The sequence below is a fragment of the Halichoeres trimaculatus genome, unplaced genomic scaffold, assembly GCF_033239565.1.
Source record: "Halichoeres trimaculatus isolate MK-OKI-2021-1 unplaced genomic scaffold, fHalTri1.1 fHalTri1_scaffold_7, whole genome shotgun sequence".
Taxonomy (NCBI): Eukaryota; Metazoa; Chordata; class Actinopteri; order Labriformes; family Labridae; genus Halichoeres; species Halichoeres trimaculatus.
In genome coordinates this window covers 10,623,498-10,890,698 of record NW_027437185.1, presented here as the reverse complement: position 1 = coordinate 10,890,698, position 267,201 = coordinate 10,623,498, and the positions used below count along the sequence as shown (strand labels likewise).

The following is a 267,201-nucleotide window of genomic DNA, read 5'->3' as shown; positions in this document are numbered from 1 at the left end:
TACAGAGAACAAATCTGATGAAGATGTTTCATCAATAGCCTTTGTAATATATTTTTTAAATTGTAAAGAGACTCTGTGGACGCTGAACTGAAAAAGACAGCAGGAAACACACAGACTCTAAACACACACACTGGGTAACGAGTAACAGGAAACAGGTGTGACAAAGAGACACGGGTGAAGCTAATGAGGTGCAATCAAAGAGGAGAGAAACACACAAGGGCAAGAGGCCAAACCAAACCAGACACACAGGGAGCAAGAAGTAGAAAATAAAACAGGAAACAATAAAGACTCAACATGGAAACACACACACAAGGAATACTAATACACAGGACATGAGACAGAAGGAAAAAAGATGAAAAAATAACAACTGAGGAACCAAAAACGCAACAATACAAACTACTGCTTGGGTCCTGACGATTCAGTGAAACAGCGTCTAGAAGAAGAAAAACAGATATGAGACTTTAAACTGTGGGATAGAAAACTGACTCAGACTGTGTTGTTGTTTTTTTTTTATCTATTGGAAAGGGAAATAATTAAGTATTTCTGGGTCACCGCTCCTCTTTCACTAAAACAAAGTAATGGATGAGGCAGGTAATCTCAATCCAGGTGAGCTTGGTGTCTCACAGTGAGTCAAACAAAGAGAGCAGAGAGGAAATGTAAAATATTATCATTTACTCTATTAAACTGTGCGTGCATGTCCATGCACCTTACTGTTTCTTGGTGATACTTGCACTGCATTGCATGTGCACATTCTTTATTTCAAGATGTTTCATCATACTTCCCTGCCACCACTCCTGAGGGTGTCCCAGTGCTGTACAACGAGTGACGATGCATATTGATCAGATCTGTGCAGTGAGGCAACTGATTCCAGGTTATTAGCTTCAAATTCTACATCCTGGACTGTTTTTTTATGAGATGAGGCACAAAACATCAGAACAGGATGTGTGAAAGTGACCAACCTTACATTCCTGGAAAGAAAACAAGGCAGATATTCAAGTCCACATTAGATACGATTATTCACACTTTACAAAGTGAGAAACACAAAACTGTGATGCTGCTGTTGCATAAAGTTAAGAGGGCTGTGGATGTTGTATTAAATTCTTTAAAACACTTGCTATTGAATAAATGAAATGCAATCAAATACTCTCAAAAAATCCTACAGTACCATTTGTGATGTTAACATAACTCAGGCATGCACAGACATGCATGAAAACAAAAACCTTTGGTCAGATACAGATGGGACCACAGTGTGCTCTGCTGGAAAAACACTGTCACTGCCTCTACATATGAATCATCAAGGGATGTAAATGAGAATGTGTACGGACACAGGGGAACATAGTGCCAGGGTTGAGCTTGCGCTTTCAGAATAGAATAGAATAGAATAGAATAGAATAGAATTGAATTGAATAGAATCGAGTACACTGTTGTAATTCATAATTTGCTCTCAGGATGCCCTCTCTCCTCCTCACCTCCCACTTTTCATTTGCATGCACCACCAGAGTTAACAAGACGGCATGTTCCTCATACTAATGCCACTTGATGTCTCGCTCCACCGTCCTTCTACCACGTGGCAGTTTGAGCTATAACCTTGACCTGCTCACACAGTCTTACACTCTGGTTGTTCAGCAGCAGTCTGTGGCTGTAAGGACTGTGGGGAAACAGTATCATGAAGCCATTCAGATGTGTAAATGGATAGAAATATGAAGAACTTCTACTCTGGAGTCTTGGCTCTTCCAACCACAGAACAGAAGCGCCTTTCAGAACCACAAAACATTATCACAAGTTATTTTACCTTGAAATTAAGGAAACTGGTGACACAGATAAAGTCAATACCACACTAACACATGGGTTAGTGTGTTGAAATGAATCCTCTTTGTTCACTATACACCTGAAGTCATTGAAATCATATCTCTGAGTCTTAAAGTCATATCAAACATAAATAATGATGAATTCAAAAACCAGTTCTGAGCCAGATTACTCCAGCATGTTGCCTGTAATAAACTACATGATGTGCTTTAGTGTAAGGTATCTGACAAAGGCATTTTGTTTGTCTTTTTTTCAGTTCTCTAATGAATATATAATCACAAATAACAAGGTTGTTGCAAAAAAAATGTTGACTAAAATAAATAAGGTCACTTTGTCTGTAACAAAAATCCTGACAAAGCTTCAAGTTCTTTCAAAGTTACATTCAGTTGAGCCACCAGAGGGAGTCCTGTGCCATGATTTACTTCAAAATAAGAGTCAGTGACAGATGATCCACTCCATCCTCTGTCTCTGAAAGCTTTAAAAATGTTTCTCAAACAGCTTAAATCACAATCATAAAATCTGACGCTGATTCACAAGAACATTGAGGAGGTTTGACATCTCTCATTCTCAAAGTAGATGCAAAGGGTTCAGTGATCCACACGCAGTGCTGCAGAGCAAACAACTCTGAACAGCTGTAATTTACATATATGACTTATTTATGTCATGCAAAACAGCATCTATGCCTCAGCAAATAAAATTCTTCAAAATTCAAACTCCAGGTGAGCAAAAAATATATTATCAGCACACAAAGTCTGTTATCACTTTGAGGGCTGTGTCATTACATATGAGGGATTTTTTAAAACTTAATCTGAACCAGGGATGAAACATTACAGTTCATACTTTTTAAAACATACCTTGGTTTTTTAAGTCACAGTTTTAGCTCTGTATAAGTTTTTTTTTTTTTTAGTATTCTCTTCTTTGGAATTTTGGGCAAAGTTTACAGGAGAGACGGAGGGCCTGCGGGAATTTTCATTACTTGTAAGTAAACACAATGTATAGTTCTCTCTAAAAACAAGAGTCGCGAGATGTTAAATTAAAAAAAGGGGTGTTTTGTTTTCTGGCCAAACCTGGGAGAACTAAGCAGAGAAAAGAGAAATTATATACAATATATCAGATGAAATAACTCTCGTTAAAAATGTAGCTTCTGAGCAAAATACAATGCAGACTCAAATGGCAAGATCATTATAAACAACACAAAGTACAACAGGTCTCAAATCACACTAGGATCACATAATCTATGCATATATAAAGACATAGAATATGCACATTAAATTGTATTAACATTCTCCTTGCATAGTAATCTTGGCACGTATAGCATAGCAGTTCATTCATTCATTCATTCATTCAGGCAGTCATTTATTTATTCAAGCCAAGGAACTAAATCACGATATAAAGTTTAAAACATAAAGTCAGAATATACCTTGTAGGCTACTTGTAATTAAAGGGGGCTTCATTTTAGATAATCTTCTTTTTCTCCTTGTTTCTTGAAACTTACGTGTATTAAATGAATTAGTAGCTCTATCCATCTACTGTAGTGATATCCTCAGAGGTGCTCTACTTTGAGATGCCACCAAGAACTCATTTGCAAAGATTAGTTCTTCCTCAATGCATTACATAAAAACACATAGATGGACAACCAAGAACTCATGCTCATAAAAATAATAATTATGACGATTATGATGGGAGGCAGTTACACAACATTCAAACTGGGCTCCTGCTCTTTGGCTCAGTGCCAGCGGCAGCACACACCCACTGTATCCCACTTGTAGCATTGTGTTTCTATGTGGGAGAGACTCCAGAGCTGTGCATATGACTTGGTATGTTAGCACAAGCTAATAAAAGCTAATCACATACCTGGTTAGCAGAACTCGTGTCGCTGTTCGTTCCTGTGCCGCTCTCCGAGTGCCCAAAAGCGAGTGAAGGTCGAGTCAAGCTTTACCCTTTTTTAGTAAAAAGCTTCATCTGTTTGACGATTTCTCTAAAAGAGATCTATAAAAAAAACACACACACACACACACACACACACACACTTTTTTACCTGCTTACAACCTCAGGGGTCATTGCCATTAACAAAAGGGTCATTATTTAATCATATTGTCTTCATTTACATTTAGTCTTTATCTGTGAACTTTGTGTCTCTCATTATCACTAATAGCTTTCTTTTCCTCTCCACCAGGAGACAGTGTCTCTGGGGATATGAGTATCAAAGTGAGCAGGAGTGAATTCATTTAAACTGAAGTATTTATGCTCGTGCAGTGAGGTTTCTGTCAGAGACGGTAAATCACAGTGACAGTTCATTAACTAATTCAGCTTTGGAAGATAGAGATCTAACGTTCAATAAAACCTATTTGATTCTAACAGCAGCGCAGAGAAACGTGCCAACAAGTCATGTTGCTAACAGACTGAACTCTCAGACTTTTATTGTCTTATTTAAAAAATCAAAAGGGGAAAAAAGATCATGGAAAGAAAACACTTCAGTAAACCTGTATGTTACACAATATCAGTTAGTGTTTATGTTACTGGTAGTAATTTAGAAAAGCCAGGTATACAACTTGGCAGGGGTACTGTGGAGTGCTGTTTTATGAGAGCTGTTTTATCAATGGTTCTCCCCTGTAATAAACCGATGTTAAAGTTTCAGTTTGAGTCACAGCAGCGTCCAATCTGTGGATGATATAACACTGATATGATATTAACCAGAGTGTGTCTGACTGTCAGTGGAAACACTGCAGAGAAGGCTGCGGTCATGTTTCCTTGCGTGTCCCTTTGGGTAATACACTTAGTGTGAACAAGTTGCTCTTCAAGAACTCCAAACTATCCTTTGGTAGATTATCTCACTTCTGATTCTGCAAATAGCTTAACCACATACTTGAGAGGAAAATTTGAAAATCAAATACATTCATTTTTTGCTATTCCTGATGCGGAAAACAGGTATTTCATACTTAACCATGCAAGTGGAGAGCTGAAAGTTTCATTGCAAAGTATATCCATATAAAAACTCCTGTGTCTAATCTTTATCCAACTGTTGTCAGTGATGGGGTTGTCTTTTAGTAAATGACTTTGCTGTTTACAACATGGTGTAACAAGGTGACTTCTTAGCCACACAGTAACAACCAATGTCTTCTTTGCCTCTGCCTGTTAAATATGAAAGTATCAGGACACAGCAGGAAGGTGACTGATGTCATGTCTGATCTTTAATGGAAACCATCTTATATAAAAATCCAATAGGTAGCAGTATCTTTCATTACATCTAAGTGTCACCACAAGGAAACCACATCATACTAATAAAAACAGACTAGAGGGCAACTTTCAGGGTGCTGCAACGTCCTGTTAGGACTGGACCGGGTTCTTCATGACCATCCGTGCAAACCAAGTACAAACCAAACAGTCTAAGTTACTGTATGTGTATTAATCATCTAGCTCAATAGAGATGTCGACATAGGGCCTCGTACCGAAAGGACTGAGCTCATGAAGGTGAGCAAAAGGAACAAAACTAGTTCTTGTCAACAGACCATTCATTCCTATGGGAATCTCCAAAATATCTATTGTCAACAAAACCCTCCATAACATCTCAGTCCAGAATCTTCCACAGGTACGTTCAAAGACTGAACTTTTTGTGGAAGTTTTCAGAAGGTACATTTTGACCACTGGGACTTTTCCCCAGGAACAAGAGATTATCAGAGGAACTTTTTTTTCATCCCATTTTATTTTTTTTATGTGTTACTTATTTAGCTCTCATGGTGTGTTTACTCTGGTCACAGATGTTTAAGAGAACAACTTTTAGTAAAACCTTGTAAATCATCAGTCTGATCGTTGAAATGCTTTTCCACCAGAGGAACTTGCCCCTGGATCTATCTGCTGTCTGACAGCAGGAACTAGGGTCTAAATTCAGTTCTGGGGTAACTGATCTATCTTGTTAAACAGCACTACCTATGGCTAGTACTCTCCATGGCCTGCAAGCTGAATGTTTCTGATTGGTGGAGCACCCACAGTGGTTTTATGTCCCCCAGCTGTGATTCAGGTATTTTTAATAACTTCTAATCAATCATTCTCTTTGAGCCTGATAAAGGGGTGTATCCATGTCAGCTCTCGGTGTTATGGTTTGAGGAGTGACCCTTTAGAAAGAGATCATATGACTTTATAGCAAACATACAAGTTATAGTTTTTTTCCTCTAAATCAGGGGTCTATGTTGATTTGAAGTGAGTTTGTTTGATTAAAAGTACGTGTTTATCTGGTTTTGACCTCTTTTGATCATAGGCAATGTTATTCCACTAAAATATTTTTATACATCATACACATTTTTGTTTTCGTCATCTGTTGTCTATGAAATACAGACAGATTTATCAGTTAGCAGAACAAATCAGCCTATTATCCACCACTACATTTATTCTTTTTTCCAGTTTTTATTTATCTGATAAAAAAGTGCAAGTTCTTGGGTATGACTTTCAAGGTATCATCTGTATATTTACATACCGACATGGGTTACATATGTAAGTGGACATGAGGGGTTAAAGCAACACAAAGATGAAAACTTCTACTGTCTGCTGATAGTTGGTGATAACTGCCGTACCATGTTTTTTTAGGGAATGTCTCGCTCATATTAAAAACTATCCTATAATCATGAAAACAAATAACCTCAGGAAGACCAAAGAATTGTGACTGTGTGTAATCTTTGCATTTCATGATGACTTGCATGTTTTGTGCTTCAGTATCATTAAGGCAACGGGCTTTGTGAAGTGAACCTTGAGACAGAGCAGAGGGGGGAAATGATGCTTTTCAGATTCTATTGCTTCTACTCTTAATAAAACTGCTCCCAGAGTATCTTACATTAGAAAGGGGCTTTGCAAGCAGGTATACTGTACAAAAAGGGGCGGTCGTAGCTCAAATAAGTTTGGACTTTTATTATGATCCAAATCTTATGTTCATACAAAAAAAGTCCCATGGAGCCAATAATAGAGTCTCACTTTTCTCTCAGATAACCTAATTTTGCATCACCTGACCTCCTGGGATCGAAGCAGCAAAACTCAATATTCAGGTTGGAGTACAGTTAAATCATTAAATATAAATGTTTATCCTAATAGGTTCATATATTTACATAGCACTGGTGCAGCTCGTTTCAGGACAGTGAACATGTTGTCAGGTGCAGGGTACAAAAAGGAGATGATAAAATCCTAGGCTTCATCATAACCTTGGCCAAGAGGGATCAGGAGGCAGATAGATCTAATGAAAACCTTTAAATTTGTTTCAAGCTTGGTTAATCTGTTCCAATACAGGCGGCTTGAAGATCTTAAGAAAATATAGAGATATTCTTCACGTGTTGTCCAGAATATGGAATGCAACTTCTTCACCTGTTTTATAAGAAAGTCTGCAACACCCATTTTCTCTCCATCTGTCCATGGCCTTAAACAAGTCTTTACTCCTGGTGCCAGAGGAATCTAGCCATCATTAGCAACCACTGTTTCCTTTGACAGGTAAACTACCCAGTAGACCATGTTAAAAGCCCCAAAGGACACTGGAAACAGGATCCGAGCATACTTGTCAATTTTGCTGGTTCCACCTGTACCAGCTGTGGTGGGCTGGGAGCAAGGCGTCTGCTTAGGCTCTGGTTTGTTCCCCATCATCTGGACGCGCTCCAGTTTAGGCCCAAGCAGATGCTGCAAAGAGGAGGAACAGGTGTTCTGCTTGCACGGAGTCCCCACCATCATATCCGTTGTGGAAGCTGCACTTTGAGGCGGATTCTTCACCAGCGTGCTCGATAAAGAGGCCAGACTGAGCAGGCTCTCTGATTTGGGGCTGGAGCAGAAGAGGGTGTAGGATCTGCCATTGTCTCCGCTGACTAAAGGTCGCTGGGATCTTGTTCTGTCCACTCCAGAAATGTTGCTGGTGGACTGAGCCCTCTGGTGACTGCTGACTTCTTGGCCACTGTTATTCATCCGCTTTCTCAGATTACCGTTGGTGTCAGGATTCTGATGTGAAAAAGAAGAAAACATTAAGATATCTGCCGGTGGAAGGCACACTTACCATGTCATATCAAAAAAAAGAGACAAACGCTTGATAACAGAACTCTGAAAAACAACAGGAAAAAGATAAACCACTCATTCACATTCTGAGTGTAAATCACCTGTGATGACGCTGTGTCAGATGTAAGATGTTATCATGTAGGTCAACTGTGCAGCAACACTAAAAAACACGGCCAGTTTTTAGTTTGGCATGCTCCCAGCTGCACTTAATGGCGGATTTGCCAGGTTACATGTGGATGAAATTATTTTGAAGTAGGATATTCATTTTTGAAAACACATGGCTATGAGTGTACAAGGCCTCAAAGTCACCCACACTGACTGTGTGATGAAACCAGGACATGCAAACTGAAACTAGGATCCTCCTTGTGGGGCAACAGCCCTAACCACTACACCACCATCCATGCAGCCCATTAAATAACTAGTGAAGCACTCAAACAGCACAGACCTCAACCAAGCATATTGTGATTGTCAGCAACACTTTAGTCCTACTTTAATGTTATACTCCCTCTCAGCAGACTGTCTGCTACAATTTGGTGTTAGTTGCAGGTTTGTACAATTTGTTTCCTGACAGTGTTGAAAATGATGATGAGCCAGTACATATTTCATATTCCTGATCTTAGTATCCAGAATATCATCAGGATCTGGATCGTACTTTTACATCTGTCAGAAATTATGGTGACCTTGTCTTGTATTGTTTTTCAAAGCAATCCGACAATTTATCGTGGAGTTATATACACATAGGGTGAAAAACGGCCCTATCTCACAATGATAAAGAATCCTTTAAAAAAGTCCTGGATCCAGACGGTAATCCAGATCACTTTCGAAATTTAATCACTTCTTTTTTATCCTATTTCAAACATTTCCTTAGAATTTCATGAAATTTTGTTTGTTACTTGTTGAGTTCCTTTGTTCAAAGACAAACAAAAAAACAAACTCTCCAAAAAACACAACCTTCATGGCCGAGCCACCTGGCATATTTAAGAGGCTTCAGTTGTTTTTATTGAATTTTCCATTTAAAAAACAGATAAAACAAATGAAATATCTACAAAGTCATCATATACCCTGTAAACCACATAATAGAGCCATCACAAGGAGATTTAGTTTATTTTCCTGATAAAAATGGAACTTTGGAAATTATGGACTGGCCTTTTTAAGTCTAAATCTTGACCCCATCCAGCAAATTTGTGTAAGTTGTAAAATAAAATGGACAGATTGTTTGAACATACAAAGGAAAGCCTTTGGCTTGAGCTGCAGCTCTCAGGAAATATACTGACACTATGTCAGAGACGTTTTGTTGTAACTGCTGCAAAAGGTGGATAAACCAAATATTAAAGTTAAAAGTGGATAAGAGCAGAAGGACTCACTTTATCTGACTTTTTTTGCTCAGAACAAGTATTTTCATGTTTCATAATGACGCAGTGGAGGTGAAAAAGGGTCATTATTTTCTGATCTGGTAGCTGTTGTACTAATTTTGGCCACCACAGTATAACAGGAGTGTTATTCTCAAAAAAACACAATCAGCAAGGCTGCATACTATGCTATGATATTTTAACATGTCATCAACATGTGCCCAAAACATTTGACAAACTGAGCAAACCACATACTAAAAGCATGCTGATCATCCTGTTACTGTGGAAGGAAGCAACACGGTGATCCATGAGGGAAGGACCTAAATGTGACGTTGTGTTTGCTGGCGAGGTGAAAGTCCCTCTCTTCCTCTTTCTAAATCTAGGCTCAGCTGCATAAACGGTGTCATACTGATCTATTAAAGTCACTCTGATACATTTGGCCCCCATCTGGAGGCAGACTCTGTGTGCAGTCCAGATGTCACCAATCAAGGATTTTACTCACTTCACATAAGCTTAAGACAGGAAGTAGGTAGCATAATGCTGTGTAGCATCAGAGGAGCTTATCCTTTGAGAGTTGATGTTTTCGGGCAGGGAGAGTGTGATGTTGGCACTGAGGCATCTGCAGGAATAATCCTCAAGCTGAAACTGAAAGGATGCTGTGTTTTTGTGTCCCATGTGCTGCAGAGAAAGAAGTGTGTGTGGACAGCTGAGCTCACTCTTTGTCCTTTAAGAGGTCTGGAGTACTCAGGCCAACCTGACACACCTCAACAAGCTTAAAGGGAGAGCTAATAGCGCAGCTTTTGGGGGAAATGAATATTAATTTGTCCCTCAGTACCAGAGCCTTTTTGATGCCTCTTCAAAATGTTGGCTGGTTGCTGTGGAAACTTACTAATCCACTGAAGTGCTGTTGTCACCAGACTGCATTCAGACATGATTACACCACACTGGGATTTGGACAGGGAGGGGGTAACTTAAAGTAGTGAGTGTGAAACTGACACATGCATTGCTCAGATGAGTCGTCTCCAGCGATAAGACGATTTGAAGAACATTTAGTCTAATAGAGTCTTTTCTCCTTTGAGTCACTGTTTACAGATCACCAGAGACACTGCTACAGATACAAAAACACAGTTTGTCATTCATCCATCCTGTGTGACTAAATATTGGCGCTTCAACACTCTCATTTAATCCTCCACAGCCAACAAGTCAGCAAAGTATTTCTTAGTAGTGATGCAGTAAACAGGTGATGATGTGATTCATTTAGAGCTTCAGGTAAACACGGTGCTTCACTGAGATTCTACCTCATGTTTGAACAAGCTTTTTCAGACCCTACCACTAATTTCTCGCTATTTTTGTTACTCTTCCCTTAACAAGACTCAGACTAAAGCACAACATTTGTCTAAATGAAACATAATGTCCAACCTCCAGCCTTAAAAAAATGAGGCAGAAGTTTTAAAAACTGCAGTTCCTCAAGTGTCCACTTGAGGCTGGCTCCAGGAGAACCAAGAAACACATAGACACCCATTCAAAAAGGATTAATATGTTTACAGCATGGTACCAGGAATGAATTGGGCCTAAAAAGCTTTTCTATGAACACAGACTGTACGGTGGGTTGACTTTTGTTATTTAGTTTTATTTTTTGAAGATATTTAGGTAATGAATTTGTTATAATTAGAGGCAAAGCTGACTTAAGTAGGAGACAGCCTCGCTATAGATTTAGCCAAAGAAGCTAGAGACATGCCTCAAGACCACGTCTTCCCCTCCTGCTTGGTTCACCTCATATTAGGTTAAATTCAGTGATTTCACCATGGCACCTGCTGACAGTGGTTTTCAAAGCTCTGTGTGACTTCATAGAGACTATGTTAGACACATGTATCATAAGCCCCACTTCCACAAAGCTGTTTAGTTTTGTTTGCCACATTTTGTGTCATTTCTTTAACTGGTACATGTCCCTAACTTACCAACCCATACCGTCCCACTTTTTGGTACCTTCTTTGGGGTACCAGACATACCAATCCAACCCCAGAAGGTAGAGCCAGAAACACTGCAGTCTGCTGATTGGTCAAAATAATCATCACTTCCCAAGCGGCACCACTTGGTGGAAATTGCACTATACAGTCTATAGTCCAGTCAGATGAGGGACACTGATATTAGATATTTTGAGTGCATTAGCTGCAAACATTTTCCATACTCTACTGCTGGAGGAACATGTCAAACTACTCTGCTTCACACCTCGACCTTGGATGCAAACTGGGGGGCCGTTTACACGACAAAGGTTTTAGGGTCAAATGCCAAAGTGTTGTTGCGTTTCGGACTCAACTCAGCGTTTCAGCCGACCTCAAGCTCAAACTTTTGAAAACGGCCCCAGAGTGGAATTTTTCAAAAATGCTGCCAACACTGTTGCAGTGTAAACAGTAAGCCGGCGTTTTCAGTGGAAACACTGACATCACACTCCGCTTAGCGCAAGCGCACACAACAGTACAGCAGTACAGTTGTTATGATCGTCCCATGTTGTGCTTGTGCTGCTCAATCTGCCGTATCCGCTGATTGTCTTTATACAAAATGTGCATCTGTTGCTCCACTTTTTAAATTAGCATTCACCAATACACCAGATGATTGGCTCAACTCTACTTTGGTGGAGATCTACCAAAAGCGACTTCTGGACAAGATAGTTATAGGATTAACTACAGGCCTGCCATGCTTACCACAGTGTTTTCAGTCCCTCAGCGTTTCCGTGTAAACGCAGATTTTTTTTCACTGCGTTTAGCATTTTCAGATAAAACATTGTTGTGTAAACAGGGCCTGGATCTCTGACCCAAAATTGCTCGCTGGCTCCATCTGTTGGTTTCTAAAGCCTCTTGATTCCACATCAGTTAGACATGCGTTATGTCTACATGAGCCCTGAACAATTCTTTCTGTTCTCCACCTGGGTTCCCTGTTCTTTGTTAGACAGACCAACAGGGGACAGTTATTCCACTCACCGCTGTATCTTGTGCGACAGAGTTGGCTGACCACTGTTTGCGGTGTTTATGTTAAATGTTCAGTTAAATGTGTTCAGCACCAGCTGCTTTGTATCAATAGGGCTGGAAATTTCACTGCCCAAGAAAAATGATTACTAGTCACAGTAAAACTCAACTTAAACATGATGGATAATCAAGTCATTAATTATTATGAATTTAACTGTTTTAAACTAGTGCTCCTCTGACTCTGCTTGCTTTTAATTTCTTGTCTGTTAATAGTGGATACTTCCTCTCTGGTTAGCTTTTCTCCCATGCAAGCCTATGCGTTTGTAGTTATTCTAACTCTCATTGTTAACATGGGCATCCCTTCTGTGACCCTTCCAAAGTAAATAAAAGCTAAAATGAAAAAGTTTTAAAGGATATTTTGAACATAATTAACTACATTCACAAGATAGTTTTTGACATGTAATTGTGGTTTACAGGGTGGGTGCTCTGGGTTTGATTCCAACCTGGGCTCTTTTCCTGCATGTCACTCTCTACTCTCACCCTGTTTTCTGCTCCATCCACCATCCTGTTCTCCCCAAACAAAGGCAGAAAGAAAAAAGCCAAAAAATAGCTTTCAGACAAGACTAACTTAGAATGATTGAAGGGAAAATATTCAATCATCAGAATTTTTTGTCATCAAGTATTGGTTTTTGTGACGTAACAACAAAGAATTTCAGATGATGATTTATGTTTAGATTTTTGATGCTATGACTCATAAAGCTTCTTTACCACTTCAGCTCACTAACCCTGCAGTGCATACAGGCTCCTGGTTGCATGTAGAAGGTCTAACCCATATCTGAGGCTCACTTTCAGCTGTTTCCTCTGCTTTTTGGATCCTCTCATCTCTTACGAGCGTGAGCACCGCTGAACATCCACTTCAGGCCAATCAGCTCCTCGGCTGAGGGCCAGATACGTAAGCACATAATAAGGGACATGCTGTATAAGTGCTCCTTTAAGCTAAGTGCTCTCAGAGTATTTGCACAGCCACTTTGAGGGAAACAAAAATCACCTGCAGCACGTCCTCCATGTCCTTGGCCTTGACAGGCGTGGAGTGGGGCACTGGGGGACATTTGGCTCGCTTCGTTTTTGTCCACTCAATCTGCGCATTGGTGAAGTAGTTCACAGCTGCAAACTCAATGAGGGCAGAGAAGACGAAGGCAAAGCAGACGGCGATGAACCAGTCCATAGCAGTGGCGTACGAGACCTTAGGAAGGGAGTGGCGAGCGCTGATGCTGAGCGTCGTCATGGTGAGGACAGTTGTGATGCCTGAAGTGGATCAAAAACAGAGAAGGATCAAACTCATCAGCCTGTGTCAATGAAGGAGCAGACACATGACTTCATAAACACATGAAGGAGATTTCTACCTTTGATTTATTAAAAAAATCAGAAAATAAAACCAACAAAACATGTAAAATAACTTAATGAGATTATATTCATGTCATTGTCAAACAGGTATAACATACTGATTAAATTCATTGCTCTATAATGACCACAAGAGGCCACAGGAGTTTAAGTTACTGACATACAAAGAAACAGACACTGCAAAAAAATAAAATTTAGACTTTTTTTTACATCCCTTTTTAGTCAAAATAAGATGAATCACATTTACTTGAAAAGTTCAGAAACCTGCCTTAAAAAGAATTTGAAATTATTAATATATCAAATGAAACAATTACATTTTTCTCAACCCAAAATTCAGGCAACATGTTTTTCTTTTGACAATAAAAGACATTTTTCTGGACTTTTCAGGAGAACATGGGTCATATTAAATCTAATAAGACATTTTTTAAAATAAAAATAAGCCTTTAAACTTGATTTGATTTCCTTTTTAAGAGTGTTGATGTGTTTTTAACTCATGAAGTTCATAAAATGTGTATATAAAACTAAGCCTCTTCACAGGAAGGAAACAAGCAACATGCTAGACTTTCATGTTCCACCAAAAAGACGAATTTAGCTTCCTGGTTAGCAAATAATCTAAATCTAATCTAATCATCAATTAGAGAAAATGTGAGGTGAAAGATAAATATGATTAAGTTGTCTTTAATTTAAGTGAAAAAGTTATGTGTGAAAACTTGGTGAGCCAATCTTACTTTTGAAAAGTTTCTTATTGCAGTGTTCAAGTGTTTGCTGTGATTACTTTGCCTGAGTCAGATCTTCTCTTTGATCCTGGACTACGAGTGAAAAATCTCAATTGGGGGAGTCTGACTCAGATATTTTTTGTGCTCTTTTTAAAATGCAGGTATTGTCAGATGTAAGGTGTGATGTGTATCTGGAAATCAGGACAAGATCTGGGATTTATGGCTGCTTGAAGGAAATTTCTAAATGTTTCCAACTTAAAACTGAATTATAAAACAGGATGCAACAGAAAGCTGAGGGTCATATAGGACTGCCACCCGTACACAGCATCTACTTTGGACTTTGTGACACTGTCTTTCATCACTTCTCTCTCTGAACTATAATAAGATAATACATCGATGACACTGACGTGTTCTGGCCAGCATTCAAGGTCACGCGTGGTATCCAGAACAACAGAAAGTTACACATGCCTGTAGCTCGCCACCCGTCCTTGATATTATTTACCAATGGCGGTAATGTGATTGGAGGAAATCCCCTTAGCAGTGAAGACCTGGAACACCGTGCTCTAAAGTCCTTGGCTGTATACAGGAGATACATTCCCAGCACCATGATGTGACCATCTCTAAACATTTTGCTTGAGATAAAGCAGCCGCTGAATCAGCGACATGAAGCAGTTCTGCTCTCATCACTCTGAGACTTTCTGAGACTCTAATGCTGGCTACACGCTGAGGTCTCATTTGTACTTGAGTCGAGTACAGCGGGGTCAAACTTCTCCATTAAAACAATTCTACCTGCATGAAGGTGTGTTTCACATAATGGCGCTCTCGTCTTCAGCCCAAGGTGATTAAAAGAAAGAGAGTAGAGTTACAATAATTAGGTCAGCGTAAAGAGCGACCTAAATAACTCTCAATGGTGTCACGAAGAAATCTGCTAAACATAGCTCAGTTGTAACTATGTTGTTTGATGATGAACATATATCACTTCCTATATGCTCTTTACTACTAAAACCCCATGTATAATGTGGATTTATTACACAGCAGCCATAACAGGGAATATAACATTGCTAGTTTTGTGTATATATTTTGTATATAAAGTTACAAATTGAGAAAAAAATGTCAGAAAAAATAAACTAAAAATGTACCAGCCAAAAATACTCAAATGTTTCCATTTGTTTTTCTCTTGGTGTTTTTTAGTGAGAGGATATGTGAATTTCTACTGTTTGCTGTTCTAAAAAATTGCACACCAAACCTGTTCAAAGTAATGTCATTTTCAAATGTTACCATCAAGGCTTTGATATCTAAAAATAAAATAAAATAAAATGAAATAAAATAAAATAAAAAAAAATAAAATGAAATAAAATAAAAAAAAATAAAATAAAATAAAATAAAATAAAATAAAACAAAATAAAATAAAATAAAATAAAATAAAATGAAAAATAGAATAAAATAAAATAAAATAAAATAAATAAAATAAAATAATTTTGCATTGGTATTATGGCCATTGCTATCAGTTATCCATTAACATATTAAATGTATGAATGGAACTAAATGGAAAAGTAAAAAAAAAATCTCCTAGCTACTTTGATTTCTGAGTGAATTCAAGCAAAGAAATAAAAAAAACTTAATTTAATTATGTTACACTTGGTAATCAATGCACAACAGAAAAACATGCTTTAAACCAGACAGTCTGTGTTTGCTCTCGTGGCATTCAATCATGAAATGAAATAAAAGGAGATGTTAGAGGCTGTGCAGGATGAGGTAGTGTGAGGATCTACATACCAAAGACGGTGCGTGCCGGGACTGACTCTTTATTTATCCAGAAGGACACTTGGGAAAGGATAACTGTCATTATGCAGGGGATATATGTCTGAATCATGAAGTAGCCCATTTTACGTTTCAAGTGGAAGAAGACCGTCATCACCACATATTCACCTAAAGGATCAACAGAAATGGATTACTTTAGCTCAAAGAGAAGACAGGTGATTCAGAATACTTCACCCCAACACAAACGCTGGTTAAAAAAAGTGTCAAGGCAGATTGTTTCTGTACTAATTTTAGTGACCACGTCTGTATCCACCCAAATACACATAATGTGCATAAAGACTCAATTTATCTGGCACATGTTGCTCTTGAAACACCTCAATTCATGTCGTGGTATTAAGAGGCTGCACTGGTTTTAAGCTATATGTCTTTTAAATATCCCCCTCTGTAAATATTTGTGCTGAACTTGTCTTGTGTTTGTTACAGAAAAAAAACAGTAGAGACCTAAACAAACACCTTTAAAAACAACAACAGTGAAAAACTATCACACTGAAGGCTCAGTATAAATGTTTGATCTGGGGGCTGATCTGAGAGCAGCTGAAGGTGTTGATATTGGTACCAGTTAGACCAAAACACTTTCACTTGAATGTGATGCTCTTCTGGTGTTTATATTCCTGAGATGGAGTATTGTGGAGCAGTATAGGAGCCTTGTGCTGTTCCTAATTGAAAGAAGAACAAAAACAAACCCAGGTACCTCCCATGTCACAATGCCAGCCTGGCCTCGCCTTGATGGCAAAAGCTATGTTTTCCTGACTGGAGGTCAGTGACAAATGAACGACTCTAGTCAACAAAGAGTAATCTAAGTTTGTAACCATGATTACGTCCTATTGTGAGTGGAGCACACTGATAGGCAAGGCCAAAATGGCCACCGATTTTATGCTTAAAAGAAATGGGAAGACGGCAGCAGTGGGTCACAGTGTAAAAACCAAAGCAGTTATTATCACTATACCAACAAAGGTGATGCCATGGAAACCAAAGACACACCACCATCTTAATGTGCAGTTAGCCTGTTAGCATGGAGGATATTCACCTTGTGCTGGTTTTGATTGTGTTCAATCAACACTTGAAAGTAGACAAGTGCGAGTGACACAGCTGTAACACCCCAGTTTGTAACAATGACCTAAAATTTAATTAAAAAATGTAATAAAACCTGAAATGTAAAAACCAACCCTAAATTTAACAAGCTTTCATATTTGGGGCAAAAGTTATTGCGTTTTAGGCTCAGCATCTTATTACATTTCAGGTTGTCATTACATAACTGACTCCAACAAAAGCTGTTTGAAAAATCTTGTTTCAAGTGATGAATTATCTTGATCTCTGCAGTGAAGACAACAAAGAGTGATCCTTTTGTATGATGACTTTCAGCCAGACATACCCCTAACAAATGGTTTAATCATTAAATAGTTGTTGTAAACTGGGTACCCACTGACACGTTCAGCTAAAGGTCTCCAGTTTACAGGGTCACTCTTTAAACTGGAACACCAGGAGCTAACAGAGACACCTTCACACTATCAGGCTTAAAGGAGACTATTGTTAAGGAGTTATTAAACTAAGTCGTTCACAGCTGGCTGGTGAAGGAGGAATAAAAACACTGGGGGTGCACCACCAATCAGAAACGTTCAGCTTGCAGATCCTGCCCTTTAATAGTTCCTGGACCTTTGAAAAGTACTAAACCCCAGGCAGGCTGTTTCAAGGAGTAGAATAATCACCCCAGAACTAAATTTAGACCATAGCTCTTGTGGTAAAAAAGCACCTTATCAGTAAAGGATGACCCAACGTTTAATGGGGATATAAAGATCTAATTACAGCCACCATTCCTTTAGTATTTGCATCAAACATTTCACAACATCATAAAGCTGTGAATGCTCTTCAGCACAGTTTACAATTCTGCACAGAACAGAGACAGTTAACCTGAATGGTAAGGTCTGATGTGATTCTTAAAAGACCCACCATCCTTGGGGAGTCCAGACACCTGCAGCTGTTTGGCTTGTGATCATTCAGTACAATGCAACTGATAAGTCAAATCAATGAACTGATCGAGTCTTACCTGTAATGGATTTAATGGTTTCACTGGAGACAGTCTGACCTATGAGGTCGTACTGAACAAGGCTGGAGGACTCTGGAGGGATCTCCACTGAATGTTTAGGCCCTTTGGTCCATGTATAGATCATCTCTGTCATGGGATAGGCATCTGTGGGCAGAAAGCAAAGCCAGCCCTGAGTGAGTCACTTCATTTAAGTTCAAAGAAAGCATTAGTGTGCATCGTAAGTCTGCTTCCTTCATGTCAACAGATGGGTCAAACTCCAAAATTAAAACACTTGACTAACAGGTCTGGTGTTTGTTGTGTGAGGCAGCCAAGTCCTGAGCTCTGCAGACGTCTTTCATATTCAGGTCGTTTGGGACGATGATTCAACTTTTACTGTGGCTAAAGGTCTGAGGGCTACCTGAACTAGCATTATAGCTCATATAATTAACGGCAAAAAACAAACCACGAAATGAGGCTGACAAACCTTCACCAAGCTCAGAGGAGAAGATTCTGATAGCTACTGAAATGTTGGACACAAAGATGAACACACAAGCAGCTAATTACAGTACCATAGATTTTTTTTGTGTGTGCGTGTGTGTGTGTGTGTGTGTGTGTGTGTGTGTGTGTGTGTGTGTGTGTGTGTGTGTGTGTGTGTGTGTGTCAGGGCAGGACACCGAGCAGATGAGAAGTCTGAGTCTCCTTTGGCTACATCTTTAATCCGGCTCATTTATTCACTAATGTAACTTAATCAGAGAGTCTTGCTCTGAGTATTCTCGTGAGGTTGACTCGTCTTTGGAAGCACAACAAAATGCCCGTTCCTACTAATTTCTATAGATCTCCACATGAGCCGGATACCAACTGTGCAAGCAAAACGAAATGACTCCGGTGTCATGGAGTGGAACAAAATGCCCGTGCACACACGTCCAGATGGAGAAACAGACAAGGAGAAAGAGAGAGGGGTGGAGAAATAGAGATTAAAAAAGAAGGCAGGACAGATACACACACACACACACACACACACACACACACACACACACACACACACACACACACACACACACACACACACACACATACACGAGCCATGAAAATCTGCATAGGTCTGTGCCATCCTGAGGGAGAGGAAGGGATCCTGACCTGTCCTTTAGTTCAGGCATCGGATCCATGTTTGTTTTTCCTGACTGGAGGCAAGCAGGAGCTGAGCAGGGTTGTTTAAGGAAGAGGAAGCGTTAGGGGAAGAAGACAATAACCTGAATTTATCTTCCCCAGTGTCACCATTGTTGACTGTTTAAAGGCAGTTTGGGTGTGTGTAAAGGTAAATTCATCGTTTTTTTATTTCTCACACGGACGCAAGTTTCACACTGTTAGAAAAAGCTACATTGGAGACCCTTCTTCATTCCCGGTAACGTATCCCTCAGGTAAAAATAAACACTGATACTGAGGCTTCATTGTTCAGTAAGATATGTTTAATTATTTATTAGAATGATTTAGTCATCCAGCATCAAACAAAGCGCTCAGCTCTTTAGTAACAAAACAAACCAGCACCAGGCAGGGTCAAGTTTTCTCACAAAGCTTTGGGATATAAATCCTGACTTTTCAGTAAATGTACTAAAATGTCTCAGAGACAGCTGTTATTCATCTTTTTTTTAACTATAAGCGACCAAAATTAAATGACTGTATGTTATAGCAACACCCACTGATGCCTTACTTCTCAGATACGATCATGGCTGGTCAGTCATAGGTAGCTATGTCATCTAAACGTGACAAAGAAGATTCAATCTGAATCTTTTACATGTGGGAACAGCTCCTGCAGGCCATTAAAAAGGTTTTTCCTTCAAAACCAGACTGAGCACAATACATACAACGCTGTTCATTGCTTTTATTAGTTATTTTGTAAAAATATAAGTTTTATATCTGATAAAGTGATTTCATGAAAGTGTCACAAATAGAAAATATCTTATATTAAGCATTTTCCTCTTTGACTCCACACAGGAAAAAGGCATCCTCTTCCCCCTCCACAGTTGGTTTTATCCAAAAGTCATCAGAGACATTATTTATAGTTTTCACATGATGTCAGTGCTCCCAGCACCAACTTTAGAACCAACTTGAGACTGAACATCAACACGTTTTATCCACTAAGCCATATACAATTAAGTATCAGGAGGGGAAAAAGGATTTTTAGATTGGAAACGTGAAATTAAGATTTTCATATTGTTCAGTTTTGATTGAATAAGTCACATTTTTGATAATTTCGCTCAACTTTTAGTCTGTATGTTGTTTCAGAGTGGAAGATCAGAAGAGCATTAATATGTTCATAACTGATGTAAACACAGAGGAGTACAGAACTGAGTTGAATAGACTCATATCTTCATCACAGTTATCCAATCTCACTGTTTAGGTCTGAATCAGACACATAACACATACCAGGTTTGGACTGGTGCCTCCCTACTACTTCATGAACTTTCATAACACACCTACTAAAAATATTTTTTCCATGATTACCTTTAGTCTAGGTTATACTCCATATACATATACAACACTTTTAGGTATTCATTTAATGCTTTTAATCAAATTTACTGGTGACGTCTAGAGAAAAATAATTGAAGGGACCATTGTTTTACACACAAACGTTGCAGATGTAGACAGGCAGTAAAAAGAAAAAATGTTGTGGTTTTTGGTTGAATGGTGTGAAGGATTTGAACGGTAACAACTGTCAGAGGGTTTTCCTTTAGTTTATCACTGGCTCAACTATTGGTGCCCAGTTTTCCTCCATCTCTTTCCCTCTCTGCTCCACCCTCTCTCTGCTTCTGACCTCCACCACTGTCCATCTTCCACACAACACTCAACGTATGAACTATTGCCAAACCAAACATGCTGTGGTACTCCATCAACAGCATCAACAACATGAACCACATCGAGCTACTTCTAGATGAGAGCTCTCCACTGAAGAATTACACTAAGTGTTTACAACAGGAAACCCCCCACCCCACCCCCCACCCCTGCATTGAGCCAGTTGATCACTCCACCTGTCAGACATCACAGCAGCCTGTTTTTGTGTGTGTGTACAGAGGGAATATCAGAATGATTATCAATAATAAGTAATTGAAACTCTGTTGCAGGTTTCAACAATTTATTATTGTTTATGTGTGTTGCATGTGTTTCATATTCCGGTCCAGCAGGTGGCGACATGTGCCTTTAAGGTTGCTGTCGGCTACGTCAGAAGGAGAAGAGAAGTAGTTAAGAAACCTTGTTAAAAATAGCTAAATATTCAAACAGGAAACTGGGTTTGATAGATTGTCAGCTGTTACTGTCTGTCTAGTTGTAGTTACATAATTGGTGTCAAAAATGTCCACAGGTGTAGTAAGCTAATGGCTACTGTTAGCGCTCTGCTTTCTCAACCTGTCTGCTCAGAAACTCACTGCTGCACACACTCATTTCACAGCAGCAGACAGAGCCGGGAGGACAGAGAGCTGGACTTAGGTAAGAAAGAGACCAGGTGTTAAAGACATAGGAAAATATGTTTGTACTGTTTAACTGTGGTGACTCTCCTCGTACAGTGTGATCCACAATGGTTACACATAACTAGGCTCTGTATTTCCATACTGTTATTAAACAGCTCTCCTGCCCCCTCCAGCTCCCTCTTCAATTTATTCTCATCCTAGCTCTTTCTATTATCAGAAAGTGTCATTTTCAAGGTGAATACATTATGTTTATGTGTGATTATCAGTGCAGAGAGGGAGGAGGACAGAGACAGAGGACACAGAGAGGGGACAGGATGAACCAAGGAAGAAGTGAGATCAAGTTTTTCTTCTGGTGGCAGATCAAAGGTGTTCAGCCAATAAACATGACACTTTCCATTCTTTCTATATTTCCTTTTCACACACATACACATGCACACAACTTACAGCTTCCAAACTTCAGCGGGCACGCATGTCCATCCATTGGGAAGTCCACAAGCTTCATCGGACACTCAGCACTTATAGTCAACCTGTTGTAGTATAAGGAAAAGATGATCAGAAAGGGATCGATTCAAACACCCATCCACACACGCATTCACGTAAAGCAAACTTTAGGTCTCCGCACACTTTACTGTGTGTTTCTGTACTGTATAAACTAGGAAGTTGAGTTTCATTTCATAGCATTTCAAATAAAAACTAGAGAAGTTGCATTTCCTTGCAGCAAATGCGTTGAAATGCTGAAGCTGGAAAAGTTAAAATTGAAGTGGAAAAAGCTGAAAATGTAAAATAAAGGAAAGAAATTTGGTAAGGAATTTGAGGTTGATACAATGAGTGGATAAAGAAAGTGGATACAGTGGAAATGTAAATCAGCCTACAAAAGTTAAAATAATTAAATAAAAAGAGAGAAACCAAACAGTGAAATCTCAAAAATGTAGAAGAAAGCAGAAATCTATGACTTGTGTGTAAATGGGATGAAGAGAATAGGAGCAGTTTAATGTGTGAACAGTTTCAAGTCAAAGTCTGCAAAAGGTAGAAGCAGTTGAAGTTGAAGGAGTTGCAGGGGATCAGAAGATTATTTCAGTCTCTGTTTTTGATGGTAAAATGTTTTAAATAAAGTTTAATCATTTAAAAGTTAAAAAAAGGGGTTATGATGTGAACCAGAGCTGAAAATGTGGAATGGAGAGAAGAAGTAGAAGAAATAGGGGAAAAACAGTACAGAGATTAATGCAGCACTAGTAAGAAGAAAGGAAGGAAGAAGAAGAAAAAGTAGCAGTTTGTCAATTATAAGGTGTGGGAAAAAGCTGTATAAATAGTGGAGCATGTAGATTAAGTCAAAGGGGGAGGTATGGTATTATAAGTAACTGAAGTACATGTGTGTCTTTGTTCCTGGATGTTTTGATTACTCAGTATAAACAGCTGTGTGTGATGAAAGGTTGTCATGTTTGAATCTTCTGCTGCCTTTTCACTGTTTTGGATGTTAAAATGTTTGTGTGTGTGTGTGTGTGTGTGTGTGTGTGTGTGTGTGTGTGTGTGTGTGTGTGTGTGTGTGTGTGTGTGTGTGTGTGTGTGTGTGTGTGTGTGTGTTGGTCTGTGTGTGTTTGGGTTGGCTGTATGTGTTCGTGTAAGACAGTTTGGGTTGGCTGTTTAGGCATTATAAAGAAACATATGTGTTTCTCTGTCCTTCAAAGACCTAATCAGTGATTATCCACAGCTGTGTGGTTACCATGGTGATCATCATGATGTCATAATGAGTGTGAAATGGCAGTTGAACTTTGGAACTCCTTTGTATCCACTGATCTTAAGCTGGATTTTTGGGCTAGACATAGGTCCGAACAAACTGCATTTATGCTGAAACCCTAAGGGCTAGAAGAAAAACAAAAACATTGTGAGAATCTGGAGACTCTGATGAACAAGATGATATGCTTTACAAGATGATAGGATTAAAACTGACCGCAGGAGGGTGATGTATAAAAGTAGTTAGGAATGAAGTTGATGAGAAATATTGGTCAGATTTTAACATTACTTCAGATTACAGGGATGTGACGGTTTCTCTCACACTGAGGCGTTTTTTGGCAAAACTGTACATTTTTTTGCTAAAATACTCCCTTTGTAAGAAGCAGGAGCCTTCAGTGAACCATTTAATGTACTTTTTATTTTTCTGCTGTGAAGATTTTGGAAGTTATGACAATTGGATCGAGATTCGCACAACCTTACTGCAGCAGCCTCTCTCACTCTATTTGAAAACATTCCGCAGTCTAGCAGCTTCAAATTTAGGGCAAAGTGGGAAAAGTTTATGTTGCTTGAAGAGTGAAATCTCAAAAACAGTAAAAGCTGTTGAAGAGCAGATAAAAACCTGAAGAGTGGAAAGATAGCTGAACATTTTAAAGTTTAATTGAAGTCTGTAAGTGGAAGTAAGCTGAAGTTAGAGCTTGTTAAAGTTGAAGGAGATTTAAAGGAAGGAGCTGACATTTCCCATCTAGTTAACATAGAGAAATTTTTTTGGAAAAAGCTGAATAAATCAAAAAGTTTAATAGTTAGAAAAGTGAAAAGATATAGCACACATGTCCTAAACAAGCTGAATAGTTTAAAAGTTGAACGGTGAAAATCGGACAAAATTTGAAGGCTGTGAAAAGAGCCAAAAAACGTACGGAAGAATAAGAAGAAGAAGAAGAACCTGGAATAATAAAGTAGGATAACAATATGTTGAAATGCTGAATCAGCATTTCAACATAAAAAGCACAGGACAGCATTAAACATCTACTTGCTGGCTGTTGCTGATGTCAGCAACATTATTAGATGATCTAAGAGAAAAGTTGTTTTAAAAAATGCCCAATTTTACTGAATTGATTAGATAATTTTCCCAAAACTAAGCAAAAAGTTTTTTTGAATGTGAATATTCTGCTCTGCTTGGAATTATCAAGAAACCACTACAGCGCAATCCCAACAGCACATTACAGCCACAAACAAACATAACTCAGTTGTCCAGTTTATTCCAGCTTTATTCGTCATTGGGAGAAACTAGTGTTAGTTTTTACCAGAGACTGTTTAATTTATAGACCTAGTATCTGTGATGCCACCAATTTGATTCTGGGACAAAGTTTCGAAGCCTCTCCTTGACAGAGGCCATATTGGAAATCCTGAATGTAACCAAGCCTTTAGCCTGTTTACAAACAGTGACAGGCTGCACACCTGTCAGTTAAATCCACCATACCCTTACATTTACAAATCTTGTAAGTAAAATAAGTTCTTGGATATCTCGTTATAAAAAACTTCACCCCCTGTAAGGTGTGGGCTGATCAAGCGGCAACCTCCAGTCTAAAAATATAAGAAAATGCAGAAGCTCTAAAAATTGCACACCAAGCCAAAGAAAGGCATTTCCACAACAGATATAAAAATGTTCACAGCCTACTACGAAAAAAAAGTCTCTTGCCTAAATGGCACACAATGTACAGGGGTGAATTTTTTTACTAACAGTTTGGAAGATATTAAGATCCTGAGTTCACCCAATCAGAGGCACAGCTCAGCTGATTGACAGGCCAGCACCCTATAGATGTTAGTGAGGAGGCTCAAAGCCCGCCCCACTTTCAATATGGCCCCTGCCCATGATTTGCTCCAAAACTCCAAGTGACCAGTGTCGTCATGGAGACGTTGTCCATGTATCTAACAGTCTATGGTGCTGACAGAGAAATTAAGTATCCAGACCAGAAGCATTTCAGCCTTTCTTTATGATCAGCTAGGCAGATATGGCTTCATGAATACAAGATGATCTGAAGTGCATTCCAGCTGGCTATGTGGTGACCCAAAAGACAAGAAACAATTGCTGAAAAAAATAAAATAAAATAAATAAAATTTTAACTCGAAAAAGCTTTTTCCATAATTCCAGAATAATTATCAAATTGATTCAGAAAAATGACTTCCTCCCTCCAACATAAAAAAAAACAATTATGAAAGATATTTCATGTAAAAAGTCCAATTTATAATCCAAAATGAGCACATTAAAACATCAGTAGACAGATATCTGGACATAGAGTTCATTCTTTGCTGTAGTTTTATTTAGCTGGTAGATTATCAGGTCTTGATAAAGTAGATCATCAGTGGTGATGTAGTTACCTCATGGTGTACAGGATGGTGCCATTCTTCATGATGCGAAACAGCTTGTTTGGGGCCGTCATGTTGTGAGCGACTGACCTCTTGCCGTTCCTGAAGAAGGTGTCTGGGGTCCACACTTTAGTCACCATCAGGTTGTTCAGTCTCAGGATCTCTATAGGCCCCTCGTACATCAACCGCCGGTCCACCCACGTCTGCCGGAAGAACACGTCCATCGTGTATTCCTAGGTCATAAAAATTGATGCACAAAAGAAACTCAATCGTACACTGGAAGTGGGTCGGGGGAAATATTCGGTGTTCCACCAAATAGAGTCTGAGTTTCCTCACAGCAAGAACAGAATTAATCCATGCCTTGAGTCATTACCAGATAACACATACATGTAAGTGTGTTAGGTGTAGTGTATCTACCATTTCAACATCTGAGACCGGCCCAAAACTAGTCACGTAAATGTCAGTCTTCACCTCCGTCACAGGACCTGTTGAATCAATAAAACAAACAGCAAATTTGAAATCTAACTAACTTCCAAGTCAGACATCAGTCGATCTGATCCATATTACAGATTTGCAGCCTACCAGGGCTAAAATAATCAAACAGCTTATTTATGTCAATGCATTATTAAAGCACAAAAGATGTAAAAGACACAATATTAAGTGCTGCCCTGGTTTTAGGCTCTCTAAAAAGCCTTTGTTTATGTAACAGTGAGCAAAGCTACAGTTTGACTTCCTGTACAGCTTCTTCAGACATGTCATTTTATAAACCCCTCATACTTTCAACACTGTACATTTGATACACTTGCTCTGGGACATGTCCAGTCCTGAAAAAAAGCTCGAGACAAGAATTCTTATTTGGCACTAGTGGATCATAGTAGCATTATAGTAGAAAAAGAAGAAACAGGAGCAGGGGACAAGAAATAGAGAGTAGTTAATTCTTGGAAAACTGTGTTTATAATCAAACAGGCTGTTCATCAGCTGATCCAAGGACCACAGCCCAAAAAAAGAAACAAACGTTCCCGAAAAGCACCCAGTATTCTGGAGCTCCACTGTTCTTGTTGATCACTTCAAAAATGTGTTTCTTCATGCTTGATGCAAGTGTTTCCAGGAGCCTAGTATGAACGTTGATCCAAGTGGTGAAGATGAAACAAAACTGGAACTGACGTCCATTTTTATAAACTTCCCTCTCCATCCATCCCCAAATGTTCTCCGAGTGATTTAGGTCAGGAGAACACGCAGGATGGTCCAAAGAGTGAGCTGATTCCTCTGAAAGAAGTCCTTTGTCAGGCACCCATTGTGACCCGCAGCGTTGTCCTGTTGATAAACCCAGTCATTACCACACAGACCAGGGCCCTCAGTCATGAAGGAGGCCCCCTGTAACATCTCTACATATCCAGCCGCTGTTTGACGCCCCTGACCAACCTGGAGCTCCATTGGTCCACTGAAGAAAAAAGCCCCAAGATCATGATGACGCCTCCTCTCCTGTAAACATCATGTTGGAGGACATCAGGACTGCTTTCTTGCAAAGTCCGAATGGATTAGTTTGTGGACTCTGAAGATGATTTTGTTCTAAAAACTCTCCTCTTACAGATGCCGTCTGATGGTTATTGTGCTGCAGCCAGCACCAGTAACATCCTTAATTTGCATCGAGGATTGGCATCTGTCTCTTAGAACAGCTCATTGGATCCTCCAGCTCAGCTCAGGTCAGGTGAATATTTTTTGATTTACCACTTCACATTTTTGTCCAACAACCCTAAGGATCTGTTAAGAAGTTTAAAATGGCTGTATTACTCAGTCCAACCTTAGCAGTGTCGACATGTTGTAAGACGCCTTGCTTTTCTTTCTCTTCACCATCAGGAGGTCACGACAGTGTGAATGTCTAAATGAAAATACCATGAAAACTTCTGTGCAGATTTAGACTTTTTATCGCTGTGATCTCAAACGTTTGATCAGCTGATGAACAATCTCCTCTACCAGAGCCAAATGGGAATTCTTGTCAATTTCCCCCTGGTCTTCACCTTTTTTTTCAGGAGTGCATAACTGCTTTAGCCCAGCAAATGTGCAAGTTGAGACCCATGGACAAAGTTACTTCTCAGCCTGGAGGATCGTGTGTGAAAACACCATCATTGCATGAATGGTCGACCATGAATGAACATTAATGCCTGCAGTCTGCAAACATGAAAAGGTGAGATGAAAACATTAGTTGTTGCTGTTAGTGCCAAATTACCACATCTATTTCTGGAGGGGTTGTTTCTCTTTTTATGGTGTGTTTTATTTGAATCATTATGTTTTATTTAAAATAACGAAGCTGCAGAAAAAATAATAGATCTAGTGCACAAAAGCTTTTATGAAGTGTTTCGATGGCTTAGCCCTTTATATGGACTATTTTTTGTACATTTTTCAAAGTGTTTTTTTTCTTAGGATTGTATAGCAGTTACCACTTATAGCACCTTGCCTAATAAAGGGTATTTTATTTTATTTTATTTTATTTTATTTATTTATTTATTTATCTTTTCAGATTTATCTGGGGAAGTGCTTCAATCGTGACATAAAACGACTACACACAGGTGAATCTTGGTTTTAGGCTACAGTTGGTGTTTGACAAATAATTTCACAGCTTCATAAAAAAAAAAAAAAGAATAAAAGGAAAGTTACTTTACTTTCTTTGCTCAATGGAAGATAAAATGTGTCCTTTGGCCTAGTTGTGACTGCTGTTTGTAGGTTTAAAAGAGAAAAGCTCGACAGGCAGCTACATCCTTTCCTCTATAGCCTACATACCGCCGAAACCAGGTCGCAGCCTGTTGTCATAACCATCAAGAAGTCGGTCCAAAATGAAAGTGAAATTCTCAGGATGAATCCTCTCATCCATCCGTGTCTGTCCAGAGATTTTCCTTGCACTAAAAAACAAAACAAATCAAAAACAAAGCAACAATTGGAGAGCTATAATTAAAGTTTTAAAGTAATAAAGAGGAGTAAGAGGATTCAGTTTCAAGGAGAGAAACACTCACCAAGACGCGAAACAGAAAAAGTAGACAAGGGTCCGAATAAACGCGGGTCTCATCGCTGTCACCGTCTCCTTCTGCTTGCAAGAAATCATGTTTCCATGCCATACTTCAGGCCTCTTCACATGTCACAGCGCCAGATGCCCGTGTCCCAGGTGGAGAGAGTACAGGGAGACAGAGGGCAAAGTGGCGCAGAGGCAGCATGTTGAGACTCTCTCCTGCTTCTGCAGTCTCTCCGCCGGACGCACGGCGTACACGGACGCGCGTGCGCTCAGGCTCGCACGCGCTCACACACACACACCTTCACCCTCAGCCCCGGTCACCTCTCGTCCGGATTCAAGCTGCAGCTGCTGCTCCTGTGGCAGCCTGTCGGTGGTCAGGGCTCCAGAGAGAGACGCAATCCTCCCGCTCCAGTTTGGCGTGTCACTCTGCCTGCTTCTTTCTCTCTGCCTCTAGTTCCCTCTACTTCCACTCTCTTCCTTTTCTGCTGTCACACACACACACACACACACACACACACACACACACACACACACACACACACAGAGAGAGAGAGAGAGAGAGAGAGAGAGAGAGAGAGAGAGAGAGAGAGAGAGAGAGAGAGAGACCTGCTCTTAGTCAGGACACATATTTGCTGTGCAGCTGCTTTTATGAGACTCAAAAAAAGTTACATCCCATAGACAGGGTCTTTAAAACGAGCTGACCCTTTCCTCTTTATAAGAAACACCCAGCGTCCCCTGAAGACATGACTTTCACATGTCATTCAGACTCAGTCTTCACTGTTTTTACCAGGCCTGCTCGTTTTTCTCGCTCCTCTCTCCTCACAGCCTACAAACTTCATCATATGCCCATCATTCCTGAACACATAAATCCTCTGTTTTGAACTAGTTCTAGGAACAAAGAGGGGCCTATTAACATTAAAATGGGTCAGTCTTGTCGCAATATGCAATCACACACATACACACAAAGGCACACAGGTACTGTAGAGGAACTGGGACAAGCCACATGCTGCTTCACAGATTTCTCTGCACCTGGGAAAGGCACAAGACCTTCACTCAGTGTGTGTGTGTGTGTGTGTGTGTGTGTGTGTGTGGGGGGGGGGGGGGGGGGGGGGCGCTATGAAGTTGAAGTGCAGGTGAATTTCACATATTAAACAAGCTCTATAAAATTAAAATTCTGACCGTGAGCTTGAAGGACCAAATGTGAGGCCTTTTCTCTGCTGTCAGACCAGAGTAGGTTACGCCTCTCAATTCAACAAACTCCTCAAGATTAGCTAAAGCTTTACAGAATTTTAAGTCTACCCACTCTATGGCTCTCACACAGAAGACCAGACACACCCTTTCCTTCCTGAATCTCTTTAAGTTTCCATTTCATTGTTTGTTTCACTGTACAACAGAGAAGTAGGGCCACATCAGAAACAAAATTAAAAAAAGAGGTTTCACCTTGACTCCACAGAAGCATTTTCAGGTTGTAATTCAAATGAAAACACAAATGTGAAAATGAAAATGCAAAACAAGAAATCAGGCAAATTATTTGGGTCATATTGAAATTTAAATGTCAAATATCCATTTATCATTTTCACCTTCAAGACTGTGCATTATGTGACATAATTCAAATGAAAGTACAATTCAGTGAGTGACAGTCAGTGAGTGATTCTGTTGAAGCTCTCGAGCAGGGCGTTCAGTGAACGTCAGAAATAATGAAAAAGTGGCAAACCTGGACTGACACATCAAAAACAAATGGTTAAAAACATGACTGACCCAAAAGCCATGAAAAGTATTGCTGACCCTGATAGACCAGAAGAGGTCTTTCAGTGTTACTGTCAATGTCACTGTTGCAAAAATCATTGTTCAGTGTTCTTTCAAAGTGTTTCCTGCTGTGGTTCGTCACCTTTGCCGCTGCATAAATGTAAAGTGTTGAAGAAGGTGTGAGGCAGTGACTAATAAAGCAGCATTTTCTAGAAACCACCGTGCAAAATAAATAGGGATATTTTAAAGGCTGAGGGTAACCTGTTGATTTAGATTAACCCAAACCAAAATGTTACCAAGCTGTTTATGTGCAGACTTAAACACCAATAGTTAGCTCTTCCTGACAAAAACACATGGCAACCTTCTGTTTTAGATGAGCTCAAGTTAAAACGTTTCCTGGCTGTAACCTGGACGTTTATGTTGACGTAATTATGAGACCTGTTAGGAATCAATCAATCAATCAATCAATCAATCAATCAATCAATCAATCAATCAATCAATCAATCAATCAATCAATCAGACTTGATGGCTCACAGGGGTTTAGTGTTGGATAATTCGCCCTGTTCTTCTTTTTTCTCTCTCATGAGTACCAATCCAGGTCGACTCATGTTTGTAAATCTTTTTTTTTTTTTTTTTTTTTTTTTTTTACAATTCCCAGGACCTGTGGTAAGGACCCACTGCGCAGTAGATCCTGACCACGTAGTGAGATTAGATTTATTTTGCTTGTACCCAGAATGCTGTGTGCCTTATAAAGATCAATAAAAGTTGTTGACCTAATGGTTAAACTGAGGTAAACTCAAAGTAAATCTCAATTAAATTTAGACTGCTTTGTATCTTCACTTTGTATCCTGTTGCTGTTCTCAGTAAATGTGTATTGTGGTGTGATAAAAGTCAGGAAACGGCCGACCACAGCCTGCAGCCCTCAACTGAGCTGCTACTGTGGGTTTTGTTGGTTGGTTTACAAGCACAGAAAAGCTAAGAAAATGTGAATGTACAGGGGCAACTTCTAGCAAGTGGCTGTTTTTGAGACTGTACTTAGACTTCCAGATCAAAGTGGATTCCTCACAATTTATAAATTCACTAATTGAAGAAGATGGAAAATGTCAGTTCAGTCATCAGAAACAGATATGGCCATCGTCTGAATTTTCAAAACAAATGTATTAGTGAGCATTGTATCAACTATCTCCGAAATCCTCCTTTGTACACATGTTTTGAAACATGTCTTGAGGACATGTCAGCTCTGAAGTGGTCTGACCATCATTGGGTGTGTACAAAGTTAACATCAAATGTCACAATGTGGGCTGTGCGATGTGCTTCTAAACATATCACTGTCTTTCCTGTCAAGCTTCCTGTTTCTTTCAATCGCCCCAAAAGAAAACTAGCTATAATTTGGTTCTTCTCAAGTGGTTTAATTTATTCAAAGACATTTTGTTTGGAAAATATTCTATGTAGCATTCAATTTGTTTTAAAGATCCTGAGTAGGCAAGTCATGAAAAACTGAAAAGAGTGAAGTTGTTAATTTAGTAGTTATTATTATTATGACCAGGTGAAAGACAGATTTTGACAAGTTTAAGTGAAGGCGATGACCCGTGAGACCAAGAGCCTTCTTTTTTAACTGTTGCTGAAACAGAGTTTTTGTGTCACTTCTTGGTAGGAAGCCGGTAATCAGCTCTGTTAAAGCTTTGTAAAAGTAGATGACATGGTGGGTCTGTCGTATTGGTTTGCATTAAATAGCACTGGTGGTCATTATGTAATGGCTGGTTGACGTGTATCTATCATGTTGTCATGTTGCCTGAGTGTCTCAGAAGCTTTCCATCGTTTTGTGCTGGGCCAGTCAGGAGGAAAACACATCTGAGATTGAGGAGTTGGTGGGACTCTGCTTTTATTTTGAAAGAGCACACACTTAAGCACTTAAAATTCATCCTTAGTTTAACATTTGTTCAGGTAGAATTTTAGCAATCCTTATCCATTCATTCACATTAGCTAGGTTTAATATATCTTGATCTTTACTACATGTGTTTGTATGCGTGTGTAAATAACCAACTTGCTCACAAATTTGCAGGAAGGAAGTGCTTCTCTATGTTTCAGCCAATCACTTTGATTTGCTCTTTGGACACTTTGATCACAGGGTGACTTCACCCTCTGCCTGAGTGTGAGACTTCACTTGTCTAAGTGACGGTTGCTGTGACATGATGATCCAAAGGCTGGCTGCTTTGACTCTACTCTGTGTAGTGTGTAAGTACACATTTTTGACCCTTTACACTTGAAACAAATGAGGTATTAGATATTGTCAATGAACTTAGTCAACAGTATGTGTAACGCAAACAGGCTCTTTGTCTGGGATTTTAACTCTTTCCTCTGAAATGTCTCCCAACCCTGATCTGTTTGGTCCCTTGACTTAAGGTCAAACTCAGCAGATCTCTGTGACTATGGTCCAGCCTGGTGAGGATTTTAACATGGTGTGTTCATTCCCTGAGAATCAAGTTGGGCTGTTTCACTGGTACAGGCTGAAGACTGGATACACGGTTCAAAAAGTTGCTGGAGGAAGTTTTCGAACCGTGAAACTTGAAAAACAGTTTAAAAACTTGGGATTTACGGTTGAAAGTAAGGATACTCAATCTATTCTCAACATCAGAAATGTCAGCAAAGAACACGAGGCGACGTACTTCTGTCAAGCTGGATCGGTACATGAAATGAAGGTTATCAATGGCACTCTCTTGGTTGTGAATGGTAAGTATTCTCATTTCATCCTTTGAATTGTTCTAATTTAGTACCCTCAAAACCACTAGTTATGCTAACCTTAGTGAGACACAGATCACAAAAGCCACCAGAAATCAGTCTACATGAAACAAAGACCAAAGACACAGTTAGTCCAGGAGGGCAGCTCTTTCCGGATATAGTTGAGAACAGAAAGAAAGAAAGAAAGAAAGAAAGAAAGAAAGAAAGAAAGAAAGAAAGAAAGAAAGAAAGATATTCTCCAGTGCTGAATATTCATAGTGTTTTGTTCCCTTTCTCCACTCTTTTTTTATGTGTGTATGTGTGTATTTGTATGACTATGTGTGTGCGTGCACCCCTTTTCTGCAACGCCATTTGTTTCTTTAAGACCTTCCCCTTAAAAGAAAAAAAAAATTCTTCTTAAAAAGTTTGCAGTTCTGGTGGATGAAGGAGTAAGATGTAAGGAAAATGCAATGACTAAAGTTCAGCTCTGCAATCATCAAGACATTCATGACACATTTTTCAGGATTTTGCTCTGAAAATCTCATGAGCACGAAAAAGTTTCTTTTTTTAAAGTCTAAATTGTACATTACACTTGCACTGATGGCCCATCTAACATAAGAGAGAACAACACTTGACACAACTGTGTGAGACATGTATGACTGTGTATGTAAACTATTAACCACACATGACCCATTATTATTTATGTCCAATATTTAAATTTGTTTCACTGGCATTATTCATTGATTTTACCTGTATCCTGATTCTGAGTTTTGTGTTCAACTTCTCGCAGCTGTTGATTGGACGCTTTTTGAGGCCATAAGAATAGATAAGAATATTGAAGACAGGAAGGAAGGAAGATAAAGAGGAGGCTTGAGGTTGAGATCTTCTGCATTTCTGCTTTAGGGCATCACTGAAAGAGAAAAAAACTCTTTAGTGGAAATGAGGATTATGAGAGGATTAATTGTGTATTTTTGGTCTTAAAGAACAAATTTGATTAAAAAATTTAATCTTTCTTGGATCAGTATAACACAGGGTAGATATCAGAAAACTTGAAAAATTAGACATTATCAACATGACAGAAATAAACATGGAAACCACTTTCTGCATGAAACACACAAAGGAACATACTTTTAGTTTTGATGCTTTGACAGGTTATTTAATATTGATCATGAAAAACTAAATGTTGTTTCCAGGAGATGTGTGTCCTACAGTACTATGTACGGACAAAGAACTGCACATTGTGCTCGTGACACTGCTGCCCTACTGCGTGTTTGTGACTGCTGCCCTGATTACATCCGGATGCCGAAGGCCAGTATGCAAACAGTGCAAAGGTAATACACTATCACTCATATGAATATATTTATAATGCACTCTGAAGTCTTGACCAAACACCTTTTAAAAAGTATTTCATTTATATTGTCACCATTATTTGTTGCATTAATTAACAGGAGAAATACCTGCCTCCAGTCAAGCTGATCGTCACAAAGAAACTGAGGATCGTCTGGACTGTGAGGTAAATATGACAGCATAATGACCTTGAGATTGCTTTAAATTAAAACTACTTGGCAAAGGGGTAGATCAAGTTTACCCAAAGTGAAATTTAATTCGTGCAAACAGCTCGAACTTTTTTTTTTTTTTTTTTTAAATTCTGCCAATAAATCTAACTTTTAAAAGGGGTGAAACAATTTTGAATGCAGCAATATTTCCTGCTCTAACAGCCCTGTTGACAGGACTACAACATCTTTTAAAACAAGATTGGGTTAGAGGAAGTGGTTTTGTCAGCTCTGTGGACCATTATTATCAGGGTTACTCCAATGAACAGGAGATGAATGCTATTTGACAACTTTATCAAACATAAAATGAAGGTGTTGATGGTGTTGGTAAGAGGAAAAAAAGTTCATTTTTGTAGTTAATGTTGAAAACTTCTTGTCTCACTCACATTTTTAGGTTTATTCGGCCGTCGTCTTCACCATGATGAAGAAAGGTGTAAAGGAGAAAGACAGGATCTGTGCCGCTGTGAAGGCTTTTGGTCTTGATCGATAAGGGGAACCAGTTTGCCGGTACAAATGAAATTTTGACATAAAGAACTTTTACACTCAAATCATCATTTACAAAAATGTATTAAAAGATATAGGAAATTAAAAAGTAGATTCAAGCAGAATATTAAGTTCGAATCCTTCTAGTGCCACTTGGCAAAATTTCATTTGTTGATTTAACTTCAGAAATTAGACAAAGGATTTGTGCCAAAAAGCAGGAATTTTGAGAATAAAGTGCTATGAAAATGAAGTTTTAATGCTATGATAATATAGAAGTAAAAGCTACAGGAATTAAGTCATAATTTTACAAGAACAACATTTTTAACATTTAGCAGGGATTGGACCTGCATTACTATTTAGAAATGCACCTGTGACAAATCCAAAGAGCCAAACTGTTCAATACAATAATAATAATAATTCTGTGTAATCCATATAATCTTAGTAGTTTTCAGTTGTTTGGTATTGCTGGAGCTTTGCTGTTTATATGAATCAGATGAATCTAATTTTTCATTATTCATTGAAAACTGATTGTAGGAGTTGATGGACTCATTCAGCTTAAGTGTTTTTTCCTTAAATGTTTTTTAAAGATGCTATGAGGAGGATCTGTTTTGGTTGCTCTCCCTCGCCACCTTCTGGCCCAGAGTCTCCGCACACTGTTATAAATTACTTTTAGTGAGGAGCGTGTTTGTTTTGGAATTAAATAGAGATTGGATCAAAACAAATTTTCTTTGTTAAAGAAAACTTTTTTACAGGATATAACGCGCTGAGGTAAGGTATTCATCAGTACAGTTATGTAGCAATATGGTTTGAAACGTAACATTAAGCAAACGTTGTAGTAGCCGGCTATATTTTAGCCCGGTACTCTGATGTATCTGTAGGCTAATGTAACAACAAGTAAACACTGTTAGTTTGTAAGTAGTTTAGTAGCTGTTTATATTTAGCGCAGCTGATGGTCCGGTGCTCTGAGACATGTCTGTAATGTGTAACGTTAGTAAATCCTGGTTATGTTCTGCCAGTCATCTACCAATCAGAGCTAACGTAACCTCACTCTTCATTTTATTGATAGACTCTCAAGTTTGACCAGACCACTGCAGAATAACTGCTGATTGTGGGTTGGAATCAACATTATTACAAACATTTAAGCCCCTGCGTTATAGAATGATACAACAATAATTAGGCTTTTGTGTAATTAGCGTTTATCTTTCCTCTGCTTTTCATTCCTTTTTCTGTCTGACAGTTAGGCTCCTGTTTCCACCAGAACTACAAAATTAATCACAGAAATCATTTTTAGCAGAGAAAATCACAGATCTCTGTGTTTCATCTCTTCTCACTACTAAACTTCATCAGCCGGTGTGGTGTTGTCGTAGAGACCTAGATGCTGTAGATCAATCCAGTCCTGGTCAACACAGATCTGGAAGCTAAGAAGTAGCAATTTGAAATAACCTGTAACCAGCATTATTGGCCCTGATAATCTCATTTTAAAGTGGGGATTACCATCAGGCATATATCTAGAAGGGAGACTTTTTCTAGATCACTTTCACAGCCCTTTAAAGATACTTGACAATTTAACCTTACAAGGTGATTTACTTATGCCCCAGGAATCAATATGAACTCTCTAGCGAGACAATATGAACTCTTGTTTTCCTTAAAATGGTTTAAACTTGGATTACAGCAACATACTGTACTCTCAGATTACAGTTATTGGAAGTAGCTGTAAGCTAATGCACCGATGTCCACTCCAGAGTCAGGCCCCTCTTTGATATAGAGCCACCTGAGGACTCAAAGATCCCAGACATCCAGAACTGGTTCACCTCTTTTACTTTGTCACCAGGATACCTCTTTCCTCCTACCCAGTCATGTTATTTATCTTTTTCAGGTAGTTCAGATGTCCTGCGTTGATTTTTTCTGTGACCATATGCTCTGTGCAGACTATTGCAATACATTTTGCTTCAAAAGGAAAATAAAGGATCTTTGTATCCACATATCTTTCTAAGATTCATTTTCTATTACCTTCATATTTCAATTTTTTTTCCTCTCCTGGTGACACCCTCATCCTCAATCCTCACTGTTCAGTTTCTGCTGCCAACCCCACCCATCTAAACTTCTCCTTTTTTAACCTTCCCCACTGAGTCTCTTGGCTTTTGTAAAATCATTTTTTCAAGTTTGAAAAATCCTCGTGTAAAACGCTCTTGAGAATTGTGTTCACTGCAACGATTTTATAAAAGAGTGTGTGAAAAATATCCCATTAGCAAATACGAGGGGAACAGAATACATATTTGTCCATGGAGATCCTCCAGAGATGTGGGCTGAGGTTCATTCATCGCTGTGGGGAAAGTCAGTGTGGGGGTCGAGGCGTGTCCTTGATTTCCTGTTGAATCCATCAGAGACTGAAGCTCCACAATAGCAGCCTCTAGAGCCGTCACAGATCTGGTAATGACTTGTGTAACATTGAGAGTGTACGGCTGACAGAAACTCCTGATTTTCAGCCTTCCCACAATACCACAATCAGAAAGACTGATATATACGACATGTAGCCCTGAGATGTTTTCATAAAAAAAAACTAAAACCCCAACAAAACTTGTACTGAGGGCAGAAATGCTTTAGGCATCCTAGTCTGGCATAGTGAAAAGGAGAAACAAGCGTGATATGTCCCCTTTAATGACAAAACCTGTACTTAGTAGTGCTTGTAGATGTAAAATCCTGACCTGAAACCAACTGTTTGAATTTGGGTGATTTGCCGACTTTAGCGATTCCCTTTTTTCACCAATCAGGAGCAAGTCTGACCTGATTGGTACACCGGAGCAGATACCCCGAACCCCCTCCCGTCCACTCCCCTCCCCCCTGCTGCTCCAGCAGCCACCACTGCCATCACTGCTTTGTTTTTGGCTGTAAACAGCCACATAGTTCCATGCTCAAGCTCCCCATCTCAGAAGAAGACAAGACTAACTGGCTAGAGTTCATTTATCAAGGAAATGTGCCAGCTACACTCAGTAAAATTGTGCATGTGTGTGCTAGTCACTTCACGGCCGACTGCTTTTCCAACTTTGGACAGTCCAACAGAGGGCTAGCGAATAGACTAGTCCTGAATTCAGGCACATTACCAACCATCCACCAACAAACCTCAGACCCTGGAAATGTGAGTATTTTAAATGCTGTGTGCTGTGGAGCAGATGTAAGAGCTTTTCCTCAGTGTCCCCCCTGTCTCTGTGTTAGCTTCAGGATGCTAACTTTAGCTGTGGTTAGCCTGTTGTTTTAGCCTGTAATGTTACGATAAACAAGCTTCGCTGTTTTCTAAACATTGTGCACTTAGAGCTCGTGGCGCTGCTCTCAGTGACATAGAAGAGCGGGGCGGTATCAGCGGTGGCTCATTTACATATGAAGGCCACGCCCACTAAATCAGACCGTTCTGAACAGAGGGGCTATGAGAGCCTGGAAACAATGCTGCTGTGCTTGATTTATTGGCTTTTTGGACCAAAAAATGTTACTACCATTTCATGAAGACATCAATGATCCATATTTAACTGCAGAAAAGGAGCAGAATATGGGACCTTTAACAATCAAAATGTGACTGCTAAACAAAATCACCCTTACTTCTATAAAGCCAAATTAATTTCTGTGCATGTGATTTAGAATATAAATGAAGCTTAAATTCAAAGTCAAATGCATTTTGTGTTTGAAGTATCATAACTTCAACAGTTACATGACGTTCAGAAAAGTTTTAAAGAAATGATCTTGTGTGGCTGAAGATATAAAATCGTCCCTGTTTGGAGACATGGTGCACTGGCTGTCTGTGCAGTGAGATAGCCTCCAAACATCCAGCAGCTCATGAGCCTCATTAATTTGTTTCAACAGGCGTTAAGAAGCTGGATGAGGTTCAAAGTGATTTCAGTCGACAGAGTCATCTTCAGTGCAGTTAAAATCCTCCCCTAAAAACACAACAGCATCTGGAGTGACACTGCGAGAGGAGTGTTCAATTCATTTAGGATAAACCGTCTCCTCGTGTAGCCAGGCTGTAAATATTAATCAGGAGGAGCTCTCATTGCTCAAATTGAGCACAAACCACCAGCAGCCTCCACCCAAACACCTCAGTCACAGCTGTCACAGCTCATAGACTGTGGGGGGGAAAGGAGACAAATTATGAGTAAACTTAACTTTAGATGTTGTCAGTCATGCTGAGGTCATGTGTGAGTGAGCACACAAAACTACTACTACTACTACTACTACCCCACAACGTTGTGATGTGTGACGACAGATCAATACTGACATACAAATAATAATGTCTGCCAATTATGTAACATGGGAAAAAAAGACTTGAGTAAAGATTTGAACATGCCCCCATAACTTAGGCATTTTAACACCTTCAATTCTGTCAACAATAAAGCACAACAAACACGCTAACTTGTGCTGTTTGGTTTCCTGTTTCTCCCTCCAAACACTCTGTTTGGTTTGGTTATGTTGTCTTTAGGTGTTGTTTTTTTGTAACTTTCAAACCACCCCATCACTTAGGGTTAACACATAGTACTGATTATACTGACACCCACATTCCATGCTTTACTTAATCTGTTCCATTTTCAGGAATTAATTTGTCATTAATTTGGCTAATTAATATATATTACTATTGTTAACTGTTTGCCATAGTGTGGTCTACTTTTGACTCCCTATGACTTTTGGGAAAGGTCATGGCATTCACAAATAGGGGATAAGCCTTGAATCACGTCTATTTTCCTCACCCCAGAAGCAGCCACCAACTTGTAAGGCTTGGACAAATGGCTTTCTCACACTGCCTTTTGACTTCAGCAAAATAAGACGACCTAAGTCACACTCTTGATAAAGGCCAATCATATGAAAGGTGTAGAATCACATGATCAGATAAACTGAGGATGTTGGCGATTTCAGTCTCAGTGATTACAATTTTCATATCTCGGTTAAAAAACCAAGTGGGCATATGTGAGGCAGCACTGGATTGGTTTAAATCCTATCTGACTGACTGACAGGTTCTCCTGTGTGAACACTTCAGGCTCAGGGTCATCCTTTGCTCCTCTGTCATGTGGGGTCCCACAGGGCTCAGTCTTGGGGCCGTTGCTTTTACCTTGTATATTCTGCCTCTGGGGTCTATACTAAGAAAGCATGAATTAGCTTTCCATTGCTATGCTAAAAACTATCAGACATATGTGCCTTTAAAAACAAAAGATAGCTTTTCAATAAAACACCTCCTTAATTGTCTTGAAGACATTAAATGTTGGTTGGTCCTGAACTTTTTAAACTGTAATGAACAGAAAACTGAGGATATGTTGTTTGGCCCCTGTTAGTTCACCTCTGCTGATCTTGGACAGACAAAACAACTGTTGCCAATCTGGGTTTTAAGTTGGACAGCCAAATTAAAACAGTTGTCAAATCTTGTTTTTATCACTTAAGACAATTGGCAAAAGTCAATTTTTATCTATCCAGGCAGCACTTTGAAACAGTGCTGCCTGCATGACTGCATCATGATTTATGCTTGAGTGAGTCAGTCCCTGCTCTTGTGTCTGCAGCTGGTTCAAAACGCTGCTGCACGGCTTTTAGCTGGTAAAACTCATAAAAGAAAGCACATCAGTCCCGTACTGGCTTCACTTCACTGGCTGCCTGTGACTTTTAGAGTTGATTTTAAAATTCATATGTTCGTTTTTAAATGTTTAAACAGTCTTGTCCAACCTTACCTCTCTGAGCCTCCCCCTCACTGTCCACTTTTTAAAAAACACATTAACCCTTGGCTTTGAGACCTCAGTGAGACTTAGTTTCTTTGTCTGATCTTATTTGTTTTTATTTATTTTTGATAGGTTTTCTTTTATATGTGTCTGTCTTTATTTTTTTTTCTGTTATTTTACTTACTTTAACTTGTACTTTGTTTACTGCTGTAAGTGTTTTAAAGTGCTTTGTAGATAAAGTTGGTAGAGGTGGGCACCATTATAAGGGGTTGATTTAGGAAAAACAAAATCTTTTTTTTTTTTTTTCAAATAAAAAAACCTATTGATTCCTGGCCTGGCTCCACTCATTATGTTAGTTTGTTGTTGTAGTCAAGTTAAATACAACCCGGTCTTGAAACTGTTCATGTTATTTTGAAAGTCGCTGGATGTCTTTATGTGGCTTCAGTGCACCACTTCCTGTCGCACTTAAATCAATCAATACTTTGTTGCGCTGACATCCAGCAAAAATAGAAGGCTTGTATATCTGATCCTGAGGGCTCAGACCTGTGTAAACAGAAAAAAAGATGACAACTTTAGTGCTGTGGGTTGTGGTAAATGAGGTAGACTAGCGAATTGCATACTGTCTATGTAGTGAAGTGTGATCAACCAGATGTTACAGCTCACAGCCACGGCAGAGAACATAAACAGAACTGTACTCAGGGAGAAGTGCAAAACAAGAAAAGAAGAGCAGCTTGTGGCGGTATTTAGCCAGATTCCTCTCTTCATTTTTGTTGCTGCATGGTAAAACGCATGGCAGGACATCTGGCTTTTCTGACGTAAATCGTCCACTGTGTTTATTTATTATCTGAAGTCAGGCTTGGTCTCATGAGCTTCTGTGAGATCTTGTGTCTAATGAATCGTTGCCCCCGAAGTTACATATGTGTGATTCAAGGATTGTCCTGTTAAAAATCAGCCTGAATTCTCATATGGGTTCAGATCTAAAGTTTGTCTGGTGAGGGACTGGTTGTAGTCTGTTGTAGTCTGACGTGTCCTAAGGCACAGGAACCTTTTGTAGACTCAGGCTATGGCCAAAGAGATGATGAAGTACTCCACAGAGGGCCTGAAGCTTTGCCTGTGTGGAGTCTTGTCAGCTGTTTTTTAACACGACCAGCTAAGAAGGACAACTTTTACACCTCTGCTGCCAAATATCGTGAAACCTGTGATGGTGGTCTTCAGGCTTGAGGTGAGTCACAGGAGGAAGTAATAAACTGCAGGTGATTGTTTGGGTTTACAAGGCGTGGTCCTTTTCCTGAACATGTGTCACACTAACTTGGAAACACGTTTCTTCAGACTGGAAGTTTCTCTGTCAGTGAATCATCCTATTCTTTTATTTCCAATCAGATCGTTGGGTGACTCAAAGAAAACTTTTAAATGGGGGGAGTTGTTTTCTATTTTTACAACCCACATGATTTGTTTTTTTATGGGTACATTTTGATATTTTCATCACTGAGCTTTCTTTCATTTCTCTGTCTTTGTTAGCGTCTACAGTCAGATGTCTCACTGTCTGTAAGATGAGAATAGTCTTCTTCATCTTCGCTGACCTCTGATCCCACATCTGAGCCATTTTGTCTGCTCACTGTTTTTACTTTGTTGTCTTTGTTGTTCTTGTGAAACATTTCCACAAATGTTGATTTTTCTTTTAAGAATCAGAGAACTGAAAAAAAAAAAACCCCTCATCCTCCTCCATCTCTTCCTCTGCGGTCTCGGCACGGCCCCTCACTTTGCCTCCTGCTCAGTATCACACTGGCTTTATTTCCTACTGTACACTTTCTGAATCCCATACTCACCACTCTTTGCCTGTTTACCTGTCTGACTCTCACCTGTACTGAGGCCCTTAGTGTCACCTCTGCATGGACTGGCTCCAATCATGTGCCCCTCACTTTTACTGTAAAGATATTTCATGTGTTTTGAGGTTACATAACCACAAAGAGAACATAGTCATATTCATCTTCCCTCAGACTAAACATGTAATGCTCCATTCCTTCAATTTAGGATGATATAAACCTTTCTCTCTGAGCAGAGGGACTTTACAACCTGGAGATAGTCGTTTGATTGAATGGGGAGAAATGAAAGGGGCTGTTTTTGTTCCCCAAAGGGTTCAAATCACTTCAGGAGCTTCGGTAAAGTGATGCAAAAGAAAGGCTACAAAGAATCCCAACCCACTTCAACTTCTTTATTTTTGGTTAGTTACACAGTTAGTAACACTTCTGCTGAACTCCTCCACTTCTCCAAGCCTTCTGCACCGAATGTCCTCACAGGTCACTCGTGTCAGTGATCCCCTCAGTCTCACTCAGTGGGCTCTAATTTCGTGGCGCAGCGCAGGGGGCGCAAGCCTGGTGCACCCTGCGCAGTGCTAATTTCGTGCGGCGCACCACCGTGTGCTGCCAATTTGCCAATTTGGTAGACCGTCTGCACAGAGATGGGTGTGACGGCGCGCCAGGGGGAGGTGTCAGCAGATTCATGTTGGTGCAGTGACAATTTTGTGCCAAAAAAGTGCGCTGAAAGCTCGCCAGCTCCAACCTGGTCTATCCTCGGCGCAAAGCGGAGCGCACCCCACGCAGCTGTAATTTGGTGACAGGCGCACATGTGCGCACATGTCATCAAAGCCTCAGAGGCAGGTTTCCAGAGTGTCAGGCACATTTTAATGCAGTAAACAATCACAGCAATCACTATTTAATGTAACTGTCTAAGCCAGCATATACATTTGTATCTATATTAATTTTCCAGTCACATCTGATGTCAGATTAAAGCTGTTTGTCATAATGGAAAGTTAACCTGACGGCAGCTGGAGGTTTGATGCACATCTTACGATTAAACAATAAACAGCCTTAACATCTGATACTGAGTATATATCTGGTTCTCTCATTTCAATTCATTTAATTCAAAGAAAAGAGGGAGAGAAAAGACAAAGTAAAAAGAGACAAAATAAATGTATGTCACTCAGGATTTACCTGTGATTTCCCATATTTCTCTGTTTTAGTCTTTGTTTTTAACATGATCTAAAAAGATGGAGTACATTTTTGTAAGGAGGATGAGGCGGAGCCACCGGGAGAGTATACAATATATCACCAAAGGTTCTGCTATTTGGCGATGACATTTGCGCGGAGGGACGTGTGGACGCGCAGCTCTGCGCTCCTTTGCGCCTCGACTGCGCCTCTCTTGGCACTGCAGGAAACTTGCAAAGTGCGCTGGTCACGCCCTGTTCGCGCTGCGAAGGACGGCGCAGGGCAGGTGTACCTGTGCTTGTGCCTGGTCTACGAAATTAGAGCCCAGTGTGTTTACATGTACTCAGTGGTCTGACTAAGGTCATAGCTCGATCGTAAAGTCACAGTATAACAGTCTTGTCTGCGTATATACATACATGCAGATAAAAGAATCAGACTTCTGGCTGAGAACATCTCACTATGTTTTGACAGGCAGCTCTGTGTCCTTTTTTGATTAGTAAAGCTGCATTCTTATCAAACTAGCTGTGGTTCACATAAAGAGGAAACTACGCTCGGATGATGATGGCGAAGACAGATGAGGCTGATGAGGCTGTAGGTCATAATGTTTTGTATTTTTGTATTTTATGTGTGTTGATTACATGGTGTTTGTTTGCTGTGTTGGAGCGCAGCAGGCCCATTTATCAGGGACATCCATCTACCTCCTCTTCTGAGTGACATCTGCTCATGCTGAACGCTGAGGCGTATCGAAACATGCCGAGTCTTGCCAAATTCACTCATAGTCTGATTGCAATAGTAGTATCTAAGGGGGCCAATGAAGCTATGCTTAGTCTGTTCTCGGTCTGACTGACCTGGAAAACAGCGTTTTAGCCAATCTAAAATGGAAATTTTGAAAATGACCTTCAGAGTGGAATTTTTCTGAAACGTCGCAGCCAGAGTTTTCAGTGGAAACACTGACATCACACACGTGCATTCACAATTGTTGTGGGGGTGCCATTTTGTGTTTGTGCTGCTCAATCTGCAGAATCTGCTGACTGTCTTTCAACAAAATGTGAATTTGTTGCTGCACTTCTGCAGTAAGCAGTCATCAATACACCAACCCAACTCTACTTCAGTGGAGGTCTATCTAAAGTGGCTCTGGACAAACCTTACGGCGGTAACTCGGAGACGACTGGGTAGTGGTGCACCATGTACTGTCCAAATTGTGGAAGGGAGGCGGTTGAGCCATCACCAAACTTTTGCAGTGGCTGTGGAAAGAGGCTTCAAGAAGTGTCTTTCGGGGTCGTGGACTTTCAACAACCTTCATTAATTTGCTGTTGTGTTTAGTCGATTTGCTGTTGTGTTTAGTTTATTTGCCGTTGTGTTTAGTTAATTTGCCGTTGTGTTTAGTTTATTTGCTGTGTGTTTAGTTGATTTGCTGTTGTGTTTAATTTATTTGCTGTTGTGTTTAGTTAATTTGCTGTTGTGTTTAGTTGATTTGCTGTTGTGTGAAGTTCATTAGCCAATGTGTTTAGTTCATTTGCTGTTGTGTTAAGTTAATTTGCCGTCGTGTTTTGCACTTCAGGGCCACCATACTAAACTCATAGTCTGATTTCTTAAGCTGAATGTTAACATTCTGACCCGTCACTGAGCCTCACCTACTCCCTCACACCGACCTGAGCTCTCCTCTATTTTGACTCAGTGCTAGAGAACAGAAATTAATGTGTTGTTCTGGGACGACCAGATTCACTGTCTCAACCCTGTTTACAAACAGCCTGGCTTCAGATTTTGCACATCAAGACACGACCACCCTTAACTCCATCCTCGTTTCCTCCACATCTGCAAACACACTGCACAACGCCGACCAGCACCACTCACATCCCAAATAAACTGTGAGACTAACCTTTGCATACAACACCAAAAAAAAAAATATATCAGAAAAAAACTTCAGAGCTCCACAGACTCTCACACACCAACTCTTACCACACCCTCTCAAAAAGAGGGACGGACAGAGACAGAGATATTTTTACAGCACCTCCCGGCCTCCAGTGAAGTGGTGCTAAAGCAGGACTCTCAACAGCTCATCATGAGCAGGATGAGCACCTTCACACAGGGGCTGGTTATTCTGGTTGTCACCAAAGAAGATTTGAGAGAATCCATCCTCCTCTAAAATGTTTGTGAGAGATCCTCTGAGAAGACAGAGGATGTGATGCAGGTTATAAAGGGTAGCATGCATTTACTGTACTTTATCTTCAGGTTGAAGAAAAATGTGTACGATGCATTGAGCAGCTTCATGCTGTAAGACCAGGGTGTGCTGCTTGGTTTGGAGTGTAGACACACACACACTCTGGGATAGAGTTACTTGGTGGAAAGATGATGAGAAAACATCTTCAGCTTCGTACGTCATGTGTGCTGAAATTATGCTGTGTTTTGTGAGAGCACAGTTCTTTATCTCGTGCAAAACATCCTACACAAGTCCTCCCACAACTCACCAGAGCAGGACGGCTCTGTGGAGGGTGAGTAACATGCTTCTCCTGGAGGCTCGCTGTCTTTGAAGTTTTCATTTTTTTTGCTTCTTTTTTATTTGGTTGCAAACTGTCCTTATAATGAACACACTTTGGACATTCTGTGCAAAAAACGGTTGTAATAATAGAGCAGTGAAATGCCTCAAAATGTCACAGGAACAGTCACACTGTCCTTATTATGCCACACTGACCTTCTCTGAGAGTCTGTCCTGATTTAAGTTTATATAACATGACGTAATAATGTAAAAACATTTGTAACATTTGGATGCACTCTGTTTATAAAACACTAAAGATTTGAACTTGGTTTATCCTCATGTTTAAATAATGTTATTTCGTTCTTTTGTAGTGATTATGGGTGTGTGACTGTCTGTCATACAGTTTGTCCCAGGATACCTTGAAACTGGTTCTTCTGCTTTGTAAGCTGTGTGCCCTGCAGCAGTAAAAAATGCAATAATAACCCAGTTTTCAGTGTGGATGCAGAAGAGTGTGCAGTGTAAAGAGAAGAGTAGAAGAAAGGCCAAGGTGAAAAAAATGACAAGCATTTACATTTACTAAGTGGGTTTTTTAAACAGTTAAGTAAAAAGGATTTGTTTGTTTGGTGTGGTTAACAGGAATGTGTCTGTTTGGCTGATGGTCATAGGAAATCCTCCTTCTCTGCAAGGCAAAATCTTTTCATGTTTAAAGGTCCCATATTATGCAAGAATCATTTTATTAAGTCTTTTAGTGAAATTTGTGGGTCTTTGGCTTTCCTCCCAGCCCACAAAATGTGATATTTAATGACAAAACCTGCACTTAGTAGTGCTTGTGAATGTAAAATCCTGACCTGCAATGAGCTGTTTGGATTTTAATTTGCCGACGTCAGCGAATCCCTTTTTTGACCAATCAGGAGCAAGTCTTACCTGATTGGTCCACTGGAGCAGATATCCCCGAACCCCCTCCCTGCCCACTCCCCTCCCCCCTGCTGTTCCAGCAGCCATCACTGCTTTGTTTTTGGCTGTAAACAGCCACATAGTTCCATGCACAAGTTTCCCATCTCGGAAGAAGACAAGACTAAGTGTCTAGAGCTCATTTATGAGGGAAATGTACCAGCTACACTCAGTAAATTGAGAATAGACTGGTCCTGAATCCAGGCACATTACCAACCATCCGCCAACAAACCTCGGACCCTGGAAATGTGAGTATTTTAAATGCTGTGTGCTGTGGAGCAGATGTAAGAGCTTTTCCTCAGTGTCCCCCCTGTCGCTGTGTTAGCTTCGGGATGCTAACTTTAGCTGCTGGTTGTTTTAGCCTGTAATGTTACAGTAAACGAGCTTTGCTGTTTTCTAAACATTGTTCACTCGGAGCTCGTGGCGTCGCTCTCAGTGACACAGAAGAGCGGGGCGGTATCAGCAGTGGCTCATTTACATATGAAGGCCACGCCCACTAAATCAGACCGTTCTGAACAGAGGGGCTATGAGAGCCTGGAAACAATGCTGCTGTGCTTGATTTATTGGCTTTTTGGACCAAATCATGTTACTACCATTTCATGAAGACATCAATGATCCATATTAAACTGCAGAAAATGAGCAGAATATGGGACCTTTAAATCAACATTTAAAGTGGGAAGCACAAAACCCCCCTCCTTAAAAACACCTCTATTGGATAGGATAGCCCTCACAGTTTGTTGTTCCAAAGATTTACACAACAATACACAGCACCATAAAAAATTAACTTTTTGAGATTCTTTTTATTTTGTTTGTTTTAATTGTTTTTTAATTGTTTTTGTTTTTTGTTTTGTTTTGCTTTGGCCCTTGGTTTGGGCTTTAGGAGAGTTCAGGGGGAGAGAGGAGGGAGGACAGATGTTACTTTTTCTTCCACCGCTGAGGTTTCCTTAAGCCCAGAAAGTGTCGAGTTTGTTTCCAGACTGAAGGCGATGGTGTTGGTGTCTCTAGCGGGCCGGCAGCTCCTGCAGTCTCAGCTGGTTCCTCAGGTCCAGGAGTCGCCTCAAGCACTGAAGATCTTGCAGTGGCCTCCATTTCAGTGGTGCTGGTCTCCATGACTTGCTCCTCCTCTGTCTTCTCCTCCCTCCCTGCTTGCAGCTGGTTGGAGAGCTTGGTGTTTTGGGAGAGCAGTGAAGCATACTGACTCCTCAGCTCCTCCAGCTCTCTGAAGTGGGCTCTCTCCTTCTCCATGCTGGTCTGAGTCAGAGCGTTGATCTCCTCTGCCATCTTTTCTTTGACTTGACTGACCTCCGTCTTCAGACCCCAGATTTCTATCAGGTGGTCAGTGATCTTGTCGTTCAGAGACTTGATCTCAGTCTGGAGCTCCTGCTGCTGACTCTCAGCTTGATGTTTCACAGTCTGAAGATGGTTGTCATGTCTCTGGTGGAGCTCCTGGTTGATGACTTTCAGCTGTTCCACTTCTTCTTGTAGAAGTCTGCTCCTGATCTTTTCCTCCTGAAGCTCAGCCATAAACTTCTCTTGGACGGTTTTGTTGTCCTGGCTGTGCTCTTTGCTGGCTTCTTGAGCACTAAGCTGATTTTTCAGCTCCTCCAGCTCCTTATGGTACAGCATCTCTTTCTCAAAAGCTCTCAGCTGTAGGGCAGAGACCTCCTGGCTCATCTTTTGGCGAAGGAGATCCTGTTCAGCTCTCAGGGCCAGGATGACCTGCTGGTCCTGTGAGGCTCTTTCAGCTTGAGCCTGACTCTGCTGCTGGAGCTCTCGTTGGAGGGTCTCCACCTGCAGTTTTGCACCTTGGATGTCGGTGTCATACCTGAGGTTGAGTTGCTGGTATAACGCTGTCATCCTCTGAAGCTCTTCCTGGAGGGCAGTGATTTTGTTGGCCCCCTCTTTAAGCTCTGTGGTGAACTTTTCAGTGTCCACCAAATGAGCCACCTGCAGCTCCTCATAATCGGCATGAAGCTGTTTCTTTTTCTTCTGCCGGGTGGTGTCTCTGACTTTCAGGGCGATCCTGTGTCTGGAGAGCGTCTCCTGAGAGCTGTACTTTTGGAGCATCTCCAGCTCTCTCTTGGTCTCCTTCCCCCTGTTGATAAACATCTCCTTCAGGGCTTTTTGTATGACCAGTTTTTCCCTGGTCTCCTGCAGCTCCTGACTGAGTAGGAGTTGTTGGTTTTCCACCTGACAGCGGTGGGACCTCTCTGACTCTAGCTTTTCAGTGAGCTCACCCACTTGTCTGCAGAGTCTCTCCACCTCCATGGCCTGTTGATAGGCGTTCCTATTGATCCTCACTCTGTTAGTCGATCGCTGCATCTTTCCTTTGACTTTGTGATAGTCGCAGAGTAAAGTCCGAGAGTGGCGCTCGTCTCAGATAAAAGGTTCAGAATGATGAGACTGCCTGCACAGCTGCTCATATATAGAAAACCATGAAGACCTTATGATGTCATAACTGTGAGAACCCTGTGATGTCATAATGGACTGAGGAATCTTTCTCTTGCTTGTTTACATTCAAATTCGATCTATGATCAAAATGAAATACAAAAGCCTTTTGCACAACAAAAAGGTATTTTTCATGCAAATATTTCATGTTATTTATTAATTTTTAAAACCTACTGTTTTTTAATGCAAGCTTTCACTCCAGAAACGTTATTTGGACATTGCAGCTTTTATTTTTTCAGACCGAGGTCCATTTTTCCAAAGTTTAGCCTGCGACAAGTACATGTCTGACCAATCAAAACACTTGTTGTTGACACGTGACATCCCAAACATTCAACATTGATTGTGTTCAAGTCCCAGCACCTGGTTGTTTACGAAAAGGGAAAAGGGTTAAAGCGGGTAAGATATACATACATACATATGAGCATATAAGCAGGATTTCTATTTTTGAATTTTAAAACAGATGTCTTAACAGGGTTGTAGGAGCTAAATTAAAGGTCCCATATTATGCAAGAATCACTTTATTAAGTCTTTTGGTGAAATTTGTGGGTCTTTGGCTTTCCTCCCAGCCCACAAAATGTGATATTTAATGACAAAACCTGAACTTCGTAGTGCTTGTGAATGTAAAATCCTGACCTAAAATGAGCCGTTTGGATTTTGGGTATTTGCCGACATCAGCGATTCCCTTTTTTGGACCAACCAGGAGCAGGTCTGACCTGACTGGTCCACTGGAGCAGATATCCCTCCCCGCCCACTTCTCTCCCCGCTGCTGGAGAGAAATCTCTCCAGCAGCGGGTAGAATACTGCCAAAGTTGAAGAGCCATCACTGCTTTGTTTTTGGCTGTAAACAGCCACATAGTTCCATGCACAAGCTTCCCATCTCAGAAGAAGACAAGACTAAGTGGCTAGAGTTCATTTATCAAGGAAATGTTCCAGCTACACTCAGTGAAACTGTGCATGTGTGTGGGCAAGTCACTTCACGGCTGACTGCTTTTCTAACTTTGAACAGTACAACAGAGAGCTAGCGAATAGACTAGTCCTGAATTCAGGCGCGTTACCAACCACCAACAAACCTCAGACCCTGGAAATGTGAGTATTTTAAATGCTGTGTGCTGTGGAGCAGATGTAAGAGCTTTTCCTCAGTGTCCCCCCTGTCTCTGTGTTAGCTTCTGGATGCTAACCTTAGCTGCTGGTTGTTTTGGCCTGTAATGTTACAGTAAATGAGCTTCGCTGTTTTCTAAACATTGTACACTCTGAGCTCGTGGCGCCGCTCTCAGTGACCCAGAAGAGCGGGGCGGTATCAGTGGTGGCTCATTTACATATGAAGGCCACGCCCACTAAATCAGAGCGTTCTGAACAGAGGAGCTATGAGAGCTTGGAAACAATGCTGCTGTGCTTGATTTATTGGCTTTTTGGACCAAGACATGTTACTACCATTTCATGAAGACATCAATGATCCATATTAAACTGCAGAATATGAGCATAATATGGGACCTTTAACAGATTTTAGTTTTCATTTTAAAGAATGTTTTCAGGATCCTTGATGCTTTTGGATACCTTCAGCTAAGGTTTTTAAAAATCCCTCCTCTGGTAGTTTTTTTTGTCAGTGTCACTGGTTGTGTCTGACTTAAGCTTGCTATCAGCTGTGGAAGTGTCATGCAGACGACAGTCAAAGGGTCTCTTGAAGAGCTACAACCTGCAGACAGAGGTCAGTCTGTGCAGGAGCCGTGCTGGTCCTGTGTCACCTCCACATTCGCTCATATCAAAGGTCTCACCTCTCGATCCAGGCGTTGCAGAGCTTGAGGAATATCCACATTTTGATCCAGGATGCTGAGACAACCCCTGCCTGAGTGCCTGCTCCCTGACCTGCTGATGAAGCCTCCTGAGCGGCCTCCTCCCAAGAGCCAGCTGTCTCTGTTAAGATCCCCTGCTGCAGTCCCTCCTCTGCCAGTGAATACCTTCAGTGACACCTGGTCATAGCTTGGGGTCCAGCTGACAGCCTTTGCTAGCTCTGCTCCAGCTCAACAGGAACTGTGGACCCTGGTCTGTACTTGTGGTAGGAGAAAATGGCACCCCCCAAGGGACCCGTCTCACTTATGCACAAAAAGCTTCAACTGAGAGACAAGGGAACCAAAAATCTGACAAATAGACATGAAGCTTGTTGTGATGAACATGCGAGAAGGGGATACACAGACAGTAGGAAATGAGTGACGGTGCAGTGCAACCTCTGGCTGTCTAGGAGTCTCACAGACTAACTGTAGGCTGGTCCGCGGTCAGCCATAGCCCGGTTTTTAGGGTTTCATGAAGGAAAAAAAGGAGAAAGAGGAAAAATCTGATGATTTCATTTAATCAGTTTCAGAGTATCATCTTTTAGATTGAAACTATTTTCTGGTTCCCTATCTGACAAATATGTAAGTCATAAAGTTGATATTATCTGTAAAATGAAACTGTGTTCTGATTATTATTAGTGCATTTTTTCTCTGAACGGCTTCGTAAATAATTTCCATGGTTCCTGAAACATAAAGTCTTTGTATTTGTGTTAAAATGGTAACAGGACACAAAGAAAACTAAATGTTACTTTGTGTCTTTTGTCAGAGTGAATGCTGAACACACGTTTGCAGACAAAAATAGCAGTATAGCAGAAAAGCTGAGTGACAGCTGGTCCAGTGGTGATCACCTGATGCCGTCATCGCTAACACACATCAATTTATGTGACACTCCAGAGGAAAGAACATTTCATGTCTCTAAAAAGCTTTTTTTCCCTGTTTTATTTCTCAGTCTGTTAATTTCTTTTTCACTCCTCTTGCATCTCGGGTGTAATACAGCAGTATGGCTCAGTAGTGTAGGAGCCTGTGTGCTTTGTTTCATGTACATTTACCATGATTCTTGTTGTTTACTTTCACATATTAAAACCTTGAAAAAAGAAAATCAGAAGCCCAAAGTGTGACTCCTCATCTCTGGAGAAATAAATGGTGACCCTCAGTCGATATCTACAGTGATAAATATTGCTTGTTGGGCGTCTGACAATGACAAATTTACTGACATGAGAGCAGAGTAATAACACAAGCTGTCATTATTCATCCTTTTAAATGCAAACACTGACACTGACTGTTGTTTTGAACAAGAGAGAAACAAATGAGACTTTTTGTGTCTATAGAGATACTATGTCATACTCTTTGAATGGGGAAGGTCCTTTTTTCCGAAGCTGCAGACCCATTGACTCAAATGTAAAGTCAATACGGAAAAACTCAATTCTGTAGTTCCTTAAGTAACCACTAGAGGCAGTCCCCAAAAAGGATTCAAGCTATGTCAAGTCCAGTGTAAAAATTTCAACTCGTAAACAGTCTGGTATTAATTTGTGTCAATGTCTTGTGTGAAAGTCTTTGAAGTGTCTCGTTACCAAAGTGTATTGTGTCACTTTTCCTTATCCTATAAAGAGCCAAGGTAAACCAAACCAAAAAACTTCCTTTATGAAAAAAAAGAGAAAACTTTCAGTATCTTTGAGAAAGTTCCTTTAAACTGGAGCTTCTGTGGTGATTTAAAACTTGAAGCAGACTGTTGCAGCAGCCTCCAGGCATTATAGCAACAGCCTGCAGCAGACATATCATCCAGTTAGAAACCTCCAGAGAGGAGAAAAAAAGAAGAAATGCCCCCCACCCAGAAGATTAGGTTAATGAATTCAGCTGCTGTGAAAGCATCCTCCCTCTAATGTGCAAGCTTTACTCTGAAACTGAAACTGCCCCTGTTTCTGCTGTGTTCTCCTCATGAAGTGGATGTAAATTATTTTGTCTTTTACTGTTACAATCAACATGTAATGAACCAGTGTTATCTAAAATCCTGTTAATGTTTAGCTACATGGCAAAACCTATATGAAACTTAAACATTAGTTTAAAAAGGAAAAAGTTTTAACATTTAATGAACATTTGATCACATTTGTTCACATTTTAAGTCACACCTATCTGAAGTTACATATGTTTACAGTCAGAGGAGGATTGCGGTAGTCATGGGCCCCTAGGCTATTTTTTTTTTTTGTGGGCCCCCCACTTATAGTTCATACTATTCCCCAGGCACACGCTCCAGGCAATTAACATTCAATATATAAAAAAAATATATATATATTTTTTTTCTTTAATTGAAAAATGATTAATAAAATAGAAAACTCAAAGTAATTAAATTGAATAAATAATGATAAATGTTTCTTGTTGTTTTGAAGAGCTGAGAGAGAATCAGGTGGGGATTATATTGGATACAAATCAAGCCCCTGTAGCCTAGGGCCCCTGCACATGTGGGGCCCCTATGCTGTAGCCAAGGTGAGCCTGTGCATTAATCCGCCCCTGTTTACAGTAGAGAAAAATGACAATGTGTGAAGATGACGCATTTTTTACTCCATGCACGGAAAATCAAGTGCCATAAAATCAGGACTGCCAGAAACGGGGAACTTTTTAAGTGAAAAGGTGGAGTTGGTAGTTATGTGGACCTGATACCGTCCTTTTTGAGATATTGATATAAACAATGTTTTTGAAGAAGGAAAAGAGTTGTCGTCTGGCTGAGCAGTGGTAAATCTGTTGAAGAGATTCAATAGTCAGTAAATTAAAGTTATTTACAAACAAATATCTACCAGATGATCAAATACTTTTGTTTTCTTTGCCTGAGAACAAACTCCTCAGAACAAATGTTTGTGGTGAAAACTTGATGGCTTCATTGTGTTTTAAATGCTGGTGAAGAGTATGTGTAAGTAAATGCAAGCATCCCTCATGCTTTAAATCTCCCCATAAAATCTTTTCACTAAAGATGCTCTGATAAACCACATTACTGTAATATTAGTTGTAATAAATAACACTTCTCTCCTGACTTTTATGTCTTGACTGATCATAAAGCAGTCATTTTTGATTTCAGCAAAAAACAAATAAACCCCAGCATTCACACTTTTATTGTCTTATCATCCACTGTACCTGTTTCAGTCCCTGCTCCAGTTCATGAACTGCAGTATGTGGCGTCATCATCATCATCATCATCGCAGAGGCAGGCTCCGGCTGTAGCTCCCTCCAGTGTCACACACAGGACTTGAGGTCTCAAATAAGAAACAGGGTTTTACTTTCCTTAAGAACTGGGGTCGAGAGCAGAGCTGGACTGGTAAATCTGGCAAACTAGACCTTTTACCTCTGGGAGACTGGACTTAATCAGATAATCTTTTTCCCCTTAAGAATTAAAAAAATGTTGCTTAAAAGAAATTGTTGTTGTCCATGGGACATGATAGACACAGCAGATGGTTTGTGTGTTTATGCTATCTGTCCTCATTACATCTCGACTTACCTTATCAAATGCTCCCTGTATCAAAATGTGCTATTAAACAGCCCTGGAGCTTACAGGAGAGACAAAGCTGACAGCAGCAGCTCGTGTTTCCAACACACTGTCAGCGTGTGGCCTGATTTAGAGAGGTAGGGGTTAGACACAAACAGCTGAAGTGTTTGGGTTGAAGCGTGAAGAAAACAAAGTAACCTGATGTACCCTCACGCAAACTGATGTTCTTTGATTAGTCAAATGATGCAACAACAAAAAATGAAATGTTCTTTTATTTTTCTTTCTTAAATCTCAAGGGTTGCTCCTGGGTCTCTGTCAGGTTCATGTGTTCTCATCTGAAATCTTCTTCACACTATAAATGAGTGTTTGAATTACACATGTGCACAATCCTGCTAGAGGCAGGAGATGGAAATTGCATGATGGGAAAATTCTATAACCTTATATTATATAACAGTTAACAAATAGCCTACCTGCTGCCAACATGATTAACGACAACTTTCTTTCAACAAAATTTCAGTGAAGACTCAAAAAACAGCCATAAAAGTGACTTTATTATTTAATGTCGGAAGAACTAAAGCCTTGTGAGGAAAAAAACAAAAGAAGTTTAAAAAAAAAGATTAAAAAGCATATTTGGTTGTTTACAAACAGTGTTATCATATTTAATTTTTATTTTTACTTTTATTTCATTTACAATATGATGGCAGCTGTAGAGTCAGTGTTGACACTAGCATCATTTTTAAACCTCTTATGGTTTTGAATACTTAGAAATACAATCATAAAATAAAGTTATAGGAAAGTTAACAATAAAAATAGATAAATGGTGAGTAAAATAGTTTTGATAACTAAAGATTTCTGACACAGATGTTATTCTAGAGGTATGATAGAGAATTCTTGAAAGAAGAAGAGTGTTGACGTTACTGAAATACTCTACAAAAAGTTATCAGTAAAAAATGTCCCAGAGCAGCAGACAAACTCTGCCACTTATTATGTGAAATACTCTGGTGAGTTTTAGATGTTTATCAGGTGTTCTTGAGCTGATGCAGATGAGAAATTTACTGTTGAGTTTTGTAAAGAAGCCAGGTGGTTCTCTGAAGAGACAATGCCCTCTTGAGGAGCACGGACACACAACTATACAAGGACAGACAGGATGGAAGAGACACAGACGAAAACACAACACAGCCTGAGCCATGACGTGTATTAATCTTTTAACCAGCTGGGTTTGTTTATGTTTATGTTCAAGAGATTTATTCTTTTCATTTTCTTTCAGCAGCAGAGTCTTGTTGCTGGGTCCCTGTGGTGAGGGCCCTCCATAATGTGCCCAATGTTAATAAATGATACCTTGCACCTCTCCTTCATTGGCCCCAGCTAATTTTTTACAGTTTTATTTTACTTGTTTTATTTTTTTTTAGTTTATTTTCAATATTAGGACTTTTTATATTGCTTTAATGAACTATTTTTATTCCACATATTATTTTTATGTAATTATGTTTTCTCACCATTTTTTTGTTCTTTCTCCACTGCACTGATCCACCTCTTGAGGTGCGTAATCTTTTTTAGAATATAACATTTTTATTGAACTGTAAATTATCAAATGTTATTTTTAAAACTAGTTGAATTCATTCATGCCTTATAATGAAAACTGGATGTTGATCCATTGGAGAGCTTAGTTTTCTTGTCCTGATTACTGGGAAGGTTTTACTTCATTTGTCTTTCAATTAAGGCAGGCAATGTATAAATAGATGGACTAGAAATAGACATGCACTCTCAGAGGAGGCTCTCAGGAGAGGGCCTGGACCAAAAGCCAGATTTCTTCATGAAATATAGGCCAGAATACTATACACAGCAGTGCAATGGGGAAGTATTGTGGAATCCCTTCGTGTTTTTGGAGAAAATGTTGCAAAACGATGAGTTATGATTTTCTGAATTGGCAAAAATAGAAATGAAATTATTTCTTACAGGATTCTTTGATGCATTATTTTTCCATACAGCTGTTTTATTGCTATACTTCCTTTGTGCTATTTTATTCACTGTATCAATTCTCAAAGTGTGGTTGTCCTGATTTGTTCTGCCCTATTCTAAATGATAAGTAAAACACTGAACATAACACTCAATGGTGTACAAAAACAGCAGCACAGAAAGAACAGGATTTGACGCACAACAAAAGTGTGACTCACTTTTCTTTTAGTGTGTCATTGTGTTGTGAGTATGTTTTTTTCCCCTCATATTGATATTTGTCTCATTCTCTTGTAGAGGGGGTTTAATCACCTCCGTTTCTGAAGTGTCATCTCTTCATTCAGTCTGTAGGCATGAGGGTTGAGGCTGGACTGGCTGGGGTGAGGCATGGCTGCCAAGTCTACGGGTGACTCTCTGGCTGTGTAGTGGGACACCCTAGTGGAGAAGGGTGGGCATAGACAGGCAGTTCATTATCTCTCACTATCTCACATGAAATTAACAGAAAACAACATCCATCTGTCTGTCATTCTGTCCATCAATAAATGAAGCAATAAAGTGCTACCTCCCAGCGGTCAGACTGCACTTGCAATGAATGTTGGTATACAATGATTCCACCGCTCTTGTACATAAATTCAAAAGTGCTCTCTTTGTAACACCTTTGACAACACCACTGTTGACATTCGACCTCCTCACTATCACAGCTACATAGTTGTCCATATAAGGTCAGTTGTTGCCTACTATGTCATCAAGTTTACCATAGATCCAACAATCTAAAACAGGAGAGGAAATACTGTGAGAGAAAGAGAAACTGTGCAATCAGGTAGTTGTTGAAGTGGAAGGAGCTGGCAGAGGAGGTAGAAGCAGCAGGACAGGCAGGTGGATGGAAAAGCATCAGACAAAGAAACAGAATCAGTTTGCTGGAATTTCTTGCGGAACAAACACTAATGATCCTGAATTCACAGTTTAAGAGGCCAACTCTGAATACCATTCGTGGTGAGCAGACAAATTTGCCGGGTAACTGTTCTCCCTTCAGGTTGTCTTATAGGCAGAGATGGGAAGTAACGAAGTACAACGACTTCGTTACACTACTTAAGTAGAATTTCCCGGTACTTTGTAGTTTTAAAAGTACTAATTTTTGGACAACTTTCACTTTTACTTCGCTACATTTTTAACAGAATATCAGTACTTTCTACTTCTTACATTTCTTCAAAATGCTCGCTATTTTTTGTCTAATGTACATATATATTTTTTGCACCGTTAGACGAAATGCAGTCAACTGACGTATTTAACACCCCGCCCCCCTCCGCGCGGCGCGTTGTCACTCCTGCTTCTGCCAGGCACGCAGCAGTGTTGTTCAGACTAGCGGTGTTACAGAGACACAGGTAACGTTAGCACGTCAACCATAACAACAACCATAACTGACGCACAATATGGACTATGGAGAAGACCCCGAGGAGGACCCGGTCCCTGGATCGTCCGAGTCTCAACAAGACGTCAACTTTCACCCATGGCCATACCTAAAAGAATTGTTCCTGTATGCTGGTTCGAAAAACAATTCATATCGTATGCAATGCGTGCTGTGCAAACCCAAGAATCACGAGGTGTTGGCATTCAAGAATAGCCCATCTAACCTGAGGAAGCACATCGAGGTGAGTAGCTAGCTAATTTAGCTAAGCTAACCCAATGAACCCTAGAATACTGATACGCTGGATGTGTTAGCTCGTACCCTAACGTTTGCTAGAACCGTCATGCGCTTTATTTTTGTTCAGCTCTTGTGCAAGCTAGCTAGCTAACGTTAGCACTGCTTTTACTTGACTTTTTTTTAAAGTATTGTTTGCCCCCACTCCTTGTCCCTCCAGAGAAAACACCCAAGGCAGCGGGAGAGATACACTAAACTTACTCTAGCGCTGAAAAGGGGGCATGAAAATGAAACACAGGAGAACCAAGCTGCACCCAAGCAGCGAAAACTGTGGGAGACGAAGCCTGTGTCCCAAAAAAGTGTGGACAGCCATGTTGTGGACTTTGTAGTTCAAGGTCTGCACCCTTTAAGTGTAGTTGAGCAGCCTTCCTTCCAAGGCCTTGTGAAACACCTGCAACCAAGTACAAATGTGATGTCTCGTGGGGCACTAAAAGCTAGGATAGATAAAGCTACTCGAGAGATGAAGACTAAGCTGAAAGAGGCCATGCGGGAGGTTGAGTTCATAGGAACAACGACTGACTGTTGGTCGGCACGCAGGAAGGGCTATATTGGAGTCACAGCCCATTGGATGGACCCCACTAGCTTGAGCAGGTGCTCGGCTGCGCTAGCCTGCAAGCAACTCAAGGGATCACATACCTTCACAGTACTGGCAGATGCTCTGACTACAATACATACAGGTATGGCTGTTTGTATGTTTGTATCCTAATGAAGTCCAATTGAAATAATGTTGGAATCACGTGAATGTGTCAAACTGCATTCTCCCTGCCTGGACTAAATAACATACCTGTCTACCTGCCTCTTTCTTATCCACTTGTCTGTCTGTCCAGAGTTCAACATCAGAGACAAGGTTGTCAACAGACAACAACAGACAATGGGTCCAACTTCCTGAAAGCCTTCAAAGTGTATGGTGCCACTCCAGACAAGAACAACAACACAGAACCAATGAAAGAGCAGTCTGATCAATCAGGTGAGTGCTACACTTCACCACAGGTTTGTAAACTAAGCAATAGAACATGAGGGGGATTGAAATATCATGCCATATCAGCACTGTTGTGACACTATCATTTTGTCAAAGGATAAGCGACTATGTCTGGGTCAAACAAAAAAGTAATCCATTTTTATTACTACCGGCAGCTGAGGGCTGTGTAGGCTGCATCATGCATGTAAACCCAGTGGTATGAAAAGTAAGAAGGCCTCTCAGTGACTATATGGTGGAATTTCCCACAGAAACTTTTCCATCACTAGAATGGAGAGCCAAATCTACTTGTTGCATAAGAGGATATTGTCAAATGTTTGGGTCAATTGGGTGTCTTGAAAGTGTTCTATAAATGCAAATGGAATATGTCATTATTTTATCAAGCAGGAGGCGAGGACGAGAGAGAGGACATAGGGGTTGAGCCTTTGGAAGTTGGTCCCTTGTTGGACGAGGATGATGGTTCTTCCTATCTACTGCCAAAGCACCATCGCTGTGCCTGTCATCTTATGAACCTGGTGGGTGATTGATGGAGATCCATATATCTTAACTTTTTTTCTTTGTGTCTTTGGCTATATGTTTACCAAATTTGATGCTTGTCACAAAATGCACAATCAAGATGAACTGCCCCACAAAAGCTAATGGTGGTCCTTTAATATTAACAGGTGGCAACTGTTGACCTCAAATCAGCAAACGATAACCCAGGTTACAAGAAGCTCTCTTGCTCTTCATTTGCAAAGTGCCAGTCTCTTTGGAATAAGTCCAGCAGATCCCCTGCAGTTTCGGAGATCATTGAAGAGCACTGCAAACTCCAGCTCCTCAGGCCATGTGAAACAAGGTACATTTGTTATTTAAGCATTAAATCACAATAAGCAGTGGATTGGCCTGTTTCAACCCTTGATTTCAAAGGTGATTGAAACAGGCCAATTCACTGCTTTGAGACAATGAACCCTTTCATGCATGAATTATTATTATTATTATAATATTATTATAATTATTATTTTTTCAGTCTTATATTTTTAGAGTTGTGCATCAACAGTATAAAGAGTAATTTCATGAAATGTATTAAAGATCTGGAAACACACAGCATTGACAAACATTCATGGAAAGAAAAATAAAAAGCAAAATCTGAATTGTACAAATTATTGCTGTTTAATCAAACTATTAACTTGTGAATTTCACCAAAATTGAAAACAAAAATACAAAATTGTGTCAAATACGAATACAGGCATTTGCCCTCCGGCGGCTTTTTTGGATTTATGATGCAACGTTTCATTATGGTGAAAAAAAAATGCAAATTGAATATTTTTAAGAAATTGAAGACAAAAAGTTTGGAGTTTACCACGTTGTTGTTTGAAATGGTAATGCAACCTGCAAGTGGTATAAATGCAAATGGTATAAATTTTTTTACAAAAATGTATCCACTGTAGTGGACACCATGCATGAAAGGGTTAATGCTTTTCTACCAAACCTATTTCTATAAATTAACATACATTAATTAAAGCGGAAGTAAGAAGCAGTGTGTTGGCCTGTTTTTACCAGACTGTTCAGCCAATCAGAATCAAGAGGCACTAATGTCATGGTAGAATTTGAGGTGTTCAGCACTTTGAACCTGTTTCAAAAAATGTGCTCTTTTTTATTGTTACTAGATGGAATTCCCTCTTCTATGCAGTTGAGAGGATTGTACGCATCATAAAGGAACGAGGAGAAGCAGCCATTGCTGCAGTCTGCAGCGCACTAAAGATTGCTTTGTAAGTTAACCTACATCAGTCAACCCTAGTTAGGCATTGATGCAAACATGCAACATGAGCGGCTAGCTTCTTTATAATTCACCATCTTTTTCAGAATGTACCACTGTTTTTCAACCAGCACTGCAGTATGGATGATAACCTGTAGTATTAATTTTAAGTGCCATCTTGTGGCCAAACGGGGAATTGAACTGGGCCTAATTATCTGCTACAAGTGCAACATACATAGCATGAGTTCTCAACCAGCTTTATGTATACGCCTAGTACTACTTAGTGGAGTTGCAGGGGATACTTGGAAAATATTTCATTTATCAATCATGATTCATTACTCAATATAGGCAAGTTTGGGCTTGTTATTTTTTTTAAAATCTTTTTACAGACTACTACTCCAGTCCAACCACATTGGGCAAGGCCAAATGTACTTCCATTGGAAATGTGTACAAATTTTCATGAGAAATTGATAAAATGTACCATTGGGGTACTCTGCAAGATTGTTCAAAGTATGCTAGGGGCATACAGCTAAAAAAAATGTTGGGAACCACTGGCTCTGACATTGATGGCTTTGTGTGTGTGTCTGTGTGTCTGTGTGTCTCAGGTTCACTCCTGTCGAGATCGAGTTCCTCTGCGAATATGTAAAGACCATGAGCCCAGTTGCAAAAGCAGTGGATGTTCTTCAGGGAGAGTCTAAAGTCCAAATGGGCTGGCTTGTACCCACCATCACCCTGCTCAAGTCAAAGCTCAAGAGCCTTCATGCAACCTCCAAGCACTGTGGGCCCTTGGTGGTTGCCCTTCAAGCAGCACTGGAACGTCGCTTCAGAGAGATGCTAGTTGACCCAGAGCTGATTGCTGCGGCCATTCTTGTCCCGAAGTTCAGGACACACTGGACCACTGATGAAAGCATCCTTAAAAGGAGTATGTGCAGCACTATTTTTTATTTGTTACCTTTAAAATGGCTCCAGTAGTGTTATTGAAATTTCAAAATACCAAGTCAGGTGGTGTTGATTCACTCATTTTAACCCTATTGGAATGTGAAAAAAACATTGAGCCCTGCACCTGACTTTTTTGTTTCAATATAGGTCCATTGACATTGCATTGAAACAAGCTTAGTGTGGGAAGAACTTAGTCATTTTGGCTGGTCCATAACTCCCTATAGGAGCAATTTCAAAAATGAAAAAAACATGGTGCCGGAACAATAATAATTATAATAATAAAATGTCACTAAACATTTAGATGTCAGGAAATGAGAAAACAGGGCCCAGGTTGTAAAATACAGGAAATATCCTTTCAAAGTAAGAAACTGATCTTAACTGACATTAGTGCCTCCCCAGTCCGCACCCCTTCTCTGCCTTCTCTTCTATCCCATACTCCCTCGTTCCCATGCCATCCTTTGCTCCTCCCCTCTCCCTTCTCCCTTTTATGCTCATTCTGTTTGTTCATTTGATTTTGTATCCCCCATAGGCCTTGACTATATCAAGACCCACCTAGAGGAGCAGACTGGTGCAACACAGTCAGATGGCCATGTGTCTTCGGAGGAGGAGGGTGACTTCTTTTCGTCAATAAAGCGAAATGATCAGCGGGACAGTAACACCAAACAGCTAGAATCCTACCTGCTCAGTCAAACTGATACCATGGACATTCTCAAAACTGTTCCATCTGTGTGCCGCCTGTCTGTTAAGCTTAACACACCGCTACCTGCCTCAGCTGCATGTGAAAGGCTGTTTAGCACAGCAGGAAACATTTTTACACCCAGGAGGGCCAGGCTGGGTTCTAAGTTATTCGAAAACCTCATTCTGATGAGGCTGAACAGAAAGTTCTGTTAGATGTTGGTGTAATGCTAAGTGCACACTACATGATTTTTTTTTCAGTCTTACAGAGATTTTTCTTTGAATTGTTCCTGGTTTGGTACCACAATGGTTATAATACTATTTAGTTACTAGTGTGGCCATTGGAAAGGCTACTGAAATTAATGGTTTGGTTATTTATTTTCATTTGTGGTCCCTGGTTGTGCCACTTGCAGTAACACACGACCTGGACAGTGATGGACAGTAGTCCATCATGTTTAGTTAATGATGGACAAAAGAAAAAAATATCAGCAATAAAAAGTTGAGTAAAAAAAATGTTGGGCCTACGAGAATGATTTCCAGTTTGGAAGCCATCATAGACTAAAATTCAATGTAGAGAAGTATGATGTGTAAAGCTGAAGAGTGCAATACAAATGCAGACAAACTAGACTGTGAAGTAAAATAAGATACATCTTGTGTGTGCCCAGCAGCTTCTGAATAAGCATAACTAGTGTTCTTAGGCTTTGCACTGAATCGTGCGATAAAAATACTTTTTACTTTAGAAAAGTACTTCAAAGTACATTACAGAGCATGTAATTTTTACTTTTACATGAGTCAATATTTGGATAAGTACCTTTTACTTTTACTTAAGTCGTTATTTACACTGGTACTTTTACTTCTACTTAAGTAAAGAATCTGGGTACTTTTCCCATCTCTGCTTATAGACCTGACAAGTTGTTAAACTTCAATCTCTCTACCCCTGTCTCATTACAGTACAGAGTGTAATGAGAAAGAGACCTTAAGTAACTCCAAACAGATGGGGTTTTGTAGAGGTTTTTGAATGATAAAATAACAAAAAAAAAAACCTGATGCAGGCTATTTTTCCTCTTTAATGTCTTTAGTTGCATCCATAAGCCCTCACTTCTCTTTCACTGATATTTTAGTCCCTTACTCCAGAAACGCAATTGTAACTGATTACAGCTGGATCAGCTGTTAGTCAGCTTTTTACTGGTGGATTATTGCAAACGTGCATTTTCGCAGTATGTAGTATTTAATTTTCTGTGTCCTGTAATTGGGCTATTATTATTATAATGCTATTATGATGATGATGATGATGATTATTATTATTATTATGTTATTATTATCATCATCATTATTATTATTATTAACAGTAGTACCAGTAGTAGTTTCAATGAAATAGTGCAGCTAAACTGAGAAAATACAACGCTCAAAGGAGACCATGAACGCAACAGTTGTCTTGACAACAGAACGCTAACGGCAGCGCAGACGGGGAGTAAACTGGAGTCTGACTTTCTTCGGCTAGAAAAGTCTGTTATTGTCCGGTGTAGACCTGTGGCCAGCACTTTCATGCAGGTAAAGTTCATATCAACATAAGGTACAATTCATAAACACAAACTTGTAACCGTTGGTTGAGAAAGAAGAAGTTAGTTCGGCACAAAGCCAACCTGCGGAAATTAAGTCACGTAAGCAGTTATACCGAACTGGCAGAAAGCTTCGATATGTCATACGTGAGCCGCTTAATTTTTGAAGAAAAAGTAGCCTAATTGTAAAAAAAAAAAAAAAACAGACTGTCCATCTTTAAAGCCATTCATGTGTCTGCTCACCGTGAACCGTGATACCTTGAAAAAGCCACACACTGCTGTGCTCACAGCTGCTTTATCAACTTCTCAACTCACCTCAGCTAACAAATGAATAGATACTGACTTAATTGAATAAAATGAAAATGAATAGATTTAGATAATAAAAGACTTAATCTCGCTTTATATAGAAAACATTAACAAGTAGTAAAAAAAAACCCATATTAAATGCATTTTAGAATTACATTGTCACATTCACAAGGAATACATTGTGACCACTTGTGTGAATGGAGCGCTTATCAAAATAACTAATGGAGAGATAATGCGTCTACTAATTTATAAACCTTTGATCTGTTTTCCAGACTTTACACTTGGTGTCTTATCTTTTTATTTATTTATTTTTGCTGATTTTATTCAGTGTTTCTGCTGCACTGATCCTTTTTCACACTAAAAAAAAGAAAGAAAAAAGAAGAAAAAAAAATATTTTAACTCTGCCTTAAGTTGTCCTACTTTGATCAGCATGTCTCTCCATCTTTCCTCCTCCCGGCCCTGTAGAGTTCAGTCATGTCTCACTTAGCTGGGATACCTCAGTTTACAGATGAGTGGCACCATCTGCTGAACAAAAAAAAAATCTGTTTTTTTAAACACTTAACCCTCAAAATGATCAGCTCAGTTTCAACACTTGCTAATTTTTACTGTTAAATATTGCACTTATGTTAAAAAGTCATATGTATTCATGTAAGAAGAGCTTAAAGTTGATATATTGGCTGTAAATCCAGAACAGCGTGTTGAGCCATAACAAGTCAAGCAGGGAGAGTCAAGCAGGTCTAATGGCCATCCTCATTAACTTTCCACATAACCTGAGAACAAATAACTTTCAGGGTGATGTAGAGTAATGTGCATTCATTGATTATATCTTTCAGTTGAAGCTGAGTAATAAGCAGTATCAAGGAAGGTGAGTGAGTGGTTATATATACTAGAATCATAACAGGATAAATGGATGGGTCTTGTTGGTTCCTGTCAGGATTCATTTCCCACCACCACCTTGTTTACCTCCTTAGTTTCTCACACATTAGACAGAGATAGGCATCATTTCTATCTGAGCCACAGGAACTGTCCCAGGCCTGTTTATATGCCAGGTATAGGATTAAAAGTGGATATTATCAGTCTTGGTTTAATGACATATTTTTATTTTTGCTCTGTATGCAGACATGAATAAAAAGACAAGGAAGGAGACTGAGCAGAGCCCTTACAAAGTGCCAGACACTGAGAGCTTTTTTAGATTGAGTCTTAAAAAAAGAGATGACCAAACAGAGGTTAGTGTTTGTACTTGAGTTCAAATGTCACATATGCTTTAATGTTTACTGTTTAATACTGTCTCACACAGAGGGGAGTTATGTCTGTTCCCGTCCTCTGTGCACAGGATGAGAGTGAGTTTCCGGCTTTGCAAACTGATGGGATGCCGACTAGATTAAGGAACAACAGGGTGGTTAGACAGGTGAAGAAGGAAGAGGAAGACAAGGAAAAACCTGGGAAAATTAGACAAATGAAGACGAGGACAGTTCCTAATAGACAAACACCTGGAAGACAGGAGCTGAAGAGAGACACAATGAAACAAGGTGAGTGGAGTTAGAGTCAGATGATCATTTTGTGATGGTGTTTGTGTCTTATTTTCAAAAATCTAAGAAAATACACATAAAAAACAACAGCCAAGGCCTTTTGCCACATGTCATCATTTCTCTCTCTTATATTTCCTGTCATCTTTTCCTTTTAAGTAACTATAAAAAGCTGAAATCTGCTCATGTTGTTTTTTTTCTCCCTCCTTTCCAGAAGGCATTAGGAAAGACAGCAAACATGATTTTGTCGCCATGGAACGACAGAAGGCGATTTTAGAGGTAAATTAAACCACGGGCACAGTAAAGTACAATTATAAAGTGTTTAACTTCTTAAATTCATCAGCTGTTAAAAACTAGAGCTTGGATTGTGAGGCCTGTGAAGGAATGTCTTGTTGAAGTTTAATCAACTTTGTGAAATTATTCAAGTTTCTTTCATTGCACACATGATGTTTTTCCAAGTCCAGCAATGTCGTTAAAGTGAGATGCTAAATATGTGGGATTTTCCTCTGAGCAGTAAAAAAAATCAGCAAAATCAGCAAATGAAATGTACTCTTGTTGAAGATTAACTTTTTTTAAAAAAATCAGTGTCCTGTATATGCTTCTCCCTTCTTCAGTTTTCCATGATGACCAAAAACTCTGTCATTTCGAGGATGGACAGAGCCATTGCCAAAGAGGAGAAGCAGCTGAAAGAGCTCGAGGCAATTCTTGAAAAAGACAACCTGAAATATGAAGAAGTCCTCAGGGAGAATGAGAAGAAGTCCGTGGAGGCTAGAAAACAGTAAGTGGTTACTGCTGTGACAAGTTTAATTTTTTTGAAATGATGCCCTTTTGATGGGTAATTGTGTCTCTTTTGTTTAGTTTTGAGATGGAGGCCAAATCCAAACAGGAGAGGAATGTTAAAATCAAGAGGCTGTCTGCGGAAATTGGGTCCATAACGAGGTACTGCTCTGACAGTGTCTCTGTGGGATCTTCAGTAGATTCTCTTACTGTTCTTGTATCATTTTCCTCTTATGTTGAACATGTCTGAAGGTTGAAAAATGAAACCTGTATTTGTGTGTAAAAGTGAAATCATCAAGTTTGAAGAGATCCTGATGGATTACAAGAGATACAGAGAACTTCTTTTCAAGTTGTCTCCTCCTGAGTGGCAGCAGGCCCAGCAGGCCAAGGCTGCTAAAGTCCAGACTCACAAAGACCCACAAGACGAGGAGACCAGAGAGCCTGAGGAGACAGTTACTCTGAAAGGTCAGTCTGAATGTTTTAGGTTTTGACTCTGCATTGTTTACAGAGAGAGCTTTGTGCTTACTTTAAGGCTTGATACTGAAGCTCATAGTAGATTGGTAGGAGAGGCCAGAGGCAGAGCTAAACACTGACCTTGGTGTTTGAGGCCCGCCCCTCCAGTGTGTCATAAACCAGTTCTGAGATCCTTAAGTGGTGATCTTTATCTCATCATGGCAGCAATTCTTGTTGTCGTTTTCTGACTGGACTGTTCAAGCAGTTCACAGACAGATTCAGGGATTTCTGTAACAGCAGTCAAACACTTGGCATGAACATCCAGTCGAGTTATTTTATATCTATGTTTGTAAATATGGGAAGGCATAGTGCCCCCTCTTTGAGTTGGTATAAATTGTGCTAAAAGAGTGATTTGAATTATAGATAAAACCGACACAGGTTTGAAGAACAAGGATTCCTGTCCTGGCTCCGAGCTGCAGTCCATCAGGGAGACCCAGCCGTCTTCAGCTCACAGCAGCACCCTGTAAGAGACGCCTTAGTTTGAAGAAGAGTAAATGAAAGTTGAGGTTTTTATTTTAAAACATCTTTAAGGTAATTTTTTAGTTGTGTTGGTGTTATTAATAATATGATGGTTATCAAATGATAATTCATCACATTTAATGTTTTCTCACAAGCACTGACTTTGTTGTTTTCTCTTTCAGTGTGAACCATTCTACATTGGAGAGGGACGGCTCAGAAGAAGACGTATGTTTTTACCCAACAGAGTGGTATCTACTTCTCTGGCATAATTTCTTATGATTTTGTTGTATGTTTGACACTGTGATGTCTTTCCTTATCTCTCTTATTACTGTCCTTCACCCACCCTGCAGGATGAGCCGGTGCTGTACTTCACTGATCCCCAGCAGCTGCTGGATCTGGTTAAAGAGCTGACAGAGCAAAACTTGTCCCTCATTCAGAACTCTTCACGGCTGGTGGAGACTCTGGAGGACTTCCGTCAATCAATGGAGACAAGCAGGAAGAAGATGTAAGCACCATGGGTGATTTTAACCTGACACGCCAGACGGACAGTTTCATATATCTGCCACGGAAATATTTCACTAGTCCATCTGGGTAGCAGCTCTTCGGGTTTGTTTTCAGAGGTGGGACCTTTCAAAAAAATCAGCAGCTGGTGATTGGACGACCGTTCTGATTAACACACTCACCACAGACCAATCCACATCAAGCCACGGTATGACGTAGCTTATGTGAGCCGATGCTTTTAAGAAACAATGGATTAACAACTACTGAATCATGAGAAACAGCTGTGAAAAAGGCGTTAGACGACAGCTTCCGTTTTTATAAATTTAACTAAAGAATCAAAGGAACGCTGACAAGTATGAAAGTCTGCTGACGTCACGTCTGCTCCCACAGCTCCTGCCTCTCTTCCCTGATTGGGCCGGTCAGAATTTAGCCGAGTGAAATTGTTGGTCATTGGAGCCTGGCAAGATGGACCTGCAGGAGTTCAGAAAATGAATCAGTCAGGTCCGTCTGCTCTGCAAGGTTAGGGTGATTTAGGAATCTGGAAAATAAGGATATTCTTCTTTGACACTTCCAGATATTGTTGCAAAGTAAATAGAAACTCCTTCCTGACAGACTTTATTTTTGTTACTGTTTCATTCTGATACACTTGCATTGTGCCAGGTATGACACATCTCAGCAGTTAGTCTGGAACAGAGCTTATGTAGGCCATAAGAAAAAAAAAAAGTCTTTCCACTAGCTATTCATTTTATTTTCTCAGTTTTATGAGGATAATGAGTTTATTTCAGTTTCTTAAGATCTCAACACAATTTTTCCTGGTACCTCAAGAACAAAAAAAAGCTTTCCTCCCTACATAATAGGATAATTTCCCTCATTATCTGAAGAAAAAAGGGTTGTTTTTCTGAGCTAAGAAAAACAGTTTTCATACTTGTCATAAAAGAGCAGAAACAAATATAGTCTTCAATTACCTTAATGATGTGGATGGCACCATCGTCTGGCTTATTGTAGCGCTTCATCTGCTGATTTGATGTAAGATCATCTGAAACTGATCTTGTTACCCCCAGAATATGTTCCCCTTTTTTTCATTTTCTCATGTTGTAGAAAAACTTGTCTAAGTTGAGATCTTAAGGAAACAACTGAGCTCGACTTGTTATCTATTATAATTTAAAATTTCGGCTCATGTATGTTGGATGTTTGTAAACCTGTCTTTTTTCCTGTTTTATTCTATTCCTAACCTCATTCCATGTTTATCTTTCATATTTTATCCTTTTTAACTGAAGTGATACGGAAGAAGAGCAGCTAAGTGTGCAGATAAACAACATGATCCAGAAGATTGATAAAGAGAAAGCACGAGGCGCTAAGCTAAAACAGAAAGTTCAGCTCCACGTCTCATTGAACACAGAGGATCAGGTTTGGAACAGGATCTGAAAATCATATCAAAGATCAGTGAAATTCTTGTCTGCTGATTAATTTTCCTCATCTTGCTGACAGGATAGTATGTGGGACACTCTGGATGAGAAGGTAACAGAGATCCATAACTGCTGTGTGGATGACAGGATGACTAACCTCAGCACCTTGGAGAAGCTGACAAATATTGAAAACCATATATCTTTCCTGCTGCAAAGCCTGGAGAGCATCCCGGAGGAAAGCTTAGTGATGATGAGAAAGATCAAAGACAGTGAGCGGAGAAGCAGGTTTGTCTAAACAGTCCACCCTCCTTCTTCTAACGCTACTTAATCACACGTTCCTCCAAGCTGTTGAGGGGTCACTCGTCACAGTGAAACGTTTATAAACCCAAGACGACAGGTGGAGCTGTCAGATGGTGTGCTGACAGTTTTCTGCTTTGACGTCATCATTACGAATAATTAGATGTTTCACAGGATGAACAAATGAGTGGAAGGAAACTTGCTCGTATGTCGAGTTCATGGCGTGTATACTAGGATGATCTAAAAGTCATCAATCCGTTCACTTTCTCACAGTGAATCTTCCTGATTCCAACTTGTGTGTTTTCATGAGAATATGGTAAAAAAAAACAAAAGCTTCACTCTAAGTGCACAAATATCAACTAGAAAATCACTCAGAGAGCACAGACCTCCACCAAGCATATTGTGATTGTCAGCAACACTTTAGTCCGACTTTAATGTTATACTCCCTTTCAGCAGACTGTCTGCTACAATTTGGTGTTAGTTACAGGTTTGTACAATAATTTATTACCTGACAGTGTTGGAAATTATGATGACCCAGAACATATGTCATATTCCAGATCTTAGTATCCAGAATATTTCCAGGATCTGGATCGTACTTTACATCTGTCAGAAATTATGGTGACCTTGTCTTGTATTGTTTTGCAAAGCGATCCAAACATTTATGGTGGAGTTTTATACACATATGGTGAAAACAGCCCTATCTCACAATGATAAAGAATCCTTTAAAAAAATCCAGACAAAAGAACAAAATCTCCCCAAAACATAACCTTCTTGGCAGTAACACATTCAAGCCTCTACTGAAGGGCCAGTCATTTTCAAATCCTGGGGGAAGTCATCAAATAAACACTGGGAATGACAGTTCAATGATCTTAAAGGTTCAGGAGTCTGAGACACATGAAAACAGTGAATAGATGAAAAGCCAAATAAAGCAAAACACACACATGATAAGGTGGGATACATTCTAAGTGGCAGATAATTCCTTTTGTTTCAAGCCTTGGTGAGGTATATTTGAATAAAACATAAATTGTCCTTTCTTATATCATCCCATTGCAGGCAGCGTGAGCAAAAGCTGAAGGAGCAGAGAGAAAAACAGAAGGAGAGGATGAGGAGGTACTTGGAAAAATCTTTGGCTGACTCCAAGAAAATGGTAAGTCGCTCACTTAAAAAGAGCTACATAAAGTTTCAAGGAGTACTTCATTCTTTGCTTTGATAACATAACATTCCCACTACTATTGGATTATATTTAATTACTGAATATAAGAGAGCGGCTGAGGTAAATATCTTCCACTTTATCTCCAGATATTTCATTGCTTATATCTCATCCTAACACGAAACTCGGTCAACTATTTAAAAAAAGTTCTGATAGTTTTTTGCAGCAGGAGGATGGGTGTGTGTTTGCAAGCTCACTGACTATTATGCCCACATATACTAATTCAGACTGACCAGTAGATAACATGCCAATACATCCCCTCCAAAAGAAGAAATAAAAAAATATATTCATATATGTAATATTTTGTAGAAAAATGAAGTAAAATAAAGCTTAAGAATAGTTAACGCTGTGATGATCCATCATAGGTTGATGTTCATGCTTCTACTGACAATTAAAGAGACATTTATTTGTTTTACTTTAAGAGTCTTAATAAGGATAGAGAACCTTGAAGCAAAGCTAACTTCTTCTCTTTTTCTTTCAGAATTTGAGAAAGCCCATGCCCAGATGCATGCCTGTCACCCAAAAAGTGAGAGTGAGCCATCGGGACAACACCTCTGCTGAAGACGAGATCCATGCATTTCTCTTTACACCTGATGATGACTCATATTAAAGAGAAAGAGTTCAATGACACGATGCAGTCCCAAAACAGTGAAGACCAGAAATCTGAGCTGTACAGCCTTAAAAGATGCTTTGATTTCCTTCTCTGAGAGCCATAACCTATTCTGTCTCACATTAAAATAAGTGTATGGTGCTGATGGTGTTTATGCAACTTGTATGTCAGCTGACAACCGTCCACTGCTGACTGCATAGATTTATGGTCAAAGACTGAAAATATAGAAACTTTTGATCTTTAGATTCACTAGAATACTGTGTGACAGCTAAGACTTAATTGAGGCTTTTGATCTTTTTTTTTTAACTACTAGCACACAACAAACACCCATTCAGTATTTGGCCTTCAATTACTTTAGGATTACAATTGGGACAAACTCAGAGGTGGGCTGGCACGGTTCAACTTCAGGCCACACTTTCTGCGGGTTTCATCTGAAATTCATTTTCCTTTGGCTTTATTGTTGTGATCAAACTGGCAGAAAAAGAACAGAGATGAGAATTCAGGGCGACAAGAGAAAAGGGAAGAGGTTGTACTTGGCCTCCCCCTGCTGACGCTCAGTGATCACTGTTAATGTTCTAATTAATAAATACAAAGTGAATTAATTTGGTCAAATTAATACAACAAGCCTCACATCCAACCAATATTTCCTTTGTGTATTTTTCCCCAAAGACTTTCAGGTACATTAAAATGAAGCAAACAAGATTTCTGAGAATTTTCCTGACCACCACCATGGTCACACCAACAACTGTGGGAATAAAAAGATGTTTCAGATGACTGTTTTCTTTTATTATAATTTCTGTTTTAAATTTTTGGACTAAATGTTTGGACTAAATGTTTCGTATGTGGTGAGAAATCATACAACCTGGTGCCTGGCGAAGTCAGGCTGGATCTCTGGATCTAAGAGGGTTAGATTCCCTCATCTTCAGATGGAGAAATGATTAAACCCATCCCGTGTTAAAAACAAAACAACTGTAAAGAAACTTGAATGGAGTGCACTTTTGAATGCTCAGTATTGAGGTTTCATCGACTCAAAATGTCACCTGAGTTGACTGAAAGATCAAAACCTAATGAGGATGTGTTAAAAGACAACGTCAACAAGCCACACTGAGGGTCAGTATTCACACCAGCAGACCTGCTGAACTTGTCTGTCGGACTCTTGCATCCTTTGAACCACAGCAACAGCACAATAGATATCCTGTCGAGAACAACAGCCGTTTGTTCATTAGTTAGAGAATCAGGAGTGGAGGTCGGAGCCTTAATGTGTTATCTCCACCTCCACAGCAAACATAAACTCGCTGACAGGTGTAAAATGTAAAGAGAGCAGGAGATCTACCTGTCTGCACAGGGAATCCTGAAGGTCAAGGTGATTCCATACACAAACATCACATCAGGATCTGTTACCCTCTTGCAGATTGTTCTCTAGATTAAAGGAAAGCACCACTGAATACAACATTCAGACTAAAGAGCTCTGTGTGTGGACAAAGGGAAACTGAAAAAGAAACATACCCAATGAAAACCTTGCCATGAAAAGGAAAGCTCACCTCTGAATCAACAATTCTCTGAACTCTAGTATCGCCAAGACATTTTTTCTCAGAGAACTGCTGCTCACTGGAGATTTTCCCTCGGACCATTCAGGTGCATGTTTTAAAGAGCAGGCTAAAGACCTTTTTAGCTTAGCTTTGGTTGAATATTTATGTATTCACATTTATTTTAGTAGCCTAGGCTTCTTATTTCATGTTTATTTATATCTGCCCTCATTATTTTATTGTGTGTCTTATACATACGGTACGTAAGTTTTATCCATGTATGAATTTTAGGACCCCAGCGTTTCCTCTGGGGAGCCCTCTGCTCTGTGTGGTTGCAGGGGCCTGTCACATTTAGGTTCCTGGTGGAGGTTGGTGTTTGCTACACCTCTCCTCTGGGCTTGTGTCAGTGTCCTGTGGCTGTAGCCAGCTCTCTGCTCCCGGTGCAGACAGCTCCTCTGAAAGTGCTTTCCTAACTGGTTTATCTGTACTCAACCTGATTCTCTGTAAACCCTAGAAGGGGTTGTGTGTGAAAAATCCCATCGGCAGTTTGTGAAATAACCATGTCACATTAAATCCTCTCTCTTTTTAATTCTGATGGATGCTCATTTTGGACTTCAGTAAATATTTTTAATGAGTGGTTGAACAGGTGTTCAGATAAGGTGCATGTGTTGCTGTTTTCTTTGCTGCTATAAATGAACATGCTGCAAGCGTCATTGTCACCTCAATAAAAACCACAGCAATAAGGAAACTTTTTTAATTTGCATGATTATATTTGACATTTAGTTTTCTTTTTTTTACAAAAATGAATAAAATGCTATTTTAAATCATATGAAAATTATAGTTTGTTTTTTGAAAGGAATCTTTCAGCCCAAACTTAGGGAACCACTGATCTTGTGATCCAGAGGTGACTTTTAGCGTGGGTCTTGTGTTGAAAATCAGTTTGAATTGTCCTTATAAATTCTCCCCTATAGTTTTAAAATGGGTTAAGATCTTAAAGTTGTCAAGCGTGTGCCTGGCCAGTGTTTGCATCTTATGAAGATCTACTAAAAAAAACCCATAAACAATAATTACAGGATACAAGAGTTTACAGAATAACCTTTTTATTTCATTTAGCTAATAATGTCAATTTTCTATGAACATGTTACCTTGACCACACCAAAATCAAAAATGTCTGTAAAAACCATGAGTGCACATTTCTGTTAATACAATAGACATGGAAAATAGTCACTCTTATGTGAGTGAAGACGAATGAAAACTAATCATGTCCTTCCTCTGATTACGTCAAACTGACTACTTCTACCTCAACAGAGTTTAAGTGTTGTCACTTTATGGTCAGTTTACAGAGCTCCTGTGTTGAAATCATCATCCAGCGTAGTCATCATTTCTTCAAAGGCAGGAGGCTCAGTGTTGATTTTAGTAGCAGAGAAAGAGGAGAAAGCTTTTTGTCTTTTTTGTTATATTTGATCCTACCTGTTATAACAACTGTGTCTGTTGAGCTTGTTAATGTTGAGACCAAGATGAAATTACTTTCAGTAACAATCCAATCTGTCTGTGGGACGCAAGGTGAGTAATGACATTTCTGCTTCAGAATTAATTACACATACTAAGAAATAAAAACATTAAGAAAACAACAATGCAAAAAAAATATTTTCTGACTTGTATTTAAGCTCAACAAAAGATGGCCTCAACTCTCCTTTAAGCATGTCAAGCAGTTCTGTGTTTGTTATCACCTGGTGTTCCTTTTTTCGGTTTCTGTTGTGATGTTATTCTGATAAATGACACCGTCTACTCTGGTTGTTGTTACATTTCCAGCCACAGTTCAACATCCTTTCCCAAAGGTAAGAGTAAACCGTTCAGCCTTTAAGAACAAATTAAATTATAAATCACAGAGGGGAAGAGCAGGAAGGTTAAAAACATGTAGATAGGATTTCCCAAGCTCCCACGGGACTATCATTAGGACACAGAGGAGATTGGGTTAAGAGGTGAGCCCATTTGAGTTAGCACCTTGTCCAGCCACTGAAGAGGCCCATGCAGGTGCACCTCTATCCAGCAGGGGGTGCTGGTGACATCTTGTCTGTGATACTCTGCACCCCAGCCCTGTGAGGAGACAGATGACGCTGAATTATTATTACATCTGCTTGTTGAGAAGAGAAATAATGCGGCTTGTACTGCTGTGTCCGCTGTGTGCTCCTCTCCCAGCGAAGCCTTACCTTGACAAAGCTCATCCTAATGGTGCACATCTTAGTGAGCTCATAGACGGCCTCAAAGCCGTGGTTGACTGACTGCGCCAGAAGCTGAGCAAACTCCTGGTTGTTGAAAATCTTAAGGCTACATCCACTGGGGATCTTGCAGACAGTGGTGGGATGGAAGCCGTGATGGTAATTACAGTTTCGGCTCTGCACAAAGATGCTGGTGTCACTGAGGCACTCTGCATACACCTCCCCGCCCACGTAGTACAGGTGCACTCCTGATGAACAGACACACACACACACAATAGCCCGGTTATTAGACCAGCCTTCATTAAACCTCACTAACATACCCCATCAGCTGTATGTGGCTGTGGACAAACCTTTGCCAATGTGTCTCCGGGTATTCTCGATTGTAGAGTTGCGGTTGACATTGGAAAGCAGCCCCAGGCAGAAGCGGTTCTTGTTGTTTGAAGGGTCGGTGAAGCCGTCCACCAGTACACTGGTTGACGAAGCATGGTAAGCCTCACCTACACGATTGTTCAGTTCATAGTAGACGATAGAGCACCAGTGGCTTGGCTCCTCATACTCCACTGGTTGAACATCTGTGAAAAAGAGACAACAGGCATGTTTGAGGACGCAGGTTTACTGAGAACTCACAGTGCGTTAGCCCTGAAATGAGGAAAACTGAGGGAGGTGAGTCAAACCTGGTCCAGAAAGAGAGGTTACAGGAGTTCTAAGTCAGTTGCTGTAATCAAACCCTAAATTTCCCTCTCTGAAAGTTTCTCTCCGTCATTCAGTCTGTATCGTGTGTGTAGACACAGATGTAAAGTTTGTTAAATCTGTTCTTTAAGGAGCCAATAGATGAAGGAGCCATGTTAATCTGCAGAGTTACTTTAATCATGACAACTGGAGTGTTTCTTCTTTTTTGAATTCAATCGAGTATCTGCCTCAGATCACTAACGTCACCTGTAATGAGCGTGCTCTTACACCAGAGCATGCAGGTGGTCTTTCGGTGTGATTCATTGAAAAACAGGATATAGGTGAGAGGACTATTGTGTGTGTGAAACCGTTTTATGCCTGAATACAGCAAACAGTAATGTAACAAGGATAATAAGAAAAGGATATTTTTGGGCTAAGTTTTTTAAAATTTTTTTTTTACCTTTCTGTAGTCTGTTTAGTTAGACACCTTTAATAGTTTTAGGTTGGAGGGTGCTTCTTTTTGCCTTTTCTGTCGAAACTACTTACATGTATTTCTTTTTCATGCGATTACAAGTTCACCTCTCTCCAACCCGATACGATCCATTTAAAAACAAGTCTGACAGCACACAAGTTTTCAGTCGTGCTACCAATGTAATTTAATGTTAGATGATTAAAATTAGGGCTGTCATTTTAACTGGTCAATTAGATTAATTCATTACACTGCAAATTAACACGTTATAAAAATTAACGCAGATTAATCTGGATCCCAAATCCGTGGTGGGTTCAAAAATGCACTTATTTTCAAGTGTCTGGCATTAACAAACCCTATTCAAAAGCTGTAAAAAAGTGGTGTTTTTGTCAGATTCTCAGATTTCAAACGGTCCCTGAATATATCACACGTGACGTCAGCAACCTGCTTTAAACCGGCGGGGAAGCGAGAGTGATTTTTGGGGGACTGCTGTCCACATCTCGTTTATTCACACGTCCTTTTTTGAAAATCTATAGAAAATCAACCGTTTGCTCTAGCTCAATTCTGTAAAAAACAGATAATTCTACACTCTTTGCTGCATTAAAGAAGCCCTGAATGATCGATATTTGTCCTGTAAATAAATCTAAAGAATTCTTTGAAAATTTGCTTCCATCTTCCTAGTGTCATGTTTCAGCTTGAGGATGCTCTGCACCAATAAGAAACAGTTTGTGTGTTCAGAGCATGTTAAACTGAAAATACTTCACTTTTCTTTGATCCAAGACTTGAATAAAGTGTTTTGTACATAGTTCCTCACAGTTTTTAGCCTTTAGCCCTGGTTCTCCTGACCTCATAGAAGTATAGAAGTTCATATTGCAGTGAAAAATTAGTCCACATCGAGTAAAAATGTGACAGAAGCAAAAAACGTCCTAAAAATCAAATCAGCTTATCTTAGGTGCAGGACTGTGTAGATTTTGTAAAGATAGAACCATAAAACTTTTTTCATGTGTTCCTTATGCCTCAGGGTACCTAAAAATGTGTTGTATTTATTCCCACCGTATTTTTTTTTTATGTCTGTTAATGTAATTTTAATGTCCCGGAATTCAATTCTTTATTTTGGGACCTTAAGCAGATATGAGATTAAAATGTGATTAATTAGATTAATTAATTACAAATCCTGTAATTAATTCGATTATTTTTTTTAATCGCCTGACAGCACTAACTAAAATACATTCAAACTAAATCATTACCTCAAACAGCTGTTTTCTCTCAGGATATAGAGTCTTACTCAACGAAGTCTGACTGCGTAAGACACCATTGTGTTGAGTTGTTGTATAAGAGCTCTTTGAGATCATCTTTTTACAGCACCACAGGTGCTGAACAGTGGGTCAATCTCAGAGTCGATCGATTGGGCTCAAATCCGCTGTTTTATAACCATTAACTCGTACTCTCTGATCTGAGAGTAAATCAAGTTCAAAGTTTCGACTCCGTTTGTTGAACCTGCTTTTTGGGCATTGAGTGAATAACAACAGGTGGGTCAAAAACTGAAGGGGCGATTTTTTTCCTGTTCACATAAAAGATCTAAATGAAATAAAACGCCTCAAGATGCATCTTATAGAGGCAACTACTGCTGCAGTTATTTTGATTTGAAAGGAGATCAATCTGAATCTTCTCATCAGCACCAAACATTTTCTGTGTTTCTCAGCACAGATCTGATGTCAGTGTAAGTGTGTGCACTGCTCACCCCCTCTGTTGATGGTGGCTGGAGCCATGGTGCTACATGTTTCCATGGACTGGCTCTCCTGACCCAGCTGTTCATCAGGGGGCATGTAGGCCGGGGGCGGGGTGTCAGCTGGTAGATAAAGTGCAGAGAAAGAGGATGAGACCAGTAAAGTAAAAAACTGAATCTTTAACGTATAGCACTCAAAATGTCTCTGTGTACACTGTGTTTGTGTACATGTTAATGTCTGTGGTCAAATTGTTTGATAACACTGTCCTACTCGATCTCTTTAGACCCCACAGTGAAGGAATCAGAGGTCACAGGGGGAGGACAGTTTGTATTAACACCCATGAAGGAGTACGTAGAGTTTACCTGGGAGCTGGAATGGACTGGATGGCCCCGAGCTGGCAGGAGAGTTTGGATAAGTACCACTGCTGGCTGGTGAAGAAGGGTACGGCGACAAGGGGGAGATGGGAAAGGAACTGCCCCCACCTCCTCCACTGGTGCTGCTGCCCCCGCTGTGTGGCTGCTGGAAGGACTCGGGAAAGGTGGCGTTGAGTGGCATGTGTGGCTCATTGTGGGTGAGATTGCGGAATTGTACGAGCAGGCTGTGCTGGGGGTTGAACTCGCTGTGCCGTGGTACGAGGACAGGAGGGAGCACTGGGTGGAGGACAGAGGATCAGTAAATAAGTCGACTTTGATATTTATACACAACATTGGCATGGTATTTTCTTCTTTTCAAATGAGCTGATCATTTTATTTCAGGAGGTGACATCTAACTAACACACACACCTTCCCCTAAAACCCTGGCTTAAGTTTGGCTTATGTGCTGGAATAGTCAATCCTTGTAAATAATGTGTTCTTCCTGTTATTGACAAAGACGGGCAGTGTTCTTGGCACACTCTTGGAAAATTAGCCTTGGTGCCAAATCACACTTTGTGTCACAAGGACTGATGCTGGCATTTCTTTTCTTGGTGAGGGTATGTCTACAAGTTTCTTACACAAACTGACAAACCATAAAACAGGCAAGCATCATCATTGACATGCCTTTATGTATCTGTATCAGTCTTTTACTCTCACTTCACTTCTAGAATAAAAAATATGTAAACAAGAAGCTGGAGATGAAGACACACGCAGAATAGAAGCACTCATCCACATTATAAACAGTCTGTATCTTCACCACAGTGAGTTTTTGTGGACTAAAGTGCAGAATCATGCTGTGATCATGTAAATCAAAGTATGTAGAGATGTAAACTATGTATTGAATCATATAATGGACAAGACAGGAACAACAGGAGAGACTGAGCCACTTACTGAGTACAACACAAAGCATGACAACTGGTATTTCTCCTGAGCCTGTGATGCTCCTGCTCTCCTTCATTTCCAACAGGCTCACAGTTTAAACCTCGAGGTGTGTTAAAAAGCAGTATCATTTCAAACTGAGTTAAAGGATAATTTCGGTTTATACAGCTCTTACATTGTTTATAGAATGAAGTAGAACAAAATACTCACCCAGAAGGTTTTCCTGATCCAAGCAGTGCTTCGGGAGATATTTAGATCCAAAATCGTGCAGCGGACTTCCGTATAATGAGATCCATCGGGGCATAGACAGCGCCGCTCCTAAAACTACATTAATCGTCCAAAAACTCATGTTTTTCACCAATATTCCATCATGGTCTGCTCCGGGTTAGTCCTCTGCTGCAGTCTGTGTCACTCCAGACAGTGCTGTGTGACTGTAATGACCTCTGAACTGACGTAGACTTTGTTTACATTTGTCCCTCAAAGAAAGGAGGAAGTGGAGTCAGTTCTCATGAGAGCTGACTCTCCAGTACTCTCTAGGGGGGAAGCAGGAAGTACTGGAGAGTACTCCAGTACTTGCTGGAGAGCCGACTCCTTTCTTTGAGGGACAAACGTAACAAAGTCTTTGTCAGTTCAGAGGTCATTACAGCCAAACAGCGCTGTCTGGATTGACACAGACTGCAGCAGAGGACTAACCCGGAGCGGACCATGATGGAATATTGGTGAAAAACATGAGTTTTTGGACGATTAATGCAGTTTTAGGAGCGGAGCTGTCTATGCCCCGATGGATCTCATTATACGGAAGTCCGATGCACAATTTTGGATCTAAATATCCCCCGAAGCACTGCTTGGATCAGGAAAACCTTCTGGTTGAGTATTTTGTTTTACTTAATTCTATAAACAATGTAAAAGCTGTATAAACCAAACTTATCCTTTAAAGACAAATTTAAAATCACACCTGTGTTCTCAGTTAGACATGAGCCAACAGTTTAAAAAGAGTCATGAAGGTCGTGTTGTTTTGTCACCGTCACTTCTTCAGCCTACTGCAGCGAGAACTAGAGAGTAAATACTCTGCACTGATGCAGCGTCTCTGGTCAATCAGTTTCATTCACGGCCATAGAAACACCTCAAGTGTGACACCCATATTGCAGAATTTTCTGCCTTCTAAGTGACAGACTTACAAGGACGGAATAGTTTTTTTTTTGCACACCAAGACTCAGATAGTCGGGCTGGATTTCACTTCCCATGCACACAGATGAGCCTTGGTCAATGCCACCCACTACCCTGTAGCCAGCTCACTTGCCCTCACTAGTATCATTTTTTGGTAGGGACTATACGCTGCAGATAGTGACACATCACAAGAAACTCTGACCCAGCGGTCTGACCATCACAGTTTGACAAAGACAAATTGTTCAGCTGCTGCTTAAGGTATCCCATCCACTGATGAGTGCATTAAAAAGAGACGAGTAAATATTTCACTTCATTATTGAAAATAAAACAGAGGTACCCACCAGGACTCTCAACTCGTTTGTAGTGATACGGGTTTATGCAGACCTCCTTCTGTTTGGAACCAAACGGGTACTCGCACACCTCCAGAGGCTTGAGCTCATGGTGGGACTGAAGGTCCGGCCAGCGCCACACTCTGCAGTAGATGACGTGAGGCAGACCTTTCCGATGGGAAACCTGTAGCCGGCCATCCAATGATCTTGGAATGGTTACACACTTGCTGGGCTGCCCCGGGCAGCTGAGGGCTTTCTCCAGATCCTCCATCGCTCCTTTTTTCTTCTTCAGCTTCTTCACCAGAGCGTCCACGGCTTTCTCTGCCCATTTCTCCTCCTCGTCTCCCTGCTTCCATCCAAGCAGGCGCTTGACTGCTGGGCTCGTGAAGGAGAAGAGGCTGGACATTGAGGTCATGTTGTAGGCTGGATTATAGGTAGAAAAGGAGGACTCACTCCTGGGGGGACCAAGGGGGTCCAAAGTTCTTAACCACCAAGTTTACAGTGAACAGTGAAACCTAAAACATACGAAAGGGAAGTAAAGTAAGATCAGCGATGAGGGGGCAGGGGAGTGGGAGGGGTGGGGGTTGGAGTATTAGAGACCAAAAGAGATAAGGGGTGTGGTGGAGGAGGCTGTAGCCTTGTCTGACCAACAAGGACAGGAAGCAGGGGAGGAATGGGAGTCAGCAAGCAGGACACAGCTGCTGCTGCTCAGGAAGGGCCCTGTAGCACGCTGTCCACAGTTTGGTCACCACCCTCACAGACGGGAGGAGGAGGAGGAGGAGCAGGCTGCAGCTGTGATCAGGACTTCAGTCAAACCGTCCAGAGCAGGTAAACAGGCAAGAAACAGTCCATCAATTACTGGTTGGTTTCCAACTCCAGTCTGCAGAACAGAAAAGAAAAAAGGAGACACATTCAATGTGATTACATAAACATCAAAATGATTGACAAGATGTAAACCAGTGACTATTAATGTGAAGGCCAGTGAAACCTGTGAATTGGGGAAGACTAGAAGATGAAAAGTGACGGTCAGCAAAACACCCGTTTCCCCCTGATAAGACCAGGGAGTAACGTCTGAAGTCCCGCAGGATCCTCTCACCATCTGAAAGCTCAGCCCAGCAATAACCAGCAACTGGAGTAACACTGCCAAAGTGGTGCAACTGGGGGCACTAATTATGCATCATTAATACGCCCGAGCTCATAAACGCCACGCTACATGAATCCGTACATTTTTAGTCATTTCTATTCAGTGTTTTAATTCTTTGTCTCAAATCTTTCCGTCACTGAAACCAGCCCTCACACCTAATTTAATACTCAGACTATAGCTGAAACGATTCCTCGAATGATTCGAGGTACTCGATTACAAAAAATACACGAGTAATTTTCTCCGCCTCAAGGAATTGTTTATTTTATAAAAAAAGATCAAAGAGTGGTTTTTCAAATAGAGCTGAGGCCATATTAAGAGAGTTTTCAGATCCCTCAAGCTACCTCTTATACAAAATAGCAACTAGCAACAAATCTAGCTTCTTTTCTGGAGTTCGGAGACTAATGGGTCATTCTACGAAGCGGGTGCCATTGGGGTCCGCAGTATTTGATGAGATGTACAAGGCACAAAAAAATGTGTCAAAGCGTGTTTACAAATTTTGGAGCTACCAAAGCAAGTGCTCTTATTGACATGCTGTATCAGAAAATTCTATTTCTTAAAGAGAAAAAATTTCATTCGAAAAATAACTGATCTTTAACTAAACAAAAATGTATTTTATCAGATTACTCGATTAATCTGATGGGATTTTCAGTAGAGTACTCGAATACTAAATTATTTGATAGCTGCAGCCCTAAATTAGACTGCTTTAAATAATTCAATCTGAATCCATAACTCAAAAAAGGAATAAAGCGAAGTCAAAGGCTTCTTATTCTACTGTTTTTAATCCTTCTCCGAGAACATTTCCGTAACATCACCACCACATGATGACAGGAGTTCCCCCTGGCCATGGAAGCAGTAAGGAAGCAGGTGTACAGCACAAATCTGCTTCATCCCACGAAGCTACATCTGACCTCAACACCGCTACAGCACAGAGGTATATCCAGGGTTTCTGCAACATGGAAATGATCGTGGTGCACGCCCACACCAAAATAAAAGCCACAATGCCTTCAGAATTTTGAATTTTTTCCCTGATAATTTAAATGTGAATCAGACTGTAAAGGGCTCTTTTACATGCAACCAAACTTGCCCTGCCCCCACATATCTATTTAAGGCCCAAACAGAGGAATTTCTCAATACAAACCAGAATTCAGAAACTAGTGTTTTCTTGAAAGTTTGACATACAAGACTCTGCTGGGCCATGTTTAAAATGAAGGGTAAACTGTGTTAGTTTATTCGCGTTGAGAATTTGCTTTTTTAAAGACTTTGCTCTTTATGACAAAGATCTTGGATAGTGTGTCTTCACTGTTTAGCTCCTGAATGTTTAACACATTATAACTTTAAAAACACACTTTAGGAGCTTTCCTTACAGCAGCGGGAAAGAAAAGCAGGCTGTGCCGAGGAATAGCCATTATTCTCTGTCAAAGTCACAGAGACATTACGCTCCACTCTGGGCTGGTATGAAGCCCTCAGTGACTACGATCCGTGGAGCAACAGGAAGCAGATCTCATCCTGGACAGGACCCAAGAGTTGGTCTAATTTAATGACATCAGAGCTGAGCTGTTACACATCCTCAGTCTTCCTCTGTCTTTTTGATTTATCATAACTTTCATCATTCCTGTCATTTTGTTGGAAACTAAAAACATTTAGTAAAAAAATGTTTGTGAAACATATGGTACGTAACATTTCTCACAGAATGATCAATACTTGAGACAGTCGCATTGTCGGATAATCTTACAGTTTGGCTCCAATCTAAAATATGTGGTAATGCATAGGCCTGTCACGATAACAAATTTTGCTAGACGATAATTTTCCAAAATATTATTGCTGATAAACGATATTATTGTCAATATTATTTTGATTTTTTTTCCATTTTTTCATTGATGTAATTATGATAAAGGATAATAAAGTGAGTACACCATATCAAAAGCAAGAAACTTAACTGTAATTAAAAGGTCAGGATCTTTTAAATAAAATAAATTAAACAAAAAATAGAATAAATTTAACAAGAGAGAAAAAATACAATGAAAATGAAATGGACTCTCTTTTAGAAAAAAATACATGTCAATGAAAATAATTAATACTAATCAAAAACAATAAAATATAGACCCTGTCTCTAAAGACCTGTAGCTGTCTTTGAGCGCCCACCATTTGACGCTTTTATTTCTATTTACTTTGCCGACCAAAAGCCTCAGTAAGAGCAGACTGTCAAAGAACAAGGCTCCGCTGCACCTCTCCTTCTTCTTCTTCATCGCCACTATTTTCAAACAAATGCGACATATCAGCTCGTTGGTGCTCATGAGCTCACACTTTGTTCATTCTGATAAAAAAACAAAATATTCCCACACTGGGACTGTGGCAGGCGGCTTAAGAACCGTATCTTTCGTGCCATCACTCATATTAGTGTGCGTTTCCTCCTTACTCCTCAGGACGCTCACTTCAGCTCTCTCTCTGTGTACACGCGAGCAGCCCCGTCGCAAAAGATGCTTAAGATCGCATTTTTGACAGATGCTCACTCCGCTATAAATCCGCTATAGAACCTATGCACCCCGATGTTAAGAAAGATAGACGTAGTGAGCCATCTTCTCATTCAGCCTCTTTGGTCGAAAGAGAGGAGGAAAACAAACATGCATGCACGTGTCAGTTTATCGAGGCTGGCAAACTTACCGAGGACATTTTTCTTTATCGTTCTGTTAATTGATTTATTGATTATCGTGATGCAGCATTTTTTCTTATTTAATATACAGGTGCAAGTATTTTCTTCAGAGAAAGTCAAAAACCACTTCAACAAAGCAGACACCAATAATGTCAGTCCTTTTTACCTGAGACCCAGCTCATCAGCATTTCCACATGACACTATGAGAGGCAGAGCGGCCTCTGCTGCACTCCCTCATTAACGATTTATGAGTTAATTGCTGAGAAGGGCAAAGAAAAGTGGAATATTTAAAGCTAATGGTCGCAGCAGAATGGATATTTGTTGGCGGTGTGACAGCATGAAGCATGTGATCTCCTAATGATAATAATTCATACACATAAATAATAGATGGGACCTGGGCTGGAGTCTAAACTCAAAGTGTAAAAGCTTATTGATGCACGTTGACATTCAAGCCCTCAGTCCACACACAGAGGTGGTCTGAAGGCATCTGTTCACATTGGCCTGACCGTGTGTGCTCTCATGTGTGCTGACCAACAAACATGTTGAGGAACACACACCTCCTCCTGCTTCTCAAATACAACTTATCTAATGTTTCTCTGCTACATCTTGTGGAAATCTTTCATTCTTCTGAACTCTTTCCAACATGTGGCGACACACTTCTGGTGTTGGATAATGTGTGAAAATAGTGACTAACTACGTAAAGTCTCTACTTGATCAATGAGGAAGACTGTGTATGATTTATTAACGTGTTTGAGAAGGAAAAAGTCAAAGATGTGATCAGGGATTGGCTTCTTCAAATATTTAATGTAAAAACCTCTGAACACTGTGTTTCTCATGCTTTTTGTCTTGTTGCATCAACGTTAGGATCTGTCCTGTGTTTCCGTGTAAAACCCTTAAATAATGCACGATCAATGCCTCCACATGCTGTGAATGACACACAGAGGGCTGAACACAAGCAAAGATCATCAGAGCAGCTCAGATATGAGTCATAACCTGGATCTATAGTAATCATGTTGATCTATTTCTCTGTTATTCACTGTGATCAGATGATCCACACTCAGGTCATTATAATCCAAAGATAAACCACAGAGCTTACACAGCAGGAACCCCATGCTTCAAATTATCAAATCAGATTTTTACATCATCACATTTCAGTCCATGCCAAACAAATTATGATGTGGGGTTTGTAAACCCATATGAAAAACTGAAAGAACATATCTCAAATAAAAGATATCTTTTTTTTAAAAGGTTAGTAACATGGCTGGGCACAAAAGGAGCATTATAGAAATATTTTGTGCTTAAACCCATTTTAGATAGACTGGGGTGTAGGACAGGTACCTTTCACATTTGAAACGATACGGTACTGATGCTCAGTGCCTGGCAATTGGTAGCGTTACTCATCGGTACCAATTGTCTGTTCTTTTTATGTGTTTATTTGGTAGTAAATATTAATTTGCTTAATAATAAAATCACATTTTTTTTTCATTTGAACATATCTATTTCTCAATAAACTTGCAATGCAGTGTTCATGTCTATGTCCATGGAAAATCGCCTACTCTTCCACTCCCTCACAGTCACAAGGATGCGTTTAGGTACCTGAACTTGGTACCTTTTGATTTTACAGGAATGGGTACTCGGTACTACAGACGGAATTAGGCCTGTCACGATAATCAATAAATCAATTAACCGAACGATAAATAAAAACATCCTCGGTAAGTTTGCTGGCCTCGATAAACTGACAAGTGCATGCATGTTTGTTTTCCTCCTCTCTTTCAACCAAAGATGCTGAATGAGGAGATGGCTCTCTACGTCTATCTTTCCTAACAACGGGGTGCATAGGTTCTATAGCGGATTTATAGCGGAGTGAGCATCTGTCAAATATGCGATCTTTAGCATCTTTTGGGGCTGCTCGCGCGTACACAGGGAAAGCTAAAGCGAGTGTCCTGAGGGGTAAGGAGGAAACACACACTGATATGAGTGATGGCACGAAAGATACGGTTCTTAAGCCGCCTGCCACAGTCCCAGTGTGGGAATATTTTGTTTTTTTATCAGAATGAACAAAGTGTGAGCTCATGAACACCAATGAGCTGATATGTCACGTTTGTTTGAAAATAGTGGCGACGAAGAAGAAGAAGAGGGAGGTCCCGTGAGACAGTAGTAATAAAGAACAACATATAAAACTGCCATGTTTTAATCTCCAGCTGACTTTGTGAAGACATCTTTCTTTTTGTTTGGAAAATGGCGTCACAAAAAAGTGTTGAAACAAAACCGTGTCATATTTATCTTCTTCATTTTGATTTATCTGCGGGGTACACTGTGTCACGTTGCTATGCTGTCACACTATTTGGTAGCATATGCAGCTTTCAGTATACAGCCTACACCCCGACTACTAAGAAGGGCACAGGTGGCTGCAGAAACGCAATCAAGATGAGGCTTTAGCGATCAGATCCATACCAAACTGTACTGATCCATACCAGATCACTTAATGGAAACAGGTCTTTATAAAGCCAGCACCTGTGACAGTGGGGATGCACAATAGCTCACTGTAGACTAATATAAATAAGGGGGCAACATTAATGCTAAAGATAAACACAGGCTCTGTAGCAACATATGCTGCCATCCAGCCACTGCCTTTTTCAGGAAACACCTTGCAGCAAGCGTATGCTGATCGACAATTTTCACAGCCTCATGAAAAAGAAGAGTCTGAGTGCAGTTAAGGTTTGGCACTTAAAAACATTTGGTGCATTATGACCTGTATAACACATACTGCTGAGCAGATGCAATGACACTAAGACCATATTTCACTTTCAAAACTCCAGAAACTAGTTTCCTCTGTTATCAAATGTTTACAGAGTGTTGAGTAAAAAAAGAGGTGGGCTAACAGAATGGTGGACATGCCTCGTGAAACATGTTGTTGGCATCAAATTTAAACAAGAATATATTTTTTATTCACAAGAAAGAATTTTTTTAAAGCTACAGAATTGTATATGTTGCCCTTAGGGCTGCAGCTATCGAATATTTTAGTATTCGAGTATTCTACTGAAAATCCCATCAGATTAATCGAGTAATCGGATAAAATACATTTTTGTTTAGTTAAAGAGCAGTTATTTTTCAAATGAAAAATTTTCTCTCAAAGAAATAGAATTTTCTGATACAGCATGTCAATAAGAGCACTTGCTTTGGTAGCTCCAAAATTTGTAAACACACTTTGACACATTTTTTGTGCCTTGTACATCTCATCAAATGTTGTGGACCCCAATGGCACCTGTTTCGTAGAATGACCCATTAGTCTCCAAACTCCAGAAAAGAAGCTAGATTTGCTGCTAGTTGCTATTTTGTATAAGAGGTAGCTTGAGGGATGAAATACCACTCTTTGATCTTTTTTAAAATTAAAATTAAACGATTCCTCGAGGCTGAGAAAATTACTAGAGTATTTTTTGTAATCGATTACCTCGAATCATTCAAGGAATCATATCAGCTCTAGTTGCCCTTGTGCTTTCAACTAAATGTATGTTTTAAATGAATGACAACCTATCAACCTAACACATTATTTGGCGTCATATTTTCAAGAAATTCCATGGGATTAATTATCACCTTAAAAACTTTCAAAGGGTTGCACAATACAGAATAAAACTGATGTCGCAATACTTTTTCTTTCTATATCTATTGCCATGTAAAAAAAAAAAAAGTCAGATTTCCTGAGCATTTGGGATGTGATACCCAAAAATACAACCGTTAGTGAAATATGATCAACTAGAGCTCTAAACTGACTTATTTTACCATTATTGTCTTAAAAATTGCACATTTTTTGTTTACACTGGAAGCTTGTATGCAAGAATTTTCGTACACTGATCTCAAAAACGCAAAGGTTTTTCACACACAGCAGCAAACTCATAGCTTAAGGAGTTTATTTGGATGATCACGAGGTTATGATTTATGCAGAGACGCGTTACTCCTCTGCCGCACATCCCTCCACAAAGACAGCAGATTAACAAAAAAGGGAATTTGTGAACATAAATATAAACCTTAATATGTGTCATTATGCGTAACGAGGTCTCGGCACTAACACTGACAGTAAAATTCGTGCACGACGCATGGGTGTATTGTTTGGTAAGTATGAAGTACATGAGGAAGACAATACGGGAAACCGAGTGTGTGGGAATGAGCAACACCCCCACCCCACCACCACCAGCAGCACCATTACCACCCCACAGAGGGAAAGAGACGCATCCCACGTTAAACAAACCTAAAAACAGTTCAAATACAGATAATATGAGCTACTTATAAACTTCATTTGATAAACAGAAAACACAATCTTACAGAACAGCTATTCCAGTAGCTTTGGCTACTTACAGTGTGTCGCTAGTGTAAGCAACCTCAAGAATTTGCTAACTAGCTTAGCTCATATCATAAGAACACAACTTGGTCAGTTTAAAATTACAGTTAAATAACTGTCACTGTTTCGATTAAAACCTCAAATATAAACTCTTTTCTTTTCGATTACTTAAAAACTGTACATTGGGTGTGTGTTAACTGATGAGGTAGGTTTATTTACCCTCCCTTTCTCTTCCTCCATTCCAGAAACTTTTGGAGCTCCTCACAACCGAAGCTAAGCTAAGCTAGCTGTTAGCCAGGGAAGTTATCGAGCCACTGCCCTGTGTGCCCTGCTGATGTAGCCCACTGGAGCACACTTAAACTTCACGAACGTTACGAGGAATAATCGTTTTCTCATACCTCCTAGCACTGTCCAAACTCCATGGACGCCGATTAGTGTTGTTTGGTCGTTGAAGGACAGTTTTCCCTTTCTTTAAGATCTTCTCTCGTTTTCAAACACTGCTTGCCTTTGTCTCTTCCATTCCTTATCCTCCAGATCCTGTACATACGTAGACCGGAGGGACGGAGCTCGTATCATTCCGCTTTCCTGACAAACTAGTGCTCACTTGGGTGCTGGAGCGGAGCAGAATTTGGATACAGGCCGCTAAAAATGCTATTCTCACAGGAGTCACAACGAATTTTACCAGCTTAGTTCTGAAGAAGAAACATGGGAAGAAAAACAAACATTTATTTAGTTTATTTACTTTACAAACAGTTACAAGGTTTCGCATGCGCATAGATTCGAATGTTCCAAATGAAGAGACTTCCCCACCTTGGGCATATTTTCAAGATAGCTTACTGCTTTTATACACCACCTGTAACACCTGAGCCTTTTACAAGTTGAACTGAACTGAGGGTCTTTTTGTATCCAGTTTAATGCATCATGACATAAAAAAGTGGTCGTGATAGGCTTCCCTCAACCTGCGGCAATGCTGCATGTTTTGTTGTCTTTTGTAGTTAGTTCTTTATAGTTTTGGCAGCCTATGCGTTGATGAGATAATAATAATAATAATAATAATAATAATAATAATAATAATAATAATAATAATAATAATAATAATAATATTATTATTATTATTATTTTTATTATTATTATTAATAATAATAATCATAATAATAATAATAATAACAATAATAATAGTTATAAGTGCCTTCCTTTACTTTTAAAACTGTAAATGTTACTTTTATGATTATCGCTCCCTTGTTATGAACTTTTTTTCTGGAGAAAATATTGTTTAAAATTGCCTACTTATTTATTTCTGTGATATTGATTTGATTTTACTGACTGCCGAAATGTACTTAAAAAGATTTAGAATACATAGAATATAGAGAGGCCAAAAAAGTCATGATTTAATTAATAGATTAATTTGTTTTTGCAAGATAAAGCATTAATTTCAGTTGTTTATTAAATCCCAACTTTATTTTCTTACCTCAGTCTAAATCATCTGATATCTGAATGTAAAAAGTTTATTTGCTATGACTAGGCAGTGGCAATTAGGCAGTCCTGTTCTGGCTAATGATAGTGATCAGCCTATTGATGTGTTTTTAATTAACAACCAAAAATGATTGTGTTGTCTTGGAAAAACAGAGAAAATACTGTGTAGGCAATCACAGCATTTTAGGGCTTCCATAAAAATCACAAGAATTTTTTATTTTATTTAACTAACTCTATATTTGTCGTAATCTCTCTGTCTGTTTGGGAAAAAAAAATAGTAATTGTAATGGAGGAAGAATGGATCAGTCCTGTTAAAATATATTCAAAGGTTTGATGGGAGGTAAGACAAAGTGTGGGTCTGAGTTACCCCATAAAGTGTGACTTACAGAACGGACACATATTCTTGTTAAGAATTCTGGAGAAAGCATTACACGTGAAGCTATTTGGATTCATCCTAGTTCCTTGATTAACAGTTCAAAGCACACAGCTTGGTTTGCAACAGTCATAAGATTTGCATGATGGATGGTTTTTGTAATGCCTGACAGCTAAAATACAAAACCAACATTACCAACAAACACCAACATTATTTTATCATCTTTTTGCTCTTTCTGGTTGTTTGTGGGATGGACTTTTGGTGAAATGCTTCACATAACTAAATCATTCTATTATTCAAATACTTTTATCAGCTACCTTGTTTCAACTTAAAGTGAGTGTATATCAGGTTTAAACAATAATATAAATAAGAATATAAGAAGAAGAAAATATGAATATAACTGCTTACAAGCGTTACAGTCCATCACTTCTTTATATTTATCTTCTGACTTTGTCCTTGGCCATAGTTTTTCATCATGTGTCATTGAAGATAGAGCAAGGGAAGATCTGGAATACCAGAGCAACAGTGCAAAGCATGTGAAATTCTTAAAGCTATCTTATAATTTAAATATTCTTCAACTATGATATTAACATTAGCACAGACAGTATTAGATAAGATCCTCACCTTAATGACTTGTTCTCTGTATCCCCAGTCATTTTTTATTTTATGCTGAATGATATGTTTATCTTAAATGTATTTTTTTATATGTTAAGTATTACATTTTTATTTTATTAGTGTTGATGGTTCTCTGCTTTTAAACCAATACTGATGAAGCAATCATCAGACCTAAACAAGGGGAAATAAAATGAAGAAAAAAAGAAACTTAAATAGACCAAAGAGTGATTGAAAGTTAGGTTAGGATCATAGAATAATTGCTGCTCACTGCTGATAACCTACATGAGCAAACATTTACAAGCTGCAGGGATACAGTGAAGAGGAGGCACTTCTTGAAACACATGTTCAAGTCTCCTGCAGCTTCATCTAATATCAGTAAAACCCTTCAGCCCTGGGATACAAAACTCTTCTTCCCTGGTGTGTCACGATAAAAAATGCTACGACACTGTGAATACGAAATCATCATTTATATAATTTACAGAGAAGTCAAAACTGAAAATCCTTATTAAATCATTTGGTAATGATCGTTGGAAACCTGTTTTCAATCACTGCCAATTTACTAACAGTCCTGTGGATATAAAATGAACAAATCATGAGTGACAGGTTTGTAAAATAGTAGAAAAGAATAAACAGTTTTCTAAAACGGTAGCTCACCAGTTACAGAGCAGCAGCTGGAAGCAATAAAATAAATAAATTCAAAAATCAAGAAGATGAGAGACTGCTGTGGAGGACTTAACTGTCTGCAGTCGTGTAAAAAAATATGGTGGAACAAAACTCTGTACAGATTTACCCATAACAGTAAGAGAGTAATTGTGGTAGGATTTTAGATACAACCATGCAACTAAAAAAGTGACTTTGATAGACTAAGGACACTAGTTGCTGCAAGTTACTTAATGGCAGCACAGGACAAACACAGTGATGTTTTTATGGTTGAATTTATTTTCAGAAGACCAATAAAGTTAACTGTTAGGCTTTTAAGCCAGTATCAAACTCATACACACCACCAGTACGTGCCTGATTCTGAAATAATGATAAGGTTTAAAGAGGGGGTATCATGCTTTCCAGTGTTTTAAACATGTATACAAAACAATGCTGGATTTTTAAACTTATACATATTCATATGTTGTAGAAATCCCTGAATCTGTCTGTAAACTGATCGCAACGCTCCATTCTTAACATAGCACAAGGTCTGAAGCTCTGGCCCTGGCAGGCCCCAGAGGGCTGGCCAATCAAAGTGAAGGGGGTTTGTAGAGCAGGTAGTCTTTAAGAGACGGCAGTCAAAATGAAGCATTTCAGACAGAGGCTGGAATAAATGTTTTCTAAAACACAAGTGTGAGAGAAACAAGGATTTTGTTGGGCTGTAAATTATGTAAAGCTACTGCAGTGCTAGGGGGACAGTACCCTCTCTTTAAACATAAAGACTGCTTGGGTTTTGCTTCCAGACATTTTAAAAATCACAGTAATATATGTTGGTTTTTAGGTTGGCAAGCTAGTTCTTACACGTTTGGACAGTCATGTGGGCGTGTCCCCAGTTTGGGATGTCAGTTTAAATTGCAGATTCAAAAATATGGGAATTCCTGATTTGAGAGAGTGTATTTGATAGTCAATTTAATGCTTTGTCTTAGTTTTTTTTCCATTTAAGCTTAATTTTAGGAATAGAAGAAATTAAAGGTAAAGGTAAAAAAAAATCTTTTGAAAGAATATGAAATCATGAGATGGGAGGATGTGTTATCATCGTTACAAAAGTGCTGAATGGAGCACTGGTTCGACCTGTTAGTTAAGGTGCACATCTTAAGTAGAGGCTATAGTCCTTGTCAAAGCAGTCCCTGGTTCAACACCTGACTGGAATCAATCCTCACAGTCCAACCTCCTAATTGGCCATCATTTTTAGCTGGAAACAATACAGACAAAAATGCTAAAAAAAAAACAAAACAAAAAAACCCCCAGCAAAAACAAAAAAGAAAAACAGCTTAAAAAGAGTTCAGAATGACACTACATTGATTTATACATTCAAATATTAAGAGGTGCAGTTTAGCCTTTAATCATACAGTATACATGCTTCTATAAAGTGCTTTTTATTGGATTTTGTAAATGTGTGATCAGAGTATTGGGGATTTAGACAGTAAAATGACATATGAAGTACTTTGCCACGCTTGTTTCCCAGTGTCACCCTCAGATCCAGGGCCTGTTCGACAGTCATGGAAGAACTCCTCTCAGTCTTCTTACAATTACCTGTTAAATCTCCAACTTTATGATGTCGTTCATTTTAAGTTCTGTCATAAAGTAAGACTTAAGGGCAGAGGAGAGTACTGAGAACTGAGTGAGTAATATTTATTGTAGTTTTTTTTTTCTTGTCACACATGAAAAGACATTCAGAAAGACTCCAGAACAGGGACCTGTCCTTGCTGCTTCAAGTGCAGCTGATAGTCACAAACCGCATAGTGACTCTTTATTGGTGCTCTGGGTCCAGATAGGTCAGGTGAAGGGGAAATCTTTCAATCAGGTTCAAAAAAGGACAATGTAACTTAACAGGTGCTGAGCGTGAATAAAATGTGCTACTCCTAGAAGAGCTACCTTCACAGTAGATCGGCAACTTCTGTATCATCACTTGCTAAAAAAATGTGTCAAAGTTTGTGGTTGACAAACAAGTTCAAGTTCTAATGCATAAAATGGTCCCCTAATATGGAAAACAAAGGCACTGATCATTTGTATTATTTGTATTTGATGAAAAAACCGTCACCACACTGCGCCGTAGAGAAGAGATTCACAACATCTGAGTCTCGTGTTACAGAAAATTAAGAGCGAGAATGTTCAATTCCACTTGATGGCTAAAAAGCTGGTGATCTCTAACATGAAGATAACAACGGAAATCTCCTCTGGAGCTGGACACTATCTGTCCCCGCCGTCCGCCTTGAGACCACTCTGCAAGACGTCCTCAGACTGAGTGTCTGGTACAGGATTAACAAACCCCTCAAATTCAGTGTCTGTAATGTCCTCTGGAAGGGTCCTCACAAAATCATTCTCCCACTCCAGCGCATTTGAATCCTCAGAGGCTGATGTCGGACCACTGTTAATCTGCTTGCCGCTGGGCCTCAAGGCTGCACGCAAGATGTCCTCCTCAGTACGAGACCTCTCCCAGGGTGGGAGTGCACGAGTGATTCCTACAGGACACAGAGACAGAGGCTTTCAGGCTGACAGCGTGAGACATGAAGTTTATATCTGACAAACTGCTAACAGTTTTTTATCTTTCTGTCAAAAGGCCTAATTCATCAGTATCAAAAAAAAAAAAGTGGAGAGGAACAGAAGAAGCTGCCCTGCAAACTGGACACTTCACAGTGAACTCTTTACACAGCAGGCCGTGACTTGGTGTAGGGAGCATCTACAGAGTGCAAAATAAAAACAAAGAGGAAAATCCCTAAACATGTGTTGTTGTCACATTGATGCTCTACTGTTGGTAAGACTTCAACTATTCACACAGGAGGGGATGTTCTGACATTATAATGGGCGCATGTCTAAACAACATCTAAGACAGAACTTTTTACTTTTACTTCAGAAGACTTTCAGACTGCTACTTTTACTTCAACAAGTTTTAACAAAGTAACTATATAAGCTTAGTATCATTCTTGGTGTTGTGTTTTTTTCTGAAACATCTTGTGACTGTGGAGGATTGAAAAAAACGTCAAACTCTTTTGCAGCCTGTGGAAACATGAACTCCTGAGTATGTTGTGTGACCTGTGTATAACGGGACAGGTGGAGCATTTCAGCTGTTGTTTGGTCAAAGTTTGAAATCCAGTTGTGACGTTACAGTAAAGTTTGACTTATCAGAGATTTTATGACAGACCAAACAACACTTCATCTTTGCAGCATAAGATGTCAAACACAGACTAAGGAGTGAAATCAACAGGACAACAAGAGGAAAGCACCACACTGACCTTCCTCATCTTCCCACTCCAGTTCCAGTGAAGTCCCGTCATCGTTGGTGGAACGGGTCTTGGTGGTGAAGTCCCAGCTGCACTCTGTGTTTGGAGTCACTAGGTACGTGTCAGAGGGCAGTCCTGTAAAACAAAGAGAGTGAGGCTTGCGGATGCAGTTCATTTCAAACTGATATCAACATTCTTGAACACCTGTAAGTGGAGCTTATATAATGAAGAGAAGATAATTCACTTACTGTTGCTCCTGAAAGCTTCAGACTGGGCTTTTACAGTCTGGAGGTAGACATCAAAGTCCTCCCCAGAGGTTTGTCTAAAACAGTAACAATCAAATTAACAGAACTGCTGTAACAGCCTCCACTCAAAGCTTTGACTCAAAACACCATGGCTCACGATACTTGGTAATACCAAAACCCTTATAGCTCGTTAACATATGTTCAGTAACCTACAGTCTTTCAAAAACTGTGTTTTTATAATAGAAATAACTTTTAAAAAGCCCCCAGCTTTATCTAAACAAAGTCTGTCTTCTTTCAAATGCCCAAAGTGAAACTGCTCAGCTTCTATGATGCTGTATGTCTGTGCATCTGTCTGCTTTACTAAAACCTCAGAAAACCTACAGCCTCCTCAGCTACACAACTCCCTGGACTAGACTGACTTACTGTTTCTGTTGAGGTTCATTACTAGAGCCATCTGCTTTCCCCCAATTCTTCTTGGCTGACAACTGCAAACAAAGATAAAATTATTGTTATCATCTTGATACACACGTTAACAGCAGCATCTACAAGCAGACTTATATACCCTCAATTCTTTAGCAGTCAGAATGCTACATAAAAAAATGATAGGCAGCATTTGATACTTTTAAAACCAACATGAGCCCGTATTCAATCAAAGGTAGTGCAAAGACAACTTATCAAATGTTGAAACTGAAAACATGTTTACCACAGTGCTACGCTAACAACATTGTGTAAATATTACTTAGATACAGGATTCTAGCAGCTCAACAGTTTTAGGTCTTCTTTCTCATATTTCTAGTTTCAATGTTTTCAGTGGGTGACCATCTTTGCACCTTAACTCTTCTACTACAGGTTCATGCTGTTCCAACATGTGCAAAATGCAGTCTGGTACCTCTTGCTGTTTTATGAATAGTCTTCCCTCTTACAAGTGGATAAAGCAGTGTCCATGAATTCCAGAAAGAATGTCAGATTTGTCAGATCGAAATTGTTCTCCCTATTTTCCCAGAGAAGAAGATGCTAACAATTCAGGCACAGGCCTCTAAATCATTTACTCTTCCATGGTACAGTAAGATGACTACAGTCATCCACATTATGATAATCAGCTCTACCTTTTGCACAGATGATATTTCAGTAATGTGAATGAAAAAATCTTTAAACTCTTTGCAATTTTATGCTTACAAATATTACTTATTACATACTGCCTCCTCGTGCGGTATCTTACAGAGTGAAGAACCTCTTCCAATCATTTTTCCTGAGAGACTTAGCCTCTGTGGAGCAACCTTTCTATACCCAGTCATATCACCAAATTGTTGCAAGTTAGGTGAGTTAGATGGGATAAGTTTAAATGTTCCTCTGGGTGTTTTTTTTTTTTTTTTTAGACCTTCAAAACAGTGTCAGTGTTTTTTGTCTTTGTACTATTCTTGATTAAATATAAGCTTTAAATTATTAAAAAAAACATCATTTTTTGTTTTTACACAGCATACCAACTCTTAAAGAAGATAAATTGTATTTCTTAAATCCACCTAAAGGCCAGACAAGCAGTTTTAGGATATCATGTAATCACTTTTTAAATTCAGCATCCAAAATATATCTGCAAGAAGCAACAAAGCAACAGCCAAAGGGCCAAACACAGAGAACTTGATAAAAATTGAAACAAACCATGAACAAACAAGCAAGAAAAAAACACAAACAAAGCAGTGCAGTATTATGAATGGAAAAAAAAAACAGCATTTTCATGTTTACGGGAGGTTTGAGAACAGTAAATTAAAATTGTTAATACAAAATTAAGACTGGAAACCTCTGCTATCTTAATTTATTTGTTCAGGCTTTCTTTTTAAAGATAAGTACCTGCAGTATGTTGTGCATCGTTCACTTGCAAGTACTTTCTTATAACTGACCAGTCACATTATTTCCCTGACTGGATATACAGTTACAATTCAATGAGAACAAAAAGAAGAATGGACAAAGAAAAAGTTGTATTGCCTCTCAAGGATGAAAAAGGTTCAAGAGCTGAAAAGTTTGAGAGTCTCTACACACTGCCAGCATGTGAAGAAGTGTTTCATTTAAGAAGTCAAACAGGAAGAAGGGAGCGCTCAGTGCAGCCTCACCTCCTGTAATCTGCGTTCACGTGCCAACCTGGCAGCCTCACGCTGAGCGGCATTTCTAGCCTCCTCTTCTAGCCTTAACTTCTCCTCTTGTGCCTCTAACTGAAGCAGAGAAATCAAAATGAAACAAACACACATACACACACACACACATACAAAAATGAAACAAAAACACAAAATCAAAAAACAGTCCAAACAATGCAGCAAATCAAAAGACAAAAAAAGGTTTTCAAATCAAACGATGCAATCTCAAGTGCATTAATCTAAGAGAGACATAACACATTAAAGATGATCTTTTTGAACTGTGTCTTACTTCCAGTTGCAGCTTTTGATCTATCAGGATCTGCTTGTCTGAGATTGCAGCGTAGCAGTGCTCATTAAGGTGCTTGATCTCATCTTCATTGATTGGCCTGATGAATACAAAACACAAGCAAACATGAATACAAAAACTTCTTTTACATATATTTGGAAGCATTTCAGTTCATATGATGATTATCTACCTTTGGCATGATTGTGGGCTTTCAGCCTGCAATTGAACAAACAACAAACAAACAAACAAAAAGACAGAAGTTAAATACATCAACTCAACTGCACAGATGTCCTTAATAAAAAAGGACAATTTACAGTGATTGTCAGACTGAAGACAGTGATGATTGTGAAGCAGGTGACTCATTCTTTCTATGCATTATTAGCTGATGGTTAACACTGACATTTCTGAGTGTAGTCTTAGAGCAAATACCAAAGGGGGATGGAACTAAAAACTTAGATATTTCTCATTGAATACGCTGTGTACTCAGGAAAATTACTTTAAAGCTACAAAACAACACTTGGAACAGACATCACATTGTTATTACACACTTAGTATGATGATCACACCTACCTCATCGCTCTCTACAAGATTTTCAAACTGCAAAAGAAGAAGTCACAGTTAGACACAAAATCTTAATCTAAATATCTTTTGTGAAATTTTAAATAATTGTACTAAGGAGTACCTCTATTGTATAATGCTCCCCTGTGTTACTGCTTCCAAAGTATTTTGACCTGCGTAGATGATAAAAAAGAAAGTTAACACTTGAGCAATGACCAGATACCCTACATGGGCGTGTATGTTTAATAGTCAGCTGCAAAGAGATTACAAAATAAAGAAATAAATAAAACAAAAAAATGAATAAACACATAAAAGACAGAACTCAATACATGAATAAATATAAAAATAATTAAAATCTATGTTAATATAAAGTTAAAGATAAAAGAGTAAGACATAACTAAAAGTAAATAAATAAATAAATAAAGAGATATATACAAAACAAGCTAATACAAAGGGGTGGAAGAAAAAAAGTTGATTCACATAAGTATCAGGATCTTTTGTTTTATGATTTTTAAATCATATCTATTAAATCATTACCTATTTTTTTTTCTTTTAATCAAATCTGAAACCTTCATTTCTGTCTTTGAAATTTGAGTTGGAAAAAAAGTAACTGCTATTCTCCAGCAGAGGGCAAAATGTTTTTTTTTGACTATCAAGTTAAAGTGATGTCAACATCAACAAACTCTTTCAGTTGGTTGATGGCAAAAAAAAAAAAAAAAAAAAAAAAAAAAGAAATATCAAAGAATCGAAATTTCAATCAAATCCGCACCCCAAAAATGTCAAAGAATTGAATCAGGAGAAAAGCATATTGTCCCAGCCCTAACAACCGAGATACATATTAAGATTGAGCTTTCACTGATAAGGAAATATACAAATGAGAAAAATCACGCAGCATTCCTGACTCTTTTGGGTTTTTTTTTTTTTTTTAAGAGAATTTTCCTTCACTTCACCATTCTAAACAGAGTTAGGAGTTTCAAACTGATTTTATGTTTAAACTCAAAAATTTGAGCCAGAAAACCTGAATTCTCCATTTATCAGGAAATTAACCAAAAATTACCAACAACCATTAAAAACACACTTTTCTGTTCAGAAACACAAGTTATAAAAGGTTGATAATAAATGTCAGTTAGTCAGTAATTGTCCTTTACTTTCTGCAGCAAAACAGTACATTTGAGAATTAATGGATAAGAGCATTAATCATATTTTTAGCATTAAAAATATATCAATCTGAATAAAAAGCTTGCACCATTACAAAAAAATAAAAAGTGTTTCGATAGTCAACTATGCACTGTTAATTTAGGGCAGTGGTGGCAAACACCTTGTACTGGGTCTAATAAATTTGTTATGTATAGGGATGCACGATATTGGATTTTTGCCGATATCCGATATGCCGATATATCGAAACCCTTTTTGGCCGATACGGATACCGATACTGATAATCACAAGTTTGTTTGTTTTTTTCACTGTAAAGAAAGCTAAGTCTATCCTGTACTGGAATTTATATGTTACTCTTATTGTGACGGTCTTATTTGTTTAAGAAACACACATAAAACAAGACAAAAAAACATTTGATTTTACCATAAATAAGAAATATTTAGTATTATTTTTTCAAACTCAAGACATTCAGTATTGAAATACAGAAAAATAATTCCTTTAGATCACATGAACTTTAAATGTACAATGCATTTTTAAACATAACCAAGTTGCATTTGATTATTTTAGAGCTACTGTAACAACCTGGTGACAGACACAGAGCTCTGCAGTGCAAATAAATGAAGTGCTACATTTTATTTAAGGAGCTTATTTTTCAGATGGAGAATAATAATAATAATCCTAACTGAATAGCACCTTATCGGTATCGGCAGAAATTTTCATATCTGCCGATACCGATAAACGTGTTCATAAGCTTTTATCATCTGATACCGATATTGTGCCGATAATATCGTGCATCCCTAGTTATGTATGTATGTACTACTAGCTTTCATTGGGGCCTCTTACCTCGAGATCTGTAGGACAATGTTTGGTACAAGGTCAGATTTTTAAAGTTATTATTTAGATAGAGCAAACCAACATGTTGCTTGGCTGTGACAGTTTTTAACTCAACTTGTCACAATAAATAAAATGTAAAAATGTGTCATTTATACATTTCTATCAAACACTTTATTTCCAAGCCCCTTTAGAAGAAAAATTAAAATGGCCCTTTAATACTGACGGCATCTGGTCCAGGGATGATGACTACAGTTTTCCTTTTGTTGAATCACATCATCTAAATGCTCAGTCAGGTGTAAATAGTTATGATGTAATAATTATTGCTTAATTGCCATTATTTCTATGTCATATTATTTAGTGATATAGTTATGTAATGCTGTAAATATATAAACCTTGTGCTGACGTTGTCAACAAATAGACATGGTTAAACGTTGTCCTGTGTTGACACTTAGGGTGGGGTCTTCATGGGACAGTATCCTCATCCCTGACACGGTACAGTGTCTGGAAGCAGAGCAGGCTTCAAAGACCAGAGGCTCACTGACCCGAGTTACACATAACTGAGCAGACAACAATTAAACAGACCAAACAGCGTCTTAACACGCACACACACAGCACAGACATCATCTTGTGGATTTAAAGTTGACTATGCAGTGACAGGAGACGTAGGTTCAGCTGATGTTGATGCTAGTCCGGCTAGCTCACTTAGCTTGCTTCACTTACCCTCCTCCTCTCTGGATCCTGCTGGTTTCTCTCCTAAAGAGCCGAATACACTGACCCCAGCAATTACCCATGGCACTGTCAAATATTCCCATCATCAAACAGTACAATTAGTAATCTCGTTTCAGCTGCAGGCGCATTGATGCAGACAGCTACATCTTTCACTCAGATCCTGTCACAGTCACTTCCTGTCCTCCTCTTCTTCTTCTTTTGATTTACTGTAGATCGTAAACAACGTTGAGGTGCATAGCGCCACCCATTGTACATAAGTATGTAGCATCACATCATTGATGCTCAATATTCTGGCTGCCTTTTTTTGGCAAGCCCCACCATGTCCTGTTACCTCCTGTAGCTGCACTCTCTATTAATCACAGTGTTGTAGCCCAGTCTATGCTCCACATATTCTTTTACTCCACACCTCTCACAACATTCTTCATTTATTTCATATAGTATTACTTTTTTGTCCTTGCTATAAAATATTACAATATATTACTTTATATATCACTATAAAAATATCATTATTATGTGTATTGCCAAATCCCCTTCTTTTCTACTCTTTTTTTTTTTTTTTTTTTTTTTTTTTTTTTTTACCATTTTTATCACTTGCTTATTAATTACTGCTTTTCTTTCTCCTATATCTGGATATGGACTATGATGTTATTTTCAGGGGCTAGTTTTGTCAATTTACCAGCAGCGTTCTTTATCGTTCACTGTGCTGAATTTCCATGATCAAATTTTCCCTATTTGTGTTTGAATACTGAATACTTTATCAGAAAGCAGTTTAGTCTGTGCACACACTGCCACCCTGTCTGGTCTGACCTCCTCCAACTAATAATGGTGGATACTGACTGCCACCATTTCTGCTGGTATATGCACACCAAACCTTAGTGTTCTTTGACCCATTTGTATAAACTTTTAGGTAGCTGTGAAAATTACTTCTTAAGTTAACACTTGCTATCACCCCAACTCTATTCATTCTCCAGTCTGTCTTTATCTCTGATTGTTGAGGTTTTACTCCTACATCTAAACTTGTACCACTGTGTACCACAGACCTGTAGTTTTGAAGGCATTGTAGCAGTATTAGGGATCTATGACGTGAATAAATAGTGAATAAAGAAAGAAAAGAGTCAAGCTATTATTAATGTAACAGATCATTTTTGATCGGATGAAAGATAAACATCAACCCATTTCACAACACCTGATGTTTTAAGTCCTTACCCACTTATTAAGATGATAGAAAAACCCTCCCACTGGACACAATAAAAGGGTTCTCTGTGGTACTCAAATATTGAGTTGTATTTGGTTCAGTAAAAAAAAAGTCTTGGATGGAGTTTTAGGTTATGAAGCAGCATACGAACAGATTTTGCTGCTGGTGAATTATTTAAATTGTCCCTAATATGAAATGTAATCATTTTTTAAATCTTTCACTGATTCCTTATTGGCCCTATGTGTTTGTAACTTTTTTTTTGTTCCCATTTTTTTAAAATGCTACTCATGAATTCTTAATTAAATCACATATATTCGTATTCTTTTTTTAAACTTCTATGCTTGTGTTTTAGTGCATGATTTTTAGAGTACGGAGTGGTTTCAAATAAATGTTTTTCTTCTTTTTTCTTTGAGTGTGTGTGTGTGTGTGTGTGTGTGTGTGTGTGTGTGTGTATGTGTGGACCCTAGTGTGTGGACATTTTGCAACCACTTTGTGTAAGCTAATGGGGATCCGGGTGATGTGTAAACAATAGAAAATACAGAAAAGAAACGCTATATTGTTTTTTTGTGTGTGTACTAATGCTTTGATTAACTTCTTCTCATTTCAAAAAGTGAAAGTATCACACTCTTTTCCCGTGAAGGTTAGAACCAGTTTGACAGCTGTTTATTGGTCCACGTTTGTATTTACCGTAAACCTCATAAAAGTCATTAAACTCTTTCATCTACAAGTACGAATTTGTTTTTTTACGAATACAATCCCAATATTTTCAAGTAAACATGTTTCGAACACGACGTTTTATTCATGTTTCAGTTTTCTGACTATATTTACATCAAGCTGCGAGAAACGTATGACATTTCAGCAATGACTGAAATTTCTGTTGCGTCATTGTACAGTGTGTGTTGGCCGGATGTGAGGTGGCCCTCAGTGAGCAAGCCTACGATAAACACGTATTCAGACGGCCGAGGATAATGTAAATAAGAGACTAATGTGAAAATGGACTAGCTCATGAAGAGGTTACTTGCATATTTGTGCAGGAGACACCTGTCGAATTAAAAAGGGGGCACGTCTTGCGTACACATCGAGCTGGTGAGTCCCGCAGAGCATTGACAACTGTAATGTTACTATACGGCTAACGTCAGCTAGCGCTACCTAAGCTAATTACCTGTCTTTAACAGTTGGCTAATCTCTGGAGAAAAGTTAGCCTACTAACCCGATACAATGAGAAGTTATGTATTCAACGTCTTCAAAATGTGTAACGAGCATATGAGTTTATTCACTCTTTGCCCAAAGCTCTCGAAAAGACTCGTTTTTTTTGTCCGAATTGGTCACAGTGTTGGTAAGCTAAGACGGCTCGTTGGTCTTTCTCTTCTCTTCCAGGTAAACAGGAATGTATGGAAACATTAGAAAAACATTGGAAAATTTAGCTCATTGCTACTTTGTAGTAAATATGTAATCGCCGAAAGCTCTTGCTAAAAACTCTAACAACGTAGTACCAGATGTCAAAGTCTTGAGCTGAAAGAGTAGTGCTTTCACATTGTCCAATGATCCTGACATGAATGACAACTTCTTCACTTTTTGTCAGTGCATGAAAGTAAAACCAAAATCTGCTCCTTACTGCAGTATTCGTAGCTGGCGACAAGATGGTGCGAGCAGTCTTGGTGACAGCCACCAGTCTGGCGTTGACTGGGGCTGTGGTGGCCCATGCTTATCTCCTGAAACACCAGTTCTACCCTACCGTGGTGTATTTAACAAAGAGCAGCCCTAGCATGGCGGTGAGTGCAGTTACACCAGAAGCTCAACATTGAACTGTTTTTTTTTTCTGAATTGATGGGTTCATTTCATATTACATCAGTAAAAGACATTGTGCAATATCACATTTTGATTTTATTGTGTTTGGGGTCCCAGGTGTTGTACATTCAGGCCTTCGTCTTGGTTTTTCTATTGGGAAAGTTCATGAGAAAAGTCTTTTTTGGACAACTAAGGGCTGCAGAAATGGAGGTAAAGTTCTGTTTATATTTTTGACTGCCTTTAGTCATGTTACACATTTTCAACATCAATGTATAATGTAAATATTGGAAATGACAACAGTGAATCATATGAAGTAGTTTTTCATTTATACTTGCTATGTCTCCCTCCCTTCAACCAGCATCTCATTGAACGCTCCTGGTATGCAGTGACCGAGACGTGCCTAGCATTCACTGTATTCAGGGATGACTTTTCCCCTCGCTTTGTGGCCCTCTTCACCCTTCTCCTCTTTCTGAAATGCTTTCACTGGTTGGCTGAGGATCGAGTGGACTTTGTGAGTGATGACAACGAAATGATTTTCTCACCTTGGACATAAAACAATGAACTTTACCCCCTTAATAGCTATATGAAAAGAAACTTACAGCAGGTCATTTATTAAAAATACCTTGGTCTTTGTTTAAAGTTTTAAATTAAAAAAATAATTGAGTAGGGTAACAAGTTTTCCAGTGATGAAGAAATGTTGGTGAAGGTAGCTTTTACTTAGCTGCTGTAATGGATTTATCAACCCTTTGTACAATCATGAGTCAGAGTCACAGCTTATTAAATGATTTGAGAGATGTCCTTTAACAACCATGAAAATAACCTATGGTTTATGTGTTCCTAATCCTCTTACTGCCAGATGGAACGGAGTCCAAACATTTCCTGGGTTTTTCACATGCGTGTTTTATGTAAGTACAACTTATCAGACACACTAGAGGTTATGTGCCTTTCTCTGTTGGTTTACTTTGATCTCTGTCACTCTCACTTCTTCTTTACCAGTGTAAAAAAAAAAAAGCATCTACACCACAATGAAACTGTCCTCAAATCATTTTGTTTGCATATAAGACCAGAAGCACCACAGTTCAGTGGCCTCATGACAGACTAACGTTAAAGGTACAATGTGTAGAAAATGGATGAGCATACTTAGTATTTCCCACCCCGACTATCAGTGAAAAAATGTTGGTCAAGTATCTCCTGCGTTGCATGAGTCTGATACTCTTATTTTTTAAGTATTTACCATCAAACTCTCTGTTAATGCAAAATCATTCATGCTAAACAGCCACTACTGCTCCCTACTTCCTCTTCTTACAGCTTCTTCTTTCATCTCTAACATTTTTGGGCTGACACAAAAAATGTGAATGGTGTTTAGTGCAGGAGCCAACATAACTCAAGGCCCAGAGCCAGTGACGCCCAATGACAAATGTTTATTTTTCTTTTTATTGCCAATTAGAGTTTGAGAGATAGACCCATTTAAAAAAAATGTCTACATTGTGTAGACTGACATGGTTGATGTACTGCAGCATGATTCATCAAAAGTATGTGTAAGCATTGACAGGTAAAATGTTGTAAGCGTAGTCTCATACTGGCCCGCTGACATTTAATTAAAAATGTGGTGAAGAGGAAGATACTTTCCATTTACTCGAAGCTTTCCACACTTTTTTCATGCCAGCTTCGTTAATGACTGTGGAAGGAAGCACCTGTTTTTTTATTTTTAACTTGTACACGAACACCACACACCACATCAAAGTACCAGCACATAGAGAAAAAGATGTCAGGTAGTCAAGTTTGTTCAGAGAAAAGCGACAGGACAACATGTTTCTGTCGTGAAGGATGAGAGGCAACAACGCTGCTCCTGTCAGAAAAGGAAAGTAAAATAAGTGAGTTCTGTTCTGGCAGAAGGAGGAGTAAACATCTACCAAAGAGTAAATGTGTGTGTGAATCCATTGCTCATAGGCACATTATAGTTTGGTATAAGTCTCATACAACTCAATCAGATGAAGTCTTGAGATATTTATACAAATAACATGGCTGGTTGGTTCCATAGCCCAACATTTTACAGACTGCACCTTTAACAAACAGTAAGAGCATATTCTGAACACCACAGAGAAATTCTGTCACCTGTAACCAGTAGCTATCCAACTCATCCATTAATAAACAGCCATCAGTATTCTAACACAGCAGATAGTACTGTGCTGCAAAGTGGTCTTATTAGTTTTATTTTCAAAATAAGAAAACATCTTTAGAGACTATCTGTACTTGCTCATTTTTTCTCAGTTGTTAAGAAGCCTCCTTAATTAGGAAGCAAGATCCCCAGATAAGAATGATTCAGTTTTGTTTTTATGTGTTTCCTGCAGCTTTAATGGGTTTGCTGGGGGTCCTGGATTTTCTGTTTGTCAACCATGCCTGTCAGAGCATCATCACCCGAGGAGCCTCAGTCCAGCTTGTTTTTGGATTTGAGGTTTGCCCTTCTTCATTTATTATTTAACTCTAAAAAGCCCATTTAACCAGCCTCTAAAATCTCAAAAGCTTTATGACAAAGCATTTGAGCCATCACAAATGGTCCAGACTCATTAGTATGTTCGATAAATTACACAAATATCAAATAATTTTTTATTTATTAGAGTATTATTCTAGCAGCCCAGTGCCAAAGTGGGCATAAGTGAGATCAAATGTTAATTTCGCATCCTTCAAGTTTTTTTTAGCTCACAGCTCTGACCACTAATGGTACATGCTGATGATGTAGAACAACACAAAGAGATGTCAGATATAAATGCAGTTTCACATATATTTTGGTATGTCCAGGATTCTAAAAACTGTTTCCTTTGTGAAGACAAGACAGATTATGAATAACCAGTAATAGACCAGTAATAGAGTCCTCAGCTCAAGAAGCCGGTCAAAGGACTAGACCTGTATGTTGACCTACTAGTAGACAGACTGTAGAAAATGAAGCTATTTTTGGCCTCCAATTAAAAAAGCTATCTAAACAAACAGGATGGACTGAGATGAGCTGTTTGGCTCTCCATTTAACAAACAACAACTAAGAAATGTGTTTTTCAAAGTATATTCTGTCTTCATCTCCAGTATGCCATCCTGCTGACCATGGTGTTGACCACCTTCATAAAGTATGTGCTGCACACTGTTGACCTGCAGAGTGAGAACCCATGGGACAACAAGGCCGTCTACATGCTCTACACCGAGCTCTTTACAGGTGCTCTGTCGGCCTCATCTCTGACTGAATTTATATTTCTCCTCACTGCTTTGTCACAAACATGATAACATACTCAGATTCTGTTCTTCTTCAGGCTTCATCAAAGTGCTCCTCTACATTGCCTTCATGACCATCATGATTAAGGTCCACACCTTCCCTCTGTTTGCAATCCGCCCAATGTACCTAGCTATGAGGTGAGCAGCAATGTGCCTCTGTTTGTGGTTATTACATTTCTGATTTTGTTGTTGCATAGATCCAAACCCTTAAAGAGAGGCATTATGTTTTTTAAGTTTTGTTTTTTCTACTTTTCTCTCAGGCAGTTTAAGAAAGCTGTGACAGATGCTATCATGTCTCGAAGAGCCATTCGCAACATGAATACATTGTAAGTAATCTCAGCGCATTAGCAATTGCACCCTAGTTCCTTTATAAAAGTCTTTCCTTCATTTTGAATAGACATTGTTCAATATGAATTGTAAGTTAAGTTCAGTGACATCAACTCTAGCTGTATGCAAATGATTGTGTGTTGTTTGTTAGGTGCTGATGTGACGGACAGATAAATAGAAGACAAGCTACTTTGTTTCACAATACCTTCATCTCTCTCTTGGTTGTAGCTGAAAAATATCTGTCTGCTTAACTTCTGTTCTGTATCATGTCATGAGCCATATGTAACAGACTTTTTAAATCTTGCCCATGCTCAGATACCCTGATGCTACCCCTGAAGACCTGCAGGCCTCTGACAACGTCTGTATCATCTGCAGAGAGGAAATGGTCACCGGTGCAAAGAAACTACCTTGTAACCACATTTTCCACTCGAGGTAAGTTCTGCAAAGATCGACACCTGTGTTGTTGAATAGTGGTGATGACAATTATTGACTTATATCACACTTTTTATAAATTCAGCACTAAGAATTTCAGTAGTTAGGGAGCTAATGAGAACCTTGACTGTTTGTTTTGTGATCAAGCTGTCTTGCCCTCTCTTCCCACAGCTGTTTGCGCTCCTGGTTCCAAAGACAGCAGACCTGTCCTACGTGTCGTATGGACGTCCTCCGTGCTTCAAATAATCAGACTCCAACCCCAGCCCAGGCCCCGCCCCCTGCTCCTGCCGCCCCGGCCAATGTTCCTGCAGCACCACCTGCTAATGGTGAGCGTAAAAACCATCACACATGACTCCACCCTGTTTTACTGCTTTAACATCGGGTCTACCAGTGCCTACATTTTTTGCAGTTACAAATGTGACATCAGCTGCTTCTACTCCGTAAACATCCTCTGTGAGAGAGCATGAACCATGCCTTTCAAACAGCTTTTTCAGTACCACATTTAACAACACAGCAGTAGAAGCACGGAGTACAGTCGCCGGCTTTGCAGATGTTAATGTTTCCTGCTGCTATCAGTTCTGATGTGTTTCTTTTCCAGTGGCTCAAGGCATGTTACCAGGTTTTCCACCTGGTATGTTCCCTTTCTGGGGTCCATTCCCAGTGCCTCCTCCTGCTCCAGAAGCTGCACCTCCCGGGCCCAGTGACGCCCCACAAGTCAGTGCTGAGGCTGCTCAAGCAGCTGGTAAGGACACCACATACAACTTAATAGGCAACTCAGTTTTCCATACAAAATATGTCTAGCCCCTGCTTTAAAGTTTGAGGCAGTATCGCTGTCACCAAGTGTATCACTTTGTTGTTTCACTGTTACATATATTTGTGCTTGTTTCTGACTGTATTTTCAGTTTTTTGATCCAAGTTGTAACTTTAAGCTAATTGTAGTTTGATTTTCCATTTATACAAATTAGAAATAAGCCAGAGCATCTCTAACCTTGACATAACACAGTTTTATTTGTTGGTTTCAAGGCACCAGCCAGCCGACCTCATCAGCTGCAGACGCCTCCGCAGCAGCAGTTGCTCCTCCAGGGTCGGCGGTGCCAGGCTTTCCCTTCTCCTTCCCTCCTCCTCCTTTTCCCACTTCACCGTGGTTGCCAATGCCACCACCCCCACCTTTTGGTGAGTGCTGATTCTTTTTTTTGTTTCAAACTGAAAAAGATGAAGGAAGTAAATCTTATGGAGTATAGATGTGCTGTGTTGACAGCTGAAATCCCCCTACCTGGCCTTTTGTCCTGTTAGCTTCCTTGTGAAGTTTCTGTCTGAAGTTAAAGTGAGCCTATGAGAGGAGATGGAAGAAACTACTCAAGAAAACTTTCTGATGTGATGTTCTGCACCCTGATACCGTCTGGAAAAACATGACTGTTTCATAGCAGAAAGTGGAGGGCTGACTTGACCTGCCTTTGTGTAAGTGTGTCTTTCCTCCCTTTCCTCCAGTGTCTTCAATGCCTCCACCTCCCCCGTCTCTGTCCCGGCTTTCTGAGGAGGAGTTAAGGGAGCTGGAGGCAGAAGGCCGACGTGGCCTTGAGGCCAGGCTCCAGTGTCTCCAGAACATCCACACCCTGCTGGACGCCGCCATGCTCAACATTCACCACTACCTGAGCACTGTTGCTACACTCAGGTAACCGAGCCAACCTGAGTTCAGTCTCATGTCATTTTATATCTGAAAGAGTAGCACTCATTATTTTTCTTCTGCTGCTGTGTTCCCTGCAGTCCTCCTCGGGCAGAAGGTAACAACACCGGAGAATCCAGCGGGTCAAATCATGCTGCTTCCTCGCCTGGAACTGAGCAACGTACAGACGGCCCCCAACAGGAGAAAGGCTCCGCCAACTGTAAGTGTACTCACAGGTCACGTGCACTGTTCTACACAGCTTTCCAAGATGATCAAACCAGAGACCTGACTCCTCATGTCTGTATTTCTTTATTTTTTCAGCTGATGAGGAGGGCAGAGACACAGCTTCCTCGGAGCCAACAGATTCCGCTGCAGTAGCATCGGACACAGAAGGAAGAGAAAGAAATCAGGAAGGAGAATTTGAGACATCGGAGGATGGAGAGCCCAACGCTGCTGAGCTGAGGCGCCGCCGCCTTCGTAAGCTGGAAACATCGTCAGCATCATCTTCACCCCCAACTGAAGACTGATTCATGATCTCTGCCTTAAACATTTTGCCCTGGACCAACAGGAACTCCAATATGACTCTATTGTGGCGTCGGTTTCTCATTATCTCTGTCTGGAAGCTCTTAACCTTCCTCAGGTTTTCTAACCGTGTTGAGTTGGACTCAGGCTGCTGAGAGATGTTTTGGTCTGTGCTGCTTCTCTTGACTTTGTCTTTGTTTTAGAAAGCAATAGGCCATCTTCTGTTATTTTCACCACCCTCCTCCTTCCTCTGAATGACTACTACACCTGCTGCAGGTGTTTGTACATTTTGATCAAGTGGAAGGCAAACTCGAATGAAAACCCTCGGTAAATGTGAGACAGACAGTATTTGGATTTGTGTCTGGTAGTTATGCTGTCGATAAACTGTCGATGAGGTCTTTGCTTGCACTTTGATTTTTTGTTTATTTTAGCTTTGTTTAGAATAAAACGCTCCTGGTGACGTCACTGGGACGTCACACACGTTGGTATGTTACAGAACATCCGGTTCAGTGCAAATGCAAATCATATCCAAGAAAGTTGAACAAAAACCGCTTTCTACTTTTTTAAGCACTCATCTCTTGTTGTTGCCACTACTGATGTAACATAATGGATCCATTCTGATGAGCATATTCTGTATAATGAGATTCAACAGATGATCTCCACATGAGGCAGAATAAACTGTCAGCTGGCAGTAGCAGAGCAGATATGATGGTGTGTATGCTCACAGCCAGGAGGCGCTGGTCCTCCTTCAGATTTTAATGAGGAATACCTGATAGGTACAAGATGCTAAATTCAAATGAATAAAAGTGGTTACATCTGGGTTACAGTTACTCTAGTGTCAACACTCCACAGTTTTCCCCTTAAAAACAACATCACTACAATTTGATTTCACAGTTTTCATTTATATCTTTTAATCATCTTTACGCTAATTGGCCCTTGATGTCATGAGGTGTAGAAGAATTCCTGCTTTTTTTCTAATACTGGTATTTTTGTGTGGAATTTGGGTTCTAGTTTCTACTTGTTTGGGATATTGATGGTTTCAAGATCCTTCTACACAAACATATTTTATTCATTGCATTTGTCCCATATCTGCTCAAATTGTAGTAAAAAATGCTTTAATTAAACTGGCAATGATGAGTAAACAGTTCTATTTTAAATTGCCAGTCAAAAGTAAGGGAAAGACAAAACTTAGTGGATAAAACTGATATGACACGGCAGAGGCTAAGTTAGAATGTTCTCTCATCAGGCCTGATGCACGTTTCACTGACCTGCTAGGATACTGTCTACAGATTACATTGCTTCCTCTCACAATGTTTACCTGTGATGCTGTGAGATTCATCAGTGATCCTCGTCTTTCTGTGAATTTCTTCTGCAGCATCAGCTTTTCATTAGGCTCTGTCAGAGCTGGAGGAACAGCGGCTGGTAGCTTCACCGCTGTCACTCCTGTTAGCTCTCACACGTGCACATTCAGACACTGACTGTAGAGTAGCTTTTCTCTCAAGCTATTTAATATGTAAAAGCACCAGTTCTTGGCAAAAGGACCAGCAAAGTTGACAGAGGAAAAAAAGAAAATCACCAGATGAGTAGAGGAATAGAGAGCTGAAGGGAGAGAAAGTCCCAGACAAACTGGGACATGGAGCTACAACTTTTAGTGGCCAAGTAAGTTGAGGAAAGATACAGCAGTTCTACTTGTGTCATGTGTATGACTCGATACTCTTGTGATGTGAACATAAATCAGGAGATCTGCCAACAACCCACAGTATACCTGATATGAATGCTGTGTATGGTAACTGTTTAAGGGATAATTGAGGTTTAGTGTATGGATATGTGAAACAGAATCCTGACAGGGTGAGACAAGACTGAAAGAGGGATGACAATACCTCTCACACCCCATCCTCATGATAAATATGCCAATTAATAGCAGTCTGTCTTCATAACTCTCGCTGCTGCTACTACATACACAGCGCTTAGTGTGGGACTTGAGGTTGAGTGATCAAGGAAAGTTTTCTGTTTACCAGAACAATGTGGCAATATTTTTGCATGTATCCTGTCATAAACAGAACTTAAGTAATCCTTACTTTGAGAACTAACAACTGACAGCAATCCATACAATACTTGAGACTTTCTGTCCAGTGTTTAACTCTAATGAGCTCAATGTATCACAAGGATGATGTGAAATTTAATTTATTAGAAACTCAATCATAATGAACTTTTTAATTTCTTTTATTTCTCAACAATACACAAGAGTTAAAATAGAAATTCAGACAAAAAAAATGCTCAAACAGGTGTCAGAGTTTTTACTATCACATAAATTTACTGCAGAGCTCACAGAAAATAAAAAAAAATTAAGACTAGATCCTATTTAAGGATCGTGTTCTATGTGCAAGTATTACTTAATTTCTTCATCTTATTTACACCGAAAGTACATCAGTGACGTCAGAAACATTTACAGGTATTTACAAATTTATAAATCCTCCATCTGAGAAACAGACAACAGCCTCACAGCCGACCCCAAAGATCCTACAATCTCAAATGTGCTTTGCAGCTCCTTTGGTCCCATCAGGATTGGTCCAGCTGTGCCTACCTCCTGTACAAGACACAGATTAAAAACACAAAGTAAATACAAGTTGCCACAACACTGTACGATGCAGTTTAACACATTTTGAATGATTTCTGATCTAGTATCTTACCTTACTCATGAACAGAGGGCTCGAGGTTGAGTGAGGATCATCAGCTCTGAGAGGAAGGGATGATGTCCTTACTCTCATTCCATAGAGAGCTGTACACTCTCTGTCTGCCCTTGTTGCTGCTGCTCAAACTTCCTAGCTAGGACACAAAACAGACAGCAGAATGACAAAAAAATTACACCTCATACAATCAATTTTAAAATTATCAGTCTAAGTTGTTAATATGGGTACAATGCCTGATGTTCAGTTCTGCCTATTCAATCTACGTAAAGTATTTCAGTATTTCTGTGTAAGTTATCTTTTTACAACTACACCGACAGTGAGTGGGAAATATTAGACAGTAAATGCACATTTTGGCCCAAGCTGCTGTGTAACAAACAAGAAAATTAGGAGACTTAAGAGATGTAGGTGACTTTGGGTTTCATTGTGATGGCCAGAGGATGCGGTAAAGACCTCCAAGCCTGCAGCTCAATGATCAGGTTTACTAGCTACAGGCTCAGAGTGCGGATGCCAACCCTTATCCACCACCTGAGCACTAACTATGGGCATTTTGGGACCATGCAGTAACAGCAAAAAGTAGCATTGAACACACTGGGAGATCAAGGAGTTGACTTGGCCTGGAAATCCCTCAGATCTCAGTCTAACTTGGTATTTCTAGGGTGTTCTATCACACAAGTCGAATTCATGAAGGCCCCCCTCTTAATTCACAACGCAGAGAGAGAACTTGCTGATTTGTTGGGGAAGGCGGCTCAGGCAGGTGGTTCTACGTTTATGGCTGGCTGGTGCACATGTGTAACTTACACTCAGGATGGCTTGCCATTGATGAAGTGCCTGAATAATATCTAAGACTTCAAATTAAGAGAAATTGTCTCCACAAGGCGACTTGACATTCCTATCTCCTGATGTATTTGGTAAGGGTTGTATGCCTGTTAGGAATCTGATTCTGATGAAAGATGTGGCCATTCATCTTCAGCTTGCACTGCTCTGTTCACAACACATGAGCCCATTCTGGCCAAAATGTCAGTCCTCCTCTTATTCCTTGTAATATGGGAGTTACACTGATTCTCACCCAAAGAGTACATTTCCAGCTGCTGCCTCAGGCGGACCTTCTGAAGGCTGTCATAGAAGTTTGGCTCCGGGCTGCTGCCGACAGTGGGTGGCAGAGAAAAGATGCGCATGATCTTCCTCTTGTTTCTGTAACACAGAAGGATCCCTATTGATTTGACTTAAGATTGGCTAACTACTGACTCCACTTCATTAAATTCATGAATCCAGGGGTACACATACTTTTTCAACATGCATTATGAATTTCTACTTGGTGTTTTTAATAAGAAACATGAAAACATAATTGTTTATGTGATGTTGGTTTTAAAAGGTCTGTCTATGAGACTCTTCTTGCAACTGTTCAATGATACCACAATAAAGCGAATGTGTGGGGATATTCTATAGCCCGGAGGAGGGTATGGAGAGAAGACTCCGAAACAAATGACCCTGTTTTTTCAATTTAATTTCATCTAAGATAGAAGAAAAACTTGGCTTACTTCCTGGCATACATGAGAAGGCCGAAGCTGACCAGTATAACCAGCAGGTAGACGTTGGTAGCCTCATTCCAGGCTTCGTGGACCGAGTAGTCGATGGACTCGGGCTCCCCGTGAGCACCCATTAGGACTATGGACTACGACCAAACTGGTACAAACGAGAATGCAAAGAGAAATTCACAGCGTATCCGCGTAGAAAAATCAGCATATAACGAGATTTAAGGATTTAATCGAACAATAACATCACAGCGATGACCTGCACAGGGTTAACGCCACTTCCGGTTTCCTCGGCGGATTCTCTTCTTCGCTTGTTGGTGGCAGCTTGCAAAAGGTGCATTACCGCCACCGTCTGGTATGTAGGGGGGTGTACACTGGCGGCCAGTTTTTCTTTTTCTGCTGAGGAACCTGAAAGTATTACATTAAAACAAAAGACTTCGTGACGGGCAAAGGGGCAAAAGAAAAAAGGGGTCATTAAGCCATTAATTGATTCTTGTCTCCCCAGAGGACACTTTTGCTCGCGTTATGGATCCAGAGCGGGCATAGTGCACTATGGTTTTTTGTTTTGTTTTTGTAACAAAGGAATATTCAATGAAATATGGAACCCGTTAACTGTCCGTATTAAATAAAAGTGTTATAACAACGTAATGTCCGAATTTAAATTGATCATTGCTTGAAATTGATATTGAAAAAAAAAAGATAAATACCCCTGGACTTTATATGTGGCCTACCTCTAATTATAGAATCACTCACTTGCTTTCCTTTCACACTCTCAATTTCACTTCAGCTGGAAGGACCTAGGGGGGAGGCGTGATTTGAACTTTCAGATTTCAAAAACAGATTTAACACCTGAACTTTAAGGCGATTCTCAATTACACATAATTGCCTTGCTTGAATGTGGAAACAAAAGCGCGATCTGTGTCTGCTGTGGCCGAAAAAACATGCCGAATGCGCTGCCAGTGGAGCAGGAGAGAGGTAAGTACGGTTCAAGTTGCCGCAGTCTTTCAGTCTCTCTGATTCAGCTGCTGTAAAGGACCAGAGATTTGAAAGCTTTCAGCGTGGTGTTGTCCCAGGGAACAATCTACTGTTTTATCAAGTCTCACTGCAAAACTACAGACATCAAATCTCGCTGGAGCTCGCGTGAAGAAACGTGACTCCAAAACATTTCCAAAGAGGCCTGTCAGCTGCCCTGGCGTGTAATGGTATTTCTGTCAGCAGTAGGGAGACCATATTCTGAAAACCTAACAAGATAACAGCCTTTCTCGCTCTTTGAGAAACAACAAAAACACACAGAGATACTTAATACGTCAAAGTAGCTACATTAACTTCCAGCACCTTGCTCAAAAATATGTTTCTTGTGCAAAAATATAAATAATGCCTCAAATTCTCAGTTAAAGTTTAAATAAGATCTTGAGACGTTTAAATAAATGAAGGTGCATGTTTTCTGCTTTGATCTGAGAAAAGGCGCGGTCTTCACATCATGACCCATGTGGTGCACATGCTCATCAACTTAACAGGTGGTTCTTCAAAATAATGCCAGTAGCATATAGTGCAGTGTTTTATTGCTGTGAATGCAGTAATGCATTCACAGCATATGTTCTTCTGTGTCAAAAAAATTTATTGCTGTGAATGCAGCAATGCATTCACAGTATATGTTCTTCTGTGACAAAAAAATTTATTGCTGTGAATGCAGCAATGCATTCACAGCATATGTTCTTCTGTGACAAAAAAATTTATTCTTCTTCTTCTTCTTCTTCTTCATTCTTCCGCCCGCTTTTTTGGACCGCTAAAACTCCAGCAAACTTCAACCGATTTTCACCGTTCAAACTTCAAAACGTGTGTTTCAGTTGGGACAAGGGGGCTATGACTCTTCAGAAACTTTTCACAAATACTTTCCGAGATATTCGACGATTTACGAAAATTCGGTCCCATAGAGATGAATGAGGAATTTTCAAAATTTCCTCTCTTCAGGACATTTTTTCAGCCTGCTTCAAACCCTCCTCATTCAGTCATACATTCAGCTACAAACTCCATTCAAACTTCAAAATATTCAGCTATCTTTTGGCTTCATTCAGTGGGTTTCAAATGTTTCCTAGCATTCATAGTTTCTTCACAATGACCCTTCAAAGGTCATGATGCATTTCAGCTCTTTGAGCCGTTTAACATTGGTGTGTATTGGACGGAATGTTTTGGCTCAGAGTGGGAGATTCAAACGACAGAGCACGGAGAGGGGGAAACAAGACCTGAGAAACTTCTGGGTAAACTGCTCTCTTGGCCACATTTTTTTAGCTATCAACACAAATAAGCCCTCAGCATGTAAGTAGTCTTGTCCTGCTTCTGACAAAGTGGTTTTTAAAGCAAAAGGATGGAGCACTTTTTCACAAAATGGCCAACTGTCATGAGAAGTTAAAAAAAATCCCCATATACCTCCATGTTAATTCCTGAGGGGTTTTCTCAGAGATCAGTAAAATTTCCCTCATCTATCTATCGCTCTCGTGGGTTCGTTTCTTGACCTTCATGCATGAAATTTAGACGGACAGCTTCCTCTGGGTCTCAGGATTCCTACGGTGTGTTCATTTTTATTCTAGCCCTCACGGTTTTGGCAAGGTGACAGGAGATTCGGACTCTTGCTTTGCCACAAAATCTTCAGAAGATTACAGTAACAAGGGCAAAGTTGTGCACCTGCACCTGCTGCCCTTGACGAGCTGGTCACCGTGGAAACCTTTCATCTCATGCAGCTGTTTATAGTAACTCATCAAAACATCCAGGAACAAAGACAAGCATGTGTCTGTTAATTTATCAGTGATAACCAATGTAAAATCTGGCTTCAGATAAGCCTCAGCAGACAGGTTGACATGATTGAACACACACACACACACACACACACACACACACACACACACACTCACACACACAGGGCAGAAAGTATCACACTTTAACAGCATTTGACTTCCATTTCCCTGAGTCAGCTCCTTATTTTCCTAGATTTTTTTCTTTAAATTTAAATTCCTTCCTTTAATTTCTGAATTGATTCAGCCATTCAAACTTTTAAATCCAATTTTAGATTACACTGATTCATGCTTCATGTTCATTCTTTTTGTAAGAATTGCAAGCACCTTTACACCCTGATTTCAAAGGGAATGTGTTGGGAATAAACAGACTCCGCCAGCTCTCTGATGGCAGTTGGTGAACAATGATCACCATGGCAACATCTGGCTTCAGATGGGCCTCAGCCTACAGGCTTACATGGTTAAAAAACTCACACACAGGACACACAGGATTACATTTTAACAGGGTTTAAGATAGCAGACTTACATTTTCCCTCAGTCAGGTCATTATTTCCATCAATGTTCTTTAAAATTTGATTTATTCCTTTAATTTTTGAATAGACGCAACCATTTAAACTTTAAATTTCTTCATCCATTCCATTTATTTGTCCATTCATTTCCTTTCATCCAAGAGTTCATGGCAGGCTAATTCAGCATTCTGCATTAGCAGTTGAGCGCAAGCTTTTACAGGACTTCTTTAAACAATTTTCAGACATATCCTCAGTCATTCTTGATCAGCATTCTGCATCAGCAGTTGAGCACAAGCTTTTCAAGACTTCATTCAACCATTTTAAGACAAATCTTCAGTCATTCATGTTCAGCGTTCTGCATTAGCATTTCAGTGCAAGCCTTGCATGACTTCATTCAACCATTTTCAGACACATCTTCAGTCATTCATGTTCAGCGTTCTGCATTAGCATTTCAGCGCGAGTTATTTAAGACTTTGTTCAGCCATTTTCAGACATATCTTCACTCAATCATGTTCAGCATTCTGCATTAGCAGTTCAGCGCAAGCTGCTTCAGCATTCTGCATTCACAGCGCAATTTCTTCAGAAATTGCTTTTCTAGTTCTTCTTCTTCTTCTTCTTCTTCTTCTTCATTCTTCCGCCCGCTTTTTTGGACCGCTAAAACTCAGGCAAACTTCAACCGATTTTCACCGTTCAAACTTCAAAATGTGTGTTTCAGTTGGGACAAGGGGGCTATGACTCTTCAGAAACTTTTCACAAATACTTTCCGAGATATTCGACGATTTACGAAATTTCGGTCCCATAGAGATGAATGCGAAATTTTCAAAATTTCCTCTCTTCAGGACATTCTTTCAGCCTGCTTCAAACCCTCCTCATTCAGTCATACATTCAGCTACAAACTCCATTCAAACTTCAGAATATTCAGCTATCTTTTGGCTTCATTCAGTGGGTTTCAAATGTTTCCTAGCATTCATAGTTTCTTCACAATGACCCTTCAAAGGTCATGATGCATTTCAGCTCTTCGAGCCGTTTAACATTGGTGTGTATTGGACGGAATGTTTTGGCTCAGAGTGGGAGATTCAAACGACAGAGCACAGAGAGGGGGAAACAGGACCTGAAAAATTTCTGGGTAAACTGCTCTTTTGGTCACAATGTTCACTCCACATAGGCATATTATATATCAAAATGGAGAAGGGCTTGTCCTTCTTCTGAAAAAGTGGTTTTTAAAGCAAAAGGATGGAGCACTTTTTCACAAAATGGCCAACTGTCATGAGAAGTTCAAAAAAATCCCCATATACCTCCATGTTAATTCCTGAGGGGTTTTCTCAGAGATCAGTAAAATTTCCCTCATCTATCTATCGCTCTCGTGGGTTCGTTTCTTGACCTTCATGCATGAAATTTAGATGGACAGCTTCCTCTGGGTCTCAGGATTCCTACGGTGTGTTCATTTTTATTCTAGCCCTCACGGTTTTGGCAAGGTGACAGGAGATTCGGACTCTTGCTTTGCCACAAAATCTTCAGAAGATTACAGTAACAAGGGCAAAGTTGTGCACCTGCACCTGCTGCCCTTGACGAGCTGGTCACCGTGGAAACCTTTGATCTCATGCAGCTGTTTAGAGTAACTCATCAAAACATTCAGGAACAAAGACAAGCATGTGTGTGTTAATTTATCAGTGATCACCAATGCAAAATCTGGCTTCAGAAAAGCCTCAGCAGACAGGTTTACATGATTGAACACACACACACACACACACACACACACACACACACACACACACACACACACACACACACACACACAGGGCAGAAAGTATCACACTTTAACAGCATTTGACTTCTATTTCCCTGAGTCAGCTCCTTATTTTCCTAGATTTTTTTTTTTTAATTTAAATTCCTTCCTTTAATTCCTGAATTGATTCAGCCAGTCAAACTTTTAAATCCAATTTTAGATTACACTGATTCATGCTTCATCATCATTCTTTTTGTCAGAATTGCAAGCACCTTTACACCCTGATTTCAAAGGGAATGTGTTGGGAATCAACAGACTCCACCAGCTCTCTGATGGCAGTTGGTAAACAATGATCACCATGGCAACATCTGGCTTCAGATGGGCCTCAGCCTACAGGCTTACATGGTTAAAAAACTCACACACAGGACACTCAGGATTACATTTTAACAGGGTTTAAGAAAGCCGACTTACATTTACCCTCAGTCAGGTCATTATTTCCATCAATGTTCTTTAAAATTTCATTTATTCCTTTAATTTTTGAATAGACGCAACCATTTCAACTTTAAATTTCTTCATCCATTCCATTTATTCGACCATTCATTTCCTTTCATCCAAGAGTTCATGGCAGGCTAATTCAGCATTCTGCATTAGCAGTTGAGCGCAAGCTTTTACAGGACTTCTTAAAACAATTTTCAGACATATCCTCAGTCATTCATGATCAGCATTCTGCATCAGCAGTTGAGCACAAGCTTTTCAAGACTTCATTCAACCATTTTAAGACAAATCTTCAGTCATTCATGTTCAGCGTTCTGCATTAGCATTTCAGTGCAAGCCTTGCATGACTTCATTCAACCATTTTCAGACAAACCTTCAGTCATTCATGTTTAGCTTCTGCTGTAGCATTTCCGCATGAGTTATTTAAGACTTCATTTAGCAATTTTCAGACATATCTTCAGTCATCCATGTTCAGCATTCTGCATTAGCAGCTCAGCGCAAGCTGCTTCAGCATTCTGCATTCACAGCGCAATTTCTTCAGAAATTGCTTTTCTAGTTCTTCTTCTTCTTCTTCTTCTTCTTCCGCCCGCTTTTTTGGACCGCTAAAACTTCTGCAAACTTCAACCAATTTTCACCGTTCAAACTTCAAAACGTGTGTTTCAGTGGGGACAAGGGGGCTATGACTCTTCAGAAACTTTTCACAAATACTTTCCAAGATATTCAACAATTTAAGAAATTTCGGTCCCATAGAGATGAATGCGGAATTTTCAAAATTTCCTCCCTTCAGGACATTTTTTCAGCCTGCTTCAAACCCTCCTCATTCAGTCATACATTCAGCTACAAACTCCATTCAAACTTCAAAATATTCAGCTATATTTTGGCTTCATTCAGTGGATTTCAAATGTTTCCTAGCATTCATAGTTTCTTCACAATGACCCTTCAAAGGTCATGATGCATTTCAGCTCTTCGAGCCGTTTAACATTTGTGTGTATTGGACGGAATGTTTCAGCTCAGAGTGGGAGATTCAAACGACAGAGCAGGGAGAGGGGGAAACAAGACCTGAGAAACTTCTGGGTAAACTGCTCTCTTGGCCACATTTTTTGAGCTATCAATGCAAATAAGCCCTCAACATGTAAGTAGTCTTGTCCTGCCTCTGACAAAGTGGTTTTTAAAGCAAAAGGATGGAGCACTTTTTCACAAAATGGCCAACTGTCGGGCAAAGTCAGCTCCGGCACCCATGTACTCCAATGTTAATTCCTGAGGGGTTTTCTCAGAGATCAGTCAAATTTCCCTCATCTATATATCGCTGTCATGGGCCTACTTCTGCATCTTTAGACATGAAATTTACACGGACAGCTTCCTCAGGGTCTCAGCATTCCTACGGTGTGATCATTTTTCTTATCGGCCCTTTGGTTTTGTCACAGTTGTAGGCAGTTTGACACCCTGATTTCAGTGGAAATGTGTTGGGAATCAACAGACTCCACCAGCTCTCTGATGGCAGTTGGTAAACAATGATCACCATGGCAACATCTGGCTTCAGATGAGCCTCAGCTAAAAGGCTTACATGATTAAATACTTACACACAGGACACACAGAATTTCATTTTAACAGCGTTTCAGAGATGAGACTTGCATTTTCCCTCAGTCAGGTCATTATTTCCATAACTGTTCTTTAAAATTTAATTCATTGCTTCAAATTTTGAAAAGATGCAGCCATTTCAACTTTAAATTCATTTATCCATTTAACTGATTCATCCATTAGTTTCCTTTCATCCAAGAGTTCATGGCAGGTTAATTTAGCATTCTGCATTAGCAGTTGAGTGCCAGCTTTTCATGAATTATTTCAACCATTTTCAGACATAAATTCAGTCATTCATGTTTAGCATTCTGCTTTTGCAGTTGAGCACAAGCTTTTCAAGACTTAATTCAAATGAGTTCAGACATAACTTTAGCCATTCTTGTTCAGAATTTTGCTTTAGCAGTTCAGCGCAAGCATTTTAAGACTTCATTCAGCCATTTTCAGACAAACCTTCAGTCATTAATGTTCAGCATTCTGCATTAGCAGTTGAGCGCAAGCTTTTCAAGACTTTTTCAACCATTTTCAGACATATCTTTAGTCATTCAGGTTCAGCTTTTGTTGCATTAGCAGTTCAGCGCAAGCTGCTTCAGCATTCTGCATTCACAGCGCAATTTCTTCAGAAATTGCTTTTCTAGTTGTAAATATTAATGGTCTGTCTGTAGAGCAAGCTGAACAAAATGAACGATTTACAAATTTTTTAATGTGGCATCTGTTGCCAATAGGCTTAAAAACTGTATATTAGCAACAAATGGATGATGTCACTGAGTCTGTGACCATGTTTTATCCAGTACAGGACTTCAACATGCCCTGAATAATGCCAAATCCCAAATCACTGGGGGGGGCAAATTGGGCCGTAAATCGTTTTTAAAATCTTTTTGTGTGTGGCCGGCTGGAATCAGTTTTACAACAAAATTATTTGGACTAACTGCTAACCTGATGTCATGAGTTACCAGTGGGTCATGTCTCTTCATCTACTGTAAAGAACTTAACCTGATAGATTTGTGACAGCCTGTTACGCCCCACTGAAATGTGGCCCTATGGGGCTAACAACAATCCATAAATGATCTCCATTAAAAACACATTAAAAATACCTTAGACAAGATGGCAAGATCTGCAATGAGAGGCAGCAAGGCAGCAGTCCCCAGCTCAAATGCCTCTCACTGCTACAAGCTGCAGTGAGCTCTTGAAGGCAGTAGACAATTTGTGGCCTCACCTGGAAGCAAGCAGGAGAGACAGTGAACACAGAGAAACACTCATATAAAAGATATAACCTCATCTTGGATAAGGTTTCTGTTGGAAACAAGACGGCATACCCCACAGCCATAATGATGACTACAAAGAAATCTGAGCGGATACAATGAATTAAAAAAATGTAAGTTTAATGAAATCTTTCCTGTCCTCTGAATTCACAGGGCCGCTCATGCTCATGCTTCTTGGGAAGAGTGGAGTGGGCAAGAGCTCCAGTGGGAACACCATCCTAGGAAGACACGAGTTTGAGCCAGACTTGAGTGTTCAGAGAGTCACTCGACACTGTGAAAAAGGAGAGGGGATGGTTGAGGATGTCCCTGTTGCTGTGATTGACACACCTGGGTTTTTTGAGTCGGAGCGCAAAGATGAGATTGTGCAAGAGATTTTGAAGCGTGTCAAACTACAGGAGCCAGGTCCCCATGCCTTCATATTTGTCATCTCTATTGGACGGATGACTCAGGAGGATCAAGAAACTCAGGCACTGATAGAAGAAAGGTTTGGCCCAAGAGTTTGGGACTACACCATTGCCCTGTTCACCCATGGGGACCTCCTGGATGATAAAAACATAAATGATGTCATCTCTAAGAGTGATGCGAAATTCCGCGACTTTATACGGAAGTGCAGCGGAGGCTTCCACGTCTTCAACAACAAAGAGCCGCAGGACCAGCAGCAGGTGACGAGCTTAATAGAAAAGATCCCTTGTGGCTCTGAATGGAGGGAAATGTTTTGACACCGACCTGTATCCCGAAAAGGAACAGAAGATCAGGAAAATACAGGCGAACATCCTGACACAGAAAGATGCTGACATCAGGAAACGGGAGGCAGCGCTAGAGGAGAACTACAAGGGGAAAGAGCTGAAGATAAAGAAAAATAGATTGTGGATGGGTGAAGAAGAAAATGCAAGGCTGGCAGCAGAACAGAAGATAAGGATGAAAAACTTTTTCTGGAAGATTTGTAAATTCTTTATGTTTCTATGCTTTATGATCTTAGCATCAGTGCTGCTTTTAATAATTGAGGATTATAACAATGAGCATCCTAAGAAGTGGATCGATGAGTATCCTGAGGATTGCATCTATCAGCGTCCTAAGGATTGTATCAATGAGCATCCTGAAGAGTGGATCGATGAGGAAGACATACAGTGGGGAAAATAAGTATTGAACACGTCAACTTTTTCTCATTACATTTATTTCCAAAGCTGCAATTGAAATGAAATATCTGCCAGATATTGGTATTAATTCAAATAATCCACACATGAAAAGAAATTATGACATTCAAGTTGATAAATAATGATTGTGTGGAATTAAGTTCGATAACACAGGAAAAAAGTATTGAACACACCATGGAAAGGCTGTATACTTTGGCAAGGAAATGCACCATACCACCTGAAATCTGTCAGTAATTATTACCTGAACTTCTAATTAGTGCAAACCAAAATCAGCTGGGCTTCAGCAAATTGATGGTCCTATAAAAAAGGTCATTTTTTTCACCAAGCAGTGAAATACGACACACCTCATGATGGGTAAAGGCAAAGAGCTCTCTGAAGACTTTCACAACCTGATTGTTGCTCAGCATCAGAATGGAACTGGTTACAGACTTATATCAAAGCACCTGAATATTCCAGTCAGCACCCTTGGGGTCAGTATTCGCAAGTGGAAGAAGCACCACCTTACCATCAACAGGCCATGCACAGGAGCTTCTTGCAAGATTTCTGACCAGGGAGTCAGAAAGATAGTCAGAAGAGGACTCAACGAGCCAAGGACCACCCTGAAAGTGCTCCAGAAAGACTTGGAGGCAGCGGGTATAATTGTTACAGAGAAAACAAAAGGTAATTCACTCCACCGCCATGGCCTCTATGGACGCTCAGCCCCACAAGACTCCATTTCTCAAGAAAAGGCATGTTGAAGCTGGTTTAAAGTTTGCTAAACAGCATCTTGACAAGCCTGTAGAATACTGGAAGAATGTTCTGCTCAGATGAGAACAAAATTGGACTTGCCAGCCGTCACCATGTTTGGAGGAGAAATGTCACTGCACATCAGCCAAAAAACACTATACCACTATACCACTATACAGTGAAGTTTGGAGGTGGAAGCATCATGGCATGGGGTTGTTTCTCATCTCATGGTATTGGCAAACTTCATATAATTGTCGGAGCAATGAATGGAGCCATGTATGGGGAAATTCTTGATATGAATCTGCTGCCATCCACCAGGATGATGAAGATGAGACGTGGCTGGAGCTTCCAGCAGGACAACGATCCAAAGCACACAGCAAAGTTGAATCTCACATGGTTTCAAAAAAAGAAAATCAATCTGTTAGAACGGCCTAGTCAATCACCTGACTTAAAGCCAATTGAACATTTGTGGAAAGAACAAAAGAATAGGGTTCACCAGAGGGCACCAAAGAATATTCAAGATTTAAATACAATCTGTGCAGAGGAATGGGCCAAAATCACACCTGAGCAGTGTGGGCCATTAGTTAAAACATACAAGAAGCGTCTGGAAGCTGTCATTGCAAACAAAGGCTTCTCCACTAAGTATTAGATGAGTCTCAGTTAGTGTGTTCAATACTGTTTTACTGTGTTATCACACTTATTTCCACTTAATCATTATTTATGAACCTGAATGTTGTGATTTCTTTTTATGTGTGGATTAATTGAGTTAAATACCAATGTCTGGTAGGAATTTTGTTTGAATTGCATCTTTGGAAATAAATGTGATGTGTTTCCCTTGAGGATTCAAGGGAGAAGCACCTAGCCACTGGTTTAGGTATGTGGGTTTCACCTGGGACAAGATCCTAACACATGAAGTAGAGGCCTTTACAGAATACATAAGCACAGTGGACATCAACATCAAGTTCACTAGTGAAGATGTCAAGGAAAATGTTATGGCCTTTTTTGGACTGTGCAGTGCGCTAAGAGGCAGATAGGTATCCCAACATTGAAGTGCACAGGAAACCCACACACATGGATCAATATCTACTTTTTGATTCCCACAGTTCACAGCAGCACAAACTGGGTGTCATGGGAACCTTAAACCACCAGGCTGAGCCAGGAAAGAAGGAAGGGAAAAAGAACACTGAACAAGAAAGGGAAGAGAGATGCTAGGACTTTGTGATCCTGTACAGTACAGGTGTTTCTGAAAAACTCAAGAGGATCTTTGGCAAACACCACATCCCTGTTCATTTCAAGCCTGGATACAGCTTAAAGTACAAGCTGGCCCATCCCAAGGACAAAACCCCAAGACACGAACAGAGCAATGTGGTGCACACTATCCAATGCTGTGAGGAATGCTCAGACCTGCACATCGGATAAACTAAATGACTTCTTTATAAGCGTATGGCAACACAGCAGTTCACCTTCACTCAAAGGACACAGGACACTTTTTTGGCAATGTACAAGTTTTGGCTGAAGAACAAAGATGGTTTGAAAGAGGAGTTAAAGAAGCCATCTTTACCAAACTGGAAAAACCTTCTCTTGGTAGGGGGGGGGGGGGGGGGGGGGGGGGGGGGGGCTTAGACATTACCTTTCAGTCACACACACTATGCAGTGCTGAGCTCTCTCCTGAGGAAGTTCGCGAAACATCCACACAAGACAGTGGGACCTAACTGCCCGCGCAAGACAATGTTACCCAATCCTTACTTCCAACTCCTCCCACTTGTTCTTGTCTCTTCACATGTAACATAAACACTTGCCTTCCTCACCAGCAGTTTTGGAACTGAAGAAGAGGTGAAACATCTTCCCAAACTCTTCACAGTCCAGTTGCCTGTTTTCAAGTCTTCAGAGTTGCTTCATGTTGTTTCGATAAAACTTCTGCAGGGGCGTCTCTGATTTTTAATGTAATAAAATCTGTTTTTACTGCAGCACCATGTAAAGAGAATATGACATCCTTTAGCGTCCGTTTGATAAACAAAAGACTCAAACAACCAAACATACAGCTGCTGCGGTTTCTACACACACACACACACACACACACACACACACACACACACACACACACACACACACACACACACACACACACACACACCTTAGCTTGAAAAGTGACATACCTCTATACCTGTGAGAAATAAGACAGTGACACCCAGTGGCAAAAACATGGATACAGCTCGACCCAAAAAAGCAACATAAAAATGTTTCATACAAAGAGACTTTTTTAAAGGGCAGGGGTCAAAAGAAAAAAAGGAACAAATTAAATGTAAAAAAAACAAACCTTAAATTGATTTGCAGATGTCACTTTTTGTTAAAAAGTGACATGTTGTATGGGAATCTGCAAAATCTGTCAGTATGTCAGGTATTTTATCAAAGTTATTATTTTTATTACAATTTTATCCTAGTGCTGATATTGTTTTCATTTATGAATAATAATGGAGATGGATATGAATAAGATTAAGGTGAATTAACAGTTGTTATTATTATTATTATTATTATTATTATTATTATTATTATTATTATTATAGCATTGCTTGCAACATTGTGACATTTTCTCTGTTCTGAAGTCTGTTGTCTGGTGGTTGTTTTGGTGTTTTCTCGTCCTTCACATGTTTGAAAAAAAGCAGTTTCAATCAGAATTTTTTATTTAGAATTTGTTTTATTTTATTTTCAGTTGATTATTATTTTTTCTTTAAAATTATTTTAATGCAAATAAATGTGATTTTGACTCCTTGTCATTTTCTGTTTTTGGGCTGTTTTTTTTTTTTTAATACATTTTATGGATGCAATAATATTAATAATAATAATAATTATAATAATGATGATAATAATAATAATAATAATAATAATAACAATAATAATAATAATAATAATAATAATAATAATAATAATAATAATAATAATATCAATGAAATTGTAAAAAACTGTGCAGAAAGTGTGGATAAATAATTGCTACTAAATAAGTTGAGAAGAATCTTTGTTTCTGTCAAGGTGTGTGCACAAATCCATCCGAGGAGGATGCGACGGGACGTACATATATGGTGGTTTAAAAGAAATAAAAAAAAAAAAAGTCTCATATTATTGACACATAAAGTAGCTAATGAAATTAGCCTTGGGGGCGGGGCGAGAGCCGAGTCAACCAATGACAATGACTCTGTACCCCAACGTGATAACCAGGAAGTTATTTGAAGGCACACAGTGCTGGCCGTGGAAATGCTGTAAACGGGATGAGAGATTAACTCCGCAGACTGTGTGTTTTTGTCAGTGTCTCCAGAGCAGTATGTGCACATGTGTCCGGATATGGCTCCCTGCTCTGTGTCTTCTGTCTCTGGCTCTACCTGTATCAACACGAAGAGGTGAGTTTAGTTTTTGAACTTGGGAAATACCTTGTTGAATGCACAACTTTCGAAAACAAGCGTTTTACTTAATGTTGTTGTTTGACATCACCAGCCGTGAAGTTTTTCATATCAGTGATTGATTATCAGCCTCACCGTTTGAATTATACCCCGGTTCGTTGCTTTCAGAGAGGAGAAATGTCCTCTTCATCATGGCAGATGATCTGCGGACATCACTGGGCTGCTATGGGGACCCCGTGGTTAAATCCCCCAACATTGACCAGCTGGCATCCAAAAGCCAAGTCTTCCTCAATGCATACGCACAGGTCGGTTCGTCACTGGATGCTGATCCTCTCAGTTTATTGTTGAAACTAATCAAATCCTTAATTTCACCACACTCTCTCAGCAAGCTGTGTGTGCTCCCAGCCGCACGTCTATGCTAACCAGCCGCAGACCTGACACCACCAGGCTCTACGACTTCAACTCCTACTGGAGAGTTCATGCTGGAAACTACACAACCATGCCACAGTTCTTTAAATCCAGGGGGTACTACACCATGTCTGTGGGCAAGGTCTTTCATCCAGGTAAAATCAATCATAATAATTTGAAACAAACATCTACTGTAGGAAATGTAGGTGGTTATTTAAAAGAGCACAGCAGAAAAACGAAAAGGGAAGTGATATTATATCTCACGCTAAGGGGAACTAAGTTGTCGATGCTTAGCCTGAAAAGCAAAGCTAAGGAGAACCAGGTCTGCATGTTTTTTATGCTTACTCAGGGAAATCTTGACATTTCACAACAACCATTGTATAACAACAATGGTTTTGCCGTCTTATCCTCAAGGTATTGCTTCCAACCACACCGATGACTACCCATACAGCTGGTCCACCCCTGCTTTCCACCCACCTTCATTTAGATATGAGAAAGAAAAGGTATGCATATGATGCATGATTTCTTGCACATTTCTCATGCTCACCCAGCTTTGTGTCTGACTTATCATGCATTGAAAACTGAAGAAATATCTTTCTTTAGTCTTTGATGCAAAATCTTCTGAACACAATTAGATGCAATATTTCAAAAGCACATTTTTAGACATGCTTGGGGAAAAGATAACTTAATGTTTGACATCTTTAGACATCACCCAATTGGATGAAAAAAACAAACAAACAAAAAAATTGTTTGTTTTCAATAAATATAGCTCAGAATGATTAAAAACATGATGAATAAACATGGACTTTGTGGCAGATATGCATAGAAATGTACCGATGCTACTACTTTGCTGGTTGTTGAAACAGAAATTTGACCAGCTGAAGAGTTTAAATGTGAAAAACCTCGGAAAGTCTAAATTTAACACAATTAACGTGACACAGCTAACATGGGATCACAAAGTCTGAAGTTAAATGATGTCCCTTGGTTTGCTAAGTGCAGCACATGTTGCAGAGCTAGCAGCATTAGCCTTCAGTCCTCTCTGCTGTTCATGCTCAGTATTTCCTACATAGCTTTCATACAACTTTACAACTTGATCTCCCGGCTGTGATTTGTTTGCACATGTAATGTTTTTAGACTCTTTCATCGGACAGATTATTTGAGATTGTGCATTTTTTAAATCTGGGGCTTTAACCTGAACGGTGTTCCCTGTACTTACAGCCGAGGACAATGAGAACTGTAGTTGTAGTGTAACAATACCAGATGAGTTTTGTGTAGACCGGGAAGTTGATAAGCACTTCTACAGCTAAGTACAAGGAAACATTTTTAATTTTAGTTTTAATTCCTTTTATAAAAACTTTTGACAGATGTGCAAAGGGGAGGATGGTGAACTCCACACCAACTTACTCTGTGCAGTGAATGTGACAGAGCAGCCTGGAGGAACCTTGCCTGACCTGGAGAGCACAGACGAAGCAGTGAGGTTATTGAAGAGTCGGGCCAACAATGAGGCTCCTTTCTTTTTGGCTGTGGGCTTTCACAAACCACACATACCCTTCAGGATACCACAGGTACATGTCCTAATATTTCCCCTGGAAACACTCGGCACTTCTTGATAGTTTCACTCCACCTTGTGTTATTCATACAGTTAATCTCAGCAAGAAATGCAGAACCCAGAATAATCACAAGCAGTGTGTCAAAGACTTCAGAGGTCATCTTCAGAGCTTCAGAGAAGTTTGAGTCCCCGGAAAAGTCTTCAACTCTTTGGTATTTTGGTCTTTGAAAACAAGATCTGCTATCACAAAGTAAACGTTGATTTTCAGAAACAATCAGACAAGCAGGAATAAGCCTTAGCAAAACTTGCACTTTTAAATAGTCTTTAATGCTTAAACTGTCTGATGATTTGATTCTCAAAGTAGAAAAAAAGATAAATGGTTTTTATATAACACCAATTCACCACAAATGTTATCTGAAAATGCTTAACAAAGAGAGCAGGTTAAAACTACACTACTAATATTTACAAAGACCAAACATCAACACAGGGGAAGATCCAGACCCATCAGTTGGATCTTATCTTAATCCAACATGAGCAGAGCTCTCTGTAGGATTTAACAAGAGGTAGAAAAAAATAATCCTTCTTTTTACAAGAAGCTAATGGGTGGAAAGTCCTGAGTTCTGTGTATCTTGAAGGTTAGAAAGCTTAAGAAGGTTTTTGCTTCTGATGCAAGGGTCTGCTCATTCATTAAAACAAGCTTTTTATTTTTACCGACTTAAAAAAAAAAAAATCTTTGTGTATTGCAGGAATTCATCAGTCTATACCCTCTGGACAATATGACTTTGGCCCCTGATCCCAAAGTCCCTAAACTCCTTCCATCTGTGGCCTACAACCCCTGGATGGACATAAGAAAGAGAGATGATGTTGAAAAACTCAATATAAGCTTCCCCTACGGCCCAATACCCAAGGACTTCCAGGTATGAACTGAGGGCTCTTTCACTTGTGATAAGAATAATTTAGTTCATGTTCCTTGAAATGTACAACTGTAATGTTCTGTGTGCCGTGTGTTTTAGCTTCGTATTCGCCAGCATTACTATGCTGCGGTTTCTTACATGGACGCTCAGGTTGGACGGCTGCTCAGTACTCTTGATGAGCTGAGGCTGGCTGACAGCACCATGGTGGTGTTTACTTCAGACCATGGTTAGTAAGTCTCAGAAATCTGTTTTAAGAATATCTCTTTTGGAAAACAATACAAATGGGTGTAAGTCTTTCCTGCCACTACCAGAGGGCGGTGTTACATATTTTGCCTGACCAGGAAAAATTTTCCTTTTGTAAGTTTTCTCTTTGTTTTTTTTCATATCCTAGAAACTTAAGTTAATTTAAATCCTTCTTTAAAGTATTCATTTATTATTCCTTTAGTATTTTAGTATTTAGTACTAGTAAATAGTAACCTTGTCATCAAATTTGAAGCAGGAACAAAGATCCACACAATGACTGCCTTAAACCTTTCTGTTTTTAAAGTACCACATGTTAAAATGTTGTTGCTTGTCTGTATTTTTTCACTTCCATCTCAGTTATTTTATGTAAAAAATATTAAAATGTGTTTTTTTTTTTTTTAATATATGTTTGATGTAGGATGGTCTTTAGGGGAACACGGCGAATGGGCTAAGTATTCTAACTTTGATGTGACGACTCGTGTACCTCTTATATACTATGTTCCTGGTGTCACAACAATCCGTGAATGGTCTTGGAAGCCGACCTTCCCTTTCATTGATGTTTTCAAACAATCTGGTCTGAAGTTCAAGGGTAAGATGCTAAGAAATTACACAATATAAAAACTCTGTGTGGTGTACAAATTGATTGAGGCTACTTCTGCATTTCATGTTTTTCTGGAGTCATGGTTTTAGACCACAGTGTAGCTATGCAGTATTTAGTCCAGGGACAAGTCCAAACAGCAAGATTATAAAGTAAATCTAGATACTAACATCCATGTTTATCATATACGGTAATACACTGGGTGATGCCCTCACATCTTTACAAACAGGATGCCAAATTTTGATTTTACTGATAACAGGAACATTTCCCAGATCACCTCAGTCCGTAATGAGCTCAGGTTAGAAGTTGTCAGCAATTTGGAATCATGTTGATGCAGATCATGCTAATATTTGTTATAGACATGTTAATTTGAAATAATGGGACTGTTCGTCTTTGCATGCTACAGTAATCAGTATTTAAGGATGCTACAGCAAACTGTGTCCACAGACGAAAGACTTCCAGATTTTGGAAGTGATTTTAAGCTTATGCAGTGATTTCCACTACAGAATCAAGTCTCTTCATTTCCAATCATGCATTTTTCGTATTAGTATTATTATTATTTGGCTGTGGTAATTTAATCAGGGAATTATTCAGATTTTCAGAATCTGATTATATGTACTGTTGATGATAAAATCCCTGTTTTCTTCTCAATCTCAAACTGAGGAACACCATCCTAAAGTTGTTGGACTATTTTTTCCACACACTCAGAGTTTTGGATATCTCCTTGTAAATGCTGTGATGATGAAAGTGATTCAAACCCTCACTTTTTCATTTCTGTGATTGTAAAAACATACTCAGCAGCTGACCCTGCTCTCTCTGTTCCAGCTAAAAAAGTAATAAGAAACGTGGTGGAGTTGGTGGATGTTTTCCCCACCACGTCCTACATGGCTGACCACAGTGCACCTGAACCTTGTCCTGATATTTCTTTCCAGGTAAGAACGACTAAAAATGTCTGGAACTGTTTCTTTTAATCATCATTATCCACCCTCTCCCTTTTTCTGTTTACAATGCTAAGCAAAACATTTGTTTTGATTCCTCCCAAAAACTCCATTTGCACAATGGTGCAGGATTAATGTGTTCCTATGACTCTGTGAATGACTCTTCATGTGAAATCTGCTCATGAGAAAGTGTTATGAACGGGTAACTCATAGAGCTTAAAAAAAAAAAAAAAAAAAAAAGTCTCTATTTAATGTTTTACAACACTCAGAAAACAACATTTTTTGCTTGTGTTTCTTTTTTGTTTTTATTGGAAAGCTACAAATAAAAACAAGAGTTGAAAAGCTTTTTTTCCCCCATGCAACTGCAGTTTGTTAGTTGAGGTTATTATTTGGAGATGACTGAATCTCCACGGCCTTAGATGGCATCTGGCGTGCAGTGTGTGAAACAATGAGGGCTGAGATGACCTAAAGATGACAATTAGACACGTTTTATGACATCACACACTGAATCAGTTAACAGAAGAAAGTAGTTCCCAGAGTGTCTAAGGAGGACTTTAATGTTCGTACTTGGTGTGTATTCAACCAAAAAGCTCCACAAAAAGAATGAAAACAAATAAAAGTTATTCATAGAAATATTAAAACTTCATGAAATCTTCTTCAGGATAAAATCATACTTCTGCATTTTGTGTAGAGGCTATGTGATTTATGCTACCAAACTTTCATTGAACTATGGGTAAGCCCAACAGTTAAATCTGCAGAAATGCTGACTCATGGCCCTCAGGGTAACTGCTGTAAACTATACATTCTACAATTCTACAGTTTCATTCAGCAGACACTTTCGTCAAAAGTGTTGTACAACACAAGCAAGAATTTAGACAGAAGAGAAAACCTCAGTTAGTGCAACAAAGTTATTTGGGGACAGGTGCTGCCATCTAGTGCCAAAGGAAGTGCCCGTTTTTTGTTTTCTGCCTTAAGCCTTGTAGTGTTCCCTGAACTGATGAGTCGTCAGACATCTCTTTAAGTAGAAAGGGACTCTGCGGGCCATATAGAGTTAGGTAATTCATTCAACCATTTGGGAACAACAGAGGTGAAGAGTCTAGCTAGAGATTTGGAGCTGTACTGGGCTGGAAGCACCAGGCGTCTTGCTCAAGTAGTGTATAGTGGGTGAGAAGGAGTGTAGACCTGGATGAGGGACCCCAGGTAGGCAGGAGCTGTTCTTGCCACTGTTGTAAACCAGAAGCAGAGCTTTGAGTTTGATTGGAGCTGCTACTGGAAGCCAGTGAAGAGAGAGATTAACAGCAGAGTGATGTGTGCTGTTTAAGACAATGTTATAAACCATGACTTGAAAGCATGTTGTTTAAAGTAACAACCTCAGAGTTGTCAGTTTAGCTCTCTGTGCTGGCTGTTTAAGACATGTTATTAATTTAGACATACTAACCACTTTACAAGACTTGCAGAGACCAGAGTTCAGACAAGAAGATGTACTGAAGCATGGCTGTACACCACTCATGATTTATACTTCTTATGGGACGTCAACTTAAAGATATTTATGTTGCTCAAGTTAAAGTGTAGTTCTGAGTGATTAGCATGAGTTTTTGTGTATAACGTGTCGTCTTTAGAAAATTGGATTCCAACTTGGGCTTGAAATGTAATCTCCTGCTTAGTTCTTTTTTTATTCTTATTTTATCATGAATTGGAGTCTATTTCTATTGGCATTTTCTTTCCCTGCCGAGTCAAAGAAAGTGAAAGGTGAGAGGCAGAAACCCTAATGGTAATATGACTGTGGTCCTGATAACTCTTTCATTTTCTTTGTTTTGGTCTGATTTTTTTCTCTTTCAGGAGGAATTGTGCACAGAAGGAGACAACCTGGCCTACACCTTCAGACACAGGGAGAGAGGAGAGGATGAGGAGGCCATATCTTTTAGCCAGTACCCACGGCCTGCTGATTTACCACAGGTACCAAAGGCTTTAAATTTAAAAGCTGAGTCGCTGTGCTCTAGATTTATGAGGCTTTTGATTTTGTTTGGTCCAACAGCTTGAGAGATGTGGAATAAGAAGAGAGGGAGAGGGTTCGTAGGGAGCCTGTGTTATTTTCTTAAACTTTTTTTAAAGTCAATTTTTGGGGCTTTCATGCCTTCAGTGAGACAGGAGAGGACAGTGGAAAGAGCAGGAAAAGGACCTAGAGCGGGGAGTGACATATGGAAACAGGCCACAGTCCGGACCCAAACCCAGGCCACCTGTTTTTTTTGAGATCTTTTTCTCATATATATGTTATACAGTAACTTTTTATGGGTTTTAATTCTACTTTAAATATAAAAAAAAACATCAAAAAACAAAAAAAAACATTTAAATCAGTCTGATATCAGCTTAAATTCTTCTTTCAGGTGAACTCTGACCTCCCCGATCTTAAAGACATAAAGATCATGGGGTATTCCCTGCGCTCCTGGGACTACAGGTACACCTTGTGGCTGGGATTCAACCCTCAAACATTTCAGGTTGGTGTGTCTCATAAAGTAAAAGTTGTCCATTGCGTTGTCTGGATGTACCAAACAGGGAAGCTGTGTGTGTGTCTAAGGGGGGGGATAAGTCTATCTGGGTTTGGTTTATTATTTTCCATGGCAGTCAGAGATGATGTTTCTCCATCCCACATGTAGGTGAATATTTCTGAAGTCCATGCTGGAGAGTTGTACATGTTAGCGGAAGACCCCAATCAGGATGAGAACATCTACAGCGACACAGAACAAAGTGTTATCCAGAGAAAGATGTCCAGAATTCCTCATGTAAGTCTGAGATAAGCTTCAGGATGTGCCAAGTTTTCCTTTTTTTATTTTTCCTTTTCTTCCTCGATTACTTTTCTTCTCATTGTGTTTGCCATCCAGACTTTGAATCTACAGACGAAGATGAGGCTGCAGCTCCTCTACCTCAGAGCAGGAATGAAAAGAAGGACTGTGTGAAAGAAGGACTGTGTGATATGATAAAGATGAATGAGTACAAAGGGAAGATGGATCACCAACTGAATCAGAATCTACAATTAAAGGGAGAAAACACATCTATTTTGTCAAATAATGCACATTTTTTTCTGTATTTGTTGTGTCACAATCATTTTTCATAATGGAATTCTTCAGGGATGTTATTTCTTGTCAAGGACTCGAAATGAGAGAATCACACCACAGCTCTTGGGCTGTTTTCTGCTTTGAGTGAAGTTTGTACAACATTTTAGGAAATAAAGAAAAAAAGACTCTACGAGCAAAGGAAGCTTTTTGTCATTTGTACAATGGGCTTTAGGGCCTCTGTGGAAAAAACACTAACTAAAACTCTTTGCTTGCCAATTCTACTGCACTTAATGGGCGGGGCCTACGCTGGTGGATGAGAGAATAGTTTCTATTGGTTGGTTTGACCTGGCTTTACCGAGTGCAAGCGCCAGCTTCCACTTCCCTCTTACACAACGCCTGGAGGTAAGTTGATAGCCTCTGGCTACAGTCTGCCGTACACTTACAACAACTACAAGCAAACCAAAAACAAAGGGTAGAATTGGGATTGTCCCCAAGCTGGGCCAATCAAGAGGAAGGGGGTTTGTGGACCAGGGGGCCTTAAAGAGACAGTAGCGATACAAAGTGTTTCTGACAGGGGCTGAGGTAAAAGTCTCTTAAAACAGCAGTGTGAGGAAAAACAGATTTTTTTCTAGCAATAAATGATATCAAGTTACTACAAGCGTACCAAGAAGACCATATAGAGCCTAAGATAATCAGGCTACCCCTTTGTTAAGAAGCAGTTAAAGACAGACCAGTTACAGAGTTTACAAAGTATTAAGTATAAAGCCAGGACTAGCACTTAAATATCTACCCTGAGCATGGGTTAATGCTGAATTTAAAGCCAACTTAAATCAAGATTAGAGAACAGTGTGGCCTGAGGAGCCATTGTGTGCATGAAAAAAACAATACCTTTTACAAGTATATTTATTTATATATATATATATATATATATATATATATATATATATATATATATATATATATATATATATATATATATATATATATATATATATATATAAAATCGTAAAATGAAAACAAACAGGGCTCACAAAGGAAGATCGACCTTTATTTATTGAAACTGCTTGCATACAAAATATATTGCACTATAACCAGACATGTCAACCCAAACATTGTAAATGCTAGTAGTATAAACAAAAGGAAACAGAAAAGCCCCAAAGTGCACACAAAGTCTCCACCTTTTAACTACCCTGCTCTGAGTATCTACAGGTACTCTTCACCTTTTGGCACTCTCCTGCTGAGCGTCTTCACAACAGAGTCGAGTTAGTATCTGACAGCGTTATATACAGGATGTAAATAAATGTCTGCTGACATTTCCTGTGCACTGGATCGCAACGACAAGAAAAGTTTGGGGTCACGTTACGTTGGTCCCACATGAAGAACGGTACAACCTCAGCTGGACTAAAGGCGATGTGAGAGCAGAGAGAAACATTCATTTGAGAGCTGTTCTGAGCTTCACTGGGATTTCACAAATGAATTTCTGCCCTCTCATTTTAAGGTTATTCTGGGAGTGTTTGCCTTTACAGAGCAAAAAACACACAGAGAGAAAGAGGAGGGATGACATGCATCAGATCATGCCGCGACAGGGAAGCCACCGTACGACCAGTGCAAAGGGACTGTAGCCTCCATACATGGGGCGCCTGCTCTACCACCTGAGCCAAACCCCAACTTTTTTTTTTTTTTCAAAAGTACACAGTATTTGTCCATGTTTACAGCATTTCTAGTCAAAACCAGGCCCTGTGGAAGACACAGTAAACAAAACAATGACAATCAATTAAGGAATGACGTAATACAATTCGACCAGTCCAGGCCAAATGTTGACAAATGATTACCAGGTCCCTTCAACAACCTTCACTGGAACATGGGAAAAGTTTAGACACTATACACAGAAATTCATACCCCAGATAAGCCATAATAACTCCATCATTTGCTGAAAATAGCCCAAAATATATAAACATGTCATGAGAAAAGGAATAAACAGCTGTGAAACCATCACTAATGTTGTAAAATGATGTAAAATGTCCTTTTTTGAAAGGTTGCGACATTGAATTCTCAGAGAGCTAAAATGTTTCACTTATTTCATCTCACTTTGAAAAGTTAGAGTTATTTGATGACACAAAGCTCTGATCAAGGGCCTTATCAAGATCACAGAAGACACATTCATGGAGAACGTACTGTGTGAAAACGTCATAGCATTAGCTCATTAAACAGTTAACGTAATACACAATAAACATCATCAGTGTTTGTTTCAAAAGTTTCATAAGTTCTCAGTATTTCACAATTTTAAAGCAACATTACTCTTTCACAACCAAACTTTGTAGGTTTTCAGTGCCAGCGCAGTTTATGACGTACCAAACAACTCATGTTTTGGTTTTATTTCAGTGGGCTGATGACAGACTATTGCATTGAGGATAATGGCATGCCAACACAACAAACACGCCAGGGCGACAGAACTCATTTTTATCTTTAATTTCCTCAGCAGTGACTAAAAGTGAACACAGTCTGAGGACTTATTGTTTACATGCAGCTTGTTTTCTTAAACTTTGGTTCGGTATCTCTAAAGGATTAAAGCTGTCTTTAAAAATTACTCCAATGTGTCTTCATTATGTTGTTTGAAGTGTTTCCAAGGGCTACATACTTGATGAAGACGCTGTTTATTTGTTCTCCACGTATCTAAAGATAGTCTAAAGTTGGTTTCCATGAGCAACAGCGACAGGAAAACAGCAGGATGTTTTAATTATTTCACAATCAGTCAGTAAAGGAGCCTCTTCAGTAAAATGTTAAACCTGGATCTGTGTTCTCATCACAACTTCTCCAATGTTCCCAACTGTTTACATTCATTTCACACAACAGGACAAGCCCCTCACTAACAAGTTTAGTTAGTTAAGAAAAACAAAACAAAACAGTCTTTTACATTTAGTTTGTTCAAAGCCACAAGTTTAACCTTTCCTATCTGGTGTTCAGAGGCACAGCAACATACACCAACAAGCAGGGTGAGAGGCTGTCGGGTATGTTTAGAAATTCGCTATCACTGCAGTAAAAAAAATAAAAATTAAGCAAAGGTTTCAGGGAAAACAAACGAATGTAGTTTCTGGTGACTGAAACCTAAAGGAAAAATCAACCCTGAATCATCATTCGCAGAGGTTATTGGACTCACTGTTAGTGTCTATTCAAAAGCAATAAAATTGTGTACTAGACGGAAGATGGCACGTGTGTTCTTTATTTTTAAAGAAACAGAGCCAGATGACACAACTGATGCTTTCTCATATCTCAGTCAAACTAAGCTAAAACCCTCGTAGCCTCATTTAGCATACAAAGAAGCTAATCAGGGAAAACAGTTCAGCCTGGCTACGTCAACAGTTCAGAAATTTAACTTTTTCATTTTCATCTTTTTCTCCTGACTCATTTACAGAATCTGTGCACTGAGATGTTTCACAGGAAACTACAAACTATAACATTGAATATACTTAAAGAGGGGTAGTCTGCCTTTTTGTAGCTTTATACTGTCTCTCTAGTTCCCCCCTTAGAGGCTTTAGAAAATCCATATTTTTCTCTCAAGGGAATTTGAGAAAACTTTTATTTCACTCTCCATCTAAAATTCTTTATATTAGCTGCTAATGCTTTAAGGCTCCATGTCCACAAACCCCCTTGCATCTGATTGGCCAGCCCTCTGGAAGCCTACTGGAGGCAGAGCTATTGGCAGACCTTGGTGTTTGAGGCCCACTCCCCCAACATGTTCAAACAGGGTTCATAATATGATGACCCCATTTTTTCAGCGAGTCAGGTGGAGCTCTAATGCTATTTCTAAAATAGACCATTTTTCATCAGTTTACAGACAGATTCAGAGATTTCTAAAACATATGAATATGCAGAGGTTTGAAAATCTGTTGAGTTTGAAAATCCAGCTTTGTTACTTTATACCCACGTTTAAAATATGTCAGTGCATCATACTCCTTCTTTAATTACTATCTGTTGAGTCAGGCTACTGATCTTTATGATAAACTTTGCTTATGGTGTCACTACTGTAGCTGTTAGGTTAAAAAAAAAAAAAAAAACAGGTTCAGCTTTTCCAACAATTTGATCCCTTAACTAAACAGGGGGACAAGACCAAAGACAAAGCAAATAAAGAGGAGATCAGGATACCATCACTAATTGTCTGCAGCCATATCTTCCAAATTTAACTCAAACACACTGTCAGTGCTCTGTAGCAGAACATGGAAAAGGTAGGGTTAATAACAAAGATCAGTAAAGATCTGAAAATCTTAAAGAAATAAAAATGCATTTTTGTCTTTCAGTATCTTAAAATAAGACATTTTTTGGAACAAGTCAGGTAAATGTTACTCATATTTAGTCTAAAAAGACAATTTCTTCTAAAAATACAAACAGTTTCTTAGATTTCAGTTTTTGTAGTGAGTTTGAAGCACAGTTTCTTTATCTTTTTGTCTGACTCTCTCAGAAAGTTTTAATGTATTAATAATAAAGGGCTGATCAGTAATGTATTTCTTTTTCTTGAAGAACTCAGAAAAAGATTGATCGTGTCAGGGTGTTATCCAGAAGAAGACCTGTGCAACAACAAGTTGTTAGCTTGAGTAGCTTAGCACTGGAAACATGAGGCTGAAGTTATTAAGACAGGATGATGTTAGTGACATCAAATTAAACCTCTGTTAAACATCAGGTTGTTTCCAGTCATTATTACTACTACTAATAATAATGATAATGATAAAAAAAAAAAAAAAAACATTTAAGGGAAAAATGTATGAAAAAGGATCAGGACAAGTGAAATTTCTTTTATCAGAAGAATAGGCCGGAAAAAATAAAATTAAAATCAGACATTTTTCATTTAAAACTTAGACTTTTGGGAATTTTTTTTAAATTGTCACTACTTCTTTGTTGTAGTCATGAGCTCCAGAAGTGAAGGAGACAAAGTTGAGACTCAGCCAGACCTGCTGTGTCCCTGTTCCATCATCAGACTCCAGATTGAGATTTACAGACCAGATGTGAGAACGGTATCAGTCTCCTTAGTCTTTTTCTCATATGATACACATAGACTTTTAGGAGCAGAATAAAGATAGGGGTTAAGTTCAAGAGTTGTTCGGCGTGATGATTTTTTGCGTGTTTCAAAACTGAGATTACTGCTACTTTGAGTTTGGACTAAACTCTATGGATGCAGCGCAGATGACCAGTGTGATGATGAGCACATCTCATAAAAAAACAAAGCTTGTTCAGAGGATACTCATTTTGTTTTTGTTTTTCTATCAGTGCATTTTTCCACTGACCTCCATGATTTTCATTAACACCAGAGTAAGTCTCAAACTCACAAACACTCTCCAAAGAAAGAAAGAAAGGACGACTAACAAATGTTCATGATGCTGCCAGTCCGGAATTTTCCAAACAAAATATTAATGAAGTGGCTTATTCTAAGTGGAGAACTCCCCAAACAAAGACTGTAAACACCTGCAGGTCAGGGCTTGAAGCCAACGCTCTCATGTCCTCAGCTATTTCCCTATCTTACTTTGTCAGCTGTTTTGTTGTTTATCAACCACAGAGCTTAAATATGAGGCATAGCTACAGGTAAAAAACAGACAGCGGGACTGCAACTTTGAAATGAAATAAATCATTTAAAATATCCATGTTATCCCACACCACAGTGCCTCTTAGAAATGAGTCAAACTAATTCAAACATGCAGCAAATAACAATGTTTGATTGAAATAGTCAAAACCAAAACAAACAAAAGAAAACAGCTGTTTTTTCCTCCTCATATTACTCCATCATCTGTGAGCAGTCAGGTACTTTTTTAAAAGTGGGAAAATGGAATCTGAGGTCCATAAATCCAAGGCACAAAGATTTATTTTGGGATGTTAGAAACCAAAAGCAGCTCCATGACACTGGCTCTCAGTCTGCTGTTCATAAGAAGGCTGAAGACATTTCTGGATGGGACTGTGGTTTCAATGGGTTTGCCTTGGACAGTTTTACAGAGTTAACTCAGGCAGAATGTAGGGATGTACTACAGGATGTAGTTTCACAGGGTAATTCCATAACCGATCTGATAAAGTGTTTTAAAGGTAACACTTTTATATCTGAAAGTCTGAGACTGTCTTCTGCCGCAGTCTTTATGATACGGAGCCAAAGAGACACAACAATGCTGTGTGAATGCTTTAAAGGTAAACTTAGGGGGAACTCAGCCGAGCTCACCTGGGAAAGTTGGAAATTAGGAGGAATGATGTTAAGACTAATGAAATCATTCTTTTAGAAATATCCAAACAGATTTTTATAAATCCACATGGAACTGAAAAGTATCAAAGTTTCCACAAGGTAAATAAAATCTAATGTATTCGTTTATGATGATGCTACTTTAATCCTACAGCCCTCATCTAACATACGCTGTGTGGTATATTCCAGCTCATAGCTCATCACGCACGCTCTTTGAAATATGAAAATCAGTCTGTTTAAGGATGTCCATCCATTGTAATGAGATATAATGAAGCACAAACCTCCCTGAATTAAAGAGGGGAGAGAGTCCTGCAGTTTTCTACAAACATACTGTGTATCATTGCAATATATGTAACACAACAGCTTTGATTCTATGTACAACAAAGATTTTATTCAGAACAGTTTATTATATATGACTGTACACCAAAGTGAATTTACAGCTTTTAATCCACGCTTCTAACCGTCGAAAATGAAACTAAAACTCCTTCATCATGGCTACATGAGATTTACAGTACCTACTCTCATCTTGTATCTATTTCTCATCCCACTGTTGGATTTCTGTATGTATCAAAGCCAATCTGTTGAGTATTTGTTATACAACAGCTATTCCATGAGTTCTGCAGCAGTTAACAGTATTTCAGAGTATTTCAAAGTTTTTCAATGCATGAAATCAAACTCCCAAGTTTGAGTCTGGATAAAGCCCTAAAATCAGGAAATAGAAGTAAATGAATGAAAACGAAGCCATCGTCTTTTTGTTTGATCGTCCAGAGACGTCGTACAGGAAATACCTCTGTCAGCTCGGTGGAGATATTTGGGGCCATATTCTGTCCTATCAGCTCCTCAGGAGACTGCTGCTCCTCACACACTGAAGGCTGAGGTTTGGGGATGCCTGATCACATGACGTAATGATGATTTAAAGGAAAGCCAGGTGATGACTTGAAGCCTGTAATTTGAAGCATCTTTGCTCCTGTTAAGGCTTTTCAAATGTGCATCAAAGTGCCTCAGATTTATGTTTCCCATTCACTCATCTCGTGTGTTCTTGTTCTTGAAATCATGCTTGGTCTCGCTGTTGGGAAGTCTGAAAGAAATCATCATCTCATAAACGGCAAACAAAACACAGACATCACTGAAGGAGTTACAGTTTTTTTTTTTCATAAATTACATCACCCTTACATCCCCATGTGTGTTTTTCTGTGAAACAAGGACATTTCACCTCATCTCTACTTTCTTGATCCCAGAAGGCAATTTTTATTTGCTCAACTTGCAGCAAGGTGATCAGGTTTCCAATAACTACTCAAGAAAAGGAAAGAAAACTAAGTGCTGTCAGAGAATATCTTCTGTTAGTCTGAAGGCTCTGTTTAACTCAAAAAGAAACTATCTGGGTGACACCAAAACACATCTACAGCTTCTGGTAGAAAAAAAGGCTTTTTCACAGAGCTCCCAGGGGACAGGGAGGGGAAACAAATGAAGGTTTATCTTCAGAAACACACCACGTAATCAAAAGTGAAACTTTCTCAGGATACACCTTAATTTTTCCTTCATGTCCCCAAAGCGGCTCCGCACTTTTGGAATGAATCATGAAAGTCTTTCTGGAAAGCACCTGAAAGTTGCTAAATGAGCTTTCTGTTGGGTTACACTTTGTTAGAGTAGCAAACATCTGCAGCAAACACACTCAAACTGTGCTGCAGGAAGGAGAGGGGCGAACACTTTCTATCCTGCATCCCCACACCTGGTTTCTTGTTTCCTGACACACTATGAATTCCTGGATTCGTTAGATTTATTTCATTTGAAGAGAAGTTTCAAACAGGGCAGTAATATAAAACAAGTAAACAATGTTTGCATTTCGATGGTAGAGGAAAAAGATCAGGGTTATGCTTCTGTGAGCGATGAGCTGTAGTCCACTCCTTTTTCTTTTCCTTTTGTACAAAAAAGTGCTCTTTTTTTAAACCGTCACTCCGGAGAAGCATGGTAGAAACCACTCCAGTCAAGTAGACACCAGAACAGTACACTCAGGACTCAACAGAGCAGACCAGCAGACACGAGATCAACCCTGGTCTACGACTTCACAACGGCAAACTCTCCCAGGCTGATGAAATATGTGTAACTGTGTATTTGATAAAAACAGAGAAGGAAAAAGCCAGGTGGACTAGACTCTACAATGGTTTATGACAGGTTGATCATGTGTGTGTATTTCTGAGTGTGTGTCTAAGTGAGAGGGTCCTCCAATGATGCTCCTACGAAACGCCGTTCACCAGCGGAGGGGCGTCCTGTTTCTCCTTCTTCATGCCTCGGTCTCTGATGGGTCTGGGATGGTGATGGCGAGTCGGGCCGTCACTGCCGCCGCTGAGGCCACCCTGGGACGAGGAAGGACCTCCTCCTCGCCCTCCTGAGGAGTGCTGCACGCTGCGCTCGTTGTTACCGTCCACACAGATCTGTGGAGACGAAGCACAGTCTGATGTCATGCCACACAGCTACGAGCTGGTTTTATGACTTAATGTACGAACACTGATGATTGGGAAGCTTTTAAAGTGCCTGAAGAAAACTCCTGGTGGTTGAATTGTTAAAGCTGGTTGTTTTTTTTAAGTAATAGAAGTATTCACTTAAAGTGATACTCCGGGATGGAACAAGTTGGGTCCTATCACAAGGTTTAGGACAGAAATTACCCCTACAGCAGTGTTTTTGTGCAGCAGAAGCCCAGGGCGCTCACACCTAACACCCCCTCCCTGCTCCTCTGCCGGTTTCCTCTGCACTCAGACGGGGCCATATTTTACTTGACCAAAAACACAAATAAACGGACTCCCACCGAAACGCTTTATTTAGAGAATTTTCAGCGCGTTACTTTCACACAAAAACACAGCTAAATAAGGCTCTAGTTCTCATCGTGTCGTAAAAGGCTACGATGCGCTCGCCGCTTAGTGTATCAGTCCGCGCGCGGCGTGCCAGATATAAACAAACGCAGGTAGTCTGCCAGGACGAAGAGACACGATGAGAACTAGAGCCTTATTTAGCGGTGTTTTTGTGTGAAAGTAACGCGCTGAAAATTCCCTAAATAAAGCGTGAATGCAGACCCATATCAGACTTTTTCAGAAGGAGTCCGTTTATTTGTTTTTTTGGTCAAGTAAAATATGGCCCCGTCTGAGTGCAGAGGAAACCGGCAGAGGAGCAGGGAGGGGGTGTTTCGCGCTCTGGGCTTCTGCTGCACAAAAACACTGCTGTAGGGGTAATTTCTGCCCTAAACCTTGTGATAGGACCCAACTTGTTCCATCCCAGAGTATCACTTTAATGCTCTAACAGACAATTTCCAGCTTTAGAAAGCTGTTTGGCTGATTACCCCAATCATCCAAAGGTGATTTTAGAGATTATAAATATTTACTGTCAGACAGGATTTCAAACTTGCAGTCATAAACAGAAATGAACAAAAATAAAACCCAGATCCCTGTTAAGGGTTTATATGAGTTTGTCTGTGGGTTTTACCTGTAGTGATTCTTCCTGCGCTCTTGGTTTGGGGTCCCTTACATGACGAGATCTCAGGTCGCCCCACTGCATGTCGTCACCTGAGGACAGACGGAGAAGTCCTGAGTCTTGATCCACAGACCTCACACCTTATTACACCTCATAGAGTGAGTTTTTAGTCTTTCCTTTTAACTTGACTGCTGAAATCTTTTCACCAACTCTAGTCAAGTCAAATGGTTATAGAAGTCATCTGATTTTAAAGTTTATTTACCGTTTACTTACAAACAAGGCAAACAAAGAAAAAATGCCACATTAACACCTCCGTATGAATCAACTGGTCTAAACTAAACTGAATCTCTCTAGATGCCGAGGTGTAGCTGAAACTCTGTTAATTAATTAATAGTTAATAAAACTGTCCCATGTAACGGTTTCTGGTTGTATCAGCTGTGTTCTTCCCACACAAGCCACATGTTTTAGTTTGCTGACATTTCAAATCATTGCTCTTCATTCTCCACCTCTTGTGAGGGAGTGGCAGCCGCTCAGTTAAGTTATTATGCGTTCTGCACAAACATGACACACGATAACAAGAGGCATGAAACTAGGATGAGGGTATGTGTGTAGCTTCAATACTTTTTAATACTCCGCGTGGCATCAGTTCCCAAACTGCAGGGGGCGGTGTATTGTAAACATACATCTACCACAGTCAGGGTATACGCTGGAACCCAGAGGTTAATTTCAATACCTTTTTAAGACTTTTTAAAAAAAACTTTTCAAAAAGTTTTAAGACCTCATCGCAATTTTAAGCTGTTGGTAGCAACTCATCTTTAGCAGGTGTGGTTTAAATTTAAATAGAAATGAGGTAAGCTGTGAAGGAATAAAGCTTGAAAGAATAAATTAAACTACTGGCAGATTTATTGACACTCCCATTCTTGTTCCCATACAACAAGTAACAGAAACTAATCAAGGCTAAAAAAAAGAACTTGTTTCATCATTATCAAAATTTAGGAAATTTCCCTGAGACTGTGTAATTTGCTTTCCATCGGCTTCTTGTGTCCACCATCGGCACGTCATTGATGACAAGTAAGTAGGCGGCTCTGAGGCGATCTAGATGGACTTGCATGGTGTGTTGTGTAAAATCCTGCATGTCCATTTGCTAAGCTCCAATAGCCAACTTCACTGGCTGAATGTTTAACAGCACAATCAGCGGATAGTTGCAAGGAGGAAAAGAAATATTCATGGAAACTTTTGGAGTCAAAGCTTGAACACCAATGAAGTTTATTACCTCAAAAAAACGTAATTAAGACTTTTTAATACTTTTTAAGGGCCTTGATTTCCCCACAATTGATTTATCAACTTTTAATACTTTTTAAGACCCCGCCGACACCCTGACAGTGCTAAAATAGAGAAGAAGAAGTTGTTTGCACTGTTTTCAATTTTATTTTTTTGCCAATTTCTCTTCTCTACTGAATTTGGGCACAATTTCACACCAGGGATTGTTAATCACACAGTTATCACGGTGATCTCTGTGTGACGATTTGGTGTTTTATATACTTTAGACACCACTAGTTCTAGTTCAGCCACACATTTTTGGAGGTGTGCGATGTAGTTTTCCTTTCAAAAAGGACTGCTTCAGAGGGCAAGGTTGCTAAAATGATGTCCGTGAGGTCCGCATGAAGACGCGCCAATCTCACGGACGCGTCAAGCATAAACCAAGCTTTAGAGCAACACACAGCTGATCTGATGAAGCTAAAGATGTATGGAGCCCCAGACTTGATTAAATAATATCCCATGTGAATTCTTGAACCAGTATCTTCAATCAGTATTAGAGAGTGTTATTCCTGAAAATATGTTATGATGATACCCAGTGAATGAACTACTACCAACCTTTATACCCTCCTCTTCCTCTGCCTCCTCTTCCACGAGGCCCTCCACCGCCGCCTGCTCTCTTTCTCCCATCTGTTCGTCGAGGAAGGGTCCCACCTCCCGTCATCAGCTCCTCGGTCGGGGCCAGCGACCAATCACTGAGCTCCTCTCTGTGGTCTGACTCCGTCTCTGAAGCGTTTGATGCCTCCGAGTTGGTGCCTGGAGGTCGGAGGAGATTTAACAGATTTAGTTTCCAGAATTAATTTCAGATAAATATGACCTTGTACTAGCTTACTATTTAAATTTTAGCGGAAAAATCCTAAAATAACATCCTGTGGAGCCACTGTGCCATAAAATAAAGAAATAAGCTGTGCCTTTAATTGTGTGTGAAGATAATCTGAGTTTAATCCGTTAACCAAGTCCTTCATGTCACACAGCTAAGTATACACACACACACTCACACACACACCAGTTAGGCCAGATGATTTTGATGTTAATCAGAGGAGTATTTATTATTCATGAATTATTCTGCGAGTTCTTTTGTTCCTATTCTTTTTATCTTCATTCATCAACCTGTCTCTCTTGTATCAAACCTGAGGCAAAAACTGCACCGCCGCCTCCTCTCCTCCCTCGACCTCCTCGTCCTCCTCCTGCGTAGGGCTTTCCTCCTCCAGCTCCTCTTCCGATCCCAAGCCCCATGCCGTTGTCAAACACAAAGGTTTTGTCTTTGGGGTTACGTGGCCCTGTCCCCCCTCCTCCTCCACCTCCTCCTCCTCCCCCTCCTCCTCCTATCTGCCTCAGCTGCTCGTCAATCTGAAGGCGCTCCAGACGCAGCTGATCCACCTCCTGGAAGAGAGAGGTAAATAAGTTAGAGTCAGACCTTAGCTGGAAAACCATTTTCAGTTTCCTTTTCTAAAGTAACTTATTTTGTGTTCAAGTGAGCTGCTTTAATATTTCTAAACAATAAATGTCCCAAACATTTAAAGGAGTCCTGAGTGCACTCACCTTAAGGTAGTTGAGGTGATAGTCCAGTAGAACGGTGGCGTTTGAGATGCTCTCCTTGGTCCCCACAAATACAAATGGCACCATTCCCTGTGAGAGGAACAAACAAGTAATTTAAGCAGTATTCATTTTTCAGTGAATCCAGCTTCCTAAGGGTCAACCTTCAGCTCTGAGCTCTGTGCTGAGGGGTTATTTAGGAAGAGGCTTTGCTCTTTTCTCACACTGACCTCGTCCACTGCTGCTGCAGCTGCTGCTGCCGCCGCTGCTGCCAAGGGCTTCTTGTCGCTCTCCGGCTCAATCCGGACACGCACCACCCCAGATTTGTCAACAACCTCCTGGATCAGTTTGCCGTTTTTGCCGATCACCTTTCCTATAGGAGTAAACCACATTCAGTCAGAGGATGCTGGGGCTTAAAAGTCTAATAGTGTCACTAATTCTTTAACAAATCCAGTGAAAGTTCTCCTCCTGTCTAATGAGCCACAGCCTCACCTACTAAGTTGCGGGGAACTTTAATGACGTCCTCAGAGAACTCCAAGAAGCTCCTGGCCATGCGGACAGCATCCTGGTCCTGGGACAAAATAAAACAAAACACATTCCTGTTATTAAATCTAAAAGTTTTGCTTACACATACATCAACGTACACAGTAGGGCTGCGTGCAATGGCTGTTGTTTTATTGTCATTAATTGTTGAGTCTGAATAGCCATTTTGGTTAGTCTGAAATCTGAATCTCCATTTTCAGCTAACAATATTAACAGTTGCTCATCCAGCACCTGAAGGACTGGTCACAACACGCTGACTTGAGGACGTCCCTTTGACCTGAGTCTTCAATGATGCTGATTAGCCTGGAGTTAGTTACCACCCACTTGGCACGCGCTGTGGTTAACCTCCCTGACCGAGTATAATAAATCAGTTGGTTAGCGCACTCCAAAATAGCTCTCTGCTGGCCTTTGTGACCCGGTGCCTGCTGACATCAGTCTGATTAGCTGCTGCTGGAAGCTGAACTTGTAGGTGGCAGCTCAAACTCTCTAAGAACATCCACTGGTATTTTACTTCCATTATAACAAAGAGAAAATTACTTTTGCCCTTTCAGCTGTCTGAGAGTTTTTAAAGTGAAGTGAACAACTCGAAAGCCCAGAAGTGTTGTTATTTTTCAACACAGAGAAAGCACAGATTGAATGCTGCTTGACCACAGTGCACAGAAGACTTCTTCCTCTCGTTTTAAGAGTGCGAAGACCACTTCCTGATGTACTGCAGTGAAGACCAGGGTAAGAGAAAACAACCAGAGTAGTTTATGCAACTGAGAATAAATACCCATCAGAAAAATTCTGAGTTACAACTAGAACAAAAGAGAGAGCCAACAGTAACAATCTGGGCCTGTATGAATGTTCAGTCATTTAACAAACGGGACCGTTAGTCCCGACATTGTGTTATGGAACGGCCCGTTTGGCTGCAGTGTTAGCCGCATGCACGACTGCAAATAATTGCCCAGTTAAGTAATTACACCATGAAAGAAACGCAGGTGCAGATTACATCATAATTAAGGGGAACCTCCTGGGAAACCCCATCAGACAAAGTCCAACTGCGCATGCCTTCCAACAGCAATAAACCTGGCGAGCAGTAACGTGACTGAGAGAAGATTGAGAAAAAACATTTCTCAGCTGGAGAAATGGAGATGAACAGCTAACCTAACCCTAACCCCGACTCATATATACCACTAATCATTTTTTTTCGTCGTTAGTTCAAATAGTCTGTTTCCCACTAGTGACTTGTCATGCATACAGCCCTGGAGCTTAACCAAACCTGAAACTGAAGGATCCTAAACACAGACGTCAGTTTTGGTCACTGTACCTCTCCGTAGATGTGAAAGGTGCACGTTTCTTCATCCAGGTCGATGTTGGTCACTCCAGGGACTTTTCTCGCTTGCTGAATATTGGCCCCGTGAGTCCCAATCGCCAGACCCATCAAGTCATCCCGGACCACAAACTGCTCGTGAAAGCGCGACGCCAGCTGTCTGGAGCTCTGTGACACCAAGGAACACAGGAGCTAATGTTAAAAACGTCACCACTGCTACGACAGAGGAAGCAGGTGTGGAAACACAGTCGATCTAATCTGTTTAATATCTAACGGTGCAAAATCATGGCATCACACACACAAACAATATCATTACCTCCAGTTGTCTGCTGGCCTCTTCGTTCCTCAGCATTAAAGACAGTTTGGTGCGAAGGCTTCTGAAGTGCATGTCACTCAACATATTGGCCCTCTTTGTCGTGACCTCGTTCACCGACTACGAGAAAGACCAAAGCTTCACTCACACAGAGGACTGAACTCAGACAAACGTTACAATCAGAGGTTATCTATAGGACGTGACCACTGGAGGTTTAGGATTCACATTCTTCAAATAAGAGAAAAAATGTACGTACCAAAATGACCAGCTGCTTTTTCTCGGAGTCGTAGGTGACACTGAACGCTCCCACAGCCTTCTTGAAGTCTTTGTGTGCCGACTCCTTTGAGCACCTTTCAATGCAGAGAAACACAAAACATTTAATCACAACATAATTCCGTCGTTACCACTAACATTTCTGTTAGTGCACACCCAAATCTATGATTTTGAAAATGAGCAGGTTCGGATCATAATCTGAGTCAATCTGACAATGACCTTAAACCACAGTTAGGTTAATTTTGCAGGCAAAATCTCAAACTAAAGCTTTTATTTCTTGACCTATTGGTTTTGCATTCCCACATCCTAAGGATTAGCTCAGAAGTTAAAGTAATAACTGTCAGTACACATGTAAGTGCCTGAAAAACTGGAATTCATCACTTTTTCTCTTGCAAGCAGAAATTCTGAGCAGCAGAAGTGCAGCCATCAAGTGTTACATTAGTTTTGGTGTATTTGCTGAATGTACTCTGTGTGTGTGTGTGTGTGAGAGAGAGTGTGTGTGTGTGTGTGTGTGACAAACATACATCTGCCGTAGATCCTCAGGTACGTCCAGTCTGATCTTGATGAAGGTGTTTTTGTTGGATGGTTTGTTTGGGTTGACAGGCCGTAACCGCTCCAGCGTCACAATCTCGTTTAATGTGGCGTCACATGCAGCATACTCGATTACATAGAACTGCAAACAGAGGAAGAAGAGTCATTTCAGAAATGGGTTTCTCACGGTTAAAGCAAAATATGCACAATAGTGACAGGATAAGAAAAATATGGTCAACAAAACCTTCTATCATTTATGCCAGATGTTAAAATCCTTATGATCTAGTCCGATGTCTCTCAAAATAACTCAACTGAATCTTTGTCGACTAATTTCTGTTGCGATTTCACTATTTTTTCCCAGGCTGGCTCACAACAGATGTTAATAAATGATAAGCATTAGGTAATCTAGTGTTAGGAATGTGCTCAAACATATGTATATCTATTTTTTTACCAGGTAGAGATAAACCTTTAGAAAGCAAACAGACTGGGTGAAAGTCAATGCACAGACAAGCAATACTTGCACAATAGTATCTCCATATTTTTACAACACCAGCACCACCTGAGTGTGTTTTCTGCTGCTGGACTAAGGACCACGTGGACAAACAGGCAGAAGACCAAACTGTTAGGCTGAAATTATTCTTCAGTTTCCTTGTTAGATTAAATCCTCATTTAGTTCTCTGAGCATAGCTGGATGTCAAACTTTCAGCCTGCAAACTCTAAAATAGCAGGGCTGAAGAACAACAACTCCCTGCTGTGGTAACACACTAACAGGCCGATCCAAAAACAGCCATGAACGAGCAAAAATTAAGATACATATTCTAGTCGTTGGTTAAAAAAGTAGACAATATACATGCACATATTTCTGTTTTCTATATTAATCTGTCTGTGTGGATACTGTCCTCATCCTGGTTTAGCCACCTAAATGAAAAAAAAATCTCTCTACACCTGCTCCAGCACTCAGCAATTGATGTTTAGAAAGCAGTGCAGTTGCATGGACAGTTACAGGTAGGTGAAAAATGCACAGTGCTTACTTTGATGTGCTCTGATGTAATGGAAAATGAGAAGAATCAATCAGAACAAATTGATCGGAGAACCGGGGCTTTTCAAGTCGTGTGTAGCTGCTTTTTCTATAGGACTACCATCCGTCACTGTAACTTAGATTAAGAGGACAGTCTGGACCCTACCTCTCCTTTGACCATGCGAACCTTGGCCAGCCACCATCCACATGGCTCCTTGTCATTGGCCCTGGAGTACACCTGACAACAAAGACACACACAAAGTCAAATCTGCACAGCTGGACAAATCTCAAAAAGAGCTGTCAGGAAAGCTACCAGTACCATATTATGATCTATAAAACATTGGTACAGCTTATTCAGTTACATTTTTATATAGGTACAGGACATTCGAGAGCAACATGTTAGATATGTCAAAGAAATGATGAAGAGAAAACAGAGATGAGCTCAAACTTTAGCAGACATCTGTCTAGGACGCAGACAGAAAAGTAACTGAGATGATAAAGTTACTCAGACTGTTGATTGAGTTGTTGTGTTAGCACGCTCAATCACCTTTTATTAGACTGATGACTCAAGACTTCCCTTGGACTTGAGGTTTGGTGATTCAACCACAACACTGCTGAGTTCAGACAATAAGTGATCAAATAGATCAGGTTTAACAACTTTTATATTTATTGGATGTAACGACATATATTTTCAATCCTGCCTCTCTATTTTTGAAGATTTTGGCCTAAAGCTCAAGAAAATCAGGAATCCAGTATCTCAGACTGTTTGAACATTTCGCAAGAGCAGCAGAGAAAAAAGATTTAAAAATACTGAAATATGCAACCTCTGAAAAGTATCCAAGTATGTTCATCTCTTGATATGATGTTGTGTTCCAGTACTTTCTCGCTCCTTTATAAATATGTAAATAGTAATACTTTTCTACTTTTCTATATTTCTTATATTTCTTTTTAATTTCTTCAAATTTCTAATTTTATATTCCATTATCGTATTATTTTTATTTTTATTGCATTACTGCACTTTTTTGTTGGGCTGCTGTGACAAAAAAATTTCCCCAGAGGGAGATCAATAAAGAATATTCTATTCTATTCTATTCTATTCTATTCTATTCTATTCTATGTTTAGACATGTGCCATCAGTAGTTTAATGACATTTAAGCTCATTAAAGTTCATGCCGAGATTTCATGTAATATCCGATTTATGCTACTGGAAAACAAACATCTCCTTACAAACAAAACTAACAAACTGTATTACATTAGTTTGATGGAAAGATGTTCAGTCTTCTCTGTCTCGTAGTATCATTTGCATTTACTACCCTCTGTGAGGTGCGTGAACTCCCCACAGAGTTTGATACCAGGGAAGCTTTGAGCAGAGGAGGAGAAGGATGATGGCTTCCCCACAGCAGCAGCTGACTGAGTTTGTTAGCCTGAAAACATACGTCCTGGGACCCACGAGACTTGATCGTAGTGTGATAAAGTTAAAAGTTCATTTTTCTGGTTTTGAAAACATGAAACCAGGTCCCTCGTTGCGCTGTGTTTCAATTACTTTATATCCACTTTAAAAACAGAGCTTGTGTTTCAGTATGCTTCAAAACAAACCATAAGGTAATTTGTGATAATTTTTTTGTAATTTTTTAACTTTATCAGCCTAATATGTCAAAATATAGACATATACAAACCAGTTTAATGCCAGTTTAGAAACAAAAGGATTTTATTTCAAACCTAACTTGTTTCCATACTTTCCAGTGAATCATGTTTTTCTTTTTCTTTTTTAGCTACCCCTTTTTTTAGATGCATTTCTCAACTAAAAGTCAGTCTCACCTCCACCTCATCGCTCTCGTTTATCTCCTTGCAGAACCCTGTTGGAGGAGGAAAACGCACATCCTGGAATGGGATCTGACGTTCTGGTTGCCAGCTGTGACAGAGAAATACACATATTCAGAATATCATGAATGAATTTTATCATTAGCTTGAGAAAGCTTTACACTGTGTTTGATTTTGTTATGTACTCACTTATTTTCAAAAGCAACAGTGACTGATCCGTCTTGAACATCCTTGATAAAGGCCTACAAGGATCACAAAGTGGAAAAAAGAAAAGGTGAGATGTGGCAAAAATAACAGTCAAAACAGCTTTATACAGGCATCAGGTGTAAAAATCTGACTTTTTTTTTTAATGTCACATCAACCCGAGCCCCAAGCAGTTAGCAATGAATCAGCACAAACTGTATCCTTCTTCCAGAAAGTCGATTTTAATCTAGCCATGCATGCTGCAGTCTGAAACATACTTTGTGTTTTAGAGTAACTTTCAGGTTACATTTTTTAAACACGAATCCTCAGGGTCTGACTTTTAGTGAAATATATATCTGATGTTACACAACACGTTCAGTTCCAACAAGTTTGGAAATTTCCCCGACCCTATGTGACATACAGCAAACGTTTGTGTGACTGTTTACAGTATAGACTGGATCAATGCTCCTGCTGGCTCTCTCTGTCTCCAAGGCACATGTTCTAAAATATAAAGCAACTGTCTGTAGACTTTGATCAGACCTTCAGCGAACTTTCAACTGTCTTTTCTTAAATTTGCGTATTGTCAATTCTGACTGATGAAAAACTACAAGTAGGCCTGTCACAATAACAAATTTTGCTAGATGATAATTTTCCAAAACATTATTGCCGATAAACAATATTTTTTGTCAATATTATTATTATTTTTTTTTTCCAATTTTTCATTGATGTAATTATGATAAATGGGATAATAAAGTGAGTACACCATATCAAAAGCAAGAAACTTTAATTTCTTAAGAGTATTTAACTGTAATTAAAAGGTCAGGATCTTTTAAATAAAATAATAAAATAAATTAAACAAAAAATATAATAAATTTAACAAACAAGAAAGAGAAAAAAAAACAATGAAAATGAAATGGACTCTATTTTAGAAAAAAATACATGTCAATGAAAATAATTAATACTAATCAAAAAGAATAAAACATAGACCCTGTCTCTAAAGAAAAAACTAAACTCCAAAAAAAAAAAACCAACAATAAAAACTATAGCCTAAATAAAAGTGAGTTTATACAGTTCCTGAATTGTTTGTAACATGTACTTTTTCCCAGTCAATCCGTACTGTCTGTCAAACATTTTTAACATTTCTGGCTTTCAACCGTATTGAAGGGCTGCATTTCTTTGGCAATGTATCTGTCTTTCAGCGCCCACCATTTGGCGCTTTTATTTTCTATTTACTTTGCAGATCAAAAGCCTCAGTAAGAGCGGTTTGTCAAAGAACAAGGCTCCACTGCACCTCCCCTTCTTCTTCGTCGCCACTATTTTCAAACAAATGCAACATATCAGCTCGTTGGTGTTCATGAGCTCACACTTTGTTCATTCTGATAAAAAACAAAATATTCCCACACTGGGACTGTGGCAGGCGGCTTAAGAACCGTATCTTTCGTACCATCACTCATATTAGCGTGTGTTTCCTCCTAACCCCTCAGGACACTCGCTTCAGCTCTCTCCGTGTGTACGCGTGAGCAGCCCCGTCTTCACCCCAAAGATCGCATTTTTGACAGATGCTCACTCTGCTATAAATCCGCTAAATCTGCTATAGAACCTATGCACCCGGATGTTAGGAAAGATAGACGTAGTGAGCCATCTTCTCATTCAGCCTCTTTGGTCGAAAGAGAGGAGGAAAACAAACATGCATGCACGTGTCAGTTTATTGAGGCTGGCAAACTTACCAAGGTTTTTATTTATCGTTCGGTTAATCAATTTATTGGTTATCATGACAGGCCTAACTCCAAGAAAACTCTTGTTGTCTAATCGATACTTTCAACGTCTTCTTCTTGTCTCTGCCTTTGAACAAATGCTGCTAAGTGTCAATCACTCTTTCCAGTCCTGCTACAGAGGACACAGTGAAAGAAACCGGTTTTGTGGTTTGGTTTGTTTTTACCAGAATAAGACATTAGTTTTATGTATAAACTTCTTTTTTAGTAACAAAAGCTCAAATGTCACAGAGAGCAGTTGTTTTTGTGTTGCTCCTTTTCATGTTACTTTTTCTCAACATTGCGTCTTGCTACATCACGCCAGAGACTCAGGTCTGTCTCTCACTTCACTTTCATCAGCCTCAAAAAAAAAAAAAAAAAAATCAAAAACAGTCAAAAAGAGAAAAGATGGCGTTGCAGTCACATGGAGAGCTGAGATCATGTGAAGCACAGATAATTCAGAAAGGTGTGACAGTGACATAAATATTTGATCATACTCATGATGGCTGCTCTACGATTCTGAACATCAGTTAAAAATGAGGACTAAAGTTATTAATGTAGAACATATTGCAGCGAAGTAAAAACTACACAGAAAAAGAGTCAAACGTCTACACAGCAGAACAAACCTAAGAGTTTCAGCTCCCAAAGGTAAAACTATCAGTCTGTTTCAACACTTGAGCCCAGTCACATCACTAAACATGAACAGGCCACAGCTCAAAAACAAGTGCTGAGCAACCAGTGGCACAAAGCAGCCGTCGATAACACAAATATCTACTGATGCTCACAATATGAAAAGGTTTCAGAAAGATGGAAAGAGGTTAATGATGATTTTTCGGTATTGCAAAGGATATAGCTGCCTTAGCTTAGCTTATTAAAACTAGGGATTGACCAATTATCGGGGCAAATATTTGGCATTTTGAGGCATATCGGCACCAGCCTTTTTTTTATCTGATGGCCGATAAACAAATTTAAAACAGTGTTGTAGCGGCTCTGATGCAGCCACTCCTCCGTCTGCAGTCACTTCTCAGTCCCCAGCACTGTCCCACCCATAGTACCATCTGATTGGTTAGCCACGGCTTGGGAAACAGCCAATCAGCAGAGCAGTTATTACAGCTATTGCAGTTACATTGAAATCTTTGGAAAACTTTATTTACTGTAGAAATTTTTAGCTATTTATTTTTTCAAGTTTTCATTAGGGCTGAACAATTAATCGATTTTAAACCGACATCGCAATGAAACAGAATGCAATTTTCAAATCACAAAGGCTGCAATTAGAAAAAAAAAAGTTTCATGTACACAGACTTGGAGGGGATAATGTAACTTGTACTTGTTCTCCCTTAAAAACCAAAAAGTCAAAATGCTGTTTTTTTCTGGCAAAAAAAACCCTGTGAGCTACAAAGATCCATCTAGTAGATAGTAGAGCCATACCCCTAGGTCCCATTTTTCTGTATGGTTTGTTACTCCTACTGACAACTGGAGGTCAGTAAAATTTCCCAGTGTTTCTTTTTCCTTTTCAATTAAGAAATGCAAAAATGACTTGTTCAAATGCTAACAGTATCTTTAGTTGGTCAGTCATACCATAAAATGTCTTGAAACTTGTGTTACGTGCACAATGCAGAAGATAAATGCCCCCCCCCCCCTCCCCCCCCCCCCCCCCCAAAATCGCACGCTTAATCGCATTTGCAATATTGGTTTAAAAAAATCGCAATTTGATTATTTTCCAAAAGCATTCAGCCCTGGTTTTCATTTAACTTTATAAAACATGCTGCTGAGCCTGGGAGCTGTTTAATAAACTCATGCTTTAAGGTATTTGAATAAAGTTAAGTGCAGGAGTTGGTACTGTTTAAAATGTTGACACCAATATTTTCACTTTGACTTTTGACTTGAATATCGACTTCAAATATCAGTTTTCGGCCTCCTTGAACACAAATAATTGGTATCTGTATCGGCCCGAAAAAATCTGTATTGGTCTATCTCTAATTAAAACCCCAGACTGTATACAACTCTCAACAGAAGTTACAATCCACCATCACAAAAATATTCTTTCAAAACAGCTGACTCAGAATTACGTAATAAGGTGGACTGATATCTGTTCCACGCCGATGACAAAAACAATCCTACTGCATATTGTAAGTTGCTGTTGAGCTGTTTTTCCATTCTTGTTAAAACTACTTCAGCACTTCTATCATTTTGGCAACAGGGTTGCTAACGTTAGCCTAACAGTCCTGTACAAGTATCATTGCTGGGTGATGCCACACCTTTATGATTTGATACGATACTGACTAATTTTTTGGCATAATTCTTCTGATTGAAATTAAAACATTACACTTAAAAGAGAACTCATGTGAAAAATAATTAACTTAACAGCTTTAATGTGCTTGACCTTTAATGGCTAAATCTGCCTAAATCACGAACATTAGCTAAAAGATGCTGATCAGAGTTCCAGTATCACAGCTGAGATCTGGATCCAGACTAGGGCTGCAACTAACGATTATTTTTAGTGTCGACTAATCTATCAATTATTTTTTCGATTAGTCGATTAATCATGATTATTTTGAGTTTCAACCTAATTTGGCCTTTAAAAGGTGCAGACCTTTATAATTCAACCTGTGTTTTGCATTTTTACTGCATTTACCCAGAGTTAGGTTCTCACCTCTGATTGGTCAGCCCTGTGTCACGTTTGTTAGTTTGTTTGTCTTTATTTCATTCATGATGACGTGAAAAAATATAAGTACTAGGCTATACAAAAAATAAATAGGCTAAATCTCAAACTGAATGAAGCAGGTTACAAGGAAATTAAGTTGTTGTACGCAGTGTTGGACAGACCGCTTATCAGTGACTTTGGGCTTGTTTTCTAATGTTTATTTGCTCATTGGGGCTTTGCTCTCTGTATGATCCCATCTGACTCTCCCCCAACTCTCCATGACAACGCGTTAAGTTTCGTTTCTCTACATACGCTACTTCCACTTCGCTCATGCACACTCCGCCCCTCCTCCTCCCCGCTGAGTGTTACCGCTGCAGTGTGAGCTTGAGAGTAATAAATTTCTTCTCTTTTCAAAAGTTAGGGGAATTTTTTACACTAGTTTGTCGCTTAGATCCTGAAAAACTGTTGGTAACAGAGGGAGACTCTCTAGATCACGTTTTCAGACGCTAAACTCCGGGAGCTGACAGGCTCTGTCAGAGCCTCCGTCAGCACACAGCTCTCTCTGGAAGTGGAGATTTTTCCTCATCAATATTCCTCACGTATGAACTTAGTGATCTTTTCCCATAAAGGTATCCAATAACACAGCACCTCATGGTGTGAACTGAAGTTACAAATGAGTATTACCCCCTGGTATTTGATTTCACCATGTGACAACAACAATAAAAACAATAATACGACGCGTCGACTATTAAAATTTGCGTCGATGAATTTTTTTTGTCGACGTAGTCGATTATGTCGACTAATCGTTGCAGCCCTAATCCAGACATCTTAACTTGTTATCATAAGTGACTAATGTTTCCAGCATTGATATCACATTTCCTCTTCCATCAGGATGTGAAGTGTTATCCTTCTCATGGATCAATGATGCCTGAAGAAGATGGAGGCTCGTTTTTTAAATTCTTCTCTTGCTTTCTGACAGAATTATGAACTTTCAAGCATTCAGGAATAAAGAGACTAACTTTATACATTTTTATTGCAGCTGGAACTTCAGACATCTCTCTTTCTGAAAACTATACCCATGACCAGATGACTACAGCCTGTAATCAGGAATGTTTACCTCCCCCTTTCTCTGCCTCATTAACTAATTCTGGAAATAACAAGTTTTTCTCGTTTAGTTATCAATATTTATTCTTTTAAAACACGACGGAGCCTTTTAGTAACTTGCTGGCATGCTTTAACCAAGATGTGAGGGTGCAGATATCCAGAGACAGTGCAGATATCTAGAAGTAGAACAGACAGACGCACACTCAGATGTGAAATGAAGACAAGTTATCTAACTCTGCAACTCTCAGGTCTAGTGTATGAAATCTCTGCAGTCTCTGTAAACAGAGAGAAAACTGTGCTGTTCATTAAGACTCCCATCCGACAGCAGAGTTAAAGTCACAGCTCCCTGAAGATTCATCTGAACTTTTGTCCAATCTGAGAAATGGTCTGACAAATAACACGTGACACATGTCAACTATCCAATTTTTTCTTAACAACAATTTGTTTGATTTCCTGTTTATCACTTTCAATATGTTCCTTATTTCTGTCTACCGTCTGTCTACAGGTACACATGCTGTTCTTCATTAGGACTGCACCAATCTGATTCTGCAATGGGGTCTGATGCAGACTCAAAAAATTAGAAACTGATGATGACCTGGTCCGACACCAGTGTGAATTTAACAATGTCTATTCTGCACTGTGAGGATAAGACAGAGAAATAAGTTTTGGTAACTTCAGGACTTTTCTAACTTTGTAAAAAAAAATGAAAGAAACATTTTAACCTGACTGTATCATTATTTAATGAGATTATAAACCCATACCTGCAGTTAGGTGACTAAATCTACAAAAACAAAGAAATGACTTAAAATTTAACAGCAAAACTCAGCTGTGGATAGGCCTGTCAAGATAATCAATAAATCAATTAACCGAACGATAAATAAAAACGTCCCAGGTAAGTTTGCCAGCCTCGATAAACTGACACGTGCGTGCATTTTTGTTTTCCTCCTCTCTTTCCACCAAAGGCTGAATGAGAAGATGGCTCACTACGTCTATCTTTCCTAACATCAGGGTGCATAGGTTCTATAGCGGATTTAGCAGATTTATAGCGGAGTGAGGATCTGTCAAAAATGCGATCTTTGGGGTGAAGACGGAGCTGCTCGCGTGTACACACGCAGAGAGCTGAAGCGAGCGTGCTGAGACCTAAGGAGGAAACACACGCTAATATGAGTGATGGCACGAAAGATACGGTTCTTAAGCCGCCTGCCACAGTCCCAGTGTGGGAATATTTTGTTTTTTATCAGAATGAACAAAGTGTGAGCTCATGAACACCAACGAGCTGATATGTCATATTTGTTTGAAAATGGTGGCGACGACAAAGAAGAAGAAGGAGAGGTGCAGCGAAGCCTTGTTCTTTGACAATCCGCTCTTACTGAGGCTTTTGGTCGGCAAAGCAAATAGAAATAAAAGCCCCAAATGGTGGGCGCTGAAAGACAGCTACATTGCCAAAGAAATGCAGCCCTTCAATACGGTTGAAAGCCAGAAATGTTAAAAATGTTTGACAGACGGTACGGATTGACTGGGAAAAAGTACATGTTACAAACAATTCAGGAACTGTATAAACTCCCTTTTATTTAGGCTATAGTTTTTTTTTTGTTGGTTTTTCTTTTTGGGAGTTTCGTTTTTTCTTTAGAAACGGGGTCTATGTTTTATTGTTTTTGATTAGTATTAATTATTTTCATTGACATGTATTTTTTTCTAAAATAGAGTCCATTTCATTTTCATTGTTTTTTTTTTCTCTTTCTTGTTTGTTAAATTTATTATATTTTTTGTTTAATTCATTTTATTAAAAAGATCTTGACTTTTTAATTACAGTTGAATACTCTTAAGAAATTAAAGTTTCTTGCTTTTGATATGGTGTACTCACTTTATTATCCCATTTATCATAATTGCATCAATGAAAAAATTGAAAAAAACCCAAACAAAATAATATTGAAAAAAATATTGTTAATCGGCAATAATATTTTGGAAAATTATCGTCTAGCAAAATTTGTTATCGTGACAGGCCTAGCTGTGGATTAGTGAGGAATTCCACTTCATGTTGGACCAAAAAAAAAAAAAGAAAAAAAAAATAGGACAGAAGATAGTGTGTTAAAGTGTTTCCCATAGGGTGGCACTACACCTGTGTAGATATGAGCATGTCCATCAGCACTTTTTAACTCACAAGTATCTAATCTAGCTTTCAGAGCCAATGTTTCACCAATACAAGGATTGAATTAGTGCACCTGATAAGAATAACTCATTTTGTACAGAATTTCAAATAAAATACCCCCAAAATATTGACCTGATTCAATAGTTCCAGTGTGAAACGTTTCGGGTGTGGGAAACTACTTTTCTTATGTTTCTATAGCAAAGTTTGTTGTTCTTCAAGGAATAGCTCCAGTGAAGGAAGTCACAACTTAATGTAAATTAAGGTGCCACAGCTCAGGAAGCTTGCTCAATGCTCATGCCTACACTCTTGTGCTAGTTGACTGTATCTGACTGAAAAATGGGACAAATCGGGCAAATTAATGCTGCAGGCGTGTTCGACATTTTTAGGACAGGTAAAAGGATCAGCACAGACATGATGTCTGCCAAACAAATGAATGACAGGTTGTGAGTTCCTTAAATTGTAAAAGAAAAAACTAACCTTGTGTCTCTATTTTGTTGTAATTGTATTAAAGATATGAGAGGAATAAACCCACTCAGTGACCACCTCACTTGTTGACCCTGCCTCTAATTGACTCAAATATCCAGCTCAGATGAAAGAAAAAAAGCCTGCCCACTGGGGACACACTTTGACTACATCTCCTGTATTTGTAGCTGTTATCCTCTACTGTTAAACTGCAAAAGTTCACAATTTAACTTACAAACGTCAACACTCGTTAAACCAACTCCTCACACCTGAAATATGGGCACGTCAAAGTAATAACGTGACCATTACATCAACTGTTTAGGCTCAGCATCGCAAAAATAAAGCAGCCTGTTCATTCAAACGAGACCCATGATAGTAGATATAGTGGAGGTTAAAGCAGGGGGGTTTCGGGGCAGCTTATCGCCAGCTTTGTTGACAGATTTTGGGCATCGCGTCCCGGTAGAGGCTGGACAAAAGCGCAAGGCCCGGTTCAACAGCCTGGTTATCTCTCGGCTAATGTTATCATGGCGATACAATTTCATATCAGTTAGCCTCACTTATGTGGGTTAGTGGAGATAAATCTCAACGAAAGTGATAAACTTACCTTATAGAAGGCCCCACTTGTTCCCCTCACTTCCACCACCAGTTCATCCATGACGCAAGTAACCACAGCTCGCTAGCTAGCTAACTACACCTAGCGATCTCAGTAGCTAGCTAGCCAGCTGGCTAGCCCGACGCTAGCCAAAACAGTCTGCGAGTAGGATGCAGGAAGAGGCCACGATAAATGTGTGTGCCAGTAAAGTTATTTCCCTCCCTGCATGGTCTGTGAATCGTGCGTTTTGCTTTAAAAATGCAATATTCCGGATAAATGGTAAATCCAATGCGAGGTATGTGTCAAGCTGTGTTAGCTTGAAGTAGCTGGTTATGTTAGTGTTCAGTGATTAGTGGTGAAGCAGCTACTGCTGGGTGCATCTCTCCATGTGACGTCTCCGCTTTCTTCCTCGACCAAAACCGGAGTCTGGTTACTCTGGACTGAGGCAATTGCTGCTCTCCACAGGCAGAATCAAGAACGCCCCTCTTAGAAGAAGGGGGTAAGTATTAAAATGAAAGTCCACATTGTTTTTACGCTACAAAAATCTTGTGAAACTTCTTGAGTTCATATAACAAACCGCAACACACTCAAATATTAACCATACCCTTGAAAGCATCCTTTTATGGTCTTCTCAAATTCAACAAGCAGCCTACTTAATTTTTCACAACAGCAGAAGTCATAAAGAAAAATTACGCTCCTAGTACATTTTTAAATTTAATATTATGCTATTCTTTTTTTTTCTTTTTCTTTTTCTTTTGCTGTTGAGTTGAGGTACTGTCAGGATAAAGATTTCACTTAATGATATAGAGCCAGGATCAAGAAAAAATTAATCTGATTTATAGAGAAACCCATAACTGCCAATGATAAAAATAACGCGAAGAAGAAAAAAAGCTAAGTCATCATAATTAGGTAGTATCTCAAAATTATGACCTGTATCTTATAATTATGACAAAGTATCTCACAATAGAAATATAACTATTTGTTATTTAACTTTTCTTTTTTTTCTTTTTTTTTTCTTTTATTGTAGAAATGGGCTTCCATATTTTACCACATATATGAATGCCTTGTCTATTTGAAAATCTAATTCTCAGGTCAACAACAAGGAATAAACTAAGGCTTGATGTGTTCAAAGTTTATATTTTATATCTTAAGTTAATGTTTAAGTTAGCAAAAAAAACAAAAAACTTTTTCAACATAAAAGTAAAAAGTTGCTTGTTGGTTGACAGACTCCAATAAAATGAATCACCTAAGACGAGTTTTGTAACTTGTAGCATTTTTATCAGAAGTGTGTGATGCAATACAATGTTACACCTGAAATATATTAGAGAAGACATCTGATATACAGTGAAGTACAACAGTGAACCCATTTCAACACAACTGTCAGTCCTTCCGTAACAGAAAAGATAACACAGGAACTGTCATGTCAGGTTTTTCCACTTGGAATAAAAGTATGACAACAGTGTAAAACACAATAAATAGGAAATTTTCGGTTTAGAACTTAATTTTCTGTTGTTATGGCTATATTAAATCTAATGCACTCAGAAGATAATCTCTGTCAACTAATGGGGGCTGTGGTCCTGTGGCTGACTTTTATCACTGACCTCACTTATGATCTCATATCAATCTCTGTGGTGCATAAGGCAAACATAACGTTATGATCTCATAATTAATGAAAAGATCTTCACTCCACAAAAAGTAGCTCACACAGGTTGCAAAAGATTGTCTGCCATTACTGACGAGAATGACCTTTCAGAGAGGACTCTTTAAAATGTTTTGAAAGGAAATGAAGGAAGTAGATATTGTAAACTATGACAATGAAAATTGAAAAGACCTTTGAAATCAGACTGAGACTTTTTTTTTAGACAATCAGCATTAAGTATCAGAGATAATCACTTTTATGTATCTTGTTATTCATGATAAAGCTTTCATAAATCCCCTCTCAAGAATAACATATTTATGATTACTTATGATTTTGTTATTTACTTTAAACCTTGATGTGACATTACAGAGCTACAATTTTGTTGCACTGAGCACAGGTCATATTTATTAATTCCACAGTGATACACAGATACATGACTAAATCTTAAAATAACAAGACATCCCCTTAACAGCAAACACTGCATGACAAAAAAGACACAAATGAGCCCAAAAAAGTAGTGACAGATATCATAACCAATAAAGCTGCAAAACGGAAGGAAAGCACATACATTGTACATTTGTTTTGACTGTACGACCTGGATACAGCACAAATAGGTTATGACTTCAAACAGACCTTTAAATGTTAATTACAAGGGAAACCTAACAACACCTTTTCTGTTTTCCAATCATTTGTATTAAAATTAAATCCTCTTTTTATCAGGTCTGGTTAGTCAATGAAGAAATTTCAGACAAATATCAGTAATTTTGTTCTGGTCAGATTTTTCTAATTTTCTTACATGTACTTCTGGAGAAACTGGGGGAATGTATGAGCAGTATCTATCACTGAATCCTGCTGCCAAAATATTTTTAAAAATAGAAGAAAGAGAAATTTAGATGAATACTGAACTAATTTAACGGCTGGAAGAGGATCCGTGACCCCAAACAGGACAACGGATGGACTGGTTCGTTCAATTCAAGCTGCAAGGATTTCTTACACAATGTAGATATTGCTAAATGTTACATATTAAGAGCATCAACAGCCTGTTGACATGGAGGGGTCACCTACCACCTCAGAAAATGTGGGGATAAAGTGATGTGATAGGTAGTTTCAGTGTTGTCAACACCTGGAGATCACATCAATGAAGCCAGGAAGAGCTGGGAATGAACCGGGGTGAAGGTTGTCCGCTCTGGGAGTTTATCCTTGTCAAGAGGGCACAAGTATCTTGTTTTAGAATTGGTGGCTGACGCAGTTTTACCTCAGATCAATAACTCCAGCTCTGAATCCACTCTATTTCTATGTAGGGCAAACATCATTTCTCTTTACTGTGTCAGTCATGTGTTGGACTCCTTTGATTCAAACACATCTTTTTGTCAGCAGCTCTTGCTCCCAGGCTCAGGCTGCTTCACAGTCTAAATATATTCTTGTGTAAAGTTGTAAGAGTAGTGTATCATCTTCCCTGTCCTCTCTGAGACCGGTGTATTAAAATGGAAAGCACATTTTCACGTCAAACAGCTGTATCCTTAAAAAACATAGAACTGACTGTCTCAGAGTCACATCCTCATATCTTTCTGTATTTTCCCACAAATGAAGCATGAAAAGCCGCTTTTTAAAAAAAACTTGAAAGACGTTTGTTTACCTCAGTGTTTGTTGAGAAAAAAGGTATCATGTATTCGTAGAGGAGTTGTATTTCTCCTGCAGTGGGCTAGACATCTTACAGCCCATGAATCAATGGTGCCTGACAACCTCTCAGTCACCTTTTTCTGGAAATTTCCTTCTTAATCTTAAGTTTAAGATGTGTTTGATTTTCATTTTTTGTTGTCACTGGGATCTTAGGTTAACCTAGTAAAAAGCTTATCGTACTAAAAATGTGTCAAAAAAAAAAAAAAAGACAAAAAGAGCCTCAGTCATCCTGTTACATACTTCATGATCCCAGTGGCTGTCCAAGTGTTTGTCTTTATGAGCATTAATAATCTGAAATGTGTACAATATAAAAAACCTTATGCTAAGTTTAACTGGCTGATTTATTCACACCATGACAGAGCCAGCTGTTTAAGGCAGTAGATCAACGCTGAAAATGCTGCTTTCATGTGTTTTCTAAGGTCAACAAGGGTGTTGTTTCAATAATCCATGGTTGTGATAAACTAAACAAAAATCCCCTTTTGTTTATCCTTGAATAATTCTTATGTTAACAGTGTCATGTCTGCTTACAGGCTGTACATAACGAAAATATATTTCATCATGATTCTGCTATGTTTTAAATAAACTGAAGAAGTTTTAATTTACTGAAAATGATAAAGGCCACATAGTTTTGGACCTGTGAACCCCTCAAAGAAGCAGCATTGTTTTAGGATTGTAAATGAATCCCTCCACATTTCCTCATCCTTAAGAACAGGAATATTGATGATTAGCAGTCCCTTTGAAAAACATCATTCACTTTTTTAAGCACTATGCTTTTACTGCCAGGCCCGACCCTTAGCCAACCTCCAAAACCGTAAAAACTCTAAAAGACTTGTTTTAGGCCCATTCCTCAGTTCTCTCTCTCCTTTTCTACACCTCGACATGCAAAGTTTCCCTTCTCTTTTCCCTTTTTATCATGTCTCACACCTCTGAGTTTCTTCAACAAGGACAATTACTCTTTGTATCAGTCTCTTGTGTGAGTTGGACTTTCCCATCCTCTCTTTGTACGTCTCTGTAAAGCAGGGATTTCTGGGATTTAAGGCGGCACGCCAGGGACATGAAGATAGTGTCAACATTCTGACTCTCCTTCGGGTCCTTTGCTGACGTCTCAAATAGCAGCATTTTGTGAGAATCAGCAAACTTCAATGCCGTGTTGTAGGGTACCTGAAAGCAAATTTTGTAGCAAACTAATTAATATATTCAATAATTAAACCAAACAGATCATTTTTTGGTCTTGTTTGAATACACTCACTTGTACTTGGTCCACAAGGTCACACTTGTTTCCCACGAGGACTCGAGGCACTGAGGCTGAGACTCTATGGCCGTTACACTCCTAGGACACAACATTGATAAACAGTAAAAACATATTAACATACTTATTAAATTATGCTAATGTGCTAACAAATGATTTAACGATGATCACCTGAACAGAAGAAAAATAACCTCAAGGAAATATTTTTAGAAACTCCTATCAGCACCCTAAAATTAGAGCTGAAAGTACCCTTTGAGCCAAGTCTACTGAAGCCATAACAGTTGCCCAGGGCCTCGCCCCAACAACTCAATACAAGTGTCATTAAATAACAAGAAACAAACTATTAGACAATTAGGGATGGGTACCTTTCACATTTGAAATGATACGGTAACAATGTCCTGGCAATCGGCATCGGGACTCAAAGATACCAATTTTCAGTACTTTTTTGTGTTGATGTTGTAAAAAATATCAATTTGCTTAATAATAATATCTCATTTTTTCAATTTAATATATTTATTCTTCAGTATATAGCCTCGCAATGCTGAGTTCATGTCCAGCATGGAAAACCACCTACTCTTCCACTCCCTCACAGTCTCAAGGATGCGTTTAGGTACCTTAACATGGTACCTTTTGATGTTACGTGAGTCGGTACCCGGTATGGGTACTTTTGACAGAATTCAGTCGGTACCTACAAAAGTGCCCAATTCAGTACTCATCCCTATAGATAATACATACAGTATACAGAACTAATCTTTGTAAGAAATCATCAGTTCTTTTGAAAGTTTGGGCTAATATGTGAAGTGTCAAAGTCATGTGCAACACTATAAGCCTGAAATTGGAGATTTCTCTTAACTATTTATAGAGAACATGACTCTGTGTGACTCTAATTTCTACAGCAAAGTCACACAGAGATTTGTGAAATAAAAATATTGTATAACTACAAACAGCCAACAAAACAACAAGTCTTATATTGCAGATAGGGATGGGTACTGAATTGGGCACTTTTGCAGGTAGGCCTACCGACTGAATTCTGTCAAAAGTACCAGGTACTGATTCATGCAAATCAAAAAGTACCATCTTTAGGTACCCAAACGTATCCTTGTGACTGTGAGAGAGTGGAAGAGTAGGTGATTTTCCATGCAGGACATGAACACAGCATTGCAAGGCTATATACTGAAAAATAAATATGTTAAAAAGAAAAAATATCTTTTATCATAAAAAAATTGACATTTTTTACCACTTAAACACAAAAAGTACAGAAAATTGATACCGCCCAGTACCGGGACTGACTGCCAGGTACCGGGCATTGATACCGTATCGTTTGAAATGTGAAAAGTACCCATCCCTAATTGCAGATGAAAACTACCATTCACTAACTGCAGACTGATTGTACAACGCTAGAACAGACAGTGGAAAGACATTTTAATGGGGGATGTAGAAATGAAGCTCTTATTGATAAACACTTTCCTACTTAAACAAACCATTTGGAACCACCCTGATTAAGGATTAATGACTTTACCTTGCTCACAGCAATGATAGAAACTGTGGTAAGATAAGGATTCTTAGTGAGGTATCACACTGACAATCTTGTGTCAAAAGTCTTTGAAACCACACAGAGGAATTAAACAGAAATGTTCCAGGTTATGATGTGTTGTGCATTTTATGCTGGGTGTGTATTTTAAAACATCTCCAGTGAACCTCCTCACAATGATAGACTTTGTCAATTGTAAAGAAATTAAAACATCTACGAGGAACTGTTAGTTTGTATTGATGTTGGTGAGCCCTGTGCACAAACAGAGATTAAATTCTGTTATCTTCCAACAGCTAAAGTTTCACTCATCAAAAATCATAAACCTGAAAAAATGAATTAGAAAAGCTTTCATCACCATGCTTCCTCTCACACCCAACCCATGGTCTTGGTTTTGGGCATTAATTATGAATAAGTAATTAATCTAACTCTCATGATCATGCTTACTTTAGTAGGTCATATAGAGGCATGAGGATTTAGATCAGTCTGTTTCATTTTCAGTAGAGGGGCTTCGTACTAACCTCTATCCATGTCTGTAAGTTGTGGAAGGAGGCCATCTTAGTGACGTCGTATACAAAGACCACTGCATGGACGTTGCGGTAATAGTGCTCTACCATGGACTTACGAAAGCGCTCCTGACCTGCTGTGTCCCAAACCTGCACCTGTACAAAAATAAAAGAAAATGTTTTTACTCTGAGAAAAGCTGTTGTGTTTATTCATGCTTCAGCGCTCAAAATAACAGCACAGCAAGATACACAATCCATCAGTCAGTTCTTCACTGCAGCTTTCAATGATTCAGATTAAACCAGACCTCCCAGTGCAACAGATATCCTGTTATTGATTTTACCGCAGAATGATATCTGGTCATGTCATTGTGTCATCAGAAAGCAGGATGTGACATGCTGTATGTCTCATTCTAATCACTAGGGGGAGCTGTATTTTCTGCCCCTGATAATACCTTATTGAACGCTGTATGCACTGGGATTTCCCAGTCTTTTAAATATGTATATATTTTCTTATACAAAGTTGTTTTCACAAAAATGATAAAAATGTCCCTCTTTAAACTTTATGAAATACTAATTTGTGTTAAATGACTTTTTTTTTTCACCAATCATCCATTCAATGATTCTACCCTGTGCCAGCATCTTGTCCTGTTGGGGGTTGTGGTGGATCTGGAGCCTATCCCATGGGTCAGTGAGTGAGAGGCTGAGCACACAGCGGACAGGCTGTCATCCATTACAGCTGGTAAATAACATTATTGACACTTCCCTCTCTGTGGACAGGACCGTGGCTTCAAACAGCCAGAACTTACTTGATTGTTTGAAATCAAAACCAGAAACTTGTGAAGGCACCCCTTCCTGAAGATCTATATTTAGATGCAGCTTGCAGCTTCTAACTCGTTTGTGTTGCCAATCATTGACAGACTTTATTTACCTGCTATGAGCGAATAAGATACCCAGTTAAATCCTTCCTTAGCTTGTCTTATATGTTTAGGTTATTCTAGTCTTATCCTGCTCTGCATAATCTGTGAGATATATCTTTACCTGTATCACAAATGTAACCTTTTCCATGTGCCAATTCTGGTTATCACTAAGCCCATGAGGTGGTCAAGCTTTTTATCATTGTTTTGAGTACACATAGCAGCACTTGCAGACAGTACAAGTGCATAAGGGTAAATAATCTGACACAGTCCAAATGATGTTGGAATTATTCATGGATGCTGACGTTATAAAGTGTGTGTGTGGTGTGGTGTGTGGTGTATGTGTGTGAATGTGTTTGTGAGTCAGCATTAGGAGGCCTGTTCTACTGTTAAACATTAGATTTTGCTTTCTTTTCCAATCTGTGTGGGTGACTTAACAATAAGGGGACAGAAAACCTCACGTCATATTCAAGGATTTTACCCTCAATTTAATGTTTCTGCTTTTTATCCTGAGTGAAATTTGTTGTGACAGGTGAGATGCTTCACATCTTTCCAAAAATAAACCAGATTTTACTCACGACTTCAGAAGAAGTCTTACAAACTAGTGACAAACAAGTGTGGCTATTTTTAAGTCTGCTTGTTTGAGGTAGACCTACACCTCTTCTTTGAATTCAGTGATTTCATCAGTGTAGCTTTTTGATAAGTTAATTACATCCACGGAATTAACAGAAAACATTGTCAGACCTCTTTGTTACAGTCCAACAATTCAAAAACACTTAAGATGAGATAAGACATGAGTGAATCTTTATAAAAGCAGTAAATTGTCAGGTAGATTTCTTTGTTTTGTTCTCAAAGAAAGAGATAAAAACGTGTCATACTTCCTTAAAAGAAACAGGTCTTAAATAAATATACCCCTCACCAACAGAAAGGGGCCTATGTGTAGACTGTGCAGCTGCTATTGAACAATAAAGGAGGAGAAGGGAAGAGAGGCAGAAAGGGGGAGGAGGAGAGGGAGTAAGGAGACACCACTGATCGACATCTCTGTTGCTTTTACCTTGATGGTCTCCCCTTCAATCTCCACCGCCTTCTCCCTGAAATCCACGCCGATGGTGGCCTCAGTCTTTTCGGGGAAGCTTCCCCCGGTGAAGCGGAATGTGAGGCAGGTCTTCCCTACGTTGGAGTCCCCGATGACGATGATTTTAAAGATCCGAGTCTGGATGCTCAGCTCCAGGGAGGAGGTGCTGAAATCCACAGAGGATGTGAAGCTAGGGACGGAGTCGTTGCTGATACTCGCTCGACCCCGGCTGGCTCGTTGTAAGTCCATGGAGGATGTTAGGATAGTGACATTGTCATCCTCTCGGTTCCTTCGTATCATTCCTTGTCCACCTCCTCCGACACCGCCGCCGCTCAGAGCCCGGGTCTCCTCCTCCGGAGAATCGTTGGTCATCGTGCCGGAGGAGGCGATGCTCAATTCGGCGTGCGTGTTAGGAGAGGAGAGGGGGTGCGTGGTGGATGTATAATTGATGGGAGGAGAAAACAGGAGGCAGGAAGTACGAGACCAGGGAAGCAACAAAACCAACGATGTTTTCTTTCAGCACAGTGTCGTCTTAAAGGGAGAGTCTGTGTACGAGACAGCAAAATCACTGATCAGCCTCTCCAATTAAACAATTATTACGATACTTTTGTTTGAAAACTGATGTAATAAAATTATAAATACAAAATAAAACATTAGTGAATATTAGATTCATTTTCAGGTGAAATGTGCAATAAGAAACCAGGAATGATAATAATCATTATTAGCATCAAGCAGAGACTCCCGGCTTTAAACTTAAAATGTATTAATTATGCGCTGAAATAAATAATGTTTTATTTTTATTTTTTTTTTATTTTTATTTTTTTTATTTTTTTTTGTGTGTGTTTTCTGTGAATTGCACAAACAAAACCAAACTGTTACATCTCACTAAACTTCATTTGGACTGTGCACAGGCTAAGTTCTGCAGAAAGTCAAGAACTCTCACAGCTGACAAGGGAAAGTGTGATTCATGAACATCAGGTGTGTAACAAAAAAAAAAAAAAAAAAAGAAACAAGATGGGATTAGAGTTATGAAATTGTGCAGAACAGCAGTTCAGAATGCAGGACAAGGGGCTAAAAATGTTGAATATCAAAAACAGTCAGATAAATACAGATCCAAATCCTGCCATAAAAAAGATTCTGACATATTTTCCCCATATCGCCCCCTAATGGAGAACATTATCTTTGGCCAGAAGCAGAGTTTGCTTATGTACACACAGTACCCAACAATGCAGAAAACTGATCACTGGTCTCGAGACACCTGAGGGACAGGTGAAGTTTGATTTGATAAGTCTGTAATGATGGAACCAGTATGTTTGAGCAGGGGCGTAGCTACAATCAGGCAAACACAGGCAGTTGCCTGGAGCCCCAAGATTCCCAGGGGCCCCCAAAGCATCTCTTAAAACTGATTATGAAGTTCTCTTCAATTGAAAGCATTTCTTTTTCTAAATCTTACTTCACATGCTTCAAAATACATCAAAAGGGTTAATCTTTAATGATCGTTTTGGTGCTCCCCCTCCATTCTTATTCAATGGGCTGTTCCATGTTACAACACATCTGAAAATTTGATTCAGGAAGAAAGTGGTAAAAAAACACTTTTTTCCCATTTTTTCTTATTTTCAAATAAAAACAATGTTGCTCTGAGATCTGAGATAAACATATATCACATATATAAGGATTTTAAGGACTTTATCTAGCCCAGGAAACAGGATAATTTTCTCAAAATCAAACTTTTTGAGTTGGTGATAAACATTATTGTACAAAATCTCTTTTTCGGATACATAACTCACTGGACAGGGGGTCAAATAAAAATACATTAACTTTAAAATGATAGTACCAAAAAGTACAGTAACTGTAAATATCACCTCTTTCAGTAGATTTTTTTCCAGTTTTACGTTGTGCTTGATATTTACATATTTTTTCTTTACTGAATTATTTTTTTCAATATTTACCTATTGTAATGTTTTTCACTTCATACTTACTTGTTTGTTACTGTTACTCTGTAAATTCCCCACTGTGGGACAAATAAGCTGTCAATCGACCATAAACGATTTCAAATCCAGGACAAAGTGGACTAAATTATGGATTCACTTTTTTCAAAATCAAACTAAAGTACAGAACTTGAGGAAATGCATTTAGTTTGCGTTAAGTTACCGTGTACAAGATTAGCACTGTCTCATGCCTTGATTCTCAGAAAGAGATAGTGGACCCAGGGAAGGCCAGTCTAGCTCTGAGGGAGATGAGTTACAATGACATGGAGGGCCCCATCGACTGGGTTTGCGTTGGGCCCCCAAACGACTAAATACGCCCCTGTGTTTGAGCACACTGATTTTTTACAGAAACCACTGAAAGAAATGGTATACAAATAGAGCATTTGTATGTCAGTAGGAACTGCTGGTCCTCAGTCATTTTTCACAAAACCACATGTGGCCCCCTTTAAAGAAAAAGTTTGGACACCACTAATGCATAAGCTCTGACTTCTACAACAAAGGAAAGAAGTCCTGCATGGGTTTTGCTTACATCTGGCCAACCCAGGCAGTATAACAACGTACGACTGTGTTTTTACTGAGTGCTATTTCCATAGTAGGATTAAAGCAAAAGTTTTTTTAGGCTTACAACGCTTGTAAATCTTTAAAACAAATTCATGTTATGCTGATTGTCTAGTGAGAAGTTTATCATTCTCTACCGTTCCCTCATTATTTCATATTCCACTCCACATAAACTACCTGCAGCATAAAATGAAAAATACAGGATTTTTTTTAAACATAGTGACGCTGGTGTTGCAACCAACCCACACCTTTATTCCATTTTTTTTTGTACCAGCTTCAGATTTTGATGCAAGGATCCTAAAATTAAGTACAAAAACATGGCACAATCAGCATCACACGAGAAGTTAAAGGAAGAGTGCAACAAGTCAATTTGTTAATTTGAAGAAACTATTCTTGTGAATGGCGTGACTTTGACAGAGTAATTGGATACAAAACACATCTTAAACTGAGGAGGAAGCTCTGCCCTCCCCTCATCTTTTTTTTAATCATTAATATACTTCATACATTATATATATTTTATAGGCTTCAAAAGCAAAACTTAAATTTTTAATGTTATCTTTGGTCAAAAAGCATGGAAGTTCACAAAAAGTATTTTTTAGTTTTCTTCGAAACTTACCCAATATTTGTCCCAACTTAAAGGAAAAATTAACATGAATGTTCCCTGACAGGTGGAGGAATAAGAAGACCCAAGGTCATTAGAGCTCATCCCTTGAGCTTTTTTAAAATCACTTTTTAATATGAGCCAAAGTTTAAAAGCCTGAATCTGGATAAATAACAAAATTAAGGGAAAAGTACATCAGTGTCACTTACCATATGTGATGTAGCTGAGCGCAGCTCTTCCTTGCTATGCTTCCATTTTGACTTGCATGAGAAAAACAACACTGTCTGTTTGTTGTTGTTGTTATCAGACTGAAATGCAGACAGAAATACACACGCACTAAGAGATGCTTTCCTCTCTCAGTTACTGTTCCTTACAGACGCACAAAATGCTCTGACAGTCACACATAAAGGCACGCCACTCACTGTGGAGCACAATCCCTCATACACCGACACAATTCCTTCCTTGGAGACATACACTCTCTATCTCAAAGAGACACACATAATCTCCTCACACACACACACACACACACACACACACACACACACACACACACACACACACACACACACACACACACACACACACACACACACACACACACTGGCTGTGTGGAACAATCCCAGTGCTTGTGTCTGACAAAGCTGCCTTTTCTTCACTGAATGCTCTGTTTGTTTAGGAGCTAGACTCAGTGAGACGTTTTAGTGGACACAAACCACCAGTGAAATATATCATCCATTTGAATTAAGACCTATAGACACTCTTACATACATACATATACAGTAAAACAATCAGCTGCAAGGGTTGTGACAAAATTAGGCCAAACACAAAACATGAAATACATACAGCAACCAGATCACAAATTGAGTTGGGTCCTAAATAAAGACAGACATGGCTTTGTACATCCTTCGTGTTTTGGAAATTAACAATACATCACTATTTATTATGAAATATTATGAGACAACATGTAGATTTTAATTCTATTTGGATAAAGCAAACATTAATGGTCCTGTGTGGATCTTTGGATTAGTGTTGACTTTGGCGCCCCACTGTGGAAAAAAAGGCACTGTGGATTTCTGTTCAGTACATGATTAATTAATGTTTCCTGAATTAAAATAATCCTACAAAGGTACAAGTATGGCCTGGTGTGTCCTATGAGGTGTGCCCCCAAGTGGTGGATCCAGGTACCAAACCAACCTGCAGCTTCCTATCCCAGCTGTCATTGGGCGAGAGGCGGGGTACACCCTGGACTGGTCGCCAGCCAATCACAGGGCTGACACATACACAGACAACCATTCACGGACACATTCACCTACGGAGAGTGATCAATTAACCTGGTGAGCATGTTTTTGGGCTGTGGGAGGAAGCCGGAGGACCCGGAGAAAACCCATGCATGCATGGGGAGAACATGCAAACCGTTGCACCACTGCTCAGCCCAGGGTTGTCTTTATTACAAGTTTTCTTTCTAAATATGATGTTTCAACATTTTCTTGTTGTTGCAAAAACATTCTTGAGGTCCCCTCTCACAAAGACTCCAATTCAAAAGTGTCATAAAGTGGTCTGTACAATAAGGAAGTTTAGAGCTCTTTGTCATGTCATCAAGCCCCATGACTGTTTTTATTTATTATTTCCTGACACTGAACATATCATGCTAATTGGTGCATGTTTAACACGTTAGTAGAATCAGAAAACCTGAAAAACTGGTGTGATCGGGCCCTAACAGCTTAGCAAAACAGTTATTACTCATCATGCTAACATTCATGTGAAAATAACTTTTTAGTCATGATACAGAAAATAAGGTAAAAAAAAAAAAGCTATAAATTATTTGCTGATATGTTTTGGTATGTACACCTTTGTTTTGTATTGCATCTCTTAACTATCAAAAAGTTTACATCCAAACATCATAAGGAATAACTTTATAAAACAGATTATGAATGTAATACATACAGTAATTTGTTCACTTGTGCACACTGTTAAATGGAAATAAAAGATATGAGAGTCAATAAAAATATGTCACAAACACACAAGTAGAAAGTAGAACGGGAGATGAATAACCCACATGCATTAACTATTTTCTTCTCATTGCTGCTGTTTTTTAAACTGTAGCAGCTTGATTATGTGCCTATGATGCAGTTTGGGCGAGTTATCATTGTAACGCACAACTGTGATCCCTGTAAACACAGATTATAGTTCCTGTTACATTCACATATGTCAGTCCCTAAAACAGGGATGTCAAACTTGTGCCATGGAGGGCCAAGAGGCTGCAGGTTTTCTTTCCAACCAGAAACTCCACCAGCTGATTCCACTGATTACCTCACCTTCATGTAGAGAGCAGGGACTAATTAGTGAAATCAGCTGGTGAAGTTATTGGTTGGAAAGAAAACCTGCAGCCTCTTGGCCCTCCATGGCATGAGTTTGACATCCCTGCCCTAAAAGAATACAGTCTCAGGTTATTTTGGTTACAGTTTATAAAATCAGAATCAAACAGAAACCCTAACACAGTTAGAAGATATAAGGCATTTTAAGGTGAGGCATGAGAAATGTTGAATTTAAAAGAAATGTTTACATCTTATTTCACCGTCCGTATGACACTCTTCAAGACCAGGATGGATCCTTTTCCAACTGTCCCTTGGTGAGAAGCAGGGTGCACCCTGGACAGGCTGCCAGTCTTAGAAATGTGGGACCAAGTCCAAGCACCCATAGAGAGCTCACACATACACGGGAAAGGGGCAAATTTGACGAAGAAAGGCTCCAATCTGAGATTGGAGGAACCTTCTTCCTCTTCAGCCCTAACCAAGGTAGACTTGAAAATCTGTAACTTTGAAACAATGTTCAGTGGAGGTAAACAAAACCAAGCTTCTCTTTTGTGTGTATGTTTCCTACACTGTAAAATCAAACATATCATTGAAAAGCTCAATACGTAGTCACTTTTCTGTGAATACAACAGTCACTCAGATCACTTGTAAGTACGTCGATTTAAAGTCTGTTCCGAGTGCATTTTTGGCGTTGCATTTGTAAATACCAGAGTTCATGAGTACAGGGTTCTGTATGACCAGACTGCCCTCCTCGGTCATGTGAATCCCTCCTTGGACAGTGTACCTGTTATGTGGAACCAGGGTTGTGCGTCCAGGCAACGTCCATGAAATATCAGGCTTAGGGATACCTGAGGCGATACATTGTAAAGTCACTGGTGATCCTCTGCTGACTCTTGTGATTGAGGTCAGGGTGTTGGTGATGTGTGGGGGGAAAACCATTACTGTAACTGGGTATGATAGTGTTGAAGATCCGAAGGAGTTGGAGGCTCGACATGTGTATGTTCCTTTGTCAAACGTGGACACCTGTCTGAGCTGGAGGGTTCCATTGGACAGGAGAGTTACCCTGCCAACGGTTTGAGATTTGTCCAAAACAAGTCCATTGGGTAGACTCCATGTGATCGAAGCCTGTGGCCAGCCATCCACAGTGCAGGGCAGGTTAAGGGTTAGGCCGTAATTGATCTTGATAGCCCCTAGAAGTACAAGTAAAACAGTAAGTGACTTCGTTCAAGAAATGACTTCTTTGATAGTTTTGGATGTAGAAACATACCTGTAGATCCTCTGATCACCGGCTTCCTCCCCGTCTCCAGTGCGTAACGTTTTTCTGCTTGCCCTGCCACATTTTTTGCAAGACACCGGTAAACTCCTTTGTCACTTGCACTTGCTTGAGAGATTTGTAGAGATCCATTTCCTGGATGATGTGCAAAACGCTGGAGTCGAACACCAGGCATTAACATTGTCCCGTTGGGAAGAACCCAGGCAAACTCAGGCGTTGGCTTACCACGAGCAGGACAGTCCAGGATCAAAGCAGCACTGTCTTGCTTTAATGGTAGTATCTCAATATTAGGAACAGCAAAACTTGGTTTCTCAGCCAGTGGTGCCACGTCTAATTCAACTGAGAGTGAAGCTTCACCAAGGCTGTTCTTTGCCAGACACATGTACCTCCCTTCATCTGTTTTTCTCACTCCTCTCAGCTCCAGGCTTCCATTCAGGTGGACTTGGAAGCGCCCGCCCAGGTAAGGTGCTGGTAACGAGTGGCCATGAGGAGAAACCCACCAGTATCTTGGTTTGGGTTTCCCCTCCACTCTACAGTCCAGAAGCACCGTTTGGTAAGACACAGTTAAAACCTTTGTGCTGCTCCTTGCTTTCATCCCATTGATGAAGGGTTCCTGTGGTTGGACTTCAAGTTTTATCGTTTTGACATCATCCCCAGCCAAATTTCTTGCCACACATGAGTATTTACCTTCATCAGCCAGTGTGATTTTCTTCACCACCAGCATCCCATCATCCATAATCTGAAATTTATGCGACTGCATTGATATCATGTTATTTCTTGGTGAGACCCACATGATCCTTGGTGTGGGTTCCCCTGTTGCCTGGCAGCTCAGTTTGGCTGATTCTCCTAGCTTCACAGTCACCAGAGATTGTACTTTTGATCTAATTTTTGGAGCACTGGGTCCCACCTTGACGCTCACTTTCCTTTCGTCCTTTCCTAGTTTATTCTTGGCGTAGCAAGTATAATCCCCCTCGTCTTTTTTGCCCATTTGCTGGAGAAGTAACGTCCCATTGCCAAACATAACATAGCGCCGGTTGCGATGTCCGCTGTCATCTGATTGAAGAGCGTTGTTTATTAGAGTTCCATCTGGAAGACCCCAGGACACGTCTGGATCAGGGAGGCCAGTCGCAACACAGTCCACCTATCAAAGACAGAAAGTGACAGAGCAAGAATGAGTGGTAGAAAAATAAGTGAACAGATGGATGCAAACTTCTTCCTGAGCCTCTTGTGTGAATGAGTCTGTAGAAATGAAAAAATGTTGTACTTTGACCCTTTGGCAATGAGATAAAGAGAGACATAATAATAGAAAAAAAACATGCTATTGTCATTATAGAACATCAAATTTTCCAAACCACTATATACAGTCAAGTATGTGGAGTGGTATAATAAAGTTTTTGATGATTCCCAAAAGTTACCTGGAAATTTTCTCCAAAGGTGACACTGGTCTGTGCTGCCCTCAACTGTTCAATCCTGGGAGGGGTCATTATCACCTCCAGCTGAGAGAGCAAAAACACAGAAGGATGAAAGCAGATACCTTGAGGAATTCAAAGAAAACAGCTTTTTAAATATCAAAGCATTGAGACAAACTCCTGTCAGGCCTTTATGTTCATCGACAAAGGTTATCAGAAACGGGTTGGCTGAAAAATGTTGGGAATCAGTCATAATCTGTCTTGTTCATACTTGAAAGAGCTCTATGTCCTCCCCGTTGGGCCGCTGAAAAATGCACAGGTAGTTTCCTCCATCCAGCTCTGTCAGCTGAAGAATCCTCAGTGTCCCATTGCGGAAAACTTTGATCGGTTTCTCTGGACTGCAGGAAGAGAGATTAGATTGAGATCAAGGCAGTCAGTCACATGCTTTACCTTTTAAATTCATTTCAAAATGTGTTCAACATTGTATTAATGTAAAAAAATGAAAATATTCATTACCTGTACTGATGTTCCATCATAGTCTTGGAGGGCAGTTGCCAGACTGTTCCTCTGGGAGAACCAGTTGACTCCGGACAATGGAGGTAGACAGCAGAACCATACATTGCTGAGATTGAGTGTTGGCGGGATGGAGCAGCGTGGTGGTGGGAGCGAGGGATGGGAAGAGGACGAGGAGGCTCAAGGAAGGGAGGGGAATCTGCCCTCACCTCAAGCTGGACGGTTCTTTTTGTGGTGCCAACAGCATTTGCTGCCAAACATTCATACCTGTGGAGGGTCGACAGGAATACCATGAACTAAATTGGTATTGTACCTGGTTAGCAGAAAACCAACTCGCATCACTCTTTGTCTCATGCTGCTTTCCAAGTGCCCAAAAGTGAGTGAAAGTCGGGCCAAGCTTGATCCTCATTGAGGAAAAAATGTTATCTGTTTGGCGTTTGTTTCATTTTGGTTGTGTCTTACTTCCTCTGTGCTACGTCCAGTATCATAGCTGCTCTGATTAGTTTCCACCCCCAATTATCTACACGACAAGTCATTTGCATGCTGGGCGCTCTGTGATTGGCTGATGTTATCATGCTTACTCCCCAGCCAAAAATGTTCCAATACAACCAGAACATCATCATACAGGCTGAGGAGGGGGTTGAGGCAGACACTGACACTGACAGACATGTATAGAGGCCCATTGGAGATGAGCAGAATTATTCCTGTAAAAGTTGACATTTTATTATTTTTACTCCTTGTAACCAGTTCCAAACTTGCGTATATTAAAAAAAATATTAATCTAAATTCTACTATCTCTAAGGTCTGCACTTGAAAGTCCTCACTGCCTTGAATTTAGTTCTGATGTTCTTCTTTAGCATTACGTTTGATGAAAAAGGGATTTTGGAAAAGGTAAGCCAATCAGGGATGCATATTTTTTAAACTAAGCGGACCAGTGAATTTACCTTCCAGCATCAATCGGTGAAATACTCTTCATAAAAAGTGTCCCATTGGGAAAGACAAAAACTCGGCGCCCAAGAAACTGTGATGGCTTAACACTGACTCCTGTTGGAAGCGTCCACTTCAGGGAAGGCACTGGTTCCCCCTTCACAGAGCAGTGGACATAAACACTCCTCCCTGTAAAAAGTAAGACATCACTTCAGATTACCCCGATGCCATTTCCCAATGACACTTTTTTGGAATATTTGGGGAGAATTTTGTTTTTATAACTTTGCATGTCTGTCTACCTGGCTGAATGATGACAGTATCCATTCCTCCTTCACTGATGGTAGGTGGCAGTGCTGCCACACGAAGATGATAAGTTATGGTATCAGCACCTGCAGCATTGCTTGCGATACATTTATAGTCTCCTTTGCTGGAAAAGTTGGAGGAATGAATTTGCAGGGTTCCATTCTGAAGCAGAGACATTGGAGAAAGGAGAGTGCGAACAGTACCAACTTCGCGCACAAACACCCTGTCTGGTAGGATCCAGGAAATTTGGGGAGGTGGTTTTCCTGAAGCGGGGCAGTCAAAAGATACACTTTTACCCAAATACACAGCCATCTGTGTTGACTTCTGGGGTTTGATTTTGGGTGCTTCTGTCTGGACAGCCAAGGTGATGACCATACGATCCGATCCAAACCTGTTCTGGGCTGTGCAGAGGTACTGGCCTCTATCCTGCAGCTGGATATTTCTGATAACAAAAGATCCGTCTTTCAGTACTTCAAAACGAGTGCCATGTTTAGTGTTGGCTGGGATGGTAGCACCTGGGACAGAGCAAAGAGGATAAAGATTCAGAGACTAGCAACATTAATCACTTGCCTTTCGAGTTCACACCGTCCTTGTCTTTCTCAAATGCTTTTATCTCTGCCTCTTACCAGTGGAAACTTTGGTCCATGCAATGCTCGGCTCAGGATTCCCTGTTGCTTTGCAAGGTAGGAGCACATCATTTTCTGCCAGTACTGACACACTATCTTTGGCCATAGTGATTATTCGAGCCTTTTCCCCTCCACTTTTTGCTCCCAGCACCCATGGGAAAGGAGGTGAAGCTGTGGGCCGCCGAGAGCTGATTCGTCCTGAATTGTTAAAAGTTAACACAAAAATAATCATATGATATAAATATATCTGAATATATTGCGCAAAATTCCCTTTACATGAAATTCATAGTCCACCTCTTTTCAAAAGTGCTCTTACCTCCAACAGGCCAGCGACCTCCATACAGTACCCCATGGGTGGTAAGGCTGTAGGGATGAGGGGTTGGGATGAAACCAGAGAATGGTGATAATGAAGGTTTAGCTGGCCTTGGAGGTCCAAGGGTGTAGGTGTAAGAAGGCGTGGCTGCTGGTTTGGGGATGTAGGGTCTTTGTGGAGGTGGATAGTTGAACTTTGGTGAGATGGAAGATGGAGGATTGTGGTAGCTATAAGCAGGTTTGGGCGTCACCATTCTCCCTAGCTGAGCAATGCGATCCAGCTGTGCCTAAAAAAAGTCAGAAAGGATCAGTTGTGGAGGTGCAAAAAAACTGTAGTCCTCAAGTAGCCACTGAATGCTCACTCCATAAGTGAATCAACCCTTGTTTAGAGACATTAAATTACCATCATGCAGTCACAGAATTTAATTGCTAAACTGAGTGTGTTGCTGTTGCCCTTTGGAGATTTATCTCAAGAAAACAAACATCACAGCTCATTGTGTCACCAATGGTGCCATCCGAGAATCATCAAACCTGTCTGTATCTGTTCCTCAGCCTTGATATGAACAGCTGATCTCTGGTTTGGGTCCTGACATCCACATGATGATTTGGAAGATGATGATGTTGATGTGGCTGTTGGGGAGGAGGGATTTTAAATCTGGAGTTTCCTGTTCCAGGGATGGTAAATGTGGGCTTCACTGTCTCTGCTGTGATTTCTGGTCTGTTGGTAACCATCGGACCTTTAATCCAGGGGTGGATGTGAGGCCAAGGTTGGTGCGTAGGCAGAATTTTTTGCCCAGGCCCTAGATAAAAGACAAAAAGAGCACTTTTTTAATTTAACGTTATGTCAACACGTACTATACATGTACTAATAACTACTCTGACCAGATGTTTTACCTTGCCTTGGAGGAGTGGATGACCTTTGACCCGGCCAGGGTGGGTAGAAGGGGTAGTAGTGATGCTGATGGTGGTAAGAGGGCCAGCGGGCAGTCGGGGGAACACTTGGAAGCTGTGCATGCCGGCCTGAATTCACTTTACCCTGACTTTGTGTATTTCTGTCCTGATTCACTGTTCCAGACGAAGTCATGATTCCTTTCCCTTGGTTGTTTGGGTGAAGCCAGGGATGAACTGGCTCCATCACTGGGAAGCTATGGATTCCTTTCTTTTCTTCTGGTTTGTAAACATCTCTGCCTCGTGTTGACTGTGGGGTTGTAACCATGGGAGAAGACGTACATGTTTGAGCCGATGTAGTAATTTCTTGGAAGGGTTTAGCTTTAGGTCTTGTTCTACTCTGTGTTGACAATCTTGACCAATCTTGAGTTTTGCTTTCTGTAACTCTCTCCTTTTCTTTGAACGCTCTTTCAGTTGGATGAGGGGTTTGATCCAGATTTGGAGTAAAAACTGAGTTTGGATCAGGTTTACCTCGAGAGTTTCCTTCATGTGAATGTTGTTCTGGTGGAACTGTTCTGGGTCTACCCACAGATTCAGTTGAGGTTTGAGTGATTTCCCTGTTCAGATCTCCCCCAGAGTCCAAACCATTGCTTTGCTTGTAATCATACTCATCACTGTATTCATCTTCATCTTCCTCTGTCTGATACTCTGCAGATAAAGTTTCATATACTTCAGTTGTGGTTGGAAGAGTTGTAGTGGTAGTAGTGGGAGGAGGAGTAGTAGGAGGCGTAGTGGTTGTTGTGGTCGTTGTTGTTGGTGGATCAGTGGTTGTTGGGGGAACAGTTCTGTTGGGTTTGTTTGGTGGACGGTGGAAAGGATGGATCCTTCTCATTGGTGGTTTTCTGCGTCTGTAAGGCGGCCGTCTCCTATTTGCCTGACTGGGGATGATGTTGTATTTCCTTCTTCCTTCTGCTGAGTTCTTGTTTTCACCAGCAAAGTATGGTGTTGATTCTGTAGGCTGGTTTTCTAAAACCTGTGACTCACTCTCTGACATTGAATCTTTTCTATTTTCTCCTGTTTTCTCCGTCGTAAAGCTAAAACTCACAACTTTAGTGTTTATGGGGACATTTGTTAGCTCTATACTTGAGGAAGTTGTAGTAGGCACTGGATTGTAATGATAGGAAGCAGCTGTAGTTGTAGGTTTGGGTGCACCTGTGTGGAAGGAAACAGTGCTTGGTTCTTGTAGTGATGGCTCTGTGGGCAGAGAAACATTTGGTTCACTGTCTGCTTCAGTGGGTTTCTCATCCCAGTTGTTCTGATCTGACTCTTTGATGGGTTTATTGGGTTTTCTTTGTAAGTTTTTGGTTCTTGTTTCTTTTAAATTGGGATGTCTTTGCCGTGTTCTTGGTTTCTGAGGGAACTGCGTAGCAGAAGGTCGTATTGTTTCCTGGAAATCGCCCCCTGAACCTTCTCCTTCCTCCACATTAAACGGCAAGATTGGCTTCTTTTTGGATTGCTCTGAGGTATTTTTTCCTGCCACTTCCACCATGTGTGATATCATGTCAACTCCATACAGATTAGAGACTAAACAGCTGTATTCCCCTGCATCATCTTGAGTCAACCTCTTTACCACCAAGGTTCCATTTTCCATCACTTCTGCCCGTCTTGTCTGTTGTGTGGGGAGAAGAACTTGGTTTTTAGGCAGGTACCACATTGTCTGACTGGGCTGGACTGAGGTCACGTCACAATGGAGCGTAAAAGAGCGACCCTTCTCTACCATGATTTTCTGTCCGTTGAATGCAGTGGGTCCAAGTGTGCGCTCTTTTATGGTGAGCCTTAAAGGCATCAAGTCCACTCCTGCTTTAGTTCTGACCATACAGTGATAAAGTCCTGAGTCAGACAATGTTGCATTTAAAACCACAAGCACCCCTCTTTCAGAAATGTCAATCTTCTCTGTTGTTTCTTCTGCAAGGGACAAATCAGGAAGGATCCACTCTATTTTAACCTCTGGATCTGAAGTGATGACACGGCACTCCAGTTGGACCTTTGAACCAGAGAGAGCAGTCTGAACCCGCCCTGAAGTCCTTCTTTCTATCAGAGCCCAGGACAGCCCAAGGTCATCGTCATCGTCCTTCACTTCATGACTGTTCATGTGCCGTGTGATCACAGTGGTAAAATCCATAACCAGCCTCTTGGTTGTTGTCTGCTGTCTGTTGAGCCGTAAGGTGACTCTTGGTTGAAGCAGCCATGACGGTTCAGCTACTAAATATCCTTTTAAATCGGTGAAATATGGGGAGTTTTCATTCACTACTTGTGAATACTGATAGGTAGCTCTGCTCTCATTCGTCCTTCTCTGTTGTCCTCTCTCTAAGATGGCAGGGCTTTCATAGTAGTACGCCACCAGCTGCCACAGATTTTGCAACGTCTCCCGATCGATCTCACATTCAAGGGCAGTTGCTAGTGACACATTAACAGATAATCCTCCAGGTGAAAGTGGGTTTACTGTCCAAGCCATGGGTGAGCTGTGTCCAGGGTGACGCACATCACACGCCAGGTGAGCATTGTTCCCGTGGCTGTCCGAGAGAACAAAGGTCAGCTGACCTAAGGGCTTCTGAAAGTCACGGATGTACGGTAGATCGGGCTCTGTCTCAGATTCAGCCCAGATAGGATTGTCCCACTGTTTGAGAGGAGAGCGAAGAGCAGGGGGAGCGCAGGTAAGCTTCTCTGTAGATGATCCAAACAACAGAGTCCCGTTGAGGGGTTGAGGAGAGGAGCACTGAGGACAAATCTCACTGGAGCCGCGGTCCTTCTTGCACTTTATTACACCTGGGGGAAAGAGGAGGGGAGAGAAGTGTGAGTGAAACAAAAAGACAGAGGAAGGAAAAGGTAAGATACTGAAGATGAACTGGGCAAGAAGGAGAAGTGAAGGAGTTAAGGGGAAACAAGCGAAGTTAGAGAGAGAAAAAACAATCCAAATATAGGACTGAAGTTATCAGGGACAGAATAATAAAATTTCTTTTCTTTATGAGCCTGAGTTCAGTGAGGGTTCATGCGTTGAATCATAAGGACTGGCAGCCATAGAGCTTGTTTCAGCAGACTCAGGCCATAAACATGATTTATTATAAACTTTTCTGTTGATACAAACAACCAACATATGGGAATGGTTTGAGATTATCTACAAACACTCAACAAAACAAGGAGAAAACGGACAAAAATAGCTAATGAGAATGAAGTAGAGCTAATAAACAATTTAATCAATTTTATACACAGCATATGGATCAAATACACACGATTTATTGAGATGATTTGTGACGTTCAGATGTTGTGCTGAGAGCTGTTAGCAGACATGAATGTTTTATGTTTGGCTTTTGGTCCAAGAAACTTTTCTGTTACCGATTTTCAGTTTAGAGCTCAACTCCACAAGGTATCACACTTATAACCTTGGAGGTACACGTTCATCATTATAAGTTTCTTATCTGCCAGGGCTGTCGGCTGGAGGAAACCTACTGAAGGTTCTTTTGGTGTTCTGGAGGCTTTCATTCATTCATCCCTGTTCTCTGTGGTTCTAACAAACTTGGTGTCCTTCAGTGGCTCTTATCAACTGATGTAAAAATCTAATTAAGGAAAGGTGTTTTAATGATGGGTCCATGTGACATTTTCTGCACCAGCACATTAGAATGAACTGGGAAATGTAGTTGGTAGTGCAACATGGCCTTTTTCTTTGGTTTTGATGCACTACATTTTTTTTTTTTTATCTGTAACTTGTCGACTAAAATCAAGCTGCCACATTTGTTCAAATAAGTCCATTCTGTTTGCAAAAGAGATTACTCAGTAAGCCTGCATGTTCCTTTCCAATTTTCTTGTTTGTGTTTGTGTTGACGTGACTCTTTGTCTTTGGGATCAGTCTGAAGCCTGCTGTGTACCATATTGTTACTGAGTTCTGTGCTTATTTTTTAATTATTTTGTTTAATTTTTTTAGTTTTTGTGATCTGCTCTGCTGAAATTTGCTTCAGCCCCAAGCCTGAAGCCTGCATTTGAGACACTGTTGTTAGAAAAAAATGTCCAGACTAGTGTCAGAATCTTAATGAACCTCATCATAGCCATCATCAATGCAGTAATGCCTTTGTCATCAACATCATCAACATGAAGTTCACCACTGATGTCCCTGTCTTCAACATCACAAGCATAAATATCATCAATCCCAAAGTTGTTTGCATGGGAATTTGGTCTGTCGCCTTTTTAAAGTGGAACAGGACTGTAACTGGTGAAGTCCATCCACTGCTGAGGACTACAGAGGAGAATAGTCTTGTGTGTGGCTTTCAACTGTGTAGCTCTGAGTTAAAGAGTTTTCTAAAGTATCATTGCAAACAGTGGGAAAACACAAGACCCTTTCTATGTGTCCGTACCTTCATGTGAAGAGCTCCAGTCTACCAACCACTGGAGCTGGCAGTCACAGGTCCAGGGGTTACCATGGAGAGTGAGGAGCTCCAGCCTTGGAGCGGTCTTCAGCGCGGCAGCAGGAAGCTGCTCTATGAGGTTGTCTGACAGATGTAAATGTCTGCAAACACACAAAAAAAGTGTTTCACAATCATTCAGCTGTAGTTAAACAGGAACAATGAGTTGTTGCATGCATTGTGTTGTATGAAGTGAATGAATATTTAGAAATATCCATGAAACATAATGAGGAAGTGACGCAATTATACATATGTGACCAGTTAACATGTTGAAAAATGCAGCAGTACCCAAAACTGGTCATATGAGCAGAATTACATCATTTTTACTTTCTTAAAAAGAAGATCATCCCCAGTGATTTTACTTCTTACTTGAGTCCAGAGGTCCAAAATGTTCCCAGCAGTGACACGGTTATAAAGGTGTGAGGGTGGATCTCTTGAAGCAGGTTTCCTTCCAGCTGCAGGAGCTTTAAGGAGGTCAGGCCAGAGAAGGAGTACGGCTCCACAAACTTGATGAGGTTGTGGTCCAGATGGAGACGAATCAAACCAACGAGCCCCTCAAACAGACCAGGGGTCACTGATGTCATCTTGTTGTAACTTAACTTCAAGATCTGGATAAAAGAGCACAGAATGTTAACAGGTTTATAGAAATAGAGGTAAAAATTATCATTTACATATTTATTTGTCTTCAAGAAAACTTTGAATGAGCCAGGTGTGACGACTAGTTATAAATACATGTGCATAGCTGAAAAAGGGAAGCTCTTTCTCAGAGCTTATTTTACATTAGAATAGATAAAATTAGATACATTTGTTTGTGTTATGTCTTGATTTAAATTTTTACATTTTGTTGCAAAGGAACAACTATTTTATGTCCACTTTATGATTTTTTTTTCAAAAACCTGGCCCTAAATTTATGAGCATTGAAGAAATCAAGACAACTACCATTCTTAATTCATTCTTGATTTATGTTATTTCAAGGTCCTTGCAATAATGCTTTGCATGGTGTCAGAGCAGTTTAGGTTATCATTGAACTCATCTGGTGCACACACACCTTGATGATTATGTAGATGTTTAAAAACCTGCTCACTTTTGGTATGAACATCTAGCATTGTTGCTTCATATCCATGTTTTATTAAAAAAAAGTCAAATTTAACACAGTTTTAAGGGTGTGGATTGTTGTCTGATCTGTTCAAGCCCAACACCTCTATAATAAATCAAAGCATCAATTTATTTGAAAAACACAGAAACAAAGACACAAATAAATAAATAAATAAATAAGGGCTGAGCGACTTTGGAAAATAATCTAATTGCGATTTTTTAGACCAATATTGCGATTGCTATTTAGCATATGATTTTATTTTTTATTTTTTATTTTATTTTATTTTATTTTATTTTGATTTATATTATTTGATTTATTGATTTATTTATTTATTTATTTATTTATTTATTTTATTTTATTTTATTTTTATTTTGTTTTGGGGGGGGGGGGGGGGGGGGGGGGTATCTTCTGCATTGTTCACCTAACACAAGTTTTAAGCCATTTTATAGTATGACTAACCAACAAAAGATACTGTTAGCATTTGAACAAGTCTTTTTTGCATTTCTTAATTGAAAAAGAAAAAGGAACACTGTGAAATTTTTCTGACCTCCAGTTGTCAGTAAGAGTAACAGACCATACAGAATAAAGTGATCAAAGGGGTATGGCTCTGCAGTCTACTGGATGGATCTATGTAGCCCACAGGTTTTTTTTTTGTCAAAAAAAAATAGCATTTTGACTTTCGCTGGTTTTAAGGGAGGACAAGTACAAGTTACTATACTTTCTCCAGGTCTGTGTACATAAAACTTTTTTTTTTCCGAATTGCAGCCTTTGCGATGAGAAAATTGCACTCTATTACATTGCGGTGTTGGTCTAAAATCGATTAATTGTTCAACACTAAAATAAATAAACAAATAAATACATAAATAAAATTTAGAAAAAACGGTTGTGCAAGTTTTTCTCTTCTTCTCCAGTCAGTTTTTCACTTTGTTGTAATCTTTCATGTCCTGCTGCACGCTGTGGTCCAGATCATAAATTAAGGACCGCTTTAGTGTCAGATCTTTTCTAACCCCAGAGCCAGCCCCTGTATGGCCTGTTCAGTATAAAGTGATGTAACGTGCAGCAGCCGTCAGGCAGCCAACACACAGTCGATCTGAAACAGCTGTTTTCCAGACTCAGAGTTGTTTAGTTTTACACACAGATCAGTACTTTTCGCTTCCTTGTCGCCTGTTGTATTGTGCAAGATACATGTCACACTTGAGAAGAGTTTCACTGTTTATGTCAAGGATACAACAGAGGTGTGATTTTAGCACTGATCTTATCTGTAACAACTTTATACATGATGTAGAGATGTGTTCATGGTTGGGACAAAAAGATGCAAAATCACAAATGGGACATAAGACATCTGCTGGGATAACTACTAAACCACTTCCCTCTGCAAGTCGACGTCACACCACTTGGCGTGCGCCTCACACAATCAAAGGATCCTTTTGCTTTTCATTCAGATGAAGAAGGTGCATCTGTTTTCTATCAGTCCAAGACGTGTTGACATGGAATGGTTTGTTTTGTTAGGTGTGCGCAGGAAAACAAAACAAAACATTACGGAGGTCAGCAGAAAAAATCTGAAGAACCAGTCAGCAGCTCCATCAATCTTTCTGTCTGTTCTTTAAACGCTTACAGGAGCTGCTGTAAACCTCTTATTCTCCACATTTATTTACATCAGAGGGGCTAAACGGCCTGTGGGTTTCATTAGGACACAGGAGGCACACACACACACACACACACACACACACACACACACACACACACACACACACACACACACATACTCACACACACACACACACACACACACACACATGAACTCTACCTGAAGAGATCTCAGGCTGTAAAACGCTCCGGGGTGGACTGTGCTAATGTCATTGCCATGCAGCATGAGCATTTCCAGTTGCTGCAGTGACCTGAATTCTGACCCCTCCACCTCTGTCAGGCTGTTGTATCTGTAAGAGAGAAAATACACAGAGCCAGTGACCAGGGTGACAGAGTTACTGAGGGTTGTTCACAGGGGGCAGAGGGATGGGAAAACAAAACTGGTTGGCAGATGGGAGCTACATGTGTTTTTGCATTGAGAGCTTTTACATTGAATAGAAAACAGCAGCTGGAGGAATGGATGGAAAAGGAAACTGGGGTTCATTTGGCACCCATATAGGACCATCAGTTTAGTGTTAATTAAAATGACATCTGTGGCCAGAAACAGTCATGTTTATCCCATCTAAAGACTCCGTTTCCCATGAGCACCATCACCACTGTTGTAAGGACATGACTCTTGCTAAGGCATGTGTTTGTTTTGAAAAAGGGGCAACTTCCGGTTATTGAGAATTCGCTTGAGGCTGGCTGCAGAAAGACTGGAGGTCACGTACACACCCAGTCATAAAAACAGACTTTTATGGCATTAAGAAGCATATTTACAGCCTGGTTCAAAAAATGTCTTGGGTCTAGAACGCTGATTTCACTCTCAGCATACATTGTAAGGTGAGTGCATTTTTTTTCTATCTCTGCGGTTTAGAAGTTATCAGGATCGTCTGATTGTCCAATCAGAGACACAGCTCAGGTCATGTGACTGCCGGGAGCCCTGTTGCTGTTCAAAAGGAAACTCACAGCCGGCGTCATATCAAACGTGGCCCCGTCTGCAAATTGGCTTCATTTCACGGTTTCAGGAACAGACGGGTGACGTCCCGGAGGCTAGGGATGGGCGATACTGGGAATTTTGGTATTGATACCAAGTAAACACAGGGCCAGTATCGCTGACACCGATACCGATACCAATACTTTTTGATATTTAAGGTTGATGTATCATCAAACTGCCAACCTAAAGGTGTTTTGTGATTCATTCTTCTGATAATGTTGTGAAAATCTAGGACAGAATTTGGGCAAAGTTCAAAGGTGACTACAAAATACTTCAGCGTCATGATAAACATTTATGTTCAGAAACAACAGAACAACAACAAAACAAATTTTCCCAAAACATTCTTATGTGTTGAATTCTCTCTTAAGAAAATAAAGTGCGAAAAAGTATCAATTTATGATAAAATTAAAACAAATCCTTTTTTAAGGTACAGAGTTGAAGACCACAATACAAAATACAAATAAAAGTTCTCTCATTGTTACTTTATTATTATTACTTTTTTTTAAATAATAAAACCATAAGAATTACCACACCAAAATAAATGTTATAAAAAAATTCAAACAAATTTCTTTTTTCAAGTGGAACTGTTAGTTGAAAAAAAAAATTAAAAAACTGAGGATTTTTTTTTCCTCGAGTGCACTTCTGTTTTTCTTAAATAAACAAAGTGAGAAATTATCACTTGAGAACAAATAAAAACATGTTTTTAGGTAGAGAGCAGACACAGTCAGGTCCCCACTTTCATAAAATCACAGCAGTCAGTTCATGCAGGAGAAAAATTAAACTAGAGTATCAATCTTTTTACACTGGTATCATCACTCTCCTGTTTAGCTTTCTTCAGCTCTGACATTCTTTTTCTTTTTTACAGTTTAGTGCCAGGGTTCAACATTACTACATAATTAATCCAAGAAATCCTTTTCAGCAGAGATAAAAAAACAGATCTTTCTTCTCACTTGGCCAGCTCAGTCCCTGTGTCGTGTCATCAAAAGACTTTGGGTCTACAGGCCATAAATTAACTTCTTCTCCTCCCGGGAAAACTACAACCACAACCACTGATACTGAGAAATAGCTTTATAAACTGGCAAATATATGAACACGAGGATCACTCAGATCACAGTAAACATTTGACCAACAGAATTTATCATTTAAAAAGTTTCTTCTTCTCAAGGCAGAGGATACAAGCACACAGCTAAAGACTTACTATGTTACTTTTACACTATTTTCACCCTTTTTAGCCATCGGCTGCTTTATGCATTGTCCCAGCACAAAATTTTAAATCAAGTATAGAAGAGAAAAATCAATATCAGGTTTGACTTGTCATAAAAGTATCAACATATCACTTTTGAGTCAGAGATTTTTACCCTCAGGCTCTGGATAAATATATCAGCTATCAAAGGTTGAACAAACTGTTGAACAAGGTTTCCTAGAGTTTTCAGGTTTTAGCCCAAGAAAAAGGAAACATCTGTTTAATATACACACTGATTGACAAGTAAATGACAAAACAGAGCATTTCAGAGCCAACGTGAACACAACAGATTATGTTGTTTACTGGCATGGACCGTCAGCATTAATGGACCTCAACGCTTGAGACATAGTAACAACATGAATAAGCCCTATAATGTCGAGCAGAGTCTCCTGTCTGGTCCTGAGTTCCTGTTAACATTCCCAGTGTGCAGTTATCCCTACCCAATTGGACACATATGGGAGAACCCGCGTTTTTCCACTGCCATCAATAAAACAGCCAGCTCTCCATATATCATCTGGTGCCTGTCAATGAAATAATGCACATATTTTTAGACTCAGTTTCCTCTCTGGGAGCTGAACTTTGAACCCTGGCAGCGTTACATCTTTGCTCTTCCACTGTAACGAGTCGTTGCATATCTTTGGTTACTGGAATTGCAAGAGTTCACACAACACATTAGTTAGCAAACTAAAGCTGAATCAAAACTTGGCGGCCAGTGTTTTACTTTCTTCATTGCCTCGTTAGTACCAATATAAATGTCAGCTTACTAATAAAAACATAACCTGTGGAGATGGGACATGTGTCAAGGAGCTGAGTCATAAAAACTCCTCCTGAACTTCAGCAGGAACGTTTTGTTGGTATAAACTGATGTGGTTGTGATTCTGTTTGACAAGTTTCATGTGTCACTTCTGAATTCAAATGGTTTATTAATGAAATTAAGTTTAAATATTTATGTTTATTAGTGTAATGTGTTTCAAAAAAAGTCTTGATGCATCCAAGCATTCATCAGTCACACACTCCTGCCTGTATGAGGGGTGCAGTTTAGCCATTTGAAGGGAAAAGCTGGGTAAAAATTTATATTGGTTACATGACCTTTTCTCCTGACAAAGAGTTAAACCAATCAGCTCTTCTCATAATCCCATGACTCCTCTGGTGCATAGAAGTCACTGCAGTGGACAGATATTTAAAAATCATTTTCCTCTAAATGCAACAGTCTCTATGGTGAAACTTCATATCAGCCTCTAGAGTGCTCTCTGCTGCTCCACTCCTTTGAGCTTCATTCAGTGGTCAGCAGCTGTAACTGCAAGTGGTAACACTACTTTAGAGGTCCGCAAATTTCATCACACTTAGGAAATAATTAGACAAAGTTTCTTCTTATTTCTTTGAAAATTACCCCTGAAAATTTCACGAGAATTTGGTGAAAATTAGCACATAATTTCTGGACAGATTCTGTTCTGCGGTGCGCCTGTACTCACAGTTTCTATCACAATCTGGTAAGGCCAATTTACAACCCCACTCTTGGTGAATATCACATCTGAAGCCTTCAGTTGTATCATGTAAAACATTATAGGTCTAATCAAAAAGGTTTATCATTTTACATGTGATCTCAATTATGGAAATATCAGAAACATTGGGATACTTCTAAAAAAAATTTATGGTGGCTTGTGAATTAATTTCAAAGAAATTATTTGCGAATTGTCACCTTCTTACCTTGCTTTTGGAGTAAATTTCAAAGAAACTGAAAAAAAGAACAGTAGCCTGCCAATTGTAACTTCCGGCAATAAATTTGGACATTATTTTAAGTTCTGTGCAAATTTCAAAGAAATAAGAAAAAAACTTTGATTAATCAACACTTAAGGGGCTGTGTACAAGACAACGGTTTGAGGGTGAAACGCAAAAGTTGTTGCGTTTCAGCCTCGCGTTTACAGAGAAACAGCGAACAGCCAACCTAAAATGCAAACTTTTGAAAATGGCCTCCAGAGTGGGATTTTCCTGAAACGCTGCTGATGAAACGCTTGTTGCTGTGTAAACAGTAAGCCGGCGTTTTCAGTGGAAACCCTGACGTCAAGATCCGCTCCTCACGGGGGCATACAACAGGACAACAGTACAGTTGTTACGATCGTTGCGAACTATCGTGTTGTGCTTGTGCTGCTCAATCTGCTGATTGTCCTTATACAAAATGTGCATCTGTTGCTCCACTTTTGCACTTAGTATACACCAGATAATCGGCTGAACTACTTCGGTGGAGATCTCCAAAAGCCGCTAAAGGATAAGACAGCTGTAGCACCACCTACAGGCCTGGCATGCTTACTACAGCGGTTTTAGTTTTGCGTGTAAACACAGATTTTTTCACTGCGTTTTAGTGTTTTCAGATGAAATGTTTACGAGTAAAAGGGGCCTGAGTGTGATGAAATTAGCAGACCTCTAAAATTAAGTGATACCCTGCAAGTAAATTTTTTTCAGACTGGCCGCAGGACAGCCACACCTGTGGACCCCTGCTGGGATATCCTGTCAGTCCTTCTATTCCAAAAGAGCCCAAGAGTTAAAATAAATATTCAAGGACATACAACAACATCCAAATAGAAGTATAATTCTATAATTTTTTTAACCATTTGTTTCAAATAGGCAGTAAATTACGATTATCCATGTGCCCAATGAAGTCAACATGTCAGTTACTTAATGAAAAAATTAAATATTTGAGCACGGTAATACCGGTCCTGCACCCTTGAAGAACTATAGAGACTCGCATTAATGTTTTTTTCTTGTTCTTGTTCGTCTGTTTGGACGGACAAACTTAGGTCCAAGCTTTATAGTTGTGGGTGTAGTTTGTTTTCTTATTCAGTTTAATTATGTATACAGCATAACAGGCCTTTACAAAGGGGTGGGTACCTTTCACATTTGAAACAATGCAGTACCTATGCCCGGTACCTGGTAATCGGTACCGGTACTCAACGGTACCAATTTTTGGTACTTTTTTGTGTTCAAATGAATATCAATTTGTTCAATAATAAAATATAAAGAAAATTTCAATTTAACAAATGTATTCTTTAATATATAACCTTGCAATGCTGTGTTCATGTCCAGCATGGAAAATCTCTTACTCTTCCACTCCTTCACAGTCACAAGGATGCATTTAGGTACCTAAACATGGAACCTTTTGGTTTTATGTGAATCAGTACCCGGTACTTTTTACAGAATTTGGTCGGTACCTATGAAAGTACCTAATTCAGCACCCATCCCTACCGTTACAAAGTAAAAATGTGTGTAAACACGTTTAACATGTTGCAATGCATAAAAAGAAATAATATTGAATCCTGAGGAACATGTAGTCCAATGGAGAGAACATGTCTTTGACTTGATGAAAAAAAATTTAACATTTGAAAAAAGAATTGGATATCAGAGGGTTAACTCTGGGCTCATCTCCAGTCGGTATGACAAGTCTCACCAGGAGAATCATAAAGAGAAGTGGGCGCAGGCTTTATCCTTGGCAGGTTCCTCTGGATGTGTTCAAGAACGGTGATATCATCCTATTTATGCAAACTGCTTATGCATACTGTGGCCCGGAGGCCATCATCACACCCAAAGTTTGGCAGTGCAGCAAATATAAAAGCCTACTCAGCTTTATCCAATGAGCTCTGAGAGATGTGGCTGATATCAGCTGATGACCTGATGATGAACCCTACCTTCAAGCTTTCGAGGACAACTCCTTACTGCTATGTTAATGCAAACTAAAGTAGATGAACTCCTTTCTGGCAGACTCAAAGCTATTTGACTTTCTAGTTTTTACACATGTTGTAGCAGCTTTTATCTTCGACCTGTGTTACAGAAATGTCTACTGTGCTATTTAAAGATTCTGGGGAAATTTCTGGTGTTGTCGAAGGTCCCATACTATGCTCCTTTTCTGCAGTTTAATACGGATCATTGATGTCATGAAATGGTAGTAACATGTTTTGGTCCAAAAGCCAATAAATCAAGCACAGCAGCATTGTTTCCAAGCTTTCATAGCCCCTCTGTTCAGAACGGTCTGATTTAGTGGGCGTGACCTTCATATGTAAATGAGCCACCGCTGATACCGCCCCGCTCTTCAGCGTCACTGAAAGCGGCACCACGAGCTCCAAGTGCACAATGTTTAGAAAACAGCAAAGCTCGTTTACTGTAACATTACAGGCTAAAACAACAGGCTAACCGCAGCTAAAGTTAGCATCCTGAAGCTAACACAGAGACAGGAGGGGCACTGAGGAAAAGCTCTTACATCTGCTCCACAGCACACAGCATTTAAAATACTCACATTTCCAGGGTCAGAAGTTTGTTGGCGGATGGTTGGTAATGCGCCTGGATTCAGGACCAGTCTATTCGCTAGCCCTCTGTTGTACTGTCCAAAGCTGGAAAAGCAGTCCGCCGTGAAGTGACTAGCACACACATGCACAGTTTTACTGAGTGTAGCTGGCACATTTCCTTGATAAATGAACTCTAGCCGCTTAGACTCGACTTCTTCCGAGGTGGGAAGCTTGTGCATGGAACTATGTGGCTGTTTACAGCCAAAAACAGCCACACTCCTCTCTCCAGGAGTGGGGTGGGGGGAATATCTACTCCGGTGGACCAATCAGGTCAGACTTGCTCCTGATTGGTCAAAAAAGGGAATTGCTGACGTCGGCAAATCCCCAAAATCCAAACAGCTTATTTTAGGTCAGGATTTTACATTCAAAGCACTAAGTACAGGTTTAGTCATTAAATATCACATTTTGTGGGCTGGGAGGAAAGACAAAGACCCACGAATTTCACCAAGAGACTTAATAAAGTGATTTTTGCACAATATGTGACCTTTCAACGTGGAATTTCTTTCTTTTTTTTCTTTTTTTTTCTTTTTTCTCTTAAACCCTTTGAAGCTTCACATTCACCTCTTATAAATTTGTTAATCATATCTCAGACTGTAGCTAGCTGTGTTGTTGACCCAGTATTCAGATCTAAAGGAAAGATTTAATGATCTCTCTTTGTTTTATCATAAATTGGTCTTCTTTCAAGTCACTCTACCAGAGCATGATCAGTGACGCTATTTCCCCAAATTTAACAGTCAGTGTCAGAGTCAATGCATGAACTTAGAAAATAAATCATTTTCTGGGTGAGTTGTGTGAGAGTTGGAATGAAATGTGTTGTCCTTTTCTCTTGGATTTGTCAGTCTCCAAATATCCTTTTATCCATTTCCTCTATGACAGAAAGTAAAGCCCTGCTGCCTCTCTGGTTTGGAGATGTTGTAACATCACTCTGGTTTACGTTATCATCCATCATCTGGTTGAAGCTGTTCCCAGAATTATGTGATTGTTGACTGATCTTGGCTTGCCTTTTTTTATTTAAAGTTTTTCTTATTGTACTTGACACCTTTTTATTTTCTTAAAAGGATAAGACAGTACAAAGCGGGAAACTAGGAGGGAGAGTGGGGGAATGACATGTGGGGAGGGGGTCTCAGGCTGGAAGCGAACCTGGACCACCCACAATACTGGCGTGTGACTTCACCAAGCCCACACACTTTTTACTACACTGACTGTGTTAAAAAAGGCTGAATTATCCTTATATGGTGCATATACTGCGTACAACACAATGAAACTCTGGCTGCATTGATAATATCTGCATCCTGAATGCATCTACGCAGCACTAGTGTTAATCATTGTAAAAGCACAGAGTCAAGTCTCCCCACAGCTCTGACAGGAGACTGAACTATGAAACCCTCCACTAACTGTATCATGTTTCATTTTTTGTTGGCTTCCTTCAGTTTCTGACATGACTCCTTTCATGTTAACACAACATCTGTGTTTTTGGATTTCAGACGTCAGGACTTTATTTCACTTTGACTGACGTATAACAGCCTATAATGTCACATGATCCTATTTTAACTGATCATGTACCCATTACTCTAAGTCCTGTGCTTACAGCGCATCAATCTTTTAATTGAGACCATTCCTCACTCAGTGTAGTATTTCAATGCTGTGTTCCTGCTGTTATGAAACGAGAAATAAGAAACACAAAATGATCTTTAGGAAGTTTGTGTTTTGGTCATCCTTCTCACTTCTCACTTCCTTTTTTCTTCCCTTCTGGTCCGACTGATCCTGGTTCTTCACGCCACACCAGAGGTGTTCAATGTGCTTTGTGTTAGATCGTCATAAAAGCTGTGTGGTCCTCCGTCTCCACCAGCAATACAACCTCCATACTCTTCGACCCACATGTGTAGTGAACTCACTTTATTCTTTGGCTCAGTTATGCCGTACTTATTGTGTATTAGACTTTTTATTTCCTTATATCTGTGCGAAAATATGGATTCAATTTGATTTTCTGTCAGGTTTTCTCCCTCTCATAACCTCCTGGTGGCAAAAGAAAAAAATCTTTCTCTCTCTGAACGTGGTCATCTGACCATGAGCAAGTCCTCCCACAACATAACTTTGCTGCTGGTTGGACACAGTAACACAGCCACTTTGAACCTCTTCAAAGATCCTGGGGGTTATGGAACAAAAAAGCTCTGAGGTAGACCCAAAAATAATTCACTGATGCTGAGCTGGAGGATCTGACTGTCCAGAAGTACCTCGACTCAAATTAATACTAGTCTTGACTGCAGCCAAATAACCATCAAACGACATCTTTGAGAGAAGGGCTTTAGGAGCAAAAGTGTATTCAGATGCTTCAGATGCTTCGTCTCCTTCAATGCCTCAAAACTGCTTGTTTCAACTTTGCAACAGAGCACCAAACAGGGGACATTGACAGGTGGTAGAAAGTTTTATTCTCTGAGAAAAAAAATTGAACCTTGATGGTCCTGATGGCTTTCAATACCGGCATGACAAAGAGATCCCACTGGAGATGTTTTATGCTGGGTTCCATTTGTGCTCGGAACTGGGAAGTGGGGAGTGGGAATGAAGCCATCTCTGAGTTCAGTGTTCCAGTTGCCAAGTTGGAAAAACTTGACATAACAGCAGTATTTCTGTATATAAACATCAAATAATACTTTGCACACGGCTGATTTATTGTGACAAACACTGGTCAGAGATTCTAAAATAAAAAGAATATAACAGGAGCGTAATTACTGTTTACCCCTGAACTTGGAATTTCCAACTGGGAACTCGGGGGTGGTGTGAGTGCTCTGTTTTACAAGTTGGAAGTTCAAAATTCAGGGGTGGGAGAACATTCCAGTTGGGTGTTCCTACTCGGAACTTGGAAATTCTGACTTCTGAGTACAAATCGAATGCACCACAGTGATAGGGGTGCAATTATAGCCTCATTTCCACCAAGCGGTTCAGTTCAGTTTGTCTCACTATGGCAAGCATTTTGTGGCCCAGGATGGATTCCCAAATAACCAATACAAGATGCACTGTCCCCCTTTTTGGGACCTTTCTGTTAGGGTGCCAGTCTAAACTGATCTAACCCCAGAAGGTGGAGCTACAACACTGCAGTCCATTGTTTGGGCCAAAGAGTCGTCACTTACTGTGCGACAGCAGCTATATGCAGCTACATTTTTTCTTGCCACACACAGCCCTCTCTGAAACAAAGCTTGATTGCACTTCGTAACAAAGAGACACATGCCGTTCACAAAGAAGACAAATTGATGTCTTCCATTGTTGCTCTTTGTTGCTCTGTGTTCTCTTTTCCATTAGATTTATTAGCTGGGTACACTACGTTAACCTCGCAGAGCAGATGGACCTGCCTGATTTAGTTTCTGAACTCCTGCAGGTCCATCTTGTCAGGCTCCACTGACCAACGAATTCACTCGGCTCAATTCTGACCGGCCCAATCAGGGAAGAGAGGCGGGAGCTGTGGGAGCAGACGTGACGTCAGCAGACTTTCGTACTTGTCAGCGTTCCTTTGATTCTTAAGTTAAATTTATAAAAACGGAAGCTGTCGTCTAACGCCTTTTTCACAGCTGTTTCTCATGATTCAGTACTTGTTCATCTATTGTTTCTTAGAAGCATCGGCTCACATAAGCTACGTCATACCGTGGCTTGATGTGGATTGGTCCGTGGTGAGTGTGTTAATCAGAACAGTTGTCCAATCACCAGCTGCAGATTTTTTTAAAGTCCTGCCTCTGAAAACAAATCTGAGCTGCTATCTAGATGGACTAATGAAATATTTCCGTGGCGGATATATGAAACTGTCCGTCTGGCGTGTCAGGTATGTAACTGATGTAGCTATCAGCAACCAGCTTACACGCTGGCTACCACAAGGGGGCTGTGGAAACACAAACAGGACCAGGCTTTACCAAACCAACCCGTACCAGAGTACTGATCTAAACCTGACTGCTTGGTGGAAACAGGGCTTATGGCCCGGGGTGCTTTTCCGTTTAATGGAACAATGAAGTTTCAGGTTGTTCAGGGCTGGCCCTGTGGAGATGTTACAGGGGGGCTCCTTCATGACTGAGGGCCCTGGTCTGTGTGGTAATGACTGGGTTTTTCAACAGGACAACGCTGCCGTTCACGGCAATGCCCCCCTGACAAAGGACTTCTTCCAGAAGAATAAGCTCACTCTTTGGACCATCCTGCCTGTTCCTCTGATCTAAATCACATGGAGAACTTTTGAGGATGGATGGAGAGAAGTTTACTAAAATAGAAGTCAGTTCCAGACTGTGGATGATCGTCCATGAAGCCATCTTCACCACTTGGAGCAACCTTCCCACACTGAAAAAAATGTTTTGTTGAATTAACCCAATTTTATTAATTTTAGCAGTTGCACGCAATATCTTTATCTAGATCTAGATAATTTATTTAATCCTAATGTACATGTTATATTGAAGTTATTTCAAATCAAAAACGTTTGTTGTTGTAACTCAAATACACATAGTAGATTTTACTCAAATTTTCTAAGAGTTCACAACTAAACCCATGTTCATCGAACTAAATTGTATTGTGTTGCCTTGACTGCAATAAACCTTTTGCAATAAACCGTGAGTGAGGAGGGAGTGCAGTGGATATAAGACCCCGCTGTACATTAAGATGTTTACCGGCCAAGGGCACAGGCTTTCTGTGCTCCACATGGCATGGATTTGCTATCTGTGGCATAGACCGTGTACCTTGAAGCATGTTTGATATTTTATATGTTAATAAATGAGATGTGATGATGGGCTAAAATTATGATCAGAAATGACAAACTGGGTTTTGTCATCAGTTATATTCAAATCACCATCACTGAGAGAGTATTTTGATAAGAGCCCTCTCTGTCGTGGAACACCAACGGCCAGGCAGCCAGGACAAGCAGCCTATGCCATTGAGCACAGCCAGGCAGCTAATGCCATGGGGCACAGCAAAGTAGCCTATGCTGTGGAGCACAGACAGCCAGCCAGCGCAGTGGACCACAGACAGGCAGTTGATCCATGCAATGGAGCACAGACACACTGTACCCACGTGGTAGCTTAATGTGAATCAGGGTCTCATATCCACAGTGTTCCCTCCTCACCCACGGTTTTTCCTTTTAGGTTTTGCAGATTATTGAGTTGAAACAACTAAAAATTTTATGTTGGATTAATGCAAAACATTGATGTGAGAAGAATTAAAATATTTAATTTATTTGACTCATTAAGTTGTGTTAATTGAACTTGTTAATTTCATTTCAAAGAACTTAATTAATTTAGGTGTGACCAATCTAATTAATTTAAGTTGGTCCAACTACTTATTTTTATTAGTTCACTAAAACAAAATGTTTTGTTGAATTTACCCAATTTTATTAATTTCAGCAGTTGCACGCATTATCTTTATCTAGATCTAGATAATTCATTTAATCTTGATGCACATGTTATCTTTAAGTTATTTCAATTTAATAACATTTGTTGTTGTAACTCAAATACACATAGTAGATTTTATTCAAATTTTCTAAGAGATCACAACTAAATCCATGTTAAATAATTTAAGTTGGTCCAACTACTTCTTTTATTAGTTGTATCAACGCAGAATTTCAAATTGATATGATCCACAAAAATACATTGGAAACCTTAACTTAAATATTGAGATGGATTGATTAAAAAAATTACATCACTTCAACTGATTGACAGATTTTTACAGTGCAGGTTATCCTCTGGCTCTGCTCTCTGATGAATAGGGCCTATTGAACATTACTGCCACCTCCTGCTCTGGAGAGGTGTTGCAGATGGGATTCCTACCTAAACCAATTAGGTTGAGTTAACATAAAGTGATCTTGTTGTTTTAACAATTTTGCACATCATGCTGAAACAACATGTTTTAATCATGTTTAACAACTGAACATGAAATAATCTAGTAGAAGCTACGTGTTTTATTTATGCTGATTGAACAAACACCAAAGTTCCTTTTTTGAGTGTGGAAACCCTTGCATCAAGCATGCTGAAACAAGTTATCATTAAAGTGCCTCATTACTGAATCTTTTATTCAAATCTTTATTTTCATTTCAGTTTCTTAACTATGGTTTAAACTTTTGAACAGCTTATTTCAGTTTAATTGTTGTTTCCAACATGTTGCTTTCTCAAAGTTTTTTTTCTCTCACTCCCGTTTCTTGAAATGTAAATTCTCTCAATTTTTAACTGGTCTTGAATCTTGATCAGGTGTGTCACACTTTGGTTATGAGGTGTTGGCTGGGGTCTGGAGTTTAACTAAGCTGCTCCCAGGTCTTCCTACAAGATCTCCCCGCTGCAAGACTTACTTAAATACATGCACAGCTCCATGTGATTGTTTCTACAGTACATGAACTCATATGGAGACAGTTATGGAGCTATGTGGTACCTTTTTATTCTTAAATGCTCTGTTGCATTACAGCATTTGTGGAGAACCATAGAGCTATGTATGCTGTAAACACAAATGTTGTGCACCTGAAATGTCTTGTTGACCGTTCCCATGACAGACGTGCAAACAGAAACTGTAGCTCTGGCTGATTAAACAGTAATTTTCCATGTAAATATGCTTTGATTGGAGCCAATTATAGTACAGAGCTTTAAGCTGGGGCTGTTGGCTTTTTCTCTGCTTTGCCTGAGGGTAGTGAAAACCCAATTCACAAAACAAAGAGCCACATGGAAGTGATTAAGATATTGTTCCCCTCAGAAGTAACTTCAGTGTGACAAACTGGTATGTAACCCTCATCTTTTGGGCAGCAGATGTTGCCTAACTAAACGCAGTGATAAGTTTTATTATAGCCCTTTTACAACACGTCCAATCTCAGTTCAGTTGGATCTCAGTTGGATCTGTGGCATAAAAAGGACCTTCAATAAATGACATCACTGATAATAAAAACAGTCGTCACCTCAGTGTTTCTGTTGAGAGTTGTTTGCAGCCTTCGCTAACCAAAGAAAGCACGTCTCTGACAAATGAGCTTCGCTTCATTCCACACATTTCCTGTTAAGCTCTCAGTTTTCTCCCCCTCGGGCATGTGTTGTTGATAAATGCCTCAGTGCTGCTGCTGCTGTGAGTGTGTGTGTGTGTTTATGCATAATGACTGACTTACCCCAGGTTGAGCCGCTCTGTGTCTTTTGGAAATGTTTTCGGAACAGTGGTAAGGTGTCTGAAAGTACAATGGACCTCTTTAACTCCTGGACAACTGCAGCTCTGTGGGCAGGAGGGGTTAGCATGTAGGGGAGAGATCTGCAGACAGAAGTGGAGATGACATGAGGGGATAACCACAGCAGTCACACAGAGGGTGTTGATGCTTTCACATCGAACAGTTACTGTATGATCTGACACCCACAGCAAAATCTTTTTAATTTAGCTGTTATAAATTAGTCTAAATACTGACTTGTACGAGTTTGAAAAAGCTTCTGCATGAAGTGTTACCGTTTGCAGCAGTAGTGCTGAGAAGAGCAATGGAAACCACCCTGCAGTCAACCTGCAGAAGATGTTGGTACACCACCGCAGCAGCATGACTGGATGGCTGTCTGACTGCTCACGTCATTAAAGCACCTGCAGCAAAGGGAGAAGTGATCAACATCAACACAAACACAACCATTCAAAATCATGCTCTGTTTATCTGGAATTTACAGTAGATGATTAAGACCACTGAGAAAAAAAAGTGATTTGGAAGGTTAGGCCAGCAAAATAAAAATATAACATTTTCTTTTTCAAATTCTGAATTTAAAGTCAGAATTTTAAATCAACTTTAGAATTCTGACTTCTCCCCTTTTTTTTTTTTTTTCTTCTTAGACGTCTAAAAAAAAAAAAAAAAAAAAAAGGACTTTAGTATGATTTTATTCTTGGGTCTCCTAGAATAAGAAATCATTTTTAGCAGAGAGAAACACAGATCTCTGTGTTTTAGCTCTTCTCAGGACTAAACCTTGTCAGTCAGCATGGTGTCGTCATAGAGACTCAGATGTGTCATAGATCAATACAGTCCTGGTCAGCCCGTCCTGGAAGCTAAGATGTAGCAATTTAAAATAACCTGTAACCAGCTAAATTGGCGCTGATAATCTATGTTAAAGTGTGGATTACCATCAGGCATATATCTAGAAGGGAGACTTTTTCAAGATCACTTTCATCTCCTCACAGCCTCTTTAAATAACTTTTGTATAACAATAAAGACATTCATGCTGTAGAGAAAGGTACTGTGTTCCTAGTGTTATTGAAACATCACCGTCGACAGATCATTTCCCTGTTTTGACAACTTCTGAAACAACTACACAGAAACTTGTGTTTGGTGGATTATTTTTTCATTTTGATGCTTCTTGTAAATGTTAAATGTTACGCTGTTGGAAAATTTAACTGAACAGTATATGGATGTAATGTCTATGATGCCATTTGTTTCTGGTAGAGAGTTTTGTGAAGCAAATTGTCAAAAAGGAGCCATACTGGAAATGAGGCAAGTTTTGAGCCTTCTCACTTCTCACTTCTCGATTTGGTGTGTATGATGTTTATTTAATACTTTCAACATTTGCCTCACACTTCACAGTCAGAGGTTTTAAAGCTTAATTAGTTTTCTCTCAAATTGTGCTTTATTCATAAGGGAGATACATTTGTGGTAAGTACATAAGTGGCAGAGCCGTCCGTTCCCTGTACGAGCGGTGCCAGAGCTTGGTCTGCATTGCTGGCAGTAAGTCAGACTCGTTTCCAGTCAGGGTTGGACTCCGCCAAGGCTGCCCTTTGTCACCGATTCTGTTCATAACTTTTATGGACAGAATTTCTAGGCACAGCCAGGGTGTTGAGGGGGTCCGGTTTGGTGACCTCAGGATTGCTGATGATGTGGTCCTGTTGGCTTCATCAAGCTATGACCTTCAACTCTCTCTGGATCGGTTTGCAGCCCAGTGTGAAGCGGCTGGGATGAGAATCAATACCTCCAAATCCGAGTCCATGTTCCTCAGCAGGAAAAGGGTGGAGTGCCCTCTCCGGGGCGAGGAGGAGATCCTGCCCTAAGTGGAGGAGTTTAGGTATCTCGGGGTCTTGTTCACGAGTGAGGGAAGGATGGAGCGAGAGGTTGACAAGCGGATAGGTGCGGCGTGTGAAGAGGGATCTGAGCCAGAAGGCGAAGCTCTCTGTTTACCGATCGATCTTCGTTCCCACCCTCACCTATGGTCATGAGCTTAAGGTAGTGACCGAAAGAACAAGATCGCGAGTACAAGCAGCCGAAATGAGCTTCCTCCGTACGGTGGCCGGGCTCTCCCTTGAAGATAGGGTGAGAAGCTCGGCTATCCAGGAGGAGCTCGGAGTAGAGCCGCTGCTCCTCCGCGTTGAGAGGAGCCAGATGAGGTGGCTCGGGCATCTGCGGGGGATGCCTCCTGGACGCCTCCCTGGTGAGGTGTTCAGGGCACGTCCCACCGGGAGGAGACCCCGGGGCAGACCCAGGACACGCTGGGGAGATTAAATCTCTCCGCTGGCCTGGGAACGTCTCGGGATTCCCCAGGAAGAGCTGGACGAAGTGGCTGGAGAGGGAAAGTCTGGGCTTCCCTGCTTAGGCTGCTGCCCCCGCGACCCGACCCCGGATATGTGGAAGCAAATGGATGGATGGGTGGCAGAGCTGAGTTTGTGGGTTGTGCCCATTAAACATTTGCCAAACAGCTTCTTCTGCCATTGACTTTTGTTTGGTGTTGGATCAGATGATTTTTTTTTTTTTTTTTTAATTTTTCACCAAGATCTTCATTGATGATGGTAGAGTCTCACCGCTGAAAAAAGCCTTCTCCAGACCATCCCAAAGATTCTCAGTGGGGTTCAAGTCTGGACTCTGTGGGGGCTAGTCCATGTGTGAAAATGACGTCTCATGCTTCCTGAACCACTCTTTCACAATTTGAGCCCAATGAATCCTGGCATTGTCATCTTGGAATATGGCCGTGCCATCAGGGAAGAAAAAACCCATTGATGTAATAACCTGGTCATTCAGTATATTCAGGTAGTCAGTTGACCTCATTCTTTGAGCACAGACTGTTGCTGAACCTAGACCTGAGCAACTGCAGCAACCCCAGATCATAGACTGCCCCCACAGGCTTGGACAGCAGGCACTAGGCATGATGGGTGATCACTTCATCTGCCTCTCTTCTTACCCTGATGGCCCATCTCTCTGGAACAGGGTCAATCTGGACCTTCTTCCATTGCTCCAAAGTCCAATGTTTGGGCTTTCTCGAAAATTGAAGCCTTTTTTAGCCTCACTGATTGCTGACTGACAGTGGTCAGACTCTACCATCATCAATGAAAGATCTTGGTGAAGAATTAATGCAACACTGGATGGAAATAAATATTGTGACATTGCAGAAGCTTATTGAAACAAACCCACAGCGAATCTGTGCCATAATCAAAGCTAAAGGCAGTCCAACCAAATATTATAGCGTGTGACCTTTTTTTTTTGGCTGGCAACTTATTTTTTATTTTATTTTATTTTTTTCTGGGCAGTGTATATCAGGTAAATTACACATTAGCCATATCTGAGAGACTCCTGCTTAACTAAAGCTCATTTCAACATGTCATTTACATTATTGGACTAGACACAGGAGTTAAACTGGTTTTTTGTTTGGTCAGATATCTAGTAAAAAGAAAAGGCAGAAGCTGCCAGAAGAGGCCAACATATGTTGTGTTGCCTGCCCATCATGTCAGCAACCTGAGCCTGTGTGTAGCCATGAGAAATTGTTGAGTTCTCCAGTGTCATGGCTTCTTGAGGACATGCAATGCAAACCTTATCTACAACTAAAGCGCAAATGTTAAGTTTTAGTCTCGGCAGCCTGAGCCGGCACAACGTCCTGTTTACATTTCCTGTTTGTGTCATGGTTGATGACTGGGTCAGTTTTCCTCATGTTTTCCAGATGCAGGTGTTGTTGAATGATTACTAGTGATCAAAGTATGTTGCCTCCATTGTATTCTTCTTTCCTGAAGATCAAAGAGTTCAGTTTTTACTTTGAAGCAGAGTTAAGTCTTTGACCTAAATCACTACACTAGGAAATACTCCACAATGGACATGTGCATGAATATGCTGTGGAGGTCTGCAGGCCAGAAACTTGAGGGTCAGAAAACAGTGAGATGAAGTTTTCCAGGCTTTTGTCTGTTCGTATGCCTGTAAACTTTCTGATACAGCCGGATCTAGAGCAATCATGGTCCTCCATCCCAACCAGAAACACAACATACACAGTATATAATATATACTGTTAAGTCTCTAACAAGAAAGATACAGAGCTGTATTCTGCTTGAGACAAAGAAACATGACTTTATAAACTGAGTGTATGGGTTTATAACGTCACGTTTTAATAGATTATTAGGCAATTCATCTTAGTTAAAAAAAAAAAAAAAATCCTGTAGTGACCTCCAAAGCTATCAGCTGAATGAAAAACTCTAGTAATGTAGAAACCTTAGATCTGGATTTGGGCAAAAGAAAAAACTCCCATTCCCATTTTTCCTACTCTTGAAAGATGACTCCATTTTTCAGGATTAATTTGTTATTTGTACATTAGTTAGCAGGGAAACCATAAATAATACATCTTATAGCCGTTTCAAAGTACAGAAACCTTTTTGATGGTAACATGAAAGATACTTTTTAAAAAATTATTTTTGGGGTGTGTGTTTTCTTCCAAAGATGTTTTATTGCTAATCTTTGCGAACGAAGAGCAACATGTTCATTATAAAAAAAAATGAACAAATAATAAAAAAAAATAAAAAAAGATGTGGACAATGTCTAACTTTGACAGATATATATATCCAGGATGCACCTAGAAAGGTGAGTAGGTGGTGATGCTAATGTTACTTTGACTGTTGATAACATCATAAGCTAGCTGCTAAAAGCAACATTAGCCACGGATGCTACATGAAAGTGTAGTCAGCGATTGTCTAATCTGCATTATTTGTCAAAATCGCTGTATTTCTCCTCTCCATCCACAAGATATCATCACTGACAGCATGGCTCTGAATTTCAGCAAGTAAATACTGTGGCTCGGACCGAGCCTCCAAAACAGGGTACACCCCACACACCCAGGGGGCGGATCATACTCATGCGTGGATCAGACAGAGGGGGGATAGTATGTTGGGTAGCGTTTGCAGTTGGCGTAAAAAAGCAGTGCAATACCAACAGTAGCAATGGCCGAAAAAACAGTCCAAAACAAAAAGGAAAGAAGAGCATTAAATAAAAAATAAGGTCTATGACCATAATAGAGTACTATGACTCAGGTCAACATTGGTGTGGCTTTCCGACGGTGGAGGGAACTCCGCGAATTAACAGAGCTGAAAACGGACGCAGATGTCCCCGTCTCTCTGCTGGACAGGTAAGCAAGATCAGCTTTGTGGTGCTTCACACATTTAATTCAGCCAAGGTTTTTAGTGGAGACTCTTAACAAAACCATCACACTGTAAAATTCAGATCAACAGATACAAACCATAATTCATTAAATGTGTTTTATGCACTGCAGGTTTACAACCACTAATCTGGAGTCATACAGCAGCATTCCTCAGCCTGAACTCAATCTTGGTGATATTGGTCTTTATTTTTATACGCTAAAAGTTTGAGACTTACAGTGCCGCTAGGTGAGTTTCCTGTGACCTGCTCTGGGGACCTTTCTAGGACTTGGGCTAAAGTATTGGGTTCTTGACCTGGACTTGAATTTAGGTGAAGATGACTTGACCCAAGACTCGACTTTGACTTAATTCAGACATAGAGGCTACTTGGTGTTTTTTTGGGAAAAAGTGTCTTGCCAAAGGACAATTCAGCATGTGAACAATGGAACCTGCAGTTGAACCCCCAACCTTCATAATGAGAGAGGACTGACTACCAATGAGCAACACAAACAACTGTAACTGTTAGAACCACGTTTAGGACTCTGTAATGAAAATTCACCTCACTTTAAGCAACCTGAATTCTAATCTCCATGAAGCGTTGTGGATTAACCACAGTGGAAGAAAATCACTTCACAGTCACAGTTTATAAGCTCCAAACACACAAAAAAAGACTAAAACAAATGTTTTTGTAAAATGATCATTTGTGGAAAATAACCACAACATTTTTCAGTGTGGGTTTGCTTCGTCATCAGGTTCTGTTACCATGTTAGAGTAAAGCTTTAAATTTGTCTTAATGTACACAGTTTCATATACTGGAAAACAACCCAGTGAGAAACAAAGTCATAGCTTAGTGGAGAGAAATGGAGGAGAAAAACAGAAGCTCTTCACAGGTAAAACCAAACAACAGAGAAACATACTTGAAGCCATCAGAGGCCAGTTTGGGGTTTCTGGCTTCCACCTCTATCCTGAGTCCTCTCCCCATACGAAGACTAATTCACTTAACAGCTGTAAATCTGTGTGTGTGTGTGTGTGTGTGTGTGTGTGTGTGTGTGTGTGTGTGTGTGTGTGTGTGTGTGTGTGTGTGTGTGAGACAGGAAGTACACAAGTTTTTGACCTTAACTGTGAGTTGTTGAAGAGTTTGAATACTGTTTGAAAATCATGCATACTCTCCTTTTGTCCTCTTCCAGTTCATTCTCGCGCGGTCACACTTCATTTGATAATTATTAAACACACATCATGGCTGGGGATGAAGTTAATAAAACAAGTGTGGTTGTCCAAAATGTTGCTGGGTGTCTTTGGTTAGGCATCATTAAGTCAAGTGTCTTCAGGGTAATCACAGGTATATTAAGGTGCGTATCAAAGAGGGTAAAAAATATTTGAATCCATCAAACAGATGATTTTTCAATCTGGACTAAGATGGACAGCTGACCGAATAACATCAACACTTTTAGGCCAGTGACCCTAATGTAGTAACTGTTTGACAAAGATACTCATACTTTATGTTTCTTAATCCTCGTTCCAGGAGCCTCTGTTTACAGGAGGTGATTACATGCAGTTGAAATGTCTTAAAATATTATTGCCCCTCAAGCCACATGAATTTGAGTGTGTAGGTTTTAGTGGTATTGAGCAATGAGGATGCAGAATGTAACCATGTAAACCCCCCTGACTCTGTAAAGGTACCTTCACAGAGCAGGAACTGTATCTAGGACGTAGTACTTTTTGAGGAACCATGTGCTTTTTGACCACAGGGACAAGGGTCTAAATTTAGCTCTGGGATAACTGATCAACTTCTTGAAAATGACCCCACAGTGTTTTTATTTCGGTGGATAACGGGCTAACAACACTGAGGAATTCACCATTCAAGCCAAAACACCAGACGATCCCTGTCGCCTGTATGCTTCAAATGCCAGAGATCGACTGATGTCTGGTTGGATGAAACTGTTTGAAATGGAGTTGCCTCTTTTTTTAAAGAGCTGATTCAATGGATCCATCTCTAGTGTAGTAAAGCACATTCAAAACAACTGGGACCAACCCTATTTCTACTCCTTAGCCCTTGGTTTTATACCTGCACATCTTGTGAAGGGGGGATCACAATTCTCCATAAAGTTAAGGTGAAGGGCGAAGGGAAAGAGCTACACTGCTCTTGAAACAAAGACAAAGCAAGTTTTATAACGATCCACCTAACGCTGCTATAGTGACAGCTACAGCTAATAATGGCTACAGCTAATAATGGCTACACTATTGTCAGACCAGAGTGACACGTTCACAGTAAACAGTCTTCACTACAATGAACTGCATTTCATGAATGATTTGTCAGCTATTCAAAAACTACATAATCTAGCGTCTGAATACCGTTAACGTTTGTTTTTCATTGCTAAACTGTCTCATCACTCATGTAATGTAGTGAAAAATGTGTTAAAATGTGTTTGGTCTAGAAATGAATACACTGTTACTCTGCCTTCGAATCAAGTGTTTCTAAGAGATGTGTTTTTTCGCCCTTTTCACTTTGTCCTCAAACAGAAGGCCAGTGGGGTAAATTTGTATAAGCAGAGCTGCTGTGGCCTGTGGAAAATAAGAACGACCTGGACAAGAACCAGCGCTTGGTTTGTCTATACTGATGTACGAGAAAAACAGGTGTTCTGCTGCTTGCTGTAGAAAAAAAGGGTCCAGATGTCTGCATCATCTTTTTTATGCCTCAAGTACATTCATCTTCCTTATCTGAGTCTAGGTCAAGGGGGCAGCAGCGTCATCAGTAAAGATCAGTGGCCCCTGTCCTTGGCCATTTCCACCAGCTCCTCTGGGAGGATACCGCGGTGTTCCCAGCCAGCTGAGAGATATAATCTCTCCATTGTGTCCTAGGTCTACCCCGGGGTCTCCTTCCACATAGACATGGCCCAAACACCTCTGTGTTTGGGGCATGTCTATGTGGGAGGAGACCCCGAGCATCCTCACAAGATGCCCGAGCCACCTCATCTTGCTCCCTGCTGCCCTGTCCTCACACTGGAAGAACTGCACCAATCCTCCTGCCTCCAAAAGGCGGGAATTGGACCCCTCTCACCCCGGACACCACATGTGTAATCTGTTACCGTCAGGCAGGCAGTACAGGTCTATCACGACAGGGACAAACTGGTTCAGAGACAGTTTCTACCCAACAGTGGTAAGGGTCCTATATATATATATATATATATATATATATATATATATATATATATATATATATATATATATATATATATATATATATATATATATATATATATACATATATATATACATATATATATATATATATATATATATATATATATATATACATATATATATACATATATATATACATATATATATATATATATATATATATATATATATATGTATATATATATGTATATATATATGTATATATATATATATATATATATATATATATATATATATATATACATATATATATATATATATATATATATATATATATATATATATATATATATATATATATATATATATATATACATATATATATACATATATATATATATATATATATATATATATATATATATATATATATATATATATATATATATATATATATATATATGTCTTATCTTATTTTCTATTTTGTTTCTGATATTACTTTACTTCTCTCATGTTTGCACCTCTCACTGTTTTGCACTGACTGAAAGGCTTTTGCAATTTTGTTTTACTTGTTGCAATGACATATAAAGTTCTATTCTATTCTATTCTCTGCTCTGAACCCTGTCTCCAAGGCTGAGCACAAACACCCTGAGGAGAAAACTCATTTCAGTCAGTTGTATTTGCAGTCTTGTCTTTTTGGTCAGTACCCACAGCTTGTGAACATAGGTTAGGGTTGAAACCCAGACTGACCAGTAAACTGGAAGCCCTGCCTTCTTGCCTTCTCATCCACCTCTTCACCACAACGGACCAATGCTGCTAATCAGCCTGGCAAATATTTGAACTCCTCCACTTGGGGCAAAGACACTCTTCTGAAACCTAGAGAGGGCAGTCCATCGTTTTTTGAGAGAACTACCTGGAGCCTCAAGTACAGCAGAGAAAAATGAGCTTTGTTTATTCTTACTGTAAAAATCAGCTTTTTTTTTTTTTTTTTTAACAAGTATGCATGTGGTGTCAGGTACTTCAGGGACCAGCCTCGAAGCCATTCCTTGCTGTTTTCCTGAGTTTGGACCTCTGTTTACTTAGTAAGCTCATTGTAATTGAAAGAGACATAAAGATATCCAGCGCAATATTAAACTAAAGCAACAAAAGTGAAGTTATTTTTCTACTATCTATTTATACAGAACATGGACAACCCACTTCTTCCGTACATGCAAAGAGTTTATTATACGCACTGCTTTTCTCATTTCCTGTGATTTCACATTAAGGAATATTCCTTTTCTGTTCCCCTCAGGTCTCACATGACCAACATCTGTGTCACGGTCATAAAAACCTTTTCCTATCACGTTTCAGAAAGTCAGAATCCGACATTTCCGGCCAAAGGTGACACTAAATCTTGTTCCTTATTGCCTCTGTAATTTTTAAATCAGTCTAATAACCTGTTTGACATGTTTCATAGATACCTCACAGTTCTTCGCCACCCTTCACACAGCAGCTCCTTCTGCTTTAACTTTACTGAGCTGTAAAGGTGTCCACTCAGTCACTTCACAGCACTGAGGGTCATGATGATCACAGGTAAAACCTGTCAGTCAGCTGCTTCACTGTTTCTTTCCACCTCTGATGGCTTTAACAGACTGACTGTGGTAACACTTTGGAGATGTAAAGAAACAGGAAAGGAAATAAGGAGGAGGAGGAGCGGAAAAAGAGAAAAGGGAAAAAGATTAGGAGAGATAATAGATGAAAAACCAGGATCACTGCAAAATGAATTACCCAAAATCCCCACTGAAACCTTCACCTAAAAATAAAGTCATGTACTTCCAGTCCTACAGACCTGAATATCTGATGGGACAGAGTTTGTTTGAAATCATGAAAAAAAATCTTGTCTTTGTTTCTTTTACACAGGATTTTTCAAGATAAATAAATAAAAATGTAATAAAAAGTCTTCTTTGTTTATAATAATTATTTAAAGGCCCATCTGAGAAAGACAGCATTTTTGACATGACATGAATAAAAACTTCATGTCCCATGAGCACTTGCACCCACTAACGTAAGGACATGACTCTTACCAACCCCGTTTTCACTACAACGTTTCACCCAAGAACACAAAAAATGAAGTGAAGAAAAATCTACCTTTTTACGCTGAGGGACTATACAGACTAGAAGAAGTCTGTCCAGCGGCTAATAAACAAACCAGAAGTGCAGAAGTGGAGCAGCAGATGCACATTTTTTACTCTGCTACTGTTACTGTTGTTTTTGTCCATTTTGCACATGGGAATTTAAGTTGCCACATTGAAAGTGTAATGTACAAAGCAGAGCCTGATGTTTGTGTTTCCACTCTGGCTTGCTGCTGACACTGCAACAGTGGTGGCGTTTCAGAGATATCCCACTCTGGAGGCCGTTTTCAAAAGTTTCTGTTCTAGGGTCGACTAAAACACTGTTTCTGTTTAAACAAGAGGCTCAAAAGCAACATGACCTGTGCGTTTCATCCAAAACTGTTGCCTTGTGAACGGCCCCTTAACTGATAATTACGTCAAGCTATTGTTTGAAACTTGACAACAATCAAACTTGTAAACTTAATTTGTTGCGTGGTTTAGTAGCTCTGAGACATGTTTGTAACATGTAATGTTTGTGAGTCCTGGTCATGTCCTACCAGCTTTCATCTACCAACTCCAACCTCACCAAGCAGAGCTAACGTAACCTCACTCTTCATTTTATTGATAGACTCTCAAGTTTGAACAGACCACTGCAGAATAACTGCTGACTGTGGGTTGGAATCAACATGAACACAAATAGTTTAGCCCCTGTTTCAGCCCTTGCTGTATTACTCTCCTGTTCAGCTTTCTTCTGCTCTGACGTACCTCTTCTTCCTGACAGCCAAACACAAATCTCTCTCCTAGTGCCATAAATCAATCAGGTCCTGTCCTGAGAAATATCATTTTGAAATAACCTGTTTGGCACCAGTGGCGTGGCGTGGGGATTTTTTTTTGAGAAAGCCAAGTGAGACAAAGCCTCTAATCTGTATCATTTTTAGTGAGTGGGGTACATAAAAGACTTTGTTGCAATTTGTATATCGCTATTTCATGTAACGGAATGACCTGTTAGAGTGCCCAGAGAGCGCTCGTTTTACTTACTTTGAACACCGACACACGCCCTTTCACTCTCCCAACCTCAGTCACTCATTCACACACGTACATTATCCTCTTGATTTAGCTCAAATATCTTATTAATTTACTCAACCGCCCGCTCAAACACACAACCGGCCGCTTCATGCACACTGCTGATGTGCTAACCTCCCTGATTTCATTCAGTGGCTCGAGGATGACGATACTGTGATTTGATTGGTTTGAGGCCAAAGAAGGGGTGGCTTCCTTTGGCACAGTCTTGGTCAATCACAGGTGAGCAGTGTCATTTGATTGGTTAATCATTCTTGCTTTTTTTCACCAAGGGACGCCAACTCGGCTTGGCTTCCTTGCGGACAACAGTGTGAAATATTGTATTTTCACCACTCATTCACCACAGAACATTTATGAGGGCGCTGTTTTACACATCGTAAAATGCTCAATAACTAGAGGACAGAAATGAGGAAGTGATGACAGTGACCAAACGCAAAAGAATTATTGAAACTGTTAAAAATGAGTATTTTTGTTAAATCACAGCTATAGTCTGAAAAAAGAGAGGAAGCATGGCTTCCCTTGGCCTCCGGGAGAAAACACCACTGATTGGCACTGATAATCTTATTTTAAAGAGGCTGTGAGGAGTTTCTGGAAATGCTAGTGTTAGCACCAGGTGATTATGACTCAGCTTCCCGTGAACACTTACTCCACACTGTTGTAAGGACCAATGCCTGTTTGTTTTGAAGTAAATAAATGGAGAAAGGATGTTTTTTGTTTTTTTTTAATCTCCACTTTTTTTTTCAAGCAAACTTTTTTCAGGATACAACTCGAAGAAATTATGTATATATCAACAGTTACATAGCACTATTCTTTGTCTGACACCAAATTATGACCAGGGGCGTATCTAAAAGTGAGACTTTTTCAAGACCATATACAAAGTCCTCACAGGGATCAACCATGATCTAAATCTTGGAGTCAACATGTGGTAGTGGTTCTCAAACACTTCTGTAATAAAGCTCTGCCCCTGCCTTTAAACTTTCACACCAAGCCAATCAAAGCAGGCCCAACGGCCACGCCTCTGCTACCTGCACCGTGTAATTTTTGTGTCAGTCACGTCTGCTGTGGTTAGTGGTTGTGGAGATGGTTGTGAGTGGGATGTCGTATAAATATAATTGCTGTAGTAGGCAAACCACAGGACGGGATATTTAACACTGTTTCTTCAGCATGTGATGTAATCTATTGACGTTAAGAGTTTTTTTTCTAGCAACCAAAGGCTTATTTTAACCTTTACACATCAGTATCTCAGCAGGTAGTTAAAACTCCTGAGCTGTGCAGACTGTGACGGCACACTCACTGTTAAAGGTTGAGCTGGTCTACTGAAACACGGTGCATTCCTCAAAGAATGTTTGAGTGAGTCTGATACATCTTTATATCAAAAGCATTAGGCTGCCTGCCAGCCGAGTCACAGCTGCTCCATTCAAGATAACACATGTCATAAGAAGACTACAATATCACTCCCACATGTTTTCCAGGCTGCTCTCCTCTATCATGTGCTGTCCTCATTCAGAAACCTTCTCAACATGCTGCGTGAAGCTGCGTCTGCATGTGGAGACTCTGTACGATGAAAAGCTGTGTCTCATGGTGGACGTTCATCACCTGACACTTCTGTCTGACACTGCTGAGGGAGTCATGTGATTTAGTTACTAACACCAGCTGCGCTCATCTTAAACCATCTGAATCTGAGTGATTTATTTAAATTTATTTCATTGTGACTTCACTTTTCCATAATCAGGGGAGACATCTGCGAGTTTAAAGAGTGGACTTTGGAGTCAGAGGTCCATATTGTTTATTGATGTTGTGAAGTGTGTCAGGTCAGGGACAGAGTGTGGAGCACATTTGCTTTTTGTTTCACGAAGCAAAGTTTTAAATTAGATTTTAAAGATAAACATCAATGCACTTTGATCAAATCCCTCATTTGGTCTCATTCCAGGTATTTCCTGGTTACCTGTCCGGCTCTGACCGTCTATCTTTGGTGGTAAAATCCAAGCTGCATGTTGGTAATGAATACTACAGACTGTATTAATATTTAGCGTCTGTTAGCCTGGAGAGTTCATTGAAACCATCACGACTAAACTGCACTTTGCTGTAGGACCTGGTTATAGTAAACAAACGTTCCCAGCAACAGTCTGTGTTTGCACACAGTATATGGAGTATAAATATTTGCAACTTCAGATGCTCTTTGAACATAATTCCTCAAAACTCGTGTCTTACTTTTTCTATTTTGTGCACAGGTCGAGGTCACCTCAGGGTCAGGGAAGAGGAAAGAAAGAAAGACAAGCTGGGCTGATTTAGGGTTTCCTTTCTTGCAGAAAGATGCTCAGGTTCCAAAGTAAATGACTCTGGTGTGTTGTCTGCTGTCAGATTCACTTTGCACAAGACAATCAACTTTGACACTAAGCACATCAGTCACTGAACAACCTCAAGTGAGCTAGCAGTCTCAAAGTTAAAAGTTAATACAACACTTTATTAGGAAAAAAAAACTCAGTTTATGCAGATGTTTGAGATGCTAGTTAAACTTTTTTTTTTATAGCAGTCTTAATAGAAAGAGGCAAAGACAGGAAAAAGAAAGCTCTAAATTCAAACAGCAGCCCGTTAAAGTAAAAGTAACCATCTGAACATGTGGGAGCTTTTAACACGCTCCCAGAGTAAACTCCACAAAGACTCACCTGGAAGTTTCTCCAGAAGAGAAGGAAGAGCAGTTAAAGTAAAAACAACATCCAAACAGCTCCTTCAGGCTCGACTGCAGGCTGGATGCTCAGGTAAGAAAGTATCCAGTTGATGTTTTAGTCCGCTCTTGTAAATCCACTGAGGTCTGCTAAAGAGGCAGCAGTATGAGGGCTATGTGTGTGTCTGTGTGTGTCCAAGTGAGTGTGTGTAGACAAGTCCAGCCGTCTGTTGGTCCTTAAAGCATCTGGATTTCAGATTAACTTCTTTCTTGTTCCGTTCTGAAACTGTGCAGTCAGGAATGCTGCTTCTCCATCCCCTCCTACACCTACGCTCCTCCGCTCTTCACCTCCTACATTCATCCCCTCTCGCGCTCTCCCTCTTTGTGCTTTTACTGCCTCTTGCTGTCCTCTGAATCTTCCATTTCACACACACGTCGCTGGGATCATCCTCACTTTCTTCTTCTTTTTCTTCCTCCTTCCAGCTGTTTGCCGCTCCTCTCACCCTCTGCTTTCTTTCTGTTTTACCACTTTGCCTGTTTTCTTTTTTCCCCACACAGTCTCATATTTCTCACTCTTCACCTCCCTCTTTCTTTCTTTTCAGCCTCTTGAGGTGCATTACAGCTTTGGAATACAGATTAGCCAATTATGATGATCTTTCTATAGATGTCAAGCCTGTGCCGGCGGCTACACACACTGACACATACTTTGCCAATGTTGGCAGGCAGTCTGTATTACTAATGTGATCAGCCTAGAAAGATTTACAGTGAATCAAACAGGATGAGAGGCTTTGACAGGACAATGCCCTGAAAGCCCTGATACTGTAAGTTCTCAAACACTGGGACACTAAACCTGGGCTCTGTTGACACAGCAGCACATGCAGGATTGAGGATCTTTCTTTCATGCAGGAATGTAAAGTCTGGGCTTTTCACGACATGACGGGTGGCACACAACAGCTTAAAATGAGCGTGTTTGCAGAGTTTGTTTGATCTTGTTGTAGTTCAGAAACTCTTCACTTTTCTAACCTGTGTCTCTTTAAACAGAAAACATCTTCTACTTTTGTTATTTCAGAGCTCTTTTGTTTACGTGACCTGCTTCTTCCTGTTTTTTTTTTTAGATCACCTTTCTAAGAAATGAACAAGTAACAGCCATTAATGTGTGTGCCTGCAAGCCAAAGCTTGAGAAACCTCTGAAAGAACTTCTCTGTGAACCATGTGCTTGTCTTTTTTTTTTTTTTTTTTACAATGAAATAAGTTCATTTTTCAGTGATGCCTTGTTACAGCCATTTTTATGCCCACATTATATTAGTTTGTGTTATACTATACATGGGTGGAGTTATGAAAAAGGATATAGGTGTGTTCACCAGGTGAGAGGGTGTGTTTTTTTGTCACTGGATGAGCACACAGTTCTTTCACTGTGGCAAACGTCTTTGTTTTGTGTTTTGATTTATTTTTAGAATAAATGTGCAAAAGCAAGAAGGCGTCAACTCAAGTTTACGTGTCTTACTAAACAAACAAGTCAACAATTCAATGGTTGACTTTTGCAAGTGATAGTCAACACATGCCTGTTTCAACACTTCAAAATTACACATCTGGTTAAAGAAACTTAGATAAAGCTGCTGAGGACTGACTGCCCCTGAAAAAACCAAGACCATAAACAAAAACAAAAAGTATTATGGTTTGTTGACTGATACATGATGTGCTCGTGATTGCTAAGAGTAGGATAAGACCCCCTGGAAATTTCTAATTCTTAGATATCTGAAAGGATAGGGCTAATAGTTCAAGAGACTCCTCGTCTACAACATCTGACATTTGCAAAACAAGTGAAGTCATTTATCAGATATGTGTGAACTTTATATACTTTTTTTTTTCCAAATATGTCCTAGCCAGAGACATCACTTCACACCACAATTGTTTTTTCCTTTCCAAAGCACTGTACACACACACACACACACACACACACACACACACACACACACACACACACACACACACACACACACACACACACACACACACACACACACACACACACTTAAAAAAATAAAAAATCCCATTAGGGTTCCAGGTCAAGCAAATCCAGAAGCTGCAAATACTTAGTCACTAAAGTCCATTTGTGGTATGAATTATCTGCACAAAACTACAGCGGATAATTCATAAATCATCCAAAATCACTGGCCACTCACTCCCATCCATAGACACACTGTATCAAAAACGCATCACACAGCGAGCAATAAACATCACCTCAGACCCAACACACCCTGCCCATCATTTGTTTACACTCATGCCCTCTGGGAGGCGCTACAGGTCGTTGCAAGCAAAATTAGACAGTTTTTTTCCACATAGCCATAAGGACATTAAATCAGTCACTTGCAATGCAATGTGTCTGTAACGTTATGTTGTTCCTGTAAAGTGACTGACACTGGAGAATGTTGAGCATGAGTTGCTGTACCGAAGACAAATTCCACCAACTCTGTTGTGTGGCCATTAATAAATGATTCTGATTCTGATGAAAAGCTAAATGAATCAACAATTAAAAGAAAACGTGCTCACTGAAAGACAGATAAAACAGATAGACTGATGGTTCAAAGTTGTACATTCTGAAGCGTTGTTTTTACCAAATTGCTGGTAAAAAAAAATTACGTGTTTTCTAGTTAACATAAATATTAACTTCAGTTATTCCATTTTTTTGCCTTTTCCCCAAAACAGTACAAGTCTTATCCCCATAAGTAAATAATGAAAAATGAAAATTTCCAGAAAGAGGACTTGAATGCAAGGCAGCCAAATGATATCTTCAAATCACCACAACAACTGGATGTGAGAAACATTTCTACGAGGTGTATTAATTTTTTAAAGTTTGACCACAGCCCATCTGGAATGACTGGAGAGCCGGATTTTTTAAACCTATGCTGCAGCCAGCCACCAGGGGGAGCAGTTTTTGTGGCCACCTCACTTGGACGCCCTTTTTTTTTTTTTTTACAGTCAATACTTATCTCACAGAAAGGCATGCAGGTTATCAGATTGGTCTTGGTATCCATACCCAAAGTCCAGGTATTATATTAGTATCAGGCTTGCTCGTTTGAGAAAGGACAGCCAGTGAGACACAGGAAGTATAGGGTAGACATGCAGCAAATGGTCCAGGCTGGGATTCAAACCAGCAACCACTGAAACAAGGATTCTGACCTCTGTATATGGGGTGCACTCAAACTGCTCAGCCAAGGGCAGTTCACGTGATGACATGTTTAACAAACATATACATAGTAAACCCTGATGGCTCACATTGTATCCATGAATTTGCAGCATTAAGGTAACAGTACGAAAGCTACTTTAGATTTTCCTGATGCTCCCTGGTTGAATTTATGGCATGTCTGCAGCTGACAAAGAAAGACAGTTTTATTCCAAAGTATAAACTGTGTGAGCACATATCAGTTCCAACAACAATCCCTGCTCAAAGGAAGCAGTAAACACACCTGCAGAGTTTGAGACTAGCCTTGAAAACTCTCCTGGTTTCAGTTCATGTTTAAGGTTTTTTGGTTACCTGTAGGAGTGATTGTGTGTGTTGATTGTCTCAGTGACAGACTTAAGACATGTCCAGATGTACCCAACAACGGGATGGGACAGCTTCTAGTTCTCATGTTCCTTAAGGGTCAGAGTGGACAATAGACAATAGATGGATGAATGGATGGTGGGATGGGTGAATTGCACGTTTCTCAAGGAGTTTCTTGGAAAGTTGAATCCATAGAAGACCTCATCTGTAAGTCCAGTCTTTTTCTTTCCAGAGATATTTCATACTGTACCTCTTGTCCATTTTCTTCCCTTTACTTTCTCTGATATATGAATCCCAGCTGTGTTGATCTGTAAGTGATGGGAAGAAGGGGAAACTGAAGCACCTGTGTGTCTTTCATCAATCTCTATCACCAGCTCTTGTCACGCATTCTCCGTCTCTTCCTCACTTTTTCTTTCAGAGAGCCAAGAATCCATCAACAGAAAGACTAACAAACATGTATTAGTATATGCCTGTTAATAGGTTAATTATGCACTCTAAACTACCCTGGTCCTGTGGTATCTTTATTTTGGTTTCAAAGCTGCACTCAGAAATGACAGCCAAGTCTCTTTAGATGGCAGCCCTGCCTGCCACAACAGGTTTCCCCTCGTTTCCCAAAGCTTGACGTTACTCATGCTCATGGTATTTTTCAAAGTATTAGCAGTTTGTTTTCATTTTATATCCCTATGTGCCTCCTAATACCAACTGTATTGTTTGAAAAATTCAAGTGAAGCATCTAAATAAACTTCTTTTCTAAGAGCTGACACCAGCGTTATGTTGGACTGCTCCTGATTCCACGTTCAGACCTTTCTCTCAAAGAAAAGCGTAAATGTTGAAGTGGTCTATCAGATTTCATGGCTCTTAGCTTCTGCAGCACTGATGTAGACAAGATCTATTGTTTTATGGTCAAAATGTATAAAATCATGAGACAGACAAGAAGCGAGCAGAGCACATCGAATCAGAAACATGCCTGAAAACATCTGGAATCTTCTGTGTTTGTTTGCATTAAACTGATGTCATGATTTCAGAGCTCATCAATCAATAAGTCCATGAATTTATGTTTCTGTGTGCTTTTACTGTCAAACACAAGTTATTGTCTCTTCACAGGCGGGTCTGCGGCCACAGTGAAAGGTTATCTACCTGCCTCAGAAATATGGAAGAAATTTTTCTTTCTTTCTTCATTTTTTATCCTTTGTCATTCTTTTTTCATTTTATTCTCTTCCTTTATTTGCTTTTACCTATCTTTCTTTTTTTCACATTTCCCCTTTATTTCTTTTTATTCTTACCTTCTGTCATTTGACATTCTTGTTTTTCTTTCATGTCTTTTTCTCCTTTTCATTCTTTTTTTTCTTTCTTTTGGTTTATTTGCTTTGCTTCCTCTTCTTTCGTCTGCCCATCGGGTTAACATCATACCTGCACAGCTTGACTTTTTCAAATCCAGAAAAACATTTGTGTTGTAGAAAATGCCAAAGTTGAAATTGTTGATCTCTCCTTTGGCTTTTTGGAGATGTTATTCTTAGGTTATTCTTATCAAAATAAGTATGGAAATAACACAGTTATGATAACTAATTTTATAACCCTGTAAGCAAACAATGGATGGTAAATAGTGAACCATGGATTTGCTTTATTTTCTAACCATTGAATGAATCATTGTTCCTCGTATCATAACCATAGACCGTATTATATATGGGCATAGTCTCCGTACGTCACCCATCTGTCCCTGAAGAGAGCATTGAAGCCAGCCATCTGTGGCAGCCATATTGGAAATGCTAAGTCAAGAGGTGGGCTTTGAACCTCCTCTAACAGCTACAGGGTGCCAGAACTGTTCGTAACATGAGCTGAGATTCTGATCAGACAAATATCTTCTTAACTACTGTCATACGCAAAAAAATTCAAATTGTGTGTGTGTGTGTGTGTGTGTGTGTGTGTGTGTGTGTGTGTCTGTGTGTGTGTGTGTGTGTGTGTGTGTGTGTGTGTGTGAGTGCCATAAGGAGAAGGAAACAGTGCAAGGTATAAAAATTTAAAAAAATTATAAAATTAAAAAATTAAAATATATGTCACTGATTAAACCTCACTTTGTATAGTTAACATATCTCCATAGCAACGACATACAGGAATTAGTTAATGAAGGCACGTGTGTGTGTGTGTGTGATTGTGTGTGTGTGTGTGTGTGTGTGTGTGTGTGTGTGTGTGTGTGTGTGTGTGGGGAGTGAGTGTGTTCCAACAAACAGGCAGGGGCAGAGACAGATGCTTGGGCCCTAGAGCCAAAATAAGCTGGCGTAGGGTTGTGGCCCTGGCAAACGTCCACACACACACACACACACGCACGCACGCACGCACGCACGCATGCACACCTTATATTTTTCATCATAGATATTATTCAACTTTAAGAATAAAACAAAACCTCTGAACTTCCAGTTGAGTAAAGCTCAGCTTTCAGCTTTGCTTGATGGTCTTCTTTTAGTTTTTCCTGAATATCCTGACTTAAAAACATGAAGAGGTGATAACGGATGGAGATATAGTTTTGATGTGCTAAGGCAGAAGGAGCTCCTATAGGTGCTGAAGTGACCATGGGCAAGGTACTAAACCACAAAATTATCTCACTTTGATACATGCACCTGCTGACAGTCCATGATTTAGAGTCAAGATTATCAGGGCCACAGTTGTTAATTTGTTAATGTCGTTTCCTAGTTTCTGTGGTTGGGTCAAACGCCAACCCACAGCCAGCAGTTATTCTGCAGTGGTCTGTTCAAACTTGAGAGTCTATCAATAAAATGAAGAGTGAGGTTACGTTAGCTCTGATTGGTAGATGACTGACAGGACATAGCTAACCAGGATTTACTGATGTTACACACAACGGACATGTCTTAGAGCACTGGGATATGAGCGCTAAATATTGCTGGCTTCCAAACTACAGTTCAAACTGAGTTCACACAATTTGATTGTTGTCATGTTTCAAACAACACTTTGTAACTACAAATACATTACTACAAATACACATTATCTGTATCGTGCTAAAAGTTGACTTGAACAAGTACAAGTGGTGTTAAAGAGAAGATCTGATCTTCATTCATTTACTTCAAAACAAATGCATATCTTCACAAGAGTCTGGTCTTTGAGACAGCTGGTGCTAGTGCTCATGACTTGATACCAAAAAAAAAACCTACTAATTTGTGATCGTCATAACAGTAAGTAGCTGAGTGAACATATACTTTTTCCAAACAGTGCAATCTGTTGAGATTTACTTCTCATACCCAGACTTCTCTATCTCTCTTTCTCTCTCAGACTGACACAAGCTGTTCCCACTGCCTCCCCACTTGAACTAACTGTAACCTTCAGAAATACACAACCATTTAGTCCAGGTGAGCGCTGCCGTTTAGCTGCAGGCCCCGAAACATGATGTGAGGGGGTCAAACCAGAGGAAGCAAATAAGCAGGAGATAAAGGTTAAATGTACAGCTAGACATTCCAATGCAAACAGCCGACATGCCGTCACACATACAGTAGTGAAGCTGAGCCGGTTACTGTTACGTATTAATGTCAGTCTGTTAAACCCCCTTTGATATTTTGCTTCTGTACAGCTTTATCTAGAAAGTGCTTGGAGTCGCCAAACTGTACGAGTAAAAAATGCTGGTTCACACGCACACTCACGCACACATGCATACTCACACACGCAATCAGACTCGCATGCAAATAGTTTGCTACAATTATAACTTCAAACATGCCCAGGTCTATTTAATGTTGCACGGGCAGCCCCTTTGGGCAAAGCTATCCTGCTATTACAAGCAGACGCACATGCGCGCACACACACATTAGTCACAGCAGTATTCATGTCTTTGTATTAACAAGCTATAACAGTATGTTAAAAATCCAATATTTATCTGATTCCAGTGAATACGCCTGCAGCTACCTCTCAGTGCTGTCTGTATAGTCTGGGTTCACTCATTTGATAATCTGGAAGATCTCCATCAGCTTCTTGTCCAGACAGTTTTTAATGAACAGGTGTTCAAACACAGTTCCACTCAGGTAACTCTTTAGTGCTGTTTTAAATTCATATTGAGCTTTTTATGACTTGGCTTGAGGAGACACGTTTTTCAACCTGAAATTACCCAGATGCAGTCATGATGCACAGTATAATGAAATATCAGAGCGTGGTTCATATTTCAGGTTATGACTGCTCTGAAGACTGGACTCCATCTGAGCTTTTGTTTTTTCTTCTTCTTGTCAACAAGTTTGGTTAATTTAAACACTGTATGATAGGAGTTCCTAAAGGTTGGGCATTATGCTTTGAATAGTGATGAATACATAACATTTACCCCATTAACTACCACCTTAAAAGTGACATTAGCTAAAGCTAAGAATAATTTTAGATTGAGGCAGTAGGGTTTTCAGTGCACCAATCGACAATAAAATATAAGTGACATGTTATAATTTGATAAGTTTCACGTTTAAGCGTGATAAATCATCAGTTATTTAAAAATCCATCTTAATGTACTTGTACTTATCATTATATCATCCACAGCATTAAAAACAGCATAATCTCCTCATGTTTTAACCCAAGTATGAAGTAGAATTTAACCAAATCATATAAGTGATCATTCATTAAGTTGTGCGTACAGTTTCCCCTTTTCGAACCTTAGTTTAACAATAAAAGTAATCACTTTATTTCATGGCAATTTACTAAAATGTTTTGACGTGATAATTCATTGCGTTATAACGTGAAATTTATCATGTTTTGACATGAAACTGGTGTTTTTTTCTGGCACATGCAATTCACTTCTACAGTTCAAAATGCCAAAGACTCTGATAGCTATTAAATAATGGAACCCCAAAATAAGTGATTCATGTTACAGACACATCGTGTCGCACTAATAAGGTGTATTTTGAAGATTATATTTTCATAAAAAAAGAAAAAAAAAATCGCAGACGAGGGCACTATTTACACCTAAATACCTTTGTTTTTTGGGGGGATTTCCTCTTTTCAGACGCGTATTGATTTGGAGTGTTCATAGAGCCCTTGGGTGAACAACTTGTGACCCATTTATATGAGAGAAAATAAATATAAAACGTGAGTCTCACTCATAGACTGTAAAAGGTCTCACTTTACAAAGAAACACTTTTCCAATCTCTTCCCTCTCCCCTCCTCCCATCGCTGCCTTTATCGTCGACGTTTGATGACGTATAGAGGCGGTGTTTACCATGGCGGCTATTTGCTAACTGCATCAATTCTGTTGGCTTTAAAGCTGAAAGACCTTTTTTACAAAATCAGAAAAATATTTTTCATTCAGAATGACGAACAGGACTTCATACTTTTATGACCCCGACGTCGGGAACTTTCATTATGGTGAGTTTGTCCCTGTAGTCCACAGACGCTCCAAGGGAAATGGTGCGATGTAAGCTAGCTACTCGCCTTTTACTGAGGAGATGTACTCGTTTCTTTATTATGCCATCATAATTAGTTTCTTATGAATGTATTTGTTGCATTCAGTGTGTGCTCGAATAAAATAAACGTTACATTTTTATTATCGGCCTATGTGAAGCCTCTTTACAGTTTCACATTATATGTGAATGAATTGAATGAAAGCCTTGTCGATCGCTGTATACCAGTTAGCTGACTGGTTTGGTATTTATGTCAGTGAATGGGTACTTATGCAGAAATTTAAGGGGTATACATGTAAGTTCACAGGGTATTTTCGGTTTGGTTTTGAGTATTTAAACATTTAATGTAAATAAAACAGATTATGAGTTATTGCTTTTACAGTAAGACGATGTACTGCAGTTATGTCTGCCTGACAAATCGTGAAGTGATACAGAATGCCACCAACACGCCAACATGCCGCTTATTTAGTGTTAAGGACGAGACAACTGATCTACTCACCTGTTATTGCATGCTTTTGATAATTATCAGGGCCAAATATGTTGTGCACTTCGGCATTTGAGGTCTCATATAACTATCACGTATTTTAGTATCACTGGATGTGGTTTTGTACTTGGTGGTATCTTTGGAAAATCAATAAAAGTTGTTTTTACCAGGTGCTGGTCACCCAATGAAGCCTCATCGGTTGTCCCTAACACACAGTCTGGTGCTGCACTATGGACTCTACAAGAAAATGATGGTGAGCAGTATGAGAAGATGAGATCACAGATTAAGATGATGTTAATCCAGTAGAAATTTTAAGATTTATCTAATTTTTTCTCTTATAAGGTGTTCAAGCCATACAAAGCGTCTCAGCATGACATGTGTAGGTTTCACTCTGAAGACTACATAGACTTCCTGCAAAAGGTCAGCCCCAATAACATGCAGGGCTTCACAAAGAGCCTCAACACTTTCAATGTTGGAGATGATTGGTGAGTGTCAGGTTTTTGTTTTTGAAAATGTTACATGTGATATAAAATATGTATAAAATTCCACCTCACTTCCTCATTTAATTAATACTTCTAAAGGCCTGACTGTCTGACCGTTATTAAATATGTTTCTGTTTTAGTCCTGTGTTCCCTGGACTTTTTGAGTTTTGCTCAAGATACACAGGAGCCTCCTTGCAGGGAGCTACACAGCTCAACCATAAGGTAACACATACATGCACATGAAGTATAACTTAGGAAGTTAATTACCAGTTGTAAATCAAAGGTTTGTTATGTCTAGCATCAATAATACTCATAAAAGTTAAGATGTTATCAGTTTTTATTTCTTATTTCCATCACAGCCGTTTTAGCTTTCTCATTTACTCTGAGGTGTGTGAGCTGACAGATGCTCACATGTGTGCCCAAAGACATCTTGTACTATAGTTGACTGGGTGAGACTTAGGTGTGATTTTGTGATGTGTTTTAAGTTGATCTTCATTGTTTTCCAGATCTGTGACATTGCCATTAACTGGGCTGGTGGTTTGCATCATGCCAAAAAATTTGAGGTGAGAGAAAAATTCTCTTTTTTGATGTTAAACTCTTCAGTTGATGTCTTTCAGTAATGCCGTGAGTTACTAAAGACTGAGTCTCTTCCCTGTGTTTTCAGGCTTCTGGGTTCTGTTACGTCAATGATATCGTCATCAGTATTCTGGAGCTACTCAAGTAAGAAAATCTGTTCCACGAAAAGCCAAAAGCCTTTGTGACATGTTTGCCATGGTCTGTATCTCTCCTTACACTTGTTCATGCTCCAGATACCACCCTCGAGTTCTCTACATAGACATCGACATCCACCACGGTGACGGTGTTCAGGAAGCCTTCTACCTGACTGACCGGGTCATGACTGTGTCCTTCCACAAATATGGAAACTACTTTTTCCCAGGAACAGGTATTCTGCATCAAAAATGTTTTTATGTTCAAAAAGAATGTTTATGTTTCTACTGAACTCTCAGTGTTGATGAGCAAATAGTGAAAGTGCGACTCGCTTAAGTTAGAGGTTAATCAATCTGATGTAAAATCATTACTAACAGACAGGAAATTCATTTGTTGAATTAAATATGATATAAAGTTGGACATATGTAGCTGAACAAATTGTGAAAATTTGGTGAACAGTGTTTTTCAAATTTTATTTCTAAAGATTTTTTCATTTAATGAGACAAAATGTTAGAAATAAAGTAACTACACACATTTTACAATTTCCAAACCAGCAGTTTAAAGATGTGGTCACACTGGCAAACTGTACTGTGCTTAAGCACGCTTCAACCTTAAAGCCCAGTTCGTTTGGCCACCGTGACTACAAGTGTACGATTCACTTCTCCGTTTTGTTACGCTCAAAGAGGTGGAATTCAGCTCGGTTCACTTCATACACAAGCAAAAGCTCACGGACAGCACGTATGATCCATGATGTATGATCGCCATGACCACTCCTCTCCACGATCATTTTAAACAATAGCAGGGTGTTAGAGGGCTTTGTTGGACCAAAACAACTTCACACACACCAAAAAGTCTCTGAAGTTGTTTCAGTATTCTCTGTGTCTCATTGTGTTGACTCTGATGAGATCACGCTTCATGTAAACAGATGTTTCACTATGACATAGGCGGGCTGGCGTGTGTGATACCTGCTAAAGTCTGGGTCATATAGAGGTAGTGTGACCACTGGTCATAACTCTTCAGCCGGGGATTGGTGCTGCAGGGGAGGGGGGCAATTATTCTAGAGTGCGTCGAGTGACCGATGTGACCATGCCCTAAGAGATTTTCTCAAATCCCACATATTTCTGATTGAATGAAAAGGCAGGTTTTGAATATGTGATATTTCTTTTCTGTATCAGCGTTTTGTGAGTTTTTTCATAACAGTGTGTAGGGGTGGCTACCGAATTAGGTGCTTTTATAGGTACCGACCAAATTCTGTCAAAAGTACTGGTTACTGATTCAGGTAAAATCAGAGGGTACCATGTTTAGGTACTTAAATGCATCCTTGTGACTGTGATGGAGTGAAAGAGTAGGAGATCTTCCATGCTGGACATGAACACAGCATGACATGTTTATATATTGAAGAATTAACTCATTCACTGCCAGCCGTTTTCAGAGCAGAGAGCGTCATACTGCCAGCCGTCAAACATAATTGCCGTCTAAAAATGTCAATGGTGTTCGATTTTTGACGTCGAAATGACGTCTATTGACGTCAATGGCAGCGAAAGAGTTAATATGTTGAATTTAAAATAATTTACATTTTATTATTAAACAAATTGATATTTTTTACCACATACGCACACAAAAGTACTGAAAATTGGTACCTTTGAGTACCAATTGCCAGGTACCGGGAATCGGTACCATATTGTTTCAGATGTGAAAGGTACCCTTCCCTAACGGTGTGTGCTAAACTGCTTCTTGTAGGTGACATGTATGAGGTTGGAGCAGAAAGCGGACGGTACTACTGCCTCAACGTTCCCCTCAGGGACGGAATCGATGACCAGAGTAAGTACAAATCATCAACTAAAGACACACAAAGATCTGTTATTTAAAACCTGGTCCTTGATCCTGATCCGAGCTGATGTGGACATGGTTTAAATGATCAGGAATCGACAGTTTAAGCCAATCAAATCACCTCAATCATGTGCTCCATTTACATCAGCTGTTGTAAACTGAGTGCAGATTGTTGAAAACAAACTATCAGCCTGTCATCCATATGTTGAAGAAGATCTGTTCTGCCTCTGAGCTTCAGTTGGTCTGCTCTACATGTGACTGCTGTGTTTTTGTTTCAGGCTACAGGCAGCTGTTTCAGCCGGTCATTAAACAGGTTGTAGATTTCTACCAGCCCACGTGTATCGTCCTACAGGTCAGTCATTTGAAACCTCTGCTGTCTCTTCTGTTTCATGTACAACTGGCATTAATTAGTGGAATATTCAGCTTGAGTTTGTTGGAAAACAGCTCTTTGTGTTTTATTTTGATCATTCATGTTTTCCTCTCAGTGTGGAGCGGACTCTCTGGGCTGTGACCGACTCGGCTGCTTTAATCTCAGTATACGAGGACATGGGTGAGACGAACTTTTCAAAAAGCAATTCACTGATTAAAACCAAGCATCTTCTTTGAGCAGAGAAACATAACATAAGCAAGGTCAGCTTAGTCTTTTGCTTTGATAACTCGTTTCCCCGGTCCTGTGGAAAAACTGCATCAACACCCCCTGAAATCCTCGGCTAACTACTCACAGAGTTCACACGTCACACATGATTAAATATGACCTTAAACAGGCTGTCAGGATTCTCTCAGAGTGAAGTCTGGTTGATTTAAACTCATTTATAGATTGTGGTTTTTGCTCTTTGCAAACCTCCTGTGGTAAAGTTTTTCATTATTATAAAATTTGTTACATTATAATCAATTTGCTAAATTAGGCCAATTAATGGCACCATTAAAATCAATTTAAGTTCAGTTTCACTGGAGTAACAATGATTTATTGAACATGGTCCTGTACTCATGTGTGTCCGCTCTGCTCTGTCTTTCAGTGAGTGTGTGGAGTTTGTGAAGAGTTTTAAGATTCCTCTGTTGGTCCTGGGAGGAGGAGGATACACAGTGAGGAACGTGGCTCGCTGCTGGTAAGTCTCACGCACAGACGAAATGTGATGCTCTGTGGAGCAGAGAGGAGGTTTAAAATCCTTTGCTTTATCTTCTTTCTTGTAGGACATTTGAGACGTCTCTGTTGTTGGATGAGTCCATCAGTGATGAGCTGCCGTATAGCGGTGAGTGAAGTGGTCGTAGAAATTTAACATGCAGTCACTTCTCAATGAGTCACCACTGAATAACATTGGTGACTTAGTTTAAAACAACTTTGAATCATCCCTGTTAGGAGTTAAGGATTCATTAATTTCAAAACAATTACCGATCCCAAATTTAAAGATCAGTTGAGAATGTATAAAGCAGACTGTGGTTTGTTTTAAAATGAAAACTTGATTTATGAAAGCTTTTCTGTCTTTTCTGGACAATTTGCTCAGCATCATCGATCTCATATGACATTGATCTCTTACCTTTCACAAGCCTAACACTTGCTTAGGTGGCTAGCCAGTATTTGCATTAGTAAGCACACGGGGGGGGGAACTTCAATGGACGATTAGGGCCACATAAAAAAAACAAAAAACAAAAAAAAGAGTTAATTTAGGAGCTTAATCTCAAATTTTTGAGAAAAAATCCAGAAATTTACAAAAAAAAAAAAAAAAAAAAAATTACGAGAATAAACTCGTTTTGCTCAGTAGCTAGGCTATCAGGAGAGCAGCAGCTGCCTGTACAAAATGAGGACTGTGAGTATTGTGTGAAGTTATACTTCAGTTTAGGTTTCCTTTAAGGACCCTGAAAAGATCGCTAAGAAACCCAGGCTTTGTTGTATACTTCTGTAAGGTAAAAAGGGTATTCACGGATTCGGCTTTCCATGGCCAATAACTCATCAGTGGAACTTTTTTTTTTTTTTTTTTTACAAATCAACACCTATCTGCAATCACAGAAAGGTAGACTGAGATCTACAAATGTATTTTGCATTGGCCTCCTTGCAGAGCTGGCTCATGTTTAAATGCAACACTTAAAAAACTTGATTCAAAAATATGAAATAACTTCATCCAGGAGAGGTGTAGCTTCATCAAAATCATTTTACACTTACTTGATCTCACATTTTTCATACTACATTTCATGGATCTTCTGATAGCCTATTGCTATAGACTAAGAAAATGAGCTTATTGTCATAAATTTATAACTTAATTTTTTTAATTTATGATTTTTTTTAAATGCATCTTTTTTCTTAATGTGGCCCTAATCTTCCTTTATAGAAAACAACATCTGAGCTTGGAAAAGAAATTTACACTAGGACTGGTACTAATGCTGATACTGATGGCAATGGCTGTTATGTAATGCAGATATTTTTTTTACTTTCTTAAAAAGATATCAAGAATAATCAGTTTGCATCGAACCAAATTGAATTATACCTAATCAAATTGCACAGTGTCACAGAGATGAAGTGTAATGTATTGATCTTAGCCGTCTAAGTTTCTTTCTGTTTTTTAATGTACAAACATGTACGTTCTCTCTAACTGGTCTCCACCTCCTTGTTTCTGTCCTTCCAGAGTACTTTGAGTACTTTGCTCCAGATTTCACTCTGCATCCTGACGTCAGCACCAGGATAGAAAACCAGAACTCCCGACAGGTGAATCATCATCACACAAAGTACTGACAGGGTTAAAGTATCATAGTTCACAGACCCTCTGAGGAGTCTGTAGAATCTAATGCTACTTATTGTAGCCTCATTTTCCAGGTGTGACAGTATTTTTTAAGAATACCAAGTTAAAGTCAGAAAAGTGTAAATCCTCTGTGCAGTGGCTGAAGCTTTGTTCTCCTTGCTTCAGTACCTGGAACAGATCCGCCAGACGGTGTTTGAGAACCTGAAGATGCTGAACCACGCACCAAGTGTCCAGATCCACGACGTCCCCTCGGACATGCTGAGCTACGAGCGCAATGATGAGCCTGATCCTGACGAGAGAGGAGCAGAGGAGAACTACACCAGGTCAGAAACACCCAGACTCCACTAAAAATCAACAATATCTGTGCACTTCCTGTACCTTACTGTCTTCATCATCACTTCCTCAGGCCAGAGGCAGCTAACGAGTTCTACGACGGAGACCACGACAACGACAAAGAGAGTGACGTGGAAATTTGACCCACGTGAACGGGAGTCGTGCTTTCCTGGCTGACATGTTATGCATCTTAGGCAGTCTCCAAAAAACCTCTCCTGATCCAATCAAAACTTACCTGGAGGACAGAAAAACTCTCAGCCTTACTGTAAAACTCTGAGAAGGTTCTGGTCCTGAGAGTCCTCATCAGCCGTCCTTCATACTGACTCTGTTTCTGACAGGACTGCTGTGGACCTCGTAGATAACATCGCTGAGTCTATTTTCACACGGCGGTGTCTCTCCAGTGTCATAACGGACAGGTTCAATGTATTTTCATAATGCCAGATGCTGAAGCAGAGCTGTACCATAACTGGTTTATGTAACTGTACTTAACTCTTATGCACACAGATTCAGGATCAGCAGAACCAGGTGGTCCCTTGTTTTTGGAATTTACAAGCTGGATGGACTCAAATGAGGACTGAAAACGTCTTGTGTGTGCTTATTGAGAGTCAGATAACCCAGGTTCTGATAGAAACATTCATTTATCTACATCTTTTCCACTCACAATATCATTTATAAAAGTCACAGTTATGATGAGTTCTTAGTTTATCTGAGTATTCACGTGTGACCGCCCATCAAACGACAGTAATTCGTTCCAGAATAATGAGTAGTGAAGGATTTTGTTTCATACAGATTATTGTGTATGTGAAAAGCTGTGAGTCACAAACAGGATTTTTAGCATCAGGCTGAACCATTTGAGACAGAGCGAGCACTGACAAACAAGCCAAACTATGGGAGCTGATCCAAACAACCAGAATGCTTTCTTCTCTTTCCATTCCTTTTATTCTTTCATTTTCTCTCTTAAAAACACTTTCATACGTAGACTTTAAGTGTGTCTGTCCTGTAGATGTGTACGAGGTTGTTTAGTTGCCAAATTACTTTCTTCTTTCACAGACTGGACTCAGTGGTGTGATGAGAGTGCTGAGTACGTTATTATTCTTCAGTCCAGCTCAGAACAGATGTTCATCAGGACACAGAAGTAGTTTTTTTCCAACTGTCCCCTGAAATGTCTCTTAGCCGTTTTCTACGCCTTATATTGTTGTTTGTCTGTTTTTAATAAAAAAAAACAATTGAGTACCCTTTGTGCACCATTTGAAGAACGAAACTTCTTCAGTAAATTATGAAACGTACCACCAGGGGGCGACATAATGGCATTGACGTTATTGCTATTTGTTCTAAAACATAATTTTACATTTTGCTCTGAGTTGTCATCAGGAAAGGCAGCTGTCTTTTTTAAGTTTTGGATATTTAGATAGAGACATTTTAATACATTATTGCGGTTTTGACACCTTGAGTGGTATAGAAAGTAAAACTTGGAATGAAGGACTAAAAGGAGGAGAACCCTGTCAGGCCTGGGGACGATTGTGGTGTGAGTTTCACTTTTATACAGCCCCCAGTTTAAATCTTAATGTCTGACAATATTTTCACGTACCAGCTCTTCCTCTGCCTCCTCACTGGCTCTTTTCCCTGCAGATAGAAACTTTTCGAAGATGTTTGTTTTTCATCCGTTTTGCTGGCTTCGAACGAGTCATAGACGGGTGTGACGGAGAAATTCTGGTCATTTTTCAGAATTAAACATCGTTCAGATAAACCAAACTCAAACAATTTAGGTTGAATATTTTTTATGTGCAACCCGGTTCAGGTCCACGGCCTGGAGGTTGGGGACCACTGCATTAAAAGACACAAGACTGTATTGAATTTATAAAATGATGCTGAAAATTTGTTCAGAATGGAAGATAAGAAATATTTGGGGTTATAACATCCTGTAAAAATCCAGGTCTTGATCCTGTTATATAAAAAAAAATAATGGCTTATTTCCTTTAGATTGCCCTCTAATGGAGAACATCTTCCTTGGTCAGAAGCAGTTTGCTGATATTTACGCAGCACAAAACAACTGACCACTGATCATCTGGTACAAAGAGACACCTGAGGGACAGGTGAGGTTTGATTTCAACTGTCTGTGATGATGGACAGGATGTTTGAGCACACCTAGTGACAGATTGTTTTTGACAGAAATCACTAAAAGAAATAATTAACAGGGTATTATTATGCTACTTTCAGGGTTGATAGATCAGTAGAAGCTGCTGGTCCTAAGTTAGGTTCACAACATGAAGCCTGAAGTTGATCATTGTGACCCTCACCATCTCGTTTTGTTTCCCAGCTTAAATGAGCAGATTCAGACCAAAGCCAGGAGCTGAAGCAGCGAGAGGGTAAGTATCATGTTTCACATTATACAAGATAACTTAATTAAATCTCCCTGAGAAGGCCTGAAAAATCTTTTAATGATGAATCATCTCTGGAGAAACGTCAATCAGAGCTGTAAAGCTGTCACACACAATCTGAAGACGTACCATAAGAAGAGTGAGGAGCTGTACAGAGCAGAGTTTCACACTCGTAATCCAGTCTGACAGAGACGGGAACACAAAGTTGTCTTTTACTTGAGTAAAGTGCTGATATTTAACACATGATTAGGTTTGTAAGATAAACCAGGAAAAAGTAACTTAAGAAAATGCATTCAGTCCTGAGTCCTGAGCTGCATGCTGAGCAGGTCTGGATCTCTCGTCTCTCTGAAGCCACAAACCAAGAAAACAAACTCACAGAGAGCCAGAGCTTCGTTTGCATGATCTTTATTCCTCATTCATCCTGTGATATGTCGAACTTCATACACAACAAACAGCGACTGAGGAGAGCACACAGGACTACCTGCAGTTACAAAGAAAGAAACCGTTCAAAGTGAAAAGCACTTTTAATGTTTTAGGTCAAAGTAGTCTACACACAGAGGTCCACACTGCAACTATCAAAGAAATGCAGTTTGAATCGTTAATCTCCTCCTGGGACCAAAATCTGTTCACATGCACATCCAGACACAGTGTTGTTAAAGCTGTGTAAGCAGGTCAAAGCCTCTGTTAGATACTTCCTTTAAGGGAAGGACTGTATAAACTTTTTTAACTTCCTAACTTAAAGAATAAATAATGCATAGATGAAGAGAATTTAGTGTAGGAAGGTTTATTGACTGTGCTGCAGGTGTGATGAAATGTAAACTCTTTTAGGTGACGTCTGAGTGCAGCTGGTACGGGCTGGATGGCAGCTTGTTGCTCTTTGTTCAAGTCGTTCATTCTAAACTCCACTGCAGGCTTTTGCAGCTTCAAGTCCCAACACTGATAATAACTTCAGTTCAAATTTATAAATAGCTTCATTCACACACACTGTGTATCAGACACACGTCAGACTGAGTTTATACCACAGCAGAGAACCTGACAGAACAGACACAAAGCAAAGAGAGCAACAGGTTTGACAGGACTTGTAGAGGGTTCATGTTTGGAGCTCACAAACTCAGAGTGACCAGCAGGATTTGAAGCGTTGCTACTGTACCGTGTGCTGGTCTTTTTAAAAACCAGTGCACTAGATGAATCACTTTGTTGAGGGCAGACATCAGGCTGGTGAAGAAACCAACAGACAGACTGAACAGACGTCTATGAAACACTGTTTCTTCAGCCTTAAACAGCAGACAGGATGGACACACATGGAGCTGGCTGACAGCAGAAAACAGACACTGATAGCTGTGATCATGTTAAAGCTGAAGGACTTTCTGATGAAAGATACGATCAGGTTTCTTTTGACTCCAGATGTTGAAATCAAACAGCATCAACTGGAGCTACGGTTGTTGAGAGCATGTAAGCAACAAGTTTCAGCCTTCATGTAAGAATGAGGTAAATGAATTATGTTTATTTAAAATGAACCTGTAGAATTGAAGGACCTTAAACAATAACACAGCGTTTCATTAACTCGACATGACTCTACCTGCCTTCATACGACAGTGACTAAAAGCTGGTGTCCAGCTGGACGGCTCTGAGAGCTCTGAGACGTGTGATAATGGTCTGAGGACAACACTTGGTTCAGTCTGAGGCTACAGCTCCTCACTCTCATACAGCGGGGCGGTGTGCTGGGCCGGGGTCTCCACCGTCAGAGAAGGCACGTGGCTCAGAGAGGAAAGCAGCTTCAGCGTCTTTGATCCAGGGGGCGCTGTTTTCATGGGCGGGGCTGAGCGAGCTGGAAGGGACCGAAAAAACACATTTCAATAAATTCTAATGAACTTTTACTAACCACTACATAGACTCCTATTCCTTAGACCAGGGGTCGACAACATTTGTGGGACCAAGGGCTACCTCAAGGCAAATGAGTGGTACAAAGGGCTACTTGTCTGATACAAACTTCCTGAACAAAATTGCACAGATCAATTTTTAGTAACACTAATAACAGTAGTAGTAATACTATATAAAGAGACTGCAAACATGTCAATATTAATTTTCCAAAACTATTATTAATTATTTACACAGCAATCTTCCAATAGAAAACATACATGAATTTCTGGAAGGAGCTTTTTTGTGAGCAGTGCTGTTTTTTGGAACATGCCTCACAGGCGCCTAAAGTGGTTCTTGTGGGGGCCCAGGTGCCTGTGAGCACAATTTTGGTGACCCCTGCCTTAGACCCTTCACTTTTTTGTTAATTTTAGGCTAACATCATTTAAGATCACCAGATTGTTCTTTGCCTATAATATCTAAAAAAAACACCTGAAATAACAGCAAAAATATATTTTTGGAGAGTGCTGTCTCATATAATATCTTTCCTTTGATTTAATTTAAAGAATGAAATGAACTGAAATTGAATACTGCACATACACTGGTGTGTAACTGCAGCTTTCTGAAGGATGGATCTAAAAGATGAGATGATCACATATATTTTATATCTTTCATTTAATTTAAAAATCAAAACAATAGTATGAATCACCTTAAACCAGGGGTCACCAACGTGGTGCCTGTGGGTACCTGGGTGCCTGCAAGAACCACTTAAAGTGTCTGCGAGGCATGATCCCAAAAACAGCACTGGTCACAATGGAGTCCCTTACTACCATCATTGTTCTGTAAATCATTAATAATAACTGTAAAATAATTTACATTGACCTGTGAACAATCTCTTTACATGATATGACCACTGCTACTGTGATCAATGTTATTAAAAAGTGATCCGTGCAATTTTGTTCAGAAAGTTTATAACAGACAAGCAGCCATTCATGCCACTCAATTCCCGTGAGGAAGCCCTTGGTCTCAGGAAAGGTTGGTGACCCCTGCTTTTAACTGTTGATGTGGTTTTCAAATGCAAATGCGAAATAATGGCAGTTAAAACTTGGTATTAATTATTCAAGCCAACTTAGGAGCAGTGTTGTTTTACTAATGGCTTCTGATGACACTGAAATTATAGGTAAAAGCGGCACATTTATAGTATAAGGTTGGCAGCTTCATCACCCTAGTATGGGTCAGCAGAAAACCCTGGAGGCAAACTCTCCCTGTGAAAAGTCTTAGTGTGGTTTTCTCAGTGTATTACAGAAAAGGATAAAAGACAGAGAGCGGAAAGCAAAAACATAAGAAGATGATTTAAATACAAACTTCTAATTCTTAAGTCCAAAACAAATGTACTCTTTCCACTGAAAAAAAGGTAGTATCATTTCACTACAGGCAGCTGGAGTTGTGTTTTAGTCCTTTTACAAATTGTCTGCTTTCATGAAATCATCCCAATACTTCTTTTCAGAAAAATCTTGGCTAATTTTGAAGAAGGCGCGGTTAGAATAATATCTAAATTGTTACTCATTTTTTTAAATAAGTATCTGCATTAAAAGGAAGTATATTTCCTAATAACTGTACTAAAAAAAAATTGCCACAACCGTCTCATTTATGAGACGGTTGTGGCAATGTTATGATGTTTGTGAATGTAAGAAACTTTGTACATTGTGCTGCTGCCTATCTTGGCCCGGACACTCTTGTAAACGATTTTAATCTCAATGAGTTTCTTTTCCTGGTTAAATAAAGGTTAAATGATAATAAAAAAAAAATCAAATGTGATACAAAAAATATATTATAAAACCAAATGACAACGCAATAGTTTTGATGGATTTTGTTAAAAAAAGTTAATAAAGCTAATTTTTGATGGGTCAAGTTTAACAAGTCAAAGGTAGAACACCACAGTCACAGGTGTGTGTGTTATTGATGCACCTCTATCTCATTTTTTAGGAAAATTCTTATATTTCTGTAATGGAAATCCCCAAAGTTCACACTTTCCCCCTCCAGCCAGCTGAGAGCACAGAGAATCGCTGAGCACATCCAGGTGACTCCACATCTGAGTTTCATGAATCAACCAGTGTGTGTCTGTGTGAGCAGCAGGAGTGAAAATAGAAACAAAGCGTTGGCATGTTAAGTCCAGGCTGCGTCACTCGAGGCCAGATAGGACGCCCCAAAAGGAAACAGGGAAATCTAGCTGACACTACTGCTGCACGGTGTTGAGATAAGGTGGCAACAATAAATCATTCAATGTTTGAGTGCAACAAAAGATCAAACTTGTAAGTCTTTTTTTTAACTCATTTTTAAATCATGATAAAACACTATTAAAGTAAGGCTGAAATCAATAAAACATGACAGAAGATGTTATGCATTCACCTACAGACAGTGAAGACTTCAGGTGAAACAGGAAACCTACATCTGCTTTGGTTATTTATAAAATAATATGAATAACAGCAGCAACAGAGTCTCCCTCAGGCTACACATTCCTTTCACGCCAGGTGTCTGAAAATAACTCTTCTGCCCTGAATGCCACAGCACAGGACGGCATGGCACGGCTCAGGGCCTGAAACAGAGGCAAACCAGGAGGCTGGCTCTCTTCATGATTTAATGTCAGCTCTCAGACCTGATGTCAAAATAAACTTTCCTGTGCTTAATGTCTCAGAGGTGCTTCTGTAATATCTGTAATCATAAACATCATGAAGAAATGAAATGTGGATGAAGACACTTTTTTAACCAGAACAAAACCTGACATGTTTTTGTGTTCATCTATCAAAAAGTTAAATTTAAATACATTTATAAATAAATATACATAAAATGGATAGAATAATAAATAATAATGACCTATAATTCACTGTTTCATTCGATCACACTCTCTAAGCCTGGTTTGTAGACGTGAAAACGCTCTCTCAGCTTAGCTCCTGGGGTATTTGAACCAGCTCAGGCGTAGCAGAGGGTCCCGTCTCTTTGTCAGCCCTGTCACTCAGATCTTTCTCCACTAAGCAGATGGCGTGTGATGTGATCAGGCAGAAATCTAATATCTGCTCTGTAGTTTCCTCAGATGAGCTTTCTCTAACTCAGGATTGGTTTCTCTATTATTTCTGGACTCAGACCTCAGAAAAGCAGCTCCACGCTTCGAATGTTCATTAAGTCCCTCCTTAATCACCTCACACATCATTCGTTTGTTTGTTGTGCTCCAGGTTATTCAGCTGGATTCAGCGCGGCGTCGAATGGACGACACTCTCCATCTGCTGCTGCTGGGTTTATTTGTGCTCCTATGGTAACTACCAGGCTGTCTCATACAACAGAAAGCTGAGCTGATCGCTTTAATGACTTTAATCTGATGCACAGGAAGGCGAACACACAGTGGACTTACTCCCTACGTCCAGCCTGGCGTTGCATGTGGACATGCCGGCTTCGTTGATGGCAGAGAGAGTGTACCAACCGGCGTCAGACTTCGTCAATCTCTCTATCAACAGACACTGACGGCCTGAGCCGTCCTGATACAGACTGTGGAAAAACAGAGAGTCACTGATGATTCACAATAAACAAAGTACAGTACATTTCCACTCACAACGTCAGAGGCAGGTTGTAGTTTTGACAACAGGACGCTCTTTGTTTGCACTTTTCTTGTCAGTGAGTAACTCAAAGCAATCATTTCACTACAGTTATTATTTTCATATTAATTCACCTATGTCAGAAACTGCAATATATTATTGTATAATATTTACATTTTTCCCAAAACGGAGCTCTTCCTCACACCAAGAGAATATCTGGAGTAAATCAGTAACTGTTATCTACAGCATGTGGTGTATTTTAAAAAGGCCAAATGTCTCTTTAAGTGTGATGCACATGATCGGGGTTTTGTTGAGAAAGAGTTTAGATGATCGTCGTACCTCATTCTGTTGGGATCAATGCGCAGCATGTCTTTGTCTTTCTTCCAGAAGAGCTGTGGTGATGGGGAGGCATCCACTTTACACTCTAACCTGACGGTGTCGCCCTCTAAAGCTCTGGAGTTTGACATCTTTTGGACAAATGTTGGAGGACGGAGGACCTCCTGAGCTACAGAGGGGAAGAAGAGGGAATTAAACTGTGAATCATGCTGAAGAGGAATTGAACAAAGCAAACTTGGTACAACTTTGTAAATTAATTAAAAAAATCTAAATCTTATAGATCAGTGTTGTTAAATATTAGCAGCTCTCTGAGGATGATCTGTTTTGTGTTGATTATAGTGACACCTGTAGTCAAAGTGGTCGTATTTCTCTGACATCAAGACTCCATTTCCCATGAGCACTTTAAATCACTGTGAGGGCGTAGCACTCTTACCAAGGTGTTTGTTTAGGAGGGAAATGAATGAAGAGCAGATCTTCTGTTTAACTCTCCCTTCTTTGTTCATGACATCTTTTCCCAGGATGCAAAGTGACAAAGTAATGTATTTATTTGTAGTTGGGCAGGGCTATTGTTTAAAACAATAGAAAACTTTGTGAACTCAGTTTGTGGCATGGTTTAGTTCCAAGCTAAATTTAGAGATACTGGCCCAATGCTCTAAGACATGACTGTAATGTGTAACGTTAGTAAATCCTGGTTAGCTATGTCCTGCCAGTCATCTACCAATCAGAGCTAACATAACCTCACTCTTCATTTTATTGATAGACTCTCAAGTTTGAACAGACCACTGCAGAATAACTGCTGACTGTGGGTTGGAATGAACATTAGCACAAACAGTTTAGCCCCTGCGTTATAGAGTGATACAGCGAGAGCTAGAGGCTAATCAGCCTTTAGCTCTAGCTGTATCACTCTCCCGTTTAGCTTTCTTCTGCTCTTCTGTCCTTTTCCTGTCTGACAGTTAGGCCGTGTGTCCACCAAGCAGTCTGGTCTGGTTCAGTATGGTTTGGTACAGGTTGGCTGCGTTTCCACAGCTGCTGTTGCACGGTAAGTGACGATTCTTTCTTCCAATTAACGGTCTGTAGTGTTGTAACTCCACCTCCCGAGATTGGATCATTTCAGTCTGGCACCTATATGGAAGGGTCCCAAAAAGTGGGACAGCTCGTCTCGGTTATTTGGGGATCTGTCCCGGGATAAGTCAGTGGAAATGCTGTAAAATGTGTGCTGTGCCGAGACGAACCGAACCGAAACGGACCGCTTGGTGGAAACATGGCTTTGGGCACCTGTGTCCACTATCACTACAAAATTAATCACAGAAATCATTTTCAGCCGAGCAGCTTCTTGCTGCTAAAATTTGCTGTGCATCTGATTAAATTTCCAAACTGACCTCAGATACTGAGCAATAGTATGTAGTAATAATGCCCCTGGAGCTAATGAACAGATAAATATCTAATATATTAATATCACTGACAAAGTCCTCAGAGGGCCTTTAAGCTGCACCATAATGACACTCCCTTACAGAGTAAGAGTTTTCAAACCTCCGGACAGGGTGTAGTGACATCTTACCTAAAACATCGAGCTTCATGGTGAATCTGCTCTCTCCTGCTCTGTTTCTGGCCACACACTCATACACTCCAGCGTGGTGCACCGTCACAATCTCTATGATGAATGAGTGCATCCCTTTTTCACACACCAGCATCTTATGGTAGTCGTCTGGACGAATGGCTTTACCGTCCAGGTACCAGCAGACATCAGGTGTGGGCAGACCTCCCACCTGGTTTGAGTAAAAATGAAGATTAAAGTCTCTAAATCTTTTTATTTTAATGTTTTACCATCAGTGCATCAAGTAGCGCCTTCACATGTTAAATGGCAGACTGTGGGTGTTCATGCATGTGCGAACTGATTCACCTTGAAGTCAATCCTGCAGAAGCGTCCCTCCTCTACTGTGAGGTCTGGAGGGATCTGCAGAAAGCGAGGAGCATAACATTTCTCCTGGATAGCTGAGCCCTCGTTTCCTCTCTCATCTGTCCCTTTGTGCTGCCTCCCCCTGCAGAGAAACAAATCATTTATTCATGACCTCACTTTACCTCACTTTAAACGACTGAACCATCAGTGAAGGCACAAGATTATTTACGATGATGCCTGATCAGTTTTTGTCCCATGACTATACAGCGACTGATGTACATCTGAAAATATGTGACTCTCAGGACTCAAGTCTCAGTGATAAAATCTAAACACAGAAACTGTCTGCATGTTATATCCACCTGATTTTAAAGATCTGCTTTGCCACTGAATGGCCCATTAGTAAATGTGCTGGCTTCTAGGAAACCTACTTTCACAGTTCAAAGTTCTTAATCTAACAGTAAAAATAAGGACATGAGATGTATTTACCAGAGTCCACCTGTGTGTCTTCCTTCTGGAGATTCTGGCTATAACAGAAAACAGAATAACGTTAACAGAGGTAATGACAGGTGAGAAAAACTCAACGGTTTGACAAACTGCTCCATGGATTACTGTGTGTTAGTGTTTCTATTTGTACGCTGTTGTGTATTGCAACACAAAGTTCCTGCTGTCACCAGGACAAGGGACTTGTTCCCAGCAAGTAGGCCAGAAATAGCCTCTGACAGACCTTGTTGGCTACGGAGGACATGTCTATGTGTGTGTGTGTGTGTGTGTGTGTGTGTGTGTGTGTGTGTGTGTGTGTGTGTGTGTGTGTGTGTGTGTGTGTGGATGGTGTGATAGTCGATGGATGGTGCAAGCCCTGCAAGTAACAAAGGCTTTTTGACAGAAAAACCCTGCACACACTCACACAAGACAGACAGACACACACACACACACACAGAATACACACAGGAAACCTGCTCAGTGGAACTGGCCATAATCACAGCGTTGCACAGCTCACTGGGCTTTCTGATTTACTGCCAGGTCTTTCAACTTGGACTGGGAGGCCTTCAGATGGAAATGGGCTCCCTGCGTAGTGATTCAAACCCAATTGACAGCGGTAATGAGCGCTCTTTAACTCATAGCTCAATGGAAACTAAAGGTTCTGGACCAGATCAAAATACCAGATCAAGACAAATGTCTGTTCAGCACAGTCAGCACTGCAACACACATCAGTTCAATCTCAACACACCGTGAGAAATGTTCAGACTCATTTCCAGGGTAAGTAAGGCGTCCCATGGCTGAATGGAGGTTTGCTTTGTCGTACCTGGTCGAGTTGAGAGTCTGACAGATTGTCTTGGTCAAACATGTAGTTGGCGTTGTCTGGACCCAGCAGCCTACGAGCCATACGCTCCTCATAGGACAGTTTCTGTCGAAATCGAAGCTTTATACTGTTAAAGAGCTGTTTTCATACACACACACACAGAGTGTGAGGTTATATGTTTTGGAAAACACTGATGTTTTCTGTTAGGCTCAAACAAGCACAGACTGTGAGTGGATGAACTTTAATGTGTGGGGTAGAGGGGAGGTCCTTTTTAGGGGGGTGGGTGACACGGATGAGCCCTGCACTCTGATTAAGCTCTCAAGACACAAACACACACAAAGACACACAATTAAACACCCAGAGAAACACAGAGAAACACAGAGAGACAGACAGACAGACACACAAACATAAAGCACAGAGATACATATACCTGGCTGCTTCGTCTTCTTGCTTCCTTTGAACGCAGCTTCTTCTCCAGATCCTGGATCAGGGCGTCTTTGGAGCCCTGGATGTCCTCGTCTGTGGAGCGAGCAGAGGAAGGACGAGGAGCTATGGACTTCTTCAGGATGGGCTTAGGAAGACTGAAGGTCAGACAGAAAGATAACATTTAAATAAAGCTCAATCAAAGGCAATGCCAAAACAAAAAATATCTAACATCAACCTCTCAGGTTCTAATAGTTAAAAAAAAGAAAAAACTAAAACAGATCGAACAGATAGTGAGACGAAAGGATGGATTAGAGTAATGCTTAGATGAAATAAAGCATGGGTGGCTGGTTGGATGGATGGAGAGTAATATTAAATGATAGATGATTATATAAATGAAATAATACATGAATAGATGCTAAGTTTAAAGTATGGATGATTGGATAAAATAAAGGATGGATGATGGATAAAATAACAGATACTTGGATAAATGAATTGAATTATAAATAAATGGACTGACGAACGTTTGTACAGAAGTAATTATTTAAAAATCTACTTAATTTAGTAAAAATAAAATATAAGAACTTTTTTACTGATTCACGTTATAGATTTCAAGTATACACTTAATGATTTTCAGTAAATCTGTGTGTATAATCTCATTGTTTTGTCTGATGAGTTAATATCATTTAGACTGACCTCATTGTCTACGGCTGGAAGACTTTAGATTAGTTTTTGTGAGGATATCGTAAAAAAGGCGCTCTGTTTATTCTTTGGTTGAGATGGTGTAAATTGTTTATTACTGTAACACAGCCGTATTGAGTAGAAAGTAAAAAGGGAGAATGTGAACCTGGGAGCAGAGAAACACTGGTGGAGAAAATTAATTGACTGAACTCACAGATTAATTAACTAGCCGGAGTTTTAAGAACAGATATCTCCTAATGAACGTCTGGTGAATGAGGAGCGTTGTTTTTTGTTCCCTCTGTCTCGATGTGTGCTCGTGTGCTGATGTATGCTTTGACTCACGTGTTTGGGGTTGCCTTGTAGCTGGCAGGCAGTGAGACCACAGAAGGCTGGACTCTGGTGGGACTGCTGAGGGGGCTGGACTGTGGGAGGGAGGATGGAGACAGAGGGGAGCGAGGGAGGGAAGGGGACACTGGCAGGGGCTGCTGGGGGATGGATGAAGAAGAGGAGGAGGCTCTCATGGGGAGTGTAGGACTGAGAGGAGGGAGGGGGGAGCGGGATGGGGAGGTGGAGGGGTAGGGAAAGCTGGAGTTAGGGGACAGCTTGGAGGAGGGGAAAGGGGAGAAGGCAGAGTTGGAGGGCAGCACAGAGCAGAGGTAGGCAGCGGGCGCTGACATGGAGTCCTGATTGGCTGGCAGGGTGGCGCTGCCAAGGCCTGTGGCACTGGGGACACTGGGGGTGAGGGTGATGGTTGAACGCATGGTGGTGCGGGGCAGAGAGGATGAGGAGGCTGGGAAAGGAGGGGAGGAAGGGTTGGTGCTGGGAGTAGCAGGGGAGGGAAGATTAGCTGCAGGAGGAAAGACCGGGGTGGACAGAGGAGAACTGAGGCTGGATGAGGAAGGAGAGGACTTGGCTGTGCCGTTAGCCTGGGTCTGAGACTGGGTCTGAGTCTGAGTCTTGGCAGTGGACTGGGCCTGATTCTGACTGAGGTTTAATGACTGAAACTGGGACTGGGTCTGTGATAAGGACTTGGACACTGACTCAGTTTGTGAGAAAAACTGGTTCTGTGCAGACACCACTTTAGTCTGACTTTGTGTCTCACTGATGTTGGGACTACTGAGAGGACTGCTGAAGTTCTGCTGGGAGCTGTTTTGCTTCTCCTGAGCCTCCTTCATGACACTTTCATAGCTGGGGGCCTGGAAGGCAGCCTGTGATTGAATAAAATGCCTCGGCCGCTCATAGTTAAAGGCACTGGGAGGGAAGGTGCTGGGGGTGAAGGAAGGCAGGTCTGACAGGTTCATGTTGTTGCCCCCTGAGCTCGAGGACTGGAGGAAAGACAAGAAGGAAAAAAATTCAATATTCTGAGTATTTACTCAAACTCAGAGAGATTAACATCAAAACTAACAGTAATCTTCCTTTTACTTGGAGATGTGACTATAAATTACAGCAGATAGCAAACATGTGAGAGCAGCTCTTACAGAGAAGTTGAGCTTGCTTGGGGTGAACAGTTTGGGTGTTTTGTTTGTCTCCTTGACTTCGGTCGGTGACTGTGGTGGAGTGGGAGAAGAGGGAGGGCTGGGTGTGCAGGCTTCAACAGTGACCTCCAGTGACCTTTGGCTGACTGAGTTCAGGACTGTCTCTTCCTGGCTGTGACCAAAATGTTCTTCAAAGGAGTGGTTATCCAGCTGAGGCTCTGGAAAACTGACAGACAGAAAACACAAGTGTCGGCAAAGATTTACAAAACCACCACAGGTTCAGTGAGGAGGAAGAGGAGGGAGCAGAGAGTCAGAAAACACTGAGCCCAGAGCTGTCATCAACCAGAGAGGGAGAGAGACAGAGCAGTGGAGTTCCCTGGTTAAGCTAAGACGTCTTGCAGAGTGCAGACAAACAATGAGATAAAATTAAAAAAGTAAGTAAAAAATATATTTCCATGGGAGGTACATCATACCACAACTACATAACCACATTAAAAGCTCTAAACTGGTATACATGAGGAAACTACATTTTGTTTCTATGTTCCACTTTTTAATGTGACAAAGTTGTACTTTCTTTTAAAAAACACTTTTGTTCAAAGCAAAGTACGTCCAAGAGTTAGTGCAACACAGGCAAGATGAAGACAGAAAGGACCACATGATAAAGTTTGACAGTTTCACACACAGTAAGACGCAAGTGCTGATGGGAAAAGCTAAGGGCATCATCATCATCATTTTCAATACCATCACCATCATTATCATTTTCATTATCATCATCATTTACTAAATCATCGTCATCACCATAGTTATCGTTGTCATAATCATCATTATCATCATCATCATCATGTTATCAACATCATCATCCTCATCATTATCATCATCATCATCCTCATCTTTATCATCATAACCATCCTTCTCATCATCATCATCATCATCATTATCATCATCATCATCATTATTATCATCATCATCATCTTTATCATCATAACCATCCTTCTCATCATCATCATCATCATCATCATTATCATCATCATCATCATTATTATCATCATCATGATCATCATCATCATCATCATCATCATTATCAACATCATCATCATCATCATCATTATCAACATCATCATCCTCATCATTATCATCAACATCATCATCCTCATCTTTATCATCATAACCATCCTTCTCATCATCATCATCATTATCAACATCATCATTATCAACATCATCATCCTCATCATCATCATCATCATCATCATCATCATCATCATTATCAACATCATCATCCTCATCATTATCAACATCATCATCCTCATCATTATCATCAACATCATTATCAATTTACATCATCATCATAACCATCCTTCTCATCCTCATCTTTATCATCATAACCATCCTTCTCATCATCATCATTAACATCATCATTATCATCATCATCATCATCATTATCATCAACATCATCATCCTCATCATTATCATCAACATCATCATCCTCATCTTTATCATCATAACCATCCTTCTCTCCATCATTATTAACATCATCATCATCATCATCATCATGGTCATCATCATCATTATCATCATTATCATCATCATCATTATCATCATTATCATCAACATCATCCTCATCATTATCATCAACATCATCATCATAACCATCCTTCTCATCATCATCAACATCATCATCATCATCAATAATGTTATCATCCTGCTTATCATCATCTTCATCATCATCATAACTGCAAAACAGCATAATCTTCAATGTCACATTATATATTTCTCATCTCAGCACTTTCTACATCATCATCGTCATTACCACCACCATCATTATAATTACTGGAAATTTTATCAACATCATCATCATCATCATCATCATCATCATCATCATCATCATCATCATCATCACAAGAAACACCACCATCATTATACCTGAACAACCAGCATAATCGTCAATGTAAAAATGTTTCTCATCCTCATCACTAGCACTGTCTAAATCATCATCATCATCATCATCATCATCAATGTAAACATTTTCACCATTATCGCCATTTTAACAATCTCTATTAAATTATCATCATTAACATCATTTTCACTGTAAACATCAACATTACCATTATCAGCACTATCAGCAACATCATTATCATAATCAACATCATCATCATCACTGTAAATATCATCATCCTCACCATCATCCCAACGGCATCATTATCTCATTCTTAGGCAAAACTTTATCATCCTTATCATTATTGCTGTCTGCATTATCATCCTCATCACTGTAAACAGCATCATCCTCATTATCAGCATCATGATCCCTTTAGAATCTTCATCGTGACTGTCATCATAATTTTTACAATGAGGATCTTCATCAGTTTTGTTGTTGTTTTTTAACAACAACATCACAGATTGTCATTTTTCGTGCTTTGGTGATACAGTAAGGGTGGATTTTTTATATATCCTGATGGAGACTTGAATTCTGTGGATCTGCAGTCCAGTATCTAAATCTATCTCTGCTTGAGACAACTTCTTTGCCCTACTCTTCCTCAACTTTCAGCAGATGAACAGCTGATGTTTGGTAAAGTCTTCTGCAGCTTTGGATAAACATTAAAGTACTGACACAGAGCACAGGTGGAACAGAAATGTCACCTCAGGATTTCTTTCAGCCCTGTTCTGTGAACAGTCTGAGCTCAGTGACTGACACACTAACAGGTCCCAAACACAATATGAGGTAAAAATCAGAAAATACAGCAGCATCATGCTCTCTGAATCTTCGGCTTTGTATCTTTTTAGGATAAACACCAACAATGAGATGAAGACGAGTCAAAGGGACATGTGATAAGGGCAAATTTCTTCTAGTTGAATTTGCCAAGAAGCCACAGGGATGGACTCTTCTGTTATCTCTAAAATGTGAGTTGTTTTTGTTGTCAAAATGTGCCAAACATCAGATCCAGCTCATGTCCTCAGACTTTCTAGTCCTTGGATAATCGTTATTTTAGTCCAGTTTTAACAAAAACTATTGTTGTCCGATAGCAGTAACACACATCATAGTTATGATCCCACATCAGCCCAAGCCTGGCTGTTTTGCTATTTTTCTGCTCGGAAAGAATGTAGTTTCCATTTGAGCCCATGGAGTTTGGGCTGTGTTGAAGAATAATGACAATAGCAGTGTTTCTTTTTGCTCTTTCTCACAGGACAGTATCAGCCAGCCAGCATAAACCGACCTGATGTGAGAGTCTGTAACTTTTGTTAAATCAGGAATCAATCATAGATGCACAGCCACATATTAACTCTACACACATGCCTCATCTAAGAGACAAACTACAACCAGCATACAATCTCTTCCTCGCCTATAACTTCATCCTTAGTGCTGAATGCTTACTTTTTCTACCTTTCTTCGCTGGTACTTTTTAGGTTATTTATGCATTTTTTTTATTTTGAATGACCTGACTTTCATAGTCCAAAACACCTTAACACCTATACTCTTCACTGGCTTCCAGTGGCAGCTCTTCTTCTAGCTTACAAAACACTGACAAGAACAGCTCCTGCCTACCTGGGGTCCCTCTTCCAGGTCTACACTCCTTTTGCCCACTACGCTCTTCCTGTGAAAGATGCTCCCAGCCCAGAGCGGCTCCGAATCTCTAGCCAGACTCTTCTTCTCTGTTGTGCCCAAATGGTGAAATGAATTATCTAACTCTATACGATCCACATAGTCTCTTTCTACTTTAAGAGATGTCTGAAGACTCATCTGTTCAGGGAACACTTAATCTGACCCTTCTCCTCTTTGTCCTCGGGGGTAGAATGAGTCAGAAGGTCTCAGACACAGCTCTCAGTGAATATTCAGCACTGATCGTTGAACCAGCTTCGAGGTCCTGCTTACCTTCAGGATTACATAAACTTGCATCAAGTGCCCATCAGCCCTCACTTACAACTCACTGTGTCTCCAGGCTGTTACTGCCCAATGTCACTTTGATGATGATGAATCTGACAACATCACAGCCATGATATGACATATGACATGATTAATGGTAAATTTGGTCAAATGATAGACACTACTATGTGAAAGTTATGTGTGTGCATCATTGTGCATGAGAGTGTGTTTGTGTGTGTGTGGTTGTCTGTGGGAGCTGATGCATGTATGTGTTTTGGCTTTGCGTCATTAAGCGAGCACGGCTATATTGGTCATGGAATTCGGACAACAGCCGGCAGGTGCAGACTCTCTACTGGCAACCAAACCCTTTTAATACACACATGTACTCACACACACACACACACACACACACACACACACACACACACACACACACACACACACACATACGCAGTCCACATGATATTGTGGGTACGAGCATTCTGAACAATCAAAGATCTTGTGTATGACTAACGACATCAGAACAACAACGTGTGGGCTTGAAATTTTTAGACATAAATATCATAAAAATTTATTCAAACATGATGATCAAAAGAAATATGTGACAGTTTTCCCAACAATAGCATTTTCTTCATTCATTAGCCTGCCCTTCCTTTCCCTGATCCCAGTCCACAGTGTGTTTACACTACTCAAAAATCGACAAACAAGAACTTTGGAAACTTTGGTAACAAGAGCCTTTTAAGCTACATCAACTCATATATGTTATCCACACAAACTTAAAGCTCCTGTGAGGAACTTTTGGGCTGTGTTGATTTTGACCCCTCTTAAGACAAAGACATTCAGACTTTGCTGATTCTGTCCCAGACTTGAATAATACGTGATCCTCAGTTGAATTCTTATACCATTTCCCTTTAGACAGTACTTACTCAGAATGAAATGGAAAACGTAAAAAAGACAAATAAGCAGTGTGCTTTAAGACCATTAGTCTGACACCTACCCTTTCGTGCAATTACATGGGTTAAAAATGTAAAAAGAGATAGTTACCACCTTTTTTGACATACATTGATATGAAACATCAGGATGAATTCCAGACTGCACAGCTAGCTAGAAACTCCTCACAGGAGCTTTAAAGTGATACTCCGGGATGGAACAAGTTGGGTCCTATCACAAGGTTTAGGGCAGAAATTACCCCTACAGCAGTGTTTTTGTGCAGCAGAAGCCCAGGGTGCTTGCACCAAACACCCCCTCCCTGCTTCTCTGCCTGTTTCCTCTGCACTCAGAAGGGGCCATATTTTACTTGACCAAAGACACAAATAAACTGACTCCTACCGAAAAAATCTGATACAGGTCTGCATTCACACTTTATTTAGAGAATTTTCAGAGCGTTACTTTCACACAAAAACACCGCTAAATAAGGCTCTAGTTCTCATCGTGTCATAAAATGACACTACCTCCGCTCCAGAGCCACAGCTGGCTACAAGGCGCTCACTGCTTAGTGTATCAGTCCGCGTGTGCGGCGTGCCAGATATAAACAAACGCAGGTAGTCTGCCAGGACGAAGAGACCTATACAACATGCTGAGCAAAAATTACCTGTCAATCGTGTCTTTAAATGGTTTTAATGACAGCCACTTGAAGTTTAAAAAAAAGGGGCTTTTGTCTTTGCTTATTCTTAAAAATTTCACCTCAGAACGCAGATTAGCTTTCTCCATCAAGTTACCAAATCAAGAAAAAAGCCAGATAATGTTTGAATCTGCCAGATAACCTCAACACGACCTTATTAACAAGATCCCTGCCAACAATTTCTGAGCAACTGTTGTGTTGGGCAGCTTAGGAAGAGGGGTTTCTGAAGGACACAGACACCATGGCTGCACTTCACATTACAGATGAGATCATAGCCCTGGACACTGATACACAGTGGACACATAACTGTGCGCTCACCCAAACATACTTAACACAGCACTCACTGCTGGGTTTCATTATGAACCAAAGGACAGGGCCAGTGTTAAAGCCAGGACATCAGCAGACTGCAGCAAACAGTTACTAGTTATTCGTTGTAGACCACTTATTGAGGGTATTTGTGTTTTCATGTGAGTAGAGACAGCCCATCTGTATGTAGGCAAAAGGTGAAGTCTGAAGGACAGACAGCCCACCACCACTTTCAGACACATGTGTCACAGTTTGGAGAAAGCTAGAGGAAGCAGCAGGCAGCATTTTGAGCTCTAAACACTCCAGACAACACATTCCCTGAGCTTTCATCAGCAGAAGCCTGATGCACTTCAAAGGTTTCTCCAAAAAAGTAAGTAACTTTGATGAAAAGAGCAATAATAAAAACAATTCCCATATGACCTTTTACTAATCTTAATCTACACTTACTCCTTTCCTTATAAACTATTTGAAAGAAGACTAACCCGGATGACACCAAGCCCCAAAATAGATTTAAGTCCCCTTCCAAGTGCTCTAAACATAGTTTGACCTTTTAAAGGGGACAGTATATTCACCTACTTTTTAAAATTTAAGAACAGAAAAATAATCATCTCTGTACGTTCACAGCACAGCAGCAATGCAAAGTAAGTCTGGAGGTTAAAATGTGGCTCAATTTGAAAGTTCAAGGTTAAAAAATCAGGTATTGTTTGAGTAAAAAGAGAAATCGATCTCTTACCTCGCTAATAAACTTTCTACACCGATGTGGCCAACAGAGACATCAGTTTTGGCGGAATAAAAGGAGCTTTCTCTGGGTTGAGAGGGGACCCAAACTGCGATGAGGGGCAGGAGGCAGGAGCGCAACAGGTGTCACGGCGCGCTCACGAGGGGTATGTAGCCAGGCGGGCACGCGAGAGTCAGGCTCCTCATCAGCATCGTAAAACAGAGCTGACAGCTAGCTTAGCACGAAACACCGATACGTCAACTACAAAGACGAGTCAGAGAGATACTCTAAACTGCCAGTGTATATTTACAGTTATACTGATTCAAGGTAACAAAAACCATAAATTAAATAAATACCAAACATGTGTGTGCATTATCCTTATCAAAAGGCGTTTATTACATGCTCTGTTCACAATATAGAATTTGTTATCATTAGCAAAACCCTCTTTGAATTTTTACATTGGTGTCGAGAGAGGAGTGAGCTTCACTGATTGAACAGCGACCTCGTGTGGCCACATGTATAAACTACATCAATGCCACTGTACAATAAACGCGTCTGTGGAATTTGGGGATCGATTAGGACATTGAACATAAGCCTCTCTTATTTACAAAAAAAAATATAAACTGCAATTAAGAAAGTGTATTTGTATAATAAGCACCTAAAAATGGGTGAGTCAGTAGTCCAAGAATATTGAGCGTGGTTAAAACGTGAAACGTTGACCCCTTTGAGTCTATAAGTCTATCATTAGGGTTACATTTCAAGTCCATAGGGTATATATATATATCAGTTTTACAAAATAATAATTTCAAGCAAAGACCACTTTCATATAGAGTTAATTGGGCAATATTTATCTTTAATTTAATACAAAAAGTTTACAGTTTCCATGATCAATTTAGCTAATTAACCGCAATTTAAGTATTAGATCTTGCAGTTTTCTCGCTGTTGGTTTCTTAAACGTCATATTTGCTCTTTGAAATCAACTCTAGGGAACATGTTTGTAAATCATTTTAGGTCCAAAATAATCATTAAAATGTGACAAGGCTGTTTTAAAAACTGTCCAAATAATTAATACACTTAAAATCATTCACTTTCTGTGTGTCCTAGAAATCTGTCACCTGTGTTACCCACTGACAACAGATCCTATGAATTAGCAATTGTTTGCTTCAAAGTCACATGACCTGAATCATTTGAGGTCACAACCTCTTTGGAAGGCACCTTGAGAAACGTGTGGTATGTTTTAACTCCTCCTAGTCAACATTTCACCAGAATTACTGTCTGTGCATGGTGTGGATTATTTGTTCAACAACTTGTGTTATCAACATTTTCTTGTGCAGTTACTTTTGATATTATGATGACCAAAATATGAAGAAATTGCACAGAAATACAAGGTAATTGAGGTCAGGTGGTGACATGATCAAGGTTAGTACAAGAGCCAACAATTTCCTATTGAATCCCCCCACACAAAAAAAAGAATGAAAGAAACAACATCAACAACAAAACAAAGCATTCATCTCAAACAAATCCATAAATAGACTTAAAGGGTATAAAGTGCATGAACAAACAACAGCATTGGTTAAAGTGTTCATGGATAGCTGATGAGTCTTATTGGAGCATGTGCTTTTATGAGTGTTAACGATCTACTCACTTTGCTATGGGGAGGTTATCCTCCAGAGGGCTGTCAGGCCACTCAGGAGCGGGCAGGGTCATAGAGTCAGGCGGCTCAGATGGAAAGTCCTCAGAGCTCTTTTCAGAGGAGACTGCCCCGCCTTGAAACATTACCCCCTCTTCCTGTCTCACAGGAGTTGTCTCCTGCTGATGGATGGCCTCAATCTCTATCTGCTCCTCCACGTCTGCGAAATCAAACGATGAGAGACACAACCGATGAAACTTTTTCTTCCCTACACAATATAGAGAATTCTTCACAGATGAGTTATGATTCAGAGTTAAATGACATCTAACCGTTGTAAACCTCTAGGAGTGCTGAACAGGAGACTGTGCCAAAGGGGTTGATAACCACACATTTAAAGAGGCCGGAGTCTTCTGGAAAGGCCTCAGTGATCACCAGAGTACACAGCTCCTCTGCAGGGGGGATAAAGATCCTAGATTCAGTTTGATGTTAGATAAAAATCAGCCACCCATTAAAAGTGTTCAGATATTTTAGACATCTCTCAGTGACAGTTCATTCTTTTACTTCAACATATTAAACTATTTCAAAACAGCTCCTTTGGCTCCCACACGCACCTGCTGCTATACTGAACTCTAAAATCAATGGTTTAATACTCTAAGCTTAAAAAAAAGGTAATTTGATTGAAGATTTTATTTTATCCAAGGAACATGAGGAAAATATTAAATGGTTTCAAACTTTATTCAGCCTGCAACCTCTCAGAATAAAGTGTTGAAATTATCAGTGAAGCTACATTACAAAGATCATTAGGGGAAAAAAATATTTCTCAGGTTTGTCAAAGAAATTTTCTACATCCACTTTTTTTAAAAACGTTATTTTGTTACCAAATATCCACATACCTGGCACTGATGCAGAACTGGCCTCTAGGAAAGCGAGAAAAGAGAAATGTTAAATAATAATAATAATAATAATAATAATACATTTTATTTGAGGGCGCCTTTCATGACACCCAAGGCCACCTTACAACAAAAGATAAAAGCAACATTATAAAAACATCATTAAAACAAATCATCAGAATAAAAGCAAGTGAGGTGCAAAGTTCAATTAGAGTGAGTAGGCCAGTTTAAACAGATGAGTTTTGAGTTGAGATTTAAACAGATTGATAGAGTCTGACTGTCGTATGTGTGGGGGGAGCGAGTTCCACAGTCTGGGTGCTGAGCTGCTGAAGGCTCGGGCACCCACGGTTGTGAGGCGTGAAGTGGGGATTGTGAGTAGTCCAGCAGAGGTTGAGCGGAGGGTGCGGGAGGGAGTGTATTCATGGAGTAGGTCACAGAGGTATGAGGGGGCTAGGTCATGCAGAGCTTTGTAGGTGAGGAGAAGGTTCTTATATTGAATACGGTATTTGACAGGGAGCCAGTGTAGTTGAATGAGAACAGGGGTGATGTGGTCCGAAGATTTTGTGCGAGTGATGATACGGGCAGCCGAGTTCTGAATGATTTGCAGTTTATTGATGAGTTTGGTGGGGAGACCGGTGAGGAGGGCATTGCAGTAATCAATGCGGGAGGTGACAAATGCGTGAACCAGAATTTCAGTGCTGGATTGGGACAGTGTTGGGCGGAGTCTGGAGATGTTGCGAAGGTGGAAGAAAGCAGTCCTGGTGATATTTGAAATATGAGGTGCAAATGAGAGGGTGCTGTCCAAAATGACGCCGAGGCTCTTGACCTGGGGGGAGAAGGGTATAGGGAAGCCGTTGATGATGATCGGAGGAACTGGGGTGCATTGTGATCTGGTGAGGGTGGATTTGGAGCCGATGAGCAGGGCCTCTGTTTTATTGCTGTTGAACTTCAGGGAATTCCTGCTCATCCAGCTCCGAATATCTTCCAGGCAGAAGATGAGGGAGGTGGGAGGGATGGCAGCGGTAGGTTTGGATGAGATGTAGACCTGAGTATCGTCGGCGTAGCAGTGAAAGTGGACCCCATGGTGGCGGAGGATTGTGCCCAGAGGTAGGAGATAAATGATGAAGAGAAGTGGACCCAAGACTGACCCCTGGGGAACACCCAGTGAAACACCCAAACATCCTGACTTATGGTTCCCTAGCTGTACAAATTGTTGGCGGTCGGTGAGGTAAGATGTGAACCAGGAATGTGCAGCACCAGTGATCCCAATGCCAGCCAGGCGGTCTAGGAGCAGTGGATGGGAGATGGTATCGAATGCTGCACTGAGATCGAGGAGGATGAGGATAGTGAGTAATCCAGAGTCAGCTGCACAGAGGAGGTCGTTGGTGATTTTGACCAGGGCTGTTTCAGTGCTGTGTTTTGGACGGAAGCCAGATTGGAAGGGTTCATGAAGGTTGTTAGTGTCGAGGTGAGATTGCAGCTGTGCAGCAACCACCGTTTCGAGAGTTTTGGCGATGAAGGGGAGGTTGGAGATGGGACGGTAACAATTAAGATCGGCAGGGTCAGCACTGGGTTTTTTCAGGATAGGTGTGATTGCTGCCAGCTTGAGAGCGGGGGGTATAGTACCAGTGATGAGGGAGGAGTTAATTATGTTAGTGATCATGGGGGTAATGGATGGCAGACAGGCTTTGAGAAGGGAGGTGGGAAGAGGGTCGAGCTGACAGGTGGTGGTTTTGGCTTTATGAATGAGTTCGGAGATGGTGTGTTCTGAAACTGGGGTGAAGTCAGAGAGGGAGCTGATGGGATGTTGGGCAGTGGTGATCATCCAGGGTGGATCATTTGAGGAGGTGCAGCATGAGGCCAGTTCTTGGTGAATGATGTTGATTTTGGAGCTGAAGAAATCCAGGAAGGCAGTGCACTGATCAGTGGAGGTGTTTGGAGAGAGGGTTTTAGGGGGCTGGAGTAGGTGACTAACTGTGGAAAAGAGGACTCTGTTGTTGCCTGTACCAGTGTTAATGAGATTTGAGTAATATGAGGATTTTGCTGTAATGAGGGAGTTCTTATAATGTTGAAGATGATCCATATACATCTGGGAGTGTACAGTGAGTCCGGTCTTTTTGTACAGTCGCTCCAGTTGACGGCCTTTGGCTTTGAGCTGGCGGAGGTCGGGGGTAAACCAGGGAGCAGTATGAGTAAATGAGACTGAACGGGTTTTCAGGGGGGCCATGGTGGTGAGGGAAGAGGAGAGACAGTTGTTATAGTGAGTCACCAAGTCAGCAGGGGAGGATGTTGGTGGAGGGCTGGGGTAGGAGCTGATCAGGGTGGAGAGATCTGTGGTGTTGATATGTTTGATGTTTCTGAAGGAGATGGTCCGTTGTTCTCTGGCTTTGTGTAATTGGATAAAAATGTCAAAAAGCACAGCACTGTGATCAGAAATGGGGAAATCAGTGACATCAAGGTTAGTGGGGGTGATGTCAGTGCAGCAGATTAAGTCCAGTATGTGACCTTTCTTATGGGTTGGAGCGTTGACATGTTGTGTGATACCAAGACAGTCCAGGAGTGATGTGAAGTCATTTGCAAAGATACAAGATGGGTTGTCTATATGAATGTTAAAGTCACCAAGGAGGATAACAGTGGGGGACATTGCGCATACAGTCGTTAGCAGTGATGAGAATTCATTGAGGAAAACTGCAGAAGGTTTTGGTGGTCTGTAAATGGTAACAATGATTGTGGGTTTGGGGCCTGTGAGTTTGACAGCTAAGCACTCAAAAGAAGAGTGATGGGGGACAGTGACAGTGGTGACTTTAATGTTATCACGATGAAGGAGAGCGATGCCACCTCCCCTCCCTGTTTTACGGGCTTTACTAATGAAAGAAAAACCAGGTGGAGCAGCCTCATTAGTCATTTGGTTGTTGCCAGGTCTCAGTAAGGCAGAGAATGTCCAGGCTGTGATCCACAATAAAATCAGCAATCAACAGAGCCTTGTTACTGAGAGATCTGATGTTCAACAGACAGAGTTTCAGACAGGTGAGTGGTGTGTATGTGGTCGCTTTGCAAAGGGGGGACAGTACAGTGTGATCGACAGTACGGGCACTGCGGGAGGGGGGGCGGGGCTTAGTGGACCAGAAGGAGCGGATGTTTGTATTACAGCTGTGTTGTGTGTACTGTAAGCTCCGTCCAGAGCCACGGTGGATGTATTTTGGTCGTTTGAGGATGGAGTAGTGGGGTGCAAGCTGAAGTGGTGGGGTCCTCGTGAAGGTCCGGAGACGTAGCATCTCCGCAGCAGAGTAACGGAGCGGCGGAGTTGCGCTCGTGAGAGTCAAACATAGCGCAATCCAGAGGAACAGGTTAAAAATCCACATGATGTGAAATCGGCAGCGCCTTAATCCAGCAGTAGGTGATCCAGGTGATTATGGTGTAACCCCAGAAACAACGCGGGAGATGCAGGGGAGCGGAGTATACTGGTTGTAGCTTCACTGGAGACAGGGAAACCAGTTGGACGGCGCCAGGGATTAGCAGCCGGCTAATAAATACTAATAATAATAAATACTATTATTATTTTTGTAAAAGTCTTTGTGATGGATAAACTGCTTTACATCCCAGATAGATCACAAATTGGAATATTTAACTGGTAGAAAGGATGATCAAGTTCAACTTTCATTTAATTGTTTTGCAGAGGATTTGATGTTACATTGAAGTTTTTTGTCAAACAATCAAAACTCTATAAATAGAGCAACTGTAAAGTCAAGGAAGTGATAAGACATCTTTGAGCTCTGATCTTCTGTGAGTCTTTAACTCAGTCAAGATTCATAATAATAATAATCTGCACCATTATAGGAAAAGCTGAGCTGCATGTTTCTTATTTTTTTACTTAGTGTAACTGGAGTCAAACACTCACTCTTTCGTAGTATCCTAAAATCATCAGAGTCCAGGATCTGCTCGTCCTCTCTGTACCACATGACCTGCAGAGGAGGCGTCCCTCTTAGTCTGCACTCCAGGACCACCAACTGACCCTTCACTGTGGACACGTCATGGAGGCACTGGTGGGAGATGATGAGTAAGGCAGGCGTGGAGAAACAGAAAGCAAAGTGAAAGGAGGGAGAGACCCAGTCTTAAATGTTATTGTTGCTCACATTCAAAGATCCTCTGGATATTTTGTTTTATTTTAGCGAACGGACAGAAACGTTTTACCTTAACGAAAGAAGGAGCCACTCCATTTCCTGCATACTGCTGGGTGTAGATGGGACTCTGAGTCTGGAATAACAAATGACACTGTCAGTTTTATTTCTCTGGTTATATCTACTGACCACCTGTAGGATATGGGCTTCTTGTTTTGTCTAAAATCTTAACTAAGTGTCTCTGGTCTCTTAAACATAGAGGCAGTTCTTTGATAGATAGATGGTTACCCCCTGAGGGCTGACACAGAGAGGCTGCACCAGGCTGGAGTGCCTCTGAGCAATGAAGGTTGAGGCGGAGGCAGTGGTGGAGGAGCAGGAGGAGATTTCTCGAGAGGAGGACGCAGAGGAGGAAGAGGAGATGGTTAGGGACATGGTGCTGGTCTTCTTCTGCACCCTTTGGACTCTGCACATATCAGCAAACACAACACATCAGCAATGATACAGAATATCTACTTGGTTTATTTCTATTTTCTTACAGAGATCTGTTTACTATGACACATGCAGTGTGAGTGTGTGTGAGTGATGTAGCTCTGACTTACTGTGCCATGTTTCAGGCGTCCCAGGAGGCAGTGGCACACTGTTTCTGCCTCTGAAAAGGCAGAAGGAGACAGTTACTCTCAGCCCTACCACGACTTTTATCAGTGAGTCAGAAAACTATGTGTGATTGAAGAGGATGAACACAAGATTTAACTTAACCCTTCTCAGTTATATTTGTGCGTCAACTTTGGCCAATGAACTTTTACAAGCCCCTCATGTTAACAGAAGATATAAATGTGAGTGCCCATGGCTCTTTAACAAAATAAATGGTTTCAAATGTACTACATGGATCCATAATCCCAAATTCAACTTCTCACTTTGTCACAATTTCAGCCAATCAGGGGACTGCAGTTTGTCATTAATAAAAACATGATCAAATTAGTCATTAAATTTAAAGGTCCCATATTATGCAAAAATCACTTTAAGTCTTTTAGTGAAATTTGTGGGTCTTTTGCTTTCCTCCCAGCCCACAAAATGTGATATTTAATGACAAAACATGTACTTAGTAGTGCTTGTGAATGTAAAATCCTGACCTAAAATTAGCTGTTTGGATTTTGGGGATTTGCCAACCTCAGCCATTCCCTTCTTGGACAAATCAGGAGCAAGTCTGACCTGATTGGTCCACCGGAGCAGATACCCCAGAATCTCCACCCCATCCACTCCCTTCCTCGCTGCTGGAGAGATTTCTCCAGCAGTGAGAAGGAGAATGCCAAAGTTGAAGAGCCATCACTGCTCTGTTTTTGGCTGTAAACAGCCACATAGTTCCATGCACAAGCTTCCCATCTGGGAAGAAGACAAGACTAAGTGGCTAGAGTTCATTTATCAAGGAAATGTGCCAGCTACACTCAGTAAAACTGTGCATGTGTGTGCTCGTCACTTCACGGCCGACTGCTTTTCCAACTTTGGACAGTACAACAGAGGGCTAGCGAATAGACTGGTCCTGAATCCAGGCGCATTACCAACCATCCACCCAACAAACCTCAGACCCTGGAAATGTGAGTATTTTAAATGCTGTGTGCTGTGGAGCAGATGTAAGAGCTTTTCCTCAGTGTCTCCCCTGTCTCTGTGTTAGCTTCAGGATGCTAACCTTAGCTGCGGTTAGCCTGTTGTTTTAGCCTGTAATGTTATGGTGAACAAGCTTCGCTGTTTTCTAAACATTGTGCACTCAGAGCTTGTGGCGCCGCTCTCAGTGACGCAGGGGGAGCGGGGCGGTATCAGCGGTGGCTCGTTTACATATGAAGGTCACGCCCACTAAATCAGAGCGTTCTGAACAGAGGGGCTATGAGAGCTTGGAAACAATGCTGCTGTTCTTGATTTATTGGCTTTTTGGACCAAAACATGTTACTACCATTTCATGAAAACATCAATGATCCATATTAAACTGCAGAAAAGGAGCAGAGTATGGGACATTTTAAAATGATGATTTTAAAATGATGAAACTTGTTGGCACTTAAGTCTTGTTTCTATTTTTTGAAGACTCCATGAAGCCAAAATCCTCTTTTTAGTACAAAAGAGAAAGTTTGTGGTAGTATTGCAGCACATGTACAGTTTATAGACTAGATCTGAGTTTTTAGTAAAGGGAGTTAGTATGCATGGAAACACTGAAGAAAGCTGGGGATGAGGTCTGATTTCTGTAATCAGGGGTACCTTCAAGGGATGGGCACTAAGAACATTGGCAGATTGAGCTGGACCACCATTGAAAAACCAATTAAAAAAACACCAAAACACTGTGCAGACATTGCAAACATTGGTCATGCAACATCCACTGTAATTCACAACTTGATGTAAAACTAATGAACACATTTCACACGTCATATCTATACATATATAGACTTGATGTCACCCGTCTGTGTTTTGAAGCCTCTTGTCGTCAGGTGCCATACTGGAAATGCTAAACTTCACTTACTGTCACTTCAGGTGTTGTAACATAAAGAGGTAGAGTTTAGAGAATCTGAGGCTCTTTGCAGACGGCTACAACGTGCCCACCTGTCTGTCAGGTCAGCTGTACCTCTGACTGGGCAACAACTAAGTCATAGGAAAATCAATTCCTGGTGCAGTGTGCGCCTAAATCAGCAGTTCTGACCACAGTCATTTTTGTTGAATGAGGCTATAGTAATGTTTATTTTGGCTGTAAAAATCTGCTTTTTTGAATGAGTGTGTATTTGGTTAGTACTTCATCAGCCAGCGTCAAGCAGACACTGGATGAACTGTGGTTTTTAGCACTTCTGCATCAGCTTTAATTCTCATGGCGGATGTAAAAGAGCATGAAAAAAAAATATTTTTAAGGGACTATACCGTGAGTAAGCATTGCATGTTAAATTGTTAATGTAACATGGATGTATTTTGTTGTTGATTTACTTTTTTTTTTTTCATTTTTAAAATTCTCATACTGTATCTTCAGCGGACAGTTTCTTGCTGTAGAAATTTATTCTGCTTTCCTTTTGGTATCAAGTTAGAAAAAAAACAACAACAGATTTCTTCCCACACGTTCAGTCCACAGCTCCCTCTGAGACCCTCTTCTTCCTCTCCCTGTTTCACCTGTGGCTGGTAAGACTGTAAACAACTACAGCAGAGAAACTGAAGTCTTAGTCAGAAGTTGTTTTTTTTGCTTCATAAAAAATATGTGGTGAAAAGATTTTGAATTAAGTGACAGAAACTTGATCGTCTCGTCTTCTGTTTCAGGTTCAGCCACCAATGTGACCATACACATGCATGTGCAAACTTCTGGTCACGCTCATGCACACATATCTAGCAGCAGCAGAGCTCCTTTAGCTGTCAGCTCAGCAGTGATCCATTCGATCTGACTGTGATGACATAGTGAGTACCTTTGCTCTGCATAGTAGCAGACCCAGCACCAGAGGTGAGACCTGGTCTCATGTTGTTTACAATAGTGTGCATCATAAAGATAAATGAAGACTTTCATCTTTTATAACCCTACACACTCAACAAATCTGGGCCTGCAGCCCTCTGTGGTGAAATCCTGGGCCAAGAGAAGGAGCTGACAGAGGTTGCTGAGGTTCAGGTTTCCAGGCTAAATTAAACTACTGAGCACAGCAGAGACTCTCTGACCTGAGGTAGATCTTAGTCTCCATCAGCAGGTCACACACTGGCAAACAGTAGAGGCTGGATCTGTAGGCCGGATCTCTTTTTCTGTTTGATCTTTGACCAGAAATGAAGATTTGAGTTTTCTCTCTGTCAGTCAGCCAGACAAAGTGCTTCATAAGAAGCAAACTCTGTTGTGGATCACAGCTCAGGGATAAAAATGCAAAAGTATTTACTCTGAAGCTTCATTTTCCCTGCACTTACTCATCTCTACAACACATTACACAAGACCTGAAACATGGAAAGTGTTAAAATGTTTCATCGTTGAAAATGTTTCATCACGGGAAATTTGACCATTTCATGTCTATGATGTTTGGGAAGCTTCATTCTGCAAACAGATTCAATGCATTAGGGAACAGAAAAGTGACCTTAGCTCAAATGATAACAGCTAAAAACACTTTACAGCCTCAATTTTTAGTGATGCTGCGCTTTAATGTACCAGCAAGATCAAACACGCTTAATCCAGGTTTGTGTTATTTTTTCATTTCTTTTTCATTTTTTTAAACATTGCTGAACTAAGACAAACCATATGAATTTACTTTGTTTTTGTTGGCGCATACTTTTTTGTTTTAAGTGGGGTTTTCCTTTTAGACAAGCCTCACTTTGCTTTGCTGGGTGAGAACAGCCTCTGATGGCTTTAACTCTTTTAAGATATGTGATGAGATGAGCAGCTACTGGAAACTGGGGTCCCCAAAAACATAAACGATGAATGTGTCTTGCATGTGCAGAATCTGTGTACAGATTTCCAAGAATTTAAAACAGCAGAAACACAATCCTTTCAATCATTTCATTGTTAAGCCATGAACTGAACCAGGAAGTTATAAGAAAAGAGCTTTTAGTAACATTTTCCCCCATGAATTAATCATCAATCTAACTTCTATCTTACTCATGTGACCTTGAAACTGGTGCAATAAAACAGATTATCCATGATTTAGGGAAAACATTCACAACAGTTTCTGACCACAGCCATCTCTGTGTAACTGTAAATGTTTTTTTGTCATAAAGGTGAAACACATCTTCTGTATAAACATATATACCAACTCAACCAACAGATCTTTAGCTGGAGGACACAACTACTCAGTCAATATATCAGTAAGTAGTGGCTGATACTTTAATCCCTCTTTACAGGGATGGCTGTGTGAGGAAGATGAAACATAACTGTATGATACCGTTTTTGTAGGCGGAGCCTCCTTTTCTCACCAGACAGGCTGGAGTAATATATTTACCAAGAGTTGTGGTTGAAAGATGCATCTTTCCATATCCTAATATGGAGTTGTACAAATACATATTTTTGGAGGAATAAGACAAAAAAAGAAGGTTAACAATGAAAGGCTAATTTTTTCTTCATCTTTTCTTCATCAAACCACCAAAATGTATCTCCCTGGGAACATTTTTCTAATTATACAATACAATGAATGATCTTTAAATTAATTTGTTTAATACCACTGGAAACAATGACTGCAGTATATTTTATTCTTTTTTCACTTCTGGTCAAGTGTTAGTTTGGCTTTGAGTGGCTAATTTAAGCTTTAAATAGAAACAATATGAAAATACTCTTACCACCACCACCACTACTACTACTACTACTACTACTACTACTACTACTACTACTACTACTACTACTACTACTAATACTACTAATACTA

General features: G+C 39.9%; 13 protein-coding genes and 1 pseudogene across 16 annotated transcripts; 6 read left to right on the top strand and 8 right to left on the bottom strand.

Annotated features, from left to right (window-relative positions):
• Positions 1 to 4,893: 4,893 nt before the first annotated feature.
• Positions 4,894 to 29,096, bottom strand: gabra4 (gamma-aminobutyric acid type A receptor subunit alpha4). Its single transcript, XM_074674477.1, has 9 exons — positions 28,662 to 29,096; positions 28,432 to 28,550; positions 26,071 to 26,138; positions 25,666 to 25,886; positions 22,003 to 22,085; positions 18,119 to 18,262; positions 16,030 to 16,182; positions 13,185 to 13,441; positions 4,894 to 7,770 (listed from the first exon to the last, which is right to left on the bottom strand). Exons 1-9 carry the CDS (start codon positions 28,748 to 28,750, stop codon positions 7,240 to 7,242), a joined length of 1,665 nt encoding a protein of 554 aa, XP_074530578.1. The 5' UTR covers positions 28,751 to 29,096; the 3' UTR covers positions 4,894 to 7,239.
• Positions 29,097 to 58,287: 29,191 nt separating this feature from the next.
• Positions 58,288 to 63,191, top strand: LOC141793906 (uncharacterized). Its single transcript, XM_074674775.1, has 6 exons — positions 58,288 to 58,600; positions 59,478 to 59,617; positions 60,014 to 60,141; positions 60,289 to 60,461; positions 61,967 to 62,283; positions 62,830 to 63,191. The coding sequence occupies exons 2-6, from the start codon at positions 59,593 to 59,595 to the stop codon at positions 63,189 to 63,191; spliced, it is 1,005 nt and encodes a 334-aa protein (XP_074530876.1). The 5' UTR covers positions 58,288 to 58,600; positions 59,478 to 59,592.
• Positions 63,192 to 64,424: 1,233 nt separating this feature from the next.
• cfap100 (cilia and flagella associated protein 100) lies at positions 64,425 to 72,883 on the top strand. Of its 3 annotated transcripts, none has more exons than XM_074674474.1 (14): positions 64,425 to 64,526; positions 65,960 to 66,066; positions 66,174 to 66,369; positions 66,581 to 66,645; positions 66,981 to 67,144; positions 67,225 to 67,305; positions 67,430 to 67,608; positions 68,020 to 68,119; positions 68,298 to 68,340; positions 68,466 to 68,620; positions 69,894 to 70,023; positions 70,105 to 70,307; positions 71,373 to 71,466; positions 72,011 to 72,883. In XM_074674474.1, exons 2-14 carry the CDS (start codon positions 65,962 to 65,964, stop codon positions 72,137 to 72,139), a joined length of 1,644 nt encoding a protein of 547 aa, XP_074530575.1. In that variant the 5' UTR covers positions 64,425 to 64,526; positions 65,960 to 65,961; the 3' UTR covers positions 72,140 to 72,883. The 3 variants fall into 3 exon arrangements, with proteins under 3 accessions (XP_074530575.1, XP_074530573.1, XP_074530572.1); XM_074674472.1 differs by having other exon boundaries at positions 66,138 to 66,369; positions 68,035 to 68,119; XM_074674471.1 differs by having other exon boundaries at positions 66,138 to 66,369.
• Positions 72,884 to 74,793: 1,910 nt separating this feature from the next.
• Positions 74,794 to 90,285, bottom strand: smad5 (SMAD family member 5). The gene is made up of 7 exons (XM_074674381.1): positions 90,066 to 90,285; positions 81,550 to 82,417; positions 79,112 to 79,399; positions 78,764 to 78,871; positions 76,235 to 76,456; positions 75,876 to 76,132; positions 74,794 to 75,762 (listed from the first exon to the last, which is right to left on the bottom strand). Exons 2-7 carry the CDS (start codon positions 81,950 to 81,952, stop codon positions 75,619 to 75,621), a joined length of 1,422 nt encoding a protein of 473 aa, XP_074530482.1. The 5' UTR covers positions 81,953 to 82,417; positions 90,066 to 90,285; the 3' UTR covers positions 74,794 to 75,618.
• Positions 90,286 to 92,685: 2,400 nt separating this feature from the next.
• On the bottom strand, positions 92,686 to 102,200 carry ap1ar (adaptor related protein complex 1 associated regulatory protein). Of its 2 annotated transcripts, XM_074674811.1 has the most exons (10): positions 101,973 to 102,199; positions 99,388 to 99,436; positions 99,276 to 99,302; positions 98,896 to 98,921; positions 98,709 to 98,805; positions 98,399 to 98,497; positions 96,717 to 96,778; positions 96,297 to 96,370; positions 96,061 to 96,183; positions 92,688 to 95,289 (listed from the first exon to the last, which is right to left on the bottom strand). In XM_074674811.1, the coding sequence occupies exons 1-10, from the start codon at positions 102,065 to 102,067 to the stop codon at positions 95,018 to 95,020; spliced, it is 924 nt and encodes a 307-aa protein (XP_074530912.1). In that variant the 5' UTR covers positions 102,068 to 102,199; the 3' UTR covers positions 92,688 to 95,017. The 2 variants fall into 2 exon arrangements, with proteins under 2 accessions (XP_074530914.1, XP_074530912.1); XM_074674813.1 differs by lacking the exon at positions 98,399 to 98,497 and having other exon boundaries at positions 92,686 to 95,289; positions 101,973 to 102,200.
• Positions 102,201 to 104,079: 1,879 nt separating this feature from the next.
• Positions 104,080 to 113,305, top strand: syvn1 (synovial apoptosis inhibitor 1, synoviolin). Its single transcript, XM_074674416.1, has 16 exons — positions 104,080 to 104,262; positions 104,797 to 104,948; positions 105,082 to 105,174; positions 105,323 to 105,475; positions 105,821 to 105,869; positions 107,316 to 107,419; positions 108,043 to 108,169; positions 108,264 to 108,363; positions 108,486 to 108,551; positions 108,868 to 108,984; positions 109,156 to 109,310; positions 109,583 to 109,726; positions 110,008 to 110,157; positions 110,473 to 110,656; positions 110,749 to 110,867; positions 110,969 to 113,305. Exons 2-16 carry the CDS (start codon positions 104,817 to 104,819, stop codon positions 111,172 to 111,174), a joined length of 1,899 nt encoding a protein of 632 aa, XP_074530517.1. The 5' UTR covers positions 104,080 to 104,262; positions 104,797 to 104,816; the 3' UTR covers positions 111,175 to 113,305.
• A 71-nt stretch (positions 113,306 to 113,376) lies between these two features.
• On the bottom strand, positions 113,377 to 115,713 carry smim19 (small integral membrane protein 19). Its single transcript, XM_074674417.1, has 5 exons — positions 115,651 to 115,713; positions 115,398 to 115,542; positions 114,926 to 115,050; positions 113,860 to 113,995; positions 113,377 to 113,756 (listed from the first exon to the last, which is right to left on the bottom strand). Exons 2-4 carry the CDS (start codon positions 115,517 to 115,519, stop codon positions 113,934 to 113,936), a joined length of 309 nt encoding a protein of 102 aa, XP_074530518.1. The 5' UTR covers positions 115,520 to 115,542; positions 115,651 to 115,713; the 3' UTR covers positions 113,377 to 113,756; positions 113,860 to 113,933.
• A 619-nt stretch (positions 115,714 to 116,332) lies between these two features.
• On the top strand, positions 116,333 to 128,191 carry LOC141793905 (GTPase IMAP family member 9-like; annotated as a pseudogene).
• Positions 128,192 to 128,849: 658 nt separating this feature from the next.
• On the top strand, positions 128,850 to 136,911 carry ids (iduronate 2-sulfatase). Its single transcript, XM_074673333.1, has 13 exons — positions 128,850 to 129,019; positions 129,188 to 129,324; positions 129,405 to 129,582; positions 129,842 to 129,930; positions 130,792 to 130,992; positions 131,723 to 131,893; positions 131,990 to 132,116; positions 132,552 to 132,722; positions 133,557 to 133,663; positions 135,509 to 135,625; positions 136,054 to 136,164; positions 136,324 to 136,449; positions 136,549 to 136,911. Exons 1-13 carry the CDS (start codon positions 128,944 to 128,946, stop codon positions 136,621 to 136,623), a joined length of 1,686 nt encoding a protein of 561 aa, XP_074529434.1. The 5' UTR covers positions 128,850 to 128,943; the 3' UTR covers positions 136,624 to 136,911.
• Positions 136,912 to 137,773: 862 nt separating this feature from the next.
• fmr1 (fragile X messenger ribonucleoprotein 1) lies at positions 137,774 to 164,417 on the bottom strand. The gene is made up of 15 exons (XM_074673793.1): positions 163,957 to 164,417; positions 155,249 to 155,301; positions 155,057 to 155,150; positions 153,405 to 153,476; positions 152,214 to 152,362; positions 151,673 to 151,766; positions 151,420 to 151,536; positions 151,101 to 151,271; positions 149,741 to 149,819; positions 149,479 to 149,621; positions 149,255 to 149,341; positions 148,843 to 149,095; positions 148,271 to 148,468; positions 146,408 to 146,487; positions 137,774 to 145,365 (listed from the first exon to the last, which is right to left on the bottom strand). Exons 1-15 carry the CDS (start codon positions 164,005 to 164,007, stop codon positions 145,168 to 145,170), a joined length of 1,839 nt encoding a protein of 612 aa, XP_074529894.1. The 5' UTR covers positions 164,008 to 164,417; the 3' UTR covers positions 137,774 to 145,167.
• Positions 164,418 to 165,213: 796 nt separating this feature from the next.
• On the bottom strand, positions 165,214 to 176,141 carry rab33a (RAB33A, member RAS oncogene family). Its single transcript, XM_074674938.1, has 5 exons — positions 175,892 to 176,141; positions 172,515 to 173,080; positions 170,562 to 170,702; positions 168,513 to 168,593; positions 165,214 to 168,424 (listed from the first exon to the last, which is right to left on the bottom strand). The coding sequence occupies exons 2-5, from the start codon at positions 172,905 to 172,907 to the stop codon at positions 168,200 to 168,202; spliced, it is 840 nt and encodes a 279-aa protein (XP_074531039.1). The 5' UTR covers positions 172,908 to 173,080; positions 175,892 to 176,141; the 3' UTR covers positions 165,214 to 168,199.
• A 2,162-nt stretch (positions 176,142 to 178,303) lies between these two features.
• LOC141793904 (matrix-remodeling-associated protein 5) lies at positions 178,304 to 205,507 on the bottom strand. The gene is made up of 16 exons (XM_074674773.1): positions 205,421 to 205,507; positions 205,095 to 205,231; positions 191,603 to 191,732; positions 189,069 to 189,307; positions 188,652 to 188,803; positions 184,252 to 187,071; positions 183,889 to 184,157; positions 183,362 to 183,644; positions 183,046 to 183,243; positions 182,416 to 182,934; positions 182,134 to 182,305; positions 181,193 to 181,456; positions 180,948 to 181,074; positions 180,683 to 180,763; positions 179,262 to 180,408; positions 178,304 to 179,184 (listed from the first exon to the last, which is right to left on the bottom strand). Exons 1-16 carry the CDS (start codon positions 205,505 to 205,507, stop codon positions 178,631 to 178,633), a joined length of 7,179 nt encoding a protein of 2,392 aa, XP_074530874.1. The 3' UTR covers positions 178,304 to 178,630.
• Positions 205,508 to 227,991: 22,484 nt separating this feature from the next.
• Positions 227,992 to 236,028, top strand: hdac3 (histone deacetylase 3). Its single transcript, XM_074674743.1, has 15 exons — positions 227,992 to 228,179; positions 228,869 to 228,951; positions 229,041 to 229,183; positions 229,321 to 229,402; positions 229,687 to 229,743; positions 229,845 to 229,900; positions 229,990 to 230,123; positions 231,629 to 231,709; positions 231,997 to 232,070; positions 232,204 to 232,268; positions 232,735 to 232,824; positions 232,910 to 232,968; positions 234,337 to 234,416; positions 234,616 to 234,773; positions 234,857 to 236,028. Exons 1-15 carry the CDS (start codon positions 228,125 to 228,127, stop codon positions 234,924 to 234,926), a joined length of 1,287 nt encoding a protein of 428 aa, XP_074530844.1. The 5' UTR covers positions 227,992 to 228,124; the 3' UTR covers positions 234,927 to 236,028.
• Positions 236,029 to 237,563: 1,535 nt separating this feature from the next.
• Positions 237,564 to 262,327, bottom strand: myot (myotilin). Its single transcript, XM_074674299.1, has 16 exons — positions 262,145 to 262,327; positions 261,930 to 261,992; positions 261,637 to 261,778; positions 257,742 to 257,765; positions 257,178 to 257,297; positions 256,864 to 257,068; positions 248,721 to 248,943; positions 247,585 to 248,567; positions 246,569 to 246,719; positions 246,142 to 246,243; positions 245,325 to 245,362; positions 244,842 to 244,980; positions 244,500 to 244,707; positions 242,945 to 243,110; positions 242,425 to 242,558; positions 237,564 to 238,989 (listed from the first exon to the last, which is right to left on the bottom strand). Exons 1-16 carry the CDS (start codon positions 262,325 to 262,327, stop codon positions 238,847 to 238,849), a joined length of 3,024 nt encoding a protein of 1,007 aa, XP_074530400.1. The 3' UTR covers positions 237,564 to 238,846.
• Positions 262,328 to 267,201: the final 4,874 nt, after the last annotated feature.

Bases quoted from the DNA above. Each gene is read 5' to 3' on its own strand.
- myot (XM_074674299.1), bottom strand. From the start codon at position 262,327: ATGTGCAGAGTCCAAAGGGTGCAGAAGAAGACCAGCACCATGTCCCTA. The intron at 257,298-257,741 runs GTATGTGGATAT...TCCCCCCTGCAG, and splicing joins CAGTTCTGCATCAGTGCCAG to AGGAGCTGTGTACTCTGGTG. The intron at 244,981-245,324 runs GTAAATACATCT...GTTTCTCTGCAG, and splicing joins AGACACACAGGTGGACTCTG to GGGGAGGCAGCACAAAGGGA.
- LOC141793906 (XM_074674775.1), top strand. From the start codon at position 59,593: ATGAAAGAGCAGTCTGATCAATCAG. The intron at 59,618-60,013 runs GTGAGTGCTACA...TTTATCAAGCAG, and splicing joins AGAGCAGTCTGATCAATCAG to GAGGCGAGGACGAGAGAGAG. The intron at 60,462-61,966 runs GTACATTTGTTA...TGTGTGTCTCAG, and splicing joins CTCAGGCCATGTGAAACAAG to GTTCACTCCTGTCGAGATCG.
- gabra4 (XM_074674477.1), bottom strand. From the start codon at position 28,750: ATGATTTCTTGCAAGCAGAAGGAGACGGTGACAGCGATGAGACCCGCG. The intron at 25,887-26,070 runs GTAGATACACTA...TTTATGACCTAG, and splicing joins CGGTCTCAGATGTTGAAATG to GAATACACGATGGACGTGTT. The intron at 13,442-16,029 runs GTATGTAGATCC...GATCCACTTCAG, and splicing joins CCCGGCACGCACCGTCTTTG to GCATCACAACTGTCCTCACC.
- smad5 (XM_074674381.1), bottom strand. From the start codon at position 81,952: ATGACCTCAATGTCCAGCCTCTTCTCCTTCACGAGCCCAGCAGTCAAG. The intron at 78,872-79,111 runs GTAAACTCTACG...TTTATCTACCAG, and splicing joins CAGTCCATTCCAGCTCCCAG to CTGACACCCCGCCCCCGGCC. The intron at 76,133-76,234 runs GTTTGTCCACAG...TCTGTTCATCAG, and splicing joins CCGGAGACACATTGGCAAAG to GAGTGCACCTGTACTACGTG.
- smim19 (XM_074674417.1), bottom strand. From the start codon at position 115,519: ATGGGTGCTCACGGGGAGCCCGAGTCCATCGACTACTCGGTCCACGAA. The intron at 115,051-115,397 runs GTAAGCCAAGTT...TCTGTGTTACAG, and splicing joins CTTCTCATGTATGCCAGGAA to AAACAAGAGGAAGATCATGC. The intron at 113,996-114,925 runs GTGAGAATCAGT...TTTGTGTCCTAG, and splicing joins GCTGGAAATGTACTCTTTGG to CTAGGAAGTTTGAGCAGCAG.
- hdac3 (XM_074674743.1), top strand. From the start codon at position 228,125: ATGACGAACAGGACTTCATACTTTTATGACCCCGACGTCGGGAACTTT. The intron at 229,403-229,686 runs GTAACACATACA...ATTGTTTTCCAG, and splicing joins CTACACAGCTCAACCATAAG to ATCTGTGACATTGCCATTAA. The intron at 230,124-231,628 runs GTATTCTGCATC...TGCTTCTTGTAG, and splicing joins CTACTTTTTCCCAGGAACAG to GTGACATGTATGAGGTTGGA.
- cfap100 (XM_074674471.1), top strand. From the start codon at position 65,962: ATGAATAAAAAGACAAGGAAGGAGACTGAGCAGAGCCCTTACAAAGTG. The intron at 70,024-70,104 runs GTTTGGAACAGG...TCTTGCTGACAG, and splicing joins CATTGAACACAGAGGATCAG to GATAGTATGTGGGACACTCT. The intron at 71,467-72,010 runs GTAAGTCGCTCA...TTTTTCTTTCAG, and splicing joins TGGCTGACTCCAAGAAAATG to AATTTGAGAAAGCCCATGCC.
- fmr1 (XM_074673793.1), bottom strand. From the start codon at position 164,007: ATGGATGAACTGGTGGTGGAAGTGAGGGGAACAAGTGGGGCCTTCTAT. The intron at 151,272-151,419 runs GTAATGATATTG...TTGGTGTCACAG, and splicing joins AGGCCAGCAGACAACTGGAG to AGCTCCAGACAGCTGGCGTC. The intron at 148,469-148,842 runs GTTTGATACAAG...TCCGACCTCCAG, and splicing joins CGGTGCAGTTTTTGCCTCAG to GCACCAACTCGGAGGCATCA.
- syvn1 (XM_074674416.1), top strand. From the start codon at position 104,817: ATGGTGCGAGCAGTCTTGGTGACAGCCACCAGTCTGGCGTTGACTGGG. The intron at 105,476-105,820 runs GTGAGTGATGAC...TCTTACTGCCAG, and splicing joins CTGAGGATCGAGTGGACTTT to ATGGAACGGAGTCCAAACAT. The intron at 108,170-108,263 runs GTGCTCTGTCGG...GTTCTTCTTCAG, and splicing joins CTACACCGAGCTCTTTACAG to GCTTCATCAAAGTGCTCCTC.
- ids (XM_074673333.1), top strand. From the start codon at position 128,944: ATGTGCACATGTGTCCGGATATGGCTCCCTGCTCTGTGTCTTCTGTCT. The intron at 129,583-129,841 runs GTAAAATCAATC...CTTATCCTCAAG, and splicing joins GGGCAAGGTCTTTCATCCAG to GTATTGCTTCCAACCACACC. The intron at 129,931-130,791 runs GTATGCATATGA...AACTTTTGACAG, and splicing joins TTAGATATGAGAAAGAAAAG to ATGTGCAAAGGGGAGGATGG.
- LOC141793904 (XM_074674773.1), bottom strand. From the start codon at position 205,507: ATGCTGCTGCGGTGGTGTACCAACATCTTCTGCAGGTTGACTGCAGGG. The intron at 183,645-183,888 runs GTTTGATGATTC...GACTTTTTTTAG, and splicing joins TGAGGAACAGATACAGACAG to GCACAGCTGGATCGCATTGC. The intron at 179,185-179,261 runs GTATGTTTCTAC...TTGTACTTCTAG, and splicing joins GGTGATCAGAGGATCTACAG to GGGCTATCAAGATCAATTAC.
- ap1ar (XM_074674811.1), bottom strand. From the start codon at position 102,067: ATGATGGGAATATTTGACAGTGCCATGGGTAATTGCTGGGGTCAGTGT. The intron at 98,806-98,895 runs GTAGATAATCAT...TGTATTCATCAG, and splicing joins AGCCCACAATCATGCCAAAG to GCCAATCAATGAAGATGAGA. The intron at 96,371-96,716 runs GTAAGTCAGTCT...TTACTGTTTTAG, and splicing joins AATGAACCTCAACAGAAACA to ACAAACCTCTGGGGAGGACT.
- rab33a (XM_074674938.1), bottom strand. From the start codon at position 172,907: ATGACCAACGATTCTCCGGAGGAGGAGACCCGGGCTCTGAGCGGCGGC. The intron at 170,703-172,514 runs GTAAAAGCAACA...ATTTTTGTACAG, and splicing joins TTGAAGGGGAGACCATCAAG to GTGCAGGTTTGGGACACAGC. The intron at 168,594-170,561 runs GTTAGTACGAAG...GTTGTGTCCTAG, and splicing joins ACTTACAGACATGGATAGAG to GAGTGTAACGGCCATAGAGT.